The sequence below is a fragment of the Columba livia genome, chromosome 5, assembly GCF_036013475.1.
Source record: "Columba livia isolate bColLiv1 breed racing homer chromosome 5, bColLiv1.pat.W.v2, whole genome shotgun sequence".
Lineage (NCBI taxonomy): Eukaryota > Metazoa > Chordata > Aves > Columbiformes > Columbidae > Columba > Columba livia.
In genome coordinates, this window is record NC_088606.1 from 63298517 (window position 1) to 63556210 (window position 257694).

Consider the following 257694-nt stretch of genomic DNA (forward strand, 5'->3'; position numbering starts at 1 on the left):
CAACTTCTACAAAAGAAAAAAGAAATTAGTGGAGAAAAGTAGAAGAAACAGGATGATGAAGCAGAAAGAGAATAAAGACAACACCATAAGGTGTAGGATTTTCTTCATATGCCTCAAAGTCTTTCATTATGGTTTGATGCATGAATTTTCCTCATCAGTATGAGATTTATCACCAGGAGTTTCAGTCACTGAAGGATTAAAACATACTGCAGTAACCTATGAAAAATACCAAGATTTAATAAATAGCAGATGTGATATGTTTAAGTTGAGCACGAGAAAAACATGCATTCATGTGAATGTATTTCATTAGCAAAATTATCCTCAAAGCATGGTAACCACCACTGTGAACTTGTTCCTGCAGTGAATGCCACTGGTTTTTGGCAATTCATTTGGTAAAAACTGGGAGAAATACTCAATTTTAGTTTTCTATTTATAGAGGACTGTGCAATTAATTAAAATACGATTGTCTATGAATCCAAATAACATACTCTGACATTTATTGTGGCATTGAGTAGAATAGTGTGCACACCAGTCTGTGGGTTTAAAAAGCAACTGTATTGTTTTCACAATGTTTCCTACTGATTTACAAAGATTTAACTCAAAGCAGAGTTTGAACTAAAGATGTGAAGCATTCAGCTCTTACGAGATTGGGCAGCAGTATCTCATTTTTGAGAGATCTTGAGGTATGTTCTCAGTTTTTCCAAACTGGGATGCTATAAAAAATATATATATATATATTAATACGTGCATGTAAAATGTATGTCAACGAGGTTATATTTTAACATTTAATATTGTTCTAAACCTGAAATTATGTATTTGCTTACTTATTCATTAAACTAAGAGGAATTTACTAACCCGCTGATTAACTTTCATTTAGAATAAAATACCTGTTGAATTTTGACATGCTAGAACACAAACTGAACAACCCATCATGTATGTCTCCTACATTTTGCACAAGCTTATAAGATGGGATAAAATGCCAGACATTGATTAACACAGCACCAGAGGATTAGAAAACCAGACATGTCATTATGCTTGTCTCTTTATATGCTGAGGGCTGACCTTGATTTAAGGCTTTTGTGGGAGAAGGTTCTGTCTGTCCGTCCATCCGAGTCCCCCTAGCAGCTGAGCTGGCTACATTCAGTCTAAAGTAAATGCAATCCTCTCCTCACCTGCGGTCATTTTTCTGCATTTCTACTTACATGGGAATCAGATAAGACAAGAAATTAAGACATCTGGGGACAGAGTCTCTGCCAAAGCATCACTTATAAAAGGTTATACCTTGAATGCAATCTTACTGAAAATAAAGTGAGAGATTGAATGTGCCAGGCAACTATGGGAATGAGTTTTGAGATTCATCAACAGCAGAAATGGGAGTGAAGCGCTGTGATTTTAAAACAGTGATTTTACTCCTCCATCTCAGAGTCTTCTTGTCACCTTCTGTATCAGTTAGTATTTCACTCAGATGAAATAATCCTTCATCTTCAGTTCCTTATGTATAACATTCACCCTGTGACTCTGAATTTTTGGAAAATGCTGTCACAGTAACATTTTTTGCAGCTGGTTGCACCTGAAGTATTTGAAAGCATCAAGGACTGTACATGCTCAGTTTGAAGAGCAAGTGACAGAGCCTCCCCAATCCTTCTGATGCCACTGAGTATTGATTCCAAAAAAACTTTTTTCCCCCCTCCTGCCAAAACATACCCAAATCCCACAACCACAGGATGACCAGCTGTACTTTAATTAATTATACAGAGAAACAGCTGCAATGTCCAAAAGAAGAGGAGTCACTTTAGTCTATGAAACTAAAATAGTTTAAATTTTGCTATTTAAGTAACAGGCATCTTCAGCATAGAAATGGAAAGTTTTGTCTGCAAACCCTCCTCTGCTCCCTGCCCCAGCTTTCCTGCCAAGATCTTGGGTTGGTTCCCCCCAACCTCCACCTTAGTGCAACCACTCTGCCTGCAATGTAATTATTCAGGATATCACAGCTTTGCAGTGAAACACAGAAGAAAAAGAACCCTGAGCAAGACAGAAGCAACCTCTTGTGTACAACAGCAGCTACCAAGCACTGCAGGTCCAGGTGTGTGTGGTCTTGCAGCTGTATACATAAACTGCTGTATGTGTTATACCAAGACATCAAATTATACCAACACAAACCAGATTAATTCATATAGCCTGTTCACCTAGCATACATGTACAAACAGACTAGCACCTTCTGAAATCTCTGGTATTCCTTACATGCTTTGTTCCTATACTGGGAAATTAGTGTTGTAGTCCATAAATATGAAGGATGACAGCTACATATATTTTTCCCCAAGGTTTAACTGTAGCTGAGATTCAATACAAGTCTTTGGGTGAAGTAAAATAAAAGTCCAACAGTGTTCAGGAGAAGTTTCAGTGGGGAAAAAACCCCAACAGCTCAAGTTGCAGAAAGTTAAGTATTTTTAATACATTTTCCAATGGCTACACATCTAAATGCTGTTACCGTTCACATAAATTAAGCACAACTGTGGAACAAATCATATACATGTATGTGAGCAGGTAGTAACTCATTCATTATATCAAGAGTGTTAAAACGGGCTTCTTGGTTCCACACAACTGGTAACTAATTGCCTTGATCTGAAAAACAGAGTAATTAAAACTTCTAATTCATGCCACGAGGTCATTGCTAACATAGGGTGTTTACCTTCAGAATAAAACCATGCTCTTACACCAAGCCTCCATCAGATCAGTAGAAAAGCAGATCAAACTCTATTTTATTAATTTTGCTGATAGTTCCAAAGGGAAAAAAATGACTCATTCCCAGCCACTCATTTTAAACCAGGATTAGTCCAAGCCCTCACTACAGCTATGTTCCAATTCCTGTATTATCATTTCCAGATTATTCCTATCTCGTTTCTCCTCCAGAGACATCAGTTATCAGCTGTTTCTGTGTCATGGAGCTTTGCCTAGTCACTAAGCCTTCTGGAGAAAAATGATAAGGAACTATGCACATTGCGAAATGAATTCACAAATGTTTAACACACGGAGGTAGTCAAGAGGAACAGCGCTTCTGTGACTGCTCATTTGTATTAGCATAATTAAATTACCAGATGAGATAACATTTTGAGAACAACGTGTCCTACAACTTGTCCTGCAGTTATAAACCAAAGATTTTCAGCTTGTAAAGAGTATTGAGGTCGTAACTCCAAATGCCTGTTGAAATCTAATGATGGAGCTGAGAAAATGAGAAGGGACACAGCGACACAGATATTTCTGCATTTCGAGTGGGATTTGGACCTGTCTGAAATTGTTTCCTCCGTGCAGCACCACTAGATGTAGTAACCTTTTGCTACCTGTTAAAAGCCCAATTAGTCATGTCTTCTCCTACATCTCAACTTAACCATCTGGTCTTTTTGATTTTCCTGTGGAAAAGGAAGATGAAAGACTGAAATAATAATCCAGAGCCATGCAGCCAGTTGGCAGGAGCGAGGGATGGGATCGGATGTCCTGTTTCCAAGTCTTCACCCGCAGACAAACCCTACTCGAAAAATAAAATCAAAAAAGACAGCTGCCTCTCTTTTGTTTTTCCCTTCACTCCTCCAAATAGAAAGCAATACAGAGTCACTGCTCCACAGATGTTGCAGGGCAAAACACCACCAAAAATAAAACAGAAATATTAATTAAAAAAAAGAAAAAAAAATCCCCAAACCAAACCCAGACTTTGAAACAAGCAGGGAAAAACCCAAACAATGGTAGTAAACAGATTATCCAAAAATTCCGTGTAAGGGTACTCTGTACTGGGCGCAGCATGTAGAAGAGGGAGAAGTAGCACGATGAGTTGCAAAAACCAGAAGACTGAAAACCAATTCCTGTTGTCCCCACATCCAAAATTCTTCAGCAGTGAAGTTACCAGACTCCTGACTGCAAGTGACTTACCCTGAATTTTTCAGTTACCGTGTCATGGATTCAAGAGAAACATAAAATAGAAGCAAAGTAATTGATCTATTCTCAAGCCTGGATTTTTCAGCTGCTTGTGCACCAGGGCACCACAGAGTAAAGATGCAACAGAGAGGTCCTGTTTTCATTTACATGAAATAAGATAAAGGAGAAGTTTTTATTTTCAAAATATATGTTTAAAATGCTCCATGTTTCACATGAGGAGGAAAACTGATCTCCCTTGAAAAATATATTCTGAATTTAAAACTGTAGCTTTTCTACCACGGGCCCTCATATACGATGAACATCTAGATCCAGAATTTATTGCTGCACCTAAGTTAATTTCCAATGTCCTTAATTTCAATGTCTAATTTACTACCGTTCATAGACCACATTCTACTATAATAATATTTTTCTTTTCCCTGCTTTACTTCAGGGGTTAGCTTTTCAAAACTGTTCAACATGTGTACTCAGAGTCAACTTTTCAAATGAACAAATGACTCAGACTGAATCAAAATAACATTCAACTCCCTGCAGCTTACACTGAGAACCACCACAAAGTATTTGAATATAGAAGAAAAAATAGAAAAATCTGATACAAAGCCAACGTGATGAATGAAAAAAGAAACACACACCAAACCTCTACGTCCCCTCTAATTCAGAAACATATACGTATATTTTTTTTCTACATATATATGCGCACACACAAAGGCACAAAATGGAAGGAGGGGGACGAGGTAGCCATGAGGCAATCACATTTTATATAGTAAGATACACAACCACAGACAATAAGATATTTGGGACATTTGCCAGCAGACAACAAACTTATTGTTAATAAATGCTGAAGCAAAACTTCTGTGATTTAAGCTGCCACAGGCACAAACATGATTTATCTCCTTTTTCCATTACCTGTGAGATAAAAGCTTCGGCAGGCAGCAAGCAGAGAAGTTAGCAGCAGAACAGAACCCTATTTTTTTTCTGTAAATGGTTTTAATTTTAATTAGGATTTTTCACATAGCATGTGATCCCAGCCCAAACCCCGACCGGTGGGATTTGGAGACCCCAAACCAAACCCCTGTGCAGCCACATGCCGATACCCCTGGGTTGGAGGCGCAGCGGTGGGATGCAGGCACAAACCTGCTACCCTGCCAGCGCTTCTCTTGGGCATCAGGAAGATGCTCATGTCTGAGCAGGGCGTTGTTATTTCTATGTTTCTAAAAGAAATAAAAAGTGTTGGATGTGTGCATCCAGCTGAGGTTTTGTTTCCTTCACTATGGTTCACAACAGTTGGGGTGACCCTGAGATTTTCTTTAGCTTATCCTGCCAAGACCGCCAGGTACTGCTGTGAGCTGGAGTCCTTATGATACCTCTTCAGAGATTCTCAAATCTGTGTCCAAAACACAATTTACTTCCCCTGTCTGCACCCTCTGCCCCCAGATAAGCAGGGCACACATTTCCTCAAGTTGTCCCTGAGTTACATCCCTGCTTTCCCAAAACAAGTAAAAGAAGTGTCCCTGCTATACTGGAGTCAACAGTACATAGAAAGATGAGCAATTTATCAAAAAGAACAAACAGATGTAGGAGTAGCTGTTCACATAAGCAAATTCCAGAGACTTTTTTACAGCTGTTCATGCTGTTATGATGTCCCTTTGACTGATTTCAAAGCAATTACCATGGCAGCACATCGCACGTCCAGCTTCACATGAGGTGCAGAGCACACGCTCAGCTCTTACAAAAACAGCCTATTGTCAGCTCCCCTACGATCTACTGTATCAACATCTGTTTTCCATTAATCAAAATACATTTTTCTCCAATTCTTAATGCTCACTTTATGTCATATTACTTTTTTGTATCCTCCAGAAGTTTTCTCACCTCTCTCTGCTTTTTGGACCTTCAGGGAGGGATAAGAAGAAAAGCTTTCTACAGACTTAAAGATTGCCAAAGCAAAAGTCCATACAAAAGCTCATGTACCTGAATTTAAATTAACCACAACATTTTAGCAAAGCAGTAAGAGGTTTAGGCCCTCAGATGCACAACAGGGGAGAAGGTCCACAAGGTCAAAGACCTTGATTTATTTTTTTCCTAGCTTAAAATAATTTTTTTTAAAAAAGAAAGTCCATAATTTGGGGAACACAATGATAATATGTAATATCTGAGTAGATATACAGTTCAAGAGAAGCTATCATCTTCACAGAAAAATACACAATACCTTCTTTTAGTATGGTAATGTTGTGCTGTAATCTATATCAAGATAAAGGTATGAGTATATAAGGACAGTGAATTTTTATAGGCAGAAGAGGATGGAGAGATCTTTGTAAAGTATATTAAGAAGGAAAAGTGAAAGTGATACAATAAATAGATCAATCAAAAAAGAAGAATTATTAAAGATTGTTGATCTCCAAGTCCTACTAAAAATGGTCTTCCATTGATCTAGGTTTTGTATAATGTGGGAAAAGGTATGTTTTATAACACAAGTTCATGGAAATACATGAAATCTCTAATCTGGGGACAGACACCAGGCTAATTTAGTGTTAAACAGCTTCGTTCCACAGGAACTGAAGTGAAGGGTTGCGTTCCTCAGCTTTATTCCAAGCAGGAATACTCATTAAAGCTGCCCATGAACAGCACAGGCCTCCTGTACAGACCAACGGCCATCCTGTTAAGCACACATCATTTTTCTATCCCCAAGCTTGCTGTGAAACTGTTTCCAAATGCTTCTTGCAGAATTTCTACTACTTACTAACAACTGAAGACCAACATAGATCACTTTGGTTTCCAGAGCTTTTAACAGCACAGAAATAACGAATAACACCTTTTTTTTTTCATCCTTTTAAAGTGCACTTTGTGCTTCTTGATTCTTAAATCACTTGCAGTGAGATCTCAGTTCCTTCTCCTTCCCAGTTGCCACATGCTTCCTGAAGTGCTTTTTGATCTGCATGTAATAAAAATAACTTAAAAAATTATTATGGAAGCTTCTCCTGAAACCCATGGACTTGCAGCATCAGCTGGGTATCAGAATGGAGCAAGTACGAGACACATCACAGGTAAAGGCACCCTGATGAGACAACTGGGGAGCACTCCAAACCAAGATGGGATGATTCCCAGCTGTTAAGGAGCATTCACCCCCTGTTTAACTGGAAAAGGGAGATGATCCAAAGAACAATCTTAGAACCACTGCTGTGCTAGAGAGGACTTGTTTTGTTTCCCAGTCAAGTCAGCACTATCCACCTCACCACATCCACCCAGCTCCTACCTGTTACAGGAGCTATTGCGTGGGCTACACAGCTTATGGTCTTGACCACAATATCTGATAATTTATTTTGACTGATATTTGGATAAAAACATCTTTCTACATCGTATCTCCAGAGGTCCATTCCAACCCTAACCATTCTGTGATCTGTGCCATGAATCATAACCCTGGGTAGATAAGTAGCAAACTGCGTTCCTACATGCTATTTTTCCCTCTATAAAAAAACAAACCAAAAACAACAACAACAAAAGTCACCACCACTACAAAGGACTGAAGAAGTGAAGTCAGACTGTTGCCCCCACATGCTGAGGCACTGGAGGATGGTTTGGGTCTTTGGGAAACTGTAGGCACACAGTAGAGAGGGACCTTCTTTCACCGCCCTGCTGTTTAGGAGGGGTAAGTGATAAAAAAAATTAAAATCATATGTCAGTTTTTTATTTTATTTTCCTGAGAACATCCACCTGAAATCCAGTGTTTCAGATTAGCACTTTGATTTAACACAGCTCCCCAGCTCACTATCTTTGCAGAAGGGAATCCAAATCTCCGTGCCAACCATGCATTTTTTTTTTTCCTTAAGCAAGCGTGCAAGCAGGTTTGTGAGTAACTCTGCAAACTTGGCATCCCAAGGTGCAAAACAAAGCAGACAGATGGGATGAGACTTCCCCAACCTGCAGCCCCTGATGTGACCTGATGTTGTAGGGAAGAGGATCCTACGGGGAGGACTCCATGTTCCCGGAGAATAATCTATTTTGAAACTACAAGCAATGGTTCCATTTCCCCACATTACCGGGTTATAATGATCTTTGCATAGATAAACAAACGTGTCTTTCTGAGGGAAGAGTAATCATTAAAGAGGAGCCTCTTAAGAAAAGACAAAGTCCACCATCAAGGGAAGATAATAACCTGTAAGTTTAACAGGGACTTCTGAATGATAGACCTTTTATTTCCAGTGTATATTGTGCTACAGAAATTTACTTTTCCTCAACAGACTAGTTACTGTTTCTTTTTCAACCACCTAGTTAAATGCAACTTTAATCCTCCAGTGCCTATTTCTATGATTTTTTTCATGGCTCTGTATTGAAAAATATTGAGAGGGAAGTTGAAACATAATTCAATATCAGTATAAAGTAAAACACTTGTCTACTACATATGAAGCCAGTTTATTCCCAGGCTTGATTTTGTTATCTGCATTATCAGAAGGAAAAAATATGTTTCAAATACTTCAGTACTGCCCAGGTATTTAATTGACAACCGCAATTTAAATGCTTTATAGTGAAAACAGAATACACTAAATATAGGAACTTTCTGGTCTAGGTGTTGGAAAAGAAGTGCTGAGAGAAAAATATGCAAGATTAAGTTTTTATAATTGCTATTAAGAGAGGTTGTTGCTCTTTATGAGTACTATGCAAAATATGTACCCATGAGAAGATCTTAATTTTGAAAGTTAAATCGTGTGTATCTTATATGTATAGAACTAAGCATTTGGGGAGGAAAAAACCCCGTTACCACAAAACCCCAAACAAAAAAAAGCCCCCCAAAACAACCCTCCCAAATATAAAAACTAATGAATGAAACTAACAAAAAAGCCCCAAAGCTCCCAAACAAAATGAAACAAAAACCTAAACAAAACAAACAAACCCAAATGAAACAAAACCACACAGACACAATCCTCCAAACCAAACAAAAACAAGGAACAAAAGTGACACAAAATCACTCCCCATCCCCCTGAAAAAATTTCACCAAAGCAGAGAAATGCCTGGCAAGTTAAAGTCACTGCTTTTTTTGAGAGCAGACACACCTAAAGATATTTGTTCCTTGCAAAAGAGAAACATTAAGCAGCAATGGGTCTATACTTAGATAAACAAATTACTATGAGGCAGTCACATGAGAATTTAGAGAGCATTTACGTATATTCTCTCACTTTGGTTGATCCACAGCAACACAAGCCGGTTTATTGCTCTCTCATCGGGTCCCTCCATCATGCACCCCACAGGTTACAGCTCACAAACCAGTGCTATGACAACCAATAGGCCTTTAATTGACATCCCCACTCTCAGAGAGGGCTGGATCATACCTCACAATGTGCACCTCACACTTTTTAAACCAAAAGTATTTCCACTATAAATGAAGCAGTACCTTTTAATAAATATCTTTTTTAGAAAAAAAAAATAAAAACAAATCACATTCTGCCACAGCAGAAGACATTTCAAGACATTTCAACCACCTTTACAGTGAAATCAACCATGAAAATTGCACAATCCCTACTGCACACGTGGACAGAAGAAGCCAGTTCCAGCCATAGGTTGTCTTGGATCTTCTTTGACTCTGTGTTACGCAATGAATGTTGCTGTACATGTTCTCCTCTTTCTCCTGAGCAGATGGAAGGGAACAAGCAAGGCTTCAGGTCTGGACACCCATTAATTTGCAAGGTACAACTGACAACAGCAAAAACATCTCCATTTGCTGGTGACTTCAGAAGAAGACATGGGGATCCATCCCTAGCCAAGAAAATGCAGAAGAAAAGGACTTCCACGATATTAAAGTCTACCACAAATCACCGTATCTCTTGATTGCCTCCAAAATGTGTCCTCCACCCTTCTTTCAGGGCTGTGACCACATACACAACCTCTTTGCACATGGTAATTCTTCAGGATGACAAGTCATTGTCTGCTTCTTTGGAAAATGTGTTGTTATGGCTTACACAGGGATAAAAAAAAAAATATTTACTTATTAAAAAAAAATAAAAAAAGAAGAAAAAGGAAGACCTTGTTAACTGAATTCAAAGACATAGTTAAGAAGAGTGTTGCTGTTGTCTAATCTGCTTCTCTTTGACCTTGTCCTGCAAGTCTGCCCTAGTCATACATGGTTAAATAAAATAACCCATCTCTAGCACAAACCCATATAAGCTATAAGTAAACTTGCTGTTAGTGATCAGTGAAAAATTAGTTTTCTAACAGAAAGTCATCCTCAAACATAGTGTAGTACAAACTGTACTTCTCAACTGGAGATCCCCTAGGTCCCCAAATCACACCAGTGCTGGGAAAGCACCACAGCTACTTTTAGCCGTTAAAAGCTCCACTTCCTTAAGGCAGCCCTAACTTCCAGAAGGTTTATCAAGGAACACGCTTAGAACATGGAAGGGCAATTCCAAATCCTACTGTTGACGTTCAAGTTTAGTTTTTAACCATATGAAGGAATTGCTCCTCTGGAAACAAACTCACTGGTGGGGTCATACAGCCCTACACTGAGCTCTCCATTTTGCTTGCCTTTATTTCTTTATCGCTTTCATTTTATTATTTAAAAATGCTGGGAGGTTAGAAAAGAGTCAGATCAAGTCAATGTGTCAGGCTAATGTTTAACCTTTAATTAAAACCTCAGAGATAAAAAGGAAGCGTACGACAGATTTCACAGCTGAGTGCCGTGTTCCAGCCTGCCTGACAGAAGCATCAGTAGCACCAGGGTCTAAGTGCCTTCAGTGCCTTAACTCACCCTTTGCTATTTTGTTTTTTTCTATCCTTAGAAATCAACTGGATTAAAAAAAAAGTCTCCTAGCTGAATAGTCTTTCTGTTTATTGTCATTGATGAGCTACAGATGAGCTTGAACTTCGCTGTCGAGTTAATCTGTTGACAGCAACAGCTCCAGAAAACCAGAATCCTCCACAAGATAATTGTCCGTCTGGTGCCATGTCAAACTTTGTAGCTCCAGAAGTCAAAAAATTTATGGCTTGGGACTATGTTGTTTTTGCAGGACTATTTCTAGTATGTGCTAGCATCGGAGTCTTTTTTGCAGTTAAAGAGAGGAAAAAGAAAACTTCCAAGGAATTTTTGGTGGGTGGTCGGCAGATGACATGTGGACCAATAGCTTTCTCTCTCACGTCAAGTTTCATGTCAGCAGTCACCGTTCTGGGGACACCTTCCGAAGTTTATCGCTATGGGGCATCCTTTGTTCTCTTCTTTCTTTCATATGCGCTTACCATCATTTTTACTGCCGAACTTTTTCTACCTGTATTTTACAGATCTGGCATTACAAGCACTTATGAGGTAAGTAAAAATGATAATTAAAAAGACACTATACTAACATAAAAGTCAGTATCATGTATATAGATATTTCTAGAGAAAAATCTCTGAGAGAAGGCTTTCTACAGTGTTTAATAGAACAATTCTATTGATGCATTTAGTATTTTTAGTAACTGGTTGCATTGATTCAAACTAGTCATTTATATTGCATAAGTTGAAAGCACAAATTAGGGGTCAGAGCTCCTGTGATGCACATACAGCAGAGACAGGATGAGTGCTTACACACCAGCATAAAATTGTTAGAACTGGAACATATTTCAAGTGTATCCAAATACTTTTTGGTCTTATAAGTATATATTTCTTTTTGGCTTAGCAAGCAGGTTTTAATGACAGAGTTTAAGAAAAAAAGAATCAGTAGAATCCAGTTCCAGCTTGGTTCAGATCTGTCAATTTGGTCCAATTTTCTGTGGAAGCAGACTATTTAATACCTAAAAAGCTGAGGGGGGAAGGATAAGGAGGAAGAAGATAGCACATCTCAAAAAAATGAATCAGGGCTGGGGTACAAACCCATGTATTCTCTAGGAAAGGAAACCAGTGGCCTCTGAATTTTCTGGAGGTTTTGCCTGGTATTGCTCATGCAACACATTATTTTCTTCATGTGACAGTTCAGCATTTAAAAAAGCCCCCAAACCCCAATAACAATTAGTAAACCTTGTGATGTTATTCCTGGGAGCACAGTGTGCTGCCCTTGTCATCCATGTGCCTAAAAAACACCTTCTGAACATTTGGAAATATCCTTTTATTCACTTTAACTGACTGCTGTAGATTTGGTCTCTCCTGTTTGTGGGCAGTTTCAAATATGGAAGAACTGGATGAACAAAGGTTAGTTCCTGGGAACAGAAAGGCTGCTCATGTTCTCTCAGCACAAACCCAAGGAGGGGTCTTGGTTAAATAGACAAACAAGGCTTTGGTATCTGGAAATGTTTCAGTTACAGGTTGGAAAAAATTAAAGTTAAGTACCTATGCACATTGCCAGAACTAACTGCATTTTCTAGCTGGTGTTGATACAAGATCAGATAACGAATTACATCTCTCATCTGAACTACTGAAGGTGTCACTGTAGTCAGACAGTCCCTTCAAGCATGCTGGAAAAATGACTCTGTTGCCTACAATAATAAATTTCAGAAACAAGTGAAGTTACATAAATTAGCTATTTATTCATATGTCAGACTGCGTGGCTTATGATGCAAGAGACAGAAGAAACATGAACAAAATTAATAAGAAAGAAACTGCTTTGGAAGTAGTGACTTGCAAAAGAGAGAAGATTTGAACAGCCTGTGCCTGGCATCTGCTGGGGAACACCTGGGACCATGGCCCAGGGAGGGACCAGCTCACCTGAGGTTGCCATGGGGTTAGTGATGCAGGTTTAACTTTTATTATCACTCCACAGAGAGTCTCAGGCTTAAAATCTGGGCTTTTGGGGATCTACTAGCCTCCACAGTTGTGTGGTAGTGGGGAACACCTCTCTACATCCACCTGGAAGTCTGTAAGAACCCCACTTGCCACTCCATATTGACAACATCCAGATTTGGTTTTAGGTGGAGACAGTGCAAGTGAGAAAGCCAGATTAGCTCAAGCACTGTGAAAGCCTCTATGTTACTGCTTCTCCATCTGCTCCACTACTGCTTTTGTCACTAAGGGAGTCAAACTAAGTTATTTCTCCTAGAGATGACCTCAAGTTTTCTCTTCATATAGTTGAAACATACTTTCATTTGAAGTTTAAGTTTCTTTTCCTTCTATCCCCTGGGCTTTTTCAGTTATTCCCAATACAAAGCAGATACCAAATACCGCAACCCAACGTATAATCTCAAATATATGCAACTGATGAGAAGATTTCTTAAATGTAATTATTACTACATGTAATAGCTATCATGCTCTCCTGCTCATTACTCATCGCAATTGTGCCACTTGCCAGTAATTTTGCTTGCATAGCAAGCTGTGGCTCAGGGTAAACAGAAGGTTAATAACTGTGTCACAGATGTAACATACACAATTTACTGAGATTTCTCTTTTTCCTAGTATCTGGAGTTAAGATTTAACAAGATTGTCCGCCTGGCTGCAACGTTGATTTACATTCTGCAGACGGTAAGAAGACATTGACTCTTTGCTAATTCCACCCAACATTTATTTTGACAGACTAGTCTCAGACTGCTCATTTTTTTTTTTTTTTACAATGAGAGATTTTAACGCGCACTCTTTCTTCCATAATTTTTTCACTTAGACTATGAATGTTAAGAAGAAAGAACGGTTGCTTTCCTACCCTTTTAGTTTTCTCCTGTTTAGGATTAAAAATGTCATTTTTGTTGTCTTTTGCACTTAAATGTTGTGCCAAACTGCCATAGCTTCTCAAATTCTTGGTCTCATTATGTTCCCTTGAAGTCTTTTCTAAGTGAGTGGATTTGGTCTTTCTTGAGAAGATAGACAAGCTGTACTGGGTACATTTAGTTCACCAGTTACCCTTTTATGACACTGGAGTGAAGCTCTCCCATACAAAAGCTGTTGCATGTGGCACCTCCTGGAGGAATCCCCAGGTAGTTCCAGACTTATGATGGTCTCAGCAGGAGCCATCTCATATTACATTAATTATGTATTTGATGGACAATGGGATTTGATGGGATATTAAAAGACATTTCTTTCTACATTAATTAAATTTTATTAATTCCAAAACCTTTAGCAATAGATTTTCATGCTTATTGACTTCCAGGCTTTGTTTCTCAGTTCAACAGAACACGCACACAAAGGGCATCGAGTCAGTTACTGCGAAAGGGATTGAGTGGAACAAGGGAAGCTTAATTTCCAAGATCACTCCAAGTTATCTCTGTATCGCTGTTTGTGTCTTCCTCAGACCTCCTCTTTGCATTTGATTAGGATATTTTTGTCATCTTATCAATGTGTCAAATAAGTAATATCAAAGGAGATAATGGTCCTTCCATTAGAAAATAATTAAATCAAATATTTGTTTGTAAATGCTGAAACAGCCATGTACAATGCAAGCTGATCTAAAGAAACCTCTACATCTGGTATTTTCCTCTGAATCTCACTCTAAATAGAAGCCTTAATCCTGAGCATTCATATATGTGTGCTTTTTTTCATGAACTTTTTCTCCTTCAGATCCTTTACACGGGGATAGTGGTTTATGCTCCATCACTGGCACTCAACCAAGGTGAGTTCCCATGCTACCCCAAATAACCACGCCAGAAGACAAACAGATTAAAAGAAATGGGGGAAAAAGATACAGAATTCTAAAAAAAAATTAAATACATCCCTCAGGAGCTCTCTAAGAAGGTTTTTTGCCTGCATCTCATAGCTCTGCATTTATGGCTCCCCACATCTTAAAAGTACATTAGCAGGAGCCCTGTGTTTGCTCTTCTGCTCTCCTTTGCACTCAGTAACCACTCAAACAGGTTAGCAATGAACAATTTCTCAACATGCTGGCAAAGTTCACAGTACAAGCTGATGATCCAAGACCATAACCTCTACTTTGATTCCCCCCTCTTCCCCGTGTTCATGTTCCCATGGCCATAACTCCATTCCCATAGCTGAATGCTGTGCTGCTTTCCACACAGTTCTTTAATTAATCTTTACAAACCAGGCTTGCAGCATTCATCACAAGTTGTGCGATTTGTAATTCTACTGCCGTAGGGGATAAGGAAGCACCATGACCCAACACCTGATTTTACCAAAGCAACTGTGAAGAGATTGGGAGGCTCTTTTCTTTGTCATCTGGGTTGTATCCAGTTTGTCCAACTCCACCTCTCACATGGTGCCAAGCTTCCTTCCTATAGAGCTCAACTGGATTTTATGTGATGGTTCACATTGGTTACTAGGCCATATTAACTTTGCTAGTAACAGAATATTTGCAAACAGATTTTCCCTCACAAAACATGCCCAGTGGGAGAGAATTCAATATAACATAACCCAACATTTGTACATCTTGTGTAAAGTAACTTTATGAAGTAAAATGAACATGAAAAATTGTTTTAATGCAGCATATTTTAGCATTAAACTGCTCCTAGTTGAATGGAATGGAATTCAGTTTAGGGTTGAGCTTTTTCTCTTAGGATTCTTTGGAGATCTGTGAAGAACTTGATTTCTCAAGAGAAAATTCTGGACTAAGAAGTGGCAGTGCTTATAAACCTGTTTTCCATAGGAATGATTGTTTTCCTTTGTGCAATTATTCTTTCTAGGCATTACTTTTGCAAGCTTGAAAGTTACCTAAGTCCAACTCGCAAGAAAACAACAGCACCAAACAGTATCCAGTAGTGTTAAGAAACCTGAACAACCCAGAAAAGCTCCTCATAGACACAAAGGATAAAAATTAGTAATTTACTCTCATCCTTCTAAGGGTCATAGCTTTTCTGTTAGCATCCAGATAACCTACCTCCAATTTCGCTAACCATTTGGTTTTCTTCGGTTTCACAGTCACTGGATTTGATCTCTGGGGCTCTGTAGCTGCAACAGGAATTGTCTGCACTTTCTATTGCACTCTGGTATGTAACAGGCACAAACAAACAGATGGAACACACTGCCAATTCAACCATCCTTTACACATGACAGATTATCGCAGATGTGCCGCTTCCAGATACAGTCCAAGCAATTGAAGTTTAAAGTAGTAGAATATAGAGATAAATTTATTTTAGGCTCTGTGGTACAAGTAAACCTATTTGGAGAAAAAAATAAAACCCCTCTCAAACCCTCTCCTGTGTGTCCCATGGTTTAAACCAGACAGCATGAGGCAGAGTCCAGATAAGGAGGCGATAACCCTCCCCTGCCATACTAAATGTTTTGAGAAGATGACTCTTCTTATCTTTTACAAGTTATAGACTCAAAAACACTGTAATGAAAAATGTGCCTCCCAGCTCAAGAACAGAGTGATAAAACTTAGGAAGGGTGATCAACAGGTCATAGAGAACTTTGCTTCTGAGAGGAAGCAACACAAGACCCCATGTCATAAAAAACTAACATTGCAGTGGAAGTGACAGAGCCCTGTCTCTCAGGACACAACCCAACTTGTGTCATCACCATCACTGATGATTTTCATCAATATTTCAGTTCACCCTTGTTGAAAACACTTATTGTGCTGCTTCAGCACAGTTTTGATCAAATATTATAGCTGTAGAAGATGAACTCCAAATTTTCTGGTGTGATTTTTCTGCTTTAGGCTAATTGTGGACCACGGGACTCTGAGAGGTGTACACAGGGCTATGGGAAGTAAAAATATAGGCCAGCGTGTATTCCCTAAGCTTTTGTTCCCCACCATGTTCTATTCTTCAAATGCTTATAAAGAAAGCAGAAAAAAAAATAAAAATAACTGGAGGTCAAATATTCTTAGAGGACTCTGGACAAACCATGCAGGCTCTGTGTCATTTTCTGACCTGTAAAAATACAACCTTCATGAGAAAATACAAAATTTAAAAACAGTCTGGATTTGCTAGATGCTGTACATACAGCTCATAAGCTCCTAAAATAAAGGGTCTTTCTATCTTTTGCTGTACTTGAACAACAGGTAAGAATGTGAGAGCATCCTGTTTCTGTTTGTTTTAGGGAGGATTGAAAGCTGTTGTCTGGACAGACGCATTTCAAATGATTGTCCTGGTGGCTGGCTTCGTGACAGTTTTGATTCGAGGAACTACTCTGAATGGTGGATTGGCCAAGATCTGGGAAGTTGCCTATGAAGGATCGCGACTAAACATAATTGAGTAAGAAACAAATGGCGCAAACCTTTTCTTTTTGTATATTTAGTGTTTAGAAGCCTACCTTCACTTAGACAAAAATACTCAGGCTTATTATTTTACTATCAGTGAACAACCTCAGTGACTCAAAGAAGTCTATTCCCTAGTTCTTCAGTTCTTGGAACACAGCTGATCTTCCAGGAGAGCTTAACTCCTCTTTCTGTCACCCTCTTTGAAGAAATCAAAGCTTTCCCATTTTACTTTACGTAGCTACAAACACAGCCTAATTGTTCCTTCCAATTGTATATATCTTTTCTGTTCATAAAACTGAAACTTCATTTTAAGTACGAGCCAGCAACGGTGCACCAGGATAGCAAGCTGACCTTCCGTTGTCTGTTTGTGGCATTGACTGGAAATTTCATTGATCAGGGCAAGTCAGGAACAGAACATAGCAGCAAGGTCAAATGTTATCTGCTATACAAGTCAAGATTAGCAGGATTGCAAAGGCAACAGATACAAGATGTACTTGTGCTGGTTAGAATTACTGAGTAATGAAATTGCATTGTTAAAAAAAAAGTTAACACTGCAGGTGAAGCAATTTCTGATTAAAAAAAATAGTACATCATGATGATATAGCTGAGAGTCTGGAGGATTTTTAGAGTTTAGTAAGTGGCTTTGTTCCTTCCAGAGGACGAGGTCCCAGGCAGGATGGCTTGCAGGTCTGTTGCTGCAATATGACACAGATCTGAAATCTGATCATTAATAAAAGCCTTATAAACATGGTTTATCTCAATTAAATGGTCCTCTGACCAAGTCTGCATGATATATGCTTATCCTGACTTGATAGCAACGTGTTCCAATACAAAAGTAAAAACCACTTCCAAACCTAAACACATTAAATGTTGCTGTGCTGGAAAATGGCATTACCAATGAAGTACTCCTGATGCTGATTAATCAGCTGTGTCTTGCTAAATAAGCATCTGTTTAAGTAAGTGAACTGAATCACTTTTCTTTCTCTTTTCTAGCTTTGACGTAGATCCTTTGAGACGACACACCTTCTGGACAATTGTTATTGGGGGAACATTTACATGGCTGGGGCTCTATGGGGTTAATCAGTCCACAATACAGAGATGCATTTCTTGCAAGTCAGAAAAGCATGCTAAACTGTAAGTCACTTGTCATTAGCCTATTCTAGCAATCAAAAAAACCATGACATGAAATTCTATTAACAGCTTGTTCGTTATGTTAAATATTGGGATCCCATTGGGTGGTAGTAAGCTAATTTTGTGCTGATGGTCTTACTTCCTCTGGCCCTAAGTGACGTAAGCAAATAAAGAAATATGAGGAGCTGTCTAACTCTTGCAGTTTATTAATTTGGGGGCAGACTGCCAAACTAATCTTCAGAAGCAGAGCATGGAAAAGATGCCCATACAGAAGTTGTGCTACTCACAACTTTATTGGAAATATGTCTTGTATTTATTGGAATTGTGTTTATGTTTTATTTTATTAAAAGTGGCTGTTGATTTAATGGGGTACTACAGTACAAGTCATGATCTAAACAAAATGAGATAAAAAAAGAAGTTATTAAAATTCTAAAGAATATAGTATATATGCCATAAGAATAATTAGAATCAATGGCAAAGAACCAAATTAAACTTCACAATATAGACAGTCAATTATCTCCCTCAAGTTCAGGATCACTACGTGCGTAGCTAGATACATTTTACAAAACAAGATTTTTTTTCATAAGCCTAGCACTAGTTGCTTGTCCACTTGGCTAAAGCATGAAAGTGGTATCCTTTTCCTTCTTCAGTTGTCTTTTTTGCTAGCTGCAATCATGCTCATTTTAATTAGGGTCATGATAGTTTGTATGAATTCACCCTGTTGAAAATGTTTGAAAGTGACAACACAGCACAGCTCTAAGCTGTCACTAGCAAGAGACCTTGTGTGAGGTGACGTCCAAACACAACATAGGCTCTACAAAATGTGGCATCTCTCAGGAATGACGGGATTACCAAACTGCAGCCACACAACCTTCTCAGCACACATTGTCACCCACATCCATTTCATGGACTGGTGAAAAAAAACCCAAAACGATTGCGTTACTTCGCAATGGTGGCATTGCAACCATGATGGAATCCATGCAAAATAATACTCTGTGTGGCACAAAGGAAGAATAGCAACAACAACTAACACACAAAAATCTGCTCTTACAGGGGACAGACCCAGCTCTCAGCGCAGCCTGTTCTGTCTACAAGTTCCTGGTCTTAGATCCATCTCTTCCAGCTGTACGGAGTTGCCTAGAACCTTTCCCTAGAGCATAAAAAGGCTGTATTTTTTTTAATGCTTTTAAAATCAGTATTACACACAATTTCTAGTCCTGTTGATCGATGCCTTTAAGAGACTTTATAGCTAACTTTGATTAGGGTGTCTCTCTAAAAAGTTAGAAATAACTAACTGGTAACAGCTTTTCTATATTTATCTTGTATTAAATAGAGTTTCTCTCCTTTGTCCTAGTGCACTTTACCTGAATTTATTGGGACTTTGGGTAGTCCTGATGTGTGCAGTATTTTGTGGTTTGGTGATGTACTCTCACTACAAGGGTTGTGACCCTTGGACTGCTGCCTTCATTTCAGCACCTGACCAGGTACAGATACCCATTATCGTAATTAGAAGCTGCTTTGGTTCCAGATGTAGCACTTATGGAGTCAGATTAAGTTTTGTGGGATGCTTTATGTCCTTTCAGTGCTCAAGCACTAAAGCGGTTGCCAAATCAGGACTAAAATATATCTATTCTGGCACTCCTGCAGTGTTAATCTGATTGAGCATTTTTGCCAAATGACATCCCCTTTGCTCAAAATCTGACACCTCATTAGCTGGAACAAACCCAGAATTCAGCAACATGCTCAGAAGCAGCTATTTCTCCTCCATTATCCGTGAAAATCTTAACTAATTGCTTGTGTTGCTCTTGTGCTCCTTCTACCCCAGCTCATGCCATATTTTGTTATGGACATTTTTTCTTCGATGCCAGGAGTCCCAGGACTGTTTGTCGCATGTGCATTCAGTGGAACATTAAGGTTTGTGAATCTGAAATGACATTTTAGCCGCGTACCACCAACTTCTTCAGGACCCAGAAGGAGTTCAAAACATGAAACCCTAAGAAAAGCTCAGCTGTGTTTCTTAGCATATTCTAGGAAGCAGCAGTAGTGCTTTGCCGAGTTACATCATATTTATGCCAAAGTCCAGCTCCACTTCTCCAGTATCTTTTTATCTCAAATGCATTTTAGAATACATTATCAACACAGAGAAAAGAGTAGAAAAAAAAGGGGGGTGTGTGTGTGTGTGTGTGTGTGTGTGTGGAGAAATACCAAAACCAACAACAAAAAAATCCCACATATAAGGCATTAGCTGCTCCTGGCAGGAGACTAAGAGAACAGAGTAAAGGGCACTGGGTACAAAATATTTCACTGTAGGTATTGCCACTGCCATGCTGTTGCAACAAATTCACAGGTATCATATAGATGAAACATGGGCTCATTTCTCTAGCTAAGAGGGTCAGCATATTCCTGTTCCACATTTTTCAGTTATGAGAGAAAACAGAACAGGCATTCTGTGGAGGAAGAGGGTTTTACTAGTGGTCACTGCACATCCTTTGACTTGCAAGGGAGTAATATCTTTATTCCAGAACATTTCTCTATGTTGAAGGTCTTTGCAGCTTGGTAAACTGAAGGATCAATTAGGATGAGTTTCTATCTTGTTCTGTGTCAACAGGAAGCAGGGCTGCTAATGATCACAGAGGGACAGAAACCTTACCAGTATCAGCAATGTACCTGAAAAATACTCATCAAGAACTGTACATTTTATACTAGTGCTGAACAAGAATAAGCCTTTCACTACAAGTACAACTTTATTTCAGATTATATTGCTTCCTATCTACTTAACATCCTTCTCCCTTTCCACAGCACGGTAGCTGCCAGCATCAACGCTTTAGCAACTGTTACCTTCGAAGACTTGGTCAAGAAAGGTTTCCCAAACCTCTCTGACAAGATGAGCACATGGATCAGCAAAGGCTTGTGTAAGTACCACAGATGGGATCTATTTGTTTAACGGTAAATGTTTCCATACCTCCAGTTGCTATTACTACAGAAGAAAATAAGACAGTATTTTATGTACTTGGAGCCTTGAGAGATTCAGACTCTCAATTGACTGAGAGCAGTTCTGTGAGCAGCAAAGAGCACTGTCTAGAAAATCTGCTTCAGAAACATACTTGAGCTTCAGAAACCTCCACAGGAGCATAACCGTGTACAAACTTTCAGGATGAACGTCAGCATGATCCATCAGCAAAATTAAGCATGTGCACTACTCAAAACCCTTTGAAAAGTTTTGTCTACTGAAAATACTGGGCAACACCCTGGGATGTTCTTTACAAAACATAAAGACTATCAATGTAGTTATTAAGACATTACTCTGTAGTAGTATTACTAAATATTACTATTTTATAGTAGTACAACAGGACGTTTATTTTAGAACTTAGAACATTGCATAAGGAAGTTATTCATTTCTCAGAAAAAAAATTAAAGACGACAAATGAAAAATAGACTTTCAAAGCATCAAGCTTCCAAAGTGCTTTCAATTTTTAAGATATTTTTTACAAGTATCTCAGTAATATCATAACCCTTTTATAAGTATTGTTATAATATCATAACCATTTGTTGATGTTGGCAAAGATCACAGAGGATAAAAAACCCAGCACTTTTGCTGCATCTGTAACTATGTCCAACCTTCTCTGTTCCTGCTTTTCCACTTACTTAATTTTTGCACTCAGGACCTAGAAATATCATTTTTGCCTCTGAAACCAAGGTGTGCTAGTACAGAAGATGAGTTTTGGTTGGCTTTCCTCAAGACTACTATATTTTTCTTCCACAAAGTTAAAACTAGTGTCAAAGGAAGAAAGCCACGTTGTTTGTCATTGCTCAATTCATGTATTAGATTATTTTAGGAGAATTACTTAAAGGCAACAGAAATTGAAACATTTCTATGTGAGGCATAGCTTCTAAATTAATTTCACTGCTAAGTTCTGCTTCATAAGAAAAAATCAACCAACCTAAAACACAACAAGTCTTCACGCAAGACACTGCTGGGTGATAAATAGCCCTCTTTAAACATTAAAGCCCAAAGTGCAAATTCCTTCATGCTGCCTGGTCACTTCCGACAGTCGGTGAATTAGAAATCACCCACTAACCCATGCTGACAACCTCACCACCTGATCTTTTCCAGGTATATTATATGGTGTCCTGTGCACTTCAATGGCTGCAGCAGCATCGCTGCTGGGAGGAGTTGTCCAGGTATTTCATGCTTCAGAAATACAATGAACTAACCGTGAATGAAAAGAAGTACAATGAACCGAATAATGCTGACATCCCCGGGGACTGCTAGATTAACTAAACATTTTCTGTGGATGCTCTGCTGAGAGGAATAACTAGGGAAAAAAAAAAACAAAACCCACAAATCTCACAACTCCTTCACTATTTACTCACTGCTGGGAAACGATACCAAGTGTGATTCTTTCTTTAATTGTGCACTGAAATCACTGTTGGTCCCTTCTCCCCCACCATTTTCCACCAAAAATTACAAAAATTTCCACCAAAAAATACCAGACCTGTGCACGCTCCCCCTAGTTGCTGCATTAAGCTCCTGTCTCTGCACCCACAGGCTTCTCTCTCCATCCACGGGATGTGCGGGGGGCCCATGCTGGGACTATTTACCCTGGGAATTGTGTTTCCTTGTGCTAACTGGCAGGTAAGAAAATAAATATTTGTCTAAAATAAGATCTCAGTGTTGATTGGTTAAAACTCCATCCTAAAAATTGTCTTGGTTTTTTTTTTTAGATTTAGTCTCTGAGCTGCTTTTCAGATTTAGAGAATGAGGAGCCCAAGATCTGTTTAGAGGTCTCTTTTCAATGTCTGAATTTATCCCATTTGAATTTAACTCTACCCAACTGTGGAGTAATTGGTGATTAGATCCACATGATGGATTTTTAAAAAATCACTTTAATTTCTGAGTTTCCTCTCTTTCATTAGAAAGAAAAACATATTCAATAGTCGCCCCAGCCTATCTTCACCTTGGGATGCACAGAATGATTTCAATCCCTCTGTCTTAGCTAACTCAGGTGAAACACAGTGTGAGCTCATTTCATATTGCCCTACAAGCCATCCCATCACATTTACCCAGAAGTAAAACTAAACCCTGTATTGCAGTTTTGATTGTCACAGTTTTGCTTCAACTCTTATTACTAGAGGGCAATAAATCACCATGTTTTATGCCTCAGTTGAGAGAGAACAGAACTGATTTACACTGTAACCGGCTGCCGCTTACTCCTACTGTAATAAACCCATGTTTGTAGAGAAGCACTTCCCATGCATCACCTTTAACATTATCTTTCTATATCTACCAAGGGTGCTATCGGAGGCCTCTTAGCTGGGATCACCTTGGCTTTTTGGGCTGGTACCGGCTCTTTCATTTACCCTGCACCACCGACAAAGTCCATCCCTCTGCAACTGTCCACTCTCAACTGCACCCTGGCAAACAGCACTGAGGTGCTGATGACGGCAGCTCCCACAGCAACTCCAGACAGGTATTTTGCTGGCACAGTAAATAGACACCCTGAACATGCCTGTCGGTCACCACCAGCTGCTTCTTCCCTTTTTGTCACCTCTTCATAGGCCTTTTCTGGCAGATACCTGGTACTCCATGTCCTACCTGTACTTCAGTACCATCAGCTGCCTAGGCTGTGTCGTCACAGGGCTGTTGATAAGCTTAATAACAGGTTGGTATCCAATATATCTATATCCATAATTTTATATATATACATATACACACACACATATAAATATATGCTTTTGCACAAGAATCTGACTCAGTTGTTAAAAAAAGCTTTAAAAAAGGTCCAGCAAGCAGCTCATGAGAGACTCAGGAGAGGGCAGTGGGCTCTGATCCCACTCCCCTCACTTCATGATCTGAGGATCCCAAGGCTCACACCAAGCTTTCCATAGACTCAAGCATCATTATTTTCTCCTTTCAGGACCTCGTAAAGGAGAGGATATTCCACCAGTGTTAATTAAGCCAGTCTGCAACCCGTTTTGCTTTTGGTCTGAAAGACTCAAAACTTTATTCTGGTGTGGCGTGCGGCACGACAGCCCAGAGGTGAGTACCTGAACCCACCTGTGGCACAGGAGCCGTGGGTGTTATGTAAACAGAAGTGTGCAGACCAGTTTCCAGCAATTGCTTTTTGAAGTTATGCAAGGGATGCTGCGTAGGCACCGCAGACTGGAAATGAAATCAGCCGAACCCTCCTGCCAAGACTGAGTCAGAAATAGGTGACCAATTCCCTGTTTGCGTAGCACACGGGGACGCAAGGTCTTCAGAGACAAACAGCCCTCGGGACAACCAGCAGCCCGTGAAATAGGGGCTGACCTCCCTCTCCCTGAAGACAAAACCACACTTTACACTCCAGAGAGGAGTTCATGGAGCTACTGCCTCCTCCCACCAAGCAAACAGAGAAAGACTTTAGAACTCACGTGTCCACAAAGCTCTCCTTCCAATGCCACCTCCAGACCCAGCAGAGCTGCTTCTCTCCAGAGCTTCTCCTCTCCACCACTGGCCCATCATGCAGAGCTGCAACTACCAACACCTGGGCTACTCCTGCCCACCTCTTCCTCCTCCTCCACAGAAACAGGACCAGCTTCCCCCCAGGTGTCTCAGCTCGTTAACAAGCCATAAAGAACCAGCACCTCATTTTCTTGCACTGTTGTAACAGTTTGCAGAGAAACAACATTGCTTCAGCTTAGCAGAATGTGCTAGGTTTATAAAAGGGGCATAAAGCAATATATGTATGTTTTCAGCTCCTTTAGAGTACTCTTTGGATACTTTTAAATCTTGGAAGAAGTCTTTCAGCTGCAAGGCTCACTATATTTGGCAGTAACATAGAGGTTGTCCTTCCACCCAGCTTGCATTAAATTTGACATCAAAGTTAATGATCTAATTTGAGAGCAGCTGTGGCTCTAGATTTGCTTCAGCTGGTTAGCTCAGCTTTTAGGTGCTTGATGCAGACTGATCTACAACTTTTCTGGGGAAAAAAATAACCTCAGTAAAAGCAGCAAAAATAAAATAAAAGTCACATACGCATTTAAATCTTTGTATTTGCTTGAAATGTGGAATAACAACATTAATCAAGTAGTTTCAGTATAAAACCACATAGGCCAGACAAAAAAACAATCCACTGAAATGTAGATAAATATCCAAATGAAAAAACAAATTTAAGTGACTGTAAATGCACCAAGGGCATATTTCAGAACTTTTACATGAACAGGAGAGTTTGAGAAGTTGTTTGTGTTGCTTTTGCCAAAGCAACATGGGAGAATGAGAAAATCAGTGGTTATGTATGGAAAGGGCACACTAAATTGTGCTTCTTCGTAGGTCCGAGTGTCATTTAATGTAGTGAAGTAAGGTTTATAAGAAAGGATGTCAAAAATTCAAAATGCAACATGATACCCTCTAAACAAGGGAAAATAAAAAAGAGCAGTGAATACAGGCTTCAAACTACCTAACTTTCTTTTCTTTTTCAGGTGGACTTTGAAAAAAATCTGCCTAAAGTTATTGCAAATGAAGCAGGATCAGATGACACCTTCAAGAATAACATCACCAAAGAAAACAAACGCCATTTCCCTGGTTTTCCTGAGGAAAAATCCTATACTAATCTGAGCAGAGAAACTCGTCTCTAGAAGCTGAGAGACATGAAACATTTAATCAAACTTTATTTCTCCGGCTTCGGAAATGAGGAGCTGTTTTATTGCATTTACCAGCTTGTAGATGACCAGGAGGGAACAACTGCTCTCTATAGCAATAAAGGCCAGATTTTTTATTTATGAATTTCATGACAGACCTGGGAAATCATCGGACAAGGGGGTTTTGGCAGCACTGCTATTTCAGAAGGAATGTTTCATGAATCTGGAAGCTGCTGCTCAGGAGTAGCCGCAACACGTCTCTATCACATGCTCTGTCCATTAACTACTCATTGAAGGGCGATGTGCAAAGGTGAATTTGAGATAAAACAAGATTTTAGAGAAGTTTCTGAGGTCTCTCACTCAGGTGAGACTCTGAAGTGTCCTCTGATGGAGGGAGCCTGGGCAGAGGAGAAGGTCAGGCTGAGTCAGTTTCTGCTTATTCCTCGGTATCACAAAAAGCCTCCTCACAGGAAAGTTGTATGGACCAGACCGGTCTTTTAGTGACAGAGTTAATCGTGTTTTCTTCCACTGTGGGACTCAGGTTTCTTTATAATGTCTTATTGTAAGAGCTATAGGAGAGTGTAACAAATTTTACTTCAAATTCAGGAGAATTCTTTATCTGTGTTAGTCTTGGAAAGATCCTCTCAGCTCAAAAAGTTCCACCTACTACATTTATGCAATAAAGGAAATAAAATAACATTCAATGAAGATGCCTCCTAATTGATAATCCATGCTGAATTTTGGAACAAGGCACATGGTTAGGCAAAATAACCTGTCCAGTAGAATGTCTTGGAACCTTGTGTACCTAGTCCACAAAGTGCTCTGTTTCAGTGAAACACACTTTCTTGAAAATTTACCTGATGCAAATCAAACTCAACAGACCACCTCTCACCTTGATAAACTTCCGGAGGTTGTTTTTTTTTGGATGGAAGTGTTTTTTAAAAAAACTCAGAACTGAATTAAACCAACTGAAAAAAAAAACAATCAAAGATTACTCTGAGAGTTATGGACCCAGCTGATACTTAGCTCATATCACTCCAAAGAACCTAGCTGTTGCTTTTGATTTCTTAGGACCATCTTTATGATGTAGATCTGGGTCAACGTGGTTCTTGAAGTTCCTTCTGTTGTCTGTGTTCATGCTCTACCTCTGGGAACGGTCCCAGGGTATTCAACTGAACAGAAAGAACAGTCTGTAAATGGCACTGCCTTGCTTGTGTGGGACAGTTCGTCAACAAACTGAGAGTTAAGTCAATATTAGTGTTAACCCCTTTTATACCACTTTTATAATGTTATAAAAAGTGGCTGGCAGCCGGTTGTCTTACCTGGTATGCTCTCTGGTCATGCTTCCACACTTGATACGGACATCAAGGCAGAGATGGAAAGTCAGTAAATAATACTATTTTATCATTTATATCTCCTGGCCTGGCTTAGGTTACTTTAAGAGACCCTAACTATCATATTTAAGGATGTAAAAAAAATATTACCATTCTGATTAAATATCCAGGTGAATGTTGTTTACAGTTATCTTCTGGTTTGCTCTCTGTCCTGAGCCACTGATCCCTCCACTGAAGGGCGAGCCTGGGAACTTGCATTCAAAAACTGAGATTAAGAAATTAAGAACATGTAAATTCTAAGACAAGAGCTTAATTTTAAGAAATAGTTAGTCACTGGTGAAAGCAGTAGACTGTAGATGATTGAAAATTGAAATGTGATTCTATATGTGACTTGAGACCACAGTATTTAATTGTTAGAAGTTCAACAAGTGCCTGAGCCAAGTTTAACCCTTAAATTACTTCCTTACAATATTATGCTTTGAAGGCACATGAGCACCCCTCAAGTGTAAAACTTTATTTTTGTAATTAATTAATTCTGAATATTTGGAATAATGAAGCTCAAAGCCTCTTTCAAAGATATCCAAGTTTATTACTGAAAAAATGCAATATTCAAATGTGTATGATACAGTAAGTAGTTGCATTTGTACATGTAAACCTTGATAAAGTAAACAGCATCTCAAAGACAAATTTATGCCAAAAATGTCTTATGACAGTTAATCAGATCAACAACATTTTCCTCAGTGAATTCTTTTAGTTCTGGGGTACATATCTGCTTGTAAAAGTAATCTTAAAACACAAAGGAAACTGAAAGCTGAAAGGCCAGAGGAACTTCTAGCTTGTAGTGCATAAAAGTCAATTTCTCTGAAATGCTCTCTGGTACTGTAATCTTATTTTAAATATCACTTACAAAGTGTGGATTTATGAATAGAAAAAATAGCTGAAATTTTATTCTTATTCCTTACTTAGAAACCAAGTCGTATTTAAATATTACATAAATTTCAAATATTTACACATTTTAAGAAACCTCTTACAATCGTGATATTGCAAGTTAGCCAGGACTATCAGAGTAAAAAATGACTGAACTATATTATTCAGTTAGATTTTACATGAGATTATTTCAAAGAACTGAAATTTCAGTGATATTACTCTAGGTAAAAATTAGCCAACCGATTGGAAGATTTTTTTCAATACAAAACTCTGGGTCATCTAAACAGAACACAAAATAAAAAGGTAATATGATTTTTATTTTATTTTTTTCATTATTAACAGAAATATTGTTGTGTTCTCAGTGTTTAGAATCTCATTAGCTTTAGACTGCTTTGGGTTTAATCCTAATTGCTCACCCACTAGCATCCTAACAACTAGCTCACAATAATAAGGATGCAAACTACAGAGAACATGTAACATTATCATGGCTATGGCAAAAAAAGTTAGAATGAGCCAACAGAACTAACACAAGGTAATTTCCAGTGCAGTGAGGAGGGAATATACCATCGACATTTCAAGACTAAATCCCAGTCCTGGATTTAAAAAGTTCCTGTATAACATGGAACAGCAAAGTGATTTCTCTACAGTTCCTTGTTGTGCCATTAGAACTTTGTGCTGTTGTGGTTACATTGTGCTATCATGATTATGCCCAAATCATGCCAATACAAATTCCTGGTAAATGTGGTTGCAATGTCACTATTAGAGAAAAATCTTTAATATGAATCTATTCATATAAATGTAAAAATGCTAGGGTTGTGTAGGCTGATTAGGATGCCTGTGTATGTAGGGAGGGACAGGAGTACAAAATGTAAATGTTGGGAAAGTGGCTAAAGGGACAGATCCAGAAACGGGTGGCCCCGTGGCACATGTAGATGCACCCTATGCTTCCTCATACTGCCCTGTCCGACACAAACCGACTTGTAAAAAAAGTGCTTTCTGCTTTGGCTTCTCAGTTAGGGACATCCAAAAAGAGCCTGCAAAAAAATTCTGCAGATACAGAATTGCCCTGGAAATGGGACTATCAGCAAGAAGGTGCCAGTTAATAAAACACTGAGAATAAGGAAAGAAGGAGAGGAGAAAAGGGAAAAGGGGCAGGAGGGCTGTCACCCTGTTCCAGCTTCAACCCCTTCTTTTGCAGAACCCATCGGAGTTCTGGAGAAACAATTGCTGAAGTGGAGCCCTTTGCTTCCTCTGCTCATCCTCAGCCTCTACACACTGACTTGTTGTGCTTTCCCCCAGTAGAACATGGATTTTGTGAACATAAGGCTGAGTATGAAAAGACTTACAGATCTTTCAAGCTGCTAAATTTTCCATTACAGGAATTCAGGTTTGCAAGTCACTTAAACACTTTCAAAAAGTGTCACTGGATGTATTTTAGTCAGAAAAAGTACGCACTGGAACTAATAAAATAACAAGTCTGTCTCCATGTGGAATTCTGTTCGAATTCTAGTGTCAACCTAAACATCAAATAAACATTATTATGAAAGGCTGGCTGTATATTTGTTTCAACCTTTACCCCAAACAAGCAACATTAGCAGTTTATCACCATTACAAAGAATGAAATGCTTCTGGAAGTAGTACTGCATTATAAGTGATTGCTGATATCACCATTTTTATCTCTGTCCCCTTTCTCCTTAATAATAATACTTAACAGAAAATGTGATTGATTAATTTTCCATTATCTTTATTGCCTTCATATTTACCTGTCTGTATGAAATAACTGTTTTTGATATGGCCATTGCCCACTGTGTGTAAAAACAATATAGTTTTTAATAGTTTTAATGAAAATTTGTGACACTTTTAAGTTAACTACGTATGAACCGTTTCTTTTCATTTTATGGACATGGAGCATTTGCAGCTAATCAAAATCATACGATGCTTCTAAATATGTATATACTAATTTTCCCCTGAACAATCTGTGACATAATGCAAAAGATTAATAGATCCCACAATGCCACATAGGCCTTCACAGGTAATGACCCTGGATCCTATGGCTCCAGAACGTCTCTCTGGCTGCACTCCCACTGCTTACATTATTACACTGATCATCTTAATGGCACATTAAGAATAAAATATCACCAAATTTTTGCCTTTCCCCATATTAACACTTACCCTAAAGCTGTGTTTCCCAAGATTTTCTTTTATTCTGCAGAACTTTTTATGAAGGAAACCTCATATTTGTGAACTTATGCATTCAGGTATATACCTATTAACCTATTTTCACTAGGCCCTCCAGACATTTCTCTTTTGAGCCTTCAACAAGACACACTTGAGCTTAACTGATCCTCAGAACACAATTCCAGACAAGTTGCTGTTGGAAAAGGGCATGGCAACAGCTAACGTGTGTTTTGCAGTAACGAAGACATGTACTTCCAAAGAAACATCTAACAAAAACCTTACTGTCCATCATCACTATGGAAATTTTAGCCTTGTCGTCATTAATATTAAACTCAATGTTTACCTAAATTTTCTTTATAACTCCTTTAGCAAAAAGGGGTAGGAAAGAAAAATTTAAAAAATAGCCATTGTGCAGTTTGCCTTTTTTCCAAATATTTGTACTCTGCATCTGAATGCTTGATTGCTGTGTGTCTTTCTGGTAAGAAAATTGGATTACAGCCTGAACAAGAGCCTGTGCTCGATCTTCAGGCACCCCTGTTAGTGCTCAGTTGTCAATATTCAGCTCTCAATGCATCCCCCTCTATGGAGGCAGGAGGAAGACCTTGAGTTCTAAGAAGAAACGTCTCATTAGGATGGCTAATGAAGCAGAATTCAGATCTCACACATTAGGCACAAATTTAGAATTAAAAGCCATAAGAAATGAGATGTGTATAATGTGCTTGGACTTTTTGCAGTTTCTGAAATGGAAATTTCTTTTGTCTGAATCAAGAAACGGGATTTGGTTAGGAATAATCAAGACATTTTGGACTAATCCTTTGCATTTAAAAATATCCAGTTGCTCATGCAGTCTAAGGGCGCATGCATAGAGCAAAGTTGTCATAGATTAGATCTGCCACGATCTAAAGCATTTTTGCACAAATTGAAGTTCTAAAGCTTTGTCAGATTTCACAAACGCAGCTTGCATGCACAGTCTATTCATACTGGTCATTTGTTTGGAAAGACAATATTTAGAATATGAAAAGATCATTCACCATTCATAAAATACATTATTCCTGAGGACAGTGTGTGCCTTATACTTCAGTAAAATAACGTGCAGTCAGTGCAAACAACATACTAAATGAAGTCTAGCAAAACGTTTTCTCAGCTTAAGCAAATGGCTAGATAGTGGCAAAACCTTTAGACATTGTTGATGTCCTCCAAAAATAAAGGAACACACACAGTGTTTCTCCAAAACTTCTTGTGCTTTTCCAGTGCATAGTATGCACAATGTCAGATCTACATACTTGCCTTTGATACGCTCCTATACGCCAGTGTTGAAAATAATTGATAATATATATATTTAAATCTCATATACAAAAAGGTTTTCCTTCCTAAGTGTTTTTGAAGTCCAACTGGAATTTGCTGAAATACGTATTGATGTGTGCTCATATACACAGCAGAAACAGGGAAATATAAAATAATCAACATTTCTGATTTCTGCCTAATTTTATCTGGTATATTTATACCTCGGGCCAGCCAAGGCATTTTGTTTTTAGAGAAAACATTGAAAAGAGAGCTTTTCTGTGACCTTCTGAAGAACTGAAGCATTATCACTATTGGGCACAGAAACAGAAGCTGTGACACATGGTTACTGCTGTCAAACAGTGCTTCATAATCCACAGAGTGAAATGGAGAGACAATAAATGAAATCAAACGGTGTGATTCTGTAAGCACTGAGGAGAATGTACTAATTATTTCTGATAAGGACTCCTGAAGAATTTAACACACAACCCACAATATGAAGGAACAAAAGAGCCTTTCAAAATACAGGAAGCTAAGTTGGACCAGCCCTTTATCACAGAATTCATGTGTCTGATTAGACCATACCTTCCAATTTCCTTCTCCTTCGTGCAGTACTGTAGATACTCCTATAATTGCCTTGTCTGGTCACAGAGAGCTGGAATTAACCAAGAAATCTCATTAATATGGTGAAATGACTTAAGAACTGAAGGGCTGACGCTAGGCCCTTTGGATACAATAGATCCTACTCATCCAAATTTTATGGGGGCTTGACTCCTAAAATTAATTTTATATGGCATGATAAAATAAAATGATTGTGCTAATACATGCGAGTGAATACTGGAATCACACTTTTTGGTTCAAGAGGGTATTGTAAGTAGCAGAAATTCAGTTTTTTTCCTGTCTCTCAGCAGTGATATTACTGCAGCTCTATCCCTAAAAATAATGATAAAATTTGCAGCCTTTATAGTTACTGTGCTTTGTTGACTCTTAGTTTTTTAATTTTTTCTCACCTAATATAGAGAACTATTTAAAATTGTATAAGAAACTGAATGATTATAACTGTTTCTCCACTCCTGTGTCTGCAAGTGAACCTTGTACACTTGTTTCAATTAAGTGCTCATCTTTTCCCATGTTATGAAATGTTAGTAATAGACAATTTCATCACCAAAATGTGACTGTAACTATAACCAACGCTGCTGTACACTGTATGCACATAAAAACTGAAATTTGATTCTTTACACAAACATCTACTCTTGACAGTGATTTTATCCAAAAAGCTCCCCAAAACTGTAAGAAGTCATACAAATAATAATAATAAAAATCTATAAGTAAACACTGTGTGTGCATTTTATACAATCTGTATACATATCTGCTTGTATCTAACTCCCATGCTTTGACTGATCTAGGCCAATAAAAGAAGTGCACATTACTGGAACATTTACAATTACAATAAGAAGAGCATTGTCATAAAGTGCTCTGCTGCTCCTTCCCTGAACAAGCAAGTCGCAATGTTATGCTGTATGTCTGATATATATCTGCATAAGCTTGCATACTATAAAGAGTTAATTGTATATTCAGGATGAAGTGTTTTGCACTGTATGAGAATATTTCAAGTTAGCATTCTGTAGAGTCATGGAGTCATTGCCCAGACAGGTCAAAGGGAACAGTAGCACACTTAGACGTCTGCACGCGACATCGGAGCATCAAAACGACAGTTTTTTCCTCCTGGAAGCGTGTGGAGGTGGCCTTTCTGCATACAAAAGTAGAAAGACAACTCAACAGCCACATCATTTTCAAACACAGCTGCAACGTGTGCAATGTGATGTGTTCTTAGTGCTGCTGTTTTCTCTTTGAATTTAGAATTTTTGGTTTTCAACTAGAAGGATAAATTAATGACACTGATGTGCAAATCTTAAACTGCATAGTAGATATTAAGCAGCCATAGACCCCTTTTTTGGGGTAGGACCACATCCACAATCTCAACAAGAGACTAGGACAAACCTGACAAAACAGTAAGCCTGAAAGATCATTTACATCAAGTTATGGCCACAAAGGCAACAATTGCTCTTTTCTTCAGAGGCGTTACAGATGGAGCTGAGCAATCAGAAGCTGTAGAGTAGTGGATTTCATGTAAGTTGGTTTTAGTCATGCCCTTGCTGTGTGAAAGTTCACAGGTAATGCTCTATTTTCATTACGCTGTTAGTATCTTCATGAAGATCATGAAAATTCATTGCCTTCTTTTTAAACCAGACTGGCCAAATTTTTAACTTATCTCCACGTTCCTGAGTGCCAAGTTTCCTCGATGCTCACCGCAGACCAGTTACAGGTAAGGCTCTTCATTTTCTTCACTGGAAGCATCTATTTTCCAGTTCCCACCAAAGCCTGCAACTGTCCTGCCCAGCAAGAACATAAATACACACCGCGAATCTCATGCACTGATGCCAGACTCTGACTTCATTTTGTAACTGCACTCTTCAATTTCCAAACAGTGTTTTTGTTGCAGCACGGTAGTGACTAAGGCCATTCATGGTGATACTGTTTCCCGTTCTTTTTCCTTTCCCTCTGCAAATGCTCCAGTTCAGCCTCATACATCATTTCCTGGACTAAGTATTTCTCTCTCCTCATTCTGTCACACAAGTCTTTGGGCATGTCTGGAATCAGGTAGGCAATGAAAGACTTTATTCCAAAAACAAGGTGCTGAAAAGAAAAAGCAAAAATAATTGCTTCAAGGATGCAGAAATATTCATTTTTAGGACCACATTTTAGGGTTTAAAAGTCTGTGATGAAACTGGAACTGAGATTTGATTCATGATTGAAAAGCAACTCCTGTGTTTTTTATTATATACATACACATATATGGAAACAAATAAGCAGTCTATCAAAAATGTGAAAATGCTCAAGTCTTCTGAAAAGTAAAACTGAGGGTATAGCAAGTGACCTACATTAAGATGTGACCACAGAATATGCTCATCTGAATAACAACAGCAAACACCACCTATGAGCAGTTTTTAATCAAAGAAACTAACCAAATTCCTGGATGGTATGTAATACGTTCTTCAAGGTCAGTACACACATTTCTACTTTTACGTTCGGCTACAATCATGTATCATTTTTCTGACACACATTCTAATTTGTAATAACCGCACTTAATGTACATATAAGTTTCATTTCTTCTTTTTCAATAAAACATGGGAAATTTGGTTGGGAACTTACATGATTTATAAGACAACCGTTAAAGAAATGCAATTTAGAAGGGACTCTAAGGTCTGTCCAAGCTCTGTAAATTCAGTTTGAAGTGACAGATTAACAACAGTTTGAGGAGGGCAATTTTTTTCCCCTCTCGCTTGACTGTAATGAATAAGCAGTTGATGATACTGACATTTTTTTATGGGACTACTGTAAAAAAATCAACTCAGACTCTAAAGAGGTAAAAAGGAATTCTTCCTTCCCATGACTAACCTCAAATACTATGATGAAGGCCAGTCGCGCTGCCAGAACATGCCAGAACTGCAAAGTGAATTCATATGGAGTTGAACTCCATGGTGGGGCTCTGTAATCTCTATACCTGTAAAAGAAAGAAAAAAACAGTAAGTTAGTCTGTGGTCAAAAAAATGAACATGTTGAAGAGCTCTCTGGCTTATCCCAGACCTGGCTAAAAGGAGAGAAACTGAACGGAAAGCATACTTCAAGAATAATTAAACAGGAAAGCAGAAGAATAGTCCACAATGCAGACAATTAAACAGGGCTGCTTATAAACTTTTTGCTGCTTATATACTTTTTGCTTACAAAAATCCAGAGGAAACAATTTCCTTTGTTGTTACAAAGAAGACACCTTGGAGTGTTAAGTTCAAGTGTGTTGACTCTAAATTGGTTCTTGTCTTTGCTTATAAGCAGTTGAGATTCTCCAGACAAAGCTTGCAGAAATGTAACCTGATTCTGCAACTTCTCAGTCAATTCAAGCTCCCACTGCAAAACTAAGTCTGCAACCACAAGGGGTGCACTCATGTAGTGTCATGTTTAATTTTTATGCTGAATTTCTCGTATTTATCTTGCGATCTTGATTCTGATTGCAATCTTGACCTTGGTTAGAGCCACAACAAAAATGTTAACTGTGTTATTTTAATGAATAGATCTCAGAACGCTTAACTAAAATGAAATGAGAATTTTTACCTTTCTTGGCAGCTGGGGAAACTTTGAAATGAAGTAATTCATAGCGGTATGAAAGATATGGCTTGCAAGAGTCCTGGAAAAACTTGGAACATGTGTTTCCAGTGTGTTAGTATTGCATCCTTCTGTAAGTATTTGTACCTGAGACTCCCATGTTGAATGAACTTGAACTCCAATGCTTTTCCAGGCTAAATAAAAACTATGCTGCCAGTAAGTTTAGTACTGACTTTCAATTTAATGTCTGTATTAACATTTATGCCTGTACTATCAGAAGGGAGAATATCAAAACATACCGGCAGTATCCTGAGTATCCCATCCCAAGTTCACTCAGATCAAATACTGACAAACTGCTGTTGACATATCCTTTTAAGCATCTGAAAGGAAAACACATAGGATGAGGACTTTCTACATAAAGTGGTTAGATAGTATAGATTCTGTATGTAAACATATTCTGCTATCACATATCATTAGCATACTATTTCATTTGCTTATCATGACAAAAGAAATTCTAAAATTTTAAGCAGAGAATCAAAGTTTTATTGGAAAGAAACAAATAACATCTGTTTCAGGGACAATACTGCTTAAAAATGTATTTTCAGTACTTTTCATGCTTTTGCTTCTCACCTACCAGCAGATATAAACCAAAAAGTGTTGCTATAGTGTTCTTCACTGTCACCTAAAATTACTGAACTTAGAAAGATGGCCAGAGAAGTAGAGAGGAGAATAACTTAACAGCCTTGCAGAATCTCCACCAATTATGCAACATATATCCAAAAATGACAAATGAATCAAAGAATTTTCACCATCAGTAAAATGAACAGTGCATATATAGCAAATAGCCATCTTAAAGGCAACAAGTTTTTAGTATTAATGGCAGAAATCACAGAAATACATTGAATCATGACTGTGCAAGTGAATTTTTTGTCTGTTTCTGGGAAACCACAGACACATAAGACATTCCATCTTCTTGGAAATCTGTTCTGTAATTTACCAAAGGGCCTTCTGAAAGGCAAAGAACATTTAAAAAGAGATGCATCAGGAAACCTATTATATCTACTGAACCTTCAGGTTTGCTGTTACACCCCAACTCACTACCAGCAAAAGAAGAAATAGGATTACACAGTTCTCTATTAGATGGATAGTACACATTAAGCACTAACATTTTTCTGCTATTTGTCTCTTTTCATCCTATCCTGCCTCATTCTTTTTGCCCTTAAATTCTCTCTCTGTGTGACATCACGGGAAGAGTAAATCTCTATTTTGAATGATTAGAGATGGAGCAATGAGGGAAGGAAGGACAGAGCCCTGCGGTTTGGGCTGAGCCACAGGCTGTGAAGGCAGCGGCACTGGCTTGCTGGACAAGCCTTGATGCTTTCACTCTCAGCCTTCCTCCTGTGTTATAAAGAAGATAAATTGTGCTTATGAGATGTGCTACAGTATTAGCAAAGGATGTTTCCTTTTCTTGAGATAATCCTGATTTCCATATTAAAAACAAAAACAAAAACCAAAAAACACCCAATCAACAATCAAACAAACAAAAAGCCCCAAAAAACTCTCCGAAACCACCTGTAGAGCACTGGTCTCCAAATGAAAGGGAGTATGCCCATGAGTACTGTGATCTGCTTAGATCATTTAAAAGGTTATGATAGACAGTGGGAAACACGCTGGACCCACAGTTCAGAGACACTGGTAAGTGTCTGGAGAGAAGTGCAGGAATCTGGCCTGGTGATGCAAAGATAAGCAAGATACCTTGCTAGAAATTAGACTAAAAATGAAGTTACACTAAATATTGTCAATTCCAACCTTGCTAGAGCTTGACTGCAGGCATTCCTGAAGAGAAACAGGTAGAGAAGGTTGAGGGTGAACAAGGCTTAGGATAAAAAAGGGTTTAGGAGCATATATACATGTGTGGGAGTGTGGTGGGAAAAGACAGTCTAAAACTATTGCAGAAAAGAAAAACTTATCTAGAGGAAGCCTTAAAACTGCTACGATATATATTAAACTTTGTTGTTTGCATTTGGAAAGGAAGATGTGATTTTCCACTTCTATAACTGTGGAGTTTGCAAACTCTCTGGAATGGCTGAGTTACTTGCATTTAACAACTGAGAAGGTTTGCATACATATAAAAGGTAAAATGTTTCTGATGTATGTTAAGTATGTTAACACAGCAAGATAGTAGCAAAAGTGTGCTTCCACTGAAATACACACACATATATAAAATATTTTAATTACTTTTCTTGTCTGTATCCTTGATCTGTACAGGGACCATATTTGTATGCATAGACAAAACGTGGAATGTAATCTGAAGTAATGGCAATAACAAAGGCGTTGGTGATGACAGCCAAAACACCAATTCCTTCCAGAATCCCATACCAGATACCTAGAAACAAGAGAAATGACAAAGTCACTAGTTTTTAACAGTCATATTAAGCCATACAAAATCACACTACTGGTATGAAAGTCATTATTAGTCATATAGTTTTTGATTCTTACTGAGAAAATTATTCAGTCAGACGAGCTAGTCAAGACCAAGCCAAGCCCCCACATTCCTGCCACCCCTGGCTCTACACAAATGAAATCTTACAACAGGGCACACCCTGATGAGAAGAAATAGCCAAGGAACAAAGCTATAACCATAATATTTGGTTATAAAGGCGAAGTAAAAGATTTTGGAAAGAGGTTTCTTATTTTTATTTAATTCAATTTTAAACCAAAAGTGAATTTAATCCTTAATTTTAAAATTCAATTGATTTGGGGCAGAAGTTTAGACCTAGGGTTCCACAAATCTTCTGACAAAATAGTATTTAGCCTGTTTTCAGAATTCCAACTATTGTGATCCCTTATTGGAAATTGAAAGGAAATTTGAGGAGTCCTCTTCGCTAAGAAACTGAGTATGCTTTTGTTGCTTAAAGGGAGAGTTGAGATCTGTAGGTTACATTATCAATTTCACTCCTAACACACCAAATATTCTGAGGGTTGAGCTACATTAAAGAAGGAAATGCAAAGAGATGGCATCTGACAGTGACAGTCATTAGGTTCTCTCACCTATATCTGTTGCTCTGGCAGGCATAGGTCTTCGCCACTGAGTGACAAACTTGTAGGCATCCAGCCTGATCTCGATGATATTGTTCAGCAACGCCAGGAGAGGTGCCAGTGGGAAGGCAGCCACGAAGATGGTGGTAAAGCCAAACTGTAAAACTAAACAGGCATTTCTACAGTTAGAAACTGGGAATCCAAAAGATCTTTTAATGTGCAACACAGTTTCGGTTTCTTAAGAAAACTGACATCTCCCTAAATTTGCTCACCCATCTCTAAGTATTCGTCCATTAAACCATGGAGATTCATAGGCTGCAGATTCCAATCTTTTTCCCACTGAGGTAGAGAAATTTTTTGCTCCATTAACTGCCCTCCTCTCTTCATTTTGCGTCGTGACCACCAATTCTGTAATAAACTTTATTAGATAAAAAGTGCATTATTGACTGTACTTACTCAGTAATTCACAGTACTTGCTGGTATTATTTTGCAATAAGTGGGCCCATTTTGAATAGCATTTGAATGTTTACTTAGGTATTTTCTGGCAATATTTACAATACTGTGTAACACACAACTCAAACAACTTCCAAAAGTTCTCTATTTCGCATTATGATTTTAATTATGTCTTTAAAGTAACATGCTAGGCATTGTACAAATAAGCTTTTCAGAATATAGAATTTGCTTGCATAGACTTTTTTGTAGGATTTAACACATGCATAAATAAAAAAAAAGAAGAGGAAAGAAATCATGCATAGTGAGAACATTTAAAAATGATGCTTTGTTTTTATCCTGTAAAAGACAAACCAACTAAGTGGAGCTCACTAAGGACTCTATAGTACTAGAACATATTGAATATTAGAATATTTCTACTATTCTTTGAATAAATCTAAAGATCTAGGTGCTCTAGAGAACATTTTCTTCTTGAAGCAGGAAAAAGTGTCTAAGGAAGTGTTGCTGAAGCTGCAGATATTTAAGATTGTTTTTTATAAAGATGTGTAAAGGTCCTTTCACAAAGTAGTTTTACATATTAAGTAGGTAATAGTCTCACAAATTAAAGTGTTATATAAATGAAAAATATTATACAGTACCGACACAGGTGGCAGTTAAAGGCTAGCATTTATTTCTAGATATTACTGAAAAAAGACTGAAGATGGGAAAGAATTTTCTTATAAATATTTTTATTAACAGGCTACTATTTTTTCTCAAGCTAATTTAGTATTTAGCTCTTGATCTCTCTTGCTGCTGAAAGGCCTCAGTTGCAAACAATAGTTTGGTCAAAACAAGACACTGGCTTCCATAAAGGATTATAAGCATGTACCAATGTGAATTCTAGACAGAGTTAAGATGCTAATGGGCTGAGAAGACAGGAGGCCTGATACTTCAAGTAGGTTTCTTCTTTTCAGAAATTCACGTCTCACAGCAATACAGCACACTGCCCCCCATTCACAGAACGATTGCACATTGTGAGCGTAACCCTTTTTGACCTGTTTCTCAAGGTTGAGACTTCGATTAAATTAATATTTGATGAGCTTGATATTTAATTTTGCTTTTACTGAAAACATATTCTTCCAGTTTCAAGAGGGCTGTAAGACTCTTAGCTCATCACTCTCTTTTGTAGCTGAACAGCTCTGTTTGTATTATGGAAAATAGAATCACAATAACCTGTTTAGATGGGTAACGTACCCTGAGAAGCTTTATCTTAGCGCAGCAGTTAATGTTTCCCATGGGAATAAATTTACAGTATGTGAGATGCAAAAAGTGGAAACATTCTGCAAACGTGTGTTGTACTTGAAACAGTTATTTTAGCAAAAGTGGACTATTTATATTTTGTGTTTCTTACAGCACATAGGGGAAGAACGTAGACCCAGTTATATATTTAGCCACTGTATTTTTAGGTCTCAGAGGTAACACTGAACACAAGCCCTGTGCCAGCACTAGTAGCAAGTCCTCCCCAGCCCTCAGAGAAGGTTGAGAATCAACATGGATGATTAGGTTTTGAGTGATAACATATGTACACTTGACCCTGCTGAAAAATTGTATGTTCTTATGAACATTCATTTCCAGAGATCAGAGTTTCAGCTGTTCATTGTCTTCACCAATTAATAATGATAATGAATTTCAATTAATGATGAAATTTTGCCCTCCACTCAAATAAAAACTATTTTTCACCATCACTGCACCACACTAATATGTAGTCATTCTTTGTAAAACAAATTTTAGCATCTGAACTTACGGATAGCCTAGCTCCATGAAGTTGTTCCACATTTGTTTTAGAACCATAATAACTCCCATTTGCAAACACAGATCTATCAAGCAGCCACTAGGATGACACTGAAAGGAAACAGAAAAGGATCAGTATCTAAAATCAGAGAATTCCTTTAATTTTTATTTGCTCACAGAGTGAATGGAAAACACCGAAGTATGTTTGGTGAAAAACACTAGCCTCCGACTACAGAAACACTAAAAGAAATATTAATAACAGAAGTATTAACACAGGCTTTAGCTGAACAACCCTGAGTCACACTATTTCTTGGAGAACTGGATGATGTTTTATTAGACCACAGAATACAAAGTTATGGTATTTTTCTCCATGGCTACTGAGGTGCAACAGATGAAACCTTTTTTTCAGAGCTATGGAGATACCTTCAGTGTGTTAGTGATATCAAGGAAGGTGCAATTCTAACACACTTTCACGCTAAATTTTGAAAATATTATTTTTCTTATTTTAAAATCAGTATTTTCACACTGGCAGAAGCTTAAGAAGTTGATAGCGCTATACTTATGTCCTCCATCCAAAAATTCCAAATACTCAGGAGACTCCAGTCATGTAGAACCTGGTGGAGCCTGTGAGGTATTATCTGTAATATCAGTGTTTGCTCTTCCCAAAGAGAGGCAGAAAGAACAGCGTGTCTCATGTACAGAACGGTGGAGAACACAGAAGGAAAAACACATCGCCTGTTTCCTGTCCTCTGCTATAAATAAGAGTTTACTCTTCACTGCACTTAGATGGAATAATAAATCTCTCAAACTGGACATAATTCACGTCCTTCAGCCGTTTCCTTTTCACTCATGGAAATGTCACAGGAACACAAAATAGGATTGCTTACCTCTTCCAGTCTCCATCTGTTAAAAAGCTTGTTGTACTTTCCTGGGCGGCCTGCAAATCTGGAAAATAAGATTTCTGTTTCTCGGTGGACATTCCAAGAACACCCTGTATCAGTAGTTATTTCACAACATCCACTGAGCAAACTCATGAAATATAAACAGATTAAATCACACCGGCTTAAATCTGGTATCTGTAGGACATGGTAGTTTCAGAATGCAAACAAGCACCATCATTTTGCAAGCAATCCTAAGATTTTATTACGCCCAGAACAAAAATCCTACATTCAGAGGTTTTAGATGTTAGATATTCAGACTCTGTAATCTACTTCTAAGAAGATAAGCCATTGAAATACATAGGAATTTAGTGCAGTACAGGGATCTGCTTGCCCACGTGAAGTGTGCACTGGATTGCACCCTCAGACGCACAAGCATAAATTCACTTCCAAACCCATCCTAACAGATCTAACAGATTCTTGCATAATGAACAGAGTCAAAATTCTTGATGACCTCCAGGGACAGAAAAAAAAAAACACGTTTGGTCCTACACAGGAGATAACAAGATAAAAAGAAGTTTATAAAGTGTATGGCAAATGTGTCACTGGATGTAAGAAGCAGCCTAACAGAGTTTAGGTTTTTTTCTCAAACAATCTTGAACTGATATTACATTATAAAACTTCATAGAAGGTACTCTGTGGGCTCTGCAGGAATGATAAGTCTGATCATAATAAAACTGAGTGAAGATGAAGCCAGGTTAGAAATGTCCAGTATCTCGTGCTCTGAGCTAAAGATCCACACAAAAACTGGAGCTAGAATTTCTGCCTCCTACTCTTGTATAAGACCTGCCAGACAACATTTACTATTCGTAGAAATGGATCCCGGGAAATGTAACCAAATGGGAATAAACAAGAAAAAAATGAATAAAGCCTGTTAATGCAGGGTTAAATACAGACCCATATTAGGAAGTGCTTGTATTTTCACAGATTCTGAATTCACATTTAGTAGTAAAGTCACTTAAAAAGTAAACTTTTTACTGTCTAGTTTCATGAGTAAAGATTTCAAAGCTCCAACCTTCACATATGGTTAAAAATACGAATTTAGTGTTGGTAATTATCCCCAGAAACTGACTTGCATCTAAATTTTAAAGTTCGAACTGTCAGCGTATTTTCTTCCAACTTATAAAATTAGCAAGAATTACAACTTCCGTGCAAGTTTTCCTTTAAAAGCAGTTAGGAAAGATAACTTACCTGCCAAGAAAAAATGCAATATAAAAGATGGAGCTGTTCAAGTTGACAAATTGGAAGAGGAACATTTTCAAGGCAAAGCTGTTTTCCCATTCAGATTCTGTTCGAGGGTGCTCTGCAGAAAGACACAATATACATGATATAAACAGAAATGAAATAAAATTATGCCTAAATTTGCTCACAGATCAATCAACACTAACAAAACAAGTGATCGTTTCAACTCATGGAGTCCCATCAAGGTTGTTATTATTGTTTTTCTTCTCAAAGTGTTCAGTCTGCAGGTCACAAAACCACTGTCCCAGCCCGAGATTATGTTGGTTCTATGTGGAAACACAACTTACAAGCCTCTCAGTACAGAATAGGTAAAAACTCTATGGGAAGATACCCATCCACTTCCTCAGGAGTTCCCTATTATAGCACTTGTGAAGTGCTATATTTTATATATTTTATATATTTTATATATTTTATATATTTTATATATTTTATATATTTTATATATTTTATAATGAATTAACAAGGAAATAATGGAGAACCTTCTTAGATGTGGTGTGTGTTTGTTTTTGTTTCTACCCCCACCCCCAAAGAATGTAGAAATGTATTAGGGCTACAAGTATTTTGTGTGGCTCTGCACTGTGTTGGATGTTTTTCCTTACAGCTTGTAGAACATGATTTATGTCTGAATTATAACTCTGTGATAATGACTAAAATTGATGGATATATCAACCTTGGAATGCAGTATAGTGATAAAAGCTTTAAAGTACATATATGAGCTGGAAGTCTAGGCTGCCTGGATTTTTCAGTTAAAATATGTACTACTTAATTACTTTGGTGTAATGATGACTAAATTAGGATACAAATATACAGGACAGTATCTTGGATATGGATAATTGTTCCTCAGAGATTAAGGTGTCCTTCTTTGCTTTGAAGTAAAACACCTTAGAAAGTGGAGTGAGCTGCCGAGGTCAAACACCTGATGCTCTATCATGCTTAGTTCAAGAAGTCTTTTCTGGTTTTAATTCTTTCAAAATATATTTTGAGAAAAATCATCTTGAATACCTATTTTTTTTTCCCCTCATCCCCTGCTCTGTAACAATATATTTAAAAAGTTAAGTAGGAATACAAATCAGGGTGACCTGAAAAAATATTTTAAAATATTTTAATAATTTGAATAAGCTGACTATACATTCTAAATCTTACTAAACTGTTCAGCTGCCTGTTGTCCGAAACACCAAAGTTTTGAGCATCTTGTTGAATGCATGCAATTCAATACCGCAACCAGGAGAGGGAGCTGTTAAATTTAAGCAGTGAACTTGCTTTGAAACGATGACAAGATCAACTGCATATTTTGACACAGGCTAAAAGAGAGCAATTAAGAAGAAACACTAAAATAATATTTTCCCATAGTAGGAGATTTTAAATGCTGTCCTTGCTTTCTTGTTTTCTGTAGGCTAGAAAGCTTCACCTCTATGACTGAATCATGACTAGAAGCTTCAGTAAAAATTCTTCGTGTGACAGAATTAGAGCTACTTTAAAATTTATGACTTAACATTTTTATCTTGGACAATGTAATTTTATCTTAACCCATTTTTCCACATGGAAGTTCAAATTTAAAACTGTAAAAACAAAACCAAACAAAACAAACCCAAACAGGCATTTTGGAAGAATGGGAAAAAAAACCTCATTTTGTAGTCTAAGAAAGTATGTTTTGACTTTTGTTCCAACATGACAGTTTTTTCAATTTACACTGTAAAACATTTAAAAAAAAATAACTAGAAGAATAAATTCTTTTCTATTATTTCCTTAATGAAATAATCATATAATTTCTTTCTCTGGTATTTTTCACTTGCTTGGGGAAATGTCAGTATCATACTACGCACAGATGAAGTTTCCAAAAACCTGTTTTATGGAAATATAAAGGTATACGCCACAGCTAGCAAGAACCATACCACTAATAAAGACCTACATACCTAAGTCTGTCAGGAGATAGGCAACCTTTTCATATACCTAAAACAGAAATAAGAGACGGTGTAAGTATTGCACATCCTGCCTGTTGTGATGTCAAATCCAGAATAAAAATTTCCTATAAAGACTTCACTGAACTACTATTGGCCTGCTGTCTTTATCCACGTAAAAGTATGTGTGTATATGTATTAAATATACAGCAAAGACAAATCAAGAGCCAATAGACGAAATGTTCAGACATCAACAGTTCTCTTAATAAGTAGTTAGATGCTTATTCTCTAACTTCAGGAACAATCCTCTGTGATCTATAAGTAGGAAAAAGCCTTTACACAAAACAATTTTCCTTTGCAAGAATGTGCGTATTGACGAAGGTATCAGCCTCCTACTGAAAACTTTCTTATCTTTCTATATACTGATTCACTCTGGCCCCAAGGTAGTTACAAACTCTGAAAAATATTTCTTTGAGTATTTACTATTAATAGCAAGTCGTTTTCACTAGCTTTGTTGTGCTTGTTCACTTGAATGTACTTTTTATGACTTAGAATTATCATATATAATAACAGAAATAAATACATGACAGTGTCTTTTGAAGAATGCTTTCTTATTGCAGCTAGTGTACAATCTCCTTAAAAGAATTAAAGGCCATTGTCTGCTGTGCTATTATTCCTTATACCTGTTTGTTCCTGCACAGGAATAGAAAAATGATAAATTACATTGCAGTTGAAGGAATACAGTTTATATCAATGTACATTGTGCTGCCACAGCAAATGATTAAACTTGTGCTGGCATATGATAGGAAAACCTTAAACTGAAATCACATATCACAGTGATTGAAGACTCTGCAACACTGATATCACAGCTGCATTTTAAATAAGAGAGGAATTCAAAGCTATCAATTAAAAAAAAAATTAAACCAACAAACAAACAGCAAGAAAATTCTCAGCCAAGAAAAAAATGTAGTTCTATTTAGAGATGTATTGTAAAAGGTAATATAAAAAAAACTCCAAATTCAAATGTAGAAGGCAGTAGCCTGTAGCACTGTGATATGGTGACATAAGCAAAGATGTGCAGTAACAAATTAGGTAGGCAGTAGGGAAAAATATTGACAAACATATTGTAGTATCAGAAGAGGTAAAACCCCTAAAATGTGAGCTTTAGGTACTACTATATGAATAAGCAAGAGCTTGTATATATCTGATATACAGTAAACTTGTAAAAATTGCTATTTTAAATTAATTCCTCCTTTTAAAAGAGAAATAAAACAGAAGACTTACAACATTGAGTGACATGATGATCATAAAATTGATACAGACTCCGGTGCCAGATGTCGCAAACTGCCAATACTTCTTGATGAAATACCACTTGAAAGAAGCAAACTGCTCCATGGCTACCAGGCGATACACCACAACTGCAAACACCGCAGTGAGGACCAGGGAAATCTACGAATAGAGGTATTAGAACAAAATAGGCCATATCTGAAATATTTTCCACTAAATTAATAAATTAACTAGTGTTTTAAAGACTGCCATTTGTTTTGGTGAGCAGACTTTGAGAGAACAATAATGCTAGATGGATGAATTGAAGCATTTCTTCACTGTTCTTTCACAATATAACTATATTACATCTTTTAAATCAAAGAAACCTGTAAACAAGTAGTAAGACTGGGCTAATGAGTTCTGCCTATATTATGTAAATCCACTAGTCTTAATGAATGCACTCATGTCTTGCATTACTATTTACATCAGAATAAGATTAAAGGCTACAATAATTCCAATATTATTAAGCATTACCATGAAGAATATTCCTGAGACAGACACCATCAGTCGGCTGAGCTTATCAGGGAAAGGCTGAAAAGGTTCAGGTTTTCCTGTGATGGGATTTACTCTTTCCACTTGGGAATATTTAGCTTCAAACTGGGGACGCAGTTCTTCCTGGAACGACAGGGTAGATTCCATTTATTTCACTGAAGTATCAAAAATCAGACATACATGTGTTGTGAAGTAGGAAATTTATACTGATACAAATTCTTTTTTATAATGATGCAACACAAATATCCAAATAATTTGCTCTTTTGAAAAATCCTTGGAAACAGTGCCAGAGAACAGAAATCATAAGAGCCTTCCCTACTATTGCGAGGTTATTAAAAGGATCATAATATTGACTTAAACACTGGTTTCTCTGCAGAAACTGATAAGAAAACTATAAATTAATGCCAGTTATGCTGGTGCTTTTTGTGATATGAAACCATTTATTAAAAGCCACCAGCTTGTATTACACATCTATGGAAAGCTGTAAAACAAGTAACGGTAAAGTCTCTATTGACTTAGACTGCAGTTAAATCACCAATATAGTTAAATTACAGCTATGTTCACTAGTGATTTATGAAGTAATAAAATTATTTTATTATTGTTGATGCTGGTAGCAGAATGTTAAAGGATAAGTCATGCCTCTCAGAAAGATATAAAAGCTAGTTTCTGTTCCTTTGCTTGTCTTGGTCCCATTTTTAGGCAGGATTCAGAATTTCCAGCACAAGAAGCCATGGAATTGAAAGGTATCTGTGCTTTCATCAGTAGTAGCTCCTGTCATCTGAAAGGGCAGTATTTCCACTCAATTTTTCAAGAGATACTTTTAATAAATGTAGAATTATAAATGGAATGATAATGCTAGTTGCAGAAGGTGAAGTATCCTTGTATGGTCTCAAGTATACTTGTTTATTCTGCAACTAGCGTTATAAATACAAATACAATCTGAATGAAAAATTCAGATTACTAGCATTCAATGTGTATTGATATTTACACTTGAATCACGCTGATAGCAAGATTTATTCCTCTTTAGCCTTACCTCTTCATCTTCCCAGTCTATGAGGTCCCAGTCATATGTTAATACAGCTCTTCGTCTTTTCCAAAACTCTAGGAAGACTGTAGCTGTGAAAATCATCAACTGCATTTTAATTGTGGAAAAGAAATAAAAAAGGCCATGCAGATCTCAAGAAAATCAGTGATATTTAACATAATAACTGTCATCAGCCACTTCCTGGCTGTTTTCCCCATAGAATCTGAAAACTGTAAGTAACTTCAGGATAATCACTGTTCGAATTGGAACACTATTTTACAATGTTTATCTAACAATCTTCTGTTTTGTTGGCTGCTGTATCTTTACAGAGATACGTAGCTGGCAGTATGAGATACTGTCATCCCTTCTAGATTGTCATTTAGTTTTTAAATTTTATTCAAAACCTATGTTTTAAAATCTCTCCTTGAAGAAACAAAGATATAAATACAAACTGGTATCTATTAATAAAGAGCTAAATTATGATCCCATTTTGTTCAGTTCCAATCAAGAAAACCTCCCTTCTTTCCCAGCTATACAAGCTTTATACTGGGTTAGCTTCACTACTATAATAATTCTTTAAACAATTATTTCTAATCTATGTGTGAGATCCCAACCACATTCCCCATGTACCTATTGTTTTTAGTAGGCCCTATAAAAATAGGTACAACCAATAAATAACTCCAAGTTTCCCAAAAAACTGTAGTTTGCCACTTAGGATAAGACACCTTGATTTGGTGGGATTCCTGACAAAACATGGGTTTATCTGGTTGTTCCCTGGAAAACAGTGATTTCAAATAGGGAGTGAGAAAATTTGCTTCCTTCTGGAGAGTCAACTGCTGAGAAGGAGGATTTTAAACTCAAACTGAATAGGATGGTCTCATGTTCCTTTTCCTATATTTCTGTATTATGTTTAATGTCTTATTGGGTTTATATATGCATTATATATACCTATCCTCATTTTATACATACATATATATATATATATATCCTATTTATCCATATACTATATTAAAGCACAATAACTAGAAGTTAGCAGAAGTTCACCATACCGTGACTCATAAATGATGGATGGTTGAATGAAAGGAACTTGTCCCTGAGTATTATTTCTAGGTAGTATGTTCTTTCATTCTTCCAAGCACAGATCTTGCCTTTACCACAGATTTCATTTAAGTTTCAGATGCTTGATTACTTGAGTAATCCGAGAGTGCAACATCCTTTTCTCGCTGTCCTTGGAAGTGCCCCCGCAACCAGTGCAGCACAAGACTCAGAAACGTTACAGAAGACACCACCTTGCAAAAGAAATCCCTTTGCAACATGGAACTTAGCAGCAACCTAAGGCCATGCTATACACAAAATAAACAATACTTTTCTTATGTGACCAAATAGGTAGGAGAAATACAACACCTTCTGCAAAACGCGGTGTTGGATATTCCTCTGCGTTACAGGCTGCTCTAGGAAGCACAGCCAAGATATCTGCTAGCTCTGTGCCAAAAGCAGTAAGTCTGTAATTGCACAAATGAAATAATTCACTTAGTTACACTCGAAGGTAAAAGAAATAAAGGAAACTGCTCAGTTATCAGGAATTAAATAATGAATTTTAAATCACGCTGACTTAAAAGGCCTAAGTCAGAGAAACTGAAACCAAGCAATTGAATTAATGTGGGTCTTCTTTTTTTATTTCCCTCAGTGCCACTACAGAAGAAAAGAATGAGGAAGGGGGAACTATTCAAATACACACAACTTTTTTGGATTGGGAAGTATTTCAGCTTGTGTAAATATCAGCTGAAGTTTTGGAAATAAAATGAGGCATTTGTGGTCTAGAAGTAACACAAAACTGTGGACAAATGGTGTTCTCAGTTGTATAGACACTGATCTTACAAGGCTATTTATTTCATTCTGTCTGTCCCCTAATATTTGAGATAACTTGCTTATTTTTTAAAGCTACATCTGTCTCTAAGGTAGAATCTTCAGGCTCTAGTATAGCATGAATAATAGGCTCTAGTATAATATGACTAATCATAATAAAGGACGTCTTTTATGTACACAAAGCACTTGATAACACAATGATCAAGACAATCATCCAGTAGATGAAGCAGGTGAGGCCCAATTGCTAACTACACCTGCCAACTAAAGCACATTTTCCAAACTCACCTGAGCTTTTGAAAAATGCTGCCATACTCTCTTTCACACAGGAGAATTCATGATAATTTGGCTTTACTACAAGGCTATTGAGAGAGCAGTGTCAAAACCTAAAAGTATATACGTACACATATGCAAAAAGCATGTTGGAAAAAAAATAATTCACAAAACTACTCTTGTGGTATAGACTTCTAGTCTCAATGACAGCAAAAAAACCCATCAGAATTTTAAAATTCAAATGGATCCTTCCTGGTTTGCCTTTGTTTCCTTCTACCACACTGCTAATGCCACTCACCTCTGATTGCCCTCCATGCAAACCAGCCCCTCCAGCCCAAATTTCCTGGTACTTCACTGACTCATCTCTTACCCTGATCTCCCAGCTCCGAAAATGCTAAGCCTTGACTTTCATCAACTACTGCTGTAAAAAGAAACAAGATATACAATACATGACTAATCCAACCATTCGAACATGAAGATGAGAACATTCACGTTCTAACGCTGCTTTGACCTGGCAGTTTCTTTCCACCTAATCCCACTGCTCAAGATAATTTACAATTGAGAAGGTCACACACAAGCCTCCACTTTCCTACAGAAAACTGTTTCCTACAGAAATCTGTTGCCTCCTCTGCTTTTCCCTGTGCACATTGCTTCCCATTTTACAGCTCCAGTTGGGGTTCTGAATTTTCAATCTTATAATACATGGTGTACTTCCTTTTTTTTTTTTTTGGTCCAGCATTTTGGTACAGACACACCATGTAAGGATTTGTTATTCAGTGCTCTGCAGTTCTGCCTGTTATACATTTCCACAAGTTTCTTTCAACTCTTTCAATCCTTATTCAAGTCTCCTACTGTTTACTGCCCTTGCACTGTCCGTACTCGCACTGCTGAGGAGCTAAAATCTCTAGGTGTGTACTCCACACAGTTCTCAGCATTTCAGAAGACAGGTAAGGTGATGTTTGATGGTTAAGACAGACAGGAAAGATCAGTTGTGTGTTGATACAGGCTTAAGTAAAACAAAGGTTTGACACTGTCAAGAAGAAGAAATGATGAATGGCTGCTGTTAAATGCTACAGAAGGAAACGAGAAGAGAAAGAAAGAAACACAAACAAAACCAAGAACCCAAGACTATAATTTGAGTACATCTCTTTGGAATGTTCTTTAAAACTCGCTATGTCAAAATGAACACTCTATTTATTTCCTCAAAATTATTGCAAAGAGTATTTTCAGTAAGGAGCTTGGGGCCTGTCTCCACTACCTTTCTGCACAGTAGTGGAGGGCCAGCCAGGCCCTTTCTGAATAATCTGCTCCATTCCATCAGTTTTATTCAGTTGGAGTCCTTTACAGCAAAGCTATGCAATAAGAAGTCCTACAGATTTGGTACCACACCTACTACTGAGACAGACTCTTCAAAATTGAAACCTATATATTTAAGGTCTTGCTATTTTCAAAACTATTCAAATAACCTTTCTTTTTAGAAAACTACCAGAAAGGCTTCTCGGCACCACAATGTGTGCATGCCAGGGGGAACTTTCCTGTTAACCCCAGGATATCACTTGCCACTTGGTTAATGCTGCGTAAGATCCAAATTTGGACACAAATTTGTGGTTTGTTTTCAGATTTCATGTTCAATTTGTTAGATACATGCCCACCCAGCCACAGCAATGAATATGATTTAGAAGCTTGTTGATACTCATTGCAGAAAACCTCCTTTAGCAGAATGCTGGATTCCAAAGAAGACCAAGCCCATGGTATCAAACTCTCTCTTCCTTCCACTCAAAGACCACCCTGCCTCACACCACAGAAAAAATGTACTTTCCCAAAAGGGATATTAGAAAGGGTAGAACTCCATCCATGTCACAGAAAGCCTTCCACTTGTCCACTGCAATATTTTCAAGAGAATGCCACTAGTTGCTCCCATATAAACATATCCTGTATATGCCATGACCTCAACACTTATCTGAAGGATAAGTTATGAAATAGTATTTGCACTTGATTGCTTGAAAAAATTAAGGTGGAAACACATAACAACATTCCACTCAAACAGCCACACAATACTGAAAGATTCCTTACCACATACCAGCCTACAATAAATAGACATAAAAAACTGAAGAATAAATTTTAAAAAAATCACAGGTTGACTATATCAGCATATTAAAAGTTATATATGATATCTCTGGACTCCTCACTCTTAATCCAGTACTGTTTATTTAAAACCTAAATTGAGGAGTAAGAGCTGTAACAGTTAGATCTATAGCTGAGTATGTATTCCAAAGTAAAAACTAATGATAACTGATACATGCAGAAAATTTGGATCTAGATTAAATTATTGCAACTGTGAACACATTTGGAGATAGGATCAGACCCACTTCCAGCAGCACATTTTTCTCAACAGAACTCCTTTTTCTGCTTTATTTTGTAGAAGACACACCTTTTCCAGTTTCCATCTCACAAAGTATACTGGAGGAAACTCTGCAATAATAATAAGCTATCTGTTGTCAAATTAATAGTTGCATAGTACACAGAACAATAGATTCTATAGTTTACAGCAAACAGTCACCCTTCTGAAGCATCGGTTCAAAGACTTTCAAAGGATTAAGCAATAAGCACTGCCTGCCCACTTTACCATAAATACTGCAATTTCTGTGGACTCTGTAAGGACAGAGCTCGGTCACGGCGGCAGGGAGTTCGGTGGGGCTGGTTCCTGGAGGGAAGGGCTGTCCCACCTCACCTGGACGGCGTGTCCTCCACCGCTGTCACGCTGCCACCTTTATTGTCCCTGCGCTCCCCTCTTCCCTCCAGACTAAGTGCACTCAGGGCCAGAGCGGTATTTCAACAGGTTCTTGCATATTTTGTAGAGCTCCAAGGTAAGTCTGAGGTGTTTTTAATGCTTGTTAGTGGATCTGGTTAATAATCTTTTATATAGTGTATGGGGTACCAATCAGTGCCGTCGCAGCCAAATTCTTCTTGAGTGTATTTCTGATAAAATAATTGAAAAAAAACCCTCACATTTTGTGATTCAAACATTGAAGCAGAGAAGTAGCAACCATAAATAATGACAGTATTTCACTCAAATTCATATTTTTCTGTAGTGGATATTTATGCTCCTTATCAAGCAAGCACAGAATTTCTCTTGGAGTCAGTTCAGAGCCCATTTTTAAACTCTGGGGAGTTCTTGAGGTGCTAAAGTATTGTGTATGCCTCTTTACACCAATTTCTGTAAGGAAAGATATTGCTACATTGTTATTGCTTCTGCTTAGTTTAGTTGTATGGAAAATGAACAGGAAATACACACTTAGGAAGCTTGGCCAGTGCACTCATAACTTGTCAGTAACAGAGAGGAAAAATTAAATTATTATAGAATACAATTCATATTCATTTCCTCTTTGCAGTTCACTAAAAGCTTACAAATTATTTTCTCAGTACAAAAACCAAAATACATTTAAGCTTGAAAATTTATTATTCATTGCTCATTAAATTTAGAAGCATCTCATCCTTGGAGAGCAAATCTGAATTTTAGAGTAAAGAGACCACAAAATCAAAAATCCAATAAGTTTCTGGGTCCGCCATTTGTTATTGTCTCTTTCTGAACTCTAGAAGATAAACTCTCTGTATCTTGGTTTATATTTTTCCATCTATTTTTGGATCACTAACGTAAAGGTAAAAATAATCTGCTTTATGAAGCATAAAAGGCATAGTAAGCATGAAAGCTCTGCAAATATTAACATGTTACTCCAAACCACAAGAAACAAAGAAGTGCCATTAATAATTTGCTCATCATGGCACCGTTTACTACGTAAAGTACTTTCTAACCATTACTGTAAGGCAGAAAAGTGGTGCAAGGTTTGATTTGCTGACATTCAAAAGAATGCCCTTTGAATTTACAGGTTTGTAGACTGTATTATCTACCCACAAGAACAAGACTAAATGTTTATTTTCTTGACAGTTGAAGAGGTATTGCAGACATTACTGTCACTAGCAGGTGCTGGGTTGTGTTCAGGAAATACATGTTGCAATTACTCTATCATGTCAAAAATCTATTTTTAAGTACTTACTATGCCACTGGATATATAATTATACGAAAATTGCTATACAAGAATTTATTAGGATTTTTTTTTCTCTGTGTTGCTGAAGTATTCAGCACAAATCTGATCACTTTGAGTAGAACACAAAGCTGGTTGCAATATCAACAAAAGGATTTCCAGGATGGAGTTCATCGCAGCCTAAGAACTGCAGTTCACAACTTTCAAAGCACTGAGGTTTCTTCTCTGTGGTCCCCCATGAAGATTACACAAGTAAGCCCATCAGAAAAAATAACAAAGAATTTGTTCAGCAAGGATATTGACTCCTTTGTACATTGATGTGTGAATTAAAATTACAGTTAAAATGAACTGAGCATCATTTCTCTATGTAATTTAGTTACAGTGAAGGGATAATGAACGATATGACCAAACCCACTTTGTTCACTAATATGACTGTTAATACAAGGAAGGAAAGACAATGCCACTGAATTAAAACAATAATACAGCTAAAATTACAGCATGTGTTTGAAAACTTTGTAAAACACAACAGTTTTTTTTCTTCACTATTTTGCAGTTGTTAATGCTAACAAATCACAGTCTATATAAGGAGTTAAAAACTGCATCATCTCAACCTGTCTCATATACCAAAACAAACACACCACCTGCCAAAACCCCATGGATATACTGAACAACAGACCTGCTATAATTGTGTGACTTCAAGATGAGTTTTTCTCATCCTTCTCAATCTAACATTTGAAAAATTAATGTATAACATATAGCTTCCTGCTTCCTATAGGAAAAAAAGGTTTCCACACAAATTCAGCATCATCCATAACTCCTGGGCTGACTTAATTTTCAATTTGCTCCTGGCAGAATTCATATGACACTCACCACCTAGGGTCACTAAACTTTATCCATCAACTTTCAGGGCTAATTGTAACTATTATATTTCTTTGCAATGGAGCATAACTCTTTAGCATGCTCTTGGAGTTGCTGCCTGCCCAGAAAACACTGCCTCAAGCGTGCCACGCAAATATGTATCATTACCTCATCCTATAGGAAAGTGGTTCTGAATTATTCCCCTCTTTGTGTGAGGGCTGTTTACAGAACTACGGAATTTTCTTGCAGAAAAAGTATTTGTTGATTATCAATATTGTTTCAGGTCATTCCTTAGGTCATTAAGACTGAGGAATGTAAAGTTTTCAGCATCAACACTTGGTAAACTAGTGAGATTTGTGTAGTGTAACACTGACTTTTTTATCACCTTATTTGGGTCTTAACTGAGTAGCTTTGTAAAACAAAGTAATAGACAAAAGTGAATTTCTTGCAGGTTCTGTGCATAATAAAACAAACTTTGAAGTCAACACCATGCAACCCTCCTGTGGAATGGTTTTCATTTTTCTGCTTGTAAGACTGCAATGGAATGTAAGCAATACTGAGGGCATAGATGTAAATGAACCAAATGATGGAAACAGCTCAATTAGAGATAACGATCAGTCTACAGTGCTACCAGCTTCGCAGAGTTTTGCTCTTCCTTTGACTACAGCGGTAAATCCTGCTGCCACCAGTCGTGCTGTACCTCTGACTGCCAATGACAAAGAAAATGTAGCAAAAAGAAGAGGGATGAGACATCAGCCACACAGTAGATCCCTGATATCCACTGATGGCACCACTGTATCTTCAAATGTCACTATGGTACCAAAAGATGGAATAAATAACTCTGCCACAAACTTCAACAAGATTCCAACGTCTTTAGTGACATTTACAACAACAGGTGACTTTTCTGCAGCAGTGACCAAAAGTGCTGTAGCTACTTCTGCTTCCACAGGGACACCAAGTAACTCCACGGTCACTCACAGCACCCCTTTGGCTGCAGGGCTCCCTGGTGACAACTCTTCAATCAACGCTACCACGTTGTCCCCCACCGGTATCACTTTGACATCACCCACAGTGACACAGGACAGTTCCACACTGAACTTCAACCTCACCCACAAAACAACAGAACTGAATCATAATTTCAACAGCTTTTCTACCACATCATCTAATCCAACAGATCCCAACAAAGGTAAGAATTAATTTAAGTCCAAGTGGTTTTATTAAATAATTATAATACTGAAATAAAACCTTTTTTTCATTGAATAGGAGGCTTTATAAGATATGTGAATTAATAGATGACCTAGTACAAACTAAAACTAAAACTCACCCAAAACAAAAAACAATTTTTAGAATTATTTGCTGTTTACTTGTTTAACACTTCCAAGAGCAGGGGAACCTAAAGACAGGTATTCCCCATTCACACTGGAGCAGGCTTTAGATGTGTAGAAATAACATTTAAAACATGTAACAAGTCAACTTATGTAAGTTCAGAAACTTTGGTGACCAAGGATGACTTCTTATAAATACTTCCAAAAGAATTACTCATTGTGCATTTAATTAGTAAGCTGAGTATGCGTGGGAAAACAATGGAGCATAAAACTGTCATGGCACTTTTCTATCCTGCTGCTCTGAATCAGGTCTTCAGGAAAAGAAAAGGAAAGATAGAAGACAGTAATTCTTTGCTGTTAATTAGCTTTCAAGTTTTTAACACAGGACTGAAAGGCTTACCCACCATATCCAGGAGAGTACAGTTTGTACCAAGAACTGAAGGAGCATCAGGCTTTCATGTTTCTCATCATAGTTCTAATAATTACAATGTACCCAATTTTTAGATAACCTGACTGAAAAGGAAGGGGAGTGGGAGAGCAAGTTCAGTTCCAAGAGAAAAAGAACACTTTGAAGAAAAGTTTTATAAAATCTGAGGAAAATCTTGCAGGAATGCAGTTACTCTGCTAACTGAACAGGTGCAGAAAGCATTACTGGATATTTTACCTTCCATTCTCAAAAACTGGTACTCTAAATCTTAATCACTTGAAATTCACAGGCTGCAATTTTATCTCCTGGCTTAAATACTTATAAATAGTTGCATTCAAAAAACGATTACCGCTTATTTCTTTAAATAAAAGGATAGTGGTTGATTCTGTAATTAAACCTGGAACCTTTATTCGGAATAAAACTATATATATTTTTTTAATATTATTTACTTATTTATATATTTATTTATTCATTCCCCCTCAGTTATTCCCTTGAAAGTCAAGGATGGAGATGTCTCATTTATTTTACAAAGGCAGAGAGTTTCTGCAGAGAGGATGGTTTAGTTGTAGTCTGCAAAGTGTCTCAGATCCTTGATGAGAAGTCTCACTCCACAAAGCCCTTGGCCGCAATAAAGCAACAGTGAAGTGTCTGATCTTACAGACTTATTATTCTCATCAGTTGTCTCTTTCTTCTTTCTTTCTCTCTCAGATGAAACCAGCAAAGAAGGAGTAATAGCTGGTGTCATTATAGGAACCATTTTGGTATTTCTATTAATTGGTCTGATTGGATATTTTATATGTCATAAGAAAAGGTCTGAGTCATTTTCCCACAGACGGCTTTATGACAATACAAGGAATGACCCAGGTAAGGAACAGAACATGTGTTTTGCATAAGACAATTTTTTACTTCTGCACAGAGTTGCTTAAATAATCTGGTTTTATTAAATTATTAGGGATTATATCATTGACATCAAACTAGTTTTCAACTGATAGTACTTCATTATTTTGAATTTTGGCTTAACCAATACTACCCTTAACTCTGTGTCTCCTCCTTACAATTTATCTTTTTAACCTCAGGAAATATTGTATCTAGTATCAGTGAACCTGTTCAAAGAACTGTGGGTGAGTTCAACCTACAGCTCAAAATCTCTGCCAAACTTAGATTAACTGATAGTCTGGACTCCTTACTCATCCAACTTCGATTACAGAAAGAGAGAAGAAGTTATATCTGGTTTTAGGACTAAAATCTTTTTTAAGAGGTTTAAAAAGAAGATTGCTTTTGTCTTCTCCATGAATATGTATAAACTTGTATTAAAGTGTAATCACACAGTCTCTAAACATTTATATCATGTTCCTAGACTTTATTTTTAAATGTTTAAACAAACACTGAGAGGCTAAACACACTCTTTTTTTCTCATATAAAATCAAATAAAAATAAAACGCTGGCAATATGCCCTTTCTGGCTCAAATGCAAGAGCTGAAAGCTGCCAGAATGTCAGATTAGGAACTAGCTTTGAAAGTCGACCACCAATGTAGTGCTGAATGTCTGTTACTGGGAGGATGTGTTATTCAGAAATGGTGAATCGGGGCCTTCATCTGTTGAACCCTCATGTGTGACAAAAAGGTTAACTGGAGTCAGCTGGGAGGGATTTCTGAACTACACCATGAGGTACCCTGTGTATGGGAATAAGAATCCTTCAAGCAATTTATAAAATATAATTACGTTATCTTTTCAGTTCTCCATTTAGACAACTCACTCGGGCCATACAATACGAGTTTTGGATGCACGTCGGGCGACAAAACCAGCCCAGCAGACACAGCAGAAGACACCACTGCAGGGTGTCCATCCAATGACATTCCTATGGCTGACATGACCCCATCCCCGCCTTCACTGTAATGTTTGCTCCAGATTATATTCTCACCTGTTATCTACATGCTTTCATTTTTTTTCCAAAATGACCTGTCAGCTGTTATCTTACAGCCATTTCTGTGTAAACAATGTTTTGGAAAGCAAGGGGAGAATCACAAGACACACTGATATGCAACAGGCAAGGCCAAGTAGCAGAGCATCATTCTTCTATGTTGTAATTAAATTATCAGCCTATGGTTTTCCTGGAAGGATGTTGTATTTGCTTGCTTAGAAACAATACAGACAAATAGCAACCAGGTAAAATTCTGCCTTGTGGAACTTTGGTCGAGAATGCAGACATTACAATGTAGCAAAATGTGACTAGGATTGCCATGATGCTTTTGCATCAATACAAAAAAATCCCAAATTTAACTACCTCGAGGGGAAAATATTCTGCCCAAATCTAATTTCTATCTGATAAATGACTCAGGGCATTATTTTCCTCACTTTGCACCTTCTTCAGTAAATATAACAAAAAGAATTAGATTTGTTTGGGTTACTCAGAGTTTGAAGTTAACTGGGGAGAACAAAACTACTGAGTAACACAGACTACATTTAACCTTTGACTATGATGACACAGAGTTAAAATCACTATCAAAGGGGAAAAAAAGATGACAAGCTTCTATTCCTCTGTCAAACTGATCTGTTGTTTGCATTGCAGGCTGGATCCGTAGAAATGATGTGAAAGCTTTCGGTACAGGTTGGATAGAAGAAATACCTCAACGTGAAACTAAAGGAATTACCTCTGCCATGTAGGTAGATAATCTAAAAAACATGGTCTGGTTTTGTCCAGCTAAATGGTAAAGTTAGGGCAGTAACATGCAAATAATTGCATAGTTTATCTGTTTGCAATTAGCAGATATGTCTAAATAGAAAGAAAGAACATGAAAAAGACTTAGCTGTATAGACATATAATAAACAAAGAACAGAGAAAATAACTACTCACACGAGCTACGTGCTTGTTCCTACGACTCTGTTAACATGATTTTTTTAGTGTGGAAACTGTACATCACGTCAGTGGAGTTATTGCACTAACTGACTGTGAACGTTGCAATGAGGGTTTATTTGATACAGGAGTAAATTACATATAAACAAATACCAGAGAGAAACAATGGCTGTCACACTGCAAATGAGTAAAACAGGTATTTATTTCAGAGTATTTAAAAGATTAAAGAAGGGAGTGCATACGTGCAGTATTGCCATTCCTACAGGGTCCAGTCATAAAAACAACACACTTCTCACCAAAACCAGAACCTCATTTCTAACATTGCATCCAGGACATTGGATTAGCAGAGTGAAAATATGAGACGCATTCACCTGTATTAGGTGAGAGTGTCACTCTGCTGCTTGAAATTAAGAAAAATATCATGGTCAGCTTTCATCTCCCCTAGCATGTTTTATTCCATATTTCCTGATAACGGTAAAGCAGTATCACACAAATAAAATTCCTCCTTAACACTTGAACCTTGGCCTCAGCTAAAAATGGAAAGACCCCTCTCTAAGGAGAACTTGAAGACAGAGATGAAGAGATGCTAAGAAGCTACTAGCAATGTCTACATCGGTAACCATATAACCAAGTGCAATGTATTTTATGAATTTATGAAATGAGTTATTAGTAATTGCAAAGCTATAACAGCAAGATTAGAAGCCAATGAGGAAATATCACTGAGGCAAGCAATCCAAGTGTGCCCTTTGGTTATATTGTGTTAATTTTTGACAATCTAATTATGATTTTTGCATGTATGTGCATGTGCTTGTGTTATCTATGTTTTGCTGTTGCTTCTATTTTTTTTTTTTTTGGCTCACGTGACCTTTGTTCATCCTTCACTTTAGGGTAGAATCATTGATGCTTATTCATACATATTCCATAAATAAAGCTGTTGTGTGCCTTTCGACTCTATTTAATTCTATTTATTTTCAGACTGTTGTATGTCTGTGAACCGGTGTTATTTTCTCAGGGTTTACATAGACAAACATTTACACTGGTAAAATTAATTGTTCTAATACAAGTCTTCCCTACTTTCCAGCAGCAAAATACTACTAGCTGCAGCAAAAGCTAATTCCATGAAACTTTTCGTGTTGGAACCATGACATTTGTCTTGTATGGCACTATCACACTGACCTTCCAAGAGAGACAAGACCGCTCTTGATAACTTGTGTTCAGCAGTGGCCTCTGTGGGCACCACCCTGCTTGGCTTTGGGCCCCATGACATGATGTTTGGGTTGTCAATATGAACATAATGAGATATTTAGACTGAGAATTTGAATATAAATATTTTAAGTGCCGTAAGCACTTAAATATTTCCTGTATTCTCTAATTAGCTCCCACAAAAATGTTCTCATTTATGCTTTAAGTATTCTCTGCAAGATGTGATTTTTGTATTGACTCTGGTAAATTAACCTACATATTTGCCTCTAAAAAGCCTTCTGCCTCCATGATATAAAATTCAGGCTTAAAGATATTTAAGATGCTAAAGACCGTCATTACATTAATGATAAAAGGTCTACTTTCATCCACTGCTAGCACAGGAATTGAAGTTGATGAAAACAGGAAAAAAATTTGTGTGACAAAATCATAATCCTTTTTCAAATTTTATCAAGAGCTATAATCTCCCTTTACCCAGTAATCACATAAAAGGATCAGCTAGACTAAAAATACAAAACAAATAAAAATGTACTTACCCCAAATTGCCATGAAAATAGCAAAGAAGACAGTCCCTCCATTATCGAATAAATGTGTAACCTGAATAGAAAATAAGTACATCAGGATCAACAACATTGTCACCTTACTTTTTGCCTGAAAGAATCCCAGAATACGTAGCTGGTGTCAGAAACCAAAAGTGAAGCATTCTAATAAATCCTTCTTGCATGTTTCTTCTACTACTCTGCCTTTCAGTAAGACTTGAACTCTGGTTTTCCAGACTGTTGCTTCATCCGTTTCCAGTCTATTTGTTTCACAGACACTAAAAGCTGCTCTGACCATGTCCAAGCAGGCTAAAAACTCCTCCAGAGTTGTTGCTATATGCTGGGACAAATTTAACCTCAAAATTTACTATTTTAAGTTTCTTATAAGCTTAAATACCTTCTGTCTTTCTATTTCTCTTCCTCTGTATGTTAGTTAATGTCTCTTTTGATCCCATTTTTTCTTCTCCCAAGCTATCTTGCAATTTCTCTGCAGGTAAGAATAGTACATATTCGTTTTATCCAGACATCTCAGCCTCTCAAATTGTCGGCATTTTCTCCTCCTCACAATTGTGCCCCTAAACTCCAATAAACATTAAATAAATTTTAAATACTTCATCCCCAAACATAATTCTAAATTGTGCACTGAATTTCTCCTCATGAATGCTTCTCTTTTTGTTGGATTCATCCCTTATCTTACTCCTTGTTGTAAGATTTTTTGGGAAGAATTCTATAGCAAAGTCCAAGGCTTATTGATAGAAAATGAGTAACAATTAGTCTTTGTCTGCCTATGGATCACTCTAAGCATCTGAGCAGGTGAATCTGGTGTCTCACTTATTAGGAAGACGTCACAATTTATATTACAAAAATCCAGAATTTCTAATATTGAAGCCATAATATGAAACAGTATTTAGGAAGCTGAAATTAAGATCAATGTTCTTTCAATAGATTTAAGGTTGTCAATTTACATCAATGTAATTTATGCAGGTTAACAGGCCTATATTTCTCCTAAAGAAAGGTGGTTTAAGATATTGCTGAGCATTAGTAAGCCAAGCACAGGCTTCAAATTCCTATTTGAAAAAAAAAAGCACGCATCATCATGAAATAATAGAGCAAACTAACTTATCACCATATGTTAGAAGGAAGATCTGAAGAGAGAGGAAAATGCTGCCAACGGCTTTGATATGTATCGTCCTCTCCTTCGGGCTGCTCACCCAACCTGCTCCTGTAGGAGCTGCCACTGCAAGGAGAATTCATCCTGCAGAGAGATTTCGTTCTTCTAGAGAAGGCTGGCATTAGTGCTTCTGCCTCGCAAATTGAGAAAACCACCTCCGGAAAGCATAAAGCTTCAATATAAACAGTGTTGCTTGCCTCTATTTTATTTCTTATTCAGTAAAATTATTATAATGTTGTAAAATTATTATAATATCACATACTTTATCTGTATGTCAGTTCTGCTTTTCTGTTCCGCTTTTTTTTAAGGTTCTGAAAAAGCAATTGACTATTTGATATTGGTTATCAATAAATCTAGTATGTTCCCTGCATGAATCATAGAGTGGGATGGATTGTACACACAAATGTCTTTTGCTTTGTTTTTCTTTTGTTTCCATGAAGGAACACACAAACGTAATGGAGATGAGATTGAAAATGTGACAGGTGAGCAAAAGCAGCACAATAAATCTGATGAACATTTTCAGTTTTGAATGCAGATCTGTGTGAGGATGTGATTTTGGATAATCCACTCAGTAAAGAGTGCAGCTGTCCAAGGAAATACAGAACGAACCATCCAACCAAACTTAACCCAGCAGAATAAACATTGATTGCTAGATAGGGAGCCAGATACATGTTTTCTCCTTTTAGCAATGTCTTTATAAAGTTTGGGCAAAAGTCTTTCAGTGTTACACTCAGGAATTAAGACTTGACTGTTTTAAAGGCTAAATGTGTGCTCTGAGATTTGGTGTTGACGGAGCAGACGTGAAATATTGGAGGAATCAGTGCTGGTCTATCAGCATACCTGACTGATGTTGTCATCAACACATAATACAACATTTCAGGCAGTTCAAATCCACCCTGAATCAACACCCTGCCCCAGGGCCTGAGGACAAGGAGTGCTGGGGGCAGGACCAGCTCAAAGAGTCCCCGGGGAACCTTGCTGAGCACCCACGGATCAAAGAGTCTATTGAATGTGGATGAGAATAACAGCCTGGGTGTTTGGCAATTCAGGGTACAGCTCAGGTATTATCTGCCTTTCCCTCAAATTATCAACTTCAGTGTGGCATTTTTAAATAGAAATTGAATAAAGAGGGAGGAGATGAAAGAAATGAGCAGTAACAAGAAGGATAAAGGCATATTTTGTATTTTGTCTCCAGCTTTACAAAAAACTTGGCAGGAAAAACACTTGAAGTATATGATTTTTCTGGCATTAGTTCATTCTCTCTGAAGTGCTCCTCTAAAGGGAAACTTGGCAGATATTTAAGAAAGAAACCCTGACAGCAATTTTAATAACATGGAATATGAGCACAAGAACTCACACAAATGAGGCAGGTCCCATGACGTAAGCAGGTTTGGGGAGACAAACTTCACTTAAAGAACTCACTTTTCTTAATTAATCCAGTGCTTATGTATCCAGATACAATGAGCTATCTGAATGAATTAGAATTAAAACACTTATTCCAGAATTAGGTGCTGGTGCCCATGAATCAGGAATAGCTTCCTTTGCCTATCAGCTCTTCGGTTGTGTGGAAGGAAGACAGAGAAATAAGTTACATTCCCACAACAACAAAACCAGAGCACTGATGAGCTCCATCTAAGGAACATAAAATCAAGAAGGAAATGTGATTTTATTTTCCCAGAGAGTAGATCTGATGCCTTATTTTTAAATAGGTTAGTTCTACTTATATTACTAACAGTGCTTCGGAAAGTACAAAGGAGCATTTAATCTGAAAACAGATTGTGGTTTTCTAACATTACAGATTGTTTTAATTCACTCATTTGGGTGCAAACCCAGTGGAAGTGCTGATATGTGTTTGGGTACGTTTCCTAGCAAGAGAGTAACAGTGAAGCTGCAGTGAACTTTTCTTTAGAGACAACATGGTGAGTGAAGGCATTACTGTTATTACCTCACAGCTATAGAAAGCCTCATTGATTTTTGTTTTGGTTTGGTTTTGTTGTTGTGGTGGTTGTGGTTTTTGTTTGTTTGTTCATTTGTTTGTTTTCCTTTTCTTTGCTATTTGAATGGCCACCGTTAATTCTATTTCTTCCCAAAGAGAATTCTCTCTCTTCCCCACTTGGGGGAGATCCAGAACAGACAAATCCTGAAAGGAGACAACTTTTGATTGTTTTCTGTGTTCCAAGCTAAGGTCAATCAGTTTTTCAGAGTAAAAGCATTGGCAGAAAAAGTTGGGAGCTTACATGAATTTCCATAATATTTGCAGACATTGGAAAAGGTTGCCTGGAAGATGGAACACGGGTGGTTACTGCTTGTCTTCCCTGGTTGTCATCTGACTTTGTTTCAAGGGGATTGGTTTGAAAACACATGGAAGTAGGGATGGACTGACACATTTTTTTCTGCTGCAATGCATTATTCACAATGTAACATTAAATGTGAAATTTGCATGATTTAAGCACATGATGTCAGTGTACATATAAATAAGACAGAAAACCTGCTGCTTATTGAGGATGTCAAAATAACAGGACCTAAAGTTAAAGCGATGCCAACCACAATGCCAAATGTAATAATTTGTTGTTAAACCGCAGTGGACTGATGAAGAGGAACTTGTCATCTTCTAAAAAGAGGCATTTCTGGGATGGTTTATATAGTTTGCATGATGTTATTTCAATTATGAAAGCTCTAACCTTCAGTACACACCTTAAAAAAGAGTTTGAAAAAGTTACAAAGAAATCTCCTGGAGCCATTTTCCGCAAGAGAGTTATGGCAGTATTTGAAAACGAAAACCAGATTAGCTTAAGTACAACATTTTCAACAGTATTTACTGCGGTTGCTACAAAACAACTTTTTCACTTTTTGATTTTGGCATTATAAAATAGAATATTAAATTTGGAAAAATCTAAATATGAATAATTGTTATGCATGTTTTTACATTTTTCCTTTACAAACAAATTTGAAAGGCTGAGTAAAACTCAAACCCAACATTTTGACATCTAACACATAATTGATTTTGTCTTTCACCTTGCTGCAGTGTTGTTGTAATGCCAGGGCCCAGACACAATCACATTCTACAAATTGCTTCTGAGCAAGATTTATCTTATGGGCTATAGAATTCCAAGAAAAATGCTAAGGTTGCTTTTCCAGCATTATGAACATACCACACATCAAAATATGTTGCTCACTTGAAAATACTGCATGTATACAGAGGTACTTGTAATTATTTAAGTTTGAAGGAGAGATTCTTGTAACAAAATATACAGTTGTGTAAAATCTTTGCATTACTTTGACAGAGTAAAGCACAACACAGGCACATTATACTAGAGAATTCCTTTAGGACGAGCAGAAATTCAATTACAAAGTAAGCAAGAGAAACAGACTAAAAAGTTAATTATACGATAAAGTAGGAAATAGCTTCCAAAAAAGACTTTATTGCTCAGGGGACTTTGTAAGTTGATGAAAACAATAAGAATTTGGGAAGGAAATGCTCGCAGAAAGTAAAACAAATTTTAGAATAATCTCTGATCATTTCAGAACATTCTCTTATTAGAAACATGAATTACAAAGGCTGAAAAAAAAAAACAACCCTCTGTAGAGAAACAACACGTTTTGCACAAATCTTTGCTGGAACAAGTGCAGCTGTTACACTATGCAAGTGGACCTTCAGACAAAAATCTTGAAAACAGTAAGAAAATAATTACCTTGGCATATATGCAGCTTTCATTGAGTTTCTGTAGTGTGCAGTTGCGTTCACACATAGGGCACATGATGGTTTCATTTGCCTCGCAGATCTCCTTGCTATAGAAGAAGACAGGAAAATAAAGGTTATAAAAAGGCTTTTAAAATTCTTACGATTTTCTGTCTGAGGTTATGCAGTTTGTGGTCTCTATTTGTTAGAAGCATGCCCAAACTACAATACTGGCTCAATAAATTAAAAGTGAATATTTGGCTTGAAAAGCCTAATCTCAAACCAGTAACCTGAAAACTATGGGGCCTGGAGCAGTATGCAATATTTTTGGGCATTGTGCTACAGTTCACACACTTCTAAATATCCCATTGTCTCCCAAATATCATAAACAGAAGAAAAAAACATTATTCACTCCCAACCCATTTACTGCATATTTTTCTGAGTGACACGGAAGATGCCAAACGTTAGGAGAATGAACATCACTGGTGTAACTACACTGATTTCAGTCAACTTATCCCAGTTTACATCAGCTGAAGGTCTGTTCCACAGGATGATCACATATACACTTAGATCAGCTGGTCACACGTAAAACCCCACTGACAGGGATTTCTGGAAACACTATTTCAAGCATTTGTGGTTTTATTTCCTACAGAGGAACTTATGTGTAGAGCTAATTAAAAACAAACATACATAAAACACCACACACACTTTAATTCTGACGTTTCATGATCTTAATCCTTAGGAAGATGAAGTTACTGTCTTCACCAGGACCATTCATATTAAAAATGTAGTACATAAAATCAAGTGTCTTAACAAAGACAGAAGAGAATTAAGAGAAGTGTAAAAATGAATTTTAAAGCAAATTTTAACTGCAGTGAGCAAGCGTCCCAAAGAAACTCATCAATTGCCTTTCCCTGACATGCCTGAAACGATTCTATGACACACTAGGAAAGACGCAGTATAAAACAAATGCCAGGAAATCCCTACTAATTTGTTTTAATAAACATTGTGCTTTCCACTCCTACTCATAAAAGCCGAATTTACAGTTCTCATATTGTACAGAATCTTATGCTTATTTCCAAATGAGTGCATCTATTAAATTCTATTTGACATAACAGTAAATAGAAAAGAAAGATTCTGTTTGGCTTGATGCCACTTTTTAAATTTTTGTTCATGTTACATCAGAATCACTATTTCACTAAAAACCTACAACATAACATGGATCTGACAAAGAAATTGTCCTAATTAACCCCTGAGACAGAATGAGTACAGCCAGTCATTTCAGAGTCACAGAGCAACAGAAATCTTACCGTGTGTCACATCAGACAATTTTCTTGCTTGCATTTTCATTTAAATGATTAAGCACAGAAAATCATATTTCAACAATATGTTATAATGGTTTGGCAATAGTACAAACTGCTATCAAACATAAAGCCAAATTGTACTGTCCTTTGAATTTAAACTCAACAGTATCGATGTTAGCTTTTCTGTATTATATAGCTTGAGTTAAAATCTTGGTTTGTTCTTAATAATGTATTAAGTTTCACAAAATTATACTGACAGTGATAAGTCACATGCTTTAGCACTACTCTGCAAAGGCAGTAACGTTTGTTACACAAATGTTCCCGACAGGTGCTATGTTAACTCTTACTGCAACTCAAATCTCCAATATAACAGAACAAAATAAGGTTCTTTGTACTGTCCTCGTTTATGTATATGGAATCTGACTACAGTCCATGGTACTAAGACACCTCGAGCTTTCCAGCATTCATGCCTGGCTGTTCTGTTTGACTGACAAAGGGGCAACTTAAAACAGTGATAATTAATGGTATGTATAAACTAATCAAAACCAAACTCTTTAAAAACACCAGGTTTATTTTTATATAGACCAATCATTGTGCAATAGTTCGACATCTAATTTCAGAGTAAAGATAGGTAATAGATATGACACAAAGAAAATAACCCAGATGAAGGCATTTCTAAGAGTCCGTTTAAGCCGTCCCACATGACAACCACCTCACACATCCCCCAGTTTAGCTCAGGGAGGGCAAATGCATTAAAAAAATATTTAGAAGTGTATGAAACAAGAAATATGCATTCATGTTCTGAATTTTTGTTTCTGCATGCCTGAGCCCTACGTGTACAATCCAAATACTCTGGAAGCTACCACAGAGTTTCTTCAACAGAGATTCTTGGGATTTCTCTCTTGGTTACTTCCGTCTTGGAACTGAATCCTGCAATGAGCTTCTGACACTGTAATCTCAGTACCTGGGGAGATCTCAGTGCTGGCTCCTGGCAACCACAGTATTATCAAGCTTTATTTGAAACCAATGCAAGAAAAACATCCACCATTCCAAGGTGCTTTCAGTAACACTGCCCATCTTATGTAGTTGTTTTGTGATAGGAAATAAAAATGTCCCTAACAGCACAGAACGGAGAAACTTCTGTTTCTAAACATGGGACCTAGACGGATAGTTGCTTATAATTGTGTCTAGTTCCTGGTACCACAATGTGTACGCAAAGTTTTTATCTTCCCTTCTTATTTGACCTTCCTACGACACATTGGAAACACCAAATGATTCAAGCAGATTTGAAAGTGTAGTTTCCCTAAAATCACAACTGAGGAGAGACTATGACAGGGGGAAAAGGCAGTGTGAGGGAGGCACTCACCCTGAGAAAGAAGGAAGGATCCCACCAAAAGGAAGCAAATATGCTCAACTTCCAACTTGCCTGTGGCAGCTTCAGATGAACTCTTATAATTAATACACAAACATCTTTCCTTTACACTGGGTGCAGGGACTGAGAGTCTCATGGCAGGCTCAGATGGGGTCCCAGCACAGACTAAGATACATATATTTTTATATAACTTTATATATAAATATATATATATATATATATATATATATATACACATACACATAAACAGCCAGCTGGTATCAGGACAGACCCCAAGCACAGAGCAGAGGCAGGCACTTTTGTGAATCGTAAACAAGACAAACTAGTTCTTAGATGTGACATATTTCTGCATAACCTTTGAATTCTTGCTGCACAAAACCTATGGTTGGCTTTGGAAGCAACGTTTGTTCTATGGTAATGTACGCTTGTGCATTTGTATATTCCTATCTTCTGAAATTGTTCTGGAGCTTAGTGGAAGAAGAAAACGATCATTTTCTACCTGCCGCCACTAGAGGGGAGCTCACAGCTGCTCCCTGTGCCTAAGAGGTGAAGGGACACAGAGGAAAACAATTCTGTCAGTTCAAATTTTGTGGCACACAAGACAGGAGAAAAATAGGGGGTTTTGACAGGATTTATCATGCTGTAAATCAACACTCCCTAACATCCACTAACTCCTTATAACATAGGATAAAACCTATCTCACATGAAGTAGTATTACACTGAATAATACTGAATCTGGGGCAATGTGCCATAATGCCCTGGGACTAGGTTTAAAGTCCTAATTATCACAGTTTTTCTGATGTCCAGATTTTATCAAAATAGTGTACACAACTCCATTCTTTCCTGACGGTTGCTCAACATTGTATTTGCATACTGCGGTAGCTGCAGCGTTCAAAATGAAATTATACATTTAAAAACTGTTACAGATGTTTATCTAGCATTTTTCTTTAAATGACTGCAGAACAACTAGATAAATAATCCCACAGCCCCAGAATATGGCAAGAATAAGAACATGTAGGTTGTGCAGCCTGTGTACCTGCTAATGGGTGGCTCCTGTCTGCCCTAGGTAGGAGGTTTCTAACCCTCACTAACTTCTTCCAGGCTAAGCAAGGAAACATGGCAAGGAGCAGCATCTGTTACCACTGGCCTTTGGAACTGCCTAAATGCACAAGGTGATACTGAAAACATCTACACACATTTTATAAGGCCAGTCACAATCAACTCATGTTCTTGAATCCACGTCTCGCAGCAGGTCTTACTAACTTAGTCACAGCAATGCACTGATGTGACAGTATTGGGTCACGAGTAAGCAGAGGGATTGCACAGCTTCACACCATCGAAGGCAGAGAAGACCTTCTGTCCAGAATTAGCACATCCAGATTACAGCCATGGGGCAGCCTCAGAGCACACAACTAGGGCTTCTGCATCAACCCACCCTCTGTCAGTACTTTTAAATGAACGATTGCTTATGTTAACTATAAAAAATATACAAATACTCCCTTTTGCTTGTACCATCTACGTTTTATACAGTGGGTCACCTAACTTTCAGGCTCTGGAATGGTGTCCCCAGCCCCTGACGGGCACCTTGGTGCTCTGTGTAGCACAGCAGGACACTGAGTCACCTCGGGATGGGACCCCACACAAACAGCCTCCATGGGGAGCAAACTGAAATCTGTCTGCTGTTACTCAACAGCAGCCACAGGGAGAAACTTAGGAGAGGAAAATATGAAAGCCAGCCTGCCTCTGCTCTCCTGCAATTTATAACCTGCAGCCCTCAACAAGAAAGGTAATCGTATCTCCCTGTTAAGGGAACTAAGCATGAGCTGTATCTCCAACTCTTCTCCAGAGAAGTGCATAACACCTGTACAAGCACATAATAGCTTACAGTTTCAAAAAATTGAATTATTAGAAATCTTGTTCTTTCTCTTGGGGAGTGTCACATGTTTCTTCTCCATGAGGAGTGCCGAAAATATTAAACTATACCCTGAAAATAGTAGATTATGGCCCCTTGTTCCTCCCTTGTTGGAACTGTGCCGTTGTACACATGATGAACACAAGATTTGCTCTTTGACAGTCCCTGTGCTCTAAGAACAGACTGATCTTCTACTTTACATTCATTGCATTTTACAGACATTTATTGTGCTAAACAATCCTAATACAGAGAAAAATATCCTAAAGATATCATAGTTTCCTGGCTGATACATTTATTGCATTTAATTGCGTTTAATGCAGTTTGAAGTTCTGAAGTCTCTCAGGAATTCGCTGTACAAAACCAAGCCTAAAAAAAGCCTTAATTACAGTGCTGTAGAATATAATAACCCACCATGAAAAAGAAGATAAAGACAATTCCATAAAGAAAACTTAAAATAGTTCTGCTCAAAGCCTGAGAAATACCACTTCCTATGAAATTTGACTCCATTCTGGATCCAGACTAAGCATCCAAACTGCTTGGAGGAACAGTTGCAATTTTAAGAGCACTGATACTGTTGTGTCTGATGACATCTAATGGAAAACTTTGTAATAGAGGGTGCGTCCTTTGAAACAAGTTCCTAAAATTACATTCGACACTTAACTTGAGTACATTCATCACTATTTCTAAATAGACAAAAACCCTTCTCAGAGCAAAATTACAATGGTGGGAGACTTGAAAACTCAGTTCATTTCATGTGGTTGTAATATCCCTGAATCTAGATCTCCTACCTCCAGTTTACACTGACACAGTTTAGAATTTTGCTTGGTTCTAACGCTGGGAGAAAAGGCATAGACAAAATTCAGCTGAAGTTTAGCAACTGAACTATACTCTGGATGTTAGAGGTAAGACGAAGGTAAAGAGGGAGTATGTCTGACTGGTTTTTCATCTGTTAGCCCTGACTAGAACGACAACCATTTCAGTACCTATGACATTAGAACCAGTATTTCCTGTTTTTCCTCACAGACAGAATGGGAATCACTGCAGATGCCATGGCAAGGACACTTGCTGTAAGTGGTAAGCGTCCAGCTTGATGCAAAACAGATATACAAAGTGGATACACTCGACTGAAGAACCCAGGGTTCTATTTGTTTACTTTTACATGATACCATATGATACCATATGATACCATAACTGGAAAACATTTAAAAGTATGATGACCTAAGTTGTGCCAGACTGTTCCTAATTTTCAACAGGCTATTATATATGTTATTAAATAGGATTTTACCTTACTTGGCTGGAATCCATTGTAAATAATCCGTAGAGGAAAACAAAGAGCCCAACCAGGGCAGCAGGAATAAGCATTCCAGTGTACCATCCCAGCCAGGCAAAATACAGTCCAATTTTTTCACCAAAATATCGCCTACATGAAAAGGAAACACATATATGGTTTAAAGTTAAAACTTGCGGCAACCTTTATCTATCTTCACAGTAGTGGAATAATTCTAACGAGGAACTACCATTACAAGTTTATGGTAAAATTATTGTCAGTTTACTGAAATGTTTTATTTCTGGCTGGCATAATATTCTACTGACACTAATTGCAGACTTACCAGAATGTATATTTTATAAGGATATAACTGAAGTGCTCTGTAATTTTCATGTCCTTGCAATGACTAAGTAGATGTACTAGTTTCAACATTACTAAATGTAGGACTTTTTATTTGCACACAGATATATATATATACACACACACACAAAATTTCTCAAAAGGAATAAAGCAAGTTGGTATGACCTAAGTATTCTATTAGAAAAAGCATTTATGATAGATAAAAATGTAATATGACATATTTCAAATTATTGCTAGAGAAACCAATGGACTAAAACCACAAGCTGAAGACTGAGCTTTAATTCTTCAACATTTGGGTATCAGTTGCTAGAGATGAAGTAGAAACAATCAAAAAGTCAGTCATTGATGGTACTATTTGATCAGCACAGAGCTGGGTTCCACAGCCTTCAGTGGAACAATATTTGACACAGTGGTTGGTTATGACTGTCAGACCCAGAATAACAGCTGACAGCAAGAAAAAATGAATTATTGGTATTTGATGTCAAAGGTGCGGAAAGCATGAAAACCGAACATTACAGTTATTTAACTTCAATTACATATATTTCTCTGTTTTGCAATTTGTAATCTACTACATTAATTGTAAAATATATAAACAGAAGTTTATTTAAATCCTGTGGAAATGTTGCAATTAGGCTCCACTGGATCTTGAAACTCTGACTGTCCACATGGGTAACAGTGTCTGTCTTCAAAGGTGCTCTCATGAGGGGCAAGTATCTCCGATCAGCAGAGCGCTGCATGGGTTTGCATTTTAAATTTCACACTGCATATTGTCAGGCAGCCGGATCTATGAGCCTTTTCTGCACTCTCATTTGAAATTAACAGCTCTGCACAAAAGAGCACCCAAAAGAAGCAACGTAAAGAATTTCAGTCTTATCTGATAATACCAAATAGTGAAACAATACAGGAAAGTATAAGGACAAGGAATTTGCCAGTATGGTTGTATTTGCCAGGCTGGCTGTATTACAGAAATGAGCAACTCTTCAAAGTACTAATACCTGATTAAATCGAGAGGCTGGTATTTGTACCACATTCCCCACCGTGCCCAACGCTCATATAAGAGGTGTCGGTGATTCTGAGCTCCGTGTGTTTTGATGGGATGTCTGCTTTTGTGGCTTCCCTGAAAAACACAAAGAAATCAAAGTATATTACTAGGCATTATGGAAAAGATAAACATCTATTAGGTATTTGAATATAATTGTAAATGAGCTCGCTATTTTTAATAAATAGGTCTCATATTATGAAAGAACAGCTTCATGCTCAGCAGTTGAAAGGTAACACGGAGATTCACTAGAATCATCCTAAGCAGAATCTCTTCTATTCATAATTTTACTCCAATATTCTGAAGCAGGAAATGTCCTTTAGTTGAACATTTTCTTCCCAAAAGTCCCCACCACTCAGTTATAATAAAGAAAATCTTTCATCAAATAACTGCAAATGAGCCAAATCATTGCTTGGGAGGAGAGCAGAGAACCCCAGAGCAGTACTTCAGAGTCAGCAATCAGACAGATTCTTGTCCCTGGTAGATCCAGGTAATTTAGCCATCTAGATTTTTAGAATTTATTTGAAATCTTGAGCAATCCCCACAACGGAAAGAACTGGTTTAAGAACAAGTTAAAATACAAACCTAAACATAGCAAAGCATCCAATTCTATTAATTTCTCATTAAACTCATCAAGGAATCATACAAAAAAAGTCAATGCGACCTTTGCAACATCTAGAAACACCTAGGAACAGAACATCAACTTATTCTGACAGTCACCTGGATGAATGAGTGCAATGTATAAAGTATTAAAGTATTTTTAAATCTTTTTTCCTTCTGCTTTTTTCTACACTCTTTATCTATAATAGGGTCCAAGTCTTAACGTTCACACTGGGACTGAATTTTCACCCTTGGTTGTTCATGTGATTAAAATAAATATATATTAAAAATTGTCAGTGTTCAACCACTTGCCCTTTGTACCAGCCAAGCAGCAAATAAGGTAAGACTGGCTTAAAAATATGACTTCATTAACCTTAACTGAAATTTTGAAATAGCAGCGTATGACATAACAAAGGAACATATAGATGAAACAGATATGACAGAATAGTTATGACAGCACGGATCTCACAGCCAAAGAAAGCCTTGGAGGTTTTTTGGGTAGTCTGGCCAGCTTTTCCCTAAAGCCAGCAGAGCACAGCTGAAGTGCTAACAATGATGTTCAATTATTAATCAAAAAATTACTCCTTCTCTACATCGCCACTATTTAATTATTAATACCGTGTGAAAAATGACTCTCAGCAATTTGTAAAGCGCTGGTCAGGCCTTTGAAACACGAGATCAAGTCACAATATTCAGCCTGAGCAACCACAGAGCTCAGAGCTGCAATTTCCAAGCTACAGATCAGCCTTTTGAATCTCTATAGATGTGGGACTTGCTTTTCTTTTCAATGCATAAAGATTGTCCAAAACCCTCTGAAGTCAAACACAAGTTTTTCATTTACTTCCCAGGTTTCCAGTCTTCAGTAGACCTTAACCCACTAAAGAAGATATCGTCAAGTAGAAGTTATCCAGAATTATTCAGAAAGGATTAAATGGGAAATAATTAACCAGTCTCCCTAACTTTGATCAAGCGATCTATATCAGAAATATAGAACATTTTGTAGGTGGGCAAAAACAATTTAATAAAACTAATTGGAACAACTTGTAATAACTGATGTTATCATTAAGAACTCCACAGGCAACGTCCGGTTCATAGAAGTATAAAAAAAGGATTAAAATATTCTAGTTCAGTAAGAAAATGCTCCAGAAAGTGATTATAATGCATTATATAAGAAAAATTATAAAAGCCAATATTAAATTAAGAGCAATAAATAAAAATAAGTCTCAATAGATTACACAGTGAAATTAAAAGTTTGCAGAACAAAAAAATAAAACAGAATCTCAAAACTTTAATGCAAGTTTTAATCTAAATATAAAGACAAATACAAAATTAACCAGTTTACCTCATGTGGTGGAAATGCTGCTTCATATGTTCCATTATTTAGTAATCTATTGATGCCTAAGAAGGAAAAAAAAAAATAAGTTCAAATATCAATTTTTAGACACATTTAATTTCAAGCAGTGCAAATTTTCAGGTTACATATTGAGAATGCAACTTAATATCAAATGCTCAGGATGCTGCTAAACATGACAAAAATCAACAATCCCACCAACTGCTGGTGCGGGTCTTGCTGATCTCTCGAGATTTCTGGCTCTGTCAAGCTACAGCAGCTTTATAAGGGCCAGTGGCTGCAACTTTGTCTCTCAGGTTCTGGTGCTTGTGCCAGATCAGGTGTGAGAAGACAATCACATTTGTGTTGTATTCATCAGAGCACATGATATGGATTTTATGGGTGACCAGATGATCTGACATACGCAGAGCAGTATGGACAGACAACCCTTGAGGCAGCAAAACCCCCGCAGGGTTAAAAGCCAACCTGCTGTGATTTTTAAATCTAAGGCAGCTGAAGGAGGTTTGGTCAGAGCAGCGCTCCGCACCCTGCTGGCTACAGCATTCCGGATTGGTTCCTACAGCCTTCCTAAAAACAGATTTGTTGTACTATCAAAGCACATTATGAAAAATAAATAATAAATAGACATTAATTATTATAATAAAAAGACTCAGTACCCTGTAAGGCTGTAGCCACAGCCAACAGCTTCCCCAAGAAATAAATACTTATGATGGAATTAAATTTGTCTGTTCAAATATACAAATTATGCTAAATTAATCTCATAATGAAATGTGTCATCATCAAGCCAAAAGGCATTAGATTTGAATCCTCATTTTCTATGTTTTTCTTACCCCTGCTTTTATTCAGAAGCTCAAGCAACAACTTTCCGTAATTTCTATCACTTTATTTAATTCTTAATTTAATTTCTGCAGAGAAAATAGTAAATTACACATATATCCCCTGTTCACTGCAAAGGAAAATGAATAGCTAGATCTTCTAAAAAATAATGCTGTAATACGAGAGCTGATATAAGTTGGATTTAGTCTTCAGGTCAGCTGCCTCTGAGCTGCATGGAGACCTTGAGTAAGTTAAGTGTAGCTCACATGGATCCCACTGGACCGAACTTGCTAGGTTCTCTTTATTGTGGCTCTTGATCACATAAAGTTAGCATAATCTCTCCAATGGTTTTAAAGAAGGAGCAATTAAGTGAAAAATATTGCCAGTTTTCACTGAGTTATTCAGGAACACAATTGATGTTTTCAGCTCTGTTACTGAGCGAATAAAAAGACTTCAAGGAATGGCAAAATTAATTGAGTTTACTCAAACGATACTTTTCCAGGCACGTAAAGATATAAAATTTGTATAGCTTTAGGTTAGGAAAAGAAATGCGTCATTCTCACCCATTTTGGACTTTCCATCTTCATACTTGGTTCTCTGTAGCATGTGATGCACGATTCTACTTCTTGTGGAATTGCTGAAGAAGCTGTCTTTGTTGTTTATCGTGAAACTATTAAAATAATAAATGTCTTTTAATATTCAGACAGTGCAGAGGTGTTGAAACATAGCTGCTCAAGTGTTTTCTTCTTACAGTGATTTATTGGATCTTTACCCTCTCCTTGGGTACTGCACAAGATATAAGATTTTACACCCCTAGAGCATTTTCTCAAGTCCAATAAATTTATCGTCATCACAGATTATTGCTGAGAAAACAGAGCAACTAAAGCTAAATTCCAAAATATCCTATCATGGTAATTTCTCTGCTGGATAGAACTAATTTAAAAAATATCTTCAGAAGCAGCGTCATTCTCAAATTCAAGTTACTTATGAGCTGGCAGATGTCTCTGTCATGGAAACATCAGAACTGCTATTTAGGAAAAAAATATAATACTAAAACAATATCTGTGTGCTGGACATTTCAGTAGCAGCTCAACAACCAATTTCCCTCAGAAAATCCCAGGTTGGAGCCAAATAAAGCATCCCTTCCCAGATGGCTCTGGTTTCCGGACCAGAAAACTGACGTTCAGGAGCTTTTTCCTACTCAGCTGTGCCAAAAGTGATACTGTTACCATTGATAACATCATCTGAGCTGGTTGAGAAATAACACCAAAACCAGGTGATTGGTCCAATGCAATGTAGTCAATCACTCAAAAAACCCTGAGATTACAATGCAATTATTTTGTCTTTCTGGTGTAAATTCACTCCACTAGCATATAGCTTCTTTACTGAGAAGTAAAAATTCCTATTTAGCCTAATTTATACTTCTAATTTAAATGAACTTTCCTCTCCTACAATAATTATCAGAAAATACTTCTAAAATGAAGAAATAACCAGAATTTTCATATTTACTTTTTGGGTTCAGAAAAAAATTATAGCACATTTAAACCACATAATCACCAAAATGCTAATTTGAACACATACACTTTTTATTTGGTGTATGTATATTTATACTTTCAGAGACAAAAGCATTTTTAAAATGCAGATCTGATAAGAAAGAAAAAACTCATCCCTGGTTTTAGCTTCTCTCCAGGTGTTCTCCATTTCAACAACTGCCTCAGATTTTGCCTATGTAAAATATGTAACTAAGCAAAGCAAACTTGAGCAAATATTTCCATTTTGTCATGTAATGGAAAGAAAACCTTCTAAACCAAAAAGGCAATGTTCATTTTTCAGTCAAATTTTTCCCCATACTACTGAGTGACCATCAAAGAGCCACTAAGAAGGAGCAGAATTTGCCTTTAAGAAGAAAACCATAGAAAATATGAAATATGATACTGGGTATTTGCCAGTGACCATCTGTTAATGGCACTTGCTTGGAAGAAGTGAGGTCTGTGGCACTGCTTTTCCAGTTCCAGCACTTACTGGTGGATGCGGGCACGGCTGAAGGGTGCTGTGTAACAATCTGTTTCTTCCAGATCAGGTAGGGCCTCCTTGTCCAGCTTCATGGGATTCCTGGGCAACCAGCTCTTCAGCTCTCTCATGTTCCTCTGCAAACTGAGACAATAAGAAATCAGATTTACAAACTCGCATTTGCTTCGTATTTCTATATTTAGCAGCATAATGCTAGAAATTAAATGAATGCAGGAAATTTCCACATTAACTTAAAAAAAAAAGGCGTTAAAGAGCAAAATTAACAGTTTTCGTTTGTGATTTATCTTTCATGCTTCACCTAACCACAAGTTATCTTAAAAGTAGTGAGATTATGGTTTGAGATGAGACCGTAGTATTGAGTCTGGAGAAACAACACAAGTGTCACTCCTCTTCCCTCCCTTGCCTGGCACCTCAAATACTAAAATTCATAATATTTAAAAGTAAATATAGGACTGCTCGGAATCAAATTTTTATGCTTTTCTGATATCAGTAAAGCTTTCCTCTGCAAACTTTTCACCACAATCAAAGGGCTGATATTGCATTACAACACTGTATACCTATATGTCAAATAAAGGATACTGCTTCATGCAGTTTCCTAAAAATCGATATAAAACACAAACAGAACATAATCTTTGTGTCCTCAATTAGATTATATACCAGTAACAAAAAGAGTTTTCTTCCACTGACAACTTGCCTAAATAGTATCTCAGGCCATGGTTTATACAGGGGAAAATTTAGTGAAGGCAATTTTCAAGCAAAAGCTAGAAGTTATCATTACTTCAATTTTGCACTCCTTGCTGACTTAGATTTTTTTCATATTCAACTGCAATGAAATAAGGGAATTTAAAGAGTAGGTTTCTTACTACGCTAGTGCTGTATTATGACACTCTAAGCATATCAGAGACCCCGAAAAAGACAAAACAAATCTGAATTTTAGAAAAACATTCCCTAAATAATAGTTTTTCAGTGGGATTTGGGCCTTACTCATATGCGCAAGAAGTGTAAAGCTAAGTATCAGATCTTTTAATCTGAGGTGAATACTTAATTGCCTGTGCTAAGCAGAAGCACAATTACCCATTTAATAATTAAGAGTAATAAGTGATGACACGGTAAATTGCTCTCGGGCAGCAAAGTCACCTTTGTGAAAATGCATTGTCAACATCAGCAAAAAACCAGTTCTACCCCTATTTAACACTGTCAGACAGAAATCTAAGTCAGATGTGGGATCAGAATTTTACACTGACATTTAAAATTCTTAAAATTTTCTTCTTGCTATATATTGCAAAGGTATTGGTGCACACTGCTATGTAACTGGTTCTGCACTTGAGGGACACACTCAATTTGACGCCAAGTACGATGAACTAAAGAACAAAACTGTTTGAAAAGTTGAATCACAGAAAACAGTTTCTAGGCAGATGCATCCCTTAAGTGTCTCCTTCACTCAAGTAACACCGTCCTGTGGAGAGCTGATTATATTTATGGGTTCCAGTGGACGTTCTCTGGGTACAATTATACACAGTGTATATAAGTGCAGGTTTCACTTTATGGTCTTCATCTTTTTTCTGTTGTAGACATGTAATTTAAAAAACAAATTTAGCCAAAACCCAGGCTTTTCTTTAATCAGAAAAATATACAGGTGCATCAAAAAGAGCAGAGAAACAATGCATCTGATTTCAGACTTTTTATTATGAAATTCTTTTAAAACTGGTAACGTGAAAAGCATTAATCATTTCCCCCTCTAAAAATCTGAAAAACTAGTAGATAAGTAGTATCTTACAGAAGTTAGCTCATTTTAAAAATTCATGGGTGCTCCTCATAACAGGCAAATTAATGAAGAAGAGTATTGCAATAAATTAAAAATTATGTCCGCATTACATTTGCAGTTCGTCTTCTGAGGCAAAAAGGCTTTTTATCTAAGGTGTAATTGCTTTTTCATTACATCACTTATGGCTGATCACTCCAAAACTTAGTGCTGTCAGATAGCATAGAATATTTCCACTGAAAAGTACATCCCATTCCATACAAAAATAATCCAGCAAGAGAGATGTCTTTTCATACATTTCTTACATTAAAAGACATATATAGATATATACATCTGCCATATAATCATATATATGAATTTAGAGAAGTGTACATGTCACAGCAGGATCTAATATGCAACTGTTAACTCATATTATTAAATCATAGAAACTCTATAGCCTTGAAATTCTACCTTCCGTATAGAAAGATTTTAATATAGTTCTTCATTGTAGTGCTTGTAAATTCCACTTAACAATTTAGAATTATTAATGAGATTTGATAAATTACAGAGAAGCAGTTAAGTTTGAAAAGTTCTAAGATGCAAAGAAAGACTGACAGTAGAAGTTAAAATTATGGCAGCAATTTTAGAGTTAGCTTCTTTTTCTTCCTTTGCTTTTTTTTTTACACTATTTCTTTGCACACTGTATCAAGTGGCAGAAAATATTCAGAAAAATATCCATCCCCAAATTCTCACAAAGTAAATCACAAGTAAAACCGTTTGTCTCAAATGAAACATTAATCTAGCACAAAAGTTGTTTATTACTTGGTTCACAGGTACTGTGCAAATTCAACTTCATGTTTCAGACATCTGTCCTTCTAAATGAGGAAAATAAATATATTTAATATCTAGGACTCACCAGATGGGATACAGATTAAATGAGACAATTTTGCAGTAAAGCTTGTTGATTTTGCCTTTGCATTAAAAAGCACGACATATATTTTTCCTAATGCAGACTAAAATGGAGCAAGCATGTGAATGACTGGGAAGAGGAAAAACTGCAGTTGTAAATTTATGTTATAGATTGTTTTATTTCCACATATTTTATCTGATTATGTTTCCAGTTTTCTCACTTTACCATTCAAATTGATATCATAAGACTACTTAAACTGCTCCTAAGAAATAATGAGAGCTCTTCATCATCTAAAGTAACAACAGAACCTAAATCAAATGCCACCTCATCTCAAGATCCATCTCGAGAAAACCCATGATAGAAAACTCTTTCAGATTTCCCTCATGTAAAAATTTTTGTATCTTTTCCTCAGGTAATTAATTTACGAGACATCATTATGTCTGACTAGAGCAACAGGGAGTGATTACAGCTCGCAGTGTCCCCAAGGCTCCTGTCACCTGCTGCTGTGACCTCTTGTTGTCTTCTCCTGGCTGACAGAAGCAGCCAACAGCAGCAGCCACCGATGAGCTTTGCAAGTATTTGCCTCCCAAAGAGTTAAACGGCTTTTAATGCAGCATTATTCTGTCAGCTATCAAATAAAAATTCAATATACACTTCAGTGCACGGCACTGATTTAATCCTGATCACCAGGACACACATGAGAGTTACATGTGTGTCTATGGGAAGAGCTGACTGCCAGAATCTGAGACATGCACTCAAAAGCATCTTCCCTGCTAAAGAAATACGCCTTGGGAACAGCAGACAAAACTAGAGACAGCTCCAGCGTTACATCTTTGCTGCCAGGATAAGGCCTTTTTGGTTTTTTTTCCTGGCATAAACACTTTTGCGTTTCTAAAATGAGAACTGGCAAAGCTTTTAAGTACTGCAGTCTTGTTACAGATGAATATTTTAACACTTTGAGCTAACATATTTTGAGTTTTCAGGAAAATAATGTGATTTTCCAAGTTTCCTGGATAAATTTACAACTGCGAATGGATTTTTCTTTAGCAGGGTGACAATCTGACAAAATTAGAAGCTACACATCACCCACCAACCTGCCCATGGTTTTGCTCCTCCAGTCAGTGTAATAACATTTTTTCCTGAAAGAACAGCAAAAATCAGCTGAAAACAATCAAGTAGGAGACAGCTGAAAAGGACATAAAAATTATAAAAGAACATTGGACATTTTAAAGCGTGCATTTTCATAGGTAGAAAGGTGAAAAACACTTAAAAAAGGAAACTGAAATAGAATAAGTCATTAATATACTGTGATTTCACATGTTCAAAATTTGTTCCTGAGTCAAAACTAAATTTTAGATCTGTAGCTAATAATAATAACAACAATAATAGTTAATCAGTAATTCATTCATAAGACACACATCAGACAGAGTTCAGGGTGTCATTCTAGTATTCATTTAATGTGATTTTTCTTAGCTTTTACTTCATAAAACACATCTTAGAAGAATCACCAGGGTTTCCAGCTATTAAATGCTTGATGTGCTCTATGCATTAAATACCATAAGCACTTAGCACCATTAGATGTATCTTCATTCTCTGATGTGCTATATACCATCACCTTCCCCTGACATTTTGCATCCAACTGAAGAACAATACATGGCTCTAAAAATCTAAGAGTATGAACTGCAACAAACAACTTTTATGATAACGGTTCGTTTCTCTCCACCCTTCACTGGTCACAGAAATTTGGAGAAGCACGACCAGAAATTCCCAGTAGAGTCTTCCAAGAACAGTTATTTTAAAACTGTATGGAGACATATCTGCTGCAATGTAATATTTTATACATCTAGTTCCATTTTTTCCATTCTTTTTCCTGTCCTCTTTCTATCATTTCATGTTGCATTTCAACTATTTCATTCTGTCACACACACAAATGGTACTTTCGCTCTGGATACTTCTCCATCACTTCTTAGTTTAGAACCATATGTTGTTAGCAAGATCTTCAATTGCTCATCCATGTAGAATTTGATATTGAGTAAAATAAATTATTTACATTAACGTAACAATATATAAAAAGGAGAGGGAAGGAAATGTTGCCTAGAAAATACACGCCTACTGGAACACTATGTATCTACCAATGTGGAGGCTGTCGGCAGCCGGACACTTGGTACTGCCAGGCAGAATTGTTAATGAAGCAGTTAAGAATTATTAGAGGATTTTCAGACATTACATTTTTTAACAAAACCCTTCCTTCATTCCTCTTAATGGCCCTTAGCATTTCTTTCGCACAGATGGAGTCCAGCTAAGATACAGATACGTCTAAATTATTATTGTGTGTGACGAATAAATATATGGCTCAAGAGATACTTGTAGACAGATAAAATAAACCTTTTGTCTGAGTTTCAAAAATACATAACAGAGCTTCATTTCTACTGACAGACCATATACTTAACAAAAATATCTATAAATTGTTAAAAAAGTATAATTCAGTCACGATCTAACCTTGGTGCCAACATGAATCCTGTTTGAAGCCAAATACAAGACAAAAGTGATTACCACAGAGTCTTTTGAAGTGCTAGAAAAAATCCCTTTTGTAACTGAAACTCTGAGATTCCAGCTATATTACATATATGATGTATACTCTATATCTGCCAACACCTTTAGGTATAATGCCATGGTAAAACAGTTCTGGGATGCTGGGTGCTCCTTTGGGTCAGAAGAAGGCATTTTTACTTTTCAGGAACAGAGAGAAACACTTCCTAAACTGTGTAATAATTCTATTGATTTTGTTTATATTCCTTAAAAAATATGACTTTTATTCTTCATTTATTATTCATATACAGTAGTGACATACAGTATATTTTAGTGACTATAACTGAAGGCCCAAATTTTGTGCAAGAGAACAAGGGTGTACTGCATTAAACAACTGCAGGAAAGGTTAGCTCTGTTCTTCGATTATGTATTAAAAATGGACAGCCAGAAGCCACTGATAAAATGGATAGAGCCTAAAAGAAAGAATCTGTTCTTAGAATCACAGAATATCTCAAGTTGAAAGGCACCCATAAGGATCCTTGAGTCCAACTCCCTGCTCCTCACAGAACAACCTAAAACCACCTCAACATGACTAAAACTTCTTGGGAGGGAGGGACTGAAGTTCATTCTAATTATGAGAGAATTGTATGATTTGAGCTTCTTCTGTCTATTGAATGAGGGAAATAGTTACCTCAGGAAAACAATTTATGCTATATATGGGCTTTTTTCGTACCAAATAAATGTATTTAATTCTACAGCAAAACTGCCAAGAAGGTAAAGCAGCAAAATTTAGCATTTTACCTAATTTTGGTGGACTGAATTGAGTGTGATAAAAAGAAAGCAAAGCAGCAGCCCAGAAACAAAGAAACATATACCAGACAGACACTTTTGGGGAGGGGGAGGGAGAAAAAAAAAGGGACAGAAAACCCACCACAAGAAAATATCTATATGTTAGTTAATAATATAATAAACAAACAGGTCTTTAAAGGCCTTTGAAGGCAAAAGTCAGCCATTTTTGTTTTTCCAAAGAGCACTATCGATCTGTGAATTTATCAAAATGATCAAAACGATGAAGAGTTCAAACCATTGCTAAATCTTAATCCGGCAGCTTCAAGTAGCAAAACCAAGTAAGAACTATATTTGAATTGGAATTTAGATTATGTGTGTGTACACACATATGCAAACACTTCTATGTTTAAAACATTGACAAGAATTATTCAAACTAGAGAAGCTCAACTGGCACTGCAATAATATTCTCAAACGTATGGAAGATTGTTACTCAGTACAAAGCTGGGTATTTGAAATGAGTTTTGAGGAAAGGATGCTTCGTGATGACTGTTTCTGGCTTAGGACCAATGCAGGAGAGCCACACTGTGACAGCCAAAATCAGCAGGGACATCAAAGATTGAGCACTTGGCAATTCAAGTGAGAAAGGAGCGCTGGAAGGGTATTTTCCGTGAGTCACAAAGCTCTGGCGTCTGGTTACCACTTTAATTCCTCATGAGGTTTTACCACACACTACATGCTCTTCTCTCTCAGAAAAAACACTGTTAAGCAATTTGAAAAGGGACATTTTCTCCTTTAAAACCCTCTGTATTATTGCAGGAGATATTAACTTGCCCTACAAATAAATAACAAATATTTATTGCAAAAACATATGACAGAACTTATTCAACAGATAGACAAGGAACTCACTTCAGTTCATTATTCTGCCAAAGAAAAGCTAGATGACCAAGAACTGAAGGTATCTCATTTTATTCAAAGCATGCCAATATGTGTAATATTGAAGACACAGAAGACACCAGCTATTTCTGTCCCTTCGCTTGCCTTTGGGTAAGACTTCAAAAATACCATAAAATCACAGAGAATACTTGATCTCAAATGGAAGATACCTGAAACTCTGCCAAGGGCATCCAAACAATGTGTGAACTACTCACAGTATTTTTTAAAGACATTTGCTCGATTTAACTTGGAAGGTATGCTTGAAACAAGTACCACAGGTAAATTTGAAAAGAACAGTGCCTGTTATTTGTCTCTCCTCATATCATCTCCTTAAATTAAATATAAGTGTCCCTGGCCACAATGCAGCAAAGACTGCATTTTAGCCTTAATCAAGTAATGAACTTGTAACATTAAGCAGCTAAATGACAAGCTTCTTAAAACAGTTTCCACAATACCTGAAAGGCATCCTGATGTTCATTCTTTCAGCGTATTTGCACAATGTCTCCCATGGACAGTGAATTTTAACAAACATGATATCGCTGTTTGTAACTGCTGGCTGTAAAGAGCAATAACAAACAAACACACATTAATAATTCTAACTCCTTTAACACTCACCTTTCTAAAAGCATTCTCCAGTGTCAAATTCTGCTTTTAGATCTGAAGTGGCTATGCAAGGCTGAAAACACTCAGTGCTCTCAGATAGACAAAGGAAAATTAATGTATTTTCTTTTCTCCCAAATGCTGTGATATGAGTAAATTATTAACTGTCAAAAGGAATCTGTAGGACAAATCTTTGCTCATAAATACAACCAAAATAAAGAAAGGTTTTATGCAGCATTTTTTGACATGGAATAAATGAATTCATTTTAAACTCTCTCAAGATCATCTTAGACGAGCAGCTTGAAGACCATTCTGTGTGTTTCCCATTTAAGAAGAGTGCTCAGCTGCTAGAGACATAAGAACAGCTGCGAGGAGGCTGCAGGTCCCACTGCCCAAACAGTAACTCCAGGGAATGGTTAAGTAATTGCAATATCTCTGTGATCTCTGCATAAACTGAGATTTTTTTGTAAAAGTACAAGGAACACTATACAGAGACATTTTTTGTCAATAATTTATTTGTATGTGCAACTAAAATTTCAGCACTAAAGGTTTCTATATTTATCTGTTCTTATAAACACGACAGTTCCACACCCTTCTCCCAGGTGTATTTGTCTGAGTGTCTGAGTTTTTATAAGTAAATGTTTAAATACAGTTAAGTCTGATTAAGCCCTCCCAAAACCTTGAGTAATGAAAGGTCCGGTAAGTAAAGGCAATTGAAAAATTTGTTAAAGCGTTAATGAATTTAAAATGTTCACAATTCTACCTAGAGTTCCATAGAGTAATCACACAGCTCAATAATATTACTTCTAGGATTTCATTTTTCTCAAAAGTTGTGGATTAAAAAAATACTACTGGAAGACAATTTAAAACACTTGATCTTACAAAAGACATTTTTTTTTTTCTGAAGTGTCAATACGTCTGAGTTGACACCACCTGAGATTGGGATATCTACTGAAACAGAACAAAACCAGATAAATTTCCTACCAGACCATAGCAAAAGCCTTAAAACCAAATTTTAATCCACTGTTAGATCTTTATGAATATTCAATATGCTACATTATCAACTAGAATTTACAAGTGCTTCAAAACAGTTAAGAGCACATTGCAATAACACAAAACAAAACACATAAGACATTTCTATTGAGTTGAAGAGTATAAATCAGGATGAAATACACAAAAAATATAGGAAATTACTTCAGGGTAGACTAAATATATGCCTGTTTTTTAAGTAATTAATGAAACAGCAAAAATCCAAGGCTGTTTTCCTGGCTTTGTGTTACTTCATTTTTACATTAATACTGCTGTTACTAGAGTTATGGATTAACTTGACACTGACAGTCTTAACCCCTGGAAAATAAGAGAGAATTCAGTATCATGCATGCTGCTAGAAGACATAGAGGTTTTACATTAGAGCAACAACATGCGTTACTGAAGCTTCTGTTGTGCTGGCATAAGGAGCTGGGAGTTTTCCCTCTATACTGCAGGTATATGCTAAGGGTACATGTGTGTGTATACGTACAAGCATGCACCCCCAAAACATGTTAAACACACACTATCAAAAAACTGTTACTATTAATTGAATAGAATTAAACAAATGGAGGAAATGACCTGACTGGAAAGGCTTGTAAATTTGTCAGGATTCTTTAATAAATGCAGTAAAGTACAACAGTATTCTAAAAGTTATTTTATGCTACATAAGCACAAGACTCACCTCCCGTTCTAACATCAACCCTTCTGCTCTCAAATTCTTCTCAAATGTGCTTCTTTTTTCTACCTGTGGACTTGATTTTTTGTAGACCAAGATGTAGTCAATGCGTTTTTTGCCGTCTTTGAAGAAGAGTCCTGATGATGCCATGCCATCAGTCTGGAGAAGATAAAATTTAAAAAATACGTTAAATATGGCATCCATGAAGATGAAGAACCCCATCGCAAGCTGATTGTAACACAGCGCTTTCTAAAACAAGGAAATGTCCACATAACTGCAAGATAAACCTTTAAAGAAGTCAGAACAGGCAGTTCACGTGCATCAGTTAATTGCAATTTCAAATTAGAACAAAACAAAATAGCGCCGCAAAGCCCATATTCTAGCTATTTGTTTCAGCTGTGCAAAAACCTTAGAATTATTGTGTGGTATATATCAATATGAACTTTTGTTAATCCTTACTTTCCAACGGGAATTAAAAAAAAACTACAGGCAAGTAAATTAAACCAAGTTTCCCAGCTTTGCACCTGGGCAAAATTTACAGAACAAACATATTTTTTCCAAAACAGAAATAAATCTAAAAGATTAAAGAAAGAAGTGCTATTGATTGAAATGTTTTCCTGGATATTCTAGCGGAAACGCTTTTTCAATGCCATGTTAGCGATGTTTAAATCTTGTGTAGTTCCTTCCCACCATGCAAACACAAGGGATTCTCTGACCTCAATATGGAAAACCCTGCTCCACATGCTGCCGCTGAAAGCTATTTTTGCATTCTGTGTTTTGTATGATTCAGAATAGACTGTGACTGTATCAACTGGTGTCAGACTACGAAGACTTTGGAATCTGAAAAGGTAAACTGAGAAACTATCATCATCTTCTGCAGCACTTGCTTTAACACAAACTGTCCAGAACAACTATGTTAGGTTTGAAGTATGATACATTATACATATGGGACCATTTTTATAAAGTCTTATATTTCTATTTCTCTCAAGATATTCAGATAAATCGTATCTGAAGAACAAAGTAAGGTAGTCAAGATTGTTAACCGAGATTATTAGTGTGCTGAATACACAATAGGGTCTGTCACCCTTTCTAAGAATTCTGAATGGGAACAGTAGTAAAAACATGAACTTTTATGCTTTTTTTAAATGTTGTAGATGGAATGATTTAGATAAAAGACACAAAGGTTTGAAGGTGAGGTAATAGATGAATGATTCAAAAGTGCAAGTTTGAATAATCTTGTTTTTGAATACCTAAAATTGTTGGTGTTCAAGACGCAAGCAATGAACTTATTCTTCAACAATGAAGAATTCCAGCACAAGAATTTGATAAAAACAGATGAGAGTTGGCTTTTGTGGTCCACGAACCAGGCAAAAATCACATAAAAAAGCCTGGCCAAAATTCTCCCCTAAATGGAGACCTGGAACTTCTCTAATACAATTTCTGGTCATGCAATCTCTGTACAGACATTATGCAAATTAAATCTATTTTTTGTAACATATTTCTACCTTTCTTTAGATTATTTTTAGCCTTTCTTTCCTCATTTCTAAAACATCTTTTTCAGTCTTGGAGAAACACATTTTCTTTCTCAGATAACAACAGTATGCAAATATGCCCTCAGATTCATCTGCACCAAACACAATTATTTGGGGGCATTGTTCAATAAATAATGAGCTGAGATGACAGTAGAGAGAAATTTTCCATCTGCTCATCTCGGACCAGGTTTAGAGGAGCACAGACGCAGGCTGAGATGCACGATGCTAAAGCCACTTACCACAATTGTGCAGTGAACCCAACATATACTCTATCGATTTCAGGACTGATTCGCTTTAATGCTACTTGCACTTTGGTGATTTCACTTCAGTGTAATTCTCAAACAATGTGTACCTATATTAGCAGGAATACCTGTGCCAATAAAATAATTTATCTGGTGACTTAGGTGTTTTTTCAGTTGATCTGAAGGAGCTCTATAATGTCAAAGCAGAACATGGAGCAGTAATTTCAATTGAACATATGAGTCAAGCTATATTGGCCACTATCTACACCTAGAACAGTGCACCAGTTTGTTAGTACAATGGGCAGCCAGGCAAAAGCACATTTATTATTTATCTTCTCTTTTGGACCAATAAATCTCTGATTCATTCTTCCACCTGTCTCTCAACACAGTGAAGGAGAAAAGCATCAGATGAAATGTTTTCTGCAAAGCCCTTTTTCTCCTTTATTATTTTAACATTTTCTGTTTCACCTGAAAAATGTGCATGAAAAGGACTGATCAATGTTTGTTTTTCTGCCTAATCCTCTTCATCCTCTCTACCCTATTAGTTTTCCAGATTTTCTAAACCGGTATCCACCTGCTCAGCTTTCCTACATTTACACATATGCAAATGTATTTACATTTACATTTGTATTTGACAAATTCCTTTTAGAGTATAGCTGTACAGTTCAGCTAGCAAACTCAACATTTTAATTTCACCTTATTCCTACCAACTCTTTAAATACAAGAACTTTAAACCTTATTTATTTGTGTACTCAGGTTGTGAAGCGCTTTCACACTCAACAGTAAATGTGTTCGTAATGCAGAATCGTAATACACTGGTTTGCATCAGAGTAAAATATTTCCTAAGGATTTGCCACTACAGATCTTTTGCAGTTCCTTGGTTTTCTTTATTATTTGCCATCATTTTAGGTTGTTTCATAGCTTGTGATTGTTATAACCAATAACATGACACACTGCTTTGAAGACAGAAACAGTGTAAAATTCAAAATACTGACATTATCATTCCACTGAAGTTTACATAACACAAAACTATTTGGTCAATGTAACATAGAAAAAGAAGCTTTTGCTCAAGAAATAAAAGTGAAACAAAAGCATAATGCAATTGCTTACTAATGTTATAATAAAAAGAGTTAACATTTATATTCGGATCTGGTATAAGAATTTTCCTGAATTTAGTCAACATGGAGGGATTTTTCAAGAAACTATTTCTCAGATTCTAATTAATAAGCAGTGCCCTCTTTACAAAGTGGGAACAGCTGTTTTACGCATTTTCTCCCCAATTAATTTAAATAGAACAATTTGCAGAAATTATAACTATTTCAACTCTACTGATTTCGGTCTACTGTTCTGCTCTGTGGGTTAAACATTTGCCAGTTTCTCACCACATACAGAATCCCAGAATGTCAGGGATTGGAAGTCACCTCAAAAGATCATCCAGTCCAATCCTGGAGCAGGAACACCCAGATGAGGCTACACAGGAACGTGTCCAGGCAGGTTTGAATGTCTCCAGAGAAGGAGACTCCACAACCTCCCTGGGCAGCCTGTTCCAGTGTCTGTCACCCTCACTGAGAAGAAGTTTCTTCTCAAATTTAAGTGGAACCTTTAGTGTTCCAGTTTGAACCCATTACCCCTTGTCCTACTGTTCGTTGTCACCGAGAAGAGCCTGACTCCATCCCTGTGACACTCACCCTTCATATATCTGTAAACATGAATGAGGTCACCCCTCAGTCTCCTCTTCTCCAAGCTAAAGAGCCCCAGCTCCCTCAACCTTTCCTCATAAGGGAGATGCTCCACTGCCTTCATCATCTTTGTTGCCTTGCGCTGGACTCTCTCCAGCAGTTCCCTGTCCTTCTGGAACTGAGGGGCCCAGAACTGGACACAATATTCCAGATGTGGTCTCACCAGTGTGGAGTAGAGGGGAAGGAGAACCTCTCGCGACCTACTAACCAGCCCCCTTCTAATACACCCCAGGTAGCACTGGCTTTCCTGGCCACAAGGGCGCAGTGCTGGCTCATGGTCATCCTGCTGTCCACCAGGACCCCCAGGTCCCTTTCCCCTACGCTGCTCTCTAATAGGTCATTTCCCCAACTTATCCTGGAACCTGGGGTTGTTCCTACCCAGATGCAAGACTCTACACTTGCCCTTGTTATATTTCATTACATTTTTCCCCGCCCGACTCTCCAGCCTCCCATGGGATTTCCCCTAGCAATTGCCTGAAAAAGCCAAAGTTTGCCTTGCTGAAATCCAGGGTTGCAATTCTGCTTGCTATCCTGCTCCTGCCACATGAGATCCTGAACTCCACCATCTCATGGTCGCTGCAACCAAGGCGGCCCTCAACCATTACCACTTCAAGGAGACCCTCCTTGTTAGTGAGGATGAGGTCCAGCAGTGCACCTCTTCTACTCAGCTTCTCCACCCTTTGCATCAGAAAGTTATCATCAACGTAGAAATAAATATTCTAGAAGAGCAAGTTGGAACCATTCCCTAAACAGTAGGCAAATTTTAGGTTCACGTAAGAGTAAATGGTATGGTAGACTTAAGGTTTGCTGTATTTTATTAATAGCAAAATAACAGGCAAACTTTGCAACTTACTGAAAATTACTGAAAAATACATTGTAACATAATATACTGGTATATATTTTTTTCCCCACTTTATTCCAGTGACAATTTGAAGTTAATGAATAATACGTACTACCTAGGTAAATTCAGAAGTTAACTAGAACAAAATGTAGATACAACATTCTGTTGTAACCATTCATTTCACCTTCACTCAACCATCGACAAGACTCAACAAGGGTAACACAACAGCAAGTGTTTAAAGGCTGACAAAATCTCCATAGGAATTTTCATTTTTATAATTTTTAAATGATTATTTATTTGCTTGTGGATGTGTGATTTACAGACCAAACTGTTCTCAGACATAGGTGTGACTGTGAGGTATTAAAGTGCAAAGAGGGCACCTGGTGGAGCTGTAGATACTCCCTCTCATTTACAATTCCCTTAAGTTTTATATTTATATGAACATATTGAGAACAACAATTCTCAGCCATAATCAACAACAGGAGCATTCACTTACGTAAGTGCTGACTGATACAGTACACAAGAATCAAGCCCCCACAGAATGATATACTTATTTTGCCTCTAGCGTATACAGGATGAAGTTCAACTTTCCTCCATGTGGGTGGTGTAATTTGGATTTAGATTTGTAAAATTATATAAAGGAAATATAACAACAGACTAGTAGCTGGGATCCAAAAGACAGATGTGCACAGCTGGGCCTCAAGATTCTTCTTTGACAATTTGGACTCCAAATTTACTAAATTTCTCTTCCCCAAAATCTTTTTATTTCAAGGTATTGATGTTTAGAACAAAATTATTTTCCTCTCAAAGACAGCTTGTGAATTCTGACAGCTAAATGTGCTAGAGAAAAATAATTGTGATTAAATCTTAGCAATAATGAAACAACATATTAAAGAGAAATTTACTCAAATGCCTTAGTTTTTTTTTTCCCCATGGAAACTATAAGAGAAGGGGAGAATTCACCCGTGTGAAGTGATGCTACTACTGGAAACGGAAGCACTGAGTCCCGGAATCACTTCTCCATAGTCACACCATGTCACCAGTAGCAATTTTAGAGACAAACAAGTAGGGAAAAGTTGTAAAACCAGAAAACATTTATGGAAGAATGAAAGACAAGGAAACAAACTTTGAAATGTATTTGTTTCCTCATGGAAACAACAACATGTTCACTGATCTACTGCTGCCACATCAAACTTCTATAAACACCACCACAAAGTTTATTGGCATGGAGCCTTATGGCCCAAACAGAAGTGTATAGAACATCCCACAATATATAAAATCACTTTGCACACTTGCAAGAAAAATCAGCTTGAAATGGAGGAGTAAGAGAAGAAGAATGAAGCTTAAAATGCAAAACACACTGGTTATCAGAGATGGAGCAAGGAAAAGCAGTTTTCTGTGTCTCTTCATCTTTTGGCTTTTAAGAGATGTTTTAGAGATAATAACAGATCAATTCAGGGCTATTAAATCACATACAAGACAGAAGTAGCCATGGAAACAATTTGAAGAACTAGGGCAGGAGTTTTGACAGAGGTAAAGTCTGATGTGTGAAATTCTTGGGCATCATAACTACCTAAAATTGAAAAATCCACATCAAGAGCTTTCCTGTTCTGAGTAAAATGGTTATTTCTCATAAAATAAATGTTTCTTCCAGTATAATTTATTATTGCTCTTAGAACTTCGTAAGATGCTGTTGAGTAACGAGAAAACACCTCATTTGTTTTGATTACTAATTCTCCCTCACACTGTTATCATGAACTTGGCGTTAACATCTTCAGTGACATTCACACTGATGGATGCCACTGTGTCAGTGGGTAGTGTCCCCAGTCAGAGCTTATGACTCAACTCTTACCCTTAAATGTTTTCTGGAAACAAATAAATTTCTGATGCTAACTGCAATGGGCAGTTCCATGAAGAAAAGTGAGATTCCTAATTAATGCTTGCTTTGTTTCAGGATGTTTAAAAAAAAAATCAAACCTGCAAATAACCATGAGCATAATAACCTAGGAAAGAAAATCTGGGGCATATTTGCATATGTAAAGATATCCAAATTATCTTGGGCATCAAAGACAACACAGCCTACTTCACATGACAGGCTGCCGTAATTGCTTATGTTAATGTATTTCCATGATTACTATGCTGTACTGTGAAGAACCGAGCTTTTTTCTGAACAGAAAGTCTTCCAGAAATATTTAACCTTCCTAATAAAACTGCAGTTTAGGTTTTTAGGAGTAAACTGAAGAATTAGTAATTATTTTACTTTCTTCACAGAGAACCTTTTCCTTCCCTTTTCACTCTATTCAGACTTACAGAGTAAGCATGAAAAATACATTTGTATGTAATATGAAAAATACATTTTGCTTCAGGAAAGGAGTAGGTTTAAGTGATCTTATGCAAAATATTGAAATAAGTCTGTTTAGTGTTACTGTATGTGGAAGCAGCAATGGAGGAAGTTTGGAGACAGAAGGCTTCCCATTTTAAATACTTAACCATTCCTATTCGTTCTTTAAGTCTAATAGGGAGGCCTTAACAAGAAGCATACTGACACGACCACTGAAAATTATTCCTTACATGTTTATATTTTGAAACTTTCATCTTTATGATAAAATTACTTACGACTTTCCCTGCATTTCCTGAAATAGTATCAGTTGGTTTTCTTTTTAAACAAAACCACACAGCAGATGAGAGCCATGCACTAGAAGCATAAACATGAAGTTAACTTTTGTTGCACTTTCACATGTCATTCTATTCTGGAAAACTGATTTTATCTGTTATCATTCCTTTTAAATGCTATTTACTTTTGCATTATTAGACTGCATTTGTGATCTACTCCTTATCTATCAGGATCCCCTTGCTATTCTCCTTTCCAGCACACTGTTGTCAGTTGACAGCATCTTGTTCTTATTTATACACTAAAACATTTCTATTGCCAAACCTGCTCTTTCAGCACGCGTGCTTGACTTCCACTGAACACAGGAGCAGGATTATGAGTGAAATAATGTGAGTGAAACTAGTGATAAATTGAAAGGATTAGAACACACAGCACAAATCTGTGCAACTCTGAAAGCCATGGACTTAATAGGAAAAAATGAAAACAGAAAATAATTTCTGCAAAAGTGTGGAAAATGTTAAGATTGAAGAACAGATTTATTCTGCAGATGTTACGTTTAATTAATTTCATTTTTCAAAATCACCATTAAATTCTCTAAACTCAATATTTGTTTTGCAGGGGAGAAAGGAACAGAAGTGTCAAAAATCACAAAGAATCCAATAAAATGCCTTGACAATGTATTTTAGGTTTCCACAGGTAGATTTATCCTTTAATAATCTACACTGAACATACTGAGTTTTGCTCAAATTATAATGAATTTTCAGCAGTATGTCCAGCTCATTAGATACAATTCTCCATATATTTGGGCCAATTGCTTATTTAAGATGTTAATTAAAATTCCTTAGAAGTTATGTACCACTTCTGGTGAAACCATTTCAGATCCTGTCCAACACAAAACTAGTCTGGACAAGCAGTATTATACTGGATATCAGTGGATACCAGAAAAAAGCAGTAAACGAGGCTACTGTATAGGCAGCAATTCTTTATAGTTCCTGGACCCATAGTGATAATACAAGACATTTGTGCTAAAAACCCTTTCTTTAGCTTGCCAGATAGAAAAATACACTATCTTAGATTAAAGATTCATCTGATTAAAAATTCATCAGATCAAAGATAGTAACAGTAATGTAGTGAATGAAAGGAACGGGAAGCGTAATTTCTCAAACATTCCTATCTGGCCACTATACACATGATAGTAATTGGTACAGAAAATAATTCACTGCTACTGACTTCGCTGCTTCTGTGGACAAATGTTGCCTTCCATCCAAGTGATAAAGTCTGTTTAGCCTGCTTTCCTTTCTCAGTGAAACTACAACACTTAAAATATCAATTTTCCAGTCGGGTACCTTCTCATTTCCTACATTTCCCTTGCAACAGCAGATACTACTCATTCCATACTTTGTTCAGCAGCCACTTGTTGGCATCATTCCCCTGCATGTGATCACTTGGCAGAATCACATACACAAAATTGTGCTTTCTACATAATCTCAACAGCAGTGGGTGATGAAAAGATGGCAGAGATGGATAATGAAGACAGCTTTTAATGGGTCTGAGTGACTCAACAGTTTTCCAATTTCAAATCTGCAGATTCTGAAATGATACCAACCTACACTAAAGGAGATTAGGAGTTATTAATCTTAAATCAAGGAAACAAGAAACGTAGATGACTATCAAGATGAGTATTGGCATCCAGATGCTGTATCAAAACTATCTGATTTTTCTAAGGCTTTAAAACTGCAGCAAAATAAATCAGGTTTATGGGAAGCGCATCAGGTGATCTGAAATACTAAACAATTCCTGAAAAAAAGTGTCGGCTTCCATCATATCGGCAGACAAGTTTGTTATTGCTGAAGTATGCAAGTAGCTGATCGAGACAGATAACAGTATCAAGCATTAAGTGCAAATAACTTTTTTAGCAATTTTTCTCTGAGTCTCTCAGGTATATTATAAAACAACCCTTCCAAAACATGCCTAAATCAGAATCATCAACAAGCAGAGAAGAAGAATAAGCTTTTATCCTTGTGCACTTTGCCAATGTGATGTTTACATGTTTTCATTCTATGGTCAGACTGAGATTTTTTGATCACAACAGATCAGATATTTTCCAGATACATGACAGTACTTACCAGCTGTAAAGCTGTAGAGTAGCCTCCTGTGCTTTCAACAGTCTCAAAAAGAATTAGAAGCCTCCTTTTGCTAGTTTTATACCCATTTGGGGAAGAAATTTCCCTTAGACATCTTCCACAAACTGCCACAAAGACTTGTACATTAATCCAAAGGGAAAATAGTGGTAACCTTCTTTTCTAACATAAGACTAATCTAAATCCCCTCTGCCTTTCTCCTGCGGAGGCATGCAAGCAGTAAACAGGAGGAGAATCCTGCTTGGTTGCCTCATTTGCCAAAAAAGTAAAGGCAGAAGGAAGTTTCCAAAGTAATTGCTGTGATAAAAGGAGCTGTCAAGGCTGAAAGCCAGATGTGGCTTCAGAAGACTGTTTTTAAACTCTGAAGCACTTTGTTCAGTAGGTCAGGACATGCAAAGATTGAGACATAAAAGTGCATATTTTTTTTAAACTTAATACAAATACAAGGCTCCTCTTTAAACTTTGGAAGAAGGCGAGCTTACTGGCTGCCTATAAACTTTATATCAGTCCTGAATGCAAGGTTTGGGGAAAACACAGCTAGCGATCATTTCATATTTTACATGAAAATGCAAAAAATAAGTTGCTTTAGCACAACGAAACACCTGTTACTAGTTAGACATTATCTGGTACTAGATTCTTTTGGTAGCAGCCTTACCTGTTATCAAAAATATGTAGTTCCCTACAACATAGTCTAAATTCTGTATATTCTGCATTATTTTTTCTGCCTTTTAGGTCACATTTAATGTGAAAGCCTTTCTCTAGCTAATGAATAAAACCAAACAAGAACATCCATTATTATTTCTTTCTTAATTCAGCATGTCTTGCAGAAACAGACCAAAAAATCCATGAACACGAGTTCTCATTGCAACCATTTAGATGAAATTATAACACTTCTCTGTCATTACCAAAGTTTAATTTTCATGTCAGAGATTTCCCATCTGTAAATATAATTGCCTGTAAATCTAAAAGTTATTAGATAGCTATCATTACAGGAGTTTTTTTTTTTAAAGCATCCCATTAAATGAAGTCTCAGAGATCACATCAACCTGCTACCAGTGTTCCAGAATCCTCTAGTGGTGATGATCTGTGTAACTAGGAGAACAAGCTTTACAATAGTTAGGTGATTTCTGTGAAACATGCATTCAATGCTAAAATCACAAAGTTATTATTATAGAACCTTCAAGCAATTTAAGCATTTCTAGATTTGTAGCATGGAATTATTCATGTTTTTACATACCAAAATTCAGAGAATTGTATTCTGCAGAATACACTACTTCTAGTTCCTGAAGAAGAACATAACTCAGAATTTCTTGAGGTTAGGTCATTTGTCACAAATTAAGAAGTGATTATGCTAATAAAAGGAGAACTAGGGGTCTCCCAATCCAGAGTGAGAACAAAAAAAAACCCAACATATTTTGAAATAAAATTCAGACATAATTCTTTGGTATTTTAGTGGATGAACTGCTGTAGAAAATGTATTACGATGAATACTGTTATTAAGTAATTACTAAGCAAGACAACATATCAGTTTTATCTGGTGAGATGGCTTTTCCAGTGCTCTGGTTGAGGTTCCTGAAAATACTCCTACACTCTCCTACACATAAGTGAATTTTATTTTTCATTCAATGTGTATGGCTAACATTTGGATTTTGTTTAGAAGGAGAATCGTACACTTTAAATCACTCTCAACTGATTATTTGCTACATGAAATTAGCTCTTCTAAACTCTCCTGATTTCCTGAGGCCTCCCAGCTGACACGAATTCCACTCCATACTGGGAATCCTATGTCCTAAATCCTGTACAATACACATTTTTTGAAAGAAGGTTACTGCTTCTTAGATGAGTGGATACGAATCACTAGAATCCTTGATTCTATATAATTTTGGTCATTTTTTGGCACAGAGAATTCTATTCCTTGATTCTGTAGGTCAAACTGCAATATGGGAGACACCTAAATTTCTTACCATGAGCCACCTATTTATTAAGTTGCACCTTATCTAATCCATTAAAAAATGTACTTTAAAAATAATTAAGTACATTCTGAAAAGTGATACAATTTAATTAAGTTTTGTGTCCATTACCTTTAAAGATGATTTAGTCCGAGTTTCTGTTTTCTGTCTGATAAGCTTGTTTTGAATAAGCAATGACTGATCTGTACGAGCATCATAATTTCCATGTTCTGAATCATCTGTGTATGTGTCTTTGTCCTTTCCTATGTCTGAAGGAAAAAGAGAAGAAAACAATGGACTCATTTTAGGTTGTAGTGGGGAGAAACCGACACTATTGTTACAACCACAGTTGAACATTCCTTTTAAGTATCCACTTTTCAATAACTTACCCTCTATCATTTCCTTCAGAAGTTTTTTACTTGAAATGTTGTCATGCTTGTCTTAAAATAGAAGTGATTTCTATTTTTATTAGAAAGCCTATAGAAACTTTTTTCTATTACCATTCAAATCAAAAAAGGCCACAACATTCTTCACAATAATTAAAAACCAAGCCAACAAAACCCTCACAAAGCAATATACATCAAATATTCAAATGCTTTTGTGTTTGTCTCACAATTGTCAAGACTCAAAATGTCATTGAATAGGCAGGTGCATCCTGGAGAGCAGAGTAACCTCTCATGTTTTAAATTTAAACAAGTGATCAAAATGCCCAATCCCCCTACACACATGCTGCTCATCTTTGAAATAGTGTTTGAAAATTTGCATATTAAGGTGTTGCAGTGAGCACTTCAGAACACATTTTAAGAGGTGTACCTGATGGTGATAGAAGATAGTTATCAACATGAAGAAAGCGTTTTTGTTTTCACTGGATTTTTTTTAATTGCTCAACATAAGTATCCCAAGACAGCGACAGGTGACTGAGGACCTTCCTTGACACTTCCTAAGATCCACACTCACTCCAGTGGATTAAATTTCCTCCTGTACCATCACCATGGGCAAGTTAGAAGAACTTAAGTCTCCGAGTCACTCTACATCCTCTATCAGAAGGGAGACTTTTTTCAAGACATCTAATTTCCTTACATATTCTCCACCAAATACAATGATAATACTTGGAATATTTACCCAGCAGGAGTAAAATGAGGGGTAATGCCTGTTCAACATTGGACCATGTAACTTTTTATGAAGCCTGGAAAATTGTTAGTCTTGAAAGAAATGTTTAAAGATGAAGAAGATGGAATAATTATTCCCACACAATTATTATCTTGGACAAATTGGAAATAGAAACATATTAAGATAAAAAAGTTACCCACAAATCCTGAGCCAAGTTCTCATCTCAGCTTTCCCATCAACATGGGAAAAGTCAGGGGAACTGGGAAACAGCATTTAGCCCAGTAATTCTAAACCCTAAATAGAAGCCAAGAAACAAGTCATGGTTGCTGTGGGAACCACAATCTTGAATTTCCTGAATTTCATATTCATAAAAGCTCATCTGAAACAACAAAGTATTTTTCATTAAGTTGTTTGGTTAAATTCTCCACGGTGAGCACTATAGAGAAAAAAAAAAATACCACAATTATGTCATGTAGCCTAGACGTTTCTGAAATGGAGTATTAAACTGAAACATTTACCAAGAGCTGTTTTTTTCTGCAATTTAGTTGCTTACATAATGATTACACAAAATGAGCCCTCGATAATCTCTGATGCTGATATTACGTCAGTAAATCTATGAAAGGATTTCTTAATGTATTAAATAGCCCTTTCTAATTGTCAGAGCACCAAACACAGAGATATTTTTTTTAATTGTTTTAACCTTTTACAGGTTACTCTGTATAATGTAGTGAATGTAGTAATAAAACTGTGAAGAAGGTTTCAAGTAGTAGGCATACAATGTGGGAACCAGGATACTTAAGCAACTTTGTAGATTTGACTCATGTCCAGATGTGATGAGCTCTTAACTTTTTGGTAAAGTCTTTACTAAAGTCTTATAATAGAAGCCAGTAAAATCAAAAGAAGAGACAGGCCTATGAAACCAAAACTTTTGTATCTAGATAGGCCATTCAAGCTGAAAGAAAGACTCTACTTATATTAAAAAGTCTATTTTTATGAGGGAAGTTTTAGAGGATTAGACATGAGTACACCTAATACTCAAAAAAACCCTTTGCAAAAGTACATAGTATTTTAATTGGACAATTTAAAGTTAGAAAATGAGTTTTCCCTTAGTGCTCAACACAATTTTACCTGCTAAACACTTTTATGTTTGCAGGGACATAACTTTTAAATTGTAGCATGTATCTTCTGTTAAAAAAATACCTTCCATTTAGAGATACCTGCTATCTTGTCTGAAATGTAATCAAAAGGTTTTGCTAACAAAAAACACCATAAAGAAATTTCCAATTAAAAAGGTAAATTTCTTATATAAAATTCAACTATACTTGCACTTACACCTTTCAGCAGTTGACAACTTCTGTGCACCTAAAGCACTGCCCCACAAAGAAATGGTATCAGTACAGTAAAAAGGGAAGGAATGAAGATTAAAACATAACATTTAAATATTGCACTTGAAAAAGCATTTGTTACATCTGTCTGAAAAAAAGTCAGACTAAGAGACAGAGCATATAATCCGTATTTTAAAAGTATATTCAAAAGTGTGCATTTTTCTTAATATTCATATAGGCTTAGACATTAATGTCAACAGAACACCTAAATTATGCTTTGTAGATACTTTGTGTAGACTAGTTGTTCCATTCACCTCTTCTACAGCATACATTAAAACAAAATCTTGAATATAAATAATTATACTCAGATGAAAAGTTCAATGGATTGAACCATGTTTTTATACCAGAACAGGTTAGAAAGAACAACTGCAATGTGTGTGTCTGGGGAGGCTCTTTTTGTTTCACATGTTGAACTTTTTGTAAATTTCTTTTGTTTAGTTTTAAATTTTTTGAAGAATAGAGAATTAAATACATTGGTTTTAGAAAAAGATCTTGAGAGCAGATTACAGAAACGAAACTTTGCCACTAGTAACACTGACGTTATTTTTGTACTCTTCTATGAGGGACCAGGTGCTTTTTCTGTAATAAGGCATCCACCACTTTTACTAAAAGAGAAAGTCTGTCTTCTGTAATTTTCGCACCCACCAAGTCAAAATGACATTTCCCTAAGGATAAACTTATAAGACCCAAATTAACTTGAGCTTGTTCCTAGTGTCACCAATGCATTCTACAATACAATACAAACACAGCAAATAAAGCCATTAAGCCTTTCTTCAATAATGATGCTTTTTAAAGTTCCATGACATTTTTATATAATATTTTATATAATGTTTGTCTATAAAGGAATACTATCTTCTGCCATCCCTTCCTCCGTCATCTCTATTATTTGGTTTTGCATTTTAACTGCCATTTAGGATTGCCACAAGCCAAACCAAGATAGCATCCCTGAATGTTGTGGCTGGAGTTGTACTGCCCAAGGATGTTCTTAATGTAACATATCCCAAAAGCAATGGGATGGACTAACACTCTTTCTATTTGACTTGCATTATAAGTATCCATTGTTAAAACGTATAGTCTTTATTTGGCTGCAGCTCCACAAAACATCACAAGAAAAGCTTGGCTGCCTCGGGCTCTTTCCCTCTGTACTGTGGGAAAGCTTCTGTTTACTTCATTTTTTATTTCCCATCATGCTTTCCCTGGCCTACAACAACTCCTTTGGTTGTTCTTGTCAAGAACAAATGCCAGATCTCCTTGTGCCTGCAGTTCTTGCATGGGCTCTAATGCCAACCACCACAACCAGCCTGCTTGACTTTGGGAGAGGGAGCATGAAGGCAAGAAGCCATAGGAGGAAAAAAGCCCCAAATCCAGTTCATATTGCTCCAGAAGCTCATGCTTTGACATCAGTTAACAGAAAGATGCATCCTTAATAGAGCTCAGACCACTGCCCGCCTCCCTAAGTGTATGTTCTCTTCTCCACTGTTAATAACTTCCACCCCACCTGGGCTTTGCTGAGCACATCTAAAAGACCTGAGTGTCCCATTTGTATACCCAAGTGAACTTCCAAGTGCTTGCAACTTTATTAAACTTTTTTCTTTTTAAGTTTTTCCTCTTTTAAGAACCAAAAAAATGTTGATCTGATTCTCGGCTGTGCAGGTCTAACCACTAGAATACTACTCTACAATGGCCCATGATCAAGGTTTATATGTTAAAATGTGTGAGCTGAGCAGACGTGATGTATTTAGCTTTCAGTTAATCTAGACTGAAGGTATTAATTCAGTAAGGCACTAGAGTGAATTGTAATTTCCAGAAGTGTCTAAAAATCCTTTAGTCATTGTAAAAATATGGCAAAGCTGGCAAAGAGTGTAATAATTGTTTATGGAACTTCTTTTCATTTCTCCTATACTGCAGGATTAAATAAAACAAAAGAAAACAAATCCACATACCATAAAGATTCCTGGTGAAAAGCAGCTCTCCTACATTAATGTTAAAGTAAACAGCAGATTTAGATTTATCTGAAAAACTTCGAAACTGCACATGATCTTAAGAGATATAAAGAGGGAAGAAAAAAAGAATTTAAAAGGGAAAAAAAGCACAATTGGTGTAAAAACCAATAATTTCTCCTGCAGCAGGAGAAGTGGGAATGTGAGGATGTGGCTGGTGTGTTTTCATGTCCTTGGCCTCAAAGTGACAAGGACATCTGCCTTCATTCTTAAATCTCCATCTTTTTGTTTGGTTTTGGTAGGATCAGGTTTGTTCCCAGAGTTGTTCAGGTAAAATAGCAATGGCTAATTCAAAAAGCATGTGCATGACCCTTTACATGACCTCTTTATATGAGTTTTCAGAGTAACTATCCAAAAGGAAGGGAAAGATTTAAATATTAATCCTACAAAATCTTATATTTAAAAGAACTGAGTAAACAACTCTACAAAGTAACTATAATGTATTTTTAAGCAATTAGTAGAGCCAATAACAATATCTTGCTGATGCATTTCACTTATTCAATTACGTTAATTAAAACTTGTGTGGTAGTTGAGGGCTTTTTGAATTGTTGTCACATAAAAAGTTTTATTTAAAAAATCATTAAAGTTATGCATACAATTTGCAAGCCCCAAGTGACCAGTTACAGAAAGGCAAATTAATATGTTATTATGACTTCAAGTCAGGAAAATAAGTTTTCTATATTAAACAGTATAGTTTTGCCTAACCCTGCAAAAATAAGATAGAAAAAAAAGGCTGAATTTTAAATAAAGATGAGGATATTAAAACAGAGGAAAGGGTGGCAACTTTTAATTCTAGAGGAAGAGATCAAATTATATTTAAATGAAGTCAATGGGAATTTCATTATTCAATTCAATAAGTCAAGGACTTCTCTTTAATTAGGCAGATACTTAAATTTAATTAGATATATATCTAGAATTGTTAGCATACCTGAACATATAAGTAATATGTACTATCAGCTCAGATGCACACTCAAGTATAAAGTGATTTAAAAAAAATCAAGCATTAATCAAGTGGATAACAGATCTCTTCATCCCAGTAGCTGCTTTGTTTTGCTATCTTGTAATACAGAGCCATGATGAGTAACTTCAGTCTTCATACATCACAAAAGCCTATTTACGCTTCCTGACATTTAGTTTTGTTGTGCTTGATGCATGACAGTAAGATTTGCCCAAAGGCATTTACAGGATAAAGTGTTGGATAGACTAATTTCTGGGAGTGTTTTATCAAACAAAGCAGAATCATTAAGTTTAGAAATTGATTTCTAGGTCCACACTTTGCATCTTCATTTTTGCACCTTAGCTGCTTGGCTACCTTTCTTTCTATCATACTTTTCTGAAGGGCCAAGAGTGCATTTTAATTTTATGACAGACGATAAAAAGCACTTGTCCCAATTTCTCTGTAACACGCAATCCGCTAATATGTTTTAGATAACTTTAGCGTAGGATAGCAAATGTTTTTCAGTTGAAATGTGGCATAGTTGTAGAAGGAGAATTAATACAAAAATTATTCCTAGATAGTTTCTGTTTCACAGACTTTGATAGGACGACTGTTGAATCAATCTTTCAAGCCTTTACACATTTAGGGATGGACCTTGTGAAGCTTTAGTAAGAATGAGATTATTGGTCAAGAAATTAATCCTGTTTTGTCCTAATTTTAGTCCTTGAAACAACAAATAACCTGGAGAAGGATATCACTAGACACCTGGATAAGTGGCATTGTGATGGATTTAGGCCTTTATATTTTATTCTGCTGTGTACCTGGGATACTATATTATACACAGTAGGCTTTTCGGCTACCTGTGCATGTGTATTTATATCTCAAAAACTACCATAATAGACAAGCGCAGGCTTTTCTTAACGTGCGACTTTTCCTGAGCTATCAGTGTTAACCATTAGACAGAATATTTCTCATTTTTAAACAGGGAGTCAGGCTGGTATTATTGCTGTTTGGAGCAGTTAAGACGATGTATAGAATTGGTACAGGCACATTAAATGCCTAAAGCACTTTGGTATTTTGAACCTCAATATTAAGCTTTCCAAAGACTAATCCTTATTATGTTTCAGGGAGCACTATGTTCGTAAGGGATCACACAGCTTCTTCATCCACGCTGCCAGCTCTCCAGGCATGAACCAGCTCTAGTAGCGGCTGGACAATTCCCTCACACAGGAAAAACTGTCCTAATGCGGTTTTTCAACCACCTCACAACACAGCCCTCACCTTTGCAGGCATTGCCTAAGGACCACAAGCTTCTCAAAAAATTATTTGAAAAGTCACAATGGAAACATCACATTTTCGGTGAAGCAGAAACTGAACCCAGTTTTCTTGAGTCATATCCTCCCTGATCTTTCAGTCCCTTTTTTTACCTTCACATGCATGTATTGCTCGGGTTATCCTGTTCATTTCAGTTTATCATAATATCACTTAGTCAAAATTCACTTACAAGTGCTTCTGTAATCAAGCATCAAAAAAACTTTTCTATCTTGCAGTTATTATGATACCATGTTGGATTGTAAATTTTGGTTCAGTTCATCATTTCTCAATTTACTACACTTCAGCATAGCACATAAATTAGGGAGTTTCTTATATATAAGCTTTGTAGTAGTTGCATTCAGGATACATTCAGAACACAAGGTAACCATTATAGCAAATCTGTGAATTACATCATTCATGATCAAGATCTTATCTGGGAAAGACTTCAAGTCATACTAAGGAAGATGACTTAGTATGTGTAAATGCCTCATAATTAACCTAATTCAGAAAAACCCAAAACCACCACTACACGCAGAACTGCAAAAATAATAAATTAATTAGCACTGTTTTATTTGCTAATGAGCATTGGTTTTATTTGCCAAATAACCTAATTAGATACTCATTAGATCTAAATCCTGAATGCCAATTACTATTGATTGTATTATCCATGACTCATTTTTTACAGCTTATTTGTAATGAAATATTTCACCCTAACAGCGGAGGGCAGACCCTCTGATGATTCTTTACCATTTCTAATGGTAGGACCTGCAGAAAGCAATTTATATGCTTATTTGTGTTAGAATGAGAAAACTGGGGTTTTAAGCTAACAAGGAGCCTATTAGATTCACAAGTATTTCTCCTAGCCTAACTGGACTTCCAATATGGCCTAACTTGTGAAAATCTTGATGCCTGAGCTATGCATGTGATAAACTGGATTTTTAAAGGCATTAAGCTATAGCTTAAGAAGAAAACCCTTTTGTCAGTCTGGATCACAATGTTTGAAAGTGAGCACAAAAAAGGAAGTCAAAGCTGGTAACTCTAGTGATAGTAACTTCAATACTAGAAGGGACTCAACAAACGAAAAACAAGTCTTATTCAGATTTATTTTAAAACAGATGGCCAGCCAAATTTGTGATCATTCAAAGATAAGGTTCATTCCCATTATGCATATGGTGGCCTTTAAGAAAAAAAAAGTGTCATTTTAGAAAACTACCAATTACTGCTGCTTTATATGTGCATGTGCACACAGACATACCCCACACCAGTGCAGCAGCTCCTGGATTAACTAACTCATTAATTAACCTTAGTGTGCCTGTAATTCTGTTATTTTTCTAGAACTTTTTAAAAATCAGAACAAAGTTCTAGAGGAAAAGAAAGTTTTTATTAATGTGAGTTTCTGTGTGTAGCTACTACGTAGCTGTTAGGAACTAACTACTCCCCACTTATTTTTTCCAGCTCCAACTAAAGCCACAAGTTATTACTGGCAGCTGCAGTAAAGCCAGAAATTGAGTAATTGAAGTTAAAGATATGTCATTTAAATCCAGCTGGCACAATCAAAGTAATTACTGAGTATGTATTTCAGAAGAAAAACAAAGCACAGTAAAAACAATGGAATATAAATACACACCACAGTTTAAAGCAAGTATCCACAGACAGGAGACTTTGAGAAGGATAATGATTAGTTCCCTTTCAGAGGATGAATGTCGAATGTCTGAGTGTCATTTGTGTGACTTTCAAATTAATTAAAAAATGGATGACAGCAGAATTATATTTTTACAGCAGCAAGTTCAGACTTCAATGTCCAGGTTCTTGTGTAACACAAATTTACATCTATCTATAAATACAACACAAGTATTTTCTTTTTTCTTTTTTTTTCTTTTCCTTGTATTTACCTCTTATAAGATCCTGACACTCAATTCTAAGAAAGTATGAAATAGATTTTTCTTGTTTTGCTAAATCTGTCTTTTAGGTATTTGTGAATATTATATGAACACAAGAGATTACTCCAGCAAAGTCCTGCGTCACAGCTATACTGTTCTTTTTACCTAAAATACCACACACTGAGGCTTACCCTGACTGTCTCTGGCATCTCACATAAGGATTTCTCCAGTGTCTGGCACCAAAGGTTATGTGCTTAGGCAATAAATACTTCTAATGCCTCTATAAAAGTTGCTCTGAAGTCTTCCCATTTCATACTAGAACAAAAACTTCATGCCTGTGTCAGGCAAAACTCCAAGTATTACTTCAAAACAATCTATTAACAATGTTATGAAGTTGGTCTTTCCTGTAGAATTCAGTACCTGGAACCTCAGCCTTCTGTCACAGCTTCCACAACGGGGTACTGGTTGCTCTGTGGTGGGTGCCTCCAAGGCAAGACATCGTACCCTTTTCTAACCGTATGTAAACATTTCTGAAGAAGACTTGCCAAATTTGAATGTTCTCATCAAAAAACTCATTTGGAAAGTTCCCCCATGTGTTTGGTTATAGGATTTGACTAGCTGCTTGCAGCTGAGTTGAAAAGAATTGATGTGTCTTGTTATCGAATCACAGAATGGTTGGGGTTGGAAGGGACCTTTGGAGATCATCCAGTCCAGCCCATCTGCTAAAGCAGGTTCACCAGAGCAGATCACACAGGAATGTGTCCAGGCGGGTCTGAATGTCTCCAGAGGAGACTCCACAACCTCTCTGGGCAGTCTGTTCCAGGGCTCTGGCACACTTGAAGTCATGTTGTCAAGAATAACTTCACTGTAATTAGTTTTTCACTAACATTATATTGCTTAGCAGGCACACTAGTCTCTGGGAGAAGTTCTTAGATAAAAAGGCATTTTCTGCATAGCCAAATCCCAGGAATCTTTCACTCATCTGATGAGTAAAAAATCTTAAAAGAAGCTGCAGTGTAGCTGGAGGGGTTGACATTCTTCAGTGAGCTGGGAGCTCTGATCTTACTTTTGTCTTTGTCTGTTTGACTGAAGTCACAATAAGTGACAAGGGTCACTTAAACCCAAACTTTATACTCTTCTATAGTGCAAACACTTTCTCAGTGAAGTAGAAGCAATAAAATGATTTTGCTTTGGACTGAACACCAAATTCTACAACCACACTTTACCTAAGGTGTGACATGGTATCCTCTTTCTTTATATTAATAAATCCAACAGCATCACTAACTAAACAAGTCTCATAGATTTATGGCCCCAGCTATAGGCAATGGAAATAAATGAGAACATTTCCACTGGAGTCTCTTATGCCTGTTAATCCCCTTCTCACAAAAAGTCAGTTTGCCTACAGGCACAATTCTGGAGGCGGAGAAAACCATTTGGTCTATTTTATGTACAGTTCCATGATGCTGTCTAATTAAAAATTCACCACATTCACTTAATTCAGCATTCTTTCATGTTCTCAGGAGAGCAGTTTGAAAAGGTTCACTAAGAAGATGATACCCATTAATCAGCCTATTTTGCAAACTCCATCAAAGTGCCAGGGTACTGACTAAAGCACACGGCAGCACTACATCTTTTTCACTTATTTGGTGATGAAAGTTCAAGCAGGAGTATTTTCTTTTACTTTTTTTCCTCCAGGTTCAGGATAAAAGTAGAAAATATTAGTATCAGAGACAAATTCTTAACCACATAAGTACAATCCTCAAGTGCAAGCAAACTGTATTTTGAAAGTTTGCAAAAAGGACATTTTTTAAATGCACTTTTCACTTATTTCTCTTCATGAACCTAACGGAAAATGCTGAATTTCATGTAAGGCAATTCTTACTCTTGACTTCTGGGACTTACGTATTAATACTGCTTCCTTTCATGCTTGTAGCTGAATATCCTCACCAATTACAATTCTGTAAATATAGAGTAACTTCACTAATTTCAGTGATCTAATTTGGGATTGACTCAATTAACAGAGGCAAATTAATGAATCAAGTTAGCAAAGGGCTACCATTTGAATATTTCTGTCTCTTCAAAGAGCATAGTTGTAGTCAGAAGAGGAGAAACATGCAAAGCAAAGTTGAATACAGTTTTAAGCTGATGAGACTCAATCTACCTTTTCCTCAATCACTGAACCCTCCATGAATCTTCTCAGGTTAAAAGTAGGTGATGTGAATGAGAAACAGCTCATTGCTTACTAGGAGAAAGAATTATTGCTGCCATACATAAATATGCAATAATATCAGCATGCTTATGTGTAAGCAATTAGTTAAAAATAGAACAGGATATAAAAAAAAAAAATGAAGCAAATAAGAGTGAAATCTTCTAGTATCTGTGTTTGCCTACCCAATGAAAGCAATCACACTAAGAGAGGGCAGGAACTTCAACTGGAACCTTGCTGCGACACAGGATTTCCTTATTTTCTCATGCAACCTTCATGTCAAATTTTTGGTCTGTGTCATGATTTTGGAACATTTTGATTTTGTTATGCAGAAAGTATCAATTTCACTCACATTTCCAGTAGCTACCTCTTTAGGAGACCTTGAAGAGACTCTTGTCTATTAGATGTTTTGGGTATCAAGAAAAATCAATGCTAAAACATGTAAGAGCTGAGCAGAAATAGCTTCCTGAAAGCAGATCCCTTTCCTTAGCATGAAGATATGTTTTCTAGTTTGATGTTACATTGACTGTGAGCAAAATGATCTTTCACAGTAGTTGTGCAAGGTGCAGCAATATTTGTGTGTACTTCAAATAGATCATACAAGCTCAAGCAATTTCAAAATTAATTAATTTTAGAACTTGCAAATTACCACTTGTGTATGTCTATACAGACTCATTTTGCAGTTGCAAGGATGAGACTGTTCTAAGAATAACTCCTTTTCTACTTACTTTGACTTAAACTATCAAAACGGTACTAATGCAGGTACAAATATGCCCCAATTATAGGTATTTTTCTGCATAACTTTGTGTAGCCCCCAGGTGGGAACCCTTTTTATACATTCATATCTAAAGCAAATATATATGAATAGCTAAAGCAAAAAAAAACCAACATAACTGCAGCCATGACAATACCAAATAACATGGCTGTACAAGATTAATCACAACTGAAAAATAATAACTATTTCAAAGAAATTTCAAATAGATGCTTCAAAGTGAATTTATTATGAAAGATTGTTATGGGAAAAATCACAGTGAATGTATGAAAAAAATACAGTAAATAGAGATTAAAGACAGAAGTTAGTCTTAAAGGTGAGAACATATCAGAAAATTTATGACAGCATATATTTCTTCATTCTCATTTAGTCTCCTCTTTCAAAAAAAACTGGCAGTTCAAGGTTAGTATGGTCTTTCCACACTTTGATACCACAAAAGCTGTATTGCAGAATTGAAGAATCATTATTTTATTATTATTTCAGTTCAGACTTACCTACAAATGGATCACTGTATTCTGTATTAGACAGCTTAAGCAAGTTGTTTTCCAAAGTCTCCATCACTTTAGCTAGAATAAAGGCAATATTCATATCAGTATTCACATGTATTTTATAAGTAAAAAAATGCAATTTTTAAAGCTGTCAGTGACTCAAATGAAAAATTTTCGGCTGAAGTTTTGAAGAGTACTTTCCATTGGTGGAAAAAAAGAACAACACCACTTTAATGAAGACTTTACTCCTCAGTTTAACTCATTAAAATGACTTACTAGTGTAATAATTAGTGCTTATCAACATTAAAGAAGGACTTAATGTCCTTAAGCCAGCCAGGTCAATCTATTGTATAAAGGTTCACACACAGTTGGCAACAGGTGACACACACAGTGACTGGGATCTCCAACTGGACTAGTCTCTCTGTTAAGGCATTTTTATCTGTTAAAACAGAAATCCTAAAGTAAAAGTAGTTCTTTTTTCCAACACAAGCTAAAATTCATAGAGATTTTCTCCCTTTTCTCTCCTTCTCTCTATACCACTCTCCCCTGATTCTGCTATTCAAAAATGAATGAAGATTTTTCTTTCTCTTAGGACAGACTCTAGAAACCTTCATGCTCCTCCCCAGCATACAGCAGCACTTTCTTGTCTTGTCTTCAGTGAGAAGTAATCTTGTAATTCAGAAAAAATAAAATAAAAATTAGTTTAACCCTCGCTTCTAACATTATAGAGATGAACTCAAGAACTCGCACCATGGTTCTTCTAGCTGCTTTGTGCAAAAACATCTCTCCGGAAAACCACCGATATCTAAACAAATCAAAGCTCGTCAGATGCCTCTATCATTCAACGAAAGTTGCTAGAAAATTGTATCTAAGACACCACAAGACTTCAGATTATGTTCCCGTACATCCCTTCCATTCCCAGTGCTGGAACAAGCTCCTGAAAGTGGTAAAATCTCCTACCTCGTTCTGACACAACATCTACCGTGGTTGTAGATGTTCCTGCACTGAGAGGCTGCGGCCGGGGCTGCGGCTGCACACGATTTGGCTGCAGGAACGAGGAATGTTTGCTCAGGCTCTGAGGATGCGTTTGGCTCTGGGCGAGGCATGGCATCGATCTTCTAGAGGGTTTCAATGGGTGGTCTTTCACTGTCTCACTCTTGCTTGTATTCATACCTGAAAAAGCCAAACGAAATATAAGCTCTGCCATACTAGGCAATGACACAGAGACAGCTAATTAAGAAAACCCAATGTGATTCATCCACTTAATGAGCAGCTCTTCAACTAAACAAAAGTGTTTAAAATATTTAAAGTTCAAAGAAGAATACAGAGTTGGGAACAAAATCCAGCAATTCTTCACCTGTCTTTCCATCACCAGCCCATTGTTCAAACTCACTCAATACTAGGTATTTCATAAAAAACCAGGAATATAAAATGAGACTCCCAAGTAAACCTATGAAGTAATTAAAACATTATTGTGAAATGAACAAGGGACTTAAACAAGCACATGTTGTTTTGTTACCATTCTACTACCCACCACTGCTGGATCAAAGGCTAAGGAGAGACAGTCTGCTGTTCATCTTTTTCCCCATGTGAGTCAAGTTTCTTCCTTGAAAAATACCATATTAATCCTTTGCATATAAAACCACAATTATATTGTGTATTCCCACTGTTCTCACATGGGTCTTTGTAATGCAAAAACATAATAAGGCCATCAGCTACCCAGGTCTTCAGTCCCCATTTCCAATTATCAAACATTAATGCATCTAAGCTTGACCATAAACAACTTTACATTTCAATAAGATTGAAATTAATATCAAAAGTCGGATTTTTCTGAGAAAAAAAGATGGTTTTATTCTTCTGTTTAGCTGTTGCAGACCTTCAGACTCTGTTAACTGTTTCTTATTACTACAGTAATGGACCATCAAAATTTCTGTCACTCAGAGAAGGACATTGCGTTCAGCAAGTCTCTCACTGCTCCAAATCTCAATATGTGAGTCCACAAAGAAGGTCCTTTGATTAGCAGGATACTCCCCATTCATAACTATAATAGAATCATAGAATGATTTCAGATGGAGTAGACCCTCAGGATCATTAAATCCAAACATAACTTAATTCTAGCACTAAACCATGTCCCTAAGAACCTCATCTAAACGCCTTCTAAACCCCTCCAGGGATGGTGACTCCACCACTTCCCTGGGCAGCCTGTTCCAATGCCCAACAACCCTTTCCAGGAAGCAATTTTTCCTAATATCCAAACTAAACCTCCCCTGGTGCAACTTGAGGCCTTTTCTTCCTATCACTTGCTGCTTGGGAGAAGAGACCAACACCCTCCATGCTCCAACCTCCTTTCAGGTAGTTGTAGACAGTGATAAGGTCTCTTCTCAGCCTCCTGTTCTCCAGGCTGAACAGCCCCAGTTCCCTCAGCTGCTCCTCATCAGACTTGTGCTCCAGCCCCTCACCAGCCTCATCCCCTCCTCTGCACTCTCTCTAGTACCTCAATGTTCTTATGATGAGGGGCCCAAAACTGAGCACAGAATTCAAGGTGTGGCTTCACCAGTGCCGAGTACAGTGGCACAATCACTTCTCTAGTCCTGCTGGCCCCACTATTCTTGATACAAGCCAGGATGCTGGTGGCCTTTTTGGCACACTGCTGGCTCATGTTCAGCTGCTGTCAATCAACACCCGCAGTTCCTTTTCCACCAGGCAGTTTTCCAGCGGCTCTTCCCCAGCCTGAAGTGCTGCCTGGGGTTGTTGTGACCCAAGTGCAGGACCTGGCACTTGGCCTTGTTGAACCTCATACAATTGGCCTCAGCCCATTGATCCAGCTGGTCCAGACCGCTCTGTATGGCCTTCCTACCCTCCAGGTTTAAAAGGGTGCTTCATTTAAAAACTTCCCTGAGCTCACAAAACACACTTTGCTTAAATGCAAGTGCTGCTTTATCAAGAAATGCAGAACTTCGTTAGTCCACTGAGGACAGTTCTTCCAGCTCTGCAGCACAGCAGAACTATTCTTGATCAGAGAGATGAAATATTAATTTAATGGGAGGTTAAGGTAGATAGAGCTAAGGTTCTGCTGCTTCAGAAGGTTTCATAGCTATTTAAAATAAGTACGAGAAGAAAAAATTCTGCTTCTTAATGATTCTGAGCAGATGATGCTGCGCTCAGAGCAACACTACATTGTATGTCTGCTATGCTACTTGCAATGTTTCTGAGAAGAATTGTTTGTTGCTCTTCCTAAACAGACGAGTGTATTAGACCAAAGTCTACAGTAATTAGACATAGCAAAGGGTAATATAGAATAACAAAAACCAACGTATTTTGCAATTTTTCTGGGTGGTTTTAGTGATCAATTTCTGAAACAGTGATATGCTGTCAGTAATTGTGGACCCTACTGCATAATTATTACTGTTTCCAAAAAAGATGTTTCTTGTATCTGTGTTGGAGTCACTGTGTGTAGCAAGATGAATCACTATATTACCAAAGAAATTTACAATAATGCAAATAGCACACTGTCATTCAATTTAACAACAATTTAAGTGATATATTAAAAAAAATCAAAAACCACAAATTCTTCTATGAGGCACCGCCTCAATTTAAAGGAAAATTATTCCCCTTTTGTGCTCTCTCGCTGCATATTCCTCTGTGTCATTTCAAACATTAATACCATGCTGCTTCTGCTTGGAGAGAGTGAGTCACAGCAAAGTCACCTCAGAGCACATTTGCTGTTACACCAGTAGTATGATCTACCTTCATCGTGCAAATTTAACAAATTAATTCATTCCCTGATGGTGTGATGGAGTCCAAGTCTGTAAGATGTTCATTTTGGTGGCATTTGCTGTTGCATGCCAATGCTTCCCCAGCTCTGGCACACAAACAGCTTGTGGTTAACATCATCAACTGGGTCACTAAATCCACTTATTGAAATTATTTTTATTTCTTCCTCTGTTTTCAATAGGATCAATATGAACAATTTGACACTTGTTTAACATTATGCCAATCTAGAAAGACTATAAATGAAACCAGCTCTCAGGTGCCCCCAGGTTTTGGTCATTAGAAACGTAAATGAAAAATTCTCCTATGCCTCATTCTGTGAAACAAAGGTACAGTCAGTCATTTCTTTACTAATAAGAGAGAAAAAAACTTGCATTGAATTTGCTCTTAATTTTAGATGAGAGAAGTTTGACAGATAGTCCATTGCATCATTAACCCAGTGCTGGAAGCACCCTTGGCAAGGCTAGACCAGTGCTAATTGCAAAAATGCAGCCCAGTATCTAATGTCCATTTAATGCAGCGTAAACCTTAGCATAAAACAAGAGTAGCTACTACATAATTCAAATCAATAACATCAGCTTTATAAAGATATGTTGTATAATAACGTCCACAATCAGTATCAGCAACATGTGAGTCTTACCAACTACTCATCACAATTTTGCTTGATAAAACTACCTTCTTAACTGTAAAAAAGCTTCCGTAAAGCCTTTGGCTTCACATGCTGTACATCACTAATTAAAATGAAATGTAATTTGTAAAACACATTAAACAGACTGAGAACCTGATAAATCTAAAATGTTTCTGTCAATAACATAATCATAATTAGACTCTTTAATCACATAAAATCTGAAGAAAAATCTGCAACAGTTTTCATGACATTTAAGTTTAATGTGAAAACATATTTCTACAGGATCAAGAATAAAACAGCTCAGTTTTGAAGATCATTTAATTTTCAATACACAATGGATGTAACAGGTACTTACTGCTAAAGAATAAGTTTACTGTGATTGGCAGCTGCAATCTACAAAAGAAACTTAATGTAGGATAATTACTCATTAAATTATGAGAAATCATAACCAAAAGATAGTTAATAATGAAGAAATAAATCATTTCAGTAACAGCAGAAGCTTTTTTATCTAGTTGTAATACCTCAAGAAATAAAACAGCTATTTAGTTTTACAAATTAGACCCGTATTTGAGTAGGTCAGGAATGTACCCAAACTTTCCTTTTCCTATAAAAGGTAGAATCAGACTGGGTAACCTCTGACTTCATTTTATATTCCTACAGAAAGCAAACAAACAAAACCCCAAACAACGACAAAAAACCCACACAAACAAACAAAATAAAAGAACCACACACAAAACCACACACACCACAGAATCAAGTATTCTTATTATAAAAACACACACACCCCTAAAAAGCCTCATCAAAACTGGAGAAAATTAACCAATCCTTTTATTGAAAGGAAAAAAAGACACACTAAACATGGGAGAAAACAACCTTCAACGATGAACTCTATTTCTCTTCAAAATTACATTGTGACAGCTTATGAATCCCAATTTTCTAATGGTATTTTTTCAGATCACCTGAGCTGCCTTTTCCATTCTGAAGTGAACAGGTCAACATAAAATCACAGAATCATTTAAGTTGGAAAAGAACTTTAAGATCATCTAGTCCAACTGCAGATCAGATTCCAACATTACCCCTATTAAATATTTTATGTTTAGCCACTTGGGTGAGCCTAACTCCTACACTGGCCAATAAATAGATTCTGAATGACAGCAAGTCATTGTGATGGTATTTTTCAATTTAATCTCACTACATGAGTAGCATTGATTTATGAAGGCTTTAATGAAATAATATGAGGTTTAATGATACCATCAATCATGCCTATGAAGACTGCTCCCACTAAAAACCATGTTTTAATTTCAACCTTCTGCAATTTTATGTATTGTGAGAAGGGGAACATAAACGATTTGGTAAATTGCAAATACCTATACCTGTGCTAGCTTTTTTTTTTTCCCTCAAGTTAGACATGTGAGAAATAGCCTTCAGCCCAAAAGAATAGCTAATGAAAAGGAAAGGAATTGGTGGGGTTATCTGAAAGTTCTCCAAGAAAACACACACTATAGGACTTAAAGAAATATATGGCTTGTCCAGTTAGTGATTATTTAATAAACACTGAAACCTGGCATAACAGTTTTCAGAGCCAGTGAACTTTTCCCATAGACCTTGTAAGCAGCATTGACAATACGTGCAAGGTTCAGTTTCTAATTTTTTAAATTTATGATACTTTATCCACGAGATTAAGAAATACAAAGCTATTTCTTTACTTATTTTGATAGCCATAGGTCTTGATATCAGATCTCCTTAAAAAAAAAAAAAAAATATATATATATATATATTTCTGATGAGCTGTTTAGAAATAACTACTTTAGTATAGCACTGTAAGGAAGGCTTAATGGAGCTCTATCAATATTTCAGCTCTTTTTCTTGACTTGACAATAGAGCAGCACTCAACTTCCCAGTAGAACTGTTACAACAGCAAATGCAAAGGCTTAAAAGTCCCATTAGCCCTTTTGGCTTTGGCCCTTCCAAGGATAGTGACTTTTGTTTTTATAAATAGCTGTCTCTTGCAAAAGCAAAAATCCCTTTCCAAGACACTGTTTCCCAGGAAAAGACTCCAGTTTCTGTACTGAAATGCTTATTGTTGGCCAGCACTCAATTTAGTAAAATATTTAGTCCTCACAACCTCTGCACACTCAGTGCAGCGATGATTTTAAAGATACTTCCAGGTCACTACTAAAAATACTAGAAATAATCCCTAGAGGACTCCACTGGAGAAGAAAACTCGTGAATGACTGGTTTGCTATTTTTAAGTTTCATGTTCTTGTTTGGGTTGGCATTCGATATCCCCATTAACATGGAAATCTCAACTCCCTAGCAACATCATCTTCACCCAGGCATTCCCTCTCTGTGCCAGAGGATGCAAAACAACAGTGCAACAAAACCAAAGGATTTAAAGACCATTGACAACATTCCTCTAATTTATGTTTGCAAACAGGATTCTGCAACTTTGATTGGAAATTCTTTTCAAGCAGTCAAGGCCTTGTTTTTCACATACCAAATGCAGAGTAAACAACAAACCAACCAACCAAACTCCTAAGCACAGACATCCCGCAGCGCTTTCATGGAGAATGAGAAATTGAATTTCTTCCATTAAATACCTCTTGCACTCAGGCCAGCAAAGAAAAGACCTATTTCCTTGTGGAAACAGCAGGAAATTCAACTGCTGGAATTAAAGAATGGTTTGCAAACTACACATGCCTTTCCTCCTAAAGGCAGGAGGTTGGCCTTGCTCCCGTATGTTGCCTATCAGGATAATTCCTGTAATGACCAGCTGTAAAATTAAAATGTGATCTATTCCTTTAAATAGCTCTACCTTGATAAAGATTACATCATTAACTCACAGGATGAGATAACTAAAACGTACAAAAAGGGAGTATAAACATGTTTTTGTTTGTGATAGGAAATGTGACAAAGTTGTCCCAAATTGCAAGATTTATAGAAGCAGCCAGTAAGATGCCAGTACTTAAGGGTCACTGTACTAAACATGACTGGAAATCTATTTTGGGTGGTTTGTAGGAAATAACAACGTTTATCTCATGAATTTCTAAGCAATCCTGTTATACCTTATGCTCATAGAATTAGGAAAAAGATTAAAGCCATTACAGACAACCATGTGTTGGCCCCAATAGCTCTCACTTTAAGTCTTTTAAGCCCCTGTATGGTATGGATTGCTATCTATATACACAAAAACTCTCAGTATTTCACTTAAGTACAACTATGTTACCTACTTTCAACATGATTCAGCTAACTTTTGAAAATAGCAGTTTTTTCACATCTTCATCTTTTGTTATTTCACCCTATTTTCTTGATTATCTAATACAGGTCCCAAATCTATTCTTTCTTTATATCTGATTGAGACTTTTCTCATCTTCTTCACAAGGAAATTACTTTTAATAAAGCAGATTTTAGTTTATGGATTTTGAAGAGTGTCAAAATGGAAAGGAAAAACTGTTTGTTTGTTTTATCTAAAAAAATGGTCCTCAAATACAAAAAAGTTGAGTTTAGTACTGCCTCAGTAAGGCAGGACTCACCAAATTTAACACATTACAGAATACTGTTCGTTTTGTATAAAACTTTGAGACTCTCTCACTGTCACTATTACAAACAAGATAATACACATTCCTGACATTACTCATGTTAGTGAGATGTACTTAAAGCACTTTTAAGTGTCTGATTTGCAGATAACAGCCAATGCATTTGATCTTTCCTGGCAAAGGTGAGAGAAACACAGTTTTAAAGCAAGGAAAGGTTCGGACAAGCAGGGTGGATTTTTTGCCATTAGAGGCACAGGTAAGAAAAGTAAACAGCTTAAAACAGTGATCTCATTGTGAAGCTTTATGCAATACCTTTTATAAAGTTTATCTCCATGAATATCTGGTCTTACCTAATTTAAACTTTAATTTTAACAGAGTTAAATTGGTCCCTGACTTGTCAATAATTCTTGTATACAAATAAAGCAAAATATTTTTGTGTTTAATTGAACATGGGAATTAAAAGGCTTCAGAAGGCTGCTGACTAGTCTGGAAGATCTCCAAAGTTGTTATAAATATATCTGCCAGAAAACATTAGAAAACCAACAAAATATTCTATTTTCTCCCTCAAATTCAATAACATAGTAAATCTCTGGAAGGCTGTATGTCCTCATCAGAGTAGCCTATTCCCTGGGCCTCATTCCTGATACTCTTCCAAAAATGCTTTCTCACAGCAGCCTCAGGAGACCAGCACTGGTACAACTGAGTTGATTTAGCAACAACATAATGAGGCTACAGAAAAGGAAGGAAGTGCATTCTTGCCTTTTAATAAAGCAAGGTAGGGCTTAAATGCACCAAGCATAAAATGAATAGGTATCAAGGGTTTTGAGGAAGGTTATAATATTTATTTGTTAGACAAACAAAAGAGCAAAAAAATGGAGCAAACAGCCCAAGAAGGTATAAAACTCAAGATACTGGTGCTTTCTCTCACTTGTACATCCAAGTGGTTCCATTCCCATTTTACCTTAGGATATGAAAGGTCTGACAGCAACCAGCTCCTTTATGAGAAAATGTGAATTGTGATATGTCTTTATTCAAGTTCTTTAGTCTGTCACAGTGGTCAGATTAGGAGTCAACAAGTTAGAAGTAGGGTCTTATGACCTAATTCAGATTATAAATGATCCAAAAATAAAGGTGTTCGGATAAGACAAAAGGCGTAGTATATTACCAAGCTATGTTATTTTCTGTACTTAACTAAGAAGTCAATAGGAATACAATTACAAAGTTCTGGATTTGCTCAGCTTTTTGAATATATCTTTGTAGAGCAATGTATAAAATCTGAATGAGATCTGCCTTTGACAAGTAGAATAATGCATTGTGCAGGACAAATCACAGTTAGGAAGAGTGGCTCAGTCAGTAGAGTAGTAATAATACAATATTTCTCAGACTTCTGTGCAATTCTATCTGGAATTTAGTTCTGTAAGAAACTTGCACGACAAAGATATTGCCCTGCAGGTTACTCCAATTTGTATTTATAATTCCAGAAAGTAATCTGAAATTAGGAATGGTTTGTTAACTACATATACACAGGTGTACAATGCAGCTTTAGCAGGTGCCCTGAAGAGTGCTTAGGCATTTACCAACTTATAAAAAAAAAAGAAAAAAAAAAAGCTTATTTTTATCATTGTATTTTCTGTGATAAGCAATACTTGCCCTTTATATCTTCAGTCAGATATAGAAAAACTTCCTCCCACCCCCAGATTTCATTTACAGAGACAAACCTAGATGCAGTTTACAGCAAATGCGAAGCTCTCAGTCCTGTGATTCCAACTGAAAGGAAACCTGCACGTCGGCTGGTTATAATCAATTGAAAAACTGATGCCTGCAAAACTGCAGTTGAAACTTGCAGTTAAGGCAGAAGGTACTCAGGACAATGGCTTGACTGGGCCTTACAGTATTCCATGCGAAAAATGGTGCAATAAAACTGGTTAAAAAACGGAACTCATGCCAAAAGAGGTTTGATTTGGGATAATATTCTGCTATGGATTATACCTGACTGTACTGAAGAATAACCATAAGAGTAGTATTCTCAGAGAAAAATTCAAGTATTTTTTAAGGAGGATTAATACATACTTGGCAGGTGGACTGGTGCAAGAGAAGAGATGGTGGAAAAATACAAATACATTAAACTTTGAAAAAAAAAGAGAGAAAAAGAAAAGCTCTGTGAACATTCTCCCATTTTTCAAAAATATTGAGATCAGAGCAGACAGTAATTGACAATTTTGCATGGCCAGACAATACAGCAGAAGCTAAAAGCATTGCACGTTGCTAAAGACAGACTCTTGTGCACTGTGCAGAATGGATGGTCCTTCTGCAGAAAGCCGAGTTGTGTAACAGGCACTTATAAAGCTGAGCATGGTTGTGTTGCTTCTGGCCAGGCAGGTTACGGGATACACAAGACACAAAACATAACGCACTGCAGTGTAAAATGAAGGATCTATTTAAATGGAAGTATAAACACAACCTCAATGGTTGAAGCTAGAAAAATGTATATAAGCATTTACTGAAGGAAATATGAAATTTGTAAAGATATTACTATAACATAATAGCTGTAATTAATGTCAAAAATGCATTCTCACTTTTGTAGATGTAGGTCTCATTAGAGGCATGAAGTGATCCAAAATAAACATACAAGCTAAAAAGCAGTCTTTAAAGTAGGCAAACTAAGATGCAATAGAAAAAAGCATCTAATAACATTAATATGCTGTTTAGATTGAGGTAGTTTAAAATAAAAAAAGTTAGCAACAGTAAGACAAACAGTACTGAGGAAATAATTTGGAGATGTTTATCTGCCTTTCTTTATTCTTCAAGAAAGTTGGAAGTGGAAATATTCAAAAAAAACACCCCAGTTATGTCCAAAATGCCAAAACAAAACAAATCACCCCCCCAAAACACAGGAAAGGACAAATTCACATGACTGATAAAAATCTTCAAGCCAGTATGGTAAAGTCTTGCTGAAAAAGTATAACAAAGAGTATAAATATAAGGTAAAACAGAATATAAATAACCGATTCCAAAGTTCTTAGAGTTGATAGAACCTGTACTGTACAATTGTGTAATTAGTCACTTTTTTCCTGTCAAATCTTCAAACCCTCATCCTTTTAATTCTGTCTTCATCCTTTTTTTAAAAAAAAAAAAAAAAATCCAATTCCAATTCCAGGAATAATTCTAACATTAACCTATAGCTACTACCTTAGTTATAAACTAGTTATTACCATTTCAACTTCTCTTTCCATCAACCCTTCTCTTCTGCCAGCAAATGGGAGAAAGGCTAAATTATTTGTTACTATAAGAACAAAAATCATGGGAATTTTAATTTTTGCAAGGGGTAATGAAAGAACATACACACTTTTTTCTACATCGTGTGCTGCGGTATAGTATCCACAAATAAAATTATATAAATAACTATAGTGTAACAGGTATTTGTTGCAGTTAAAAAAAAAAACATACACTTTTACTGCTTCTACTTCAATCCCTGTGGTCATACTATAGTAATAGATTTAATAAGATGTGGTTAAATCTAATTATAAGTTAAAACAAGTTCCAAATACACTGTTTTTGACAGCACGCCCCAAGCTTTTTTAAATTTTTCCAGTTTCAATTGAAAAAGTGCTTTAGCTGTTTCAAAAACATTGAAAAAAACTATTTGCTAATGCTAAAAAGAGTTCTGACATTTTCACTGAATAGCTATCTTGCCCACATGTTTTAGAATGGGATATATGAATTTGCAAAAGCCTTGCTTTTTAAATGTGCAGAAAAATACACCCACATTTGGTCAAAGTAAAAACTCTCAAAAATCTCTAGTAGATGTTAGGTAACTTGTTCCAAAGCCATGTGCTTCATCCACTCCACCCTCTGCAATTTTAAACCTGCATACTATCAGTTCAGGCATGCTGTAGCCCTTTCGTCCAGATTTATTGATGGTACATGCGCTGGGGATTGCAGTCATACAAAACAGATTGGAAAAAAAATCCTGATGAAAATGCCCTGTAAATATCACAAACACCATGAGCACAAACACCAGTCACAAAATAATATAATTCTCTGAGAGAAGGCTTGCTTTAATCAGCTATTTTTCATAACATATTAAAACAGCAGGGATCTGTAGATGGACAGTTGCGTATTGCTGATTAGAAAGATCACAAAAAGACGAGTATAGACCAGTATGTATTTCCAAGGGACAAATCAGATCATACTACCCCTATTTCTTTCTTCACAGATGGACAGAAGCATATTGTATACCTTCTACTTTGATTTAGTAAGGCTTTTGATTATAAAAGGAGGCGGAGGGAAGACCTTGTCACTGTCTACAACTACCTGAAAAGAGGTTGGAGCACGGAGGGTGTTGGTCTCTTCTCCCAAGTAGCAAGTGATAGGACAAGAGGAAATGGCCTCAAGTTGCACCAGGGGAGGTTTAGATTAGATATTAGGAAAAAATTCTTCACAGAAAGGGTTGTCGGACGTTGGAACAGGCTGCCCAGAGCAGTGGTGGAGTCGCCATACCTGGAGGGGTTTAAAAGGTGTTTAGACGAGGTTCTCAGGGACACAGGTGAGTGCCAGAGTTAGGTTATGATTGAAATTGATGATCCTGAGGGTCTTTTCCAACCGAAATGATTCTACGATTCTACTTTACAAGGAATTCTTATTCCAGAGACTGTCATAGCATGGATTCAAAAGCAGTCAGCCCCTACTCTGAATAAAGGTTAAAAAAATAACCTTATTTTTTGTGTAAAAAGAAGCATGACATGATAAATATATTGAAATAAATAGCATTTCATTTTAGAAAGGAAAAATGGATCACTTAATCTACAAAGGAGCATATGAGGTGGAATAAGAGTTAGCACAGACATCTGATGAAAAGGCATTGAACAAACTGGGGTTGTTCAGTCAAGAGGAGAATCAAGAAAGACACAGTAATAATCTTCAAATACATATGCAGTTTGATATTTGAGAGGGAAACCAATTGTTCTCCTTGTCTGCAGCAGTCAGGGAAAACAGCAACGAGCTTGACTTGCAAGAAAAGCAAACAAGGTTCATAATAACTTTCCTATCCATTTTCATATTCTTTTAAGACTTGTTTCTGAGTTAAGGCCAAAAGCTACTTGGTTTCCATTGAACACACTGAGATCACATCTTCTAGTTTCTCTCTACCTTGCATATTAAGCTAAAAACATGATATTATTTTTAAGTTGCCTTCAACAGATGGCTTGGGAAAGTCCTTCTCTAGCCTTTGGTACTCAAAACTACAAAAAATACATTAGTCAATACAATTTAGAGACATACAAAAGACCGAAGAAACCGAAGGAAACTATCCCTGCAGTAGCGCTCACATGGTGCTTTTAAGGGCTCAATACAAGCAAAGTCATTCCTACAGATGGCCTGGTTTTTACAATAGTTCCATTAGGACTCACAGCCTGTCTATTTCAGCAACGAAAACAGTATTAAAGTTTTAACTCTTTCAGATGGAAGCTGTGGGCCAACCTCTCAGAAGAACTTTAAGACATGACACAAATGAAGCATCTGGAAGGGTTTTCTTCTTTCTTCAGTTTTTGTCTGCTTCCATAGCTGAGGATCAGCCAGTTCATTTGTTTAGCTTACTAGTCATCGTCTTCTTTGAAAGAAGACAAATTAGTTTGCTGCTAAAACTCTGTGATAAGCTAATCCATATTCATCAAAAATTCCACACTACATTTCACGTGAGGATTTAGTGGCTCAACATGTGAAGCAGTCCAATAATCTCTGGATTTAAGAATCCCTAAGTACTTATCTACAAAAGTGACACTAATGGCTTCAAAGCTCTTTGTTCAGACTTTTAATATGTATTTATATGGTCATATGCATTTCAAAATGCCTCTAAATACAGTTACAGTAATGAACACATACTAAAAGTACACAAAATGTATATAGAGTTGAGATCAGGAATCACAATTATTGATTTGGTGATGCAAAGAAACACTTCAAGTATATAGAAAGCGAACTCAATTAAAGGAAATCAATTCAAATCTGTTAAAAGAGAACAAAGGCAGTGAATCATATTGAAATCACTCCTCATATTTTAAAGAAACATGTAAGCTGAAGTTACATTACCCATTACTTATGTGCAGATTTGTGAAGATAAGGGTTTTCAGGATGATAAAAAACAGTTTTCTTGCATGTCTGTCGCTGGCTTGATAGGCAATCTCTGATGAATGGGGAAAAATTACAATCTTCCTGCATGAAAAATTGATTCAAAGCCTACATACACTGAGAAGTATTAACTGGGGAAAAATAAAGGTCACTGTGAATTGAGTCGTGTGCTCACCAAAGTAAGGATTAAACCTTCAGTCATCCTATACTGGTTTTTTTTGTGTATAGGAGGGTTTAGCTCATTGTTTGAAAACCAGCCAGGATGTCCTCTGAGTAGATAGCACTAGTGAAATACTACAATCCTACCCCCACATTCATATAATAATATGTCTTTTTTGTTGTTTAAGGTACATACCCTTAAAGCTGTCAATTTTGCCTTCAGAAATTATGATTAAGGTTATATTAACAGATGATGTTTGAATTTAGTTCTGACTGGAATTAGTAATCTTCAAAGCCTAGGTAGATAATAAGTGATTTATCACAAGATAATTTAGAATCTAAGTGCTGTGCAAGAGGAAGGCAATCTGCTATGTCCTTTGTAAAATATTTAGAGGTAAAACCTGCTAAAGATGACTAGAGCATACACTTAACAACATGGTTCACGTCTGGAAAAACAAACACACACACACAAACCAACAACAAAAAACCTAAACAACAAACAAAAAAATTAAAACAACTGCTCCTGGTTTTGACTCTCCTGAGATTTCAACCTCCAGCAGGCCCTTTTACCTTCCCAAACCACACCTGTCCATAATCCATCACCCTGAGACACATTCCTGTTCCCTTGGACTGTGAATCAGTTGATGGCACAGACCCAGACAATAAATGTCTTCTGAAAAATATGTCGGTGTATGCAAAATTTATGTATCCATTTGAGCACGACTTCTACAGTTACCAGAGCTTTCAGCATGGTTAAAGGAGAGAAATATTGAGGCCTATAGTACTAAAAGATAATGTTGGAATGTAGCATTTAAGAAAAAAAAAAAAGTCACACAGAGCCAAGCCATTCCAGCAAAATCTAAGTAGAGATAGAAAACCAAGATCTCTTATTAGAAATCAGCTGTATTTTCCTGTACCACTTAAGACTACTCAATTGACATTGTGGATCATTGAGACAGATTCGATTTTTTTTTCTTTTTACAAAAATCCCATTATTTACGTGCTTGAAAAAGCAATGAGTTTTCACAGTTGGAGTTCTGCTCATTTTCTGAGAATTTGTGCAAGTCAAAAGTGAAGTGCCAAATACTGGTTATGTTCACAATCCAGTACTGCTGTTGTCTGCTCAGTCAAACGCGTGCTGAAGGCACAACAGCATTAATACTTTAGTGTGCACTCAGAAAAGGACTGGGAAAAGGAATTAAAAAGTCTGAGGAAGTCTCAGCATAGAGCTGTGTTCACATATCAGCATGGAAGTGAAGACTATAATAGGGTGTTCATCGGGAGAAAACACAATCACAGGTGAAGTCAATGCAGAGTTGTTTAAGCAAACATTTCTTATTATGAATTAATTTCCAGGTTCAATGAGTTCCGGTATTATTATTTTTGTTTTATTATTGCTGAGGTGATAACAGGAGGAAGAGAATTGCCAGAGAAATACTGAGAAAGGAGAAATGCCTGGGTTAAATTTGAAAGGTTGGCTATATCCTTTTATTCCATTTACTCTCTGACATCTCCATTTCCACATGGAAAGGAAATCTATTCTGGATGGCTTTTAAAATCAATTATGCATGCATTTTTCAAGTTCCCTTGATTGGAAGACAGGTCAGTGCCCGTACTTTTAAGAAAGACAACGGGAGCTGCTGGTTGGCACTCCACCAGACTGTCTTTAAAGTCTGTTCTTACTCTTGTACACGTTAATATCACCCCTGAGGAGACTTTTCCTTTACTCAGACTTATAGCTGCTATTATGTAACTCATTCTCCTCTCGCATTTTCCTATAACTTGGAGCAAAGCAGGTCTGTAAAGATTCCTTAGTACCTGTAGAAATTATTATACTTGCTCTCCCATATAATTCTTTTAAGTACTTAGAATTAAAGCACTGATGGACTGCTGCCTGATGAGTGGGAAGGAATATCTTGTATGCTAAGCACACTTAGTGCTCAGAACTAAATCATCCACACTTCCTATAATGCTTTGCTCGTACATGGTTTTTGCAAGAAATTGGATAAAATATGTCATGGATGAGACGTGTAACAAGCTACTCTAAATGACAGCTACTAATATTATCTGGTTAAGGGATACAGTACTTCAACATTTCATTAAACATTATCTAGATTGGAATGAGAATTTTAAGATAAATGTATTTGAATGACTGCAGCCTCCATTAAGCATGTTACACACCATATACACGTTGCCCTCCTAATGTTTTGAATCTGTGATATGGCTCAGTCATCTTTTAAACTTGTTTTAAAGAGGTCTTCTTAAACTAGTCAGAAAACCCCTTGTGTTGTATGGGAGTGCAGAACCATTAAAAAACTATTGACACTGTCCCTCATTCATGACACTGACTAGATAACATAACATTTCTGGTCAGGAGAACACAGCACCAGCCACACTCCCCAGCTCTGCATCAGGCACTGTGGATTATTTGTTGTGCGTGTCGCAAGGAAAGCACACAGACAGCTTAGAAATCCTGACAAGGTGCCAACACTTATAAGAAACCCACAACAAGCAAGAATTTACCACTTTTGCTCATAGTTTCAAATTCTACAGCTTTTCTGTCATCATTTTAAACGTGCCACGTAAGGTAGTATTCTGATAATTAACCCAAGGCCCACGTGAAGATCGCTGTCTGGTTATACTCTTCAAGAAGGAAGGAAAAGCTGCAGAACAGCAGCAGTGACTTCAAAATACTGTGAGGCACTGGAGAAATAAGGAATTTTGCTCATATGTTTGCAAGGAACAGCCCCACTCTCCCATCCAGCACACAGAAAACAGCAATGATTCCTGCCGCATCCTCAGAGCATCTCTCCTTTTGAAACTCACTCTCTGCATGCAGGGAGCTGTGATAATCATCCACACCACAAAATAATACAAAAAGAAACAACCAGAGCACTGACTGTGTTCTGTGTACAGCCTCCTTCCCCGAGTTAGCAACTAACACCCACAATACAGCCCTTCTGTGTGACAGGGTCAATACTGCTCCATTTCACAAGCATTTACACCACGGGGATATTGGACTACTAATGTTATTTTTTAATAGAATTTTACATTTACATGCTCATATTTATGTAGCATGGGCATTCCTGAATGGTCAAAATCATTAATAGTTTAAAAAATTCTAGAAAAAACTTGCAAAGTTCAGCATTTCAGGAAGATAATTAAGTTACCGACTCTAGTTCTCAGTTCTTAAGTGCAATACTTATCTTTCCTCCAAATTCTGTATACATGTTCACTAATCAATTTCATTTTATTTACTTAAGGCTTTACTCTGGTATTTAATAATTTGTGTTATATATTTGGAAAAGTCTTCGGTGAAAACTGAAAAATAATAAAAACCAGAATGAAATCTGCCTTTTATTCTTAATAGTACTTCCCTGGATTAGAAACAAAGTATGACCAGCACAATATTGCCAAAGCTCTTCAAGTCTTTAGACTTCAGAAAATAGACTTTGCTCTTCAAACAGGTATCCACTGACTCAGGGTACAGCAAAGTTTGAATATAAGAAATTCTGGCTGGAGAGTTCTTTCCTAAGGCTGAGTCTATGTAAGACTGACGCAATAGAATACAATACAATGGTAAACATTACCTACAGGTTTTAATTATGCCAAGCGGGTCAGAATATACTGAAATAGATATGTTATTGAATTTTTGTTTGTTTATTTTAAAGTCCTGTGAAGTTGCATTAAGATGAGGCAAATCAATGTATCAAAATAGCTGTTTACACACTTTGAATATCCAACTTCTCTTCTGTAAAGCTACCATAGAAAGGAAGACAACGTTACTTCAAAAACTGGAATATAAAGGTGCATGCAGAGTGCACTGGGAAAGCCAGCAACAGCTGGAACACAGAGATAAATCCAGAAAAGCTATGAAGCAGGGAGGTGACTAGTATGGCTGTTTTTATTCCTTATGAAGGAATAATTGCAAAAGATTGAAGTCATACAGTCTAAGCCCCTACACTGTTCAAGTTCCTGAATTTTACTCCATTAGGTTAGGTTGAGCCTCAGTGTATGGTCTAACCAAAGGCACCCATCCTCAAAACACTTTTTGTACATGATGTAATACGTGCCACCAAGCCAAAGCACACCATGTTCTAATTGGAACCTGTGGTGTATCCCCTCAGCAAATCCATTTTCCATAATCTGGGAAAAAATAAAAAATAAAAAATAAAAAAAAAGTGAAAGCACAAGAGTAGATGTCACCTTCTTTCTAATTGAGACAACTAGTTAGCGCCACATACTCCAAACACATCTTCCCAGCTCTCTAACTCGTTGTACAGAAGAAATAATTCCAGCGTTTATTTAGTGGCATATTTAAATCCATCATTTTAATGTTTTTATTTCCCACCACACATAGATCTCAACCTGAGCCAGTTATTTTCACTAAATCCTTTTCTAAGTGGTCTTTCCTATGACAGTGTACGTGACCACACTGCCAAATGCAATGTGCCGCAGCCTGGGGTACCCACAATCTACCGGCTCTGCAAATCCGGACTGCGATGCCCCACCAAACTCGGGCAGGAGAACTCTCGGCAACAGCTAATACATTATTTTGTCAGCATGATGCATATCACAAAGCATTAAGCACTGCAAAAGCCAAGGCACAGCCTCACCACAAGCATAATATATATGTCTAGATTTCAGACTGGAGCTGGTTTGCATCCTTTTGATTTAGACCACAGATAAAGCCAATGTGCAACCATCTGCACTCATTGCCTAGACACATGGCAGGATTCTGGAGTTTAAGTGACCCAAGCTGGCTGATTCAAAAATACTCTAACAGCTCTCTAACATCATTCTTTGTTACAAAAGTTAAACATTCTGTTTCTCACACAACATTAGGTAAGCAGATGCACTCTTTCCGCTTCATTCCATATACAGAAATATTTACTATTGTGGTTTTTGTTGTATGGCTTTTCATTATCTCAGTCTGTACTAAGTAAGGGCACTTTCCCTTGTGGCAGCGTTTTGTTCACTTTATTTCATTTGTAATAGATTTTTTTAATGCTGCCTTTAGACCCTATTGACCACTGGTATTACATTAGCTGCCTTTCTAGCCATTTGCATTTTACATCGGTATCTTATTTTCATTGCTCTTCACTCTCCCTTTTAATGCAGCCCATGTGTTTCAGTGCTGCTCCCATGGTTCACTTTCACTCTGATGAAGTTTCACACAGTGTAATTTGCTCTGCGTTACTGGAATTATGACTTTATGCTCAACCAGCAGGATGACTACAAACAATTCCAATTTTTATTAATACTTTCCAATATAAATTTAATGTTTTAGTTTATTAAGTCAGCAGATATTTCAAGCTTTCAAAGGTTCATTTTACAAGGTTTTAATAGGTTTTTGACGCTATCTTCTGTTTGCACAGAATCACTGTCTTTAGCACCTAGGTGAAGGATAATCTTATGGACATTTTTTAACTCTCAAGAGGAAGCCCAAATCTATATTTATCTGTTATTGGTTAAGAAACAAAAATTATTTTAAAGTCTTATATCAACTATAAGATGTGACTGGCAGATTGTATGTATTCCAGTTACTTGTCATATTTTTCTTCCCATATTAATAGAAATTAATTTTTAGGTCCTTTCCTACCTGCTTCTAACATACTTCCTGCCTACATCTAGCAGACAAGACAAAAAGCAAAACCATTTTTAATAATTGCTTAAGCTATGTCATATACTCATCAGTGATGCATTAAAGTATTTAGAAGTTTAATTTCTAAACATTTTGGATCCTCTTGTTCTGAACCATCTCCTCCTTGAGACTGCCATTTAAAAATGCTGCCTGTAAGATTAATATCAGGGATCTGAAGCCCTACAGGACCCTTAACATCTGGTGTTACTAATGGCTACACCAGTTAACTATCTCATTAAAACATTTATTTCTCCTAGTTAATGATGTCTGTTAAGAAAAAAGACATCTTTTTCACAGTCTTCTTGTTACTGAAAAACATGGTACACAAGAATAACATTAGAAAAGCCTGGTGAGCAGACAAGTTCCCCTAAAAAGCCTCTGCTAGACAATACTTCCATTTTCCTGAACCAAAGATGTTGGTGGCCTCCATTCAGTATGGGTAATTCTGCTCTTGTTCTGTTTGAAATGCTTTGAAAAAACATGGAATTCCTCCTCAATTCTGCTAAACACAGTACATTCTTATTCCATTAGATGTACTGTATCTCCATCTGGACCAAGATGAAGATTTAGACTGTTCTAAATCTTTGTATGATGAAGCACACTCAGAGTCCAAGACTATATTTTTTAAATTTGCTTATTAAATAGGTCTGCTTTTGACTGTGGAAATCTAGTGTAACTTCCAAGTTTTTTAAAATAGGAGCTTTGTAACTGACATATCTGCTGCATAAAGTCAACACCGGTGACAAAACCAAACCTGAGCATCATGTAACATTATTTAGAAGCAGAGCTACATACATTTCTCTCCTAAATGCTTTTGCATGAGACAGAGAAATGGATGACTTCATGTCTGAGGTTACAAACACATGAGGGCTGACCAAGAGTCACACAGTAAGTTGATACAAGACCCAGAAGCAGCAACAAATTGTGACACCTAGAACAGAAGATTCTCCTTGACTCCAGCTGCCAGTTTGCACTTAGGAAAGTAAAAAAACAGGGTTTATTCTCATTCATTTGTTTGCACACACTGAAACTAATCAAAGTGTGATTTTGTTGCTCATAGGCCCTATATGAAATCCATATGTGTCATGTGTTGGTGGTTCCAACTGCTCCCCATTTGCTTTCAGCAACTGATGAGATTCAACCTGTGACAAAGGCTCCTTAGAGCAAGACACAATCAAAAGCCTGTTAATTAGACAGCTTTCTGTAGCCTCCTTCGGCAACCTTTGTACCAAACTCAAGTCACCTGCCTGAATATTAGGCCCACGTAGACAGCTCAGTGTGTCTTGAGACGTGCTGTGGAGGTGTGCAGAGCTATTTTTAAAATCTGTTATTTTATAATTTTCCTAAATTACAGGAGAAAAGTTGGGATCATTACTAAAGAACTTAAAAACTCTAAAGGTTAAATACCTGAAAAAAAAATTACCAGTGCTCTTTCAAAGCCTGTGATTTAAAGAGAAAATGATATCCTTTCAACAAACACTATTAAGCAAAATGTACAGAACTATGCACTTCTACATGCATCTTTGCACCTGATGTGAATTCCAACATTACTGTGAGATATTTTTTCTTTTCATAAATAATGTCTTTCAACAGATCAAGAATAATGTCTTTCCTTAATGTTTTATAACTTTATGAAATTACAGAATTACTCAGACCATAATTTTTCTCTATTTCAAACTCAAATGCAAGCACGCTTTAACCATTATTTTGTCGCTTCTCATAATATGCAGTGCACCTCCGCTCATAGAAAGTAGGAACATCCTTCCAATCAGTGTTATTCCCTCGGTGACAGAAAAAGATGTAATTTGTGATAGATTCCAGAGAGGCTGTAGAACTGTAAATCCTGCAGAATACATGTCTTAGTACAGACACACACACGTGAGAAATTAAAGTGACAAAAGGTCTTTCCTGACAAAGCCCTTCCACTGAACACACACAGAGTGACAGGATCCAGCTAAAGACTGATCTTAATCCTTTGTTCTATATTGTAACCCCAAATGAAGCATCCTCCCGAACCTATCAGGCATATTGCTCTGTTATTTAAGAGTCAGACACAGATTTTATGTTCTTAGAAAATACCATGGTCTGACCTGCTGCTTAGCACAGAACATATAGCCTTTCACGTAAACCAATTCACAGAATCATAGAATTGACTGGGTTGGAAAAGACCTCAGAGATCATCAAGTCCAACCCTTGGTCCAGTTCCATCCATCCCGACTCACTGTGGTCTGTAGGGAGGTGAGGTTGGTTTTCAGTGTGTGTTACTGCCACAAGCTCAGATATTATAGGTAGGAGGACTGAAAACATCTCATAAAACATATTTTCCACAATCATTACAGGCTGAAGAGTATTGGCTTCACTGATCTTTCATTGTGTAAAATAAGATTATGGCCACTGCAAAGTATAAATTTAAAATAAGCATGCAATTTCTCTTATTGAACGTAACATTTAAATATACTTTCCAACTTAAAATACCTGGAGAACTTGCAATTATTTTTTTTTAACTTGGAGGTATAAATACCGTCAAGTTAGTTATAGATATATTTTTTAACTAGATTGCAGGAGCTCACGAGAATCAGTATCACAGATTGTGTTTAATCATCTTATTAATACAGAATCAAACACCAACTGGAGACCAGGAAAGCACTCAAAATTTTGTCTCAAAATATTTTCAAAGTTCTGTATTTTTAACATTCTGCAAAAAATAGTTTAAAAGTGCAGGATCTGGGCAGTTTCATGGTCTGAAGTCTGTGGATAGTGAAGACATTAGAAAGCCCAAGAAAATACATTTCACTACAGAAAGAACATAAAGTACAGTCTAAAAATAAAAGTTTATGTTCCTCACCTTGCTTGGCAATTTCTGAATTCAACACATTTTTATACAGTATATTGCCGTCACGTCAAATGGAATTAGTTTATAACAAGGTGAGAGTACAGCAAAATGGCTGGAATGTTACACCATGCCAGGTGCCCAAAGAAATATGGAGGGGTCTTTGCAGCTATACTATGATCTGCTATTAAAAAAAAATATATATATATATTCACAGTTGATGTGACTATACTGTTCATCTATTAGTTAGAATATTCAATAACAGAAAATGTATTCATTTACAGAAGGTGAAGATAGGGTGGGAGGGGGAAATCATGTTTAACACAAGAAAGAGAAATTGCCTTTGGGCAACATCGTGGAGAACAGAATGGGCAGAACAATTCACAGATATTAAATTTAAATATGCATCAAAAAATAGTTTCTGATCACTGTTCAAGGAACGGTTGTCAGCAGACACTGCATAGAATTTAATGGCAGGTACTGTGAAAGTGAAACATCCTTTGAAACCACTCAGATCACAAGTCAATACTTTTATTAGCCCACGACTGTTTGATTTCATACTTGGGAAATTGAGACAGGCAATCTGAAAAAGTTTCAACCTAACGTTCAGGTTCGCATTTATCACAATAACTACCGCAGTGCAAGCCCCATAGCCTCAATTTAATAACACACAGTCCCAAGCATTATTTGAGAGGGCTACTCATGCTAAAAGTTAAGAGACATCCAAGAGGTATTCCATATTGTGTAAATTATTTTCATTAACATCAAACTTTACTAGAATAAAACAAGTGAGTGCACATAGCTTTGTAATATCACAGCATAAAATTGTAACTATTTCTAACCACAGTGGTCCTGATAAATTGAAAATTTAGTTAAATCAATCAGACCATATGAAAGACAAGACTATGGACTCCATTTATTAAAGGTTATCAATCTCACAACAATTTCTTAATTTACATTTGAAGTTTGCAGTTTTTATTTCAGATTTACAAAATGTTCTTACATCCCTAGAAGCTCATCTAGCTTTTCTAATTATGCTAGCTAATGGAAGATACTATCTCTACCACTGCAAAACTTGTCTCACTTTTACAGCATTGTCTTTAAAATTATTAATTTTATTACGTACTCTGTATAATTAAATGTAGAGGAGTTATATCCAACACAAAATCAGAGTTTATGTTAAATCCACAGAAAGCTTTTCTATAGGTAATTATTGGCCTTTTTAAAATCACTACTTCTGGTTTAGGATTTGGAAACTATTTCTATATATCTCAGTACAAAGAAAAAGGGGGAGGGGAAAGAAAAATGCTTTCATTTAAAGGGAGTGGGAAAAAGGTGAATATGATACTATGAACAGCTGTCACTGTTGCTAAAACAACAAAAATGGGTTCAAAATTTTATCCAGTGCTATGACAAAACTTTATATCACCCTTCTGCATCTATATTGATTAGGCCTCCAACTAGGCTAAATACTGATAATTCTTGCTGCCATCAGTCATAAATAACGTTACCTTAGTTGAAGATAATGGGGCTGAACACCTCTAAAGTTCAGTGTGTTTTGTCAGAAATACTTTCACAAAACCTTACCTAAAATATCAAAGTTATTATTTAATATATGTATACATACACATGCAAAATTTACTTGGTATTTGAGGTTCACTTAAAAAAAGGCTTGTTCTTCCAGAGGTAGGTATATAAAGGAGTCAGGTATATAAAGAACAGTAATTAAATTCAATCAGCACAAGTAGAAAGACCATGTCCCCGTGCCTCCTCTTTCTGTGCAATCTTGTTTCCAGTTGCAAATAACAGATTAGTGTAAAATAAAGAAAATGGGAGGAACAGAACTTCTAAATAAACTGGCAGGGCTGATGATCTATCTGAAAGAAATATATCCCAAAACAGAGATAAATAGTGAAAATGTACAAAGGCTTTTTTCAAATACACTTCAACAAAGAGCCTAATGATACATTAATTCTAAAGACAGTAATGTTCAGCTGACAACCATTTCTCAGCATACAAAGCAATGACAAACCATGATTTACAAGACCTGAAATTTATTTTCTAATAATTTACATTTATAGATGTCTCCTTTCACTTTGTGAGCCACGCAGAACGCTTCACATGTAGGAAAATAAGCATCTTCTAAACAAAACAGAAAAGTCACCTTTGTAATTACACAGTACTGGCCAGGCTGCTGAAAACATAGCTATGGACCTTTGGACCTTCCTGCTTCTCCTGTCCTCCCACTTCTCCTGTCCTCCCTCCTGCCTTTTCCACAGCCTTAACATCCCATTCTGACCAGTGAGAGGTTGTCCCAGTCAGGTCATTCCAGAAGACACTGAGCCCACATCCTTCCAAGGCTGTTCATGGGGGCCAGAGGCATTTTCAGGCAGAGAAAGGTGAAAAGCAAGACTAATGAGAAGGTGGCTGTAGATTTAGGTTTTTTCACAAGCTAAGGGGTTTCCAAAGCTCTGTGAAGCACCACATGGGAACCTCCAGCCCTGAAGCTGCCCAGGTCTCCAGTGAAGTAAAAGCAGTTTAAAGATGACAGCTCATTTGCACCCTCTGCTTCTGCATAAGACAAAAGTGAAATGCCTTGGGTATATTGTGAAAGCGTAAAGCTTCTTGGTTCATACTATAAGCTTTGACACCTAGAAAAATGCTGCTGCCAGAGAGAAACAAGCAGGGCAAAGCTGCTTAATCTCACCAGAAGAAAATAAATTAACAGAAGAGATTCCAGTTGGAAAGTAGCTACAGTGCTCATCTAGTCCAACTGCCTGACCACTTCAGGGCTGACCAAAAGTTAAAGCACGTTATTAAAGGCCTTGTCAAAATGCCTCTTAAATACCGACAGGCTTGGGGCATTGACCACCTCACTAGAAAGCCCATTCCAGCACTTGACCACCCTCTCCATAAAGAAATTTGTCATCCTCTTATTTTGACTTCAAAATTTTAAGATGGACATCCCTAATAATCCCACTTATTTAAGGTATTGAATGAAACATTTATCATTACACTTATAAAATTTTATAATCACTGACAATTCTGAATGTTTCTCTTAAAAAACATTAAAAAGGGTATAGAGGAGTCCTGTGTGGTTTAAGCAGGGCACATAGATTTCATTATTGGGGTAAAGCAGCGCTTCACCTTTAGCAAAATTAAACCCTTCCCTCTGTATGAGGCATCTTCGTACTATTTCAGTACAAGGAAGTTAATGCAGAAGCAGAGAAGTACATATGCAGGCAGGGTAATCATGATACCAGGTTAAGCTAACGTATGCTGCTTCTTTGGTGTGCATAAGCATAAAAGTGGGACTATTTGGGTAAGGAATGAGGATTTTTATATTCTAGAAGTAACCTACGAAGAAGATTTCACTAGGATGGAGTATCCATGACTTAAGGCATCTTTATAAAACTGTTCAGTGTTTCTGGTAATGAAAAACATCAGACAAGAAAGCACCTCCCTCTCATAAACAAATTAAAAATCTTAACCTTCTTAACATTTTCTTTCATTTTGAAATACATTATCCAGAAGTAATATTTTGAACTACAGTCATAAAATTTGGGAGGCATGTGAAGAAATGAGACAACAAATCCTTTTTTCTATTTATTTGCTTCAACAAAAACACAGTATAAACTAGTGGGAACAAAATTTTCTTGCACTCGAAATGGTATAAATTACTTCCTAAACACAAATGGAATACAACTTCTCTGAACATGGTAAAGATTTGACTCTATTTCAGAATGGTGAAGGGAGACACAAGGATACAAAATGATGATTTCAGGGTTTGAATTGCAAGAGATAGTTTCAATTAATTTATATTGTTTGAATAAAAGGATGCAAGCGAAATCCTGATCATAAAGGATATGAAGAATCACATACCAACAAGCCAAAATCAAATGGCAACCAATTAAAAATCAATCAGCAACTGGCTTTAAGGAATGATTATTTTTTATACCTAAGCCATCTGGGTAAGTTTTCCTTGCCTAAAAGACAACAGGGAAGAGAGGGGAGGAAAAAAAAAAGAAAAGGAAAAAGATGGTATTGTATGGAAGACTGGAATTTGGGGAATTACTTTTATGTATTCACTGTTTTAAAAAGTGTTTTGGAGTTTGATTGCCACAAACAAGAGGAAAATCAACTTCTTATGCTTGTTGGGATTCAATTCAATAGAATCATTCCTTTGATACAGTAAAATTTCTTTAGCTTCAACTGAAAGCTCTGCAGCTGTACCCACTATTCTGCTTTTATATTCCTTCAGGTAAAATAGCAAAAGAAATGAGAATAGAAAAGAAAATGGGAATCTCAACTCTTTTCTTTCATTTTTTTTTTCTCTTACATAAGAGCAGTTATTTTGCCTTTGTACATGAAATTTGGCCAGCGTTTATAAAACTGGCTTCCAATGAGAACTACATTTCTACTTTCACCATAAAAAGAAACCCAAAACTTCCCAAATGAACAAAATTCCCCACATGGATTTTCAGCTCTGAATTAATACCACTACATCCAACCAACTCCTTAGATTCAGTGTAATATAAAATAAAAATTGACCTTACTTGGTATTTGCAGGGAAGATAAAACATTAAATGTTTTTTGCTGCAGTGATTCCAGCTGTCTCCACAATCTTTCAACCTTTGATTTCAAACATATTTTTCCAGATACTAAGGGAAATACATTTTGCTGGTAGAAAATGTTTGTACATTGTAATTAGAAACACTTTATCACTATAGCTTCTTATTTTGTTTACATCCTTGCTGGACTAGTTATTGAAGCACAAAGTACTGATGGCAGTGAAAATAAATATTACCCATTTTATCTGAAAAATAAAACTCAGTCTTGAGTTTCGTAGCATTTATGCAAAGTTGTTTTAAAGATAAGTATGCAATTTTTGATCTGTGGTAGCTTAGGGGTAGTTTGTTATTCTAGAGTACTGCCAAAAATGTAAAGGGTTTGTAAAACTGAAGAAATGGAAATTTCTGAGTCCTTTCTCTACAAGCTCAGGTTTATCTAAGTGATCTACTGAGAAGTACTGTTTTTCCTGCAGTTTTTTATTAAAAATACGGATGTGCATTTTGGAGACCTCAGTCATAGACAAAGTGGCCTAAACTCTGCAGTTACAGGAACATGCAACACTCCAGCTGCAACTTTCCTCAATGAAACTGCGGCTTCCATCTGCTTACCAAGAAAGCAAAACTACGCTGCACTTAGGACCATCAGTTTCCCACTGTTACAGATTAAGATTTTGCATGACTTCCTGCATTGGATAAAAAATACTATTTGTGGAAAATTAAGTTTGCACCATATATTCTTTCAACTCCTACAATGGTGAGACTGTGAAACAGCTCTATTCCCTAAGCAGTTGTCACATATTTCCTAGTACCGGTCTCAAAACCTCCTCTTTCATGAACTAAAATTTATGCAAAACCTAAACGTTGTCACAATTCTATAAAGAAGTTTACAAAGCAGATTTGCATTAAACTAAGAGGAATTTATGAAAGAAAAAAATTGGAAGAGGATCATGAATCAATAATTTATTGATCAGAATAGTTTCTCATAAGGCATTTACTAAAAAGTGTCATTTCTTATTCTGACAAGTAGTATTTTTTCCCACATTGGGAAGAATTATTCCCACAGGTGTAATTAGCAGGGTTAGGATCTTCTGCCTTTCTCAGTCTCTCTCCCCCCCATCAGCTTCACTCTATCTCAGTGCAGGCTCCTGAATAGGAACCATCAGTGTTTCAGTCTCCATCTGCTTCCGTAATGCAGTGTGATAGAATATTTACCTATTGGATGGCAGATTACCAGATTATTTAAGAAGAAGAAAACCAACAACAAACAAAAAAACCCAAACAAAAGCAACAACAATGAAAAAAAAAAAAAACACCCAAACCAAACAACAACAACAAACCCCCCACAGATTAATTGGTACCTTCAGATTGGTTTTTTTGCCACTATCAATAAATGATTTCTATTTTTTTTTGTTCAGGTTCTTAACTTCTTGTGCTTTCTTGTAGAAAAAAAATGAAAAAGAACAAAAACATATTTTACAAATCCGAAGAGAACTGGGCCATTAGTGCTGTGTCATTTTAAAACTCAAAACAATCTGCAGGCAAAACAACAGACAATCTGCCTTCAGCACCCTAGAGCTACACTGTGCTGTTGATAGATGCTGAGAAGTTCTCATCAAATGTACTACTTTTGTGCACTTGTCAGTATACTAGGACCTCATATGCAGTTGTCATCTTATTAGCATCCATGGAAAAAAGAAAAAACAAAAAAAGGAAAAAGAAATAAAAAAGAGCGAAGTCTTATTAGCAACATATAATGAGCTGCTCACTCACATCTAGAAGCTCATGTGACCAGCAATATTCAGAATCACTTGCAAGAAAGCTTGTAATACTAATGCAGATTTGCATCTGCTACGTGACTGGTTCAAGCATTAAAAAATAATAATAAAATTGGTAATTCAACAGTTATTGTGTAGCATAAAATATATCTTCATCCAGTAGTTATAGTCAATTTTTAGGCTATTTTACCGTTACTTCAGCACTCAAGTATTTAGCAAGTATAAAATGAAATTTGAACAGAATCAGTGAGGAAAACCTCGTGTTGACAAAAGTTCATTATACAAAAAAATGAAGACATCAAATGAAAAGCAAAACAGTATGGGAAAGGAAGCACATAACTAAAACCACATTAATACCCACTTTCTAGTGGAAACCACATTAAATAATCAGCTAATAAACATGAGAAATAAAAAATGAATTAAAGTAGCAGCGACAACAAAATGGAGTGCCATTCCTCTCCCCTCTACCTCCTGGAAACGGTGAATTTCAAATGAAGAAAGGAAAGGGAGAGCAAAACACCTTAATAAAGCTAAAATAGGCTAAAATAAAAGGCTAAAATCTATAAACTAAAATGTACTTTTTCATGATAGTATACATATTGAGGATACTCTGGATGAAATCTATGAAAGATTCCGGACAAAGCTGCTGCTGGTTTGAACTCAGCTGTCATCATTTGCTTCCTTATGGTATATTAATGCTCACATAATTAATGTAAGATTGATGTTTTAGCAGGCCATCATCTTCTCAATGATAGCTGCTTCCCTTCTCTGAGGTATGGACATATATGCCGCACACATAAAATATAAATGTTCATTTGGCAGCGTAACAGGGTTGCTGGAAATAAACTAAAATCTGATATCCATGTAGACATGGGCTATTTCAAGGTCCTGGAGTCACGCAAGGATCCCCAGATGAGCACAGAGGAAGAAACAGCTTCACATATTCAACACCAAGAGACAGATACCAAAACTCTGACCTTCTTTCCAGCTGCTCTTTCTCTCCCTGTCTCTTGAAATGTTATGAAAAGGCTCCGATTAGCACAAAGCAACAGATATCTCTCAGACATTCTTTCTAATAGCACAGGTTTCAATATAAAGTACTGGAAAGTTCAAAGAGAAACTGGAAAGTATTTTGTCCTCTACTGCCCGACAGCTGGGATGGGAGGGGAGGAAGGACATATCTTGGTCTCTTAAAAAACAATCGATTGTATCAACACTGTGGTTGCAAAGAATCACCTAATCACAAAAACTACATAAACAGCTATTTGTACAGTAGGAAAATCTAGCAATGGAGTCTTGTACTTGGTAGAGTGGTAGAGCACAATCTGTCACTTCTTCACATAAAGCATCTACCATTTCAGGCCTCAACAGAGAGAATAGAATAAAACCACTCATTTTCTCTCAGTTCTCCTCTATCTATTCTGTCTGGTGTTATCTGGCATTTTTCTTACCACCTCCAGGGTTACAAGATTAGATTATCTGAGCATTCAGAGACCAGAAGAGAAAGGATCTATCTTAAACCTTTGACATACAAGACACCTTCTTCAACACATTTCCAAGCTGACCAGACACCAGATGAGGCAGCTTTGCAATCCTGCTATAACTTTACTATTTCTAGCTGCCTAGTCGTGAATTGGTAGAACCACCAATAGAACTGGCCAGAAATGCTCAAAATGGGGACTCTACAACACTAAGTCCAAATTTTCAAAGGACCAGAATATTCATGAAATTTGATCAACTCTTCCAACCACTCACACTAACACAGTTTTCAAAACAGCCTATTAAAATTCCAGCAAAAAGAAAGTGACTGGCAGTAGAAACAAGTGAATAATTATTAAAAACCAGAAAGAAAATTAAAATAATGACATTCTAATTATTCCACCTCTGCATAGCACTTTTGAGTTGGTGTCTTAAAATTCATTTTTCCTGGGAGCCTCTTTGTGAACAAGGAAAGTGTTCACAGTTAGAAGCTGGAAAATAGCGTGTTATTTCTTCTTATTTTTTTCTACATTAGCTTTAAAAAAGACACAGCTTCAAAGTTTGGGGAGGCAGGTGAGAATATTTCCCATTGATGTACTCTACAGTATAAAATCATTTTGTTTCTTAATTCATGGACAAGCATCACATTACTATATTCTTTTATTACCTTTTTTTACCTAACGATTTCAGAATTTTTGAACTAATTGTTCTACATGCTAAAAAGAAAAGACAGACTCAAGAACATCCTCAGTGCTCTTTTTTTATGGTTGAATTTTGACTTATGTGACACCTGCCTGGAACATAACAAAGAACTGAACAAAAAAGAACAGCCACATACAAAATATTCGCTGTTTTGAAAAATCATTTTCTGTACTGCTAGGTGTATTATAAAGAAGTCTGTCTGTTTTAATGAGACACAGTCATCATATATTTGTAATACAAAATGTGGCAAGCACAGAGCACAAACTGCTTTTAATATTCATCTGAAAAAAACTATCCAGTTTCCAGATGGATGTTTCCAGGTTTCCATCTTTTCCCAGATCTCCCTTTTTTAAATCTGGAATTTCACATAGCATTCTGTCAAGAAGTCATGCCTAACATTTTACTGATTGTAGTTTTCATTAACCATCCATACCAAAGATTTATTCTCTTTTCCATATATTACAAGGCTTTCAGAGCAGCCCAAGGTTACTCTCAAAAAAAAACCTCAGAACAACTGCAGGATTGAAATGGTGATTGTTAGGCAGAATTTAGCACTAGTAAAAATGCTTTTCTAAGTTAAAGGATTATTTGTTTTGAGGGCATTCGTCTCTCTTTTTTGCTTGTCAAAGGGAAAAAAAATGCTGAATAGCCATTTTAATCCATTTCTTGATTCCTTGCCTTGTTTTCATTCCAGTCTATAGAGAAACTTGGATTCTTCCTGCCTATGCAAAAAAAAAAAGTCTGACAGCAAATAGCTATGGAGAGCCACAGGTACAAAATTAATCATTTCTAAGAGATTACATATGAACTAGATGATGGCAATAATAGGTAAGAAGCACAACTTCCTTCTTTGCTTTTATGTGACCATGAGAACCTCTGACTTGTGTTCAGATCCTCCAAGAGCCAGTAGTTCCCTCCTAGCAATAATATAAAAGTGATGCAAGATGTGAAGGATGCTCTTTACCTGACCAACTAATATACTTGTGAGAAACATAACAGCATCAGAAAGCTCTAGGAAAGACCCATGGGGTCTAAAAAGAAGCTTTAATTTCCAAATCTTACCAAACTCATCATTAAGTCTAGTCTAATAAAAGGCAAAGCATGGAAAGATCATTTATATCACTAAATAAGCACGATGACTACAGTATTGCTACAGATGGATGCTGGCACTAGACTTACCTTCAGTACAACCAAATCCCAAACACCTGAGAAACCAAATCTGTGGACCCTTAGATGACACACTCCAGAACAAATGTGCCAGAACCGGACCTAAAAGTTACAAGTGGTGACCGAGAGGGGAAACAGCCCAGTCAGACTGAGAAATGCATCTAAAGCTTTGTCCTTACAATACGAAGCATCATTTTTCTTCCTGAATAAAATCTTTTCATTAAAGTATAAGCACCTGTGAATGCAAATTTCAAAGCACTTTGTTTATTCCTCAGATTGAATGCAGGTCAATCTCATGTTTATTTCTATATTTACTTCAATATAAAACCAACAGAATGTTGGAGACGCTCCTTTCCTACAGTAAAAAGTAAGAGAAAGTTGGGATTGATCCCTAACTCCACATTATGTTTAATTCAGAACAATATTCCAAAAAGTGGTTGCTTCATGCCTCAGCTGTGGAAAAGCCTCTAAGAGACCAGGGAACTTTTCTTTACACAGAGCCAAAATTTGACCTATTGTTGTAACCTCATTAGCCTGTTCTCCTTATCATTTTGAAGCATGACTAATATAATCTTTTTAATTCCTCTTCATCCACTACTTGTATTTGATAATGAGATACACAACACATCATTTCTTATTCATAGCTAAACCCCATAAAAGCAAATCCAATCAAAGTCCCAGGCACATCCATTGAAATCTCATTGTTATCAGTGAGAGTATGTGCAGACTACATCCATAAAATCTTTATGGCAAAGTTTTATTTATGTTCAAGTATGATCAAGATAATTACCAAATCAATCATCATAAAATACCTTTGGGTCCAACAATGTTTCAGAAAGGACAGCAGAAATGATAAGTGCTTTCTTATGACAGGCTGTTTTGCCACTCTATTTTTCCATTTTATTTAGATGCTGGATTTCTAAAACAGCAACTTCAAAGTCCTGCGTTTCTTAAAAGCGTGAATTATTAATAGCAACATGGTTCAGCTTCTGTGCATTATTCATGTATTCCTACCACCTATTTGTGCTTCTGAAAATCCTTCTCCTCCTCTTTTCTTGAACCCTATACACCAATGCACTTCACAACAGCGAGAGCAATGTATTGGTGGTTGCTGAATAGACAACACCACCTGCTTATAATATTGTAATTATATTGTAATATAAGCAAACTGCAGTGCAAAACATTTTATCTGCAAAATCCTTGCATATTAGAAAAAAGTTTTGTAGTGACTGTAAAACATGGATCCTAAAGCACATTGATTCCTCTTTCCCTGATTTGGTTCCTCCCCTGACAAGTCATGTAGAGAGACCTCAAATGCTCTCCCCCTGCATCCCACAGCGTCTACCATACCCCAGGCAGGGATTCCTCAGCCTGTGATGTGCTGCAGAGAGCTGCTGCCAGGGATCCACGGCTTTCATATCTTCTTTAGTTTGCAGTTGCTCCAGTGGTATACACATGCTATCTACCAATTATAGGCAGGAGGCCAGAGAACTTAAGACAAGCTGCAAGCTTCATCAAAATCAGAATTCTGGGCTAACTCTGGATGTGGCCATAACTGCATCACAATGAATCCATCCCTAAAAGAAGTAACCGAGAATAGCTAAAGTCTAAAAGCTAAAAAGCTAAAGTCTAAATCTATATTTTTAAGAAATAATTGAATTTTCTGGTAAACACAGACTTGACTAAAGAAAAAAGTTTTAGGTGTTTAGGGTCAGCTTTTTAAAGTGTTGGATTGCATTGAATTCTACCACCTTGCAAACAGCAAGGTGGTAGAACAATTACTGCATCATTAGTGGTAGAACAATTACTGCATCATTAGATATCCAAGCACTATTAAAAACCCTGACAGAGAGCTCGCCTGTGTCTTTGAAAATCTTAAAAAGATCTGATTGTGAGTGATTCAAAGCCCCTCAGGTGTGAAAGTGTTCAATGGAATTTCACCTAAACAGCTTTGAAATGACAACCTTCCCCTGCAAAGGATGAGCCTTCAGAGATGTACAAGTGCTTATTGAATGCTTAATATACATAAAAAATAATTTTTTTTAAATACATCAAAATATAAATATGTAGATCTCATCTCTATCTTCAAATGTATAAAAAAAAAATTGATGTTTTCTGCACAAGAGGAATTTGGGCATCCAGGCCTCTCCACTGAGACTATTTAAAATCCAGCAATACATTTTACCACGTTTCAGTTTTAGGTACGATGCCAACAGAAATCAGAAGCACTCTATGTGAGACTAAATGGTAATGCACAGGTCTTACATTTTTTCTCTCAGCTGAAAGATCCAGCCTCAACAGAGCATTCAGACAAAGATTTTGCATTCAGGTGGTACCTGTTTCTCTCTGAAGCACTTGGCTCTATGCACACTTACATCCATTATTTTTCACACACTCACAGTATGACCTTATTTGCAATTCAAATACCATCTGTCTCTATAAGTTACTTTGTCCTCTTTCTTTTAGCAAGTACCTTTGAGATCAATACTCAGTGCTGAAGCTGGTGCTGCTGACATGGCTTTATGTGAAGAGGGTTCTGTTGAGATATCCGCAAATCCCCAGCGCACAGTCCTACTTCAGCATCACCAGCTAAGGAGCGGTGCTCACACGCACAACATTGTTCACTGTGTTCAGTCTGCTTTCCCTGCCTGCTATCCTTTTATCTGTCCATCTATCTATATATCTATCTATCCTTCTGTCCATCCATCTACCTACCATTTTTGCATCTCAGCATCTTTACTCACTTTTCTACATTCATTTTTATTCACTCTTTTGCGCTGTAAAAATTCCTTCCTATAATCTCTTGACTCATTCATAAATTTTGGAAATCTTTAGGACTACCTGCTCCTCCTCTAGCATTTTCACCATTTAACCCACTTTGCTTTTTGGTTGCTATTTTCTCACATTATCAAGTTACTTTTAGAACACACACATGGAAAAGGAAGCTAATAGACTGCCACAAAATAGTCCAAAGATAAGAAAGGACTTCCACCCCCCCTAAAAAATTTCCTTAACAGTTCAGAAAAATTAATTCATTACAAGTACTAACTCCACTAGTTTAAGAAAGCAGAAAGATAACAGAATGCAGATACTATGTACATCAGACCTTCTGGCTTAGATAGGCATACTATTGGTGAAGTTACTAAACAAACAAACAGTAAGGAGTAAGAGATTCTTTGAGCAATTCCACAGAAGCAGACAAGCGGTGAATAGAATATGACATTTCAAACATTTTCCAACTCCAAAGCTTGCCATCACGACACAGTTATGTGGAGCATACGTGACTAGCTACAGCTCTTCAGTAACTGCGATGTACCTATGAATTTTTCAACGCAGATTTGAGAGTGCTCTGGTTTCCTTTGTGTATCCTCCTTAAGTTGCCTGTGCTACACAGAAATCCAGTAAGAATCACAGCCAAGAAGCAAGAAAACCCATGCGTTGTCTTGTCCTGTGTTGTTACTAGAGAAACAAACCCCATATGAACAGTGCAATTCTGTTGTTTAAAAAGGATATCTGCAAATACTCTTCATACAGGATGCTCTTCAAACTACACCTCTTTTTCCTGAATTGCAGAGTGGAATCTAGTTTTTATGAGTTTTGTTTTCCTCAGAGACCCTGCCTTTAAGCAGATCAAATACTTACATCGTAAATGTTACTGTTTTTCTGACATGTTTACATTGGAGATGACTGAAAAGGATAACAAAGATATCAGCTTCTTCAAAATCCTATTCATAATAGTCAAATTAAACTGTGACCTCGCCAGATAAATGAACAATTCCTCCCTTCAAGAACTGTACTGCCTTCAAGCCCTCACAAGCCAGATGATAACCCAAACTGAGGCAGACTCAGCATCTCATTCTGAGAAAACAGTGACGAATTTGCATTCATTGAGGCTCAGAGTTGTTAAACATATTGCTTTACGCTGCAGCTTAGTTTTGACTTACACTTGTCTCAATAAATAATCTACTGTAACATACGCTTTAGGATATATAGAACTAATTCTAGAATGAGCTTGACAATGGGAATTTAAGATTCATATCCTGGGTAACCTCGTGTATGATGCTTTCTTAAAACCTATAGCATGTCCAACTCAGGATGACAAAAACACTCCCTTGAGCTTAGACAGGCCCAGCAGAAAACAAGAGAACTTCATGTTGAATTTAGCATAGTTAATTTCTGCTATCAAATATGTCTAAAATACAAATAGCTATTTCCCCCCCTCAATATCAGTGGGAAAAAAACAACAAAAAAGGTGCAATTGCTTTTCCAGTTGCTACCTAGCTGGAAGTCAGGTCCCTTGGTACTGTTAGTTAAGATGATGGTTCAATTGATGGTTCAACTAATGGTTAAATTTCTCATGGTTGTTGGAGCTGTAAAATACCCTTAATCATAAATTATGTTCACCACTGCTAATTTTGTTGCAAAACTTTATAACAAAATCTGGTATATTGAAACTACAGAGAGTCGAATTTGCACTGGCAGAGTTGTCTCGTTTATCATCCTCATTCAGAGGACAAAAATGACAAAAAGTGGAATAAAGCAACCAAAATACGAAGGTAGAAACGGAACTTACAATTTTATGGTGATATTCAATGAAATATAAATAGCAAAATGAGAGTTCTAAAGAAAATCAGCATTGGCAGGGGTTGCCTATTTAAACGAGACCTTACTGAGGAACTTTTGAAAAGCTTTGGAACAGGTACAAGGTTTTTTTCCACAGTTAATACTACATCAAGCTATACTTAAATCAGAACGTAGGAAGCCAATGCCCAGACATCTTACCACAGCATCGTTATCTGCAGCCAGATAGCAGAGTTATGCGACAAACCAGATATCTCCTTAGCTTTCTCATTTGGAATATACATTCAAAGAAAAAAGAAACAGAAACAACATTTAACTTCTATCTACAGCACTCATGCACCTGCATAAGGTTTAATATGTCTTAGTTAATGATTATTTTCAATGACACTCCATATTTTACTGAAGTTGCAACCCACAACAGTATAATCTGGAACGAAAAGACATACTAAAGGCAAATATAACCAGATAAATCTTCTTAAAAATTTGGCCTTGCTTTTCAGTGGCCTGAAAGAGCATTATAAATGACACTATTCAAATATAGTATCATTTTAAGGGCATTATTAATGTATTTATAGCTGCATTGCTCTAAGTTTTTAGAGTCAAGATGAGGATATTTTCTGTGCACGCTAGTGCTCTTTGGAATACAAATGAAAGAGCTGAGCCCTAAAAATTCCTTTATTCATGCTGACATGGAAACCTGACCTTTATGCTCTGGAGAACACCAGCTAAGAGTTATAGTCGCTCATAAATTTTTATATTACAGAACTGCACCTTCTATTAATTTCAGCAGTCTCCTTGGATTACTAAACTTACTAGGTCCATTGGTGCCACTGAAGTATCAAACACCCTTGGAGAATTCTCTGTGAGAATCTTAATTACAAGACCAAGTTTCTGAATACTGAAAACTCTGGAGCAACATAAAAAATGTGAACTTTACGAACCTGCATTTACATTCGCAAGCTAAATGCAAATTAAATTCACAAGTTGTTTTATAAAGAATGCAGGTCATTAAGATCTTAAAATTAGAGTAAAAGAACAATAACTAACAAGCTCTATTCTACAATAGCACGGATGAGCTAGGTAGCTCAAAGAAGTTTAACAAGGGCAGCTAATGAAGTACCAAGCACCTCCATGAAGGGGGAATGACTGTAGCCTTTCAGAGATTCTCAACCCAACCCTCCATCCATCTAAACTGCGCTACAACTTCAGATGGCTAATCCATCAAATGAAACAAAATATTTGGCGCTGATCAGAGGTTCAGATCTAAGAATATGGCTTTTAAAGGTACACCTGATTAGTCCTTAAGTCGGGCAATTTCAAGATCAATCCCCTGGGATGCTAAATCAGCTCTCTCCCCAAAGACCTAATGGGCACTGGAGTTGTTGAGCTCCTTCCTGTCCCATTACACACCTTGAATAGGAATCACAAGAGGCACCCCAATTTAGCCACTGGATTTTTATCGGTGGTCATGCTCCTCAGACTCATACACCACACTAAAAGCAATTCAATTTTAAGGCATGAACATAATTTCTTTTTTCCAGCCTTGAGCTCTCTCATTAAAAAGCTTTGATAGGGATATTAAAAATAACAACAGTCAATAAAAGCACCCAGTAGAGCACGCAGGAAATTGCAGTCTGTGTATCAGGACTGAAGTCCTAGATATTTAAAATTTTAAGCATTATAGTTACCTTGACCTGCACCTTAAGTACAGGTTTTACCTTTTGTCAGGCCAGAAAAATTCAAACCCACTCACATTCAGGTGTCTGTTAAAAGAAGAGCCTCTTGCAGATTAGATTGCCTTTCCTTCCGAAAGATATAATTTTTCAACAGAGGTTCCTAATAAAACAAGCAATTGCTTTGCACCAGTCCCATACCCTTACAGAAAACACAGTTTCCTCCAAGGCTACCGTATACTTTTATGTCCTGGCATTTGAAAGATTGTTATTCGATTGTGATTGAGATCTAATACCAAATCCTACGAGCCTTCTCTCTCTAGAATTATCAAGCTACAAATCACCTATGGAGATGATCTTTGTCCTCGTCAACATTATGTTATTGCTTCTCCTTCCTGAATAACTACTTATTCTTTAGCAGTTTGAAGCAAAACTGTATGTCTGAGGCTGACATAGTTCTTGAGAGGCTATAGGTTATTTCACCTTTTGAAGGGGTAAAAAGTATAAAGATACATATTTAATAATAAAATTTTAAAGTTTGAGAAAATTACCGAAGAAAGTAATTTCAGAAAAAGTAGTTACTGCCACAGCAGAGGTTAAAAATAGCCACAAAATATTATAGAGATGGCTCAACAGATCTAACACACAACTGTGCAGAGACACAGATTAGTCTGCCTTTAGGACATTGCTCTTTTTGATAGGCATACCTTCAGATACAGATAGAAGAACAGAAATTGCGGGGGTGAAGAAGAATGAGATTCTTCTTTTTCCAAACTCTCCACGTCTTTTTATAACACTACGCTGAGCTCAACTGCTCTACTGCAGCCTTTGAAAACTGAGGGTTTCATTCTGCATACACAATCTGAACAAAGAGCAAGACAAAAACCACATTATATCGACAGCCTCCTACTGTGAACACCCCCTCACTCTGTCAAGAAGGAAAGAAAGAAAAAGAAAACCCAAACTCTTACCAGAGACTAAACCCTGGGATATAAATGTGTTTAGATTTGGCTTTTCCCTATTGACGATTCCCAGACACCCAACAGACTGGAGAGCTTAGTCTTATTTTTTCAAGCCTTGTAAAGACAGCTTTGGTACCAAAACCACTACTTGTCTTCTCAGCTAGAACAAAGTGCTCCGAGTAGGTAAAAAAACAAAATGCTCTCTAACACAACCCATCTCTGACCTTAAAAGTTACCACCCTTCAGCAAGTGAGTTTGATTATTACATTACCTGACAATAAGTACAGGTTCTGCTTCTAAAACTGTTAGAATTAATTTCTGTTTGTTTTCAGGAACTATCATCTTTGTTGATTTCTATCTTTCCTATGTTATTGAGAATTCACATAAAAATAATGTCCTTCCAATCCCCACAAAGAAGCGAAGCTTGGTCTTAATGTAAGTCAAGCATGCAAGGCACAGCTGTGATGGGCAGTTGGCCATTTCGTAAGGATTACCACTGATTCTCTAAAAAAGGGAATGTAGGGCACTGTTTTATGAGCAGCTAGGAAACAGTGCATGTTGTCAAATTCTCAGCTATAGCAAGTTAGAAACAACAGCAACTGAAATCTTGAAAAAGGAAAATTATATAAAACAAAACAAACACTAAACAAAATAACATGATGCTCTCTGCTGCTGAGAGATCAGCATCCATGAACTTCAGAGTACCAGATTTCCAGCGTATTTGAAAAATCTCGTGACCAGAAGATGAGTTCTTCACCGTGATTTACACTTGCTTAGTTATTCTGTAGCCTGTTGCCCAAGATTTCGTGCTGTCCTCCCCCATCCCTAAAAGCTGTATGTTGAGAAAAACAGAGACCGTACTCTTTCAGGTAAATTTAGCACATATCACAGTGCGTATGAGATGTTTGGGAAAGCAAGATACACACACTAGTCAATGCTAAGCAGGTTCCATAAGAGCATCCCCTCTTTTCAAAAGTGTTATGACTAGCAAGACACCTTAATCAGGATTTCTTCAGAAATAAGGAGAGAATAACAACCCACTTCTCAATAAGTAGCTAGTAAAAAACACCGGTTTATTATGAAGTTTTATGCTGGCTGCAAACATACAGTTTAATAGTTTATTAAATCACATGGTGTAGCTTGGTTTCAAGCAACTAAATTTCATTGCTGAACTTGAATGTAATGATGTTAGTTTGTGGGGTGTTTTTTTTTTTAAAGATTATTACAGAACAGCTGAGTAGCTCCTCAAGGGGCTTGACAGGGACTCTGGAGTGTGCTAATCATTGCTGTTAATGTAATAAATATTTTTTATTAAAAACTAAGGATTAACGCTGCAGCTCTAAATCACCTGATGCTTTTATAAACCTTTGACAGCTGAAAAAGAAGATTTTTAATACTAATTATTAGTTTTGAACCTGACTAAACTAGACATTTTACAATTGGAAACAGCACTACTCATTACTGCACACAAGATAGGCATTAAATGCAAAACCTCTACAGCAAGGAGTTAAATTTATTATGGAATTACCAGAATGGAATAAGTGCTCTGAATTATTTATTTTCCACTAACCATTCAACAAGAAGAACTTCAATGAGGTGAAATCCAATAAGTGAACCCATGATTTATGTATGAAACATACCATATCAAATCATAATTTATGGCATCCTGTACTCTAAGAAAAAAAAAAAAAAAAAGAGTTTGTTAACAACTAAACCAGCAGGAAGAGTGCAAAGGGATGCTCATAATTAAAGAAATCTTGGTTTCATCTTATCTGTCAAAGAAGAATTATAAAGAAAATAAAAAGGAAAAATATCAGTTCCAGGATAAAGAAAAACTAAACAAGGTCCATTGTGGAAATTGTCTTTTTTCTATTGTAAATACAATAAGGGTTTTATAGTGAACGTAATCACAACTGAAAAATTACGTTTGTCTTTGTTGATCAGGAAAAGCTTTTGTTTTGTAACTAAAAACCCCAAACAAACAAGCAAGAAAGGTCGGACCAGACGATCCTTGTGGTCCTTCCCAACCTTGTATTCTATGAAATAAACAGATACAAGGACTGAACTTGCACTTGCCACACCAGAGCCCCCCACAAAATTGCAGCTACTCTTCTTTCTCAAGATCTAATTTAGGTAAGAGCACGGACCAGAAACAACAGCAGCAAACTCCAGAGGGTGAACGACCTGTCCGGATCTGTAAAATCACCTGTGCAACGACTGAAAAACAACAAACCAGCAGCGTTTCTCAGGAAGAAAAAACTTTCTCGCCCAGGGGAGCGACTGCGGAGGCCGGGCCGGGTGGGACCGGGTCGGAGCGGCCGGATCGGGCCCCCCCGGCCCCGTCAGCCGCTGCGGCTGGACCCACCGGGCGCCCTCCCAGCCCGCTGCAGCCTCACGGCTAGAAAACCGCTAAAATACCCCATAACATCAGCAATTGGAGCACAACCCGGGGCTGCCCGCCCGCATGCGGACACGCTCAAGCATATATGCAGGCATCAGCATCCGATGCACCTGGCGCATCCCGGAGCGGCGACACAAGCGCCGGGCATGTGTGTGTCGGGCAGAGAGGGGTTTCTACTGACCTTTCTGCTGTCTAAAGGACTGGATGGAGCCCGAGTGGTGAACCATCTTGGCGGACACAGTCTCCCAGCTCCAGCTCCAGGAGCCCGCCGGCAGCTGGGCGGTAGCGGTGGAAGGGGAGGCGGGAACCCAGCGGCGCAGCCCGGCCCGCCCCGGCCTGCAGCCCCCGGCGCCACCGTTGCTTTGGCAACGGGCGGAGCGGCCCGGCGTGGCCCGCCGCGCAGCGGAGACCGAGGGGATGGCGCCCGCAGCAGCCGGGAACGCTGGGTCCCGGGAGGGCGAGGGGCGGGCTCGGAGCCGGCATGTCTCCCCGACCCCCCGGGGAAGGGGAATTCGGGCAGCTCCGCGCATCCCCCCTGTTCCCATGGGGAGCGGGGACCGGAGAGGTCAGCGCCCGCCCGCATCCCCGCCCACCTCAACATCCCCATTGCAGAATCACAGAATGTCAGGGATTGGAAGTGACCCCGAAAGCTCATCCAGTCCAAACCTGCCGCCGGAGCAGAAACACACAGATGAGGTTACACAGGAAGGTGTCCAGGTGGGTTTTGAATGTCTCCAGAGAAGGAGACTCCACAACCGCCCTGGGCAGCCTGTTCCAGTGTCTGTTACCCTCACTGAGAAGTTTCTTCTCAAATTCTTCTCAAAAAACCCACTGTGTTCCAGTTTGTATCCATTGCCCCTTGTCGTATCATTGGTTGTCACAGAGAAGAGCCTGGCTCCATCCTCATGAAACGCACCCTTTATATATTGATAAACATTAATAAGGTCACCCCTCAGTCTCCTCCAAGCTCAAGAGCCCCAGCTCCCTCAGCCTTTCCTCATACGGGAGATGCTCCACTCCCTTCATCATCTTTGTTGCCCTGTGCTGGACTCTCTCCAGCAGTTCCCTGTCCTTCTGAAACTGAGGGACCCAGAACTGGACACAATATTCCAGGTGTGGTCTCACCAGGGCAGAGTAGAGGGGAAGGAGAACCTCTCTCGACTTGCTGACCATCCCCCTTCTAATACACCCCAGGATGGCATTTGCACTCCTGGCCACAAGGGCGCAGTACTAGCTCATGGTCATCCTGCTGTCCCCAGGACCCCAGGTCCCTTTCCCCTGTACTGCTCTGTAATAGGTCATTCCCCAACTTCTTGCCTCCCTGTAACCCTTGGTCTCTCTGTAAAGGACACCAGGTGTTACTGATGAGCTAAAGGGAAGATTAATGTAACTTGCATGTCCTTTGCAAAGTAATAGATACATTTACATGTTGCATTTCAGCCCCTCCAGCCCTGTCATCACACCATAAAGCTGAGTGGCGTCACCAGCCTTTTTTTTTTTCAAATGTGTTGTAAAACTTAATGGTCTTAATCTTACTGGAGATAGCTTTTTACAAAAAGACACTAAATTGCACATTCAAGGTCTGACGTGGCCCATTTCTATGCTATTTGTGTTATAATTTCTCTTTTCTCCGTGGTGTACGCCAAAAGGCTCATTTCAGATGATAAAAGATTCAAATTTATAAGGCTTTAATTTCTTTTCCTGTCTTCCTCCGCTCTTGTTATTCTCTCTGGGTTCTGAGTAAGTTTCACAATAGTATCATTCAACTCCTGTCATACGTTTTGTTTGCAATTTTCTGCAACAATAATATTTTTTCCCGATCCTCTTACATTCAGTCAGTTCTGTATTCCAATCTGTACCTAGCAGTATCTATCTTCTCCATTTAGGGATTCACACATTATTTACTCAACAGAAATAAACAAAAATCACCTATTGCAACCTCTGTAGCTAGCAGCAAAATCTGTATTATCCCTTTAAACTTTGTGGCTCCATTCGTGTGCTATGAGATGTACTAAAGATTTCCTCTGATAGTAAAGCAAAGCTGGAACTTCCCCATAGTTGACTGGGACTTGTAGTACGCCATCTGCTTAAAAAAATTACATGATTGCCACCCCTTACTGTAGGCCAGTCTGTACTATAAAGTCATACTACTTTGTCTATTTCATCTTAGTTGAAGAACCACAGTGGATAGATGCTTAATACATATATATATATATATATATATATATATATATATAGTGCAAGGATGTTTTTCCACTATAAAAAAAAAACTAAATAGCCATATATAAAGCAATACATCCATACAAGGGCTCTTATAGTCAGACAGATAAAATTAAAATTGCATCCTAACTGGGAGGTATTCTCCAGCACTTTATTTCTAGAGTATACCAGACATCGCTTATGTAAGGTGCAGCTGACACATCCAACTGTTAACATAAGGGGGAAAAAAATAAGCCAACCTACTTACCTCCTCAGGATAGCCGAACAAATTTTGTTTTTGTTTGGAACATTTGCAGGTTTGTTGCCAGTTAGTTCAGGAAAGGATGCAGAAGCTCTGGTGCTGTGAGGACATTATCCCACTCGTTTGTCAGTCTCAACTGGCTTTCTACACACTGAGCGGAATAGCTGAGGTATTCCTCTGCACTCCTGCAATCCCAGGAAAACTGCTGGGAACAGCTCTCTCCTGCTGAGCGACAGCACTATGGATGTTGCACAGCAGAATGAGGCGGGTGGAGACCAGCCAAGCTGGCTCTTGTTGATCAACAAATGCGAGCAAACCAGGAGCAAGCCAAAAGAAGAGGCAAAATCAAGTCCTACTTGTTTACTGTCAAGCTTTAGTGCAGAAGTTAGAATGGATAAGTAAGGATTAAAACCAAATCTATACCCAGCAGCTGAGAGTCACCAAGGGGGAAAAAATAAGTAACATACAAACTATAAACTTAGTAGTTATATGTGTAATCTGCAAACAGCAACTGTAGTTCGTTCACTGCACTGGTCTAAACCTCTGTAAGTTTCTAGGCAAGAGCTATTTTTCTGAGAGACCTTGGATGACACCTTTGACTTACAGGTGAAGTAGAAGAGCAGCATACATTCTGCTTTGCTTCTTACCAAAGGAAAACAGAAGAGAACCCTTAGCTGCTCTCATATGATAGTAATCTACAAAATGCAGAAGGGAAGAAAAGGTGCTTCTAGGTAAAATTACAGCCTAAAGAGGTTATCTTGCACACTCTTGGAAAAGAGGCTGTCATCTGCCTCATACTCAGGGCCATCCATCTAATTTCTGGTCCACAGTCCTCCATGAAAATTACAGAACTCTTGAATTCAAACAGATTTATCTGACCCTATTAGTTCACAAAACAACAGGGAAAGAAAGCCAAGCTAAGGCAGTGCTCAGAAAACCAGCAGAGTTATTAAATTTTGAGGACAGAAGTGAGTTATTTTTCTGCTTGTTTCTTAATAATAAAGCTGCATTTTTAGCAGTAGGTAGCACGTATGCATAAGACTACAGATATGACAGCTGGGGGAAAGGTCTGCAAAGAGAAGAAAAAATATCTCTACGAAAGTGTTTTAAATTAAATCCTTCACACTGTCAACGGACTAAGCTTGATAATGCTAAAATATGATAATATGAGCATCTGGAAAGAATTCTTCAGTAAAGGAGGAGAGATTAGTCTGGTTTAACAATACTTTAGAGTGCAGACAACAGAACAATTAGGAGTAGATGGCTAAGAAATGTAGGAAATGTATGCATTCTTAGGCTTCATATGCACAAGTTACATTGGCTTTGAACCTATATTAAAATAAAAATCTACCCTCATGCTCACTGTCTAATGAATACTCTATATTTTGAAACCATTAGTTGCACTAAGCTAAGTCTCACATTATCCATCTGTAACTGTCCTTAAACCCTTTCTAAAATATCACAACTCTGGACTTAGTAATGAGATCAGGCTCAAACAAAACTAGACTTAAACCTTATATTCTACAAATCAAAAGAACCAAAATCATGGCTCAAAAGCTTATGGTTGATGTACATCTTACGGAGTTTTTGCTCAGGTTTGAGGTATTCAGTTTTGACATTAACTCAGTTTGATAGATAGACATGCCTTTTCCATGAGAGTCTTTGTCAGGAGAGATTAGAAAGTAAGATTTTCTATTTTGGTCTCGCTTCATCATCATATGTGCAGCTCTATGCACATCTGTATTATCTGGCATCTGTAAAATATTTGCCTGGTAAGAACAGGAGGATTGAATCTCCAGATTTACTTTCTATCAGGAGGTTGTTTTGGTACTAGAACAGGCTATGAGAGAGAGAGCTTTTAAATTAAATTTTGTTCTTCCATGGTGCTTTTCAGAAAGTCACGTGAAATAGAACCTTAAATTAAAACCTAATTAATCTATAAGTGACATACGCCAATTATTTCCTTAAGAAACATAGTCATCTCAAAAGTTAATTATAGCCAGCTGTTACTAAATTCCAAGAGAGACTCATGACATTCAGCAAGTGCAAAATTCTGCACCTGAAAAAGCCCCATACATCAATTCAGGCCGAGCAGCAGCTCTGATGGGAAGGAGCTGAAGGTTATGGGAAACACCAGCCAACTGGGCACTTGTGTCACAAATAAAGCAAACCTTAGGAGAAATGTAGCCAACAGATCAAAGGGTTATTAATCCCCTTGGCACGACTGTAGCTGCACCTGCAATTTTGTGTTTAGCTTTGGCGCTTCACACCCCTTCAGTTCAGGAAAGGTGCTGGAAAACTGGCAAAGGTCCATCAAAAGGCTACCCAAGATGGCCAGCGGTCTATAACTGGGTTTATTTAATCTGAAAAATAAACTAAGGAGTTCCAGCAGCCTAGAACACCACAAAGATGACAGCAGCAATCTCTTTTTAGTGCTAAATGACCTGATTAGTGACAACAGCCACCCATGATGGGACGTGAGGTTGAGATTGAACACTAAGAGTAAGTTTTTACAGCCTTGGTAATGCTCTATCAGAACAGGTTACACACAAAGTAGTGACATATCTGTCCATGAAGGTTTTCAAAAGTTGCCTTGACCAAGCTATGCCTGACCCAGTTTGTTGATGGCAATGGAAAAGCTTTAGAACAGGAGACTGAGGATGTAATAAAAAGCAAAAATAAGAGAGTTGCAACCAGACTAATTCAAACCAGGAGGTAGACACACAATTTGGAATTGTTATTAAAACAAACTATAAAGTTATGCTATTTTTTTCATATCTGTAATGAAGGATTTTCTTGAGTATATGCTTATGCAGGTCATCAAAGCACAAAACAGCTAGATATTATTAAATGGCCTATAATATAAATTCAAAATTAAACATCCCTTCTCAAACATACAAATTTCTAAAATTCTTGTAGAGTACATTTTCTAAACAATTTGCAAGAAGATTTTTGAGATCAGGGTGATTCCTTAGTCTAAAATGTTTTCTGAGTTACAGCATTAAGCGTTTACAGAAGCACCCAAAATTATTGATTTCTTATCATTTTTTATGTAATAAATTTAAATAGCATGAAAAATTAATGTTTACAGAATTGTTGAGTCCACCTCTTTTTCAGAGAGGGCAGTTCTGCAATATTTAAAACTCTGCAATGCAAAATTCATTTGCAGTAAAATTGTTTGCAAATGTCCTTGTCTTACTGAAAACAATGGGATCTTTGCCATAGATGATGAGGAGGCCCTTCATTAGCTCTAATAAAGCTGTCAGTCACTATGAAAAAGGTCTAGAAAGCAGATTATGCAGCATGATGAAGTATGTAGTAGATGAATTTAAAAATTGAACATTTCTATAAAGATTTTACTTTGTGTTGCTAAGACACTAACCCTTGAAATCTCACTGATTTCCATATTTTAATATTTCATTTCTCTGGTAATTTAAGAGACATTTTCTCTCTGACTAGATAGAATTTCCTTATATAAATTGAACTGTTTTCTGACTGATATGAAGTGTTTGGACCTTGATTCTGCAGCTCACTCTAACTTGATGCTTATTTTTAAGCTTGTGGTTTACAGATTCACGTTTACATCCTAATAATTTCCCTGAACAGAGTTACTTTTCAGGTTTTGGCCTTAACTTATCCAGCTAACACAAGAAACAGAGAAACTTACAGTTCATATGTTTAGGAAATTTAATTTACCTCAGCAAAGAAGTTCAGTTTTGTTCTAAAATATTTGGATCAAAATGCCAAACTAGAATTCTAAGGAATCCAGCATTTTCATGCCTGGTGTACACTGGAATAGACCTATACAGAAGTGAAAAGACAGTAAAATGTCAGGTTACTAAAAAAACCTTCAATAATAATGCAAAGAGATTATAAAGAAAACACTAGTGTCAAGGAACAAGTGTAGAGGGAAAACCAGAATTAAACATCAGTATCCAGTACACACATACCTATCCATATTTTCCAGATAGGAAACCTTCCACTTAGTCATCTTTTTATTTTTCTAATATGCTTCTCAATTTTATTATTTCACATTTTATTTCAAGGCAGCAGAAAGATTATTGTCATCCAGCTCTGCAGTACCAGCTACCAAACTGCTGCAATATAATTCTACTTCTTATTAGCAGCCTAATTGGCCAAGTGCAGAAGAAAATAATCAGATACACTAAAAAATACACTATCGATGATAAATTATCTATCTTCTAGTTCATGTTTCTACTGTATAGACCTATTCTGCAAATATGTGCATCTATTCTTTACTACCATGTTCTCAGCAACGGAGCCTCAAGAGTGATGGTAGTAGAAATTATTAGAAACAAGCCATTAACATAGTCCTTAGCTGTATAGTCTAAATTTACAGTTAAAATAGAAAAAGTTATAATTTAGACATTTGTTCCTCGATTTACTATATCTTCTTGGATCATCATGCCTTGGTTTAGAGATTAACCCTCTATTACTGCTCAGTGCCTGAACAGCCAAGTTCTCCTTAGAACCTCTTAGTTCTTACTATTTGGATTTCTTTGGCCACTACCTGGTCTTTTTTTCCCCCCAATTACATTTTTTTACCCCAACTCTCCCACCAAGAAAAAAAAACAGACAAGAAAAAGCACCTACAAACTATTAAAAGGAACAGCAAGAAAAAGCAAAATGGGAGAGGAATAAACATGGTTTATGAGCTTACTATGTAAAATCTCTACCTGCACACCATTTGGCTATTTCCATGCACATCACAGTGGAAACGATATAGCAACAGTTATGTGAGCTTGACATGTTACCTGCACATGATGGAGAAGTGAAATTAATTGATATGGTTCATTCAGGAAAGGCAGTTTTTCCTGCTGTATGTTTCTTTAGAGAATTCAGAACAGCAAAACCTGAGTCCAGAGCTGAAAGTCCTGGGATTACATTAGTACAAACACGAGAGTTCAACAAAAACATTAGGATATCTTCTTGGCAGCAGCTAGCACAGCAATGTAACGTCACTGTGTAGCAACATCAGACTGTTCCTTTACAACTTGTATAAAACACTGACGTTCAGATATGGTAATTTTTAATTAATCTCACAGCATGCCTGCATTCCTTGTCAGCCAACCTGCCACCACCCAAAACAAAAGGAACTACTGAGAGTTTCTTCAAAGAGGACTATTTCTTCATTGCAGCATCATTAATGAAATCAGGGTGTTTCAATTAGCAGCTTCACAGAAATTCCACTACTCAGCATCATGCTCACATGCGGCTTTGACCTCATTTTTTGTTGCGTTACCAGACTCCTCCATGGCTGCAAAACCTCATGCCAGGTACCATGTCCTCATCCCAGCTCTCCACTAGAAGTCTGGCATGTATTTTTCTCTGACGGCAGCATCTGAGAGTGGATCAACGCCAAACATGTGAGCTGCGAGCCCACACACACATATTTACCGTGCATCAATCACCTCCCAGTCATTTTGGAAGAAACATACTGAGGTGGGTTATCCCATCCCACAGACTTCTGCGTTCCACCACCGCAGAACTCGCCTGCACCAGGTGAACTCCCACAAAACTCATGGCACTAATGCTATAGACAATATTTTGCAGAGAAATAAGCAGGGTGCCATCTTATGTTCTGACCCGGGAAGAACTATAATCTTGTACAACAAGAAGATAAGCAATAGTGATTTTGCAGATGCTTTTTTATAAAGGTGGGATCTTTTGAGTGTCCTTATTGCATCCAAGTACAAGAAAGGCTTTAAAAAAACTTAAAAAAAACCAATAAACAAACAGCTTTTTTTCTTTTAATTATTGGCCAAAAGTAGAGTGCTCTGTTTCGTAATTGAGTATTTTATATAGATTTTCAAAAGACCTAACACTAATGGAAATGCGGGGTAAGATTTTAAAATAGAGTGTATTTGTTATCATGACCAAATTGCTTTTAGTTTGGTCATGGTTCATCAATGTCTCTTAAAATTTCAAATAATGAAAAAAGCTCATGTATTTCTGTTTCAAAGAGTCATGAAAAGTAAAAACAATTTCAGAATTTAAATACTGTCTTGTTGAATTTGCAACCCAGAAAATCAAAGTAATTCAGTAGAGCATGACAGCTGAGGAAAAATTAGGCATCAAGAAACGGATGATGGGAGAGGAACACTTTTCTTGTCTCCAAACACCACACTAATTTAACAACACTGTCATAGGCTTCATGAGCTAAAACGACTTGAGTCGAATCAGCTGTGAATATTCTCAAGGATTTATTTTAAAAAATATCTAGGTTACACTTTGTTCCTCTGCACACACAGTTGTTTAGTCTGTGAAAACATGGCTTGCTCTCAGAAGATATATTGGTTTCCACACATCTTAGATGAGCCAAGTGAGCTCACAGCAGACAGGATATTTGTACAGAGCTTGTATCCTGGACAAGTAGTAATTACATGCCAAATTCTGTAAAAAAATACTCTTGGAACATGTAGTATATACTGTTAAAGAATAATAAACAATATTATGAATGCTGGGACTTGTGGAGTACTCCAGACACACCTGCAAAACCAGAATGTAAACCAGGGTTAACCAAAAAAAACATGTATTTTTTTCTCCTCCTTTTCAAATTTAAATTATTCTTTTCAGTTTCAGGCAGAGTTTTATTTCTCTAGTTTTCTTATCCTGAATCTTTTGGATTTAAAAGATATCATACATTGGAAAAATGAGTTGTGCATGACCACATAAAAAATACAAAAATGCAGTTACCTTCATATACCATTAGGTATAATTTTCTAAGCAATCACAGCAAAATGAAGGTTTTCTTCTCTGAATGGTGCCTTTCTAGCTTAACTTTCTCCTTTTTCCTCTTTTAAATGGAAATTGGAGAAGTTGTGGAAGCATGTAAATATCAGTACAAAAGCTAGATATAGATATATACTTTTCCCTGACAGAAGAATGGCATTTTTCTTTTAGCTTTTACAGTAGAGGGAAGAGTATATAGCATTATTATCCTGATGTTCTTTTGAAAAAGCAAATAGTAAGCAAAGAATTTGTTCTGCCTCCCTATCACTTTTTCCCTATAAGGCACCTATGCAAGAAACATGATGCGCTTTCATTGCACTGTGGGGTGAAAACATGAAGGAGGGCACACAGGCACTGTCTATATGTCTCTATATAGTCTATAGTTTCTACAGTTTGGATTGCTGAAACTATTGGGAAATTTGTTATTGTATTGTTTTATAGTTACTAGCTTTTGGGGTGGTTTGGGTTGATGGAGAATTGTAAGAATATCTATTTGCATTTCAAGATTAGGATAAAAGTTCATAAGGCTTTTGTGTTTACTTCATTAGCAATGCTTAACTAGCTTTATTTCATTTAACCCAAATGACAGAATGTTATACATAAATAGAGCTACTGAATAACTGAATCTATCACCTGTTTAAATTCAGGCCAAGTTTTCCATTGTGCTTCATCCCACGAGCTGCATTCATTCATGCCACCTTGCAGGCCTGAATTAACAGAAAGCTGGAAGCACTGTGTACAATATCTTTGATTTAAGTACAACAGTTGGCAGGAAAATTTAGGCCTCTGTATTTCCAAATCCATTTTAAAAGGCTTTCATGTGAAATATATTTAATAGCTATTCAACACCTGATTCTAAACAACCTTAGATTTTCCAAAGTGGAATTGCACACTATGGAATTGCATTTATTATATGTAAGATGGTTATAAATTAAGGCAATAGTAGCATACACACATACACAGCTTTCCCAGTCACTTTCTCAGCTTGTATTAGCCAGGATTCTAGCCGTTCAAACTCTCTAGAAACAGCAATGTTTTTGTAATGTAAATATTAATTATTATTGTGTTAATATGGAATTATAGTGATTAGTTACACAAGTTATCCATGATAGTTACTCTGAAAATGTATTCTTGTAAAATTAGAACTTTTAAAGATGCTATCTGGAAGACAGTAGCAGTTTTGATCTCTCAATTTATTTGCGTGCATTTTATTTATTGAAAAACATATATTGGGTAGTGCACAAAGAGACATTAGCAATCAGTTCTATTTTCATGATCATCACAAAAATAAAAAAGAAAAAAACCTCAGTACATACCTACTTCTTGCTTGTATATAGTATCTTGATTTCATGTGCTCTAAAGTGCTACATGTCAACAGGCTGTTCAGTGGTGCTCAACAGCTCTTTAGGTGAGTGTTGTGCCTGACTATTACTGCTGCAGAAGTAACGTGAACTGACTGACTGTTCTGTATCTTATTTCAGCATCATTTAGAACTACACAGATGAATAAGTTGTCAGGAGCAGAAAAATATGTGTCAGTCTCGATGCACCCAAGGCAAAATCCACAAATCAGTTTAACTTCTTGTTTTTAAAACATACACAAAAGCCTTGCACTTGAGATCAAACAGATACCATTTCTGTCTACAAAATGAAAACAAGAAATATAGAGTAGTTTTGTGTGTTGTTGTCCAAATGTGAGGACTGCAGTTTCTCAAAATGAAAATGCCAGTTCAACTCAGTCTGTCACATCCTTCTTGTTTCCCTGGGTATCTCCAAAGCACACACTGTCAGTGCCACAGAAGAGCTTGATGACTCTATGCTGTGCCCTCACAAGTTTAACAACAGTTGCAAAACACTTATTTAAAAATACTATTGAAGCATTCGTCTCTCCTTTATTCTTTTAGAAGCTTAAAGAAGTCATATTCTAGTGATAATGTAGAAGTTGTACAGTTGCAACATCATATTTTTAACCACTTCAGGAAAATGTTTTGCCAGATCACTGGCAAAACCCAAGTTTCTAGTTCAGTTAAGATGTCTAAACTGGTGTGATTGAAGCAAGATAATGCTGGAACTCAAGATGACAAAAGGCAAGATGCTTGTGGAGAAGAAGCATGATCACTACAAACAGTTCATTTTAAGAGAGGTAGGGCACGTTTTTAGCAATTTTAGCTAAAAAGAAATACTGTCCAAAATTAAGAGACTCATGTTTTTTCCACATATCTGTTGTTAATGGTCTTAGGAGTCAAACAAAGCTCAATTCGACATCAGATGAGAATTTTACCTGGGGAACTCTACAGCTGCAAACCCCACAGTCAATAACAGTCAAGAGGAATCCACAGGGTTCTGAAAACCAACAGCTCAGCTTGAGTAGCACAGATCAGGCTGTCTCTGGAAATCGTCAGCAAGTCAAGCTCTGTGTATCTGTATGTATACACCTATTCACACAAACATATACATACAAATATACATATTTCTCTGCTTTTTGCAGGAAGAGAACCACAGTAACACAGCAGGCTCTGGATTGTGTAGGGAGCGAAGGTTCTTCTGGAAACAGCAGGTGGAGGTGGGGAAAGAAGAAAGGTGAAAAATAATCTCCAGGGCCCCCAGAAAACTACATCTTATATTTTTCTGACCACTCTTTGCTGGTTTTCGATGTCCAAGTATAACAGTTTTTGAGTTATATAGTTGTAGTTTAGACAAAAACATTCTCTTTTTAAATATATATATACATATGTATATATAAAATGTGTGTGCATGAGAGATTTGTCATCAAGGAATCATTCTGTTTATACTAACTGCTGTTGTAATGGCAACGAAAGCCATAAATTTTGTGATTATTAGTTGATTGACAAAAGGCAACAAAAAAGACGTATGCAAAGAAGATATGCAAGCTTGGTACCCCATACTGTTCCTCCTTTTTAGTACGATGTACCCTAACAAACAAATTTGTTGTACAGTATTTATGAGAGTTTATAATCACATCCAATGCCATATTTCGGATGTAAATGTAGCTTCTGAATAAAAGATGGTTCCCAACTCATGACCAGATGTATATGTCATCTAGTCATATATGTCTGTGACAGTACTTGCACACCAGAGTAAATAATCGCATCCCAACCAGTACACAGAGTAAGTTAATTGCCTAAATTTTGTAATTTTCTTCTTACTCCCAAATTTAATGATTCACAGCAATACCAGCTTATTAAGAAACATGAGCTTTTTAAAAAGAAAATATTATTAATTGATATCACTATTCAAAGTTATCTATGGCTATTTTTAGTTATATTTGCATTGTAACAGTGACATCCACAGGCCAATGTAAATAGCACCAGGTTATCTAACACTGAATAGGACTTTGTTATGAAACCAATAGGGACTTTAAATACCTAAAGAGATTTATTTATGATTAAATAAATAAATTAAATCAACTATTTGTCTGGTGAAATATAGAATATATTAGAGATTATGATACTGTATTACCCCACATCTTACATTTAGGCCTGGCCTCCTCACATAAGAAGGAAAAAAAGCAAAATCAAACATCGCAGCCAAAGAAAACTAGTGTGAAAAGAAATAGCCATTACAAAGAAATAGTATTGATGAGCAGATATTTATTTATGCTGAAGACATCTGCTTTTGAGTCATTCAGTCACCAAGAAAATAATAATGTAGATTTTCTTGGCATTTTAGAATTGAACTAAATTGCAAAAAAGAGAATGTCTTCTTACTAGGGAAAATTTATACCAGTGATAAAGATAGTGTCATAACAATACAATTATACTAGTATGATGAGCAGCAGCAAGAAATAATTATGCATTTGTAGTAGAGAGGGTGAAGAGCAGATAAAATACACCCCATTAAAGATCAGCTGTTGCTTAGGGTGTTGCAAGATAGCCACCTTCCAAGAAAGTCAGAAGTAAATTGTATGAGAAATCAGGTAAAAGTAAAATTTAGAGAAAAGAAAGATTATAGATCCATTTCATGTTTGGCGATGGCTCATGGAAGAATTAAATGGAAAAGAGGTAAAGAGAAAAAATGTGCATAAAAACAACATACAGGTGTATTCATGAAATGTTGCAAAAACTGATTAAGCCCAAAAGAACTATCTTCACAACTAACACTATCAGAAGTGGTTAAACAGAGCTAAAGTTCTTCACTGTTCCTTTAAAGATACTTTTGAGGGTTTTTTCCCCCCAAAGAAACATCACAGCTCTTCTCTGTCAATTGTCATGTTAGGAATGTACACAAATAAACACAGCCCCTATTGCTACAAACATTGTGTACTTGGACCTCTTCCCTGGACTTAAAAGGGAGGACCACCCTGGTGACATGTGGCAGGAAAAATGGTGATAACATAAATCTTGGGTGTTGATGAGTTGTTCTGCGGGAGAGGAGTTGTAATGAGAAAACTGCTTATGCTGTGAGAAGGAGCCTGTTTTCACACAAAAGAGCAGTGGATGAGAACGGGATGTAAACGAGGAACACAAGCTTTGATGTTTTAACTTTTTTCTGACTTCCAGTTCTGTCCTTCAGTCAGTACTGGAGAAATAAAATGTGCAAAACAACGTCAAAGCACAGTGGGAGGAAAGTGCTCACTGATTTCTCCCTGCAAAAACTGTCTGAATAGATGCCTCTGATTTTTATGCCACTGCTTTTGTCTGAGATGCAGATTTTGGGAGAGGCATCAGGAAGAGGAAGCCTTCTGCAACTTCCCGGAGAGCCTTGGGTTTATTTCAGATAAATCAGATAATTATTTGTCTGGATTATTTTTGCCATAAGGTCCTCCTTTCAGTGTAAACAGAATCAAGCATGAGGGATAAAAATAAAATATTGGCTTGTTCTGAGAACAGCTGACAGCTACTGCTCTTCAACCTTTTTCCAGGAGGCTCATGCTGTCCCTGTGCTCCTGCAGCTTTACCAACCTGGCACCCAGAGCATGCTATACACAGAGATGGATTTATTCCCCAAAACAGGTAAGAGACAGGTCTTGAAACAGACCAGGAAGTCTATTGATGTAGCCTCCCTTGCAACCCTGGAAGAAGAGGACTCCATAGAATGTCCCGAGTTGGAAGGGACCCACAAGGATCATTGAGTCCAGCTCCTGTCCCTGGATATGACAACCCCACAGTCCACACCATGTGTCTGAGGACATTGTCCAGTCTCTTCTTGAACACTGTCAGGTTTGGGGCCGTGACACCTCCCTGGGGAGCCTGTTCCTGTGTCCAGCACCCTCTGGGTGAAGAACCTTTTCCTGATGTCCAACTTGACCCTCGCCTGGCACATCTTCCTGCCATTCCTTCAGGTTCTGTCACTGGTCACTACAGATAAGAGTTTGGTGTCTGCCCTTCCTCCTCCTCTTGTGATGAAGCTGCAGCCACCATGAGCTCTCCCTTCAGTCTCCTCCAGGCTGAATAAACCAAGTGACTTCGGCTGCTCCTCATATGGCTTCCTCTCCAAACGCCTCACCAACTTTGTAGCTCTCTTCTGGACACTCTTCAGGAGCTTAATATCTTTTTTTATACACCCACAACTGCACACGGTGCTCCAGGTGAGGCCGCACGAGTGCAGAGCAGAGCAGGACAATGTCCTCCCTGCCCAGCTGGTCATGCACCCAGGACATGGTTGGCCCTCTTGTCTGCCAGGGACACTGCTGGCTCATGTTCAACTTGCCATCAACCAGAACCCCCAGATCCTTCTCCCTGGAGCTGCTCTCCAGCATCTCATCCCCTGGTCTGCATGTACAGCCAGGGTTGCTGTGTCCCAGGTGCTAAATCCAACACTGGATGCCACCAGAAGTAACAAGACAGTAATATAGACACAGATTTTCCCATCACTAGGTGGGCTGGAAGTAGACCGTGGCTTGCCGAAGGCAGGGCTTGGTAGGAATTACTCCACCCTCCGCAGAGGAGACCTGCTTCTGTTTCCTTCTGACCTCATGTAAAAAATATTGAGATATGAACTGTTATTTATTCTTGTTTTTCAATGACAGTTTTGTATTTTGAAAGAGGGAGCAGTTGGTGAAAAATCTATGTGTTTGTTGTTTTGTTGTTGGTTTAGTTGTTTTTTTTTGTTATTAACAGAAGCTTCTGAAACCAGAAATGATAACAACAATCCAGTTACAAGTAATTTCAAAGAGTAACACCTTAAAAATTGCCTGCCATCATGATCCATGAGCTTAGTCCTCTGACAATCAACAGTGCTAATGTTATCTCTATTTTAACAAGCAGTGGAGTGAGGGAAAGACAAGATATTAAGGTTATCACAGTTTTCAGAGGAACTCAAATGTTTCTTTTCTATGTCTTTCTTGCCTTGGACCCATTCATCTGTGCCCTACCCACACCTGGGCATTCAATTTTGGGGTTTTCTCCCCTTTTCCCTGGTTATTAATGGAGTTGTGTCTGCCAGCACTGAAGGGCCATGATAAATGTTCTTCTGGAATGTATAGGAAGTAATTCAAATCTCTGCTCTGGCCAAGCCCACTTGACACCAATTAAATATTTATGTGACCACAGGAGAAGGTATTTGATGGCATGTGATTTCAGCTGGGTGAAAATTGCTGTTATGATAAATACTTAATAATTTATATAAACCAGCATCTCCTAGAACAGCTTTGGTAAAAAAAAAAGGAAACATCTGCTAGGTAGGAGATGCCTGGATTTTGGGACATATACACTCTGCCATATTCTCTGAGACACAGCACAGGATGTTTTTTGAAGAGTTTAAACTAATTGAAGAGATTGATAATATCTACTATCACAATTACAACTTAAATGTAGAAGTGGGCGCCCAAAGCCATAATTGAATGTATTCTCCATGTGTAGACTAATGGTACTGCTAGGGAACAGACTGCCGTAGCTTATTGAATTCCCTAACAGTATTAAAATTGAGAAAAATGAAATACTATTCTATTAAAAGAAAAATGATTTAAGTAAAATTGGAGTATAATGATTATTTCAGAATGAATGTCAAGGGAACAGTGTAAGTCTTAAAACTGAGTCACTCAAGATGGTAATCTTTAGAAATGAACAAAACTGGCTTGAACAGTTGAGTTGTTCCTATTTGAGAGTTATCCTGCCTCAAGGCCAAGTGATTTTTACTGCTCTCCCATCATCTGGGTAGAAAACTGTGAAACTCCAGCTTCAGGGGGAATGAATGGCTCTTTAGCACACTCTTGTGTTTTTCTCATCACGTTTACAGTCACTTCCACAGTATCAATTTCAATGGTCTCCTTACTTTCTTATTTGGAAATAGAAGCATATTTTTATTTTACTTTATGAAGAAGTTCAATTGCACTTAAAGAAAAATGTTCAGCTTATGTACTCTGCACGTGTTCTTTATTGATTGCACTATTATCTGATCAGAATTTTACTAGCCTCTGATTTATTTAGCCAATAAGCACATAAAGTTTTAGAGCAACTTTCTGCTACAAAATTTATAGCAACAGATCAAAACATCAAATTAAATTGACAGTTCTACCCTTACTGGTGCTAATGGAAAGCATCACGCCCTCTTCATGGCTTTGTGTTACCATGAGTAAAATTGCTGCCTCTGGTCAGTAGGATATTTTTCCTCATGGTACCATAAGGAGAAGGAAAAAAGGTCTTAATTTTAATAATTTTAATGTGAATTCTCAGGAGTCAAAAGATTAACTCCATCATTGTAAAGTGTACAAAAGCAGCACTCCAGCTATAAGTAAACATCACCTTTGTGTATTTTCTAATTCTTACTTCAACGTTAGGTAAACTGACCCATTTTACCTGAAATTGTCCAAAAGGCATTCTCTTGGGAAACCTGCCAGAAAGTTGGTTTTGTGCAAAAGTTTGTTGAAAGACATTTTATTATTTTTAGATATATTAAAATAGTTTGCAAAAAACACATTTAAATCTTTCTATCATCTTTTTACCTCCCTAGGCAAAACACTATTGTTCCATTATCCAAGAGACAGCATTATAACATGAAAGAAAACTGCTGAGAACCTTTTTCCAAAATGTTTCCTAATTTTTCTATTTAAATAACACAAGTTAATTTATTACTTATTGAAAAAAATAAAAGAGAGAGCTTCCAGCAACATGATTCCTGTAGATTCTTTGTATAGGGCACCAAAATAGTAGTCAGAAACATGAACATTTGAATGTCCTGACCTTACAGAAAGGGTTCTCAGAGGGACCTTTGGAAATAAATCAGTAGGATCAGGCCCTGACAACTATCCCTGATACAATTGTTTATTTCCCCAGTCTGCACCCTTTCTTTATAAAGCATTTGGAAAATGCCCACTGAAAAAAAAGATTTAATCTCAAATTCCAATGCAAGAAACAGCCTTAAAAAGATGAACTTAAGAAAAAGAATTAAAGTCAAAAGCCCAGTTTCATTAAAAAGTGCTATATGCTTCCTAAGGAATACATATCATGAAACCATCAATTTCACATATGTTCTTCCAAGACTATAGGCAAACTAAGAAAGAAAATTTTAAAAGGAGCTTATAAAGCATCACATACTGATGCCTAAATAATGGCGATTCAGTCAAATATATCTCCTGACCACACAGGGAACAAAGGAGCACCAAAGTCTTTCTACAGATATTCACACAAAAATTCTCTAAATGAAATAATCTGCTACTGCAATGTATCTAGCAGAAACAGCTACTGGAAATTATATTTCCCTTTCTCTGACATAAAGATACACTGGGGTCCAAGAACAGCATGGCAGAGCTTCCTATCCTGCAGAGATGTGATATGATTAGGGAATCATGTAAATCAGTTCAAGTTGAAATGACTCTTTGAAAGCATCACTTAACAGTCAACACAGACTAGGGCCATGAAGTAAACTAGGGGTAGATAACTTAAGAGAGAATGCCTTGTAGAGAAGAAATTAATGTAATACTTTTATTAAAAAAAAAAAAAAATCTTATAGAAAAAAATCACAGATCCTCTTCTTGATACCTCCTGTCCCCTTTAAGCAGTTAATTAAGCACAGGCATCCAGTCAATCCAAACTACTTTGGTATTTTGTTTTAAAAGTGAACTCTAGAAGGTGTTTGCTTATGCGTTTTCAGTGACAAATGGCATTTACTAGCTGAAATGAAATTCTGAACCTTCCTGAGAAAGACTGAACTGAGGTTTTTGAGTAGGAGAAGCACACTTAATGAATGCCAGCATGATAAAAGTTCACAGTCAGGACAGCTAGAAATAAGCTTGTCTGGATTTAGCCTTAAGCTAAGGCTACAAATTGTTTGCAGTGTAAAAACTAAAGGAGATCTATTAGCATCTAAGTCAGATGCCGTCAATAAACACCTTGATTCACCTGTTTCTGAGGCAGAAAAAACAAGTGTCTACTGTGGTCCAAACACACCGACAGAGGACTGTACCCAAATGGAGATTCCCCTCCCAGCAGGTTTATTATTCCAGGCAAGGAAGCTCAGGGTTAGTCAGAGCGAGCCCATCTTTACCTCTAACCCAACAGTGAGGACAAACCCTTGATTCCTTTATGGAAGTAGTACTAATTTTTTTCCGTATCAAATGGGATAATTCCACTTTCCTTTCCCCTAGGTATTATCTACATTATTTTTAGCTCATGAGGACTTCAGAGCAGTGGTTATTTCTCATGCAAAATGTGCAAGCCTTTCTTATTTTAGTGAGTATCTGATTTTGTTTGGGCTCTCTGGGCATTGACGGAGTGAAAAAAAAGAAAACCTAGACATAGGCAGACCGGATGCTGCCCCTCCTAAATGACTTGGGACATATTTGATTTGAGCCTAAATATAGTTTATTTATATCAACTGACAATCTGAGCCTTCTCTCCCCTCCTATTTCTCAAAACAAATCCAAAATTAGCCTAATTGAAGGACTTCTTGACAATTCTTCATCTTTATAGTTGTCAATGTCTCTTCATATTCCTACTGAAATCAGGCCTTGAAGCACCAAAATATCACCGGAAAGGCATCCCATGACTGGGAGCAGGAAATACGGGAAAACTCATGAGAAAACACATCTGGCAAGCACAGAGGCTCAAATCATTGAGACACTGTACTTCAGAAGAGTTAATAAAAATTGCTTATGATTCCCAAGTTGAACCTGAACTATGAAGCTCATTTATAAATAGCCTGTGAAGGCAATAAATGAGAAAAGAAACTGAGACATGCTGACTGGAAATCAGTTGCAGCATTTTGGGGGGTGACAAACAGGGAACTGCACGGAGGAAATGTTCCCGCATTTGCACACCTCCTAAATGATTTGAATTAATTATCCATATTTATTTAATGATTTCTGCTTGATCGACTAATGGAATGTTTGATTTTACTTTAAAACTTCCTAACTCGGAGAAAAAAAAACATACTGTATTTTGAAATCTCACTAGAGGGAGCCCTGAGTTTATTTATAACTAAGAAAGCAAGTATGAATGGGATCTCATTTGTTTTGGTACAGCTTTACCAGCTTGAATGAATATTTTCCTTTTTATCCAATTACTTCACTAAGTAAATTAAATGAAATGAAAAAAACCCCAACGCACAAGTTCATTCTGGTACTCATGGGATACCATGAAAAATTACAAGGATCTTGCTATTTCTCTGGATATTTTTTTAATCCTCATAATTCAAAGACAAGGCCCCTCATTTCATTTTTACACTGTCTCAGCCAGAAGACATGACATTTTATAGCCACCATAACACAGAACTTTGCTGCGGGAGAGCATCACAGATTTGCCAAAGAAATCTCATAGGCACTTGCAGAAATGCAATATGTCATAGGATTATGTATATAATTATTTCTGATGGATTATTTTTTTTTTTACATACCATGACTCCTATTGAGTTTAAATATTCTCAAAAAGCTAAGTAATCAAATAACCTGAATTCCAATGAGTTTATATTTCAATTGGTACATAGATTTTTCTAACATCACCTGTAAAATGTAATTATAAATTGCTTAAGACCAATACTTGTTTCCCAGTCCTACCAAACACATCTTTGTAATGACTTTTATACAATGCTATTTTCTGTGTTACACAAGTATTATAGGAGACATGATTTGGAGGAAAAGAGTAGCTTTAAGCTCACCCTTGATGTGTTCAGAGCAGCCCCAGGGCTTCCCTGGGGACAGATATTCAGATTCACCAAAAAATCCCTAAACTAAAAGAGGTTTTCACAACCTCTTACAGTGCAGAAGCTGTTGCTTCTTTCCAAATGCAATCTTCCCATCAGAGATATTTATAAAATTTGCAGAGATGAGAAAGGAAAAAACAAAGTCAATTATCTCAGTGCTGCACTGCTGTGTATTTCAGCTGCTTCAGCACAGCCTGTTTCTGCGTCCCTGTGTGTGGTCCCCAGTTCTCAAATAGCGAATGCTCTGGTCAAGCACCTCTGCTCCAGCCAGGAAACATCACTGACCTAGAGAAAAACCTCCATCCACAGGCAGGAGCAGTTTGCAGTAAGAGCAGACAATTAATTAAGGAGAGCAAAAGGCAGAAGTGCCTGAACAGCAGCTCCTTGACTGAGGATCATTTTCCCAGAATATACACCTAAAAAAAAATCTGCACCTTGTCATCTTCAGGTAATAGTACAACACTTGCCTGAGCTCCCAAACAGTACGACAGGTGAGAGAAGAGCCCTGCAGAACATTTGGGCAGAGGATGCTAAGGGTGAAAGGCACTCGTATCGTTGAACAAAACCCAGTGATTTAAAGAAAATCACCCAGAGCAGGTACCTCAGAGAAACAGGAGTCTATGTAGAAAGATTCAGAGGTAAGGAGGTATTGTAACTCTAACCATGGAAATCTATATATTTCTGATAAACTACACTCATTTGAATGAAGATTAGCATTTAGGCTTGAAAATTTTGTATTAAGATAGATGATGAGCGCATTTGTAGAAAAATTGTCCATCAGGCAATAAAAAGCTGCTCATCACTACCAATTTCCATCCTCATTTCTGGAAAAAATAGATTTTCACTGTATTCTCTGAGAAACAGAGCCCAAAAGAAATTGTCATATGGTCCAGTAGTTGCTGAATGCACAAAGATCACTCATATCTAATTGGAGCTTGTGCTCCTCATCATGTGATACTGAAAGTATCAGAAATGTCTAGTCTTTGAAATCTATTAGGAGACCCTTATTGGCATAGACTAAATACCTTTCTGAACTACAGACCTTTGTCCAGGTTACTTGGCTTCAAGTGAAATTAAAATGCATCATTTTCAGGAGGTGAACCCACGCAGCCAGGTATGTGACTGTAAACATTTGTGATTATGGCTTTCATACTTTCATATCTATGGTATTAATATTTTTTCCATCATGCATATAGATGAGAAAGACTGAAGCCAGAAAAGAAAGACAAAACACACACCCCAGATATATGTGCTAATCAGGAGCCCTCAATGGACAGGAACGCAAGAGTCACAGCGGCTGTTTCCCAGTGATACCACCTGAACACTATTATTTGAAGACTCAAACATGGCATTTTAACTATCAAAGGATCATTTTTATTTTTTTAAGGCATCTCAATCTGTTTTTATCATGTAGTAATAAAAAGCTGCAGGATTATAACCAGAGTGGAAAACCCAAACCTTAGGATACTTCAGAAAAAAGAAAAACAAAACAACACACACATACACCAAAAAAAAGCACAACAAGCTCACCAAACCCAAAACCAAACAATCCACAAACCAAACCAAAACAACCCAACAACCCCCCACCCCAACAAAAACAAAACTAAAAACCCAACACAAACAGATCCATAGATCAAACTGATTTTGAAAACAAAAGTTAAGATGGCCAGTTTGACCTCACAAATCTCATCATAGACAGTAATTTACTGTCTCGTAGAATCAGTTTTTAACATCTCAAACTAAATATCTTTTGGTATGTTATACAAAACCTTTTTCCATACTGACTAACTAAATCCAGCTTTAAAAAAAATTCTAGATCTGTTTTCCCCTGTAGCGCAAGGGATTTAAGTCCTTCAACGCTTGTGAACTAAGGATCTGAGAATGACCCACCAGGTACATTTGCTATGATTGTCTTCCTTTTTCTAGCCATAAACTCTGTTAATATTCAATTTTTTAAGTTCTGTGCTTCAGCAGACCTGTAGATTAAGCTAAAAATTGAACTTTGACCTGTGTTTCAGCTGGGTTTTTGCTGCTGATAAGAGCTACAGTTATTCTTATGTCCTCTAGTGACAGTACCATCTGACCGCCTAAAAGTAGAGCAAATTAACAGGAAACTCAATAGCCCTCTGGAACGCTGAAGATAAAAATATAGGAAAAGAAGTGAAAACCATAAATGCTAAATTTCCCCATGGCTCATTTTCTCATCATTTCCTTCCCTTCTGTTTCTTAGCAGTAGGCTCTGACAGCATGATCCTACTTCACCACATAGCTCCGGCAGTTCCTGTTATATTTGTCACATCAACTTAAAAACTGCAAAGAGAATCTTTCAACACAATAGTGCTAAAGCCTTACAGTCCTCTAGGAATTTCTGAAGCTAAAAAATAAAGTAATTTCAAATGTGACAGATGTATAGATAAATAGGTAGACAGAGCAACCCAAATTCAGCTCTAGAGTGGTCCTTGACCATATTTTACATTTTAAAATATCAGAAGTGCAGCAGCTCCCAAGTTATTTTCCCACCCTGAATGAATAAAGGTGTTGAAATGAGGTACCACAAGAAGCAGCAGATACTCCAGTACTTCTGAACCCTTGATGTATTTTAGGAATATATTTGCTTTAGTCTTTTGATTATTTTTATAGTCTGTTTGTGCAGTTCACCTTCCTTTAAAGTCTCAGTAAATTTAGAGTTGCGCATCCTTATTATACACCCTACATTTCTCACAGTACATCTGAGATCCTGGAATACTTTTCAGGTAGCTGATAAAAATTGGCATTAGTACAACATTTGACACATACATTCAATTAAAAAAACAAACCAACCCACAAAACTTCATTGAACAACTTCATTGCACTTGGAAAAATCAAGCACCTGAAATCTTGAGAAGGGCAACTTTAGAGCTACTTGTAGAATCTGAATTAGCATCTTCTGCATCTGTTATGATGCAATCTGCAATTACATAGCATGTACTTTTTCCCTCATGTAGGATAAAAATGTTGACTTGTGTGCAATTAAGGTTCATGTCACAGAGAAGACTTTTTTCCTAGTCAATTTTAGAAGCATAATTTCTTAAATTTTGACATTTGGATTTTGCTGATATAAGCTTTTAAATTTATATTTTTAATTTGATCATGTAAATCATTTTGACTCTCTGCTTTGGTCATCACAGAGCCATAGCCATTTGTTTCACAAAAAAAGTTCTTCATTGAAACAGAGTTTGTCTTCACTATACACCTGCAAATTCAGGATAAGCAGGATGTATATTTTTATCACCAAAAGATCAGAACAGAAATTCTTCAAAGAAAAACTTTCATCATGGGATAATTACCAGGAAGGGATCATGAAATTATTTTGATCCTACAGTTCCAAAGTTACCAAACATCATCTTTCCATTACTGTCATCTTTTGGAAAGAGGTTTAACATATCTAAGTATATAGTTACAGAAAAACACTTTTTTTAAAGCAATATATTTTCATTTCTGCATTACACTGTTGTTCTATAGGTCTGACATTAAGCTGTTCTAAGAATATCTTAGAGATAATCACAATGAATATAAAAAAATAAACCTAATAACTGTTGTGATTTTAATACACACTCAACAGTACCCAACGAGACACTTTGTTGCTGCTGTGAAAAATCGCTATATTAACAATAAAGCTAAATCCAGACTAGATGGTAATTTCTAGATATAAAATATGCCTAAGTACCACAAAAAAAAGAGTAATCAGAATGAAAGAGTCTAAATAAGGTCAAACCTTTCAGCATGAAAAAAGTCAACATTTGAGCACTCAGATAAGTTAATGTTACAACCACTGTCAGCTGATGCAGCAAAAAACAGATGTGCAAGCTGGTACTTTATCAAATAAGGAGCCTTTCAGTTCCTCTAAAGGTCAATTATGGCATTTGTGGGGCTAGAAAGGAATGCATAAATATGATTTACAATAAACACTGAGAAGTTGCTTCATTCTAACAATGAAAACTCATATAGTAGAAGATTAAAATGATAGAGGTGCCTGACATTACATTTTATTTTCTCATAAAGAATTTTTTATAATCTTTATTTGAATTATAAGGCAAGGACTAGTTTTACAGTGACTCAGGAAGATGGGTGGTCATGAACTCCTCTCCTGGTTCTGCAAGGAAAATGCCACACAATAAAGCAAATTTAACATATTCTAGTCCCACTATTGGTGAATATGAATCATGACTCCTAAGAAAGGGAGCAGGCATATAACAAACATTTATGCAAAGCATTTTGAGTATTGGTATAGCCAAATTAAATTGGTTGATTACCAACTGATTATTTTGATTATTAATTAAGATTTGCCATATCTGGTTAAAGATCTGTGCTTAGCATGTACACGGGTTTAATATGAACACACACCTTTCTTGTCCTCTGCAGCAGAGTGACGTGCCATATTTAAGATAAAAATTATTTCTTCTTTAAGCATAGGATGCCTCCAAATAAAGGATGCCTTAATAAATGCTTTCATCAGCTGTCCTGCATTTTATGTAGAAGATAGTGACACGGACCCACATTTCATCAAGATCAACATATGGAGAACTGATCACATAGAAGCAATGGAACATCCAAATGTTTTCCAGTGACCGCTGGAGACACTGAAGGGTTTCAGACAGGCAGGAAGATACTGGGAAACATGAGACTTAGAGAAGAAGCCATTGCCATGCTCACCTAACACAGCATAAATCCTTGCCTGGTTAGCTCCGGCATGCCAGCTCTTGAAAACACCTGTCTAACCCAACACCATGTTTCTGTAGGGTATTGGTATAGGGTTACTGGAAAAAGAGTAGGAGGAAAAAGGTCGGGTGGAGACTGATTATTCCACTAGCAAGGCCTGCTGGCCTTCAACAGTGTGTGGCTTGGAGAGCTCCAGCATCAGAGCCATGTTTCCTGCTGCCCCCAAGACATCCTCCATGTTTCTCTAATCCTCATTCAAATCTCAGATCTACAATGTATTGTAGCAAGGCAAATTGTGTCCTTCTCCATTTCATTTTGCTTTCTTTCTGCTCATTTCATCCTGTCATGGAGTATTGTCCAATCTCTGGGATGTACAAAACAGTAATAATGGATCCCTGCTTGCCATCTTCTTTCTAGCCTTAGTTCAACGGATCCTTTCCTGGTGTGACCGCTTTTATCCATTTGCTTTTTCCCTGGGACAGGTACCATTCTGCCTTCCCCAGGTACCTCTGGCTCTGTGTTTCAGGTGAGTACCCAGGGCCATACAGGACACTGAGGATGCTGTACATGGTGCTTTATACTATGTCTTAGTCATGCTTTCTGTTTGGTTCTATTTTCTGATTTTGTTTCCTGACTTCGGTTTGAGAAATAAGGTTTCTGGTGCTAACAGAAAATATGAAGTTCCTCACTGTATTTAGGCTTTATTTGCTTTTCCCTTCTGGCTTTTCATCAAGTGATGGATTCATAGATGAATGTTAAGCAGTCAGACTGCTAGCACCACACTGAGCAAACTAATATGTATTTGCTCCAGAAAGATCGTGTTATCATTTTCATCCACAGTATTCATCAACATTTTAAAAGACGCTCAGTTACAGATAAATTTAAAGTCATAATACCAATAAAATCAGTAGCTACAAACAAATTAATTCAAAGATGCAGCACCTAATATTAATAAACACAAATTGTTTCTGTTATAGTCATACATCAGCTGAGATTTTAGTCTTAAACCTGACTAGATCAACATCAGACAAGACAGCTAGTTAAAGTGAAATGTTTATTTTAGTCTTTGTATTTCATTTTTCATATCTTAAATAAGTTTAGCTTTTTTTCTTGGCTTATTAATTTTAGGTGTTTTCACCTCCTATATACATAATGTGTGGTGGTATACAAAAGCTTATCTTAATATTCTCTTTTCATTTCAGTCTTCTTGTTTCTTTGATCACCTTTCCTAGTGGTGGTAAGATTGCCTGCACTGCAATGCAGTAACAATGCAGATTTTGCTGCTCTTGATAAATATGAAGAAACAATGAATTTTATTTTAGGATATGGAGCCAAAGTCACAGCTTCAGAGATTTATCTGACTAGTCTGAAGGATACAAGAAATCCTTTTTCTCCTGTCGAATCATGTGTTTAAAAGTTTAACCTCTTATTCTTCCAAGGCTGTGAATTTTGAACTGCATCAGAAAGAAACATTGAACAACAGAAAAAGACCAAGATAATCCTCAGCTGATTTAAAAGTTGGCATAATTCCACAGGCATGTTAATAATAGCATAAGATTAGTCTTCTTATTTTTCATGTCATTCATAAATTTATCTATTATTAGAGCAAGACTCTGCCACCCAGCTGCTAGTAAATAACTAACTTGGTAGGTCTAACCACATATGAATACAACCCAGCAGATCTGTACCTGTTCCAGATCTGTCAGAGGTGTTCACATACGTGCTGTATATTACAAAGAAAGATTCTTGATTTTTGTGTTGATTTTGCAAAATATCCCCATCTTTTAAGCCTTACAATTAGAATTTTAGTAGTCTTTGTAAAATAGATACTATTTTTTTTACGAAGTTACTGAGCAGAGAACACTAAACTTCAATTTTAGCAAGAAATTACCTATACAGACATCCCATGTTCTGGGTGGCTTGTATGTTTCTATGATTTTAGATAATGGTGGTAAAAACTTGAATGCCTGATCCCATGTACTGCTCATTTGTATTTCACATTTAGCTTACTTTCTGTAATGCTACAGATGCATTCCACAACACAGTAAGGAAAGTACTTGTAAAAAATCCCAAGACAGCTTACCATAATGAAGTCATATTCTTTCCTGAACCTGTCAATTTGTTGCTAACGGTATTTGGCCACAGGGTTTAGGCGGATTTTTGGTTTATCTGAGCACACTTATGAGTTTCACATAACTTGAAAGCACAGAGATGTGCATATAACCTTCCATTGACTTAGCGTGAGACCACAGAAGGACAAAGCACACACATGGGACTATAATATCATATCCAAGTCATTCATGGGGATTTTTCACTCTTTGATCCTTGCAAGTCATTTTTTAAGTGTAATAGCATTTTTTTTAAGACCATCCTTTCCTATCTGAGACTGATTCAAACCTGAACAAACATTCTGTTGACCCACAAGTAAAAGCCCAAGTTAGCTAAGACTGAAATCTCTTTTAACATTATGTTTCACTGTGAACTGAAGTGACATTTGATCCGCGCTTCGCGAGGAACGTCGTGCCAGGACACCAGCAGAATACAGAGCACAGAGCCACCCGCTCGCACTGTCCGCCTGCTGCTTACAGAATTAACTCCCCTGCGGCTCTCATTGTACTGCGGCACACAGGGCTGTTTGTAGAATTGGAAGAACTCAAAGATTTGTGTTTTAAAAGGGAGAAATCACTCTCTCCTAAAGAGAAAAAACATTTTTAAAATATATATATATTTTTTTTACATTTTATTTTTTTATTATTATTTTTTTTTAATAGGGTGACCATTCTGTATGAACACAATTGAGAAAAAAAGGCAAAACTCTCCCCTGCATACCAGAATCGTTTGGAAATTTGATTATCTGAAAGCCGCCTGATTTTTGAAACAATATGCATTTGAGCAAATACTTTTCCAGTTGCTAGTTCCTTACAGTGACCAACATGATATAAAACCCACTGTTTCGTACATACACAGTTAAATATAGGAGATGCAGTTGATACAACAAAACAATGAAGCTCGTACCTGCTGCTTGGCGCCATCAATTGCATGATATTTCTGGAAATACTCAAGTTCACCTCACTTTCCTTTATTTCCAACCCATCTCAACCCACGTATGTATTATAATGTAAAGCTGCAGGATTCTATTGATTTTGGGCAGACTTTAACTTTTTTATCTGAAGTACTATATTTCATTTGGACAGTTCAAAGCAAAAGGTATTATTTGCCAGAAAATTCATTGGCTTTAAAAGGACACGAAAAGCTCTAGTAAGCTTTGTGAATTAAAGAAAAAAAATGGCATTTCAGCAAAGTAAATTCTCATTCCTTTTTCTTTCAGGTAGAATCATATTCTAGCTGTAGAATAAACATATTTTAGACCTTAGCATCTAGAGCACACAGATTAACTCCCTTAAAGGATTTAGATGTATACAATAAAACCTCATGTAACTTCAAACTGATACATATTAGCGATACCTTTTCACAGAGAGGTGCATGTCTACTTCTTACATGTTTTAAAACTGCACACTGTAAGTCAAATATCTTTTTAGAGGTGATCAAGCCAGAAATTTCACTCAGTTTGTTATATTATATAAATAGTCTAAAAAACGTAAAGGTAGGAAAAATACCTTTATGTATTGCCTGATCCAAGATCTTGCAAAAGCCAGTGGATGTTCCCCTAGATTAAGTTGTTCATCTTTTTCTAAATCAGCAGGAATAGAATAAAATCTCAGATTTCCCATTCATAAAAAGAAAGTGTGGTATCTTGTAAAGAAGAGAAGCCCAACACAAATAGCTGCTAGTAGGACTTTTCCTACATCCCAGACTGAGGCACAAACAGGGCAGAGCCAACAGTACACTCTAGGTTAATAAATTTCTTAGCCTCTGTTCTTGGATGTATGGACAACAGGAGTTCTCAGCAATGATGCGCATTTTGTTAATGGCCAAAGCACAGGAGGACAAAAAGTCCTCCTTCTTCTAGACTATCAGGGAGAAAATACTTTTAACATGACCTGAGATATGAAGAAACAATCACTAAGAAACTTCTAACGTAGTACTGGATTCAGTTTACAAGAAAGTAGATTTACATGTTACTAGACTCACCCTCAGTTTGTACAAGGCTAACAAAAAAACATGTTTTGAAGTGCCATTAAAGTCTAAAAGAAATAATTGAGTAACAGAGAAATTTAGCCAATGACTCCTTTACAGTTTGCCCCATAAATCAGCGTATTGTAATAATTAAATATTTTAAAGTGCAGTTCTGGTAAAAACAATTACTTTGTCATATGAATTCACACATTTCTATGAGGAAACTTCCATCCCTGCTGTTGCGTATTTTGGATTCTCAACTCCTCGTGAGTCACATCTGATTAACCCATGTTTATAGAAAGAAACAGCAGAAGTGGCCAAGTATAGCCCAGCGCTCAATGGATTATCTGGCCTGCCATTTATGTAGAAAATTCCGAAGTAAAAATACAATAGCTGTAAATCCAAAAGAGTAGGAAAACACAAGGAATGTTTAATGGTCATGAATACTTTTAATATTGTGTCATGCAGTTGTTCACAAGTATCTAAAAAGTGGAGAGAACAATGAAGCCCACGCTGCACACATTCCAGTTTCCACAGGGAAATCTGGGAGCTCTCAAATATGCATAGGCTGACCACCCACTTGAAATTATAAACCACAGGGTTACCTCTGGAGATTGTGGATAGCATGTAAAAAGTGGGAGGAAAAGAGTGCCTTTGTGTATAGAGAAGTAATTATTAAAGAAGCTCTGTTACCTGAATCATCATTTTACTTAATGATCACAGTAGAAAGATGCAAATAAGGGAGACAAAATGCAAGAAAAAAGGAAAAGCATTCTTTGCAAACTTGAGAGACTTCAAAATCTGTCAACACTGAAATCTGCCACAAAATGAGAAACTGGTGATTTGAAGAGAACAAGCTATATACAGTCCTGGCAGCAGTAAGCCATTCCAGCTGGTCACAAAAGCATTTTGCTTCTGCACCCCACCAAATTGCTCCCCCCTCCTCCAGCCACACGCTCCCGCCTGCTCCCTTGCTCTCACTCTGGCATCCATCACATCCCTCCCTGGGTTGTTTCAACTAGTGAATGTAACAGAAAATAAAGACAGAAGGGGAAAAAAAAAGGTTGTCTGGACAGTTTGCAAGTTGAAGCAGCTCAATGCAATGGGCAGCTGCTCACCGTAACGATGCCCACCAGAAACACAAAGCCACAAGTCTGTGGACATGTCATCTTATCGCATTGACGTCGTTGTAAAATCCATATTCCCAATCCATTAAATCAGAGAACACAAAAATACCATGTAATGCCAGAAAAATATAGGAACGAAATATATTTTCAAAAGCAAAGTTATCCTGTATGGCTTGCTAGGCTTTTCAGGTGTAGTTTAACTTTTACTGAGTAGCTCTAAATAATATCAATAGCTTTTCAGTTTAATAATAAAAGCCAAATATATTTCAGACAGTGAATTCTGCCTTTCCCCTTGAAATGGACCAATATACATAGAACAGCAATAAACTTCCAAATATTGTAACATCAATACTAGTTTTATTGGTGCAAATAAAAGTATGATAAATAGCTATCAACTATTTTTTTTTCTAGATAGCCCTGTAGTTTTTCTTGTTTTGGACCTTCAGTTACATGCCACTAGCAGTTAGTACCATACTTCTATTCATTGTTTAAATTACCTCTAATTACAATTACAGTTTGTGTTATGATACTGATTGCCTTTTCTTGATATGTAATTTGATTCCTTCTCTCATTTTTTGAGCATGGTGATAATTAACAATAGTAGTAATATACAAATATAAAGTAATTAAGTTTTTAGCTTTAATAGCAGGAGGAACACAGAAACCTTAGATCACAGGTGTCAAAGCAGTTTTTTGAATGAGTAAACTGAGCTTCAAAAGTCCCCACTGATTTACTCAAAACCACACAAGCAAGACTGTAGAACAGCTAAAAAGAGAACAGAGAAACCCCAATGTCCAGGTCTAATCATTAGACCACATACCTTCCTTTCATAATATGCCATTAGACTCAAAGCCATTATCACAGCTACAGTTCAGTAAATGTGTGCAACCTTCTTGCATCAGTGTTTACCAGTTTTCATAGAAAAATGCTGGTGCCACAAACTCTCATTACATTTGCTTCTGAAAACCTAGCTATAGCAGATGAGTTACTCAAATAAGAAAAAACATCACCAGGGCAAAAGACCAAATGAGCACTGAAAAAAGGAGTTGCTATTCCTATTTCAAACCCCCTACCTTCTTTAATGACTTAAATTAGTATAGTAGGTAAAACTATGATGTAGATAAGCAGATCAGAGAGAGGACATTAATGTTCATGTAAACATCAACATTTAACCCCAGCAAAAGGCATGATTCTCTTTAAAAAATATTGGAGAAGTTAATGTAAACTAAGAAGTAGCCCAGGAAAAGATGCAGATTCATAATGAAAATGGGGCTTGCAGCAGTCTCTCATTGATCCATTTCTATTCAACCTGAGAAGAGTTGTGTTGTTAACAGTGCTGACCTTCCATAACAGTGAGACTGTGTCACCTTAGTCAGGAAAATTAGCATTTGTTAAGAAAAAAAGAAAATCAAGTGATTTGAAACAGTATCTTATGGTGACAGATTAGGACATGAATGTGACAGCAAATCCAAAATACTAGAAATATTTGAAAAACCCCATTGTGTCATACGTTCAAAGTCAATTTGATAAGCGCAAAGGAAAAAACCTGAGGGTTCCCCCGCTCCTTGCTGCAGTCCTGTGTCTCTCATTTTCAGGAAGAGATATGTGACAGATCAGCAAAAAACAATCTCAAACAACCCAGCAGAGGGACCTGGCAGCTGCCCTACCTGCTGTTTCTGAAGCGATGGATAAAGAACGCCAAAGTAAGTGTATGCCCTCATGTGTTCAAAAAAAGAGATGAGTCTGTGTGGATATCAAGAGAGTCTTGAAGGCTTGGAACTCCTTTCACATACCAAGAGATGGTAGGCATTTTCAAGATAACATATCTTTTGGTTACCGTTTGTGGTTTGGTTTTGTTTTAAATACATCTTTATTTTTAAAAGCCATTAGAACACAGCATATAGCTACCACAGAACACAGATCATTTGCCATGGAAATACATAGTCTGCATCAATTATGTTTTTGCTAAATGAGTCTTTTTTTTACACTAAGGTCTTGTGTGAGTTAATGCTATGTCTCAGAAATATTCCAAATACTTTCTACAGTATTTTTGTGTGCATTAAATGTTTCCGAGGTTTTGAGAAATATTATTTGACTCAAGCTACGTAGTTTGCCAGTGTCTTCATGTAGGCATTGAAATGTAACAGCACTGCAGTTTGACTCGGCAATCTAAAAATTCTCAAGGGACAGGGCACCGCAAACCATTAAACGAGGTTATAAAGAGAAGGAAATATAATTGAGCTACATGTATTATTCTACTGAAGTTATGTTAAAATGATAAAAGTAAATCTAAACCCTTCACATTGGAAAATCAGGCCCAGAATGTTTAACAAGGCACAGTGTAATTGTTCTTCTCTATAAAGGCACTGGCACCTTGCCAGATGAACGAATACTGAGCTTTCATTAATTTTACATTTTTGTTAATATTGCTACTATTAAACCTGAATGAATTGAGCAATGAAAAGACTAGAGTTGCCCTTATCGTCATCATCTAATCCTAATTTTATGCAAAAATCCTAGCTCTTCATTCAGTTCACCATTATCCAGGCACAGCCTAAGGCTCAATTTGACTAACTTCTCCTAATATTCCCTGAGATACTTCAGGCACTTTTAATAGAGAAAGTCTGAAGAAACTAAGACTTTCTCTTGGTTGAGGAGGATCAGGTTAGAGATTGTTTAGGCAAACTAGACACCCACAAATCCATGGACCCTGATGGGATGCACACACGAGTGCGGAGAGAGTCAGCAAATGTAATTGCTAAGCCATTCTCCACCATCTTTGATAGGTCTTGAAGAATGCGAGAGGTCCCTGAAGACTGGGAGAAAGCCAGTGTCACTCCAGACTTCAAAAGGTGCAAGAAACTACAGGCCAATCAGCCTCACCTCCATCCCAGGAATGGTGATTAAATAACACTTTTGACCCTGTCTCTCACAACATCCTCATACTTAAGTGCAGGTTGGATGAATGCACAGTGAGATGGATTGACAACTGGCTGAACGGCAGAGTTCAGAAGGTTGTGATCAATGGTGCAGAGTCTGGTTGGAGGCCTGCAGCTAGCGGTGTTCCCCAGGGGTCAGCACTGGGTCCAGTCTTGTTCAACCTTTTAATTCTGTTCAACCTGGATGAAGAGACTGAGTGCATCCTCAGCAAGTTTGCTTTGCTGGTGGTACCAAACTGGAGTGAGTGATTGATACACCGGAAGGCTGTGCTGCCATTCAGCAAGATCTGGACAGGCTGGAAGACTGGGCAGAGAAGAAGCTAATGAAATTCAATAAAGGGAAGTGTAGGGTCCTGCACCTGAGGAAGAATAACTCCAGGCACCAGTACAGGTTAGGGATGGACCTGCTGGAAAGCAGCATTGTAGAAAAGAACCTGGGAGTTCCAGGTGTCAACAGGTTGACAATGAGTCAACGATGTGCCCTTGTGGCCAAGAAGGCCAATGGTACATGGGGTGAATTAGGAAAAGTGTGACCAGCAGGTTGAGGGAGGTTCTGCTCCCCCTCTACTCTGCCTGGTGAGGCCACATCTGCAGTACTGCATCCAGTTCTGGGCTCCCCAGTTTAAGAAGGACAAAGAATTACTGGAGGGAATCAAGCAGAAGGCTACAAAAATGACGAGTGGTCTGGAGCGCCTTTCTTATGAGGAGAGACTGAGGGAACTGGGTCTGTCCAGCCTGGAGAACAAAGGCTGAGAAAGGATCTCATAAATGTTTATAAGAATCTCAAGGGTGGGTGTGAAGAGGATGGGACCAGACTCTTTTCAGTGGTGCCCAGGGACAGGATGAGGGGCAATGGCCACAGGCTGAAGCACAGGAGGTTCCATCTAAACACAAGGAGAAACTTCTTTGAGGTGTCAGAGCCCTGGAACAGGCTGTCCAGAGAGGTTGTGGAGTCTCCTTCTCTGAAGACATTCAAACCCACCTGGACACATTCCTGTGTGATCTGCTCTGGTGAAACTGCTTTAGCAGGTGGGTAGGACTAGATCATCTCCAGAGGTCCCTTCCAACCCCAACGATTCAGTGATTCTGTGAAGGATGCAGAATATTATTACTCCTTATCGGAGGAAATCTTTCTGTTTTATCAGTGTCTTCATCCCAGAGCAATTGCTTAAAGAGGTATTGTATTTTCACACATCACCTAAAAAGTGATAAAAATAAATCCCAGAGTGCAGGATTTTACAGTGTTGTTTCTACCTCTTTTCACAATAAATGTACATGAAATACCCGAGTTGCTAAATCAGAGAGTAACGTGAAGCAGGCAGAATACTAGGGTAGCTGGTAACAGGAAAAAAAAAATCTCATGTCTATCACTGCTTATAACATTTTCAGACATTGCTTAGATGGTTTTCAGATAAACTACACAGCTTTCACTTTTAATTGTCACTGTGTAGATGAAAGGAATGCTTTGCTGTATTGAAAAGCGTTTGGAATGACTTTTAGTCTGGATAGCTTGCATAATACTACTGGTCCTAGTTTTCCTTTGTTTCCCTTATACGGGATTGAAGAGAAATGGGAATAGTTCTAGTGACATTATCCTGAGGTCATAATATTCTTAGAAGAAACACTGAGTTTAGAGGCTTCATTGCTTCCAAGCACAATTAAAGTCACTGAAGATTTTTTTGCAGTGCTATTTGCAATAGTCATCTTTAAGGTCCCATAAAGTCTGTTTCATTCTCAATAAATCTGTCGAATCACAAATACTGGCAAATTATTATGGGAGGACATATTGTACCATTTTCCCTACATATCTCTGGATCATCTGAGCTGGTGTTTCAAAGTACTTGACATTCTATCCAAGACTACAAAAGTTCACTTAAAAATACTAATAAGGAAGTTGTACAACTGTGTGAACACAGTGGTCATAAAAGAGTTGAACGTACCAAGAGCTTGTTGTTAAGGATTTTTTTAACTTTTTTTTTTTTAGTGAACCCTTACCTCTGTTCCATAAAGTCAGTTCAGAGGAGTGAATAGAAATTTTGACCATGCAAACTCTAAACATTAAAGCAACTATTCCTGTACAGTTGCATTCCAGTCATCTTACACAGCACAGTTGGTAATAGACATAATTGAACAGAAATCACTACTAATACTATTGTAGATGCAATTCAAGCACACAGATACTGTTTATAAGATGCTATAATTCACCAGTTACTAAAGGAAGTACCATATAGAGTGAATTACTCAACTTTGTAGAAAAATCATGCACAACTCATTTTGAGACATGAAAATAAACTATGACTCTCATGGAAATATTAACTACACATTCTGCAATTAAAAAGAAAGAGGAAAAAACCCCACTGTATTGTTATTGACCTAAACATTCATAATGTTGCCCTATGTACTTTGAATTGAGCATATTAGAACAAAATATGCTATTATCAGGCCCCAACGGTAAATGGAAATTCTCTATCAATCTCTATTACAAATAATAATATTTTCAAACACTAAAGCTACACATCTACGGGATCATTAGGAAATTCTCTAACAGAATGTATTAATGAGTAGAAAATTACCATTTACCCAAATTTAAACATCTTACAGATCATGCCAGTTTCAGTAAAAGTTTAGTGCACAGCATTTCTCAAGAGAAAGTTTCTGAGGAGATAAGCAGAAGGGTGCTCACCTTAAACATAAGATTTACAGTATCAGATACACTGGAAACAACTGAATGGGGAACAGAAATATAATGAACTTTATTTTCCATAATTTAGGTGAGTGTTTTGCTGTTATGGGTTGAGTTTATTTTGCTACCTTTTTTATTTTTTTAATAGCTTCCCAGAAGAGCAGCGCTTTTAATCACCTTTCAGTTTTATCAGGAAGAAAAACTATATTCTACCCAGCTTGAAAACACCAGTGACTGCATTAAAGTTGTAGCTGTGGTATAAAGCCATCAAGTTGACTAATTTTTTTCCCAATTCACAACTCACGGCAAAATCAGCTGTAAACAGGGACATGAACAGGTGCAACTGAATGCCAATGCAGAGTACCACTCCTATCAAATAATGAAAAATGCCAAGTTCAAAATAAATGCCAAAAGACCCAGACCTCCAGTATTTCATTACGTAATTCGTTGTAACTGTTTTATTTTGCATATACTGTATTTTATTTTTTCCCCCCTGTGAAACTGTTTTCACAAAAGTTAACTGACGTCCTTAGAAGCATTTCACTGCCACCTACTCATGCAGAGTAATTTGAACTCAACAATTGCCATTCATGCATGACAGACACATTATCCATCGGGTGGTTTTGGAAAAGGTATAATTTAAACCTCTAGTTTGGCCTATCTGTACCACACATTTTACCTCTCCTCAAAAGTGTTACATTGAGGAAGACACATCTGCAGCCTAAATTGTACATGCTTTCAAAGCATGGAGCATGGCGAAATGACTAAAAGTTGTTTGCTACTGAACTTGGTGGTTGATACTTTTCAAGGTTTGGTACAAATTTTACCACTCACATTAACTGTTCCACACCATAGATCTGTACTATTAATACAATAATAAGCATTTTAAACCTGCTGTCAATTGTAATGAAATAATTCCATTTATGAAGTAACTCTGACTTTACAAACTGTTGTATTATTCTGAATTTGAAATTCATCTGTATGCTTGAGTCTTTTGCTATAAACACTAGTACAAAAGGCTAGGCATGAAGCAGCAATCCATCTCCTAAAACCAAAGCCTGGAAATATGCTTTCTATCTGATTCAGAGATCTTTCTGCTCATTTTATTTTTTGATTAATTAGTAAAATCGTAATAAAGATTCTCTCAATCAGAAAAAAAAAAAGACCTAGACCCTTCCCTGTAAAACTCAATCTCTTACCCTTGGGTTGCTCCCCTTTATAAAGAGTTATGCTTGGATCAGCCAGAGAGATTACAGAATTTTTTGGTTAATGCAGAATGGCACTTGCTGAAGAGTGTAGTGATATAAATAGAAATTCATGTAATATCATTTGGAAAATTGCAGTGACTGGGTACTACATATCATGTATTGTCAACAGTTAACTGCCAAAGCTGTATTTGTTACTATATAGTAGCTACAGATTACTTTGAAGTAGGGCTTGCTTTCTTTTTCTCTGCACATAACTGATCTTGGTCAGATTATTTTTAAAACCTTCCTTTCAAATGCATTTACATATTTTGATGATAATGCCAGAGACCGGTATTTACACCTATTCTCAAAGGCAACATGTACAGGAATCTGCAAGCCATCAAGCCAGCAAACTATCAACAATACCAGATGGCAGGGGATTTCTTTAATGTTTTTCATGCCATCATCAATCATTTCTGGCCGCATTGTATATGTACATTGGGTATCATCCAAAATCCATTGAAGGGTCTGAATTCAATTGGGCACCATTTGTAGCAGACCGTAGTTTCACCCCAAGCCTTCTAATGCTACCAAGAATGTGCAGAAGGAAGGTCAAGCCCAGCAGAGGACACTGTACCTGGGACCCGATGCTGCCAGAGCACCGAGTGATGCTGGGACAGTGGTTTTAACAAACAGGAGGAGATCCTCCATGTTTGCAGCTGCAGAAGAGCTTGGTTTGGGCAGCTCAGGCTTCAAGCGTGCGAGAAAAAGAAGAACAGTGCCCTTCAGAAATTATCTCTCTGCATTCTACATACCATGAAGGAAAGCAGATAATTTTATTGAGAAATTTTCTAAACTGTTTAAAGTCTGCAAACCTTAGGTTTAAAAGGTTAACATGTGGTTTACATAGTGCATAAACTGTTAATTGTATTCAATTTTTCTCTTCAAGAACTAAACACAGAAGAGTTTCTGTTTATTTTAAAGGCAGAGACAGCATTTAGTCAATCGTTGACAGGCTTGGGCTTTTGAAATATGCCATCTATCAAGCCAAGTTCAGCTACACCCTAGCAAGATACTCTTAGTTATTTCATTCTGGCATCTGAGTCAAGTTGTTGAGGAAGATGAGGGGGTTTTTTTAACCAATTCCACTGTTTGTTCCATCAGGCTATTGTCACATTTACTCCAGGGGCCTGGAAACAGCTAAAGGCCAGCGATGTCTGGTCAAGGCCTCTCCTGGGGTGAGGAGTAAATGGCAATTTTACATTAATGAATATGATAAAATATATTGAAATTTGAACCTGCCCTTCTTGGGCCAGCGTCTCTCCAACATCTTAATTTTTGGCACCACTTTATTTTCTTTGCCAGTAACGTTTTTACGGGCCACCATAAGGGACCAATGATTAAGATCCAGGTAGTGAGCTAGACAAAACACATCATAAAATGTATTTTCCTTAACACAAAGCCTGTCACTAACCACTCACAGCCTATAGTCATACATATCTGGAGGCAACAGCACAGTCAAGGACAGACATATGTACTCTAAATAAACATGTTAGACTGTGAACAGGACTAATGTATGATAAAAATAACAAAATGTAGTTCTGTCATAGTGGTTGTATTTAAACTTATTGTTTTCTCAGGATTAATTAATATCAACTCAAACAAACAAAATGTATTAAATACTGCTATGAACACATACGAGTTTACATATCTGGTCTGTTTGACAAAATAAGTGCATAAATTTTTTCCAAACATTTTTGCAGCATCTGATCAAAATATACCAACATACAAGATGAGTGAAGTTGGACAGAACTAATGGAAAAAATTCCCCCAATATAATGAACATGTAAATAGTCATTTGTATTTGTTGATAAACTTCGACCTTTGAAATGTATCAATACCTTTAACAAGGAATGATTCTGAAAAGGTTAAGGCTTATGAAATCTATTTCAACATTTTTTGGGGGGGAGTAGAGGGAGAAGGATTTAGGGTTTTATCAGCTGGGACCCACTTCAAGTACATGTAATCAACTCCATACTTTTTTCATGCTATCATCTTTATAAATAATTTTATCAGAAGACTTGAACCTGCATGAAAGTAGTGTGTGATCATCATAAATTAAGCCAGAAGTTGAGTTTTAAAGAAGGAAATAAGCCCAGATTAAGACTACAAAACCAAAACTTTTTGGTGTAAAGAAAAAATTACAACATGAGATACATTGAGAAAACAGTGTAGTGCAGAGCAGTGGTAAGAAGACTATTAATTTTCAGCTATAGTGCAGTGAGTAGCACAGAGGAAGAATGTGCACACAAGCCACTACCAGAGCAATTAATATAGTATATACTTGTTCTGTGCTTTTCCCTGAAACACATAACAGTGCAGCTACGTCTTTAATCAGAAAAGTGAGATTAACTCAAGTTATTCAGGTCCTAAAAATAAGCACAGATGGAATAACCAAAATATCTGAATATTCAATTCCCATTGAACTAGTGTGTTTATGTTTTTACTGTTCAAGAGATTCTACCTTAGATTAAATGAGCAAGTCCTTCAGTTTGTGGAGTGGGAACTGCCAGACCACTTTAAACAAAGACTGGGACAGTAGTGAGAAAACAAGCAAATCTGCTTTAATCTGAAAAAGATGATTTGAACAAGAGTTCTAACTCAATCCTTCTGGTATCTGACCCATTGTGAAGCAGGAATGCGTTAACACAAACATTAGATTCAGAATTCTGGAAAAGAAAAGGCTAACCTTACCCAGATGCTATGGAACCATCCCCAAGTAAGGCTTTAGTAAGACAAACAACATTATTCAGTCAAACTTCACAGATTGCTTAAGCACTTGGCTTGAGAAAAGAGGAGAAGGAAGAAGCAGCAGTTAATCCTCCAGGAAGAAATCCTAAAGAAATCCTATCTGGTCATTTCTGCGAGAGCAGATCTGGTATGAAAAGTACAGTTTCAAGATCTGTTTCTCCAAGATCATCTTGTTTTGTCATAAATGCTGTAGATAAACAATAAGCATGTGTATCTTATGAAAAGTAGCTATTACTGTAAAAAAAAAACCCAAACCACCAAAACCTTCCTCTCCCCGCTCCCACTCCCCAAACTATTAGGTGGTACAAAATGGATGTTTATCAAGTGACAAAACATGCAAAGTTGCACTAGCAAAATCCCATTGCTGTAATTGCTTTGTCCTTTCTAAACTAGGAACTCAACAAGAAAGAATACTTGTCAATGGTGTTTTGGTTGAATGAACATACTTTCTGCGTAGCTTCCACATGCCAAAGTTCTGAGGCCATGTCTCTACCAGCAAATTAAACAATTGTGGTCATGAGCATGTGATGGTCTTTGCTATGATGTTGGTAACAATGTGGGACACAGTAAATTATTAAGACAGTCTCTGGCACGAAGAACAACCAACATGGTACTCCCAAGAAAATCCTTTGAGTGATTCAGAACTTAACTTGGATCAGTGATTACTAACCATGAATTTCTATGGTACCATGCCACTGGCATACTCCTAGGTCAGTCCTTTACTACTATTCTAGATGTGTTTCCCCCACAAGCATGTACATGCTCTCAAGTCATGACAATATATTCTTGTTATGATCCTATAAAAACTCGATTTCTGAAAGCTTTAAAGAATCTTTATAATTTTTCTCTGGCTTTAGAACACCACCACTGATTGTGGAGGAAGAACATAGAAAAGCAACATGGGACAGAGAAAAGGCACATCAGAAGAGGTGGGTCTACCTTGCTGCCTTACCTCCGAAAACAGCAGGTCAGTTACATTCTGAGTCAGTTATACGTTTCAAGTCATTATAATCTAAGCTGAAAATCAAAATCAGACTAATGGATTGATCGTTGCAGGTCATGCAGATTAAATAAGATCAAAACAAAGTAGTAAACAAGGCATAATCATATATATTCAGAGAACTTGTCTTTTATTGACGATGCTATACAAACATTATATGCAACTGCAGAAATGTAGAATTGGTCCAAAAAGATTTTTTGCCAGAATATAAATTTACCCTTGGAAGTATGTATTTCTTGTCATTCTACATGTTAAAGAGGGTGTGTTGAACTACCAACCACATAATTTCTCTACTTCAAGTTCTCTCTAAGGAGGGTGAGAATCACAACACAGGAATTGGTATAGGGACACTGACAGTGAGAAAAATATTAAGAGGTGAAAAATTTTAAAAAGCTTTAAGTTACTGCACCTATCTGGTGCAGGCAGCTTCTTCAGGTTTCCTGTAGGCTAAGTTTAAAGCAGGAAAAAGAAATAAAATAAAAGAAACCCCCAAAAACTTGAAGTAGTCCTTTATCATTCAATGAATATTAGAAAACCAAAGGTCTCCAAAGAAGCCACTGAACAGCAGGCACCACAAACACACCACTTAAAACAAAACCCTACGGTCTCTAAATGAAGATACCAGTTTCATTTCCCCCTCTTAGACTCTGCTTGGCCTGGGCATTGCATAGCTAGCTAGTCCAAACTTGGCCTTCTGGAAAATGCTGTGTTTGTACTACAGATAAGCTGAGTATGAAACTCACTGTTCCAACATTTCAAGGAAGCAGAGCTTTTGTTTCTTCTAACAGCACTCTTTTCATATAAAGAAATGAATCAAGGATACTGCAAACACAGAAATAAAAACAAGCAAAGAACATTTTACCCAGTACTTATTGATCTGGATTGTCATAATTCAAGGCACAAATCTTCCATCACGCTAATTAAGTAGAAAGGGAGTCAGAAAAGTTATTGATGAAGGAATACACAAGATGAAAATACATTATACATGAAGCTATGCCTATGTTGATCATTTTTATATTCTGCAGAAAGATTACGTTATAAGAACAGAGGCTGAATGTCCCAGAACCACCATATTAGCACAGTAATTTCTGGTGAAGTAAATCAAAGAGGGCTTCCAGCATCTAAAAAAAAAAAAAAAAAAAAAAAAAAGGAAAAAAAAGGAATTTATGGCATTATATTGCATTAGCTAAGTGACCCCATGCTGATTTATTACACATCTCAGGTTCATTTCTTTATGGAGACTATGGTTTCATGTTGTGCTTCCTCACCATGAATAGACAGCTTTCTCACCACTCTCTCTGGCTTTTGTCCTGAAGATTCTACATTGAGCTACCAAATTCAGCCAGGGGAAAATTGTACATTCTGAGTAAATTTGCTACAGTTTCATAAGAAAAAAGAAAAGCGGGGTGGGGGGGGAAGAAAGAAAGAAAAAAATCTAGGAAAAATATTAGCTTTATATCAGAGTTTTGTTTTTAAAAAATACAGAGACCATCTCTATAACTTCATCCAGAGTGCAGCTGTAAGACCTCTATTTCTGTGTTAAGAAAATACTGGGAAACCTAATCTCAATACCAATCACTTGTGTTAATTTGATTAGTAGAAATTGTGCAAAAAAATACTGGTTTTGTACACCATCCCAAAGACTACTGGTTACTCTGCTTGTCTGACTTTAGGAAGGAAAATCAGGCCAAAGGACATGCAGTGAGAAGCCAACTTGTGATACGTCAGTGCCCACAGCTACAAGAAGCAAACCTTGAAGACATCAACATAAAACAAAGGGAATTTCAGCATTTCAAATGTCAGCAGGGGATTGCAAACTGAATACAGTGCCTCCACAATCTCATTCTTCCTGTTACATACATGAAAATAGTAACAAATATAGAGCTCATCAGTAGCCCAGAAACAGCGTGAAAGATGCCAAATGGGAAAGGCTGAGGAGTAAACAAGGAAGTCAAAACTTAGGGTCCAGTTGTTTCCTCGGCTAAACCGGCACAAAGCCTCCCAGTTTCTGAGGACACTCTCTTATTTGAATGCTGTATCAAATTTAAATATCATCAAAATAGCTGCTGTCACATCTCCTAATGGTTTATAAGTAATATGAGAATATAGAAATAAGAGTACTAGCACAGCAGCCTTGATTCATTCCACTATGCGAAAGGAGAGTTGTGCTCACAAAGAACCTTAATCAATTCAGAGTATGGCTGCAGGAGAAATAATTTCCCCAAGTTTCACTTATTTTTTAGCTAAGCCAACTCCAGACCAACTTGTCAGCTTTTACATATTACACCTGCTTACCCAGGGTTCTTCAAAAGCAAAGTTAGTTATATTATAGAAGGGCATGGTCTTCTAATGGAGTAGTTTTTATCATACATCATACAAATAACTATGCTACATGTCAAATCAAAGACTATGAAAAATAGCTTTCACAAATGAATTATTTAAAAATTACCCTTTAATGTTTAATTAGTTGATACTCTTACACCAACAGTCAAATCTGATGATTTTCCTTATAAGTACTAACTTGTGCCCAAACTAAATAAATGTATTCAACAGTCAAGAAGCAGTGAAGACAAAGATATACCATCTCACATCTTAGCCACTAATTCTGTTCTTTGTATGCAGTGTCCAGTTTCTGCAGTAAATGTCATCTGAATGAATTCTGTGGAGCAGGAAAACCTTTATTTTGTCATACTATTGAATTTCTAGTTGGTGTGTGTTTTTTCACAAAGATTTGATAACATTTATTGCAGCATTTCCACATAGTCCCTATACATTAGAATCCTGATACTGTGATACTAGGAAACACTCCTTATTAACACAGATGCAAAAACAAAAAATCCAAAGCCTACATTACTTGCTGTAAAAGCGTCATTGAATCTGATAACATTTAAGATAAGTTCTGAAATGCAACATGTAAATCATAGAAGTGATTTATAACAAGGCTTCTTATTTAACTAAAAAACTACAGTTGTCTGTTCAATCTCCAAAAGGCTGGTAAAGTACTTCAAAAATGCCATTGTCTTAAAAAGTATTTTGCAAATCCTCCTCCTTTTTTGAGGTTAGAATGCAAAGGTATTTATAATTAAAAGAGTGTCAAGAACCACACAAATTCAATTAACACACTGCTGGTGAAAGTCCTTGTTCACAGTAATTCCCTGAAAACCCACTAATTCCTGGTTTTCTAAGAGAGAATGTTTGGATAATTTTGTAAAAAACAAACAGAAGTAATCAGGAATTGCCTATAATCTGTCATTAAAGGACATAAATTTCACTATTTGTTTCCATACAACAAAACCTTTGTGAAAGAAGTGGTCCAACTTCTTGAGATGACTGTGCTTACAATTCTTCCTGCTACACCTTGTGATGTTTAATTTTAGCTACACACAAAGGAACACTGATATCAGATTTCATCCTAAGCATATGTTGCAAGAACATGGCGAAGTTAAAATTTACCTTCAGAATTTCTTGATAATTTATTCTTTTTCAAATCTTGTGCAACTACCCATACTTAAGGACTAAATTCTGATGATTACTTATTGTGTGATTCCAGTGTAAGATTTGACTGTAATTTTTTGTTGGAATTAAAGTTTCGGGAAGGAAAAATCAACAAAACAACTTAAAATTTGAAGTGTAGTTTATTTGTAACATACCACTGCTGTGCAACTATGTACTAGAGAATGTTTTAAGCATTAATTGATGTTCAAGTCAACAGGATTGCCGTTTCAACTTAAATTATATCTCCACGTTGTGCTGCAGCCACCCAAGGCTGACACTGAGGAACCCAGGCACAAGGTTTCTTAAAGTAGCAGCCTCAGAGCCAGTGCTGGTGCAGAGGGGGAAAACAAAGAACTTTGTGTGCTCAGGATCCCTTCCATAAGAAAACTTAGATACAAAACACGGTGCCAAAGAGAAGTACAAGAGATTTAGACGGCGCACGGTACCATGCTGTGGTGTGCTGCCCAAAATGACTACTCTCATGGCAGCAATTTCAGACTCCCATGACCTGCAAATATCAGTAGAAGCTATTTGTATTGCTTCTTGGAGTTTCAATCCATTGGACAATTTTTTTAAGGTTATAAAATGTGTCAAAATGTAATTCATACTGTGATGGCAAGAGGAAATCACAAGACAATAGCAGGATTCCACTTTTGGGAAGAAAATTATCAGCTTGACTCTAAACACTCAAACCCTTGAGTTGCTATAAACAGTTCTTCCAAAACCTGTTTGGATTTCTTAAGAGAGCTCTGTGCCGTAGGTTTTGTTCACATCTGATTGTCATTTTCAGTGTGAGGAACAAAAGCACATTTGGAGCTGATTTGGATGGACACTGGGAACTTGTTAGAGAACAGAGGAAAGGAGCTGGGTTGTTGGTAGTTGCCTTGTTTGGAAAATATACTATTGGATGGAAAGTCCTTAAAAACTTTGCAGCCTCATATCAGGGTCACAACAATTATTTCAAGGTTTTAAACATTATTGGGATCACGTTTCCTCATATTAATTGTACCTGCAATGAAAGGAAACTTGTGGTCAGGATAGTACTCAGCCTGACAGCAAGTAGCTGCTCTAACTTGTTATAAAAAAATCCCAGTGCTTTACTAGTAAAAACTGGTGTTGCAGAACAAGCCTGCCTAAGCTTTGCTAATTAACCAACATGGCTGTGTGTTCCTTCATGTGTTTGAACAGCACATTTAAGGCTTTTTCTCTTACATTAGGAAAAAAAAATGAATAAGAGAAAACTTTTGTCATGCTTCCTTTGGTGGTGGCAGAGACATATAGACCCATAACATCATTAAACTTGTGGCATTATCATCAGAACTATTTTTGGAGGACAGTTTGAACAAAGCTAACGAGCCAGCTTGGAATGTGTGGTAGCTTCATATTTATAACATTCATCTGTTTTTTATATCCCTTATTTTTAAATATCTTCCCAAAAGCTGAGAGGGAACATTCGGGCGTATCATTATGTCTTACTTGCTGTTACAAATCCCAAGCCTAGATCGCACCCACACCTTTGTTTCACTCACTCACGGCACGCACAGCAGCGAACAAAGGAACGCCGACAGCGCCAAGTGGTCGCCTGCCCAATCTGTTCTTCAAGAAGTCAACATATGTATATATGCGCTGTGAGATGTTCCAGGTTTTAACAAGATCTCAAATCACCACATAAAATGCTTCAAAAAGCACATTGCTACAAGCTTGGCACATTCAAGAAATTCCTTGGTTCTCTCCGTCATCTTTTCAGGAGAAAAAGCTAAACTGTTTTTTCACTCTAAGCCTATAGTTACCAATTCATTTCTGCAGAGCTATCTGCAAGCATTACTCCAAACAAATCAATTTGCATTTCTACTAAAAAAATAAAGTAAAAATCATTCTTTGAAAGTCACTTAAACTATTCCTTCGCAATGGCTAAAGTTGCTTTATGATTTATTTTTTTAACAGAAAGCTTAATGCTTAAAGTACAGCAATATAAGTAAATGACCACTTTACTGAATTAAAAGGTGATGAAGAAGAAACAGTGGAATTGTCTTTGTACGTGTCCTCACATACCCCAAGTCACTTCTCACAAGAGTTTCGCTATATGATTCAGGTGATACAATTTCTATGCTCACAGTTGAACTTCACTGGGATGATATCCTACAGGATTAAATACTACGTATGTCTGAGTTGCAAGTTTGAGTTAAATCCTCCAGCTGAAGCAAACAGGTGTAACTGTGAATGAATGGCTGTTCTCAGCTTTACAGCAGCAGAAAACCTTGCCCTTGCTGTGCCTACTTTTAAAATTAGAAAGATAAAGGATAACATGCTTACCACTTGGAAATCAAAATGGCACACAAACTCCAATACCGGCCATCTCTTTGGATTTAACAGAGCATATCCCAATTCCATGTACATTTTTACTATTTTATGAAGAGATTACCAATAGTTTAAAAATATCTTTTCTATCTAGAAGTACAAAAGTTCTATATTTTATTCTTGCTGAAGCACATCCACTAAGCTTTATAAGGCATGCCAAATTAATAATTGGGAAAACAAAAAAATATGTTAACGATTTATTTCTTTAAAAACCTACAAGCAGCTCTAAAGAGTTTATGGCTCACCAGCTCCTTCATGGTTTTGGGCACATCAGTCAGGACCTATTTTTCCAGAAATGCTAAAGGGACCCACAGCTGTACCAAATGAGAAGGAGATTTAGCGCTTGATCCTTTTTAAATGAGGGTCCTCAATCTCTTCACATCTCATTAAAAAAAAAAAGCCTAAATCATAGAGAAAATTCCTTATTACCAGAGAAATTCAAATCTACACAGCTGGCATACATCACAGCAAACCTTGTTTAGTTTTGTCAACTGCACTCACAAAATAATGCCTAGAAGTATTAACTTCAGAGCCCCCTCCTTACTTTAGTTTTCTTCACAGAAGGTATATATATGTAAAATAAAATTTTATAAAATAAAAAAGGAAAGCATGAAAGAAATGGAAGTAATTAACATCAGTAGAGTCATGTCATTGGCACCAGCAGAGAAAGGTGCAAAGTGTCTTATTAATGGGAGATAAGCCAGAGTAATAAAAGAGCTGGATAAGAAAAGTTAAGGTACTGAAAATACCTGGAAGTTAAACAATTGGTTTTAAGAAAGGAACTGAAGATGGATGTTTAAAGTGTGTGATATACTTGGAAAAAGCTGTGACTCCGAAAGTGAGAAGTGTGAAGGAATGAGTGAGAAAACACACGCTAAAAATAAAAAACAGACATGAAACATTGATGGACAGATAAGAAAAGTTAGTTTTGTGTGAAAGTCAGGCAAAGAAGTTAGAAACTTGAGCAGAGAGGAAGACTGTTTCAAGTGCTCTATATTGAGTACATCAAAAGGAAGATGAGAATATGTTCTGGTCATGAGGAAGAATGAGAGTAATGGACTTCATAAAATGCTGAAAAATATGAGCTGTTAATACATAGAAAGGAATCAACATTGGTGCCAAAATGTGAATATAAGATTATGAGTCAGATTCCTAATGTAACAAGGGTTTTCAATGAAAATCATAAGATGGTCAGTTTTAGGGGGTTGTATTTATTTTCTAGACTTAAGTACATTTTACTCCATTTTTGAACTAAACAAAAGCAATGGTTTGTGAACTTTCATCTGAAGTGACTAGACTCTGCATTCGTGAAGCTGAAGACTGATTTTTCTCAAGCTGAGTGCCATACGTCCTGCAAGACTTCAGTGTTGCTTAGTCTGATCAAGTGGTAGGATATCCTCGAGTTACTGGAAACATGGCCAATGAGATGCTTTCCTGTTCTCCTTTCCTCTGAAACAGCAGATACTGATCACTGCCAGAAACAGGATACCAAACAAGGCAGATTTTGACCTAAGTCAGTATGGGAATTCCCCTAAGTCATACAAAGGACAGAAAAGCTTAACAGTTCCTGCCCAGAGTTTTCAAATCATCTGTGCTTTGCTTTTCTCAGAAAAGCAAAGAAGATCAGAATGAAAGCATATGGAGATCACAGATCAGGAAAAATACATTTTCTAAAAATAATAGTCATCATATTTAATTCTACTGTATTAGATAATATTAAGAGTAGAACATGCCAAAAATGCATTGTATTGTGAATTTTAAGGATGAAAAACCATCTATAAATGGGATACTTGTTTGTACTTCTTTGAATGGCCCTCACTATTTCCTTCCTGAGATAAGTGAACAAGCCAGCAGTATATCCTGTGTGAAAAGTGTGTACAAATCTGGGTTCTTCCAAAAATTAAGGAAAAAATATACAAAAAACCCACATTTGTTATGTCATTAGTTAAATTAGTCAGAGAACAAGGCCAAGTCACTTTCAAGAAGAATAAGATGTCAGAACTTGGAATAAACTTCATTCAACTTAGTTTTGATCACCCTTGAAATCTGAAGATGTATGTTCTCTTTGGGGTTTTTATAAACAAAAATAAAAAGGGCACATAAACGTCCAGAGACAGAGCTCCTTAACCCTCAGTGACTCAATGTTTTTTTGGTTTTGACAGAAAGAAGGAAAATATCAGTGCTACCCAGAATACACTTGCTATTTTTGCTACTGTTCTATTTCTAAAATAGCATTAAGTTTAGTCAATAGGAGTAAGCAGCAACAATCGGCACCTCATGCCAGGCGTTCCACAGAGCCACAAGGAGCAGCCAACTCAGGCATCACAGCAAAACAAGGCTTCTCTTTCCACACCACAATCCTTTGTTTTCTCAGAGACAACTTCCAGGGTCCACACATTTTTCAAGACAGTGACTTTAGAAAACCCGCAGATTAATGCAATTATACTTGTGATTGATGTACATCAGGCATTGCCTTTCTGAAAGACTGGCTGCAATCCTGTGTTTAGACTGTCAAAATGCCATTGAATTAAAAACATTTTGGCTTGGCATGGCCTAGAGGGCAAGATTCTCTATTCATTACTTTTTGTCTCTTTAAAGCTGCAGCAATGGAGCTCGACTTAGTGAGGATCTTGGAAGAGAAACTGTGCAGACCTTATATATCTCATCCTGTGGCAAAACAGAATCAGCTGGAATCTGAAGCATAAATCTATGACAAAACATGAGATTTTTATGGTGGTTTAGCTTAAATAATTCATTAGCTTCCTTGTTCAGGTTCAGTAATATGTTGTTGAGGTGAAGAAAAGACTAAATGAATGAATACCCCTACAAGACTGTTTTCTCTGAATATTTTATAGTCTTGCAGAATTGAAAACGTTTGAATGGAAAAAGATGTGGGAGCAGCTTTGGAGTGTCAAAATCAAAATGCATGCAATATAAAAGGCAAAGATGAGATGAGAAAGCTTGCAGCATGGACTGATTCAAATTATTTTAGTGACTCCGTGGAATTCTGGTATTTTGTCCTTTCTCAATGTGTAGGTACAGAAAGAACAAATCCATTTTAACCTCTTATTAACAGTTCTAATGCCACGCCACCTATGATAACTACTAGCAAACTTTGTATCTATAGTGACTAACAGTGACTTGACCTGTTATTCTTCATTCTACAAGGAAAAGAATGACAGAAAACAATCAAACTTAGGAGTATTTAAAGCAATTCCAGAAGAAAATCTCACTGATAAATGTAAGTAAGAGACAATTGCCTTTCTGAAAGGAAGTAAAAGAAAATTCTTTATTTCAAAATATGAAAAAAAAAGGCACTGTAGAAATTAGCTTGCACTTTAGGACTCAGATATGACTGATACAGCTCACCTTCAACACACATCATTCTGTTCTTTGAAACTAATTTGCTAAATACACTTTACTACCTTTCTTATTAGTAACATTCTTATTAGCAATAATAGTAGCTGAATTTTCATAAACACATTGCATTACAGAGCAAAACAGAAGTAAAGCAGCAAAATAAAAAAGGCTAATGTTTAAAGGATTTACAGTACATTATGTAATTTAGTTATGAACTGCTATCTATTTCCTTTTGGTAGAGAAAAGAACATATGTATTTTAGAAGTAGTCACCTTAAATGTTCAATCAAGGCATTAAAACAGAAGCCAGTGATTTGAGACCAATGAATTTGGATCTAAGTGACTTGCCCATGCTCCATCCCAAGGCAGGAACACAAATATGATAAAGATTTAAGTAATTACGACTACGTCTGTATGTATAAACATATAACTCCTAAAGATACCATCTCAATTTATTATTTTACCAGCATATCAGCACATTTTAAGGTTGAGACTAATAGGCAGCCAAATTCTTTCTCACCGTGTACTTTTGGAAAAACATACTTGTCACTTCCAGCATCACTCAAAACTCTTACTATTTATAACATTCAGCTGCCTCCTGCACAGATAACTATGAAAAATTCTCTCACTCCCATGATGTCCCTTCTAAATATTACTAAACTTGTATTTTCAGGAAGTTCTGGTTTTTGGTTTTGGTGTGTGTGGGGTTGTTGTTTTTTAAACCAGATTAATTTGGATCACATTACAATACTGATATAAATATCACAAAGGTCTAGAAAATCTTCTAGAGTTTCTATACATTTATGATGGTGTAACAGAAACACAAATACAGGTTGCTTTATTAGTACAAGAAAAGAAAGCGATTGTAAGCAACAGCTTATAGGCCATATACTAAATGACATCTGTTTCCTTGTTACATACTGTCAAGGCACAGCCACCAGATCTTATAGCAAAGTCTCTGTTCGAACAAGGAATACAGAAGTATTCTGCATCACCAGAGGAACACCTTTTACTTATCATCAAAGTTATCAATGTGTGGCCGTCAGTACACTCCACTTATAGCACTCACGACTTTCAGAGTTGTTCTTTTAAAACATGTTATAACAGTGTATAGAGACGTATCCTCAGACTCACGTTTTAAGAAACCTTAAATACCTCAGTGACCTCCCCATCCATGTGTGATTCATCTTGCGTCCTATATTAAACTGCAGACCTGCTTGCCTAATTATGCTTGCTATTCAAGGAGAAAAGACTTTAAAAGACTCACTTCTTCTAACTACTAAAATACAAGGGTTTAATTGCTGTATTGAGGTTTCCCAGGTGTAAGATATATACTGTACTATAGCTGTTTAGACTTGACTCTCACTCCCACATTTTGACCTTTGTTACCAAGTCTGCACTGATTTGTTTTGTAAGTGTTGACTTCACCTTCCAAATCAGGGAAAGTCTCAGTAATATCTGTGAGAGCAGCTTATTCTTTGTGTAGACATGCTTCATCAATTGCTACTGAGGGAATGTGGCAAACAAAATCCATGGCTATAAATCATTAGAATGTCTTTACTCAGAGTGAGCTGACCTACCCTACTCTCTAACTGAAAGTAAATAGCTCATTAGAGGAAGGAAGAGCACAGAAAAAAAACCCATGCTTGTGGGAAAAATTAAATATCTCTATTCAGCTTAGTTTCCATTTGTTGTAGCCATGTGTGGGTAGAAGTTATGACCCCTCAGAGCAGAGGTGAACACCTCAGTATGTTAGGCCTCTCTGCAATCTCTGACTTATTCATTAGCTACAGGATTATTTTCTGTATTATTAATTAAATTTTGGCACAGATGGTAGTGCCAAAGAAAGAGAGAAATATCTTCTGGGTGTAGATTATAGTACGTCTTCCGGTGAATAGCAAAAAGACTGTCACTACTACAAAAGCCTCAGCCCAACTGGAGACATACCATGTAACTTTAATACACAGTCTCCACACTTGTATCAACAAATACACTTCATCCCCCTTTCCCTCCACCTCCAATCACCTCACAGGATGTTCACTTTCTCTCCAAAATTAGCAGAATTTTACTCAAGACAATTTGGACATACCAAAGTCTGCCTCCAGGGTAAAGTTAGCATTAAAAATAATGTCATCTGTCAGAAATTAAGGTTAAGAGACTAGTAATAACTTATATTTCTGCTCTACGGCTGCATTAATTATGTTTCTTTGTGGCTATCAACTAAATATTTGCTTGACATAGCATAACAAGTAGAAGGATTATTTCTGAATGCAGATCTTCCTGACAGAAGTCTCTCAACTGCTTCTTGATGGGAAAACGAATTTCCTGACCATTTGTCTTATGAGAGAAAAGTAGAAAAACAGCACCTAATCTTTGTGAAAAGATTACTTTGGTAGATTTATTCCCTTCAAGGAAACAGAGTTTCAAAAATTAGATCAGTGTAGTTGTTTCAAGTCTTGATTCTGCATTGCGCCGCAGCTTGCTACACAGCTCCCTTGAAGACAAGGACTTCATTTGGATTATAACCGTGAGACAATTTGCTGTGCACTATGTCTGCTCCCGTCTTGCTTTTTTGATTTAACCCTAGTGTGAGCAATTAAGGCAAATTGGTGGTGTGGTACAGATTTATGCACAAAGCTGCAGCTTATTTGTTAATTTCCCTGGACACTGCGATGCAACCATGACCGAAGCACTTCTCAAAATTTTAATGAAGAGAAACAAAAATTTCATTCAGCAATTAAATTACTTTCTAAAGCTTCTAAATAAGAAGCAGTGGTTTAGAAGATTCTCAGTAAGCAGAAGTGTTTTGATGGTTCAGGAGTGATGGAAATACATTCAGTTAAAGGATGTTCATATAGGGCTTTGCTGTAAAAAAATGCAAGTAAGACCTGTAGATTATTTTGGATTCTCCCCCCCGCCCCAGTAAAATTCCTGTTAAGTATTTCCATTTTGATTAAGGAAACGGTCTTTTTTGAAGACACTGTGACACCACTTTGCATTCTACTTCCATCTGATATCACAGAGTTCATAATTTTCCTCCTGTGTGATGCAGCTCTCCCATAAAGCTGTGATATGTGCATTGTGAAGATTTTTTCAGAGGGGTTGACACTGCAACATGTTTAGAGAAGTTGCTGAGGGGTATAACAGCAAACACTTGGAGCTCAGTCAACTGCTGCCTCTCTTACAACCATATTGGAAATGAAAAGAGAAGCAGATACCAGTAGGAAAATATGCTAAATTATTGTCCTTTTCATAATATTTGTTCCAATGGTAAATGATAAGTTTTGCTCATCCTTTCTTCTTAGCCCCCACAAGTTCTGGTGCCTAGAAAGGGACTTATTTTCTCAATCTTATGTTGGTGAAACTCAAGCTACCCCCACTGCTCTTCTAACTCCCAAAGGCTCTTCTATCCCTCTGCAAAACCAGAAAACTATAGTTGTTACCTGTTTCTAAATACACCCACTACACATTGATGGTCTTGAACACAAAATACAAAACACTTGAATGTATTTACCCAGTTATATATAATCGTTACCCAGTATCTCCAGTTTTCCTCTCCCTGAACACCCCAGTAGTCTAGCTATATCATTTACGCCACATGGATTAGAACATTTTACAGGAATGTGTCCTTAATTTTTTAACTCTTTTTAGTCGCTACAAGTTTTATACTTCATTTTGTTCCTTTTATACCCTCACATAGCAAATGGGTGGTTTCTAATGCATAAATAGATCAGCAGTAAAAATAACTTGTGAAACATAGCAACTACTCTCTGGAAAATGACTTTCACATCCCTTCTCTCAAAACCTCATCAATGAAAGAACAACTAAAAACACAGGAAAAAAGAAAAGTTTCTCTAGCCTTGTATCATTACACCTAAAGTTGGAGAGTCAAATCTCTTTTAGTGCATGTCTCATTCTAGGAGAGTTTGAGTACTGTACTCTGACCTCACCACTACCATCTTACTCATGGCTTTTATTTTTTTTTTTTTATTATATATTCTTAACCTGTTTCTTTATTCTAGATCAAGAGTTATTTGGATAAAACCATTTCTATGAACACATTAAAGAATTTGTGTGGAGAAATGTTTGAGTATGGTTTGTCTTATAGTTGTAAAAGAAAGATTAGGAGATGAAGGCCATTAGTGTAGGTTGAATGTTTTCAGTCATTTCCAGGCTAATAAGAGATGAAGCAGAACAGCATCTGTCAGGGTTAGTAAGTTTTAAATCTGCATAGATCTCTACAAGTGGAATGTTCAGATTAGCCTTGCTTTCTGTGAGAATCCTGAACTGCAAATACATCAGGCCCTGGTGGAAATTCTGCCCTGGCAAATCCAGAGATCTGGTCCCATACTTCTATATGGCAAATAGCCTTCTGTTGTCCATTGGTGAAGACAAACTGTTGCAGCTGTGACACTGGCATTCAGGTTATCATATTGTATTACAAAGTCTTTGCATCATAAGTAGCATATCAATAAATTAAAAAAAAAAAAAGCACTTTATTTTCTTGAACATAGCTTGGCATGCCTAAAAACCCACCAACCGCTTGTCTCTACAAGTATCAGTGCTCCATTCAACCTTTCACCGAGAGTCCAGGTAATCCAAGTGCTACCTATGGAAACCAACCTTGGTCATCAGTCTGCACGTGGAGCATTCGTCAACCAAGCTTGGTCACACATTTCAGGATTTCAGCTTTTGAAACAATATCTCAATATTAAAGTACAAGTGATATATTCTCAAAGAGTCAATAATGCTTAACAAGGAAAAAGTCTGTTTTCTATACACAGAATGTTAATTTAACAATACTGTTGTTCTTGTTCTACTGTTATTATCTCTGTAATATCTTCTGACATACCTGCAGATCCTGAATAAATATGCCTCAGGATTGGTACTAGCATCAGAATTGAAAATGAAGTGATATGGAAGGTTAAGATTTTTCACTTAATGAGAGAGATGTTGGAAGCAATTTAATCTTTAATCCTGTTGCAATGGGTTTGATTAAAGCAAAAACAAAATAAAAGTATGGTTAATATTTTTCTGTCCCAGCAGTGTTTCCATGCCAAGAACATCAGGCAGTTTCAGGACACCACTTTAGTTTGCCAGAGTATTTCCTTTTCTGTATTTGCACTTTTAGGTGTGATTTTAAAATTAACACATCAGTACTACAAAAAGAAAAGCTTTTCTTATGTGATAATCTCTCTGTATTGAATTCTCTGCTCTATATACAGAATATCATACCATACTTAATTTAATATCATAATACATTATACATTTTAAATAATAAACACCTCATAACACAACTGAATATGTGAACAGCTGATGGAACAGAAGGAAAAAGAAGCTCTGTTTCTACTTTTTTGTAGGCTGACACTGAGGACTTAAGGTTATGTACCTTACATTACCATTTGTTGGTGATTCGAGTGATTTTTAGAGGAGAATTATTTAAATTCTCTATAAAATGCAGAAAATCTAAAAAAAGCATTGAGCCTAAATATAAGATTCCCAAGGCTGCAACTGTAGAGGGTGGAGTACGGTGGGGCAGAGGAGCCAACACTGACAGACCCCAGTGCAGCACACTGATGGAGGATGTGGATTTCATTGAAGATTTCCATACTCTTATTGTTACCTGAAAAAGTTAAATTCTAAGAGCAAAATTTCAGTTACTTCCCATAGCTCAAAGTTTTCATTTTGCCTATGAAGGCCCATTGTTGGGAAACAGTCTACTTGTGAAGAAATAGGGTCCATCATTTTAACATAAGCAAAAGCTGTTTATTTTTAGCAATAGCCATGACCCAGCAAATAGTAATTCCCTTTAGGAACTGACATGTGGAAGTCAAACAGGACTTGTTTACACTGACCCATTCAGACTTCAGCCAACCCAATGCAACACTGCAAACTCCAAAGGGCTTGCTTACTGTAAACACTGGTGAAATAAACATACCAAGAGAAATTTTAGAAGGCAAAGGATAAGATTGCATTTGCTTTAATTTGTCATCCATAAAACCCCCAAATGCTAAGACAGCATATCTACATTTATTTGATTCTTCCCACGGTGGCAAAGAAAACCCAAATCAAGAAAATCTTAAAACTCTGACAAAACATTTGTTAACTACTCTTGCTAGCACTGGTCCTGCTTTAGGAATAATAAACAGTGTTTGCAATGAATATTTGCAAGACATAATTATTTAAAAAAAAAAATAATTATTTTCCCAAATGGACAAATACCAACAAGATCCAACTTTTTAAACTATCTTTCCTGCACAATGGTATAGTTTCACAAAGAAATTTGCTGCTTATACTGAAAGTTCATTTTATCCTTGATTGACTGGGTAGGCTAGAACAGATTACTTTGATGTTTAGGGTACGTGCAAAGTATAGCAGCTAGTACAGGGATCATAAGATGATTAAGGGAGTGGAGCACCTCCCTTATGAAGAAAGGCTGAGGGAGCTGGGTGGGTCTCTTTAGTTTGGAGGAGACTGAGGGGTGACCTTATTAATGTTTATAAATATATAAAGGCTGAGTGCCATGAGGATGGAGCCAGGCTCTTCTCGGTGGCAAACAATGATAGGACAAGGGGTAATGGGATCAAGCTGGAACACAAGAGGTTCCACTTAAATTTGAGAAAAAACTTCTTCTCAGTGAGGGTGACAGACACTGGAACAGGCTGCCCAGGGAGGTTGTGGAGTCGCCTTCTCTGGAGACATTCAAACCCACCCGGACATGTTCCTGTGCGACCTCACCTAGGTGTTCCTGCTCCAGCAGGTGGATTGGACTGGATGACCTTTTGAGGTCCCTTCCAGTCCCAAACATACTGTGATACTGTGGTAAGCAAGTGAAAGCATGACCAAAATCAAGTTATCCCTTTCGGGGATATACAAATCAGAATACATCTGTAGTTCACAAGAAATTAGGATAATTATTCTTAAAAGGTATTTCCTACATGAATGACCATCCAGTACTTTAGAAGACTTCAAGAGCATAACTGATATTTCACTGATTAACTGCAGATGTGTCGCCTTGATTATATTAGACTATCCAAGGCAGCTACATTCTGTATTTTTCATTATTAGAAATTTTCAGAGTAATTAAAGTTTCACGACGCTTATTTAACTGACATTTTTGTGGACCTATTCTAAATATATGTAACACCTACCACAAAATAAAAACAATAAATGAGGCACAGTGGTCATAAAAGAAAACAACTTACAGCAGTTAGAGCATATCCTGTTCTCTCTTTATAAGTCCTCATATGATTAAAAAAATACCAGAAAAAACAAAGCAGAAGAGAAGCCACAGTACTGAACATTAGAGAGCACAGCTTAGATACACACCTGGCAAAGTCTAATACCAAAAGGGCTGCTGGGGCCACTCTAACTTACACAAAAACTATGTCACCTCCTACGGAAAGCCCATTTTCCAGGTAATGTAAAGGTAACAATCTCCTGGGCTCTTCTTCCCTATGTGCTAGAGTGTTCAGGAGACACTGAATTTTTAAACAGACATATGATCTACCATTTATCTAAAGTAAAATGACTCTATAGATTGCACGCATATGACAGTAACAAATCCTGTGTTTATCTTATTGAGTCTTACAGTTTACTTGCAGCATGTTATATGAGTAAACAGACACAGATTTAAGGAAATAGTTTATATAAATGCATGCTTACCAGCTGGTGCAGAATGCGAGCAGTGAAGTTTAAAACCATGGTAATCAGCACACGATTCACCGAATTTGCCTTCCTTAAAATCTGACTTGGAATCCTTTTTGTTCTCAATAGTGTCTGAAGAAAGCTTATCCAGTTCAATTATCACAGCTGACATTGTAAGATAGTCTCAGTAGAACTCAAAACCGAAGGTGAATAAAAGAAGAAGCCTCTTTAAGTTCAGCTGCCCCAGTCTGTAGTCTGAGGAAGAATAACTTCCTATCAAAAAAAACCACCACAATCCCTGAACTGTAATAGTGCAAAATGTTTTTAAGTCGATGACTGAGAAACCATATTTCCATGAAGCTATTCTTCCAGCTCCACAGCATTTGCTAAATTTTGGAGCTCTTCTTTAAGGTAGAAAAGCACTACTTTAAAAAGTTCTTCTGTTCTTGCAGCGACAACAATATTATGGCATTTCTGTGTAGCTGCTGCAAAAACAGCAAGGATAAGTGGACACATCTGTACATCTGCTAACTTGCGGACTTACTAACTTTGTTTTAAGAGTCTAATTCACATTTAGTTACCCACTGGTCCAGCTGGGAGGGGCTAAGCAATACCAATGGGAACAAGTGCATCCCCACGCCAGCCTGGCAGCTGCACCCCGTGAGTTACTTGTGCTGCAGTTCTGTTTCCTCAGTGAACACTCAGGTCTTTGTTTGGGATGTGTGCTGCAAGACAAATGACCACAAACTACATCGTTCCTTGAAAACAAGTAAAACAAGAAACAGAGAACTGTTTCTCAGAGCCCTGTGCTTAAAAAGTTTATTTCTAAGGAAACCGATGCTAATAATATTAAGGAAAGTGGTTTAGTCTTCTAAGCTATTTAAATTTTCCTTTCCTTAGGTACAAGTAAACCTCAACAGAAGACAAGAAAATGATCGGTTTCATTCCAGGCTCCGTCCCACCAGCCAGCCGGGGAGTACGATAAGCAGCTCCAAGAGAGTCACCCACTGGCGACAGTGGGAAACGACACAACCACAGAACCCAGAGCAGAGCTGGGCAGGGGATGCTCAGGAAAAATACCCTGTAAATGCCCTGCAAACTCGGAATTTCCCTTGAGAACATCAGAGCTGATAAAGCATGAATTTTCATTTATAAAAATATATGACATGGGATTTTTTAGTAGGAAGTTTGCCAAGTCTTAGCTAAAGAAAAGGTGATACAGTGATTTGCCAGCTATTAGCTCCCTAACAGTTTCTCAGCTTCTCTTTGGTCAGTGGGAAAGAGAAATAAATCATGGAAAACAAACAAACAAACCAACCAACCAACAAACAAACCAAACCCAAACACAAAAAAAGTATGCGGCCATGCAGATTTTACTAAACAGTCCCTTGTCCTGGAACAACAGGACAAATCCCAAATCTCTACACTCAGCTTGATAGAAGTGAGTTCTTGGGGCTGCTGCTGCTAACACAAATCAGGTTTAAACTGAGCTGCTGATGGTACCTTCAATGATCTCTGTGCAAGCAGGGAACAGGTGGAGATCCCTCATGCTTGCACAGGAAACGTATCCTCAACCAGGTCACAGCTCTAAAGGGGGGAAAATGAAAGCTGAAAATCAATATACTTCCCCAAGTTAAGGGAACTTGTAAAAGACAATTACTAGATGGGTTACTATCACAGTAAGGAACCCAAGTGAGGTAACAAGACTAATTCAATTAAGTAGAGCAACATGGAAATGAGACTGAAAAAAGAAAAGAAAAAAATCACAAGTGAAGATTTTCTAGGAGGTCAGAAATACTATGTGGCAGTTGTCTGTTTTTCATTTCGCTGCAATTAATACACATTATGGGTAAGAAAAATAGAGCTTGGTAAAAGCGTCACAACACTTAGAAAAACTTCAGAAATGGTTATGTAATGGGGAAAACAAGCATTGCATAGTTTGGAAGGCAAATTCAGTCCAGCTCACACCAAGGAAAGGGGAGGAGGGAAATAAAAGAAAAAAGAAATCAGCAAACCAGACTTGCATTGCATCCCTTTTGACAGCCCTCTATTTTCTATTTCAGTTCCACTTTTCAATACATGAAGTCAAATTATATCATTGTTGGCTGACATAATCTGATTTTTTTTTTCTGAAAGAAACTTCCCCCAAATGACAATGTTGGTCACTAAATTTGTTGGAACTTTTATAGTAGGTAACAGTCCTATCAATATAACACAAAATGCATAGCTTAAATTGCACCTCCCTATTTATAAATATCCAAAAGATTTATTTTATGTAGAATCATTGCTCATTTAAATCCAGTATATCAAGACTCTTAAAGAAAGTAAAATCTTAATCCTCTAATGAAAAAACATTATGAGTGTTCAGAGGAAGAATCATCCTTCCATTCAGTGTCCTAAGAACTGTATGTTATTCTGGTAACTTTTCCTGCATACATGAGCAATTCCACCTCCTATAAAACTTATTTTCTGAAGGTTTTACTTTTCTCCAGTGACATTAATCTCAAAGTGATTTAATTTAAAAATGAAGTATCTCATTACTACTGCCGCAAAGTTTCCCATGTAACTCTAAATATGTAAATCAGTCAAGAGCATATTAAGCCTCTAGCAGTCTGTGACTGTTTCATCATTTGTACAAGAGGTTTTCCTCCTTGATTTTACGCATTCATCCATATGACAAAAGAGTGAATACTGTTCCTTGGTAATTTGGACAATCCCCAAACTCTTCCATTCTCTGCACACATTATGTAGAGTATGCAAAAACCCTGAAATACCCACCAACTCTGCTGAAGGCTAAGGGTCATCCTTTAAGATGGAGAAGATGACAATGTACTGTAAATTATATTACTTCTATATTTTTTTTAATTTCCAGCTCTGTGGAAAGCTATTTCCTAGTGCTGATACATGACAATCCATACTTTTTATTAGTGGTCAGTAGAAGACCTGAAAGGCAGCAAATGCCTATAGACTTTTCTCTCATGCTAAAGGTGCAAGCTGAGCCAGCCTGGGAGCAGCCGAAACCCTGTTGCATTTGCTATTTCTACATTTTCTGTGTCCTTATTTATCTTCTCAAATATTAGACTTCAAAACTGGGAACCTGAGCAACTTTGTGGTTTTAATAGCTTTTTGTTTGTCAAGCGGTTTTGAGTTCTGTTTCTTCCTCCCTGTTCTATCAAAGAACACTTTTGTCACTTTTGGCAAGATATCTGGACAGTACTTTTGTATCATGGGAACATCGGTAATTTTCAGAACTTCATCATATACCTAAATACACATATGTTGTTACCTAACCAAACCAAACACACCTGAACCCGCTATTCCTCCAAACACAGCCTAAACTATTTCATAATATTATAAAGCTGCTCTGTAAACAATAATTACTTTTAATAAATCTAGTCATTAGGCACGTATGTACATTTTTAAATGATTTTTCAATTGTCTCATGCTTCTAAATCTGTCATATGCCTGTGTCCCCAAAGTGTTAATATTTGCACATTGTAAAAGGTACCTGAAAGTATTTATGCTAACATTTTTCAGATATAAGAAATTTAAAGATTAAGTGATTCAACTTTTATGATCCCAAACTAAGCTAAATTTAATTCATAGAGTCCAATTATAAATATTTTTTCACAAAAAGAAAAAAATAGAAGAGACTGATGTCAAGCTGAATTTTCCAACTTTTATGAAAAAGTAGAATCTAATTTTCAGGTTTTTGTTGTTGTTTTGGGTTTTGGTGGGTTTTTTTTTAATGCAAGAGAAGTGACTGTTTATACTGTAAAAAGTGTTAATATCATTTCTATTCAGCACACAAACTCTACTCAAACAGCAATTTGCAAGGCTTTAACAGTGAGGACAAACCTGATTAAGGTCAACAGACAAGAGAGCAGAGGCTGCAGCACACTCAAAAGGTAGGAGGTGGATCTGGCTGCATCATTTCAGGAAAGAAGGTGGTGTGAGAAAAATGTTAAGACTTTAATTTATCGATAAGTTCAGTTAATTTCTGTTCAATTAATTCATTCCTAGATATGGTTGTTGACACAACCCGGAACTGTGAAGAGAAAAAAATAAAACCACCACCAACAAAACCCACTCCTGACCTCCTACCAAAAAAACTAGAGATGATGTATAAAAAAGGCCAAGACTTTGTTCCTAGTTTAGGTATCTATCATTCTCATCAACAGTTTCGGTCACACAGACAATGATGACCTGCCACAGCAAGGGTCAGAATGAATTTCTGGATCCTTCACTTTGCATGAGTGAAAAAATAAAGAGCTGACCCAAAATGTCTTTGCCTAGTTGTCTCCTTCACAGGGCTCTTGCTCAGAACTTCAAGAGAGGCAGAAAGTTGAATGAAAATGGGTAAGGAAGACACAGAAGTAGCCAGCCCACATTCTGAAGAAACTGTGTAAGCCAGGGTGAACATAACCAGACCTTATGAAGTATCTTAGCTTTGTGTGAATAGGTTCCCCACACACTATATAAGATTTCGTGTGTAGCAAAGGTTATGCAAGGATTTTTCCAGGGTTGTATTTTTTTCATAGCAGTTGACATAGCCAGCTGTTACTGGTTGGCTATCTAAATGAGGATTTTCCTGAACATCCAACTACCCAGTATGGCTCCAATAGTAATTTGAGTGTTTATCCTTTCTTTGTAAAACAGTGACACTTTCAGAAAAGAGCAGGTCAAAAGCTATTTACTTCTTTCACGCAGAGAAGTCTACCTATCACAGCAATTCACTTTACTCTCCAAGTCTAATTAGCATATATCAGCTTAGAAAGGCTATAGTAATAATTGCTTACCATGTAAAGCATAGGATTTCCTTGTTCCACAGCAAAACACCAGATTTCTAGAACAAAACCTAAGGCACATCTGAACATTTGTGGTTTAAAAACATTGGTATTGTTCTCCAGACAAGTAAAAACAACATACTGAACACAGCTTCAACTCATACAGAAGTTATTTGATTTACACACAAGATACGAAGAACCCCTGTCTTACCTAATAGAGAGACCATAAAGACATTATGCTGTAATGAACTGAGACAGCTTTTAAATAGCAAAAAAATATTCCTACTTCAGCACATTTTTAACAGTGTCTTTTATATTAATTTAAGATTTACCCATTTAAGTTTCAACAGAAGCAGTTATTCATATTATACAAAGAGGCAAGGAAGAAAATGCTGTCTATCTTCTACAAGCAACATAAGAACACCTCAGACTGTCTGTTAAATCAATGTAGGCACCACTGCAATTTGATTATTTTACTATAAAATCTCTATCATCTTTGAGCTGGTAAAAAAGTAAGGCAATTTTGGCTACATTCTGCTGATACATTAACACACTTGAGTATGCTTTGCAAACAGCTTTTCCAGCAATATTGAATAATCAATCTTGAAAATACAGTTTTATACTTTTCATTTTCCTTTTTAGTGTCATTGGGAGGAAATAATTTTTAATTTTGAATTAATGTCCCATAACAATTTAAAATTCCCTTTAGAATTTACTGCAAATTGTTCCCTTCTTTTAATGCTACCTGCAGGATTCCATAAAATACATAGTGACAATCATTCTCTCAGGGGAAGAAAAAACAAAACAATTAGGTAACCAGGCAGCGCACTTCATCTTCAAACATTACCAAGTGAAATAGGAAAATAATTTGGGAAATTCATTTAATAGAGGCAGACTTAATGAGCTGCAGTCCAAAAATCTATAAGCTGTTTCATTTTCTGACTTCCTAGTTGCATGAATACATTATCTAAAGATAACTTATCTAATGTAACTTTTCTATACAGATATCTTCCCCAAATATATACACACACAGAAAATCAACCCAGAACATGCTCTGCCATTACAGTGCAAAAAAACATAGCTTCTATTCCTAAGTCTTTAGAACATCTATTTTGGCTTAGAAGTCTATTACTGCCATTTATTTTTGTCCCCGAGGTAACATCCATGCTTTCCAAGTTGTATTTCAGTTTTATCTTTTATGTGCTGAATCCATTCTGCAAAATGGATTAGAAGTTTGTTAAAAGAAGTGTAATTTAACATTAGGTACTTGACATGACAGAATTACCAGCAAGAAAGTAACCATTCCATACTATTATTTTATTCAGAAGAAATACTTTCCATTTGTATCTTTCTCCCAGATTGGTGAGAAGGCACCATACTTCAGACCTCTTGACAGTGGAAAGCTAAATGGATTCGTAGAACCACCACTTTTACATCAGCAATATCTGTCTGATAAATATTTTCCAGTGTTATCTGAAAAATTATTTCCAAACCCCATGAACACAAGCAAGGCAGCTCAGAATCGACCAGGTGTCCCTGAATATATGGGTGAATTAATTGTGATATCAGATACTCACAGAGATAAGAGCCTGTTTCCCTAATGCACTGGAAGCCTTTTGCTTTGTTAGGCGTAAAGACCATTTGCAGTTGCTAACATATATCAAAATCTTGATGTGGCTAAAGTGATATGCTGTTTCCACCAACAGAATGTTTGTGCCCTAAAGTAAAGGCTGAAAACCAAGAGGAAAGGCAAAAGGTCTTGCCCAATTAAGGAAGACAGTTCCTCTTCCAGTCATCCCCTAATCATCTCACCAGATGATTTTTGAACTTTATGGCATGTTAAACAGCTTTCTCCATATACCTGCAATCACTCTTAGAGACAGAGAAACGAAACCGAAAAAAGATGAACACTGAGGAAACAGAGGTAAAGTCCAAGACCAAAACACATCTTAGTTTCAAGGCAGTTAGTTCTCTCACATTTCCCCTATGATGCTTCACAAACTAAGTCCTTAGAGGCTTCATATGTTTGTGTTTTTTTTTTCTGGTAATGAGTTACTTCACATGGATTGTAATTAAATAAAGTTTAATCTCAATGCATTATTGTAATTATTAAATTCAGCTAAAAATTTTAATTGTAGATTTGGAAATTTAAATACTATTAAATATGTTGATGTACACAGCGAGACATTTTGGGGTTTGAAGATATCTCTGTGACAGTTCAAACCTCATACTAGTGTCAGACTAATCCCTATATAACCCAACCTCTCTAGCGATTTCATAATTCTAGAGCAATTCAGTTATTCACAGACAAATGTAAATGCAGGGCAGGTTCACCAAGATTAATCTGTCACAGTTCAGAACACATTGACAATGAAACTTGGAAGACTTGGTTAAATAGGGAAAAGTTCTAGTTGTTTGCATTTCACAGAAATTTCAAGATAGAAGGATCAAATCAGTCATCTAGATTCACATTTATTCAGATGTACAAGCCTGGACAAAAGCTTTAAGGATAAACAACAGGGTTTTCATGAATTGCAAGTTTTCTACCAATCTGGCATTTAAATCATTCTGGGCTGGAGATGTTTTGTTAGAATAACCATACCTGTGTTAGGAGGCCTATACATGCATCTCAAAAGACTAGAAGCTTGGCTAGTATAAAAAGCTCCAGCGAAACAGGATAAATTTTAAACTGAAGTATTTTTCTTTCATGAAAACAACCGTCATCATACAACTGCACAAAAACTTCACCTGAGTTTTATTTAAATTGTACACAAGAATTTTGTTTTGATTCAGTAAATTATCTCAGAAGCAAAGCAGAACATCAGGTATATTATTTATATAATCTTATTTATAATAGAAAAGTATTTCCTCATGATAATTGATACAGCAAGATGCTGTAATTGAGACAAAATATACAGCTGCATAGATTAATCTAAAAAATTCTAGGAAGATCACCTGCTAAGCAATTTGACATGTAGAAATATAAGTTACTAAGTACTCCCTAGGCAGCAGGAAATTGAGCAAAGTCCTTAAACCTTCAATTATCAATTACTTCTAAAACCCAAGATATCACAGTGTAAAAATGCAGTCATTTTCCTTACAGACATGTACAGTAAATATTACTCAAAGCACTAACAGCCCTGCAACTTTAATTTTAATTCAGTATAGCCTTGGAAGATTCAGATTTGTATTTACTGTCAGATTACTAGAAGTCATTTTTAATAATTTAAAAATTCACACGTAAGATCTTTTAGATGGACAGTATTTCCTCAGTTTCAAGCAAGAACTGTGAGCATTGTTTAGTGTTTGAATTATAGACTCAGTGAATTAATTTGAACTAGACACTAGGTGTCTGACTCGCTTCATGGTAGCACATGCTTGTTGCTAAACTGAGAGGAAATCGAAGTGATCAGAGAGAAATTTACCCTGAAAGAAAACAAGTTTTTCATAAGTATATAAAAACACACACCATGTGGTTTTATCTACCAGTAATAGCAAAACCTACGGTACATGCGTCTGAATCCTTTTGGGCAACACGAAGGGGATGGTGGAAGAAACCATGTGATTTTACCTAACTGGTCAGAGTTGCTCCTCCACAGAGCACTTCGCACCAGCCAAAAGTAAATGTCAGAATTCGGTCTGGCATTTCAGGGACATTCTGGCAAGTCCAGTGTGTAGAAGTAGCAATTCTATATTAGACTTTGTTGTTGTTGTTTTTTTTTTCATTACCTGTGTATTGAACGAGCTATTGCAGTGCCAATTATTTTGTCTTTTTTGTCCCTTTCTCTCATGCTTCATTACCCCAGCTGCCTCTGCTGTTGATATCCTCCTGTAAATGAGAGTATGCAAAACAAATGGTGCAACAGCTCCCCCAACAGCAGGTTCTCCTTCAGAGAAAGGGCTCAATGACTGGTTAATTATCTCTATGTGGTACCACACCTCATCTAAAGAAAAAAGCAAATATCTGTCTTCATATATCCACAAAATTAGCTGGTTGATATCAACAGAAAATGATCATTCCACTTAAATTTGAGAAGGTTGTGGAGTCTCCTTCTCTGCAGACATTCAAGACCTGCCTGGACACCTTCCTGTGTAACCTCATCTGGGTGTTCCTGCTCCATGGGGGGGTGGCACTGGATGAGCTTTTGAGGTCCCTTCCAATCCCTGACATACTGTGATTCTGTGAGATTAAGTCTTACGTTTAGCCCTGACAAATATTACTGTATGTACATACATTCGGAACTTTTTTCCACACATGACCAATAAAAACACCCCTGTGTTGTACATGACTGGTGCAATTCTTCTTTCAGAGTTGTCACTTAAAGTCTAGGCTGTTCCAGCAAGGGTGAAAACAGTTCAAGGTCATCTTTAGTAGTTTTAATATTTTAAATCTTCAGAGTTAACTTTAAGATTTAAATCTCACTGAAATTCTTTTAAGGAAAAGACTTCTAATAGGGTAATTCGAGCATTTGGTTTGGTATAACAACTCTCAAGTTTAGATACAATTGAACTAATTTTGAAAAAGGATAGGTGTATAATATGTCACGAATTTCAGTGTTTTCTTATATTCTGTGGTTTCTGTTTTCAAAAGCCACTGTAAGACAAAAGTTGTTTCCAAACTAAATGTGTCCTAGATAACTGATAAAATAAATGCTTAAATCAAGACTTGTTTCCAGACACACACGAGCCAAAATTTACACTAGTTTTACAAAAGCTGGTTCCCTTGTAACACTTAGAGATCTGAGTTTAAAAGTGCAAGTGATTAGAGTAACTCATTTTCCACACCACCCTAGTACCAGGCACTGATATATTCTAGTGTCTGATCAAAAAAAGCTTAGTTTGTCCTTGTATTAATATTATAGCTTCTATAGTTTTGATGAGCTTCCCTTTCTTTGATCCTATGCTGCAAAAATAATAAGGCCAGATTCCTCCATTCCTACTTATATTCAATAGAATATTAGGGGATATTAAAAATGAATTACAGAGGAAAATTGAACTAACAACTGAGGGTGTGCTCTTATCAATAAATCACCATCTTGCTTGCTCCTTCTCATACAATGCTTTTTGCTCTCATAAGGGAGATAAATTATCTAATCTCAGAAGAAAAGATACCTTGGGGACAAGTAAAATCAAATAATAAGACACACAGATTTAGAAGTTCAGTGTACCTGTGATCTTTATTAAGCAAAGGATATATAATATAAATTTTAAATGACATACAAGTCTTCAGGAAATAAGAGAAAAGGTAAGCATTTCAGGAGCAGAAAGACACCTACAAATAGTGTTGATCCTCATTGTCAATGTTAGTGAGGGAACAGAGCATTCTTCATGACAGAGACAAAGAGCTATAGAGAAAGAAAAGGTTATAAAGCAAAAAAAGTTATGTGCTGAAGTTAGGGTTATTCATTTGCATGAGAAAGGAAAAAGCTTTCAGGAACACAATACAAACTGCCCAGGAGGGAAAGAATCAAAATAAACCTAGCTTCTACGAATTGTATTGTATCTATTGAGAACTGCCCAAGGCGTTTGGTATGTGCTTAGCTAACCCCATTCAGTGATAACCCTCTCCAAGGCAATCACAACTTGAAACAGAAAGACTTCAAAAATCTAGCTAGTGCCTAAGGAACTGAAGTTTCAGTTTTTGAAACTGAGACACCTAAGTTGCCTCCCAAGAGGATCATTGCTACTGTCGAAAACTCTGTTTCAGAGCTACGTCTTCATCTCCACAGCCAAGGGAACAGAAAGCAGAGTTTGACAGGTTAGTGACAGCAAACAGGGATGTTAGGAACCACCCACCCAAACCATCAAGTCTAGTCCCCTGTGGTCATAGGCAGACGCTCCATTTCCAGTTTTCAGAGAATGGCAGGGTGAAATAATAATTGAGGAACCATACATAATTTTGCATATCAAAGGACGAGCATTTTCTTGGTTCTATAGGGCAAAAGATAGCCACAGAATTATGTTGTGCAAGTAAGCGCACCATGGTCCTTTCACAACCTTTTGAAGGTAACAGAGAATCGTATTCAAATTTAATTTGCTCCAGAAGTTCACCTATTCCTTCCCCCCTCACTCTCCGATTTACCTAGCTTCTTCTCTATCTAGCTTGTACTCCATCTCCAAACCCACCTGAAATATTACTCAGTTACTTGAAATTTCAGAAGACCTTCTAAACAGCATTATGAACAACTTCAGAGTATTTACTCTTAGGGCACTAGTTTTCCTTAGCTTAAGGAGAGAGAAGTATTATATTATACATATTTTAATTAGGTTCCAAAGCAATCTTAATTTTATTAACCCAAGATAAACAGTCAATCATTTTGATTTTACATTTGTTCTCTTTGCTTGTATCAGTAGTTTCAGTGCTCCTACAATTATCCTGAAAAAGTTTAACCAGGCTGTACACAGTATTTCAACTCAAACCCTGCATATCCTCAAACAGCACCTCTAATACTTCCCTCTTTCCAACAGAAATACCTTGCTTGATGTCCTCTAAAATCACGTTAATGATTTTCACAGCTCCATCATACTAACAATGCAAAGTTATCCTTTCATTAGTTTCATTCCAATTCCTGTTAGTCTGGTGACAAAGTCACAAAATGTGAGATAATCAGTTCCTCTTCAACATTACAAGTATTCCCAACATGCATTTTGTCCACAGATTTCATGTGCACATACCCATTTCTTTCTCTCAGTTCACTAATAAACATTCCGATTACCAGCATTAAGCAGCAAAGGATATCACTGATTATTTCTCTCACCTGTTTTAGTTTCCTGTCCAACCAAATCTTCATTCTTTTTTATTAATTCCCTTTATGTCCACTTTGAACAATAATTTCCTATAACAAATGGCATCAAATGTTCCTGAATTGAAACAGTGTGTTTCTTGTGTGTGAGAATGGAGTTATAAAAATACCCAAGGTAGCCACTCTTTCCCATTCAATAAATCCAGACTGTAATTTAATCCCACTTTCTGTTCATTTCCAAATGTGTAATGATTCTCTGCTTCAAAGCCTGTTCTAATTTTTGCACAGCATGGAGGTGAACATCCTTTCCTTTCTCTTCCCCCATTTTTGAATGTACTACGTAGCCAGAGTACTGAGTCCAATTCTACAGATTATCTAGAAATATTTTCTTTTGGATTTGTGACACTATAAATTTTCAGTCTCGAAGAATTAATAAGACTTCCTGATTTGTCATAGTATGGTGAACTATGCCCCATACTGTCAAGCTGTAACTTCAGACCTATATTCTGCTGAGATTGCAAGAATTAAGAATTAAGACACTGGAACAGGCTGCCCAGGGAGCTTGTGGAGTCTCCTTCTCTGGACACATTCAAAAACCACCTGGACGTGGTTCCTATGTAACCTCATCTGGGTGTTCCTGCTCCAGCAGAGGGATTGGACTGGATGAGCTTTTGAGGTCCTTCCAATTCCTGACATTCTGGGATTAAGCTGCTACTGAGTGACGTTTTTAAATTAATATTAAATAATCTGTAAAAGAGCCACAGATTTGTCTTTTTCCAGGGCTGGGTTTAATATGAGAAATATCACAATGTTAGATCAGGAGGTACAAATAAATTTGAAAGGAAAAGCAGCTACATGGATTAATCTGCAACAACTATATTTAATGACAGTTTTGCCTTTTTCTAGTATAAAGTTAGCAAAGTCCCATTTGTTCGATCCACTGAAGTTCATGTATTTGCCACAACACACATTCAGTCTGATTTCCCTCCTTTAATAAATAATAAATAATGCCCCTTCTACCTACCAAAGAAAAGTCAATATTAACAGTAAAATGTTGTGGGGGATGTTGTTTAGGAAGGGCATATGGTGGATTTTTTTGTGGGTTGTTTTATTTAAAAAAAAAAAAAAACCCTATTATAAGTTAGGAGTCTAGTTTTTGGTGAAAGAACTCTCAGTTAATCATAATTCATAAATGATCTACATTTTTCAGGCTTTATCTATACAAATAAAATCAATTTTGGCACAGTTTCCAGGACTTCATAAATTTTGAATATGCTGTGAAATATGACAGGCATTATTTCCCCCTGAAAGGAAAAAAAAGAAAAAAAAAAGAAATCTAATACTAAAAAAACCTCAAGGAATTTAACTTATCCCTGATCTGTAAATTCTTTAAATGGATAACTCTATTCAAATACACATTAGTGTTAAACCTATGCTTAACCATGGTTCTAGTTTCCTTCTAAATATAATAAAAGACATAAACACAAAAACCAGCAAGGTTTGTATATTCCAAGGCAGAAAAGGGAACAACTTCACAAACGTGTTTGTGAATCAAGAATACTACTCTTTATGGTAAAAAATTCGAAAAAATTCTACTAGGCAGTATGTTGGTTTATTGTGTCTATTCTTGCTCTAGAATATGCTACATTCTTTAAGGAGGCTGGTGAACATATCAGAGTGTATCAGCTTAGATAGCACCTTCCAGTGCAACAAAACACAGTGAAGCAGCTGCAAAGAAACTTCAGAATTCCATACTGTTTAGTCCTTGAAGAATGAAAGATGAAGTTGGCCCACAAATTTTTCCACAAGAAGCCATTTTTGCTGGAGATATACAAACCACGTGGAAAATTAGTAAAGTAGGTCTTAGTTCAAATCTGCATTTCATTAAAATCTGATCTTTCTTGAGGAGTGATTTAAACTAAGGCACTTGGTCATAGAATGCTGAATTAGAAACCTAAAATTGAATAAAATCCTGAGGAATGCCCAATTTCTGGCTCCCTGTGACAGTTGCATCATTGAAACAAAGTGCCACATTTTGACTGGGAATCAGAGAGTAGTGAACCGCACATGCCTTGGTTAAAATTTTAGAAGTAAACATGGTCATGAACGTCTCCAGTTATTTCAGTTCACTTATATCTATAGTCAAAGTGAAGATATTTCTTTGAAAGAAAATTTAGACCAATTTCCACTGGTTTCAGTTTCTTTATAGATAGGGTGAATTTTCCATCTAAACAATTCCATTTTGTCTGCATCATTTCCCAGTACAATATGTGTGCAGAAAATTGCAGAAGAAAAATAAAATCTTCTAATTTACATTATGCATTCTTTAATTTGTACTTGTTTGAAGTGTACCAAGAGAGTATATTTAGTGTACTGATGTGCCTAGATTTCATGCCTCATTCATTCCACACACCAGTTTACAAATTTTAACATATTATATTTTTCTCAGTAGTACCTATCTCAGCATAATTACCTCAGACAACAGATCTTTCTTATGCAACGTAATCCCTCCATTAAAAGGGTGTGAAATCTCTCTTCGGTGATAATTCAAGGAATATACTCCTTTACAACACCTCTTGAAGTTTCATTAAACAATCCAGTGTGATAATATCTTTATTTGAACAGGCTTGCTGCTACTCTGGTCTCCAGTTTGACATACTTCAGTTCTCTCTCACCTGACGTCACAAGTATTTAGGAAAGACTTAAGGTGCCTTTAACCTTCTCTGCTGCCTCAAAGCCTATGGTATTTTTCCTATTTGTCTTAATTAGTTTAGAAAATAATGACAAGAGAAGACGAAAAAAAAAAAAAAAAAACAACCCAGGAACCCAAATTTAGACTTCTCACTCTAGATTCAATACACAAAAGCAATTAAGTGTCTTGGATTCGATACCAAAATGCATTCAATCGTCTAGTGTTGCATACTCCTCTAGAAATTTTATACCTATGTCTTCTTTCAATAACCATTTAACCATTCTGGGGGGCTTGGCAGTGGGGTGCGTGTAAACAGAGAACTGGGTAAAGGTTACACTATTTTTGGGGGAGTTCATGAGTTGAGTAAATTAGCTGGGGATTTGTGAATAATTGCACAACTATTTTATGGTCTGGTCAAAAAAAAATACTAGCTTAGATAGCAAGCATTCTATGCACGGGACTGCTAAACTGCATCAAAACAAAGTTATTTGAGCCTTGGGAGCAATTTGTTGCTTTATACACTCAAAGCTGAATATAATTATCTCATAAATAACTAAAATGAAGCAAAAAGCAGTGACAGGCCCAAGAGCAAGATTTGTCTTGTTCCAAATGTTAGCATTGAATGCAGAACTTAGATAAATTTGCTTCTTTTTTTGGCACATTAGTTCATCCTGGTGACTTTTCACACACTTCACTGCAAACATCCTGCCCAGACACACTCTTTTTCTAAAAAGGAATTCTGTGTTGCAGTCAGAGAAGATTTCTGGCTTATGGAAATGATGATTTCTTTCTGGTTTGCTTTAGAAGTGCTCATGTATGTTTTATTAGCTCTAATATGTTTTGCATGAAATAGAGTTCATAATGCTTGCAAGTGTGTCTATTTGCTACAGTGCTTATAATTCTCCATAAGACAGTCTCTACAGTTTAATTTCTTTACAAAAGAAAAAATGGGTTTTGACTTGCAGAATTAATTTCTTCCTCACACAGATTAAAAAAAGTAAACTAACAGTTACACAAAAACATGGTTTTGTTTTTTTTGCAGTAAATTCTTTTTAGTCTTCCCTAAATCAGGCATCTCTAGAGGAAAACAAAAATATACAAATAGTCGTATTTCAAATTCATCTTACTGCTCTCTGTTCCTGACTAGTACCCAATTCGCATAACTACCTTCAGGTGCAAGATTCTTGCTGTGTTTCCATACAGACATGCCAGACATTAAAACCAAGGAAATTAAAATGAATTCACAGGGAGAGATGATAGCGGTTTATCACAACCGCAATGTGCAACTGCTTTACCAGGTACGGTGTGTAAAACATGAGCAGAAAAACTGTCAAGACAGAAATGCAGCAACCAACCTACACTTTGCTTTTGAATTTCAGAGAATTAAGAACCTCAAACCATGCAAAAGTAACATGTGAATTATAAATCTTTTTCTCATTTTGCTCCACTTGACATTAAGGAACAAATTTTCACAAGACATGCAGCAGTTATCACTAGACTGTGATTGCCAGATAAAAGGCTAAGTGAAGAGGTTACGTGCCCAGATGGGAGCAGGAACAGTTTTGAAAATCTGGTTCACATATTGGGTGCTGACTTCTACAAATATCTGTGCAATGAATGAAGCTCTAGATGACACTATGAAGATTTTTTTAATTCAATGTGATTATATTGCTGGTGCCAGTGGGAGAAGAATGAGTCTGCAAGTAAGAGTTAACAAGATCAAGATGAAAAGTGTTTGAAGGGGTAAGGAAAAGGGCAGAAAAAAATAAAGCATTTAGAAGCTGAAGGGAGAGGAGGGAAAATACTGCAGCAGGCAATATCAGTCTTCATCTGAATGAAGACACTGAAGTAAAATCTGTACTGTCAGCAGTTGTAATAGGCTTGTCCCATCATGCACTTTCAGTGTAGACTCTCATTTACAACTAGTTTAATATATTACCTCATTATTTAGAATATCTTTGTATCTTTCTGTCAAATTAATCCTCCTTAAAATTATTTTAAAAAGGAAAAGTTCCAAGTATTAGCAATAGTAATAAAAGCCAGAAATAAATGCAGCAGTTTCATTTCTTAGAAGCTTGCTTAAAGTCAGAATTCTCTGGATTTTGCCTGTTGCACAGATACTGAGAGCAACATGCTCAGTTTTCACACATTGGCTTAGTCATGTAGCCATCAGGTTCAACATCCTGGCCAGTGCCTTCCTCCTGGACAGTACAGTACTTGGCTACATCAGCTTAAGAGAAAACCTTTTTTCCTTTTTTATTCTCCGTTATGGGCAAGAAAAATAAAACATTAAGTAGTACTTCAATAAAGCTTGTTGAACTGTTTCTCTGCAACATTTAAGATTTTTATATCATAACCCACCAACAACTTATAACTTTCATTATATAAAAACAATACCGAAAGTGATTTTATAGTTAGTTTTATTGTTACCTCTGTAGGCAAGCATCCATTTGAGAATTACTCAATTTCTATACTTAGTGCAACAGTCAACATGCAATCAACAATTCATTTGTGCCTTGACTTTTATGCACTGAAGAAACTAGGAGATGCTATTACAATTCAAATCTTAAATCACTTCTGCAGTTTAAACACCTATCCAATATTCACAGAAGCCTGTTGAAAATCCTCCCTTTAAAACTTCAATTACTGTAGCAAGATAATTAGGAATAACGTTCGAAGGCCCATATACAGATGACTACATCTATTTTCTTAGAGAACAAAACATGAATTTCACAACAGAATTACGTAAGATAGGATGAAACTTTTTTCAATGAAATTGCTGAAAAGTCAGTCTTGTTTCCAGTAAAAAAGTGTAGCTCCCACTGATTTAAGTGATCTTAGAATTAGTCTTACAGTGGTTTCACACTTCCACCAGTATTTTTTGGAATGAGTTTTTCATTTGCTTTTCAAGCAAGCCGTTGTCCCATTGATCCATAGTTAATGTTTGCCTGGAGTTTCTTATTAGCTTTCTTACAGTTTTGGTGAGGCTTTAGGGGACATGTTGTTGTTGTTTGGGTTTTTTCTGGTGTGTGATGTCTTTGATTTTTTTCTTTTAAATGTCATTAGAAAGCGGAGTACTTTAGATGGGATTTCAGATAAGACACCTGTGGCTGGCAGAGTCAGACAAGCTGTGCAAACCATGGGATGTGACTGTGCATTCTGCACTGCACTTTTCACTCTGTTCACTACATGGATGCTATCATGCATTTTGCCTAAAAGAACATCGATACTTTCTATTTCAGGCTGTTCCTTGATCTGCAACTCTTTCCTGAAGCATAACCAGTTGCTCTTTACACTTGCTTTGCACAGACGAATTAAATTTTAAATTGAGTCAAGAAGTTTTAGAAATGGGCTCTAGTGAGAAACTGAGATTGCAGTCAGATTTCTGTGGTTTTCCTCCATAGCATCCAGAAAAGATAAGCTGGTGACAATTTTTGTTTGTTTGTTTGTTTGTTTTTAAAAAAGCACACAACATCCTGCAGTATATTCTAAAAGTTAGGATGGGGAGCTATTCTTTCACTAGATCTTCAACACTTGAATTATTTGCCCCCTCGCTGGGTATTCTTATGCAAGCATCAATGAAATCATGGAGAAAATTGTTGCACAGCCTGAATACTACTTTTTCAAAACCCCATAGACCTGATCTTGGAGAAGTTCTACTCCTCTTGCTTCTTTCAGCATTTTCCTACAAGATTATTTGACACAAAATATTTGTTATCTGACTCTTCCTCAGCTGAGCTACTAATCAGCATTCACTCATAATTTTGTCTGGACCCTTATAAAGAATCAACACTGATGGAAATTCCTTGCCCTGTAGATATTTGGGCCAAGGGTAAAACAGAAATAAATCCTGACAGGTTTCTGTCAGTACACATCCAGGAAAAAAAAAACACAGCAAGGCATATCTGTAACATCAGTTGATGTATAAGAACCACATATCAGCTCATTTCCACTTACCCTAAACAATTTCCTCTATGTTCCCTTCCCTCATCCACTCCTATCTTTTATTTCTGATACTGAAAAAAGCAAAACAAAATACCCCAAAATAACACCAAACACACAATAAAACAAACAAACAAAACCCAAAACAGATTGTGCCTGCTCTATTTTTCCTGTAGCACTTTATAAATATTATTAACATTAATAAAATATCAGAAGTACAATGGGGATAAACATTTGGCAAACTACTTATTCACTGGAGGTAAAAAGACATTTCTAAAGCAGCCAAAGCTATTAGTGGATTCATGTTGCATTTGCCAAATAGTTTTAACCATGGGAAAAAGGCGACAACATTTTTAAGTTCTATTTGCCTTTTTTTGTTTTTCACTCAGAATCCAAACTTGCATGCACAGTTAAGAGAGCAAATGTGATTCAAGCATGATGGCATTTTTAAAAGATACCTATAAAATGCTGCATCCATAGCCACTGAAAAAAACCTAAAGAGAGTTGGAGGATGCTGCTGGTTCATGTAGACACAGAATACAATTTCCCTGGTTATTATAGGTAGGAAGTTCTGGAGCCCCAGACTAATGAAGAAGCCAACAAAATGTGGGAATCTATGAATGGAGCTTTTTAAGCAGCAAATAACTCCTGGGTATAACATATTTAGTTTCTGAGGTGGATAAATGCCTTAACAGCCATTGTGACTTTTTGACTTGAAGGCAGAATTAAGACATTTCTCACATCTCAACCATGTGTCTGAATAACATGGATTCTGCATAGGTACTTCCTGAGCATTTGAACATGCAGGTTCAAACCCAGTAAATAGTTGGGTATTCTGAAATAAGACTGTTTCAAGACATACCAAGAAGGCAAATACATTAATTCCTTTCATGAGTTCCATTGGTATAATAAAACCAGGTTTATTAAGGGAAAAGATTCAAATTTTCAATAGAGTAACTTCAAGAATGAAAGAAGGAATAAACACAACATGTTTTGCTAATTAAAGTTAAATATTTACACATTCTTTATGCCTCAAATGAATGTTTGAGTACCTAATCTTGCCAAGGGTTTGGACAGAACAGAAAATATCTTCCAGAAAATACAGGCATAATAAAATGAATACTGGGGGATGCCATGAGCACAGAGTTTTATGCTCCATGCATAGAGTCAAGTCCAGGTTTGAACACAACCCTTTAGGGATGTTGAGAGATGATGCCTCATCCTGTCCCAAACACCAAATCCCCTCTGCCCAGGGAACAGCATAACTATGGCCTTGACTTTTGATCTGACTCTAGAAAACATGCATGATGAGTATGTTAATTTTGCACAAACTTTCCCAGTGCTGAAGAATACAAACAAATCTTCACGAGCAACAAAATTTTAACAAGTAAAAAACAGAAGTCAGGAAAAAGAGACAACTCACCAACACCACCAAACAATTTATTACCTGAGCACAAATATGAACAACCTAATGAAAGATGACAGATGACATCAGTAGCAAGCATACATTATGCCATCAGAGGATGGCAGGAAGTGAACAACAGCATTGGAAAACAGACGTTCAAGATCGCAAGTTAGTCTTTTCTTGTTCTAAAAAACTCATTCGCAGATGAGAAACGTTTGCACATGTATGTTTAAGAAAAGTCATAGAAAGCAAGCCCATGCAAAAACCTAGAGATCTCAAAAACTATCAACTGCTTTGTGAATGTTTATACTAAATCTAAAAATTGATGTTGAGTCATTTGAATGTGCTTGACACAAAGTAAAATCAATTTACCATGACTAATACCAATAGTACCTCTTGGCTGAAATTACTTTATTATCAAACACAATGAAAGCTAAAGGTGCTTAGCAGTATAAAATATTCAAACTTTATCAGAAGCATTCAACTCATAGAGCACGAGAGTGCCTTTACTATAAGTAAATTAGAATTCAAATAAAGGTTTAATTATTTTTTTTTTCTTCAAGTTTATGGGCCAATCTGCAACAACACACAAAAGGGTGAAGCATTATGATTTACAGTTGTTACAGAAAAACAGACCAGGATCTTACAGAAGAGGTTCAGAGGGTAGACAACTACTTGAGCAACTCAACATACTCCTGAACACCTGTTAAATTCTAAATACCTTTAGGAAGCAATTGATCTGGACTCTGCCTGGACTCACTTTTGCATATATACAGTGTTAGTATGTATTGGCCTTAAAAATGAAATCTTGAAGTTCTCCCTTACAAAAAATTTCAGCTAGCTTCAAAAATGCTGAGGAATTACACCACTGTACACTAACTATACTTGTGTTTGACCTCCTGGCTAGAACAGAAATTATATTTGGAAGCTTTCTGAAAAAAGCAAGCTAGCAATGTCAAAGGTCCTATGGGTTTTGAATACAGTGTTTAAATATTTTTTTCCTCCTCTATGGTATGGTTATGAGAATTAGGTACTGGAGTGTTAATATTGAAAAGAGTTTTATTGATGATGTTGTCACTGTTTATAAACTTTCACATGAGTTTATGCATTAAAGCAAAGGTCTAATTGATTAGGTGAATAGCTGCTAATTACAGGGCAGTATCTTGAGCTGCATGTGCAACAGAGAGCCCAAGAGAAGATAAAATAATATTCAGGAAATGGAAAAAGACTATCACGCCTCACAGAAGAGAACAAAGCAACCCTCCAGCAAAAGGTAAAGTGAGCAATACTGGGCTGGGTAACAAGTATCTGGGTTATAAAATTAACATTAAGAATAATTCATATGCAGTAGGGGGAAGAAGCACAATATAAAGACTATAAGAATGCGCTAAAACCACCTGCCCACAACATTTTTTCCAACAGCCGATATTATAGAGCTCAAATCACCTTAACAATCCTTTGACCCTGCTGAGAGCTGCAGTTTCCATTTTGTGGTTTTGTTTTTAATGAGGGCAGAATCAATGGGATCAAATCCAGTAACAGAAATTACCTTTACACACTTAATAGATAAAATTGTTATCATTTACCTAACAATTGATTGACTAATGAGAACATTTTTAGCCAGTTTATAGCTTTTCAGATACAGCACTGACTTGATGAAAAATGATGGAAAAATGGTAAACTGCCTTATTCTAAGACAAGTGAAACATGGTAGCTTTCCTTCTGTTATAATAGTGAGTAACAAATAAAGCAACTTTGTTGTTTGGACATATATTTATAATTTGCATACTAACATTTTATGTTTCTGCTCCCCCCATAAAGTGGACTTCCTTGATTTATTTAAAATTTGGAAAAACAAACAGAACAGGGAATAAAGATTAAAAAGGAGAAAGGAACAGACTAGTAAAAGAGAGGGAAGAGCAAGACAAGTCTGCCAAGAGGGAGGTACAGCACACAGTGTCTTTATATAATCAGCACTTATAGAAGCAACTCCTCTCACTCTCACTTTGGATGTATCTTCAATTGTATTGCTCATGCTTCATTAGGCCCCAAGTGACTGAAGTACAATTCCCCTGAAACCCATTGGGCCAGGCTAAGAGACAGAAAGCAAAAAGCACAGTGAAATATTTTGAAGACAAATTGCACCACAACTGCTGTAAAGCCCATAACACTGGAAATACAATCTAAACTCAGCCGAGGCCCCAGTGCTAACATTAACCATTTTATGGATAGGGTTGATTGGGAGAAGAATAAAGATTTAAAAAAATAACTTTCCAATCGGAAACATGGAGTCATTACTGCAAGAGTCATTTGGCAGTCTGCATGTTCATTATCTACAAACACAATACACTTATCATTGGAAGACAGCTAGTTTTTAAGAAGTATTTGTCAATAATTTTTCTCACTTCTACCAACTGACAAAAACATAGTCATCATCAAGTAAACAAGATACAGCAAGTATTAATATTTAGTATTTTGTCCTGGAGATACCTGGGCAGTATAGATGCAATCACAATTAACAAAACTAAAAGTCCTCTCCTGCCTTTGCAACAGTAAGGAAGAAAATCTGAATCTTCAGTTGTCTTTATGTCTCACGGCCTATTTTACAGTTTATCTCTTCCACTACAGCATCAATACTTCACACAAGAAATGCTATATTTTTCAGTAATCTTAACTGTTTCTCCAGGCTCTCCAGCACTCTTATCAGTGTGCACTGAAGTATATACAAAATAAGGAATTACAGTTTGCCTGAAATATTAATAAAACTTTCAAATTCACATCTAAGCACCACACATTCAGTTGGAGAAAAATTCATTTTCCTTACAAAGTGAGACTTGAGAACAATGTGTAAATTATTCTAATCCTGAAAGTTATTGCAGAAATGGCTAACAAAGTCAAGCTTAAATCAGCGACCGTTTTGCAGGCAGATTTGTTGACTCCCACCCACCCCACCAAGCAGAAGCATCTGTAAGTAAAATGGTCAAGTTTAAAACCACCAACTTTAGCTCTTGTTCCAAGCAAAACATCTCATTTTTCACCATTCTGATATCATGACACAAACAAAACATGGTGTATCCTACACCACCCAGTTGTGAGTAACAACCCTGAGTATCCTGTGCATCAGTACAGAAGAGGAACACTCAGAAGGGAACAACAAAAATGCTTGGAGAGCAAAGTACTTGAAGTTTGTGGAAGAGACTCTTGAGTCCAGACTGCCTGATGAGTCCAATACTCACTGCCTTGAACTTGCACTGAAGTGCCTAAGTTGATCTTTCACTCAAGACCTAAGGTCCTGTCTTCCTTCTCAGGTGTGGTTAGAGGATGAAACACTTGTCATCTCTCTTACCTGCTCATTCAGTAATTACAATGCCTGTCAAGAGAGCAGCTGATTTGATATTTATGTGTTTTCAGCCTGTAAAAAAGAAAATAGGAACTACCAAGAATGAAAACATAATGAGAAACTCTGCTTCTTTCAGTGCAACCAGACAGAAGCCAAACTGCAAACAATGAAATAAAGCTGCGCTGAGAGAAAGCATAACTGAGAGCATGAAACTAAACAACTTGTTCACGATGAAGTAAGACTTAGATCTCCCTCAAGTCTGAGTGTCAGGACTCACAGAGGGTTAAGGACAGACTAAAGCGAAAAAGAGCTCATCACGGACTGAGTCTAAACACAAGACAGTTTTTCGCCTTTTCCACATTCCATTGCTAAGTACAGCAATAAAATAACATTTCAGTAATTGACGAATATCCATCTGTCAGTAAGAGCTAGATTACATGGTAGCACCTGGAACCAGACACTAGCCATACTGCATGATTCAAAACCAGTCTGCTGAACACAGAGATGGTTTTCTTGGACATAACAAGGTTTTTTTGCTGTTAGTTACGGTTTGTTTTGTTTTTTTGAACAAGGAAGTACTGTTGTTTTTCCTTCTTCTGCATCTAAGAGATGATGCAGAGATTTATATAATGCATCTGCACAAGTACAAAATTTTGACTGGGGAAAACATCTCAAACATGCTAGATGTTCAAGATGTCCAATGGAAAAACACTTAAATTGCTTAAACAATTCTGAAGTTTTCAATGGTGTTTTAATTTGACATTATGTTGATTTGACTATAAACATCATTCATACTGCCCAAAATGAATTGAAAATGGGAACTGCTCTGTTAACAGATCCTCTGTCACAGGCATAGACACTTTATCACATCAACTACAGAAAATAAATACATCACATATGAATTTGGTTAAACTATGATAGTTAACACAATGTGATGGGCAAGACAATACCCCACTAGACAGAACCCCAGGACAGAACTCTGTATATAGTATTAAACAAGACCAATATAAGACACAGTGCGATGAATTCATACCATTGAGAGCAGAGAAAGCCCCATTGATCTTAATCTATATATAACAAAAGGATTACTACACCAGATACCAGTTCAATGAGAGTTACTGTAAGAGAGGTTTGTGTGTTTAACTGTTCCAAAGTGCTCCTCTGAAGTGATTTTAAAGAAAAGATAATTTTTGCGATGAGCTGCTTATTGGCTAAGTTCATTATTGCCATTGTTAGGCAGAACTCTCTTCAGAGTCCTACTTATAGCAGAAACCATAGAATGAATAAACTAATTTCACTTTTAAAGGTGAAAGCTGAGAAGATAAAGAATTCTAGAGAGTGAGGCAACTGAGTCAGACCAAATTCCCAAGTGAACTACTATGTATTTTCTCAGCTTGCAGATACAGCTGAAGGCTCTTCAAATTAATTACAACTTCTCAAAATGAAGAGCTAAGATCAAGCAGAACTGCTACCTTAATACAGCTACTAATTTCATACAGACTAGAATAGTAAGTATAAGACACACATCATAGAAAAGGAAACCACTTATTTACACCAGTTGCTGTTGCAGTTCCAGCTCACCAGTTAAACCCATCTCCCCTCTGTTGCTCAAAAAATTCTCATCTTCCACACTGCTGCATCCATATTAACACAACCCATAGTGCTCCGAGAACTATCCCTTACACCATTGGTACTGGACTGTCCCCTTCCATCATGTATTTCTTTACTGTACCTTGGTTACCTCCCACCGAAGTCTCTTTTCTTGTTTTCTCCAGGAGGATTTACTTTACCAGCTCAAAGTATTCTTCCCCATCATCATCATTGCCTCATGCTGACTTGACACTCAGGCTTTCAGCAATTGCTCTTAATGAGATTAAATTGCAGTTCATTAAATAAGTTAATTTTATCCTACTTTCACATTTGTCTAATCAGCTCACACATCTTGATGAGACTTGTGCATACATGTCTGTACAAAAACTATCACATGTTCCTTAAGTCCACAAGAATCTAAGTCACTGTTAGAAACACATTACGATATTTTAAAGGTCTCTATTTTGTTTTGTTTTCAGTTGAGACCACGGTAACATCTGTCCAGGTGTTTTGAAAAAAATCTTAGTAGTTACATGCAAAAGAATAATATTTAGTTCAATTTCCTAAACAGCAGCAATTCTAATAAGCCAAGTTTTATTAACACAGATACTCATGGGGAAGCAAGGAAAAAAATGGTCTACACAGGAATGAGTTGCATTTCAAGCATATACAACTTTTTACATCTAAAGAGTATACCAATTAGAACACACCAATGGATAATCATTTGTGGCAGAGCTTTTTTTTTTCCACAGTAGACAGATAGTAACAAATAGGTGAAAAGTATCAGGTGCATAGCTAGTATTGCAAAGTCTTGTGAGAATGCACTATGATAACCTTCTTATTTATTTTCCAATTATTAAAATAATCTTGGAGTATCTTGTGTTAGCTCCTATAAATAGAAAGTAACATTGTGTAGGTTGCATCAGGACATCAGCGGGCTTGCTCTTCTAAATTCTTAATTAAAAATCAGGTTCTTTGGTATCAAGAACAACAGGAAGTAGTAAAAGGTATGGAACTTTATTACCCCATGAACTTTATTATCACTACTTTATTATCACACTACCTAAAAGGAAAATCAAGAAGTTTAAGGGTAAAACATTGTTTGTTGCTCTCCATTTCTTTCTCCCTGATCTGACTGTTATCCATATGTCCCTGTTAACTTTAACTCTTATTATACACCTCTTAGATTTTTTTCCCTTAATCCTTTCAACAACTACTGTTTACATTGCAAGTGAGGAACACCTATGGAATACAGATTAGTTCTTGATACCCCCAAATGTTTGGAAAGAGGAAGCAGCCAAAACCTGTTCAGGTTAATCGCAGCCTGTACTGTGATTACACATAACTGATTTGTGTTTCTAGGTTAACAGAAAAATGTAATTATTTCTTGTTTGGGGTAAGCTCCTGTCTTAAGGGGCAAAAACACACCACAAAAAAGACAAATTTAACATGTAACTATTGATGCCATAAAGTCACATGAAAATAACCATTACCCACTGAAGTAAATCACAGCTTGATACTTTCCAGAGGTTTATAACTTATCTGTGACCTGAAAAAGCACTGTAAGAAATAAAATACAGAGCTTTATAACCATAAAAGTCTGGAAAGTCTCCAAAAAAAGCTTGCAATTTGTATAGAGAGGTGAGGGTGTGTCCTGTATGTTCCCCTTCAACTATTACATTATTTTAGTCCATGTTCTGAACACAAGGTCAATACTGTTTCCTTGCTGGGAACTGGACTCTGACCTCATCTTGTGTTGCACTAGCACTATTTGACAGAAATGGTGGTAACTGTATTTGAGGAGGTGCTTTATAGCACTGATGAGGAAGTGAAAATATTTTCATTATTTATAACTTGCCTAATTTTTCAATACTATTAAGGTTCTAATATAAAAATACAAATGACTGGATTTGTATGCCTCAGATAATAATTACGGCAATAATGAAGTTCACAAGCAATCTAGACTGTACGGGTAGAAAACAATTCATTAGGAATAGCACTTAATCATCTGAGGCATTGCCTTGCTTGAAAACAATCTAGATTTTAAATAAATGGACTAAAGCTTGAATAACAACCCAGTCTCTCACATTTCCCATTAGTCTAGTATCTAAGCCCAGAACTCATTACAGTCACATTTATTAGCCAGTCTGTCATGCTCCAATTTTCCCCAAAATACCACTAATGAACCACAAATTTTCATTCACATTAATTGCAAATTAACTCTTTGAATGCAGTTTCAAGACTACCCAGACATATTTTGTGCAAAGAGTGGTATTCAGTTAGTCCTGTTATTTGCCTTCAGTGCCTCTCCTCTGAAGAGTCCATAACCTTACAGTGATTTAAGAAGAGTTTAAAAAACACAGTTTACGTGCTTAGTTATTTTCTGCCCATTCAACCCAAAGACATTAGCACGAACAAAGTTCTTAAAATGCCTGCTAAGCATTTCACCTCACTTCTTTCCTTCTCACCTCAATGACCAGAATTGCTTTTCTTTTCATTTATAAAATACATTAGTATACTATTTTTTCTGCAAGATTTCAGTTTGAGGAAATACATTGTTGTGGTGTCAGTGTTTCAGTAATTTCTCCATATTAAAAAATGGACTTCGTTTCAGTTCTGTTATTAAAATCTCATTCTTTATAGCTTAAAGAAAGAAAAAAACCCAGTCATCCACTGGCTCCAATATATACTTGTTTTTTATATTGTTTTGTGGCTATCATTTGGCTCTCAGTATGAGATTAGTGGTATCTTAGTTGTCCAATTTAAAAGGATTATACCCATTTTTTCAAGTCCATGTCCCCATTTTTAAGATAGTTTTGAACTTTGTGCAACTTCTTTTGTGTTGCCTGTACATTTCATAGGCAAACTCCTGGCCCTTCACCCATGTCATCCCTTAACAACGTTCAGCAGAAGCAGATCCAGGACATCATCCTTGCTTGAAGGTGACCCGCTTCACAAACACTCCATGCACCATGACACCAGCTGTTTTTTCAGTCGTGCTGCAATAATTTCATTAACACCACACTACCCCCCTCATTGATGAGGCTTAGTTTAGAAGAATCATCACATAAATAACACTTTCTCCAAAGGGAAAGCTTAAATTCCACTCTGGCAGGGGTGAAGTTCATGTATTTTTATAAAGCTAGACTTCACATTTCTGGTGAAGAAATAAATGGATTAATAGTTGTAGCAAAGGGCAGAGGAATAGCTTTAAGAAGCTGATACAGCCACAAACCACTCAATATGTTGTTTGTGACAGGGTCTTATTTTTGGTTTTGCAATCAATCACACACAACTATTTTAATTAATTGCAAAAATTTCTTTCAAGTAGTCAGAGCTTACACACTTAGCTTTTTATTATTAATACATGCCATCTTGTCATCCCTCTGGCACTGGTTTCAAACACAGCAATGTGATTAAAGCATTTCTGTAGGATAACAATCTACTAAGCACTCTACAAATCATCTTTGTAAAACTGAATGTCAGTCGCATCTGACTAATTTGTCAAAACCACGTTAGAGAAACGGAAAACTTGCATGAAGCTTTATTTGCTAAAATTGCTGCTGCACAGAAATATTTCACAGCTTTTTGAAGATTTTTCCAGATTTAAAAGAAACAAACTGCAATATAGATGACCTAATTTTCGGAGTACATCATTCCCTACTGAGAACAAGCAAGAAATGTTTTGGCAAATATTCATTTAACAACTACCTGCAGAAGAAAGTGAACCAAGTTTTTAGCACTAAGTCACTGTGAGAGGTCATGTGAAACCAGAGTACGAGTTGATTGGGGGTTGTGTTATAAAACAATAAAAATAAGAGAACCTCAAATTCCTCAAAAGCGTGCTTTTTGTAAGGAAACTCTATCACAGAGTCCTGACAGTCAGGTACACTTTAGGCAGATTACTCAGAGTTAATATTCACAGTCCTCACTTGTCTCAAATGTTTTACGAGTAAAAGCATCCTCTATCCCTAGTCCAGAGCATGCAATATTTATGATGTGCTTAGGGTAATGAAATGGATTTGACTGACATTCTAAATGCACAGATAAAGCAAGGTCTGTGCTCAGACAGGCAGAAGCTTTCACACCTCAGCGTGGTCACCAACATATCAATAGCGTGGTCTGCCCTTTCCACAATAAATGAGGAAAAGGCAAGGTAGTTCATTCTGCTTTTTCCTTCTTAAGATGGGACAGCAAATTTCTTCTTTCTCCTCTGACAAGCTTCTTCAGTCTGAAATACTTATGTCTTGTTCTCTGCATGTACTGGTTAAAACTGAATGGAATCAAATAAAATTATAGGAAATCTTGCCCAGACATTCTAAAAAGCATAAAATTCACATGGCTGTAGAGCCAAGGAACAGCTCGCCAAGTGAAATATTGCTTCAGCATGAACTTTTTCCAGAAGCAGAATAACATCCCTTTCCGCCACCTCTCAGACACTTCATTCTTCTACTAGTAATGATCTGAATTGCTAAACGTGAGTTTTACCCATAATAAACAATACCATCGGTGAAATACTACTCAGTGTAATAGGACTTAACCTAAACATACTCAAAATAAAAACACTGCTTGTAGGCTTTTTAGTGAAGAAACTACAACACTTCAAGAGATTCTCCTCTCAAACCAACGAGTAATATTAAATGTTCATAGCAGCTCTTCTACTGTTTAGTGACTGACCAAAACACCAACATATATATACTTTCAGACAATAAGACAATAAAAAGTGCTTCTCACTTGCATTCTATTTATGAAGCCACACTGAAAAGAGCAAGCAACATATCAGGTACCAAGTTGCTCAGTTGTACCTTAGAAAATGAGGGTTTCTTTTAAAGAATTTTGTTTAGCAAGTGATAGAAAAATAAATACCACATTATGCAATATCGAGAACATGAAATCATGTTGACTCATACTAAAATGATGAAGAAACATCATAACTCAGGAAATTAAGCTTACTTTTCAGGTCTTTAAGGGTGCTTTCACACCGTGGATGAATATAAAAGCAAGGAAAACACTTTTAGGAGGTACACTACATGAAAAACTACCTCAAAGCACTCTTTCCTCAGGTGTTCATTTAGTCTCAAAGAATCCACTATGAATAGCAATAGCTCACTCTTGCAATTATTTTCCAACCAAAAAATGGGTTTTTCAACATCTAAGAAACAAAAATCAAGTTTGAGAAAGAAATAAATTAGATCTCTTGAGGTGTGGATTTTTATTTCTTTCAAATCGCTCAGAAAAACAGAACGATAAAATAATTAAAAAAGTTTAATTCTCAGAATATCTACACTATAAGGAACCCTAAATTGGTGCTTCAAACCACTGCACTTCTTGTCAACATTTTAATTTTCCATTGCAAACCAAAACCCAGTTTCTAACAACTACTCATTAAGTTGCAGATGCCAGTTAAAGCTCTCTGAAATTCATTTGGACAAATACAAACAGGATTTCCCCAAGACACTACAGAAAATATATACTTCTCTGTGCCATAATTGCATTTTATAAAGTCATTTGAGGAAAAAAGGAGGATATATGTTCTACATCAAAAATAGAAAGGAATATAAATGGATTTCACTTTCACAGATGGTCTAAATTTTGCAGACACATAAAAAAGAAAGAATTAGCCCAGGGGCCTCTCAAAATTCAAGTGTATTTGTTCTCCTACGCACTTCCAGCTACAAAGTAGAATCTCAAACTTGAAATAAAATCCAAATTAGAGATTTTTTTCTCTACTGCAGAGTATTGAAGTGTGAAAGAAAAGCAACTGTCAGGCAACATTTTTCCCCCTTCAGCAATCTACTGTTTGAACTTGAAAATTCAACATGAAAAATATGGCATGAGTTGCAAAATCCATAATGCTCACACTTCTGGAGGCAAATAATAATTCCCTATTAACCCCCCAACCCTTTAAAAATATAGGAAAAAAAATCAACATTCATGGGTGTTTGGGATAATTTCTGACTTTTTTTTTTTGCTTATTCTAAACTACAGGATAGTTTAGGTCAGAAAGGATCCTTGGATGTCATTTCTGGTCAGTCTTCCAGTGCTTGTTTAACTAAGAGCTGCCTGGGTAGGTGTTGAATAAGTCCAAGGATGGAGTTATTTGGCCTCTCTGGGCAGCCTGTTCATCAATGACAACGATGAATAAAAGGCTGCTTGTTTGCAGCTTCTGTGATTTGTCAGAAAGGCCATTGTTTAGGATGTTTTCATTTAATGAAAAACATCTCTGTTATTGTTGTTTGGTTGTTTCTTTCACATCTGTTCCTCCTCCTTAAAAGAATTGTTTGCCATCATATTGTGAAGCATCTTGCTGTTCTGTTCCTCTAGTTGTCATGGAACTGATTAGATGTTATAGATATGTATAGCTTTTCGTTACATTAGTTGTTAACTTACAGATACGCATGTTTCCACCTTAGCAACTTCTCTAAAGTCATTAGAAACTTTTGGACCGGAATGGGATAAAAACAATCAAATTCACTGTGCAGAGTAGCGTGAAAAGGGAATTATTTTAGCAGAGGAAGACTTGTTATATTTCTCATCAGAAAACTACCCAGCAAATCTTCACTGTTAATCTGATCTAAGCACCTACACTTGCATTCATGCAATGTTTACTACAACAGTACCAAACGTGAGCAGAATGATTCATATCATACAGAAAATACACCAAATACTGAACCTCTGCTCTTCATGATGAGCATGTCTGCTGAACTAGCAGAAATAAGCAGCCAATACAACACCGATCAGCAATTAAAGACTCCAAAGAAAAATCCCAAATTCCATCTGAAGTGCAGGGCACATAGACCCCCCGCAATTGACTTCTGCACAAACTAGGTGTGGATAATTCTGTATGTTTTCATGAGAACTCATGAAAACCTGCCTTTTGTATTTTGCAATAGAAAAGAATATTAGAAAAATCATACCAGAAAGCACACAAACAACTAGTAAAATATAGTAAAGAAAATTTGCTTCAAAAATTACCATTTCATTTTAAGCACTAAGTACATAGCTAGTGTTGTAATTAAACAAGCAAGCAATGCAAACACATATTACACAGACATCCTTAGTATCGATGGTGATCAAAATAAATTAAGTCTCCGAATACCTGGGGCCTTAAGCAGCCTACAGCCTTTCCTTACTTCAACATAATAAGAATCTAAACTACTATCTGAACCAGATGTTGTGCAGCAACACAGCATGAAAAAACTCAAAAAATAGCAATTAATTTTTTCATCCATATCAGCCAGTTTTTGCTGTATATGGGCCAGTTTTGCCATTGCATTATCAAGCCACATTCATGATATGAAGTACTTATTCATTGTTTACTCAGAGAAGAAAGACTTTCAGAAATCTTTTGTTTGTTTGTTTTCTAAAGTAAAGAGATGTCATAGTTTGCATTATATCTCCTATGCATGAGGTCAATTGGCTCAGGAAACCCAACACAGGTAAGAAGTACATGCAGTTTTCAGACAATAGGAGAGAAGCAGAAATACAAACAAGTGGCTGAAATTTCAGTATTGCAATTGCAAACAACCAAAACAAACAAAAACAACAAGAAAACCAACCACAACTCTCTAGCAAAGTTAAAAACACAAGTCCTACAGATCTGAAAATTTACATTTTACTTAAAACAAACAAACAAACAAAGACAAATATATACTCACCCACCTCCAACAACATACTCTTCCCTTCCCCAAGGCGGGGATAGGAATATTTCATAGGCTCGTTAAGGCAAGTGGGATCACCTGCTCCCAGGGCTGGGGCTGCTGATGAAGCTCAGGTGCATCCTCCCTGGCTCTGTGGGACGACACAGGCTGACGTTTCCCTGTGGAACTGGAACTTTGTGTAACTGCTGAAATCAGCAAAAGCCAGGTAAAAGCACACGGAAGTCCTCTGAGGTGTTGGTACTTATCAGCAAAGTTAATGACATTTGACCTTTTGGCAAAACGCTTGCTGACTTGAGTCACCAAAATGAGCAGAAACTTCATCTCACAAAGCACAATGAGTTTTATTGCACTGTTTATTGATTTTTCAAGTTTAGTTCACCTATACACACAGCAACACAAGTGAAGACTGATACACTCTTTAATACAAAATAAAGGTACAGACGTGTTAGTGTGTGGACACCTGAGAAGCAGCACAAATTCCACTCATGAACAGAAAACCGCTGACCCCTCCAAAATTCAGCCCCATGATGACATGAGCCTCTCACAGGACTGATGTTGCTGCTTGACAAGCCATCTCGTACACCAGTTAATGGTGAGCACCAAGTATTACATGATCAGAAACAAGCTCCATGACAACTCAGAAATCAATGAGATTTGTCCACACCTTCTGCTCCAGATACTTTGCAAATTATAGTGAAAGTGCATTCTTTAAGATCTATAATGAAAATTCTCTCATCTTGTCTCTCTTAAGATTAAAAAAAAAAACCCTGGAAATGCTGATTACTTGGTGATTTCGGATCAATTTACAAGGAGCACGGAAAACACTCCAATAGCACAAGAGCTGCATCGAAATTCACTAACAGGTGTGTTTAAAGCTTCTGGGTGCTATAATGACAAAAACAGCACACAGAACAGTTAAGGCTACGCAATTAAAATTTTGCACAGAAATGTTTGCATTTGCCAATCAAGGCAAATACTTCCCTAGAGTTAGAGTAAAATTGTAGCTGATCAAAGCATGCATTTTTTTTTGGGGTTGTTTGTGGGATTTTTTTAATAGAACAAAGGAATTATTCTGACATTTGCTAGGTAGGATTCAGAACTGTTAAGAATTCACTATGGACTAAGAGAAGGTGCTTGTAACCCGAAAACACACACTTACTTAGATGAATATCACCCCTTTCCACCTGCTATTTGGATACAGCCTGTCAGTCACATACCCAGTCCTGCAATAAACCATCCCAGGCCACCTGCCTAGCATAAGACTCATTTCTAATTCAGCACATACAACATTTCCTATCCCGAAGACATTTCATGCTATTACAATTTTAATTGCAAAAATTAATAAATGTAAAACCACTCTTCTAGTTTATGTTGTATATAAAATGCTGGTGCCCATCATAAGATAGTAGCTGAGGTATTTTTAAATATAGTATCTTGATTGGCAGGCACCAGCAGAGAAGCACAGCTAAATTTATGCAGCAATCAATTACTAGACATCCACACAAGTTTTCGAGATAGCACAGAATAAGGTAAAAATTATTTTAAAGACGAAATCAAACAGAAAATATTCATTCAATTAATGCAAATGAAATACCACTGCTTTCTATTCTTGGAAGATACCAAATGTAAAAGTCTACCCATACAAAATTTAGAAGGATGAAGCAAATACACATTTCTGCATATCTTGCTTCAAAATATATACTTTGTTGCGCAAAGCTACGTATCTGTAAAGTTCATGCACAGTTTGCATTTCATGTTAATCAAATTTCACAATCTCTTCCATCACAACTACCGGTTAAAAACAGAGAAAAAAATTATGTTTAGAAAGGGAGTTGCAGCACAGCCTGCTCTCAGATGTTAGACCCCCTTACGAGACACAACTGTCTATCACCGTGGTCAGTTTGTTACGGTTTCCACATCTACATATTGAATACGATTGAGAACAAGGTCCACATCAATTAATATAGACATAGAACACCACGATTTTCAAGCCTCTCTATTACAAGTCTTTTTTTCCTCTAGAGACTTTTACCACCTACCTACCCATTAACTTGAAGGATTTCTTTTTAATCAGGAAAGGATGGGAGGAAGAAAAAGGGAGGTCACCCCCTCCCTTCCTCTGCCCGCCTACAAGAAAACCAATTTATTCACTACAAGATTTTCCAAAATCAAGTGGAGCTCACGTATCAACAATGAAAAGATCAGGGGGAAGACGGCCAGAAGCATGACAAAAGAACAAGTAAAGCCAAACACCATGAACATGATGGAGAACAAACCAGGCCCTATGCAACAAGCAGAGGGGAATTGGACCCAACTGAACTAATAGAAAGCAGCAAAGGCCCCCCGGAAACGGGAGATCCAACTTCTCAACAGGACTGAAGGAACATGACATGGTTTCATAGCAGCAGCAATGCTAAAAACAGCTCAATTTTCGTCACCAAGCTCAGCATGGTGTACCTGTTTGCAGAAGAGCAGGAGAAAGCATCAGAAAGATGTAGTGAGTCCATTTTCATGAGCTAGCCACTTATGACAAAATCATGTGTATGATTCCACATCTGAGGATGATGACCCCAGCTAAATATCTACCAGATATTGGGCTCAGTACAGTATGTACTGCTTTTAAACATACTAAAAGTAAGAAAAAACCCACTGTGGTTAAGGTGTCCTGGTCGTCTTTCAGGATTTCAGCTTTCCACAAGCTGAAAATCTCAGGGTCTAAACACTTGGCTCCTTCAGGTTTTCCCAGAGCTTGCATTTCACAGTCACAAGGAACTGTGAGTCTTCATATCATGATAGCATATATATATTTTTAAAACAATCTGTCCCTTTTGATCTTAGCTATGCCTTTGAACTCTCTACTCCTAAAAGAGAGGTTTCACATCCTGAAGTTGCTAAGAATCTTTTAATAAATAAACTGCATGGAGGGAATTATTTTTTTTTTTTAAGTCTTTTAAGTAACAGTTATAAGTCAAAGTTAATAATTTTACACTAACCTACAAAGTTGATAAGAAGAGCTTTGTTATTTTTCCGGGATTTATTGGTCTGTCAAGTGCTGTACCTATGCTGTTTTTTTAATTCTCCTCTCCCTTCTTGAGAGTTTGTTTTAATTCACTGAGTAGTAAAGATAACTAAAGTGTACTTGCAACAGAAACAAGCTTTAGAAAGGATAGCTATGATGAATTTTTCATAGTAGAACTCTGTCATAGAAATACAGTTTAAGACACTCAAATGTAACTGCATTTTTTGACAAATTTAAAGTGGTGAGGGAAAAGTGGAGGAATTAGAAAACAGTTTGAAAGTGTTGTTTGTCCTTTCTGGGGTGGTCACAAAGGACAAAGAATTAGAGCACTGCTCTGTTCTAAATGGAGAAGATACACCCTAAAATCCCCTGGGAAATCCATATATGTATCACTGCCTTCCAAAACTGAGATAATGACACCAGTTGCTCCACACTAATCTCACATTACAGTAAATCAGGTGTTTTCTATTCTAATTCTTTACATACATGCACTTTATTTGCCTAAGATATTTTTGAAGAAATACACAACCTTCTGTAATGGGTGCATAACAATTCCTGCAGTTTTAATATCATGAAATAACTACTCATTCTGTGGAAACACTGTTTTTTTTAGTCACTGTAGAATCGGATTCTGTGTAGGATCATAGAATGTCCTGGGTTGGAAGGGACCCACAAGGATCATGGAGTCCAACTCCTGTCCCTGCATTGACAACCCCACAGTCCACACCATGTGTCTGAGCACGTTGTCCAGTCTCTTCTTGAACACCGTCAGACTTGGGGCTGTGACACTTCCCTGGGGAGCCTGTTCCAGTGTCCAGCACCCTCTGGGTGAAGAATCTTTTCCTAATGTCCAACCTGACCCTCCCCTGGCTCATCTTCCTGTCATTCCCTTGGGTTCTGTCGTTGGCCACTGAAGAGGAGTTCGGCACCTGCCCTTCCTCCTCTCCCCTCAGTCCCCTCCAGGCTGAACGAACAGTGACTTTAATTGCTCCTCATACGGCTTCCTCTCCAAACCCTTCACCAACTTCGTAGCCCTCTTTTGGACACTCTCTAATAGCTTTATATCTTGTCTATCCTGTGGTGCCCAGTCCTGCACACGGTGCTCCAGGTGAGGCTGCACCAGTGCAGAGCAGAGCAGGACAATTCCCTCCCTGCCCAGCTGCCATGCTGTGCTGGATGCACCCAGGACATGGTTGTCCCTCTTGGCTGCCAGGGACACTGTTGTCTCATGTTCAACTTGCTGTCAACCAGAACACTCAGATCCTTCTCTGCAGAGCTGCTTTCTAGCACCAGTGAGGAACACGTTCCCTCCTTGCAGCACCTACGGTCATGGACCAAACAGCCTTTGTTGTGCTCCAAGTCCAAAACTGTCTGAGGAGGATCCACACCTTTTTATGTGTACATTGCCATCATCACACTTTCCTTCTACAGCAGTGAACCTACTCGCCCCCATGCATGGTAAACTGTGAAAAAACATAAAAGAGAATTGAAACATCAGCAAACTTACTTTAGACACAGAACTTCTTTTGGTCTACATACTGTACCCAAATTTCATTTTATTTATGGGTACAGCAAAATTTGAGGTGAAGGATTCACTGCAAAAAATCCTTCTGAAGCCAGACCAATGGATTTGGAAACCAAAGAATATTCATGAAGAAGGCAAAGACATAGAAAGCATCCTGCAGCACCTGGTTTGCCAAAAAATAAAACCTTATTCTCCAAGTTAATTAAAATTAATTCAGCCAACAATATTGTCAATCCAGTACGTAAAGAATTTAAAAATGTGGCAATGAAATAGACATTGGCATAGTCATGCCAATGAAATAGATGCTAGAGCTCCACAGACCTAATTTCTGCACTAATCTGAGATCAAACTGAAATCACTATTAAATGTTGTCACCTGTAGAGCAGGAACTAATTAACTGAAGTTCTCTTATGATGTGATGCTCTGGGAAATTGCAAAATGTTATATACTATACATTAAACATGCAGGGGAAAAAAAAGATGCTACGCAATGCTTAAAAATCACAGCAAGAGATACTCCCGTTTAGGAAGGGGAAAAAAAAAAAATCCGCAAAATGCCAAGGATTCCTCAAGTGCTGAGACAGGTTTCCCCAGGAGGAATTTCTGTCTTGTGCAATCTCCATTTTGGAAACTCAGAATTTAACTGGACACTGCCTGGAGCAACCTGAGCAGCTTTCCATTGACACAGCTTTGCAGACTGGACAGGACCAGATGACCTCTGAAGGGCTCTTTAAGCCTAAATTTTCCAAGATTCCTTGAAAATATGCTGCACTACTAGTCGGTTATATTTAAAACTACGGTCACTCTTACCTGTATATGCAATTCCTCAAATTCTTACAAAAACCATCTACATATATTGGATCCAGCATGAATTGCCAAAGAAGATAACGTAGATAATGAAAGAGAATGTTTTTCATTTTAAACTGCATCTAGAGCTGCTTGCAATTGATTATTACAGATGAGTTTTATGGCTCCTACCAAAGCTGCTGCATTTGTAGCACTGCCTTGCAATATCAATAAATAAAAAATATAGTATATATTTTCAAGTGGATGTACTTTAGTATTTCAAGGTAAGATTAATGAGAAATATATGCATTTCTTTTGTTATGAATAACTTAATCAGCATATTGAATCTATTTAAAACTTATTTATGTGTCAGGAAAAAAAATTGCTTTCCATCTCCTGTTGACTGCAACATTAATTGGGACTGAAGATGGAGTAGAAATATTTTATTAAATAGCCTATCATATAGAAAATTACAGTTTAGCATTGTATTTGATGTGCTAAGCCCTGGTTGATATGTCTTGTTTAAGCACTAGTGAATTATAAACACATTGAAGCCTGTAGCTGGTATTACTTCTTCATTTAAAGAACCACTGATGTAAACATTTTGTTCTCAGCTTGTTTTTCCTGCATTCTGTTGGCCCTTGCTGAGCCAATGCCAATAACAAGTTTTAGAAGCCAACATCACTCCATACTTCCCAGAGAAAATTATTCATATTTTATTTCTTAATTTAATAAATGAAGCACTAGATTTTCTCACTAGCTTGGTTACTTTTGTGTGTAATTCACCCCTTCGCTGCATGCTTGGTGTGATGGATACCAGAGGGTACCCTGCAGACTGAAATCGTGTGTTTATACACAAAGCAGTTAGAACACAATCCATCTACTTTATATCCTTATTTTTATTGTGTCCAGGAGGAATAAAAGCCATAGGAGGGGAAAACGCCATCAGTGCTTTTGTTCTGCACAACTTGAGGGAGAGGCAAGTTGTGGGCAACCCGAGCTGTGAGCGGGTCAGGCTCGTGTTGCTCAAAGGAGATGTCCTCCTACAAGAAAACAATAATCTTATTCTCTTCACATAAAATAAGGTAAGTATATATAAAACAAATCACTTCTACACTTAATTTCTGTTCACTTTCCCAGTTGTATGCAGTAGAGAGACATCAGCTGGTTGTGACTTTGCTTTGAAGTCTTGGCTGTTTTAAGATGAACATTTGTCTTGGATATTTTGGAAATTAGACTTACAGTTGCTTCTGCTTTGAAACACGATTTTGGAGGTTGCTTGCAGACTATTTTCTGAGAGGAGGTGGCTTTTTACTCCAGGAGTATCCAGCCGCCTAAATCTGGAGCCCTGTCTGGATGCTGCAGCCAGCATGGCCCAGTGCAGGAGGGCAGCACCCAGGACAGGGCTGTGTCCACCCTCACCCTGTGTCCTCAGCAGCACTTAGGGTCAGGATGCTGTGGAATACAGCAGTTTTCAGGACAGAGGTTTTGCTAATGAGACATCAGCCTGGTTGTATGGCTCCAAGGTCATCCTTCATGAGCATAGATGCAGCACACTTAGCTTGTGCTGACAGCAGAAACTTCTCAGGGGTGGAGTTCAGCAAGCAATTTTCTTCATTAAGAAATGATTCTTTTTCTCCAGTGTTCCTCAAGGACCAAAGGATTCATTTATATGAGCTTACTGTCCACTGATAGTATGAAAACTTCTTTTGAATCCCTGCATTGAAATGCAAATTCTTTATACAGAAAATGAATCTGCGAGAGGTTGGACTGGTAAAAGGAATGGTCCCAGATGACCGGTGAGACACATGAAAAGTACATCTCATATGATTTAAGGAGATTGTAGGGATTATATTCTGAAACCTGAGATCTTTAGAAAGGAGTTTTCATATTCATCTACTCTTCAAATACCTGATCATGGTGCCCCCATTTCTCCAAGTTTGTAGAGGTTTCAATCCCCAGCAATGATCACACTCCATTGTTGACTTATTGTTTTGTCTGTTACTTGTGTGTCTAGACTCCATCTTGAATAGCTTGAATTCATCCTGTCCAAACCCATGTTGTGAGGCAAATGACTTCTGAAGGGAGATGGGGCTTTGTCTTCTGCCTTCCACTGGGAATGTGCAATCATGTTTTTTTACCAAAAGCAGCTTCTCAGAGATTTTCTTCTTCAGCCAATAGAGAATTTGCTCCTGATTGCATCAGCTTTAGCTGTTTAGAGAGGAGAAAGGGGGAAAACAAGCACAGACATCTCACAGCCTCAACTGTAAAACACCATATCTGTCATGTCTGAATTCCAGGATTCCCAAATCTTTCCTACCACCTGTGCCCTAGCAGCAAAATTAGGTGTCACAGCCACCCTCTATTAACCGCTCCATTCAAGAATTGTCTCATGCCCCTACCTTCTGTACATCAACTGCCTGCATCCCCTTTCTGGGAGTTTCTCTTCTGTCTTCTCTTTTTTTAATGCCCTCCAGTCCATCACTGGAAGAGAAATTGCTAAGCAAACAGTTCTGCTGCTCTTCTGCCTAATCATTTCCAGCTTTTCTAAGTAAATATCAAACAAATACTGCTAACATGTTCTTTAATGTACTTTCTGCAGTCTCAAGCAGCCATCTCAGCAAAACCCCAAGTCATTTTTGTTTTGCATCAAAGTAGGACTTCCAGTGAGTCGCTTCTGATTCATATCAAGCCTTGATGAGATAATATTAGATAATAATATTGTTTATTATTTGCTAATAATATTGTTAGTCTCTATTGGCACCTTCTTTTAATCAGGTCACTTGGGACAAATGTGGTTTTCTACGGGCTGGTTGGCTCAAGTAGTAAATAAATGACATCTGATGTAAACTGTGAAACCAATTAAAGCTGTAGTGGCTTGCAGCATTCAGGTTTCCAACACAGTGAACCCAAGCGTAGGTCTGGATGATGATTTCCAAATGCAATAAAAGTCTCTGCTACAGAAAAGTGTTTGCCAAAGAAGAACAGTGTTGACAGCAGGAGCTCATGCTTCACCACCTCTCCACCAGTCTGATTACCCTGTAAAACCTGTCTCTGGCCTTTCGCTTATTGACTCTTTGCATTATCACAATTAAATCTAAGCTTTCTGGGTCAGGAGGATGGGTCTTAATTTCGAATTTATAAATGTCACTATAGCAGCAGGCGCAGTACAATGCAAAAAGTACCAACAGCAGTAGGAGAAATGACAGAGAGAAACATTCCCTCTCCTGTGTCCCCAAACACTCATCGGTTGCCATTCTTTTATATATTTAACACCACATACTGGTGATTGCTGTGCTCTTTTTACTATTAGCTTTTTTTTGCACAGCTTTCAGGGTAGGATCCGCAAGGTTCAGACACGTGCACGGAGTGTCTCTCTCGGGTCTGATACTGGCTCATGTCTGGCATCCCAGACAATTTTGCTTAAATCTACTGAGCATCCTGCGGACACAATTTTCACACCCAACCTCGCAAAAGCTGGCACTTAGGTGAGAAAGCATCAGTCACAGCGTGCACAGTGCCAGGCTAAGCACAGCCAGATAGAAACAGAAAACATAAATGATGCTAAAATAAAGACAGAAACAGTGACTTCAACATTTTTGGGATGATTCTGAGGCAATCACGGCTCTGCAGGCAGCTTCTCCTGCTGTTATTTCACTTTGACATGCAGACGTTCTCACTGGGGCAAAAACCACTCCATCATGTCACAGGCTCAGCTCTTCCTCAGGAAGAGTATGCGGAAAATTATTTATACTCATGCACAGAGCAAGATTGTGCCAAGAGAACAATATCTGTTTTCTATGAAAAGCATTTCTGTGTGTGTTGGTACTGTCAGAGACGTTGGATGAGGAATATGGTTCATATGCTTATCAATAACAGGTGTTACAGCCACACTTTTGGAGTCTAATCCTAAATGCAGTAAAATTCATGAGGGTTTCAGTGGACATAAATCAAGAAAAATAAACTGAGAGTATAAATGTATTATAGTTGTTTTGGAGGGTTAAACTAACAGTGTTAATCTCCTATGCTGATGTGTTTATATACTCAAACATGCATGTAAATAGAAATAAACCAACATGTAACAACTCCTTGCATAAACATAATATTTTTATATTGTCTGAATAAGATATAAGATCACAAAAGTTAGATAAAAATTTATACCCTTCAATTCCACCCTAATAAATCATCTTGTTTTCCAGTCAGTCATCCTTTTGATGACACCATTGACTTCTTAAACTCACAAACATGCTGTAAGAACAACTGCGGTTTGGACAACACATTGCCTCCGACTTTTTTTTTTTTATCATCACTGTCACCTATGGGAGAGTAAAAAGAAAGAACAAAACAGAGATAAACTGATAGCGAGGACAATGTGACATCACTTTATCATGTTTATAGACTTTCTCTCTGTTGGACTCACATTATAGTAATTGATTTGGGGTGTACACTGCAGAATAAACAACAGGGACTCATAAAAAGTAACCTGACGGCAAAGCACAATTCCGTTAGCATTTCTCTTTTTCCTGCTTGGCAGTTTCCACTCTCAAGGAGGAAAATTTGCAGTCGTGATATATAAACTTTAATACCTTAAGGCCTAAGCATTTGCCCAAGACTCTGCAAAACAATTCTGTAAAGCAGGAAAAATAGCACTGATCATACAAATCTTTTATCTGTGGCATCATTCTGCTGCTCAGCCCCCAAACATCCATTTACAGAGAGGATGAATTGTCATCTGTTATTCTTGTCCTTTTGACATCAGTGAAATAAGAAGCAGACCAGACCATATATTCAGACTTTGGAGCATGCAATGACACATTCACACTACATGCTTAACATTCCAGAGGCACACATGGACACGACACACGGAGCAAGCCCTTGATTTGTGTTGCACTGCACTGACCTGGGATGAGGCCATGAACACCCTCTTAAGCTGCTGTCCTTTTTGGCCGGTACATCTGTCCACCCCCTCAACGGAAGCACGAACAGCTAAGCTTTGATAAGTGATAATGGAAGAAGAAAAGAAAACAAAATTGGATACTTATATTGAACACGGTGAACAATAGACTTCAGTTTGACACATAGAGTGGTTCCCGTCAACATAAAATCACTGAGAAATACCAGAAAGGCCTTTCTAAATTGCTTTTTTTCCTTATTTGCAGGTACTTGCACCAGTCAAAAGCCCACCTTTGTCAAGGAAATACATCTGCTTTCATCTGTTGCCTTCAGAAATAACTTGCTCTAGTACGAATACAAGATGTGTTTTCCAGGAGCTGAAAAGTTTCGTGCTCTGTTTAGCATGCAGAGAACAGCACTGATAAGACACTCACTTATCTGACCCATCCCTAAACAGAGGATCTTCATTATGTGTCCTATCAACATCTCTGTGGAAAAGCAAGACCTTTACACTAGATATCAGGATGATTAAGTCATCTTATGGAATAGTAATGGCTAAAAGTGATGTACCAATGTTTAGGGTTTGAGCATCATTTAGAGACAAATAACAGGTGTGATATTGGGGAAAGGTCAAGAAGCAGTTTAGATTTAAAATTTAATGAAAACCCATTCGTGTTCAACAGAAAGCTATAATCTGTATTATTTTCTGGAACTCAAAAGTAGTATCAGTCAGTTGGCCTTTTGGAAATCAGGGGTTATAAAGTACTATATACTATATAAACTAGCTGAGACCTCCTTTTAAATGTCATACTGAAATCCTCATGTGATCAGCAAGGCAGGAGTAAGATTAAGAGTACAGTGCTGAAATTAGATGCTTTGTCTTGTTAACAGCTGTTTGCATAATGGTCTGCTGATTTAAAGGCATCTGTTCTTCTGCAGCCGATCATCTACCACTAATACTCGCTATATTAGAAATCAAGCCTCCTTTGTACACAGAGTTTGCATGTCCCTCATTTTTGTTGCTTATTTCAGTGTTGCTATCTGATGTACTACAGAAAGCACACTGGAATTCTGATCACATACACTGGAACAACATGAAGCAGCGACCATTTTTCACTTTCTGATCAGTGCAGTCTAATGCATCTAAATAAACTATTTGCATGATAAGCAGACATCTGTATGAAATTGTTAGCATCCAGTTAGATAATGTGCTACTTTTGTGGTATATCAAATGCTGAATCTTGTGTTTTGTTTTACAAAGATGAAGCTAGTGCAGTAGATCTGTTAAAAAAATGATTGTTATTAATATTCACCCTATTTAGACAAAGGAAAAAAAATGAACTGAAAAGTGCTTAGTTTGTTTCTAAAAGATTACGCAGATGCTCTCAGATCATAGTGTGTAGTTTCATCTTTCAATTCCCTTCGCATTACTGTATATCTTAGAATTGTTAAACTGTTTATTGTTATGTGTTTGTTTGATCATGTTCTGCTAGCTGAGAGCTCCTGCTTAATTTATGGGGCTTCAGCTAGAATTAGGGTCCCAGCTCACCACATGTGTGTCCTGAGCCCTTCAGGTCTTGTCCTGGTGAGTAAAAGTCACCTGGGAAAAGACTTGAATTAACAGGGACCTGAAAAGAGCTCCGGCCACTGACTTGTATTTAATCCTTAGAGGAAATGTGTTTCTCTCTAGCATGTCTGCATTTTAAACCTTTGCCTTCAAAACTTTAATTAACCTTGATAGGAGCTTAATGGTTGAATCTGTACATGCTGAGATTAGAGTGTAACAACAGGCGGTTGTTGCAGTTTTCTGGGGAAAGCAAGCTCCGCAGCTTCACTTGAAATGCTGCCCGTGAAAGCAATGACAACACATGCTGCAAACTGCCCATGCTGCATACCCAATTTCCCTTAATTTAATCTCTGAGATAACTGACACAAAGTCAGGACACATCACAGAGAAAAAAAAAAAGTACAGTAGCCATTATCAATGATGAAAGTGTTTTTCTGCTTGTTGTTCAGGAGGAGACGCACTAAAATGAATAAACATTTTTCCCACTGGGAAGACAGTCAAAAATAACGAGGCTTTTTTTTTCCATCAACTGTGTTATTGCTGAAGTGTAATTTGGCTCCGGGACTTTCTCCACTGGCATTTGAAAAGCCTTTCAGAGAAGCCTCATGGCTGCATATTTTGCTCAAGCACACTTTGCTGCCATTAGGTCTTCATATATCTCCATGCTGTCCACACAGACGTTTTGAAAGCATTCGATGTTTTCCAATTTGTTTTTAAGATTTTCCGGTGAGATATAAACCTAAATGAAAACTCCACTAAAAAACTAGTTATTGCTAAGTTGCTTTCATGCTTTTTTTTTTACACTCTAACAAGCATAGCACACCTTTCATATTAACTTTGCAGTCCAAAATAAGTTTATAATCTGCTGTATGTAATCACATTCAATGTTTGACTTCAGAAAAATTTTCTACAACATTCTCTGCAATTTATATAAAGTTCTGCTAATTCCCATCAACATAAAGACAGAACCATCAAAACTAATTTCTGTCCTGCACCAGGGTAAGATATAAACTACACTGAAATCAGTGGTGAGGGATAGGAATGAAGTTATAATGAAATAAAAGTGTTTTGTTACATGTGGAGAATGTAAGAAGCATCTGTGATGTTTTTAAAGGAAAAGCAGGTTACTTGACACAGGTGATCTGTTTGTATTAATAGCATTCCAGAGATTTATGTCTTAGTAAGGGACTTGGACATTTTATGTAGGTCACTAGACATTTCTGGATTGATTTCTAGGACAAATTAACTGTCAAAAGGTGTTTATAGTTGCTGTCTCGTATTATTTGGAGAGAATATGCTGAGAAAAAAGAAAATCAGATGTACAACAACATTTAGGTTTTCAGAGCATTCAGAACCTGAGTTTGAAAGAGACGTGCAGCCCCCGGTAACTGTGATGAGGAACCTGCCAGGGGGTACAGGAGGTACCTGCACCTAAAAGCTGCCAATGCTGATTGGCTGGATTTAGATGCCATCACATCATGTCTGACATGAAAAAAGGATGTTCTACAAACTTGAAAACATATGTTGGCAGCTCAAAGGGTAACTCCCATTGGAATCCCACCACCTTAAGTTAGAGGATTCCCTTTATTAAAAAATAAGCTTCATCTAAGGCTTCAAGAGTTTCACCACAGCTCCCCTCTGCCTCCCATTCACCTTTTCCTGTGAAAAAAACCTGGTTTACAGTGCTCATCACCTCACAGTCCCTTCCACCACCTTCCGTCTGAAGGCACCTTAAAACTGCTAAATACTTATCACGGATCACAGTTACGCAACACAGCTAAGAAAGGGGGAACAGCTCATACAACAACAGTTTGGTTTTTGATCACTACCCAACACTGAGCCTTATACAATATACAGACCTCTTTCTATATAGTCAATTCTTTCATACTGATTTTTGAGTCTATAACACGTGCTCACAAAAGTCTGGACTGAATCTGTACTTTGTATGCTACTCAGCAGCAACAGAAAGTAAGTTATTTATTTCATATTTTCATGGAAACAGCTACAGCCATTTCAGCGGAAATCTCTATTGAATAAGACCTGAAGCTGGATCATTTCTTTATTACTCAGGTTAGACTACTTGTTCTGCACCATTGTTCATCAGATAAAAAGACCTGTCCTGTTTTGAAGGCAGAGTGAATGATGCCGCATTTTACAGTCAAACTGTGTGTTGCTTTTTAAAATGTAAAAGTTAAAAGCAAATAGTTCCATTATTAAAATAAAAAAATAAAATCACCTTTACCAAAGCTTCGTAATACTATGAAAGTAGAAGCAGTTTTGGTGTCTTCAAATAAGGGTGCAACCAAAATACCCTAATGCTACCTGTCTGCTTCCTTCCTCTTGTGTTAGGTTGCAAAATCATTTTCACTAAGTGCTTTTGGCAAATTGAAGTTCTTTCAGAAGGTAATAAGAGACAAAGCCCTGCTAATAATTTTAATACAGCACAAACCTTCATGCGACTGGTTGAAGAATTTGCAGAATATGAAAATGTACAAATCATCAAAAAGAAAGCAGCTGCGAAATACAGACACTAGCTATCCATGCAGCCCTTAAATTTTGCACAATAGTTTTCATACAATTCAACCTCCCCTTTTATATTATTACTAAACACAGCATTTTAACAGAAAAATAGTTCGTGTTTGACACCGATTGTCATGGTTTAACCCCAGCCAGTAACTAAGCACCACACAGCCGCTCGCTCATTCTCCCCCAGTGGGATTAGGAGAAAGTCAGAAGAATAAAAGTGTGAAAAACATTATTGAAATAAAGACAGTTTAATAGGTAAAGCAGAAGCTGCACACGCAAGCAAAGCAAAACAAGGAATTCATTCACTACTTTTCCATTGGCAAGCAGGTGTTCAGCAACCTCTAGGAATGCAGGGCTCCACCACATGCAACTGTTACTTGGGAAGACAAACACCCTCACTCTGAACATCCCCCGCTTCCCATCTTCTTCCCCCAGCTTTTATTGCTGAGCATGATGCTGTATGGTATGGAATGTCTCTTTGTCCAGCTGGGGTCAGCTGTCCTGGTTGTGTCCCCTCCCAAGTTCTTGTGAACCTCCAGTCCACTCACTGGTGGGTGGTGTGAGAAGCAGAAAAGGCCTTGAAGCTGTGTAAGCTCTGCCCAGCAATACCTACCACACCTCTGTATTACCAACACTGTTTTCAGCACAAATCCCAAACACTGCCCCATACTGGCTACTAGGAAGAAAATTAACTCGATAGAGCCAAAACCAGCACACCAGTTCATTCCATTTCTAAGTAAGAAATGTTATTTCAAGTCTCTTTAAAGCTCTAAGCAGGTGATTATAATGCTAACATGCCAAATTTGATATGATTTAACCTATTAATAAACTAATTTCATTGGCTGGCAAAGATAAGTTGAAGATATAAACACAGTTCTTTTCTAATCAACACAAATATTGTATAATTGTAGATGAAAGTCTTAAGAACATAGCCTACAACCAGCTGACAGAATATTTCACACTTAACTCTCTCATTAAACAGAAAGATTTACTTCACTGTATGGAGGAAAGATCCCTGGATTTTTAACTCTCAGAGAATTTTCACAAGCCTGATTTGAGTTTCAGCAGCTACGCTTTTGTCCTCTACTAATTTCTGAAGAACATAGCAAACCTCCTACTGCCAGA

At 37.0% G+C, this 257694-nt stretch overlaps 3 protein-coding genes across 6 annotated transcripts; 2 read left to right on the forward strand and 1 right to left on the reverse strand.

The window, feature by feature from the left end:
- Positions 1 to 10593: 10593 nt before the first annotated feature.
- Positions 10594 to 29914, forward strand: SLC5A12 (solute carrier family 5 member 12). The gene is made up of 15 exons (XM_005499396.3): positions 10594 to 11212; positions 13268 to 13333; positions 14360 to 14411; positions 15671 to 15738; positions 16793 to 16947; positions 17946 to 18086; positions 19438 to 19567; positions 19909 to 19997; positions 20883 to 20995; positions 22198 to 22265; positions 22633 to 22719; positions 23376 to 23554; positions 23643 to 23746; positions 24002 to 24123; positions 25545 to 29914. Exons 1-15 carry the CDS (start codon positions 10856 to 10858, stop codon positions 25698 to 25700), a joined length of 1887 nt encoding a protein of 628 aa, XP_005499453.2. The 5' UTR covers positions 10594 to 10855; the 3' UTR covers positions 25701 to 29914.
- Positions 27606 to 210754, reverse strand: ANO3 (anoctamin 3). 4 transcript variants are annotated; one of them, XM_005499334.3, is made up of 27 exons: positions 210113 to 210754; positions 111362 to 111574; positions 110408 to 110479; positions 98442 to 98578; positions 87261 to 87413; positions 85405 to 85505; positions 81793 to 81837; positions 78039 to 78170; positions 76580 to 76686; positions 75192 to 75247; positions 73206 to 73327; positions 71869 to 72003; positions 66009 to 66105; positions 61143 to 61203; positions 47773 to 47855; positions 46722 to 46862; positions 46206 to 46370; positions 44937 to 44973; positions 42973 to 43084; positions 41731 to 41788; positions 40857 to 40954; positions 38896 to 39041; positions 38636 to 38788; positions 37823 to 37970; positions 35884 to 35964; positions 34883 to 34988; positions 27606 to 34120 (listed from the first exon to the last, which is right to left on the reverse strand). In XM_005499334.3, the coding sequence occupies exons 1-27, from the start codon at positions 210264 to 210266 to the stop codon at positions 33938 to 33940; spliced, it is 3096 nt and encodes a 1031-aa protein (XP_005499391.3). In that variant the 5' UTR covers positions 210267 to 210754; the 3' UTR covers positions 27606 to 33937. The 4 variants fall into 4 exon arrangements, with proteins under 4 accessions (XP_005499391.3, XP_064921545.1, XP_064921546.1 ...); XM_065065473.1 differs by lacking the exon at positions 210113 to 210754 and adding an exon at positions 152585 to 152948; XM_065065474.1 differs by lacking the exons at positions 81793 to 81837; positions 210113 to 210754 and adding an exon at positions 152585 to 152948.
- MUC15 (mucin 15, cell surface associated) lies at positions 52562 to 60358 on the forward strand. The gene is made up of 5 exons (XM_065065476.1): positions 52562 to 52766; positions 55252 to 55986; positions 57261 to 57416; positions 58288 to 58444; positions 59122 to 60358. Exons 2-5 carry the CDS (start codon positions 55290 to 55292, stop codon positions 59132 to 59134), a joined length of 1023 nt encoding a protein of 340 aa, XP_064921548.1. The 5' UTR covers positions 52562 to 52766; positions 55252 to 55289; the 3' UTR covers positions 59135 to 60358.
- Positions 210755 to 257694: the final 46940 nt, after the last annotated feature.

Coding starts and splice junctions, on each gene's coding strand:
- SLC5A12 (XM_005499396.3), top strand. CDS start 10,856: ATGTCAAACTTTGTAGCTCCAGAAGTCAAAAAATTTATGGCTTGGGAC. Junction 18,087..19,437: donor TCAGAAAAGCATGCTAAACT/GTAAGTCACTTG, acceptor CCTTTGTCCTAG/TGCACTTTACCTGAATTTAT. Junction 19,568..19,908: donor TCATTTCAGCACCTGACCAG/GTACAGATACCC, acceptor CTTCTACCCCAG/CTCATGCCATATTTTGTTAT.
- MUC15 (XM_065065476.1), top strand. CDS start 55,290: ATGCAACCCTCCTGTGGAATGGTTTTCATTTTTCTGCTTGTAAGACTG. Junction 55,987..57,260: donor TCCAACAGATCCCAACAAAG/GTAAGAATTAAT, acceptor TTTCTCTCTCAG/ATGAAACCAGCAAAGAAGGA. Junction 57,417..58,287: donor CAATACAAGGAATGACCCAG/GTAAGGAACAGA, acceptor TTATCTTTTCAG/TTCTCCATTTAGACAACTCA.
- ANO3 (XM_065065473.1), bottom strand. CDS start 152,948: ATGGGAACAGGGGGGATGCGCGGAGCTGCCCGAATTCCCCTTCCCCGG. Junction 75,248..76,579: donor AGATGGAAAGTCCAAAATGG/GTGAGAATGACG, acceptor TTTCCTTCTTAG/GCATCAATAGATTACTAAAT. Junction 61,204..66,008: donor AAAGCTGCATATATGCCAAG/GTAATTATTTTC, acceptor TTTTCTATTCAG/GTTACACATTTATTCGATAA.